General features: G+C 45.9%; 2 protein-coding genes and 1 long non-coding RNA gene across 8 annotated transcripts; 2 read left to right on the top strand and 1 right to left on the bottom strand.

Annotated features, from left to right (window-relative positions):
- Positions 1-202: 202 nt before the first annotated feature.
- CAPZB (capping actin protein of muscle Z-line subunit beta) lies at positions 203-116,949 on the bottom strand. 5 transcript variants are annotated; one of them, XM_036448625.2, is made up of 10 exons: positions 116,804-116,949; positions 63,948-64,037; positions 36,227-36,348; positions 32,036-32,149; positions 16,320-16,461; positions 15,846-15,962; positions 5,704-5,769; positions 4,993-5,069; positions 3,620-3,732; positions 203-1,018 (listed from the first exon to the last, which is right to left on the bottom strand). In XM_036448625.2, exons 1-9 carry the CDS (start codon positions 116,804-116,806, stop codon positions 3,630-3,632), a joined length of 834 nt encoding a protein of 277 aa, XP_036304518.1. In that variant the 5' UTR covers positions 116,807-116,949; the 3' UTR covers positions 203-1,018; positions 3,620-3,629. The 5 variants fall into 5 exon arrangements, with proteins under 5 accessions (XP_036304518.1, XP_045441058.1, XP_036304515.1 ...); XM_045585102.1 differs by having other exon boundaries at positions 15,846-15,959; XM_036448622.2 differs by lacking the exon at positions 116,804-116,949 and adding an exon at positions 115,602-115,706.
- On the top strand, positions 115,846-126,538 carry LOC123652756. Of its 2 annotated transcripts, none has more exons than XR_006742247.1 (3): positions 115,846-115,977; positions 124,718-125,081; positions 126,411-126,538. It is a non-coding gene; the product is annotated as an uncharacterized LOC123652756 (long non-coding RNA). The 2 variants fall into 2 exon arrangements; XR_006742246.1 differs by lacking the exon at positions 115,846-115,977 and adding an exon at positions 117,268-117,570.
- Positions 126,539-175,996: 49,458 nt separating this feature from the next.
- Positions 175,997-208,947, top strand: MICOS10 (mitochondrial contact site and cristae organizing system subunit 10). The gene is made up of 4 exons (XM_036444315.2): positions 175,997-176,153; positions 204,865-204,912; positions 205,922-206,031; positions 208,698-208,947. Exons 1-4 carry the CDS (start codon positions 176,090-176,092, stop codon positions 208,710-208,712), a joined length of 237 nt encoding a protein of 78 aa, XP_036300208.1. The 5' UTR covers positions 175,997-176,089; the 3' UTR covers positions 208,713-208,947.
- The last annotated feature ends 13,920 nt before the right edge of the window (positions 208,948-222,867 follow it).

The following is a 222,867-nucleotide window of genomic DNA, read 5'->3' as shown; positions in this document are numbered from 1 at the left end:
CTCCGGGAGGGAGGGGTCGAGAAGTGCTTGGGGGGGGGGGGGGGCCTTTTCTCCTGGCTCCAGAAAAGTCCACACCCCACGTCCTGCTGAGCCTGCCACGCCCCCCACCTGGGGGCGCCCTCGGGACAAAGGCCACACACGCTGGCGAAGTGAGGCAGGTGAGAAACAACGCGAGGCCAGTGCTGCGTCCCAGTTTCTTTTATTTATTTTTTTGTTCTTTTTTTACTTTTTTTTTTTTTTTAAGTATGGAAGCTCAAGTATAAGATGTAGATTTTTTTTTTAAGCTTTACAAAAAAAAACAAAAACAAAATAAAACAAAAAACTCCTTTTGCATTCCATAAAAATTGACAGAAAAGCACCTGGCCAGAAGAGCAGACGTTCGCAGGCCCCCGAGCCCCGTAACGTGGTCTCTGGGGCCAGGGGCCAGGCGTGCGGGACAGTGCTGAGGGCCGCCTCTCCTTCCCCCCAGAGCTGTCCCCTCTCCCCATCCCAACCCCAAGCAACTCCCAAACACACGTGGAATCAGATTTCCAGTTTTTCTTCTTTCACACACCACAGTTATTTCATAAAATTTTTTTGTTTTACATTTTTTACACCAATGTAACAAAAAGGTGGGAAGGAAGGGGAGGCAGACAGACAGTATATTTTATGCCTATAAATGGGGGGGTGGAGCCTGGGCAAACAAAACACGCATGGTCTCTATGGAAACACCGAGTTCTGATAGCAAAACGTGGTGGGAAGCAGGCTGTGGAGACGGAGAGGGTAGTTGCGGCTTTATTCTCAGGGCGTGATGGCGTTGTGCAGGTCGGTGACGCAGGTGTTGTGTGACCTGCCGGGGAGGAAAGGGACAGGGAAGGGAGCAGAAAACGAGTTTTCTAAGAAAGGAATCTAACGAGTGCATGGCATGTCCGGTTAGCGTGAAGCAGAGGTTTAACATTGCTGCTTTCTCTTCAAAGCCTCCACCAGGTCGTTCTTAAGAGCTTCTTGTTTTGATTTGTCTGCAAAAGTCTGCACAGACCTGCCAGGGAGGAAAAGAATTGTGATTAGCAGGCTTCGCAGGAAGAGGGGTGGTGAGGGGCTGGTCACTGGGCAGCACTGGGCCCCTCTAGTGAGAGCAGCGCCAGCGAATGTGGAGGGAGCAGAGGCCGAGGCCACACCCTCAGCACCGCGCCGGCCCCTCGGAGGCCCAGGGCCCGTCCTGGACAGATGCTCCGCTCTGCACCGGGCTGGGGGACTCGGCCACAGCTCCAGGACCCTGGTCCACTCCTCTGGACCCGAGGACCTCGTTACAAAGCTTCCCCCTCATGGCACCCGGCCCCGCAGGAGGCTCAATGCTGCCCCATGAGTAGAGGGCACCCCCCCTTAGCTAGGGTTTAAGAACCAGCCCTGGACGTCTGAGCACACTGGGTTCACGGCCAGGGCAGAACTCAAAGGACGAGTGCTCTCAGGCTTTTGCTACGAGGCTCCATCAGCTTTAACTTGGCCAAGAAAAGCCCTCTCCCGGCATTTTGAGAGGCAGCAGGAAACTGAGGTAAGGCCCGGGGTCCCTGCTGTCAGGGCCTGGTTTGTGGGAAATGAGTGCATCCATGCACAGCAGGCACACTGCTCGACAGAGCTAGCAAGTAGGCTCACGGAGGCTGTACGACTCACAAAGCGCTTTCACACACTTCTCCTAACGCTCACAGCGTCCAGGAGGCACTGTTATTTCCGATTTACAGGTAAGGAAACGGAGGCTCCGAAAATGCCCCTGGCAACGCTCCGAATGATCACTGTCAGCTTTACCCACCGTTCTGGTTAACTGAGAACTTGTTAGTAGTTTTACTGACGCCCTTCGAACAGTTCTCAAGCAGCAGGGAAAGGTGAGGCTGCCTCTCAGGACCGCTGCGGACCGTGCTCCACGGGAGGAGCGGGAGAAAGGATCGAAATACCCCAAATGCCGGAAACGGGTGCAGTGCGATGAGTGGGGCCAGGAGAACAGCACCCGAGGTGAATGCTGGCTACCCAATCCTGGAAGGTCCCGGCAGGACCCTCAGAATGTGAGGGTGCAACGCAATAGGCAAGGTTTTAAAGCATCGGCATACAACTGAAAAGCGCCCGTGAGAAATGCCGACTTTGGGTTGATGCTGCTGAAATAACTGATTTCTGATCGTCTGGACGCCCTGGCTCTGCGCTGACAGAGGAGGGTCAGCACCAGCCACGTGGCCCTCGGGCTCCAATGTAGCCAGTCCGCCAGGGGCTCCCAGAGAGGCTCCCACGGAGGTTAACGTGACCAGCGGGAGGATGGGTGGGCGAAGCAGGCGCTCACATGGTCCTTGGCCTGGAAGGACGGCCTCGGCTCTGCAGACGGTCCCAGCATGCGGCTGCCGGCTCTTCGGGGAAGAGCCGCCGAGCACACCAGCACCCACCCCACAAAGGAGGGAGTTGCCGTTAGAACCAGAGTTAGAGTCAGTGAGCGACGGGTTAGGCTTGGGGCAGCTGGAGGATAAAGAACAGGCCGTTCATTCAGGGGACAGAGCCGGGAAGGTTATCGCCAAGCAACTCAAACCAATGCCCAGGGGGAGCACTAACTCAGTGTGGGAAGGAGGACCTGTCCGGACAGACGGTGGGTACCAGGCTGCCCAGCTGCAGAGGGCTTCCATGCTGGAGAGGCTTCAGTGGGCAGCCACTGGATGCCAAGGCAGGGGCCCAGATAACCCTAAAAGCGGAGGGGGTGGGGTGGGGGGAGTACACTATCATGAGACACCTTAAAAAGGGGCTTCTCACATGTGGTGGGAACAGGATGGTCCCAGCATGAGGCAGGAGGCTGACAGATGCCTTGGGCCTGGAGCTGGGGCACACAGCCCAGACCAATGCGCTCCAGGCCCACAGATGAGAGCGGCTCCGCCTGGTTATGTAAGTGTCCCCCTCCACCCACCCTGGAGACCCCACAGAGCCACTTCTGGGTTGGGCTTTAGTGTCCGGTCCCCAGCCTGGGGCTGAGCCCCTAGGCCAGGCACTTCGCCCTGCCTGGCTGGGTTTTCAAACATGTGATGTGAAAACCAGTGTCCCTCATCCTCTCGGGGGATGCTGCTTTCCTATTTCTCACAAGCTCAAGTCACGGTTCTCGGCCATTATCAACAAGCAAGACTGTTTTCCTCCCCGTCAGCGCAGGGCGTGTCAGAGGGCAGCTGCAGCTCGTTAGGGGTGGGAGGTGACGCTGGTCCTCACACTCACAGCAATAACCCCCTTTCCCATCAGCCAGCCCCAAGGATCCTTGGTGGGAAATTGGGGTGACTGGGCTGCACGTGGGCGAACAGAAGGCAGGACAGGACACGGACCCTGGCCCTGCGGCCACCGAAGCCGCACAGTCCTGAGACTTCTGCTGGACTGGACTTTACAGGAGCCAAAGCCAAACCGTCTGCCCACACCAACCCCTGCCCCGAGTGCCACACACACACCGCACACACGATACGGGTCCATGTTATGTGGCTGAATCTACATGTTAATTGGATTAAGGTGGCGGGCCGTGAGCGGACACGGGGTTAGTGGTGGTTTGAGTGATGCGCGGCAGCCGGACCGTGGGCCGGCAGGTTGGTGAGTCCTGTTTAGTGGAGGGAGCTCGCCCTCTCAGGCAGGGTACCTGGATCAGCCTAGTTATCAGGCTGGATGTGGATCTGCCGCTGGGTCAGCACCTGGGAAAGCTCCCTCTGCAACTGCTGAAACTTGGGGTTGTCAGGGATAACGTCAACAGATCTACAGAGAGTATTCAGAGGTGAACGCAGGAGCGAGGACAGCACGGGCCCAGGAGCACGTGAGCGGGGGCAGTGGAGAGAGGAGGGAGGTACAGGGGACACAGAGGCGGAAGAAAGGGGCCCGTCACCAAGGCCACGCTGCTCTGGGCTGGGGTGTGGAGGTCAGAGGCTCAGCAGCTACAGGAAAGCAATGTTGCCTGAAGGGGAGAGGGGGAATGAAACCCAACAGGGGCCAGACCACGTTCCCCACAGGCAGGATGGAAATGGGGGCAATGAGGGTCCAAAGGGGAATCCTCACTATTGAGAAACTGTACGAGTAGAAAACTAGAAATCCTTTCCGCTCGGTGAATTCACAAGCCAGGGCAGCCCCCTGAGCTGCTTCCGCCTCTCCTGGCCCCGAAGGTGAGAGCGGCACCCGGAACGGGGATTAGCAGGCTGCGAGCCAAGGAGCAGCGAGAGCCCTCGGACTCAGTGCCGTGCTGGCTGCAGAGCAGACGCCTCTCCTCCCCCCAGCCCCGTCGCCCTGACTGGGAGGGTCTCCGAGAGGAGTGGCTCGTCCACGGTCGCACAGCTCTGCAGAGCATGCTCCGATACTGGCCTCCTGACACCATGGCCTCCACTGCCCCACCGGCTCTGGCCTCCTGCTCTGCCACGATGGACCTTGGGGACCCAGAGAGCCTGCCAGCCTTCACTTGGCCGACACTGGACACTGCAGAACAGAGGGCCTGGGATGGGTGGAGGGCCGCTCTGGACGCCGGCCACAGCCAAGGAGCCCTGCAGAGGACGTCAGAGTGGCCGGGGTCCTCTCCAGAAAGCAGCAGGTGAAGGGGCCCTTTCTGCCCACCGGAAACCCGGCCAAACAGAGGCCTGGCAGCCCGGCGGGCACCCTGCCATGTCTCTTAGAGTCTGGTATGGAGGTCCCCTCAGACCCAGAGCCAAAGGGCTGGGCATTCTTTAGATGAGCTGACCCCAGGGGGCCAAGAGGAGGCAGACTTCAGGGATGCGGGCATCGGTGGCTGCTAAGGGGAACGTCCCCCAAGTGACAAGTGTGGCGGTAGGAACCAGCATGTATTGAGAATGCAAACAGGTACACGGTGCTTTCCTGTTCAAAGTCTGCACATCAGTCCTAGAAGGTGGATACTTTACTCCAGTTTACAAACGAGGAAACTGAGGCTCAAGGGCATATAACTGTTAAGCAACAGACCTAGGATTCAAATCTATCTTTTTGGTTTCCAAAGCTTGTACTTTTTGGGTACATTACCTCAGCCCGTTGACGATGTCCTTTGTTTTTCCAAAGTAAATCTCATTCAGCGTACTTCTGATTTTATTTTCCATGTCCTGGGGAGGGAGGTCAGTCAGCAAACAGCTGGGAGTCCTGAGGTCCCCACCCTCCCACCAGCTCACCACTGCAGTCCCCGCTGTGACCACAGGGGGGAGGCGCACGACTGCGCAGATGCCTGGTGAGCGAGCCCTAGCAGCCAAGACCCCCACTTACCACTTGTGCTCTGTGCCCTTTCCTGTCCACAGGCACACAGGAAGCCAATATCCAGGTACTGGTGGCCAACACTGGCCATTACTGGGAGTAAACCACACCACCACCCCCTCCTTCCAACAGCGTGGTGAAGGGAAGCCAGTGGCAACTGAAGTCCCTCTGGTCCCCACTGGGACCCAGAGACCTGCTTCCTTGTCAGGTCTCCGCTCACTGGGGGGCAGGCTTAAGGCTTCCTGAACAGACCCTCCTGGGAATGTTTTGAGGGAGGGTGGAGGGATGCCCTAGGAGCTGTGCCCTGCTTGCACCTAGATCACAGGCTCAGAAAACTCAAGGCCTGGGCAAATCATGAGAAGCGCAATATTGGCTGCAATGGAACGGGAAGAAAGAAGCAAGGCCGAAGGCCAGCAAGCCGGCAAACAGGCTCCAGGGACAAACGTCAGATGCTGTGGAAGTGAGCCAGAGCCCAGAAGGACCACTCACCTCTACCAGGCGCCCAATGTTGGCTATGTGTGGCGAGGAGTCGCTCACAGTTTCATCTTTCTCCATCTGCAAAAGACAAGACATTCCTCCACGTTAGAGAGAGCCAGGTGCTCTCTGGGAATGGCCACCTCAGCCCCTCCACAGCACGGCCCTCCGCAGTTTGCAAAGAACTTGTTATTCCTGCTGGCAGCTCTGGAGCCGCTGAAGGTGGTGCGAGGCCGCCTCCCCAGTGGGGACCCAAGCACGAGGTGAGCTAAGTTTCATGTCACAAACGGCCCAGCCAGCAAAAGCCCAGCGTCCACATTCCTAGGGAGAGTTGTGATCCGCCCTTGAAGGAACAGTCACCCCATCAAACCCCCAGCAGGGAGGGCAAGGGTGACACCCCACCAGCCACTGGCTTATCGGGGCCCAGAGAAGGTGCGCTCAGGCACAGACAGGCACAGCACAGGCTACCCGTCCGCAGGCTGGGGGCCCAACCACCGTGCTCCTGTGATGGCAGTCACAGAGGGAGAGCTGACAGTCCTGGGCAACAGGAGGCACTTAGGCTCTGAGCAATAAGTGACCTGCCCAATGTCACAGAAGTCGCAAGGGCAGAGCCCGGTCCAACCCTTTCTTTCTGCTCTGGGAAGCTGAGTGATATGGGGAATATGAGCAAGAGACTCTGGACCCAAGTTCCTAGGGTCTATCTAAGAACAACGCGGATGGAGTTTTGGAGGAGGTGGGACCCAGCGACTCAAGTCTCAGCCACAGAAGGAAAGGAGGCAGGGAGGGGAAAAGGAATGGAGGGTTCTTGAGGAACTGTGCATTTCTTCCTTGTTTAAAGGCTTATTTCCTCCGAAAGATTATAAATTCCTTACGCAGTGCTTAGGGTGCCTAGCAGACTGCAAACACACCAATGCTCACCGTTACTACAATGAAAATAAGAACACACAGCTACCACTACCACAGCTGATATGAAACATGGAAGCTGAGACAGGTAACCAAGACACAGGAAAAACATGAGAACAGTATCAGGAAGGCTAGAGCTCAAAATGAACTCAGATCAGCAAAAAAGCAAAGAAAAGGCAAAGAAGCTCACTATTTCAGAACCAGAAGAGCAGGGCAGACCTCGGAGTGGTGGACGTGCTCAGAGGTTGGCGGCCTCTGAGGCTTCTCACCTCGTCTCCTTTTCTCCCAGGCCAGCCCAGTCTGATCTTGGAGCGTCATAGTGCACTTAAAGGTGCCAGGACACTGGAGGGGGCAGAGGCCAAACCCTCTCATGAAGGAAGGAAGATTAGAGCTGGGAAGGAAACACTGGTTTGACATTGACCCAGACCATTTCTGATGAGACTGTTAAAGATCAGATGATGGCACACCTAAAATCAGCTATCTCTAGGACCCAGCAGGGAAGCGCTACGATCCCTGGGGGCCTCAGATTGCCTGCACAGCTGGGAGGCTGGGCTGGAAGAACAGAGAAGTCCTCTAATAAGACTGAGGCAGGTTCCCATCGAGTATCTGCGGCCGAGGTCGAGGTGGGACTAGACGATGGCCGCTCAGATGGAGCTTCTGCCAACGGGGCAGACACCATGTTCCCAGGGATGATTCCACCTGGCCCTGGGCCAACCTGTTTGTCCAAGACTTAAAGAAGGCACAGCCTATCAATGGCACCAGGGGTCAGATGATCAAAGGGCCACTATAGGACCCAAAAACATGGGTCAGTTCCTGAACACAGCAGCTCCCAAGCACAGCGAGCTTCCCGGTGGCAGCCACCTTTTCCATTTCGTCTTCACAAAAACCCATTTTAAACCCAAGGATATTGAGGCTTACAGATGTCGAGATCTGCCCAGACTCTGACGACTTTGTTCTTCCTGCCTCAGTAGGCTGATCACATGTACCTGGATGAAGGCCAACCAGATACTTCGGCTCGAACATTAATCTCACTGATTACAAAGTGGGGTTGTCCTGTGAAGGGACTCGTGGATTTTGGGGTTATTTCAAGCTTGACAAGACTGTGATGTGGCCGCTGCGACAGTGGCCGTGCAGCTTTAGGCTTCTAAGTGAAACTATCACTGGTGCACAGGTCAGAGCGGCTGCTGTGACTCGCTCAGGAAGGCAAAGGTCCCTTAGCTGTGGCCTGGCCCAGCCACATCTGCTGGGCTTTAACCCTTTGTACACCATAAGCGTCTAGAGATGCAAGCGGCAGACCTTTGAATTAAATTCAAAATATTGTGGTGTGTGGGAATGGTTTCCGTTTTGGACACGTGGCAGTTAACTGGTTAAGAGAGCCATGTAGCCCTGGCCAGTTTTGCTCAGTGAACAGAGCACAGGCCTGCAGACTGAGGGATCCTGGGTTCAATTCCAGTCAGGGGCACATGACCGTGTTATGGGCTTGATCCCCAGTAGAGGGTGTGCAGGAGGCAGCAAATCACTGATTCTCTCTCTTCACTGATGTTTCTCTTTCTCCCTCTTCCTTCTTCTCTGAAATCAATGAAAAGGATATGAGAGAGAGAGAGAGAGAGAGAGAGCGCACGCACGAGCGCCATGTACAAGTTGGAGTTTACCTGCTTAAAAGGTTTAAATACCTTGAAGCCAAGAAATGAGAAAGAATTGGGGATATTTCAAGCCAGGAAGAACTTGGAGGATCCTAGCAATGGACGGGGGGGGGGGGGGGGGGGGGTTGGAGATCCAATCCAAGTCACTGCCAAGTGCAGCGAGGGAACATCATGGGATGACAGGGCTGTCTGTCACAGATGGCAGCACCTGCTCACAGGTCACTGGAGTGCGGGGGAGAAACGGGGTGTCTTGTCATAGATGCTATAAGGGTAGTCCCAGTCTAGAACCCATGGCCTTGCAAGGCTCTTCAGAAGATATGAGACAATCTTTGCAGAGCAAAGATGCCTTTCTGGCAAGACTGTTTTGGTGAGAACTGGTCAACTGGAAAAGAGGAAGGGAGTGCTAGAACAGCCGGCCTCTGTCCCCTAGCACGGGGCTCGGAACTGTCCCAGGCTCTCTGGCCAATGATCTTGGGGCATCTCGATCCTCACAAAACAGAAGTGAGAGAGAGAGAGCCCATGACCTTAAAAGTGTTAGCTAATCCCACCATCGCTGGTTTAATAAATTCCCCATCTGGCAGAGCCTCGGTGTCTGCAGGAACATCATCTGCCCTCAGCCAAACCCTGACGCCCTGAATGGGAGTCGGGAGCACACGCCGGAGCAGGGACAGAGTTCTGTCTACCTTTCATTCAGTCTACCCACTTTTTTTTCTTTTACTTTTTTTTATTAAATTATTATCTGTGTGCATATTTTAACATTGCCCCCCCCCCCGTCTACCCACTTTTAAAATGGGTTTTTGGATGCCAACACCCTGGGACTGTGTGTCCTCTCCCCGACATGGAAATGGTTCCAAGGGCTGCTCAGAGAGGGTGTGGCCCAAATGGATTCCCTCCTTTCACAAATTAGCATCTCTCTCCCTCCCCAGCTCCACGCAGAGGGCAGGCTCCTCATGGAGAGTCCCATGTAAGGAGCACCAAGAGTACAAAGTGAGGCAAGGACTGCTGGCCAAGGGCTATGGGCCATCAGGGTCAGTAAAGCCACATGACCAATCAAACCTCCTGGAGAGGAAAGTAGCCATTGGACTCCCAAAGGTACAGCAGGTGGGAGGCTTGGGAGGGAAAGGAAGATGAGCAGGTCCGGACCCAACAGGAGCAGACTGACTCCCAAACTGTGGCCAGAAATTGAGCCCAAGGAAAAGGCCCGACTCCCTCAACACCTGGTCAGGATCGGCTTTCTGGCAATGCTGACCCACCGAAAATAGAACTATTTGTGTGATGCATATATTATTACATCCTTAGGAAAGTGGCTGCCAGAAGAAAACATTTTTATGTGCTGTGGTCGCACAGATGTTCCGAGAGGCGATTCCAACCGAGTCTGAAGTCAGAGGCCAGACTTGCCCTAGGAAGGCCCTCTCCTCTCCGTGGCTTGGACACGGAAGGACACAGGCCAGGCCTGGAAAGCAGGCTGTGCGTCTCTGCTGCCCCGTGGCAATTTTCAGTGAGTACAACCTGAAGGGGGAGGCCCTGAAGGAAGTCAGTCTCACCAGGTCCACAGCTCATCCAGAGGTCCAAGGGGTGAGGGCCGTGGCCTGTCTAGGGCGCACACTAAAAGAGCTAATACATGTACCATGCCCAGAACGGGGCCTGGCAGAATGGCAGCTTCATTCCCAGGCCTGCCTGGTCCTGGCTCCGAGGCCGTAGCCAGCGGTGTCGCTCTGGTTCCTGAGCTGTGCCGGGTAAGAGTGGGCTGCAGGCCAGCACTGAACATGTTGTCAACCAGAAGACAGCGGCCAGCCTCTCAAGGAAGGATCAGTCTGCCTGGTTCCGGACAATTTTAATTGAGCCTAACACTGTCCGTTCTGGAAGATGGCGATGTCTCTGTTTGCAAGCTGTGTGGTAGTAGCAATAGTAGCTATTATTCCCTGACCATAAGCCATGTGTCAAAATGGTTTTGTATTTCTAATCTAAAACAACCTCCCAAACAGGCATTATTAGCTCTGTGGTGAAAATGCTGACTTTCAGAGAAGGGAAGTGGTCTGGCCCGGCCACATGGCTGGATCTGAACCAAGATCTGGATGGTTCTGAAACCTGTTCCTTCCATGAGAACGCACTGCTTACTTAACTCATCCACGTTCTGTATAAGAAAAATCAAAGCAAGTCACAATCCAGAGCTCGGTATTCCAGTGTCCATCCTGGCCTCCTCTGCCTCTTCCCCCCAAGCCCCTGGGTTCTCTGGTCCCTTCCTCTCCTGTCAGCCTTCACAGCCTCATGCCAGCTTCCTTCTCAACCAGGCGCTAGGTCACCCACCCAAGGTCATCCAACCAGCACCAAACCAGTCCTGGAGGTCACACTGCTGATGCAGCTCCACCTGAGCCCTGTGCCTCTCCTAGACCGAGTGCATGGGCTGAAGCTAGCTGTGCCTCCTGCAGGCAGCAAACGCCCCTGAAGTACCCTCGCCTAGCCTGGCCCCACTTTGTCCCCTACACCTGGAAGGAAGGCCACAAACTTCTTCCCCTGCTGAGGCAGTGCCTTGCCTAACTGCCAAGCATGAGCCAAGGGATGTCCCCGCGTGACACTCGGGCAGGTGCCTCTGCTGGAGATTTACCGCCTGAAGATACATCACGGGGTGCCTACTGCTGAGTAGGAAGAGCTCAGCTTGCAAACGACTGGCCTAACCTCCCCACTCAGCAAAACATTCCACCTTCCTTCCTAAATATTTAGAATCTGAAAAAAATATCAAACGAACATCTGCAGGGACTGTCTGAGATCGGAAACGTTGCATCTTTCCAGAGATTTATGGTCTTGCCTCTTTCCCACATCTCCAGCTGTCACGCCAAGTGACCTCTTAGTACAACTTCCTTTTCAGCAGGTCGGTACCTGGTGTGCAAGCCTTCCCAGTGGAGCCTAGGTGGCAGTCTGCCAGAGGGCACCTCCTGCCCTCCTCGCCTGGCAGGATGGCACCATCTGGCTGTGATGAGCTTCCCCAAGGACTGCTGCTCACTTTCCTGCCACAGCTGCAGGGATTTGCCAAACACTTTATCTGCCTCGCTTTCCAGCTGACATCCCTAAAAGACATCTTTTGTTGGGGGGGGGGGGGGGGGGGGGCGGGGCAGGGGCCCCAGAGTTGGGGAGACGAGTATGGAGGGAGCTCGGCCTGGGGTGCACTTGGTCTGAGCCTGCTGGGGTATGGCATGACCAGGTGTGAAATGCAGCTCAAGTACATGTTATTTTTTTTTTTTTAATGTTTTATTGGTTTTTTACAGAGAGGAAGAGAGAGAGAGATTGAGAGAAACATTGATGAGAGAGAAATATCAATCAGCTGCCTCCTGCACACTACCTATTTGGGATGTGCCCGCAACTAAGGTACATGCCCTTGCCTGGAATCGAACCTGGGACCCCTTCAGCCCGCAGGCCGACGCTCTATCCACTGAGCCAAACTGGTTAGGCCTCAAGTACATGTTATTGTTAAATTGACCAACAATTTAAAGAAAGCAAGTTGGTGAGAGCACTTTCCATCTCATTCACTGCACTCCCATAAGGCATCTGAACTGAGAAAGCAAGGACTGGGCAAGGCCTGCAATGCCCGGGGGAGCGGGGGATGCTGAAGAGAGCCGCACTGAGTCTATGCCACAGCCCTTCTCAAGACGGGGCATGGGAAGCAGGAGAGCGAGGGGGTGCTGGGCGCCATGCCCAGAGGAGGGAGACTCAGGCTGTGTTGCTACCAAAGCTCAGGTGCCGTGCGCTGCTGCTCAGTGGCCCCTCCGTCTCAGGGGTGGGTGTCTTTCCTGATTCACACGGGGTGAGAGTGAGTGTGTGGCTGCAATGAGGCCTCGTTTCCGGAGGAAAAGCCGAGGCCTGGGAAACTGCACAGAGGGCTTAATGGAGGGATTGGCGTGAGGAAAACTCCCCATCTGACCCCCATGGCCACATCCTGGGAGCACCGCGCCTCAAACACTCTACTCCAAGCTCTCCCGACCTTCCCTCCTTCTTTCTCTACTCCCCCTGCCTTTGCCCTCTATTTCTCACCTTGAGGCTGACATACTTCCTTCATTGACTCCTGGCCACAGGTTTGTCCCCTCCAGGCCCCCTGAAGCCGACCCCATCCAGGCCCTGGTCATCTCTCCTGGACAACCTGAAGAGCCTCCTCCTGCTGCTAACCACCCGTGTCAGCCAGCAGAACCATCTTTGGAAAACATAGATCACTCCTCACCTAAAAATTTAAAAACCCTCTCACTACCCCTGGTGATGACTGTGTCTCATCTGCTCAACTTACTTCCTACGGAGACTCCAATGGAGGAGGCACCCACAGGGCTGAGCACACTCCCAGGGAGCTCGGAGCCCTGCACGGCACCCCACAGCTCTGGCCCCACTCTCGGTGTCCGTTTCTGGGGCTGCCAACAGAATGCCACGGACACCCACAAAGTAGTGTCCTGTCTACACTGAGCAGACTGCTCAACCCATTTCTGCGAAAACCTTCACTTAGCAATCAACCGAAGGCCAAGCACAAAAGGAGCAAAAAAGGTAGTGTGGTAGAAAGTAGCCTATTTTTTTTTTTCTAGGCGGACAAAACTGGGTTCAATCCTGACTGCCTCCTACTAGATAAACCACCACATGGGAAAATCACTTAACAGCTTGAACCTCAGTCTCCTCACCTGTGAAATGAAAATGGTAATTACCTTGCTTACAGTCTTAACCAAGGAGGCAGCCCTTGCATAACTGTGCGTGTTCCCTCCTCATCACTGGAACCCCTTCATCTCCCATCCAAGGCAACCACGCCATTTCTCCAAGGCCCATCTGGGACACATGGCTAACCCGCAGCCCGCATTTCCCGTTTGCTCAGAAGCTGCGCATCATTAACTTATTCTCGTCTCTCTCGCTGCTTCCCTGCCCCTCCTTTTCGAGTTACTTACATTGGAAACCAGCCCCAGCTTTAATGCACCTCAGATGAGTTATGTGACCAGCCGTTAGGATGATGACAGAAGCATGAATTTCCTCATTAAAGCCCAAGAGCACAGGTAATCCAAACAAGGCCGTGGCCCGGACCGGTGTGCTGAGGACAGCCACTCATCAGGCTTGTGTTTGGCTTGGCAGGAGGCACTGCTCACGGCAAGCCGGAACCAGGCCCTGGCCATGGGCTGACAGCTCTGATTTAAGCTATTAGGAAGACTGAGGATTAAATATTTGTCCAGGTCACTGTAAACCGGGTGGAATTATAAACAGTTCAGAGCGGTAAGTGATGCAGGAAACAGTCTTCGGATACAAATTTAGCATTTTCCACCATTGCCCAGGTGGCAGGGTGTGGGACAGGCAGGCTGTGGTAGAGCTGGCTGCCTGGGGGTTCGGCCACCCCTCCCCAGCCAACGGTTCCTGGAAGACAGGGGCCCATTTCCCTGCAAAAGGATGGGCTCTGCTCCAGGGAGCACCAGCCTTGGTTCTGAGATGGCACACCGACAACCCTGCCCAGAGGCAGAGCAGGGGACCCCCAAGACCCCTTGTGGCTTCAGGCCCTGTGACACAACAGAGGCAGCGGAGGTTTTGCATGGAGGCTCCAATAAGCATCCCAGGCAGGCTGGCTGACAACACATTTGCCTTGCACTTGATTTTTCAAACACATGAAGATGCTTTTGAGACTAAAATACAAATTCACTTAAAGAGTTACTAAAAGTATCCTTTCTGGTATGTATGTTTTCTATCGATGGCTATTAAAGTATAATTATCTTATTGAAAGAAATTTATATATATACTAGAGGCCCGGTGCACAAAATTCATGCAGAGGTGTGTGTCTCTCAGCCCAATCTGCACCCTCTCCAATCTGGGACCCCTCAAGGGATATCTGATTGCCTGTTTAGGCCCAATCCTGATAGGACCAGGCCTAAACAGGCAGTCAATTATCCCTCTCACAATCCAGAACTGCTGGCTTCCAACTGCTCACCTGCCTGCCTGACTGCCCCTAACAACTTCTGCTGCCAGCCTGATCACCCCCTAACCACTCCCCTGCAGGCCTGGTTCCCCCCCACCCCTACCCCAAAACTGCTCTCCTTGCAGGCCTAGGTCCCCTGCAAGTGTCCTTCCCTGCAGGCCCAGTCACTCCCAACTTCCCTCCTCTGCTGTCGTGGTCACCCCTAACTGTGCTCCCTTGCAGGCCTGATCACTCCAACTGCCTTCTCCTGCTGGCCTGATCCCTTCCAACTGCCCTCCCTTGCTGGCCATCTTGTGGTGACCATTTGTGTCCATATGGGGACAGCCATCTTTGACCACATGGGAACAGCCATCTTGTGTGTTGGAGTGATGGTCAATTTGCATATCACTCTTTTATTAGATAGGATAGAGGCCTTGTACAAGGTGGGGATCAGCTGGTTTGCCCTGAAGGGTGTCCAGAATCAGGGTGGGGGTTCCCTTAAAGCGTGGGGTGGCCTGGGCGAGGGGGTCTATGGTGGTTTTCAGGCAGGCCAAAGTCCCCCCCCCCACCCCCCCTCGGTGACCCAAATAGAGTCCCTGGTATCTGGGATTTATTTATCTTCTATAATTGAAACTTTGTAGCCTTGAGTGGAGGCCAGGGCTGGCCAGGATGTGCAGGAAGCTTGGCTTCCTCCATTGCAGGGGACAGCCAAGCCTTCTGCTTGCTCTGTGGCTGCAGCAATCTTGGTTGGGTTAATTTGCATACTTGCTCCTGATTGGCTGGTGGGTGTAGCTTGAGGGTGTAGCAGAGGTACAGTCAATTTGTATATTACTCTTTTATAAGATTGTGTGTGTGTGATCACTACCAATGGGGAGTCCAGTAAACCCACTCAGAGCTTACAGCAGGCACTCGCTCTTTGGATCCTTTTAGGCTTTTATTTCAGCCATTTCTCTCCTTTTGGGGGACCCTGATTACTGTCCCCAGCAGCCTATTGCCAACTATCTGGGTCGACTCTATGCTGTAATTCCCAGACTGCCTATGCCATCTACACAATAGTGTCCCTTGGTTCTCTCTGCAGAAAGCACATTCCTACCAGTGTCCGATGTCTGCTGCCTGCCCACATCCATGCCCTCCTCCATGTATTCTAGGAAATCAACACTCCTTTCCCATCTATAATACCAAGGATACTCACGCAACCCAAGATTGGCCATGATTCTGGAAATGATTCTGGATGGACCAGCAATCATGACCGGGCCAGAGAGACACATCTGGGGTATGCAGACCTATTCTGCCGAGCCACCACATGCAGGGATATAGTCTTGGCAACATCATTTGTGTCCTAGACCCAGCAGTGCTGAAATGAAACCTGAATGCTCAGTTATGTGAGTTGACTCGTTTCCATTTTTTGCTTAAGTCAGAGTTTTCCTTCTGTCACTTGCCACCAAGAGTCTAATACATGACCTAAATCACAACTAAGAAATGAACCCATTCTAAAATGTTACCGGCAGGTAGGTGTGTCCTAAACATCACAGGAACACTTGAATGGAAACACCCGGACCCGAAGAGAACACCTCCTGTGACGGAATCACTGAAGGCGTACAGGGAGATCGTATCAGGCAGGGGCTGGCCTAGGACCTCTGTGGGGACAACTTCTCACCCATCCTCATGTACAGTCAGCTCTGTGTTGGCACCTGTGGCCAGGGCAACTGTACCTGTCTGGTAAGGCTGCCTCCAAGGTTCATGGTGCCAGAGCCAGATTTGTTGGTTTGCAGCCACAGCATCACCGTAGAGGTCAGCTTGTAATGGGCGGTGCGGCCGCTGGACTTCTCCTGGGGGACAAGACAGAGATCAGAACCTTGCACACAACCCTGGCTGAGGAGTCTGTGGTCATCCTAACATGCCCCTTCCTAAGACATTGCCACCACGCTATCTTTCCCAATCCCAAGTGGCTTTTAAAAGACTGAATCTGCACTGGGTATATTCAGTTCTTCTGGGATCTTTACCATCAATGACTACTGCAATCTTGACTTATCTTTATCCAAATGGCTTCAGGCACTTTTAGGAATTAGCAGGTTTAGGTATTACAGTTCCCCTATTCAAGAAGCATCTGCTAGAGTACGGGCTGCGCTGCTGGGCGTGGCATCTGTCTGCAAGGCCCTGGGCCGCCAGCTGCCGGGGAGCTGTACCTGCACTTCCACCACGTGGATGGAATCCCAGCAGCCTTTGATCTTCTTTGATCCGTCTCCAGCCTTCTTTATGAGGATCACTCCAGCAAAGCCATGATCCAGATCCCAGAGGTAGACAGATGAGACGCCGCCTTCAAAATACCTGCAGGAAACAGGCCCATGTGCCCATTAGATGCCAGCTTGTCAAATGACAAATTACAGCCACCAGCCCAAGTCCCAGGGGTGCCATCCAGAAAGGTTCACTGTGTCTATCTGGAATTAAGGACCCTCGCTGCAATGGTTCTAGGGTTGATTTGTGTACATGTCTTGAACAACCGCTGGTCGGGGATGGGATTGAAGTATCCTTTAGGGGTCACAGAAAGAACAACTTGCTGCAGCTCGCTAACCAGGACTGAAGGGGTAAGCATGGGATGGAGCTCCCTCCTCAGGCCTGAGCCAATATGGAAAACTTCCTAATTAAGATCAAATGCACGAGGGAAAGAAAAGGCCAGTGGAGAAAAGGAAACCAGGCTAGATGCAGTCAGCGCCGGGACAGAGCCAGGCTGCTGCGAGTACAGACTGAGGAGTTCAGAAAGCACAGGTGGATGGATCACTGCTGATGTGCAGCACCCCAGATTCTGCTGAGTCTCAGCTGGTGGCTAGCACGTTCTTTACAAGAAAGTCTGTGGCCTCTCTGACGCGTTAACCCCCTTTCAATAGTGTGGCAGGCACATCCTGGGACTGCAACCTCAGACGTGAGCAGATCTCAGATGTGCACAGCGAGCAGGCAGTGTGGCTGCAGTGAGCGCGGGCCCGGATTAGACAGGCGTGGGTCCCAGCCCTAACCCCTCCAGTTACCAGCTCCGTTCATGCCCACATCCCAAAAACTACTTATTAGGGTTACCAGGCACCAACGGTATGGACTGGGCCTTAGGACTGCTGAGACATAAAAACAATTACTATTAATTTTAATAACAAAAACAAGTACTAAGAGTAAACACGTCTGTGAATGTTAATACTTAGAGGATGAGGGTGAAGAAATAGGCAAATTCTTTGTACTTTTGTGCAGAGGTCAGTACATGACATACAGCAGAGTGTGATCGGGAACACTGAGACCAAGGAAGTAGCCCCACCTCACAGAAGACAGCCTCCAGCCTGAGCTGTAGGGGCGGTGGCTCAGTGTAACCTCTTCCTCTGACTGCGCCCAAGGGTCCTCCCCGCCAGGATTCCTCAGGCAGACTGGGCCCCGCCCGCTGCTGCCGCCACCACCACATCCTGTCCTCACTGCTCCATCCCACCATCCACTGTGATTAAGCTGTCAAATGACATTCACAACTCTGCCACTCCCAGCACCGCACGGAGGCAGGTGAGGGCAGGCCTGCCAGGGCTCCGGAGACGCCAGCCCCAGGCTACATGTCAGTCAAACAATGGAGGGCAGGAAGGGGCGTGGCTCCAGAAAAGGAAAAATGTAGTACTATGGGGGGAACAGACAGACAGACACACCTATGGGGGCCCAGAGCTCAGTACCATCCCAAGTAACCTCAGGGACCTCACTCAGGAAGGTTGATTCTCTTGTTCCAATTCTCTTTTCAAACCAAACACTCACACACAACCCTCCCTCCCTAGGACGGAGGGAGGGGAAGCAGAAAAGGTCTAGGACCCGCCCTGCAGAGAGCTGCACGCACAGGGACTTGTGGAGATGTCTCTGTCACGTCTTAGTGAGCCCACGTGCTCAGGTGAGCTTGCAGCAGGGCCTCCGGGAGCCTTTCTGGCTGGTTCTCCTGGATTTTGGTGGCTCCCTTGGCTCCGGGTTCACTAGGAGGCACTCCAACTCCACTGAAGGAGAGGAGCAGCCCAGCACAGACCTGTGAGCGCCGTCCTATTGGTGACGGATGGATGGGTTCTCCCACCCCGTTTTCCCTTTTAGTCTGCTGGTAGGGAGAGCAGCCCCACATCAAAAGGAAAAACCAACAACTTGAAAAACTGTGGCTCTTCCTGTGCTGGCAAAAATGACAGGCCGATAATTCCTTCTTTCCGTTGGCCATCCTGGCATGAAGGCTCGAAGCCCAGTGGGCATTTCCATCCTTCCGCCCCCTCACAGCTCACAGCCCCATCCTCTGCACCAGAGACTGGTGTTGTTCTTGTCCAAGGCTCCCGCCCTGAGTGCTGGGAGGCCGGGGAGAGCGGGGCAGGCAGGCCTGAGGGAACCAGGGGCGATCGTGGCGGCGATAGCCCTGGCGACACCACCTGGTGACCAGTCCAAATGCGCCAGGTGGCCTACAGTTGACCCCACTCGCTCTCATCCCTCAGATTTGTTTTCTTCTAGAAAAATAAAACAGCGGTGTGAATGTTTTATAAGGTGGAACTGGCTGTTTCCAGTCCAGCGTCCCTCCCATGGCCCAGCTCCCACGCTGGGCAGCTTCTTCTTGGCTTGCTCAGCTCCACGCTGACCAGGCCCAACATTTCAAAGTGCTGGACACAAAGGAGGCAAAAATGCAACCTCAACTCTGACCTCCATGTGGCTTACTGTTTCCCCAAAGTAAAAAAATTTATTGCGACATTATAAAAAAAGGAAATTTAAAAATTAGCCCACAGTACCATATATCAACTTATCCCATAAATCTGATTTTCCCCAATTCCCTTCCAGTCTTTGTCCAGATGCGTAATTTTTATGTAACCATAAAAGCCCGGCAGTGGGACTGCACTGAGCTGGGTTCTCCTCACTTGGCGTGGAACCCTCGGTGCTTCTCCATGGAGCCACATGATCTCCTTAATTGTTTTTAAGAGCTGGGATCGTATTCCATTGGGTAGAATCCTGATTTACAGTCCATTTGACTTTTAATACAGAAATGACGCTTGGAGCTCAGTGTGCCTGCCCCTCTCCCATCGGGCGTTCCCCGTCGGGGAGGACGTGCCGAAACCCGCAGTTATGGCCCCGACACCACAACAATTCAGGAACGGACTTGCATTCCACCCACCAAAAGGGATCTCCGGGCTGTGAGTGGCTGCGAGCGGCAAGTCTCAACCTGAGGTTCCAGGACAGCGAGAGCAGGGGCTGGGGGAAGGAAGGGCCGGTTCAGAGTCGCCCAGATAAACCTGCCTCTCCGACAAGTGCTGTCAGGACCGCTGTGCAGCCAGTGGTGAGGCGACTGCGGGGCACACAGTCAGCCCCCCGTTACATGTTATGGCTCTGCTCTGCACGTGAAGCATTAATTAAAGAGGGACCTCAACAAGTTTTTGAGAATTTATTTTTACCTGCCGTACTTTGATCATCATGACATGAAACAGGAAAAAAAATAATTTTTATGTGGCTCACATTTACGAGTTTTTACATAAAGGCTTTTGTGGGTATTTTAAGAATGTGCTAAAATGTTGTCTGAAACCACATAAAGCCATCTGAGGAGTCGCCCGCCAGAACTAACAGCACACACATGGAAGCACTTTAACTGGCCTTTGTATATTTAATGAGTCAAATAGTATTAATATTGTTTAAATGCTAACATGCTATTTCAATAAGGTGGCTCTACCATCGCCAGCACTCGCTCTTGGGCCTTGCACGTCAACGTGAATGAATGATCACATGTGCCCCAGCGAGGAGAGCAGCTACAGAGGAATTAACCAGGCCCTGCCCTGGCTCCTCCCGGCTCCCCAGGACTGCAGGAGGCAACAGGCCGGCTGATTCGGGCTCAGGAGGGAAGGCCCTCCTCCTGCAGTGAGGTCTCTGGTCAAAGGGGCAGCTCAGAGAACATCTTTAAAAAGTAGAGGCCCAAATAGGAAAGCACAGGCTTTTCTCAGGCCTGAATCCCCACGTGCGGTGAAGAGGGTGAGTGGCCAAGAGCTGGACAACACAGAGACGGTCTTCGGGGACACTGTGGAGAAGCCGCCTTGTAAAGTCTTACACCACGAAAGCTCCAGGAACGTCAGGAGTGGGGAGATGACAGGTCACTCCAGGAGCACACAGAGTAAAACTGGGCTGGGGTCTGGCAGAAAGAGACTTTCAACCGAGTGACACTGTTCTACACATAATCTGGATGGCTTTCTCGGCTTTCCCAGTAAACACTGACATTTTCCAAGGCGAATGGAACTGCAGGGAATTCCATAGTCAGGACTAAGGAGATGGGGCCACTCTGGGTTGGTTCTATGTCACTGACAACAGGCAGATCAGTGACAAGGGGACACCTGTGTGCCGGATGAGCCAGGAGCAAAAGGCAAGACCCTCAGGTGGAGCTGACGACTTATCAGCACAATTAAGCATCTGGTTGAGTTTATTTTCTGTCGTCAGCCAGATCCCTGAACTTGGACCAACTAAAAGCCCAACATGTCAGTAATGGTCAGCGTTCTATGTCCTTTCTCCCTGAAGTCACTCTTCCACTTGAATAATGGCACAGTCACATGAACAGATTCTACGCCCGTAACTCTTCAACCACAGGACTTCTGCGGCAAAGGAAAAAGGGGAAAACATAGTACTTCACACTCAAAATGACCCACTTCACAAAAGAGAAAATAAAATATTTCGGTTCCCAAAGCTTTATGGAGTGTTTGAAGCTGAGGAATTCGAGGAGACCTCGGTGGAAACTTGTTTCGGGAATCGGAGCTGTGGCTCTGAATTAGCCAGTTCAGTCCTGGCCAACATCGGGCTGTAAATGGAACAGGAAAGATGGGCTGGAACGGACTTTGAAGTTGGCTGTGAGTGCCGCTTTTCAAATCGTCTCCTGGGAGAAGAGCCGGATTTGTGCTTCTAATACAGAGGTTCCCCTACAGCTAATGAGTCACCGGCTGTGACCTTCCACAAAAGTTCCACAAAGAGCCGAAGCCAGGACAGACCTGCTGGGAGGGAGCAGGCCTTCCTGGGCTCCCTCAGCCGTGGTCTCAGCCTCCATGGGCTGGGCCACCGTCACAGGACAGGGCCAGGAGGCTTGGACTTCCAGCAGCACAGTGACACCTGCAGTGCACAGGTAGTCACCCCAAACTCAGCCAGGGCACAGACATTGTAGGGGAGCCCCTAGATGCTGGGGTCGGAGGGGCTTTCCCCTGCAGTTGCTTCAGTAAAGAAAGCCAAGTGAAAGGCAGGCATATTTATTCAGCGCTGATGTGGTCTCCCCAACTCTGACTGTCTGGGATCTGGGGGCTGCATCGGGGCTGTATGAGGCAGACATAACACAGCCCAGACTCCTAACAGCCTAATCAAGTTGGATCAAAACTCTGCTTACCTGACTCTAGTGACAAGGAACTCACTATATTCCCTAGCAACCATTTCCCTTTTGAACATTTTAAACAGTTCTTGTTGGACCTGCGTAGAAACTTCTACCTACTGCCTTCAGGAAACGCACAAAACCAGACTTCATGCCCTTTCCTCATGAAGTCCTTCTAAATATCTAAAGATGGCTTACATAAACCCCGAGGTTTCTTTTTCCTGACCTTCTTGTTCAGATATTATTCCTCGTAAGACATGATTTTAAGCCCCATACCTTGGTTATCCTCCTCCTCACGGGTGTGAGAACAGAAATAAATGCCCAACTAAGTGCGAACCAGCACAGCTCTCAAAGTGAGCGGCCTGGCCATGCAGGAACGCAAGACTGGTCAGCTTTCTCGGCAATCACGCTCAGTCATACTGACACATACGGAGCTTGCACTCATCTCTAATGAAATAGTTTTTCTTTGTGTTGTCATGAAATTGTCTCCCACACCCTACACTTTTAAGAACTGGGTATACTGGGCCAGGCATATCACTTTGCATTCAAATGTTTATGCAGTCCTCACAGACATGGTCTTCACCATTTCAACCACTCGTCTATGTGGACCAGCTCTCTGAACTTCAGAATTCCAAAAATTTCTAGAAAGATACTGTGGCTGGAGAGAGGCTTCGGGGGCACCTGGTGGTCAACCTGGAAACTCTGGTCTGAACACTTCTTTCATGACGGGGAAAAGATGAGAAGTGCCCACAGTCTCAGTTCTGGCTGAAGATAAAGGGACCTGCTAAAATGGCTGAGGGAGGAGGGTACGGGGGGGTGGAATATATATATGAGGTGGGCTTGGCCAAAATGCCAAAGTTCAGACTAAAAATTCAAATGTCGGTGCAATGAAAATAATGCATCCCTCTATTCTCCAGTGCCACACTAGGAACACGGCCCTTCCAAGGTGCAAAGCCATAAGATCCCACAAGATTCTCACTTCCTATCTCTGTCCTCTGTCACATACGTGGTCGGTTTGCTTCTAAGATCTCATAAACAGTAATAGCGAGACCTGTGATAAATTGTCATGACAATAACCAGGAGGTCATACGGGCACTGGTTCAAACATCCCATGCCTGATGTCTGATGTTATGGCAAAGACAGGGAGGCAGAGTCATTCCTCCAGCAGCTGGGATTCTGCCCCAAGACAATACCTTTTTGTTTCCTTCCAGCTAAAAAAGAAACGAAATCGCCAGCAGCTACTAGCAGTAGTTTGTTTTTCTGATCATCCTTAACATCCTATAACACACTAAGGCACCTGGTATCCACAGGTGGGAACAATTCAATTCTACTCCAGGAAAAAAGGAAAATCTCCAATTTGCTTGGAGAGGCATTTAAAAGCTGGCTTGCTTCCTTGCAGTGCAGACTGACATTCCTTTCCATTGGCTCCAAACTGGCCACTGCCGAGAAGCTAAGCGTATCCCCTGCCCAACATGAGGATGAGGGTGCTGCCGATGGGTACCCACTGAAAAGCCCACAGACAGCGCCAGGAGGCAGGCTGACGGCCACAACTGTGAGGGGCTGGGACGAGGGGGGTCTCCCCCACCTCACAGATGTTCTAGAAAGAGCACAGGAAAGCCTGGCACAGAGCAGGCACACACCGCTGGTGGCCGTCCATTTTCATGAGGGTCGTCCTCTCTAGGCTGAGAAAGGCAGATTTTCTTCCTTCTCCTAAACTCGGTACATTCTGAACAGTCTGGGAAGCAAGGTTCTGCTTGCTCTGTGAACACAGTCTCATACCCCTAACCCTGCCTGGGGGCTGAAGCTGGCTCCGCACAAAATGGAAAAAGATCAACACTTGGCTTCGGCTGGCCACGTCCAGATCTGCCGCTGAAATTGAGACCAGCTGTTTTCACCACGATCTGTGGAACGTGTCCTGGAGTCTGCCCATGGACACAGGACAGGTATTCTGCAGAAATGCCTTCCAAGACACACAGGTGCAGCAATCCCCGAGCTTACATACCAACGGGCGCAGGCATGTGCGACTTTAAAGCCAGTTGCACTCAGAAGTGCACATCTGGACCGTGGCTGCAGCTCTTTACGGCCTCTCTTTACAAGGGCTTTAGTTTTTTTACTTGAAGAGAAATAACGAAGGCCTCTCTGGAAAACAAAGGTGCCGCTGCAGGGGCCACCAATCTGAATCTGGCTGTGGGCTCTGAGCAAACAGTTTGCGGCTCAGCACCACCGCGACCAGCTCTGCCTCTCTGGACTACTGTGAAAACACGGCCAGTCCTGCTGAGCCCAGCTCCTGAGAATGTGCACGGCCAAGGCCTTCTGGAATGTCAGAGCCATCACTGTTGTCCAAGAGCTGCCATTCCAGAGAACCCATTCTGGGTCAGGGGCTTTGCACTCACTCCTGTACAGTCAAGGAGGCTGAAGCCCAGAGAGAGAGAAGGAATGCACCAAGTCACACAGCTGAGAAGTGGGAAGTTGGGGTTGGACTTGGGGTGTGGCTGGCCCCACGAGGCCCTGGTTCAGCCTGTGAGGTTGAACTTAGGTATGTTAAACACACACATGCAACCAAGCCACTGTACACACTGCCCAGGCTGGAGGAGAAGCAAAGGAGGAGAGGCCAGCAATCTGGGGCAGGACACTGGCTATCTTGCATTGGGAGCTCCGAAAAGGAGGGCCAGTGAGGCACCGGGGGCCTGCTGGCTGGGCCTCTGGAAGACCACCCATCTGCATGCTGCCACGAAGCTGCTTTCCCCAAAGAGGGAAACAGCCTGGGAAACAGCCAGGGAGCAGAGGGTCTCTGGCGGGAGCCTGACCACCGGAGGGAGAGGTTCCTGGCTTCCAAGTGGTGTCTTCACCCCAACACGTGGAACTGCATAACCTAAAGCGTGACCGTTCAAGTGGTTATAGGAACCCAAGAATTCTGGAGGATCAGAATCCCGGATGCTGACTCAGGGACCGTGTTTGTAAACAAACTTGTTTTCTGCACACTCCTGTTCTCCGTTTAACTTTCTTTAGCCGATAAAATCAGACAGGGCATGCCAAGGCAACCTGCAGTGCACACCCCCTCCCCAGCCTCCAGGCAGGGGCCACAGGCAGGCTTGTCTACATCTCTCTCTATGGGCTCCTGACGGTGTCAGGAGAGCTGAAACTCACACTGGGAGAGCAGGAAGCCGGCTCCCTCATCCCCCCTAGCTAACAGGGTCCTCTCTACCATCTCTCTGTTCAATTAAAACCACCAAGAGACCAAGTGAGGAGGACTCGGGTTTCCCCATGAAGTGCTCCCAGCACTTTCACATGAACCTAAGGCTATGGCAAGCCAGGGCAGGGTTAGCAGAGGACCTGTGTGTGTGTGTAGCTGAAGACAGAATGAGTATATGTGAAAACTCAAACACTGATTGCACTGACGACAATCTGAAAGCCAGACAACTCTCGGTCTTTACCCCACTGCCCCTGGAGCCAAGCTGGGCATCAAGCAGTGCCTGTCACAGGATCCTCTGGAGACCCTGACATCTGGGAGGAGGCCTACCCCTCTGGGCGAGGGGAGAGGGTTTGTGCCTTGTGAGCCACTGAGATGTAGCTGAAAGGCCAGGGAGTGAGGGGGAGTGTGCCAAACCAAACGGTCCAGGTTTCATGCAGCTCCAGCGCGTTCCCGATCACTCCTCCCATTACCTCACGCTCACTCCACTCAGTGCTCTCGCCCACTTCCCAGCGGGGCTCTGAGGCTGGAGGCCGAAGGGACTGGCCTGGTTGTTTCTGGCAGTGCCTCAGGAAGCACTAGGTAATCTTAAACTACGCTCTCACTCAGCCAGAGTAGGAGCGTGGTTGAGACTAAGGAGCCAGAGTAAGGGAAGTCTGAGTCAGGGTCCTTCCACTCCCAGCCTCTCCAGTCTGGCCTCCAGACTGCCTATGGAGGAACTTCTTAGGGTGCAATTCAGAGCTGTCCTAGGTGCCCCTGGGGCCCTGCAGACCCCTGATGCATTAAGAATGTAACAGGAAAATAAACTAAAAAGAGTACACCAAAAAACAAAGATAACTGCTGCCAAAGAGATTCAACTATTATACTGACAGCTTGAAGGTCACTGAGTGGACAGGAAGCCTCGGGGACAGCACTGCACCGAATGCCCCCTCAACCCTTCGGGTGCACAGTGGTACCTTTGAAACAGATAAGGAAACCAAAGCTCAGAAAGTTTACGTACTTGCCCCAAGTCGGTCAGTGTGTAAAAGCAGAACAGAGAATCAAGTCCACGTTTCTTTCAAAGCCCAAATCCTCCCCATCTGCACTCCAGCCTGGACAGTGTGGCATCGGAGACTTCTGAGGGAGGCGTCTGCGCCTCCTGCCTGGGCACCCTCCCACCGTCAGTTACTTGCTTCCCAGACCTCTGCAACTTCCATTTCTTCAGAAGACCTTGTGCTGCCTTCTACAATTCCCATCTGGACGGAAACACTAAGCTTCCCCAGGCCCAGAGTTCCCAGCCAAGGAAGGCACAGCCCTCGGAGGCCAGAGCCCAAGGTCTGGGAACCAGGATTTTCAAGGACCCAGGTAACCCAGGCGATGAGCTGTTTTCACACATGAATATGGAAGCCCTGCCCTTCCTGGGCCGGTGCTGCTCAAATGACAATGACACAGGGACGGAGAATGGAAAGAAGCAGCAGAAGGAACCACAGTTCTAACATGGCCCCAGGAAGGGGGAGGAGGCAGGGGGCAGGGAAGGTCCATCTACTAAGCACCCAGGCCGCTTCCAGGAAGGCTTGTGGGCTTCTGGCACTGCCACAGGGGACCAACCTTGTCTCATTCTGTAAACTTCTTCCAGACAAGAAGGGTTGATTAGAAAAGCTAATTAAAGCTTTTGAAGATTATCTCAGACCTAAAGCAAGAACATAATATGCCTTCCCTCCCTACTCCTCTTCCCCCCCACTGGGACTCTGGCCTTCATTAAGTTTTGATTTCAATCAATTGCACACCCACTAAAATTAACTTATAAGGCCAATAAATTGTAACCGCATGTTTGAAGGTATTATCTGCTGCAAGCCAAGAGCCAAGGATCGCAGAGCACGGGGCAAGATGTCTGGCACAGATGGGAGCAATCATCTTTGGAAGAAAGCAGTGCCAGCCCCTTCGGTTAGAACATCTGGCCTCAGCAGAACCCGGCTGACAGAGGCAACGGTGAGACACAACATGAAAGCCGGAGCAGAGAAGGTTCCTGTCTTCTCAGGAACCTGAAAAATCAAAGCACTGACCTCGGGGTTTGTGGCAGCCGGCTGGTGCCTCACATCACAAGTGAGATGCTCCTTCGGCAGCTTCAAGTGCCTACCACATGCCGAGGGCCCCAGGCCTAAATGTCTCTCAGGAAAGATGGATCACTTTGGCCGAGTGATGAGGTTTTATAACTGATGAGCTATCCTAGGCTTGGGCCTGAAAAGGCAGTCACCTCTGCCAAGAAAGAAGTGATCTCATGACCCAGCCACCCAAGTGTGCCCTTACTCCACTGACCCAGGCCTGCGTTCTAATGACATTTCCTAGACCGAGCCAGGCCCAAGAATGAGAGGTGGAACGCCATCTGGGGGCTTGATAGGGAAGAACGAGAGTAGACCAGGTGTTGGGGAACAGGATGGGAGAGATTAGGGGGAGGGAAGTGATGAAATTCAAGATGACTTCAGAGTAGACAATGATCTCACCCAGCCCCAGCAAAACATGCCTGTCCTCAGCAAACTGACTATTTCAATCCAAAAACAGACTGTCTGGGTAGTGCTAACAGTTGCTTGACAGTTATCTTCCTGGAGGGAGTGGGAGGTTACTAACATGGACCCGTTCTGCCACTAATGATGGCAAACAAAAACCCCGATGAATGTGGGAGGGGGTGTAAGTTGGGGTTGAGGGTGCAGTAGAGAGCTCTGAGCAGTAGGACGACAAGGAATGGATGGCTTCAAGGGATCATGCAGGACACACAGCTCGTGTCTCTGGGCCCCCACTCACCTCTGCCCACCTTGGGGAAAGAGTCCTGCCCCCGACTGCTGGCACATTTATTCCATATGGAGAAATGCTGTGCGCAGGCAAAAGGGGATGCCACATCCCCAGAGGAGTTAAGAGCCGGAGAGCCTGCTAGTTCATCCATCCCTGGCCCCCCTCCCTCACCCAGACCATACCAACTCCATGTGCTGACAATTAATTCTAATTCCCTGCGAAGTCAGAGCCTTAACAGGCCCCGGAGCAAGGCCCAGAGCCCAGGACAGATCCAAGGCCTTCCCCAGGATGCTCATGGCGGAGAGAAGCCTGTGGGATCAGGGAGCACCTGCCCCTGGGAAGAGCTGGCATAGCTCCAGCAGGACACTGCCCTGCATTTCAGCTCCAAATCTCTGTATGCTCACTGGGTCCACTTCCCTCATCCTCTTAAGGAGAACATCAGGAGGAAGCAGGGCTAATGGCCCACACGCAGCAAGGAGGAAAGGGAACAAGGGTGCTGTGTCAACACTGCGCATGCGCACATACACTGCCGGTGCTGGCTGAAGCTGTGTCTGCCTATTTACTGATGACAGCAAAAATCCCCCCAAGTTCAGTTCTAAGGCACAGGAGAGGCAGACAGGGCAGGAGAGAGCTGAGCCCAGTTGGGCCTCCCAGGACAGGGAGAATGGACCCAGGACAAGAAGTCTCCCGAAGGCACAGTACAGCACAGCACTCACCACAAGGACTCTGAGCCTCAACGTGGCTGGAGTCTGGCAGCGTTCAGCTATTTGAGGGGGTGAGAGGTCCAGGGGCCAGAGAATAAGCCCAGTCCTAACTGCCATTCATCGGGATTCAAGAATTCAGAAACACCTGAGTTATCAAGACCCAGAGAGCATGGGGACAGGTCTGCTCTTCACATCCCTCAATCCCTGTGGGCGGAGGCCAAGCTCCAGTTTGGAGTGGGGCAGCCCCACTCATCCGCCCTCCTGGGCACTATGCTGTGCCAGCCCTGCTCTCGGGAAACAGCTTTTTCAATTGCTCCCTTTTCTTTCTGGCAGAGGTGGGGCTGCCAGAGGCCCTGGGCTCCTGTCACCAGGCCCAGGACACAGGCCATCTCCAGACCCCTCCTGCAGCAGCTCAGAGTGACCAGGACCTACAGATTGGAGGCATCATCATGGCGTGGGGTTGGGGAGAGGGCATGCCTCCCCTCAGAGTGACTCTGCCTTGCCCACTGCCAATGTGAAAGGGAGACAGATGGACAAACCACGTCAGAGCTCTGCGGCTTCATTCACCGGGCAAACCAATGAGTCTCTCCTGGGGCGGGCTGAGGATGAAGAGAAGGCACAACCTACTGGCCCTTCAGCCATGGAACAATGTGGCCCCTAGAAAGCCCAGAGTAAAAAACCCTCGAGCTTGTGTTGCTCAAGGCAGAGACAGGCATCCTAGGCCCTGGTTATCTTCGTCTGCTCCAAAACCACGAGGAAAAGACTCAGGCTCCGGGCCCCACCATGGCCACCAACGTGACCATCACCAACTCCAACCCAGAATGGTGTGGCTCATGTGTGGCCCAGCTGGGAAATGCTCCTGACATTCGGTCTCAGGACAGCGCTCACCAGTGCACGCTGCTAACACTGGAGGGAGGGGAGGGAGAAGGGGTGTTCAAACTGATGATTTTGGGTCCCCAGTGACAGCTCTAACCACCGTCCCTCCATTGGCCAGTGGCTGCTGTCACATGGGAGAACCAGGCCTCCCTGCCCCCTCTGTGGGTGCTGTTCAGCGGCCTTGTACCGCCCCTCCCACCCCCCAGAAGCAGCGCACCAACACTGCTGGGGACAGAGCAACACCCTATAGGCTGGATTCCACCATCACACACTGCCACAGAACCTCAGGGTTTGGCTTGTCCAATTTAACCCCATGGGGTACAGGAAGATGTCCCCCCCAGCAGGTCAGCTCACTCTCAGAGGAGAGTGTAGGCACACAGAAATGCAGCCATTAAGACTTTAAAGTCGCCGAAACCGGTTTGGCTCAGTGGATAGAGCGTCGGCCTGCGGACTCGAAGGTCCCAGGTTCGATTCTGGTCAAGGGCATGTACATTGGTTGCGGGCACATCCCCAGTAGGGGGTGTGCAAGAGGCAGCTGATCGATGATTCTCTCTCATCGATGTTTCTAACTCTCTATCCCTCTCTCTTCCTTTCTGTAAAAATTCAATAAATAAATAAATGTATATGTGTGTGTGTGTGTGTGTGTGTGTGTGTGTGTATATATATATATATATATATATATATATATATATATATATATATAAAAGAAATTGAGATAATAAATTAATTTAAAAAAAAACTTTAAAGTCACTGGTAAAGTGGACATCTGCCAGGAAGGTGCTGTACAGTCAGACCCAGCTCTGGCCCCCTACTTAGCAAGTACCCAGCTCATAGCAAGCATTCAAATGCCAGGTGAGTAAATGGACTCTGGAGTTGGATAAGGATGGCTTCCTAGTCCAGTCCCCCAACTTATTGGCTGTGTGAACTTGGGCAAGTTATTCAACTCTTGAATCTGTCAACTCATTTGTAAAACAGGGAGAATCCTCTCTCACAGGCTGTTGGGAGGTTAAATGAGATGAAGAAGATCATGAGGCAGTTAACACAGTGCTTGCACAGTCACCGGCTGGCAACTGCTGTTATCATCACTATTATTATCAAATCATCACTATAATATAAAATTGATTCTGCTTGGCAATTCTTAGTAACTGGATTGGCTTCTTGCCAACTAGTCAGATAAAGGTGTTTGTCCCAGGTAGTAACTCTTCTACTATGGGGGAAAGTTCTAGTATAAAAGCTCTTCAAATACTGGAGAGCAACTGTGAAGAGCAATAATCTGTGGAAACTTCAGTCAAATATGAATTTAAACCCTAGCTTTTCACCTCTACTTCCTGCAGCCTACTGCGAGTCCTTTAGCCTCTTGGAGCCTCAGTCTCTTCATCTGTAAAAAAGGGGCAAGAGTGTGTTGCCCAGATGTTCTCAAAAGGATCAAGGTAATGTAGGTAAAATGCACAGTAGTGCATTCTGAAAACAGAGCGGCATTTGGCCGTGCTGTGCCCCTCAATGCCATTCATCTGCTGAAAGGTGGTAGGGTTATTTGTGTATCGGGCTGAGATGCCACTTTTCCTCCTGAACCAGCATCTGAAAGAGTCTTCACTAAATGTGTGACATCACATCTGCTATGAGCTGGAAGAGCATTCCAACGTCTGGGAGCAGAGACCTGGAATTCCCACGCCAAGTGAGACACCAGCAGCTCCGCTCCAGGGCAGCTCAGGCTCAGCACTCAGCGGCTCGGTTTCACTCTTTTCCTGTCCATATCCTCGATCAGGGTGCAATGCCACCCACCTTAGGCTCAGGAGATCATGTTTACACCTTTAAAAGGTAATGTAAAATAAAAAGAGAAAGCAGCAGGGACTTATGTAGCCTGCAGAGCTTAACATTTTTACTACCTGGCCTTTTACAGAAAAGCCCGCCAATCCCTCTCTAGGTGACTGAGTTTGTACAGTTTCGCTATGTAATATAGAACTTAAGTGAAAATGTGAAAAAAAGAAAAGAAAAAAATAAGAAAATGTGATCCTGTTGATTAAAAAAGAATACTGTGCCGGGGCCGGTTTGGCTCAATGGATAGAGCGTCGGCTTGGGGACTGAAGGGTCCCGGGTTCGATTCCGGTCAAGGGCATGTGCCTTGGATGCGGGCATATCCCCAGTGGGGGGTGTGCAGGAGGCAGCTGATTGATGACTCTCTCTCGTCGATGTTTCTAACTCTCTATCTCTCCCTTCCTCTCTGTACAAAATCAATAAAATATATTAAAAAAAAAAAAAAAAAAAAGAATACTGTGGAGAATAACCTTTCTGGAGCTTTTTCTTGCAAGGCTGGTTGATTAAGTGGCCACTCCTGTTGGCGGTGGGTGGGAGGCAGGACTTGATGGGAGAAGGAAGAAGAGGTAGGGATCTAACCAGAACCGGTGAAACCACTTCCTGAGGAGCAACTCAGGAGCAGCAAAATGTCAGCTCCACTGTGTTAAGGACCTCGACTTGTCCTGCACTGTGACTGGTCTGGAAGCTGGGACCCCCGGGCATCAGGTAAGAACTGGGTCAGACATGCAGTATGAACAAGAACAGAGGGGTCTTTGAAGATACGCTTGGGTTTGATTCCTGGCTCAGCCTCTTGCCTGGGACAAACACCTTTATCTGAGCCTTAATTTCTTCATCTGAAAAGTGAGAACTAAAACAGCCATCATGTTTGTGGGGATTTGTGACATGTTGGAAATGCCTGGCATGGTGTCTTACTCACACTAGGTGCTGTCCAACAGCACCTGCTGCTGTCAGGAACCATGGCATGAAGCAATGCACAGATAAGGCTACTAATGACAGCATTTTACCACTAAGCCATCTCCTCACTGACCCAGCTAGAAAACTAGTGCCCAGCATCTGCTCTGGGTGCAGAGAATTTTAAAGAGCTAGGCAGGCCAAGTAGTAGGTTCCAGGGAATCTATGGGCCTGGCCCCTCTCTTATTTGTGATGGGCTCATTAAACCGTGAGAGCTCAAGGCACCAGGAGCAAGGAACTCACAGGTCTCGATACTGGTCAAAGGCATTGTTGGCTTCCACCTCCAGCTTCCTCAGCCGAGCAGAAGGCATGGCCCCATCTTCCAAGGGAGGGTCATACTTGTTACTCCATGGTGACCTGGAGGAAGGAAGGAGAAGGAGGTGACATGTATCATTTTGGGAAGACACCACCTGTGACCCGTGAGTCCAAGCCCCAGCTGTCCAAAATTTCAGAGAAAAAGCCACTGCTCACAGCGAAGATTTTCCAGGCCCTGACAACAAACGCAGCATTTTTGAGGGCTCAGCAGCAGCCCGCTTGGGTATGAGCCCATGGTCCACCTCTCACCAGGTGTGCTTCTGGCAAGTGACATGATACCTCTGTAAAATGAAGCTACCACATTCTCCCCATGGGCTGCTGTGAGGAGCAAAAGAGAAAATACAATCTGAAATGCCTGGGCCAGAGCCTGCTATAGAGTGAGTGTTCAACAACTGTGCTTTCTTTCTTACCCCCTTTCTAATGTCCCCGTTTTCACCACTGTACCGACCAAGAGAGATGCCCTCTCTCCTCCCTGACCTGCTGCAGCTCAGGGGAAAGTTTCACTCCAAAGACCTTCTTACACAGTTACGGATGAAGAGAAGCTGCTTTAGGGAAGTGAGCAAGAGACTAGGCCCATGGAGACGCGGATTACACATAAGAAAGCCATCAGGTTCTCCGCGGGACAGAGAGCAGCTTTCCCAACGCCGAGGGCCATATACACATAAGGACTGCTAAATGAGAACCAGTCTCTGCTTTGCCAGCCCAAAGGCTTGCCGCATTTTAAAAAACATTATTTGCCACATCAGGAAAGCATTTCATCACACAGAGTACTGGGAGGGGGTTATAAGGGAGCTGTCTACTCATTAAACCCTGCAGGTGGAGTTCAGAGAGCTGGGGGTTTGCAGAAGGAGAGACAGTAAGAAGGTGAGCGGAATGGGAAGGAGAAAATGGGAAATGTGGACAAAGCCCTTTACACCCTGACACGTCATCCGCTGTGAGAAGCCCACACTACCCTTCCCGTCTCGCCTGCTGACAGCACACCTCAAATCACTGAGGGCGCAAAGGAACTTTTCAATTTGGGATGGACGTTAAGGAAAAATGTATCACAGTCTCCTGAACCCGTTTTACTGAATCCTGGGCACAAATCAATCTCTTCTTGATAACTGGCACCCCACCAGGCATCCTACGTCAGCAAGCAAGGAAGACCTCTTCCTTCTTGATCAAGGGTGCCAGACGTTTCTGGTCATCCCTCAAAACAGTGCTGCTCAACAGGATTTCCCATCGCAACAGAAATATTCTCCGTCTATGCTGTCCAAGATGGCAGCCATGAGTGTGTGTGGCTACTGGTACATGTGGCCAATGCAACTTGAGGAACTGAAATTTTCATTAATTTAATTTGAATTAATTTGAATTTGGCTAGCCAACTCCAGAACCTGAACTCCAACAGGGCGAATCTTTTGTCTTGTTCTCCATCATGTGATCAGCACCTAGAACAGTGCCTGGCACTCAACCACATGCTAATTTTTAAAAAGTGCTGTTCAAAGAATAAATCAATTCTTATATATCACTCTCCAAAGCAGAGGTAACATCCCCCCCGCCCTGTCCCCTCACTGCCACACAGATGTCGATTCTAACCATAGTCTACCCCTCCCTCGCCCCAGACTGCAAGAGAATGTTGAGTAGTGAGCCTGTGCGGCTTGCCCTCACACCGCACCTAGCACCGAGTCCTGTGCAGTAAGGGCTAGTGACGTACAGCGCGGGGTGGGGAAGAAATGACCCCCAGGTTCACAGTCTGCTGTGCTCCTGCTAACCAACAGAGATGGAGCAACTTTCTGCATTTCCAGAGACAAGGCAGACCTCTCCGCAGAACCAGAGACAAGGTGCAGTTGAAGGGTGCAATCACCTCCCGATTTGAAAACTAGGCTTGGTAGTTCCAGTCGCCAGTGGGTGTGGAAAACCACCTGAGAGCGAGAATCTGAGCCCCCTCCCCCTACAGGTGCTCTCTGAGTCTCCTCAGCGCACTCAGGCTCTGGCCTCCAGCCCTTCGCTTCCCCAGTGAAGCGGCCGCCGTCTTGTGGGCCTGAAAGACGCGCCCAACTGGCTTTCATTTAAAGGCGACCTGATTAGACACAAGAGCCCATCTTTCCTGCAGACTGGGAGCCTGGAATTTTCAAGAAGCCTGTAACTCACATTTCTCCTGGCTCACAGACGACAGCATTTCAAGCTGTTAGTCCTGGAGCCGGGGTAATTGTAGCTGGGGGGGAAATCATAACATTACCCAGAATATTCTGTGTGGAAGGGGCACTCAGAACACATTTAAGAGCTTAAACGGAGGCCATTTGAAAAAAGACAGATGGACAGGAACACTTAGATTTCAAAAGTCAGGCCTTTCATTTCCCTCAGAGAATGCTTTTTGTTTCAGCTAACAGGTTTCAAACAGTGCTGCTGGCAACGGCCACGCCATAAGGATCTTATTTAAGCAAACGATCAAACAGGATGGAAATGTGTGGGGAAAATCAGAAGGCCTTGAAGTTTTATATCAAAAAGAGGGAAAAGGGAAGAGAAGTCCTGGGCTCTGACACCAGGCTCCTCTGGAGTGCCTGAGGAACCAAGTTTAGAGCTGGCAGGATCACCCGGAGGAGAGGCAGATACCAAGTCCCCCAAGGATCCCGGCCTTGGCATGGATGTGGCCGTGATCCCAGCCTTCCACAGGCTGCTGGGGAATAGCTGCCTCACACAGCAAGCTGGAGTTTTCAGGTGGAAAAAGGAAACATAATGACCTTGACTAAGAATGACTCAGTTCAAGGTTCACCTCTTCCAGGAAGCCTTTGAACCCTGCCTGGTGAGGCTGCTTGTCCTTAGACCCTCAAGGGTCTTTCTCTCAAAGGGCTGGTCCCCCCTCTCCTAGGAGGTTCCCAGCGATGACTGGACCTGGGCCTATGCTCACAATTGATGCTTCACCACTCTGTGCTGGCCACTCCCACCTGCACCTCCCTCTCCACGCAGGCACCGAGGCTATGGACAGTCTACTGGACATCTCCACATTCATTAAAGGGCATCTGGAGCTTAAAATGCCCCCAACCCAGAAACTCCCAGAGTCTTCTCCACCTCGATAAACAGTGACCCCACCTTCCAACTGCTCAGGCCAAAGCCTTGCAACTGCCCTTCATATCCCATCCATGTGCACACTCTGCTGGCTCAGCTTTTACAAGTAGACTGCTATTCACCCTCTCAACTCTAGTCTCTGGTCTGGCTTGGATTAGGCCAAAATACATTCTCTACCTAACTTCCATTTGAAGCTAAAAAGGGATCTGAGACATCCTTAAAAATCTCAGCTCAAGGTGGTTTGGCTCAGTGGATAGAGCATTGGATTGTGGATTGAAGGGTCCCAGGTTCAATTCCAGCTAAGGGCACTTGACTGCGTTGTGGGCTCGATCCCCAGTGTGGGGTGTGCAGAGGCAGCCAATCAATGACTCTCTCTCATCACTGATGTTTCTATCTATCTCACCCTCTCCCTTCCTCTCTGAAATCAACAGAAATAAGATAAACTGCGAAAAACCTAGCTCAAACATCACCTCCTTCAGAAAGCCCTCTTGGACTCAACCATGGTCTCTTCTATGCTATCCTCAAACCCTGAATAAGCTTGGCAGTGACTGCATGAATCATATCATACAATAATCGGCTGCTGGATACATCTTTGGTGCTAGACCAGTGATCACCCAGAGTAGGGGCTTCTGTCACGTTATTTATTGCCCTCAGCATGGTGATGGAAAAGAGAAAGGAGAGTTGCGTATTTGTTTGACAAAGCGACTTTCAAATGTCCCTTAAGCACATAGGCCCTCCCTGTGCTCAGGAGCCCCATCACATCCACATCTTGTACCCTGCCTTTTGCAGGACTGAACTATGACACTGCTCACATCCCTTCCCCTTAGACTGTGAGCTCCACCAGGGCAGAGGCCTTTTGTTCATGCTACATCTCCGATCCTGACTGAAGGCACTCCACAACAGCTGGCTGACTGCAAGGAAGAAAGGAGGAAGAGAGGGAGGAAGGACTAACAGAAGGACAAATGTAAACAAGGTCGGTGGGCTGCTGCCTGTCCATGTTCAGTAGTCCAGGTGCTGCCATGTGGCACTGACTGCCCAGGGTGCGGCCTGGAACGACTAAGGGCAGGAGCTCACCTATAGGAGTCCCCGTCTCTGTTGTAGTCACACAAAAGGTAATCCTTTCCCACCACTTTGTCTCGGGCGATTTTCAGTGGCTGGTCAACAGAAGACAGGAGATCTTCACATAGACTGGGAACCTGGCAGAGAGAAAGGAAAAGGCAGAAACAGGGGTTAAAATAACACATCAGATCCAGGCTGGCTAACGGCAACTACAGCCAGATCACGGTCAGCATATTTAACATCTGGCCCTTGGTATCCTGCCAGAATCATGGGCCTGCTCTTTTCTTTTCCACATGTGTCTGACACCAACTGTGTCCCTCTATAAAGAAACCTGTTCTTGAATTACAGTGGAGCGTGATTTCCAATACAGCCTTCCTTCCAAATCTGCGTGCTTTAATTACCTGGTCGCCAGGGTGGTCTGGTACAGTTAAGTATGTATTTGCTCATATTGGTCTCCGGTGGGCAAAGCACAAGCTGAAGTCCGAGAAGAAGGTAAACATTTTAAACACACAGGAATCCAGAGCTCTGAGAAGAGTAGCCCGTCCATGGCGGCGCACTCCCACAGGCTCCCATGCTGGGTGCAGTTTCCAGTACTTTCCAGGCCCCTGGCCAAGCATTACCAGGTTGATTTGTAGAGTCAACCTTACCTGCTGCAAAGACAGGGCCACACCAGCTCCCGCAGCCCGGAGCTCTAGAGGGCTTACTGTACCAGGGTGACCTGCCTGGGACCACCTCAGTGAGAAGGGGGGCCCAAGGTCTTGGGGGCAGGGTGACGAATCTTGGGGCAAATGCTGCTTTTTGTGACGCATGCTCCTACTAGTCACCAGGCCACTGGCCTCTTCTTCCCAACCCAAACATCAATTTCCACCAAAATATTCCAGGAAGGGATGGCAGCACTTTCAGAAGTGGATTCCTTCAGGCTTGAGTCACTTCCATGCTGTATTTTCAATGTGCTGACTTATTCGTTTCATGGGTCTGGGTTTATGGAGGCCCCACCATATCGTTTACCAGGCAAGTGGCTGCCAACTGCACCAATAACCCTTCCAAATGGAAAAGTTAACTCATGTGGCCAGGACACCCAGAACAGCGGCTCGGGAGAGGGGCCAGCAGCTACAGCAGTTCCTGTGTTCTCCTGGGGACCCTCTCCACCGCCAGAACGATGGGGACAGAGACTGCCACCACCTCCGACGCCCGGCCTCACGGGCCTCTCAGCTCCTCTGCTGAGCCCGGGTGCTGCGGAACTCAGCCTGGAAGGCCTGTCTGGCACAACTAGAGGCTCACATCAAGTCTGGCCTCAGTGAAATGGCGGGTTTCTTCTCCACAGAGCAGCATGTCACCTAGCAACCAAGAGGCATGCACACCATGAACCCCTGGACACAACCTGCTTACTTTCAGAATCCCCTCTCCATGAACATCCGCCTGTGTACCCCCCTCCACCAAACAAAGTGACAGACAAAAACGGATCCCCTCCCTCAAATGGGGCTATTTTCAAAGTTAGTTTTGGTGTTGATCATATCAACCCCACTACCATTTCCAAGTGTCACACACAGGCTAGGCTCTCTACAGATGGCATATTGTCTGCTTTAAGCTCACCCCTCATCCTGTGAAGTTGTTAAGTGTTACCCCTATTTTACAGGTTTGAGAACTGGGGGCTCAGAGTCATTAAGGTGCCCAACGACCACACAAGAAGCAAGGGGTAGAGACAGAAATCCCCTCTTCAGACCGTAACTCTGGTTTACTGGCAGCTAAGAGGAAAGACCATGCACAACAAGGCACACACTGGTGGCAAACACCCTCTCCCACCTCCCCCACCTCCCCCCCAGCTCTGGGTGGCCTCAAGCCTGGAAGAAAGTCCTGGCCAAGGCAAGGGAGATTTTAACAGCTTCCACCCAAAGCAGCTGGGATCTGGAACTGGTCTGGTTTCCTGTTGTTGGCCCCGTAAAACCACCCTGGGCACCCAGGGGCCTGCCTCTCCGAGTGTCACTGTTTATTCTGTTGGCTGCTGTCTTGGCTTATCTAGTGGGCCCTGCTTTTGTCTAGAACCCACTTGAACTGGTTGGGGCCCTGACACTATTGGCCCAATGTATCCTGGATTACGCTGAAGACTAAGCAAACGGCTCTGTAGTCAAGACTTCCTCACTCCACTGCTTACTGGCCTTCTGGCCTTGGGTAAGTTGTTTGATTCTCTACTAAGACTGGATTTCCTCACCTGTAAAGTGGGGACAACAGAAACCAACCTACTGTGATTGGGGGGGGACCTGAGCTAATGCATCGGCAATCAGTGCAGTGTAAGGGGAAGCATGCACACTAGTAGCTGACATATTTATCCCCTACTCCCCCTGTTGTACTCAATCCTATGTGTTGTCCATTAGCCACACCAGCCTAGATCACACCTGAATTCTCCACACTGTTTTGGGTGCTGGATAAAAATGGGCCCCTGAGAACCCCGTTTTTCTTAACCCCATTCTGCCTGGAGCCACCAGCTTCACCTTTCCAACCAGTCATGCTGCTTGCAGCTAAGTTTCCCAACACAGGAAAGCTTAAAAGATAATAGGGTTTGGTATGAAATGGGTGAGACTTCATTCCTATCCAAGAAGTTAATCCACAGATCAAAATTATTTGAAAAATTCCTTCCTGGCACTTACATGAATTGAATTACATTTTTTTCTCCATTTGCTGTCTGTCTCCCTCACTAGAATGCAGACTTTACTGAGCAGGGACTTCAGTCTTGTTTGTGGTTCCATCCCCAGAGCCTATGGCAGTGCTTGGCACACAGCAAGTGCTCAGCATATTTGGGAGGGAGGGGGAAGATTTACAACATGGAGCCTCCCAAACACCAACCGGCTTTAAGAAAAATTTACTGTAAGGAACTCAACTTTGATGACATCAATGATCAATGTCACTTGTGGTTCACAAATAGGAACCAAGATGTCATACAAATGCTCTCGATAAAAAAAGTTTTCATTGAAATCCTGGCATTTTATTAACAGACGACCTGGAGGCCAACCTGTGAACAGGAGACCTGGGCTCCAGCCTGTGCTCTGCTGCTGACGGGCCATACAATAAATAAGCACAGAAGGCGAGCTCCACCAGACCTGCCTCCGTGAAAACACTCAGGAAAAGACTAATCTAGATGACAGTAATTTCTTCATGACATTTAATTTCTTAAATGCAGTCCTTTTTCAGAAGAACCCCCTCACCCTTTGTTTTAAGATGTCCTTAATTTTATAAAACCATAGATTTGTTTTGTTTTTGTTTTAAAGATTGACAACCCAATGAATTACCTACTCCCCCTCCCCTTTTTTATGTTTCTTGCCCGTGTGTGTGTGTGTGTGTGTGTGTGTGTGTGTGTGGTGGTGTGGGAGAGGAGAGAGTGGAGAGTGGAGAGGAGAGAGGGAGGAGTAGCAGACTTTGATCTAGAAAATGGGGTCCAGGGTGCCCAGTGTAAAGGATGGAAAGAATCCTCCCATTTTGTAATCAATGCCCTTCACAGCATAGGCAAAACAGATTACGGTAACAGTGCAAAGAGTTGATTTGCGATACCAGCTGTCATCAATAGCCACTCTTGTCACTGCTCAGCCTGCCTTTCCTTTTCTTATCACAGAGCTCCTCATTCCACGTAGTTTGGGCAAGGCTGGTCTCCCCACCACAGCCACGGGCCAGAGGATGGCCGCAGCCTAAACAGCCTGGGCTTATTCGGGGAAGGAACTCTCCTAGGAATCTTCTCCAGGGGCTACAGGAAGGTGCGTGCCTTCCTTCTCTCTGCCAGGGAAGCTGGGATGGGGTCAGGGTCCTAGGCTGTAGCGGGCGTCAGAGAATGCCTGCCAGAGCTTCTGAGCACTGGGGAGCCCTGAGATATTATCTGAGGTCCCAGGTCCAGGCACCCTTGAAGATCTGTCAAAGTTCATGGCCAGGTACTAATCAGCTTCAGAAAAACATACATCTGAACGATCGCTAAAAATAAATAAATAAATAAACAAATAAATAACAAACAAATAAATAAATAAAATAAATGGCAGTGCACAGAAAAACACATAGAACTCAAGAAAGGCATATGATCTGCCCTACCATGCAAAGTACCTGGGGTATAAGGCTGACTGATTCTTTACACAATTCTCACCTTTTGGATAAACTCTGAAGGTGGACCATATTTTTGTATTCTCTTTCCCTCCATCAGTCCTGTTTCTTTGTTCCAAGATAAAATGCTCTGGGAGAATAATCTTACTGTCATCATGTGGAATACAAAGCATGGACTACACAGTGTGCTTACAGATTTGTGCAAAGAGCAGCTGCCCAAGGGTGCATTAGCCATGACCTGGCACCTAGTGCCCTTAATCCCACTCCACCTCACCCCTTCTCCTCCTCCTCCTCCCATCTCTCCCATCCTTCCACCTCACTCCTCCACTTCTGTCTGAATCCTCTCAAACCACCACACTGCCTACTCACTGCTCCCTGAATACTCACCTTCCACTAAAAAAAAACTTTCTATTTAGGGTTGTTGGATAAAATAATGGATTGGCCAATTAAATTTTAGTTTCAGATAAATGATGAATAACATTTAGTGTATGTCTCAAATGTTACATAAAACATATTTTCACTTGCTAAATCTGACACACACACACACACACACACACACACACACACACACCCTCCCCTCCTCTCAAATCCTACCATCCATTAGGGCCCAACCCAAACTCTAATTTCTTTACCAAGATGTTACATTCTTTGGAATTCCTGCAGTAACACTGATGTCAACTGAATCCCAAATGCTTTGGGGACGGAAGTTCTAACATTGTCATCAGCTATCATTCTACTCCGCCCTCACTATTTATCATTCATACAGAGCAAAAACCAGTCCCACAGGACCAGCTCAGGGACACGCACACGAGTGCTCCAGTGCGTCTGCAGACTTCTGAGGAAGTATTAGTCTGGTGATCCAAGGTCTCATTATAAACCCAGGCCAAAGGCAGTTCACCTCTGTAATCTAGTCAGTCACTGAATAACCCCCTCCTACACTCATCCCCAACCCTACCCCGCCTCCTGGTCATGTCAAACGCTCAGGAGAAATCACATTAAGTCTCACGGATCACGAGTTTGCACAGCAATTTAAGAGAAAGGACGATCCAAACAAAGCCGAGAGTTCATGCTGGGGTGCGTGTATCATGGGCTCGGCTGCCTCTGAAGCCAAGGAGTGCCTCTAGCGAGGACCTGAGATTGGTGCCAACGCCTCAGGGCTAATGATTTCTGTCCAAACTGCTTAACAACCTGTGTAAGGGACATTCAGATAACACCAAAGGTGTCAGACCAATCCAGATTGCTGGGGGGGGGTTAAACTTAATTCCAAATGACATGGAATAATAGACAACAGTGCACTGGCCAGGACCCCGTTTCTGCCGTCAGGTCTGGTGGTGGGGTTCAGGGCCCCATCCATTTCTCCACAGCCACAACATCCCAGGGAGCAGGAGCCACCACGCCCTTCCTACTGAGACCCTCACTGGCTCACTGGTGCCCACAAGAAAGACAGAGGGAAAGGGAAATAAAGTGAGATTGGGCAGAAAGAGAAAAATCTCAGAAGCAAGGAAGAGGTTAGGATGCTATTAGCAATGGCCTCCGTGACACCTTAGTAACAATGAGGAAAAGATGAGGAGAATGTCATAGCCAACAACTGGCAGTGCATGCCAGGCACTGTGACACTATAAACTCTACCTCTATTCCTCCTGCAATCCTCACAACAGTCCTATATGTAGGCCCATTTCCATTCCTATTTTAAAGGAGGGGAAACAGGACCTTAGAGAAATAACTGGCCCCCAGTCACAGAGCTACTAGCTATGTCTAAGAAAGGACACATGAGACACAGTAAAGCTGAGGTTTTTTTTTTAAAAAAATCACATCTTGCTATTGCTCCAAAACAGAATACTTTTCTACTATCTAACCCAACAGCTGATCACATGAAAAGAGATACAAATCAGACGTTTCCGGCCACAAGCAAGGTTTGTGTTTGTGCCGCCATATGGTTCTACTTTGCTTCTTCCCTTCTCCATTAGTTATTAATGTTGAAAAAAATTGTTCAACCAGAAAAAGAAACTTGAGACAAACCCTTAAAAAAGCACACAAGCCAGACCAGTTCAGCTCCACGGATAATCTAATCCACGGCGCCCTGTCTTTAAGAAGGGCACCCTTGTACCTTGGCTTTTTAAAAAATGGCCAAAGGAACACATTCCATCTTTTGATCTGCCGGCTGGCTGCGAGCCCGCCACCAGAGAGATAAGAATCAAAACCAGACCCAGTTCGCTGGGTCGCACACTCAGATGAGTAATGTTAGTGAAATCATGGCTGGGCAGTCCTGGCAGGTCCCACTGCCCCCACATCACAACAGCCCATTCCCAAAGGCAGCAAAGCATCGAGGTACTGAGCTCCCTCCCTGTGGCCAGCAGAGGTCTCTGCTTACAGTCTGTTCCTTTTCTTTTTTCCAAGGCCCCAAACTTCTGCCTTATTTCATTTTCAAATAAAAAAAATAGTGTTTTCAGCAGCACACACACTAGTGTCAGAAACAATCTACAGTGTGGCATTCTGGACAACGCCAGCCTTGAAATCAAACGTGTTCAAATCCCCGGCCTGCCACTTCCTGAGTGTAAACTTCCCAAAGCTCAGAACCGGGGGCTACGACACCGCCTAGAAGAGAAATGAATTCAACTCGATGAATGCCAAGTGCCCACGTCAGGATGAATTCAGCGGAATCGGCAGCAGATAAGACAGACACATGCGACCCTGCTCTCACAAAGTGCGTTCGGCCATCAGAGACAGGAAAACAAGGAGTGCGCCCAAGAGGCATCAAGACTTGTCACCACAGGCTAAAAGCCACACCAGCCGATGTCACTGAGCACCTCATTCTGAGGCCGGTGCACAGCCCCAGCACCGGGTTGGCCAAGAGCTACCGAGGGTGGAGTGGGACTAGAATCTAAAATCAAAACCCTGGCCCAGCCCTCCCAAAGCCAGGAGTCACCAGGTCAACAAAGTTCCCACCATTCAGTCAGGCTCAGAGAAAAGGGGTGAGACGCCAATGGGGGAGAACTCCGTGACTGAGTGGACCAAAGCCGCTCCTCCAGGTGCCAGGCCAGAGCAGACACCAGGAGCTGGCACCAGAAAGGGGCTGCAGGCAGGGACCCTGCGCCCACCACCCAGCACAGAGCCTGGTGAGAAACAGGCACTTGGACCTGCTGGACCGAAGGCCTCTCATGCTTCCACCCTCAACAATTCACACCAGGCGGCCCTATTTCAGATCCAGTTCTGGCCCATTTATTTATTTTTTTATATATTTTTGTATTTTATTGATTTTTAAAAATATATATTTTTATTGATTTTTAACAGAAATGGAGAGAGATAGAGAGCTAGAAACGTCAATGAGAGAGAAACGTCGACCAGCTGCCTCTTGCACACCCCCTACAGGGGATGTGCCTGCAACCAAAGTACATGCCTTGACTGGAATCAAACCTGGGACCTTTCAGTCCGCAGACTGACGCTCTACCACTGAGCCAAACCGGCTTCGACCTAGCCCATTTTTTAACAGGATAAAATGTACAATCTTCATTACCAATGTACATGTCAGGGGTGTCATAATATATGAGACCCAGCCTGTATTCTAATTAAGCCATCAGCCGACTCAGAATGACACTCTTTAAGCACAGACTGTAGTCTTCCTTTGAAGACTGTAAACTGCAAGATGTAGCACTAATGAGAACAACACTAATGTGCACGTGAAGTGTAAGAAGCAGTTTCCCAATTTCAGAAACATTAAAACTCATGAGCCGCGCACCTCCGATTCGAGACCCTGGCAGCTGACGCAGCTGACGTGCACCAGCGTGCTGAGCGCTGGGCTTCCAGTCACTGCAGTCTAACACCAAGGAAGCTGGCCAACAGGGCCAACATCAGCACAACAAATGTTTTCTTCTACTCAGAAAACAATTTTCGCATGCCATTAACAAAGAGCTTCCTCAAGAAACAATAAGCGCCCCCCTCTTTCTTAGGCAGGTGCCCCAAACCACCCCCGAGATACCGTATTTTTCGGACCATAAGACGCACTTACTTTTCCCCCCCAGAAGTGGGGGGGAAAAAGTCCCTGCGTCTTATGGTCCAAATATAGCCTACACATATACTTTAAAAAAAAAAGTTTTTTTACTTGCCCGGCTCTGTGTGGTCTCTGTGTGCTTGCCCGGCTCTAAAATGGTTCTAAATGCTGCTGTTTACTTTACAGGGTTGATTACATGTGTTTATGACTGTGATGTTGGGTTTTAATGCACATAAAATATTTTAGGACACTATTTGTTTCAGAATCTTTTTTTCTTCATTTCCCTTCTCTAAAAACTGGTGCGTCTTATGGTCCGGAGCGTCTTATGGTCTGAAAAATACGGTAAATAATAAGCAAAGGCAAATTTCCTAGGTTTCAGGCATTCAGAGTCAAGACTCAAAAGCTCTGCCCTTTGGAAGCTCGCAGCCTGGAGTAAGAGGCCAGAGGTTTTCTAAAGGAAGGGCAGAACAAAAAGGACAAATTGAAAGGAGAAATTAAAATCACTGTATGTGAGTCCGCCACGGGCACACACAAGGCTCCCGTTGTCCATGTGCAACCTTATGCTTCCTTGGAGGGATGGACCGGGGCTGGGAGCCTAATTAAATTAACCGTTCTCCGGCCAGGAGCACAGCTCCTCACCTGTGTCTGCAGAGAGACGTCGGGGTCTTTCTAAGCCACCTGCTGCTCTTAATTAAGGACTGTCCCTGATGGATAGAGCACAATACACAGGCGACTTCAGAAGCCAGAGGCAGCACACTCACCTCCACTATCTTGGACTCAGTGCTGAGAACTGCAGAGCCACCATGCTGATATTAAAAGCCGTCATATCCGGGGCAGGCAATCCCCTTCACCCCCATCCTGAGGGCAGCATGCAGGGAAGCTCACCGACTGGGCTCCAGGTCCTCACTGCAGTCTAAAGGTCTCATCCCTGCCCTTCACCCAACAGCCTGGACTCTCCACTCCATGGCCACTTTCTCCATCAGGGCCATGGTCCTTCCCCCCAATGCCACCTACTGACCCTCAGTGTCCTTCAAGGTCTGCCTCTCATGTGTGTTCCTAAAGCCGCCTGAAGGAGGCAATTCCCTGTCTAAGCTCCTTCAGCTCTGTGCAGATCTGAGATGGGTGTCTTTCCTCAGGGCGGAGGAAGGCATGCCTGCGTGGGCTGGGGCCTCCTAAGTGTTAGTGGAATCACATTGAATTGTGGAAAAGCAGGGTCACTCAGGTTGAGTTCTAATCTGTTGAAGCCCATGGCTGTCCAGTGGAAAGCCAGCTCCCCAAATGTTCTCCAGTGTCTCCCCAAGTTGAAGGGGGACTCAAGCTCTCACACCCTGAGGTTGTGGATGACCGCGCTGCTGGGGCCTGTCGGGCTGGGCCTGTCCTCACGCTCCTTGTGGTGCCATCTGAAGCCCAGTGACAGCCTTTCCTTGAGAGCGGGGGCAGAGCCGCGGTCCTCGATGGGACAGCCCTGGCCTGATTTCTCAGGCGAGGCTGCTGAAGTATTGTTGCATTGGCTGCATTCTGATGTCACCTCACATCTTTTAGGGACGAAGGTAAGACTACATGAGAACAGCTCACTTATAACAGTCTTTTGGCTAAGACACTGCAATTTCATGGGTAGGAGGGGATCTCCACCCTGTATCTTGGTGCCAGATTCAATGACACCCACACAGCCGCCAGAGCTGGAGCCTTCAACCACTCAGCAGGGGCCCACCTGGAGCATGTTGCCTGTCAAGTAACCCAGAGACAAAATATTTAAGCTGAAGGAACCATCAACTCAAGGGTGGCAGACAGAAGGACTTGGCAAGGGGGGAGGGGGGGGGGTCTTCATGATTAGGTCAGTGTGAACCTCTCTCCTAAAAACCACTTGTCCATCTGTAATGGAAAAGGCGGCCCATTTCATCCCTGGGAGCTCAGGTGTAGGCCCAGCTTCAGGCTCTATAAAACGTGTGTAAGCCATGGGTCAGCCTCCTGTCCAGCTGGAAACACAGAGGGAAGATTCTGATAGAAAAACGTTGACTAGAAGGGTGTAGGGACTGCTCTTTGCCACCAACTCAGAGAGCCCCTCATAGCTGAGGAGGACAGACCGCTGGCTATTCTGCATGTGTCACAGCGTAGGTGACACCCAGGGAGATCACGTGTGTTCAGTGGGCAGTAAAGGGACAGCATGGCGAATGTAACAAGGAATCACAAAGCTGGGCCAAACATGGGTGATGGCAACTCAGGAAGCAGTTTAGATTTTGAAAGCCCACAAAATACCCTGAAGTACAAGAGGGTTTTCTCAGATCCCAAGACGGAGGAGGAGGTTTCTAGAGTCAGCGAGAGTCTGAGGTCACAAGCAACCTCACCACCACTTCTGAGGCTTCCTGGTGATCAGGCTGACTCCAGGCCAGTACACCGCACTCTGGGGGTCCTGACAGCCACCCCGGAGGCCAGTGACCTTGTGAGGCAGCAGCAGAGGCTCAGAGCCAGGCAGCCACCGGGTCACAAACCAGAGACGTGGCTCTTTCCACCACATGCTCTCCCCAAACTCTCAAGACCACAAACCTCGGAACAGCCCAACAGTCCTCCAAAATTCCAGTGATGCTGCTATTACTCTCAAGTGGTGCTGTGGGTGCCGTGTGTGTGTGTGTGTGTGTGTGTGTGTGTGTGAGAGAGAGAGAGAGAGAGTGGGGATGGGGCCAGCGCTATTCACCACATTATGTAAGGTATACCCCAAACAAGCAGTGGCTTTTTCCTCCTCAGCATAGAAATCATCCTGGTTGGCAGGCCACAACGTTTACATGGAATTCCTTCCACCGAATGGATGCCTCATTAGGTTGTTTTAATTTCACTGAGTCATCCAGCGAAAATGACCAGGCATAGACGAAGAAAAACCCGAGGTTCTTCCTATTGGGGAAGCAGTCAGCTCCACTCAGGAGCAGCTGATGTGCCTTTGGTTGTCTGGGTCATTCAGTACCGAAAGCACTTCTATTTCTCTGCTTTGGCTCATTAGGAAGCAAAGCTCCAAGTTGTGGCTCCAGATGAAATCCACCTAAATGTCTGAGGGATTAAACGGAGCGCCTCATCCTCAAGGAGCTCAAAGTCTAAAAGGAAGGAGAGGGGCGCAAATGAAATGACCCTCCAGTCCCTCATCCACCTAGAAACTGCAACAGCACCGACACCAGGAGCACCCACTGCTCTCTCCCAATATCGCGGAGATACACGCACACCAAGGGCAACAAAAAAATGACCAGAGAGCATTTCCAAAGAGACTTAAGTTTGCTGGTCACAGGCAGAAAAAAAGAAAGAAAAAAAGAAAAAGAAAAGGAAAACTGAAAAGGAAAAACAAAAAAAACCTTCCCCAAACAAAAGTGGGGGCTTTCAAGGAGACTTGCTGAGGGGTAAACATTTTGGAAAGAAGGAATTTTAAACACAAACATAAAAGGGCAGAGAGTCGAGGCAGAAGAGCTATGCAACCACTGGGAGGCCCTTTAATTGGAGAAAGATTTGCAGAGCCCGGGAGCATCAGCACATCTCCCCACGGTCTCAAGAATGGAAAGAATGTGGAAACCCAGTGGGTAATCATCAGGTCCAAAAGCTGCTCTCACCAAGGATGAAGCACCTGGTCATGTCCATTGCCACCTTTTCAGCGTCCCGGTGATCCCTTAAATCAACAGAGGAGGACCACCTGGGAGAAGACTGGGTGGATTCTCTCCTCGCTGAGGTCTTCCTTCTCACAGACAGCATGCCGGAAAGCTCTTCTGTCAGGGTGTTTGGAGGCAGAAATGCAGGGGGAAATGCAGCCCGTCCTCAGACCTAGAGACTACCTGTCATTTGCGTCCATTATACTGCATTTCCACAAGTGTCTCCGAGAGAATTTCCTGCACCTGGGCAGGTTCCTGCACTGAAAGAGAAAACTGCCATCCCCAGCGCCATCCAGAGGGAATGCTTGCCTATTTGACTCCCAAGTGGCAGAAGCGGAAGCAAGCAGTTATGAAAAGAGCTGCCAATTTTAGGTTATTTCTAAGGGTAACAAAGATCAGGCACAGACCCTGCCGCCCTCTCCTCCACCAAAAGCTAAGAGTTCAGGGCCAATGGAAAGTCAGGAGTTTGCTCTGGATTCCCTTGAGAGCAGCGCTATTTGCGACCAAAGCTGTGACAGAGGCCCCAGGACTTGCCAGAGCGCCTGGAGGATCTGATTCGGAAGCCCTTGGCCAGATAAAGGCAGGCGGCACTGGCAGCTCATAAAGCACTGTCTTCACAGAGCCAACAAGGTCATGGCTTCCAGGAGAGGACTGAGGTGGGCTTTTCCTAAGGCAGGCGGGCACATGGGGTAATCTAGGAAAAAGGCACGTTTCCCAGCTCTAATCTTAAAATTGCAGATAATCAATTGATCTCTGTCCTTTCCCTTTTCCATCTAGAAAGTCTGACTGGCAACGAGCAGCTGATCCTCAGCGAACAGGAGTGTGTGCCCAGCACCTGTTTCTTGGCAAGGGACCCACGGGGCCTGAACCAATGCCCAGAGCTTACAAGGCATCAATTCACAGGTTGTAATCTGGACAGAAACATCGCTGCTACTCCATCTTTGCCCAGCGAACTCCCTTCCTCTCAGCCTATTAGGAGGCGTCTCAGGCTTCACCTACTCCAAACAGCTTTCCCTGACACCTGCCCACCAGGGTGGGCTTGGTGCCCCTGTGTGGTGCTTCCACAGTGATGTAATACCAGGATTACATCTACTGGGCATCTCTCTCCCATGACTACGTGCTGCAGCTCAGGCTCCAGCATTCAGGAGGGTCTGGAGCATGCCTTCGGGAGTGCCCGTTATATGCCACACACGGGGGATACAAAGGTGAACAAAGTACACAAGATCCCTGCCCTCAGGGAGCTTAACAGGCAGAAAAGAGTCATATACTTAAGCGATTCTAACTGAGAGTAAAGGCGAGTGCCATGGCTGGTGACAACGTGGTGCAGGGTGGGGAGCGAGGCAGAGATGTGTTCCCAGCACAGGGGACAGTGTGCACAAAGAGCCAACAAGACAGGGCACAGGGCCTTTGGCAGACCCTACAGCAGGCCAGTATGGCTGGAGTAGAGGGGCCTTGAGGAGGCAGGAGGATGGACAGGGCCAGATCAAGAGTTCCCAGGGCTCAATCAGATGACAGAGTGAGTCATGAAGGGCCACGGAGGGTCATGATTAGGATTAGTTTTGAAAAGGTTACTTCAGAACAGGATGGTGACTGGGTGACTATGACAGGGAGGTCCAGAGGCTGTTAGAATAATCCAGTAACCTAGGGTGGGGTACTAGCAACAAATGCTCACTGATCTGCTGTAAAATGAGGATGCATATGCCTTCTCCTGGAGGATGGATGCAGGTAGGCGGCACTTTTTAAAGTGACCACACTGGGCATGTGCAACCTTGTCTCCCGTGGCCTCCGGCAGCCTGAGCTGCATCCATTGCCTCCGGGGCCAGCCTCTCCCCTGGGTCCCAGATGCGGTTCTTCTCCATGTCACATGCCCAGCTAAACACCTTCACTGCCAAGACAGAAGAGGTAAGGCCCACTTGGTATAGTGAGATCTCACTGCCCCACTCCTGGCGAGAGAACATTCACCCATCGACCTGGCCAAAGAGGAAAATGCAGGGCACACGCCTCCGAAAAGGACGGCTGAACTGCAATGGAAAAGGAGAGGCATTCAAGCTGTTCCAATTCCCGCACTGCTCCCCCATTCACTACATCTATGGGGTACATGTTGTCACAAAGCCCACAAGGCAAGTTCACCACCATCATCCTTTCCTTCCACACAGCCGTTAGCACTGATCCGAGCTCAACCCTGCACTCAGCACTCCACCCACACTACTTCCTTTCATCCTCACAGAGAACCTAAGATGCTTACTCACGGCCACCTAGATACTCAGGGCCCATCTACCCCAGCTCAGATGATCTTAAAGATTACCAATAATTTCTAGCCTTTCCGGGTACTGACACCTACTGGGCTACCAGGTCTGAGGACATGGGGTTGAGGTCTCCTGAGTTAACGCTCAGCCCTTTCCTCTCTAAAATCACACAGCTTAGAAAGTGGTAACACAACAGTCCTCTCCTCTCAGAGTGTGGGGATGAGCGCGCTTATGGGATCATGAACTAATAACTATGTAGCATCAACGATGGAACTATCTGGGGTCTGGGGATATGGATGAGCATTACTTCATTCCACAGGCGCTTCGAAGCCAGAGGCTCTTTCGGTGCCAAGAAGACAAAATGATGGCACACAATAACAGGAAGTGCTTTAAGCCAACCCCTGTTGAGTGACACAACCTGGAGACATGTCTTCGTTCAGTGTTTAGAAGTTGGAGAGTCAATGACACAGGTGTGGACACACTGGAGTAGTGGTTAGCCCCTGTCCAGTGCCTGACACACCTCTCTCTCCCACCTTACAGTCAGCACAAAAAGGGGAAAATCCACTATGAAGGATGATCATTTCCAGCCTGGGGCAAATCTCCTCTAGGGCCTGTTCTGAACAGGAGTGGTTTCAGCTTCCAGTCAATAGTAATTAATGCGCCTGTACACTCCAGAAAGAGCAGAGGGGAGATTAGCGGTAATTAAATCTCCTCTGTGTTTGGCTCAAGTCTCTCCTCTGAGTGGACTGCTGTCAAATACTTATTCCAAAGCTGTCATCTGACAAAACTCCTACCACCACCATCTGTAACATCAATTCTGGACTTAGCTAGAAGGTTTCAATTATGTGAAAGGTAACGGGCCCACCAGGACCTAAATTCTGGAGTTTCACAGGCACTGTTCACCTCTCTCCTGCACACTAAGCACCTAGAATTTGATTTGTGATCATTTGCAGGGTGTGTGGGTGTGGGGCTGGACTGCCCCTGTATGAGGCCCAGCATGGGCAGGACCGGTGCATGCTGTGATTGGCAGGCCTCTAATGAGTCTTAATTGTGAGTGTGACAGGCCCAGGAAGGCAGCAACACATGTGGCAAAGGGGCAACCACAAACTGTCTGACTAATGACTAAATAGCGCCCGCCTGATGAGGATCAATGACCCAAAAACAGAGGAGGGCAAATCCCTCCTCAGCCCTGCGCCTTTGGAAGCTCTGACTCCTTCATGTAACAGATGGTAGCCTCTGCGTGTACCTCCAACCTCCCAACAAAAAAAGAACAGAAACAGTGAGGCTGCTTGGTGGTGGCAGCTACAGACATGGGAGGTCACATGATCATTACCATGGCCATTTATTTCCATCTCCATCAGTATTTCTTCTTTAACAATGGAACGCCAGAACAGGACACCCTTTCAGCGTGGAAAGGGAAAAGCTACATTCTAGGAAACTGAGCAACTTCTTGCTGGTGCTAATTATCGCAACAATATCTCCATTCGGATCAATGCAGACGATATCAGCTGTCTGCTGGTGGCCTGCAGTGGCAAGGAGAAAGCTGCTTCTGGGGAAGCTGTGAGCACAGACACAGACAGCAAGGCGGGAGATTAGGCATCTGAGTCAGATGGGTCTGGGGATGATCCTGACTCAGCTACTTACTACTTAGCTGTGAGGCTGTGACCAACTGAGTAAACCACTCTCAGTTGTCTCATCTGTAAAATGGGGACAGAAGACTTGATTTGTGGTGTCTGGTTTGAAGAAACGAAATGTGTAAAGGGTCTAGAACAGTATCTGGCATCTGACAGTTATAAATAAAAAACCAGGAGGCCAGCAGGGTTTTACTCATTTGCACAATGGCTACATCAAGCTCGTGCAAATTTGATGTGACCTTAGAACCCTGTGCAGACGGTTATTACAAGCCAGGTACTATGCTAGACATTTACAGCTCTAGAACTCAAGGCTAATTTATGTCCTCACACTTCTCCTCGATGAGGAAATCGGGGCTCAGGTCACACAGCTAAGATATGGCGATGGTGAGAGGTGAGTTCGGTTGGGCCTGTCAATTTCGAGGTGCTCAACAAGATCACATCTAACACTCCTACGTAGACATTGCAGGCTAGCAATCTCAGACTAAGAGCCTTAAGAACACCTAACCAGGAATTTTCTAGAACCTTGATCTCCAAGCATACTAAAATAGGCTTCTTCGCCGAAACCGGTTTGGCTCAGTGGTAGAGCGTCAGTCTGCGGACTGAAGAGTCCCAGGTTCGATTCTGGTCAAAGGCATGTACATTGGTTGCGGGCACATCCCCGGTGGGGGGTGTGCAGGAGGCGGCTGGTCGATGTTTCTCTCTCATCGACGTTTCTGGCTCTCTATCTCTCTCCCTTCCTCTCTGTAAAAAATCAATAAAATATATTTTAAATAAATAAATAAATAAATAAATTAATTAATTAAATAAAATAGGCTTCTTCAACCTGGCAAATAAAGTGAGTGTAGGACGGGAGGGGGACCATTCAATAACCAATCTGTTTTCAAGGAATGTGCAAAGTAATGGGCACTTTGCTTCTACCCATCACTAGCTGGTGGCACCTCAGATGCATTTCCTGCATCATGTCTATAAACAGGCAGCAGTAGGTGAAGTGCCAAGTAGCCTTCCCACCCATGAGGAGGACTCAGAAGAGGCCCAGGAGGGGAAAATGCCCCGGGACAGAGGACCATCCCTGGGTGACTATGAAACACTGTCACAGGTGGACTTGGGTGTTCCCAAGCTGGAGAAAGGGATGCCTGGGGGCTGCGCTGGCCCTGTGGGGAGGGGAAGGGAGATCTGAAATGTGGGTTTAAGGCATGAACAGGAGATTAGCAGTCTTGATAAAGTGTATTGAACATTGAGTAAAAGTGAAGCACAAGAAAGCAGGAGCCTGGACGACAGAAAGGGATCCTGAGGGTTCAGAGTTCACAAGTGTCCTGTCTAGATGACATACAGATACCGTGTGGCAACTCTTGGTGGCTAAAACAAAGCGATGAGGTCAAATGACCAGTGAGGCTACCACATCAGCTGGCTTGTCAGACAACTCAGATGGCGAGATCAACCTTAGGACCCCTCCCACCTTGTCTGACCATCCAGCCACGTTAGCTTTTCCCTCAGGGCTTCCAAAGAACTGAGGGATAATGGGGAGCAGTTATGCATCCGGGGAACTGAAGCACAGAAGAGAGTACCAGGAAGGGGCAGGGGGAGACCCGTGCCATCCAGGGAGCCCATCCCCTGCCAGCTCAGAACACGGAGCGAGATATTAGATATCTGCGGAATGACCAAAGTCCTTACTAGTCAGGAAACCACCGTCTGCCTGTGACCTCCTCTACTCACTCTGGAGCAATAGGCACTGGCATTCCCCACAGCTTCCTGCTCAGGAGCCCAACCTTGATAGTCAGAGAAGGCAGAGTTTTCATGACCATTGAAAGTGCCTCAATGGAGAGCCTTCTAATCTCCCCTTCCAGGTTAAATAAACCAAGTCCCTACAATCCTGCGCTGGGTTATAAACCCCATTCTGTGCAAGGCCAGGCTGGGGCTGTGTGCACCTGTGAAAACACAGTCAGGAAGACAGCCTGGGGGCTCAGGGCACAGCCCCTAGGCAGGCAGAGCCCAGGGGTTAATAAACAGGCCTGCAAAAGCCTGCGAAGGTAATTAATGAAAGCATCAGCTAGCGTTTATTAAGATCTGTCTTACACGTACACACTGGCACTTTATATACACTCCTAAACCCTAGAACTGCCCCAGGAATAGTTTTCTTATCCCAATCTTATGTATCGGAGGGAACCCTAGGAGGTGCAGCGACCTGCCTGAGGTCTGAAAGCTGGAAGGTGACAGAGAAGGGATTCAAGACCCTGTCAGCCTTGCTCTGCCCAGGTCCTGGAGACTGACTGGGGTAACCTGCCAGAGGCCCCAGCCTGCTCAACCCTGCCGCATATACACCCTATGGGGCAGTTATAGGGTCAAAGACCAGAGAAAAACAGATGTCACTTCTGCCAGCAAAAGGGGATCCTGAAGGGAGTGAAATCAACATAAGGGTATCCATGGTGACGTTATTTCAGTCCAGGCAGCAGAACTCAGATACTGAGACCATCTGGCCCTCACTTTACAGAGACCCAGAGAGACCTGCTGATCACGTGGCAAGTGAGTGGCAGGCCCAGAGCTCTAGCCCAGGTTTCCTGACTTCCTGTAAGGTTTGCTTAATGCACGCAGTGCTTCTCCCCACCCACCCATTCCCTCCTACTGAAGGAGCTACACGTTTCCTGCAGTTCTCCTTTTGGGGGGAAAACACAATAAGGAAAGCTATATTTCTTTTTATGCCATTTTACCAGTTATGAACATTTAAAACCTGGCTAACATCACACTTAAGGCCACTGCCAAAAAGGGTCTACAATCCAGGTCATTTGACGTGTAGGTTAAGAGCCTTTCCAGGAACCAATGTTTTCCAAAGTGGATTCTATGAAAGGAACTCAGAAAAAGGCTGGGTTAAAGGAAAACAGGTTCTTTTCTTTCAACTGCAGGACTTCTCAGGACCTTTACTGTGACAATATGGATGGCGAAACTCCTAGAGAGCAGTTAGAGTGTCCCGCAATTGCTCAGTCTTTGTTCCTCAAGAGACTCCATATCAAGGTGAGCTGACAAATTCTAAGGAGTCAGGAAAAGGGTGTGTTGGTTCCCAGAGAGGATGCAGTCCATCCACTGAGCAGGAAGAAGGGGCGTCAGTGAAGGATGCTCCCACCATCCTATCTTGTTTTACTCTGCACTTTCCTGACAAGTAAAGAAAAAAGGTTTGTGTGCATTGCCTCCTCTGTGAGTCACCAGCCTGCACACCCCGCTCTTCGTTAGCAGCGTGTTCCTACCTTTCTTTATTGATGGAGGTAACAGCACACAGAGGCTGGAAACCTGGCGCCAGAATGCTTAAGTTCAAAGCTTGGCTCCACCACTACTTGGTGACCTTGGACAAGTTGCCAAAGCCTCTGCTTCTCTTTTAGTTCAGAACTAAAGTGGGGACAATGACACTAACAACCTCAGAGGTGTTTTCTAAAGATTTTAGAAGATACGTTCTTTGCCATAAATGCAAATGGTTTTCCAGTTTGCCCTTGCTTTGAAGTTTACTTTGTTTAAACTTGGAAGTTAACTTTGCATCTGCCAAAGCCGTCCTTCTGACATTAGATTCTATGGCATACCAAAGCCTTCCCCATCTCGATATCAAATATTATTGATGTTTTCCCTCTGGTTCCTTCATGGTCATTTACTATTAGTTCCTTAGTCCACTAGGAGTATGGGTACTTGTTAAGCGATAGATATTTAGCTTATTGTCCTTCAAAGTTATTAGTTGTTTTGGCAGTTTTACCCAATAATCAATTATTTTCTCGTAGTGAAATGTGATCATCACTTGTACTGTATCCTGAGTTATGACATTACTGGGCCTGTTTCTGAGCCACCCGCCTCATTCACTCTGGCCTCTGTTCTGCCCTCGGTCCAGAGCTCTGTGGTACGGTCCTCTTGCCCCAGGGGAAGCTTACTGTTCTGGAAAAGTTCAGGGCCAGGGGACGTCTCATCAGTCTCCTGGAAACAGACTTTGCTCCCCAAGGAACACAACACACACAAAGCAAATCGCCCCTGTCCTTTTCTCCATTCATTTGGGTCCGTGCTTTAATTTTCTGAACTGCTTGTGCAGGAGGCGAGTCACCTCATTCTTAATGGACTAAACGAGGGTGTGTAATTCTACGGTACCAGAATCACGAGAACTTCGAATAGCTTCTGGCTCTATCCCTCGGGAGCAGGTCAGGGGAGGGCCATTTCCCAGGAAGCCCCATTTCCGCTTTCTAAGTAAATCACAGCATTTAGACGTCTGCCCACCTGCCACCTTGACACAAATCAGAGACTGCACAATGAGGTGGCAGAGTCCTCGCCTCAGCGACAGGGTGGGCCATGAAAGGCCTGTCCCTCTGGGGGCAGACCTGAGGGGGCAGCAGAGAGCCAGGTCAGCTCTTCGGTCCAGGGGTCTGCTTTCTGGTTCTCCGGCTGCAGTCACCACAGCTGCAGTCCATTCCGAGAGCGAAGGCTCGCATGACAAGGCTCACCACAACTTTCCAAGGAATGGAGTTCATTAAAATCCTGCTGGAGGCCCTGGGCCGGAAAGCTTTTTCCCTTGTAGAGGGGACTGCAGCAAGTGTCGCCAGTAGGAAAGCTCAGGAACACCAGTCCAACAGAGACTGCAGGGGTCGTTGCATAATTACCAATTATTCAATCCGTTCCCCTGCTCCTGCTCCAAAGACAGTGCCCGACCTAGGAGAGAACGCTTCCCAGCAAACTCTCTGACAAATGGGAGAAGGGAAGCCAAGTTCCCCTACTTCCAACAGGACCCCACAGGCACCTCCCTAGGTACAGCAAATGGGGTGCAGCACAGACCCCTCCTGGCCTGGCAGGGCTACAGAGCAGGCCTTGGCTCCACAGGCACCAGCCATGTGCATCAGTGCTGTGCGTCATGAGCCTCGGCAAAGCCATGTCCCAGGGGGTCAGGGCCCAGCTTCCTGGAGCATCAACTTGACTTGGTGGAAAAAGCATTCTTTTTATTATTAAAATGTCTTGCATATGGGCATGTAATGACTTGGAACACAATTTTTTAAAAAGACTAAACAAAATTATCCACTTGAGGCAGCCACTTTGGATTTGCCCCCAAAACTCCAAACATATATTTGCTCCCCTGTGTGGTCAGGAATGCTTTGGGGAAAGAATCTGAGAAGCAGTAAGAGGCCAAGTGAAAGGTGGCCAGAAACAAGTCAGAAGAGACAGCGAAGCTTGTGCTGACTGGGCACAACCACTACCGAGCCTAGAACACCTTCACTCAGAGACAGACGTGCCTGCGAGGTATCTGTTCAACAGATAACAGAGGGCATGACCGTGGCCAAGTCTTCCTTCTTCTAGAAAAATCTTCCCTGAATTCCCCACTAAATGCACACACTATGGAGCAAGGCCTTTCACCTTGCACCCTCAGCACCTATGGTATGTCTGACACATAGATGTCAAACAAAGAATAACTCAGTTCTGTAGCTCAAAAGTCATCGAGAAGACCCAGGGGCTGAAAATCCAGCCAAAGTCATCCTATCAGGGATCAAGTTTTAGGATCCCGGATTTTGTTTTTTTCCCCTGTGGAAGGGGAGCCAAGAAATAAAGGCTGCATTTCCTCTTGGAGTGAGCACATACCTCACTCAGAGGTGCTGAGTAAATGCCATGAATCCATGAACTTTTCACCTATTTCGGCTAAGAACCCTTTGGGAAGGAGAAGCCATTTTGGATGTTGCCTCTGAAACTGAGGAGGACAAAATGCTGGTTGAGACTGTTTTAAATGGTGATGACAATGGGGAAACTAGGCAAGAAAACACAAGCCTGCTCACACTTAGACACAGCTAAACCATGTCACATCTGGCCTTCAAGACCCCCAAAGGGCCAGCGTGTCTTCATCACCTGGGAACAGAACCGAGTTTGATGCCATATTCCCCACAGCAGTCATAGGAAAAGTCACTTCCAGGGATCATTGGTTCATTTACTAGAGTCTGAAATCTGAGTACCAATGTTTGGCAGAAATCAGACAATCAGTAATACTAATGGACTATTCAATACACGAGTAGCCTTAATTTCACCAGTCATAATGAGTGGGAGTTCACAAAGAGCAGGTGCTTTAGAGCGAAAGCTGCGTCTCCACCCATTTGCTCACTGAGCCCCAATGCCTAAGTGTACCCCGTGCACTCCAGCCTTCCGATCTGACAGGGCCTCCTGCTCCTTTGCTACCTGGACAATTTCTGCGAACCGTTCAAAATAAAGGCACTGCTGAGGCTGCAGGGCAAGCCCTGGACCCAGCTGCCCCTTTCTATTTCCGGAGGCAACTCTGGCTGCTAAAGAGAGGAACGTACAGAAATGGAAACTGATCAAGCTGTCAGCTCCCTCCCTGGCCAAAGCGTCAGGATGTCTCTTTTCACCTTCAGCCTGCAAGTCTGGCCGGACGGCTTGGGTGCTTTCCCGATGCTGATGTCTTTCCCCTTGCTTGGTTCAAGTCTGGGGACACCCAAGAGCTGGACTTCTGGGTGACTATAGCAAAGAAAGGAATTAAAAAACGAAGTGACCAGTACAAGTAGAGACTTTTCTGCCTAGTTAAACAGATTTAGGGCTATTTTTGGTTTGCTCTTAAATAGGCAAAGGATGGAGGGCCTGCTGGGTGCCAATTTGCAGAAACAAACTCCTTCCTCAGCTCAGGGCTCAAAATATACCACGGCTATTGCTGCCAGTGTGTAGAGCAAAGCCTTAGAAGGTCAAAGTTTAGGAAGCCAGGGAGCATCTTTTTGTTTTCTTTTCTTTTTTAATTTTTTCTTTTTCTTTTATTGATTTCTTACAGAGAGGAAGGGAGAGGGATAGAGAGTTAGAAACATCGATGAGAATCATCGATCCGCTGCCTTTTGCACACCGCCCACTGGGGATGTGCCCACAACCAAGGTACATGCCCTTGACTAGAATCAAACCTGGGACCTTTCATTCCCAGGCCAATGCTCTATCCACTGAGCCAAACCAGTTTCGGCCAGGGGAGCATCTGAACATCACAGGATTCTTAGCCCACATGGACCTGTGGTATTTTTGAAACAGCTTAACAATGGGTTTCGGTGGGCTTTCCTCTAGTACAACGGGATTAATGTGTAATGAAATGATGTTTGGGCATCTGCAAAAGGAGGTCATTTCCCACCAATCAGAGTAAGCATTATAATCCAAAGGCAGCTAAAGTTCTGATGCTGGAAAGAGAAAAGAAGAAAAGCAAGCTGATCTGGCATGATAAATGGCTGCCTCGGCCTCGCTGCCAAGCACACGCCACATTTCTCTTTAATACTGCTCTGTAATCGGACCACTGGCGGACTGGGTACATTTGCCTCCAGTTCTCTGGCTCCGACATCTGAGAGAGGCCATTCCCTTCATGGGGAACGCTGGCAAATCCTAACATTCTTGTCAGTCTTAAAACTGGAGATTTTCTTGAAAACAACTACCTCCCCTTCATTAGTTTAGGCAGGTGAGCATGGGAGGAATGATTGCAATTTGCACCAAGTGGTGCATCAGTGGCTTTAAAAACATCTGACTGATCCCAGATTACATGAAACAAAGGCCCGATACATTGCTTCTAGACAGACCCATAACAGTGTGCGTTTTCTGAAATTACAGCTTTGGGAAGAAACTAAAACTGCAAGTGAACCTCAGAGCCACAGCAATACACTCAGCACAGACCAACTCTTAGAAGAATAAAAATTCTGCAAATCCAGTTAAACACACACACACACCTGTCATTCCCAGGAAAATAGAAGAAAAACAACGATTAAAGAAAAACATTCAAAAAAGTAAGTTCTAGGACTGGTCACAGGATCCAGTACAAAACCAGCACAGATGCTCCTATAGACCTCAGTGCAAAGCATGGACCTTGAAGCAGACCATTAATCAAAAGCGGCTTCTGAAGCATGTCAATACAGTTTTAATGAGGCGTGCTCTACCAGATCCTACTTCACTGAAAAGTCATGCTTCATTTCCATTTAAACATTCACCATACTTCATATTTAAAAAAAATTAATGAGAATACCGATTCCCCAGGCCATTCTGGATGGTGGGAATCTTTTTTTTTTTTTTTAGAGTCTAAGTTTTTTTTTGTGTTTTTTTTTAAATATATTTTATTGATTTTGTACAGAGAGGAAGGGAGAGAGATAGAGAGTTAGATACATCGATGAGAGAGAGTCATCAATCAGCTGCCTCTTGCACACCCCCACCAGGGATATGCCCGCAACCAAGGTACATGCCCTTGACCGGAATCGAACCCGGGACCCTTCAGTCCCCAAGCCGACGATCTATCCATTGAGCCAAACCGGTCTTGGCTGGATGGTGGGAATCTATTATGGCCTCTTGTTCAGCCTTAGTAGGTAGATGGGGCCCAAGCCTGGCCTCCAGACAACAGGTGCCTCTCCAGCAAAAGTGAACTGCTACTCCTCAGTGGTCTGGCTCTGAGAAAGGAATGTCTTTCAAGTTTCTAGGTGTTTTTATTTTAATTATGTGAAAATTTAAAAATATATAGTTTTATTGATTTCAGAGAGGAAGGGAGAGGAAAAGATAAAAACATCAATGATGGCCGAAACCGGTTTGGCTCAGCGGATAGAGCATCAGCCTGCGGACTGAAGATCCCAGGTTCGATTTCGGTCAAGGGCATGTACCTTGGTTGTGGGCACATCCCGAGTAGGGGATGTGCAGGAGGCAGCTGATTGATGTTTCTCTCTCATTGATGTTTCTAACTCTTTCTCTCTCTCCCTTCCTCTGTAAAAATCAATAAAATAAAATAAAAAATAAAAACATCAATGATGAGAAAGAATCACTGATCAGCTGCCTTATGCATGCCCCACACTCGGGAGCCAGCAACCTGGGCATATGCCCTGACCGGGAATCAAACCATGACCTCCTGGTTCATAGGTCGAGGCTTAAGCACTGAGCCACACAACAGTTGAGCATTTTAATTATGTGAATTTTAAATTATTCTCCACAATACATCTTTTTTAATACTTTAGATTACTAATGAATTAAATTATTTAACAGTTTTCCCCAAATAGATAAGACTGACACATTAGGAAAACGCACCATATTTAACCTGTTGTTAAGTGATCAGACCCAAAGGTACCCAGCATGGTTACCCCAGCAGGAGAAATCGGGACTCCTGGTACTGTTTAGCTACACCACACCCTGGCTTCTTTCTCGGAGTCTAAACCACCCCAAAAAGATGAAGTGGTCATATACACATTATGGAGAGTCAAGGAAATGATAACATAAATAAAAGTATCCAGCTCGTTCCCACAACCGACACCTGCCTCCAGCCCCTTTCCAGCCCCATTCTACTGAACACGAAGTTAAATGTGGAAAGGCAGTGCACTCTGACAGTATCTACAAGATGCTGCATGCAACATCATGTATCAGGGACAGACACAGTGTGGCACTTCAACATGGGTTCAAGCCGCCTCCTGCACACTCAACCTCAGGGCTGATCTCTCCCACCCAGTATGTAGCAAAGGTGAAAGCTGGCTCCTTCATTCACCACCAATGCTGCCATTTCCTTGGGGAGCCCAAGTACACGTGGCACATGCAGCAAGGGAACCAGCCGACCAGATTTCCATAAAGGCAGCAACGTGCACCTCTCTGAAATGAAGGGTGGCGAGGGAATCACAGAGAAAACACACAGCTGCAGTAAAACCCTTCGGTAGCCATAAGAATAAAAGAGTCTGTTAAACACCAAGACGAGTCTACTGAGAAAACGTTGCTAATCATTCATTCTATGTTTGGTTTATTCTAAAACACAATCATAACTATATTGGCAAACTGAACTAAAACTCTGCTAAGCGCACTTTCAGGCTGAGTTTAAAAGAAAAAGAAACCTCTGCAGCTGACCAAATTAGGGATCTGATCTTACCTTTAACCTCTGCCCATCTCTTCCACATATGATTCATCAAAACCCTCCAACTGAGAAAAAGGCAGACACACAGCACTTCTAAACCACATCTTGTAATACCGCCTTTTAGGATTGTTGAGAATTAAACACAGACACGCAGGCAAACTGCTCAGCACAAGGGTTGCTACAAAGCTCGGGAAGGGGGTTGGTGGTGACAATTAGCACCACATCAAATTAAAAACCTCCTCCTGACTTTCAAGGACACCTTCTACCTTTCCAACCGTAAATTTCATTATTTCCCAACAAAGAGTGTTTTCTCTGACCCCACCCTCCAAACTCACATTTCCTAGGCACATGCCCAAATTCTATACAAAATCAGATCTAACCAATCCAATGTTCAGACCAATGTTTAAAAACCAGGCTATCTATAATAATAAAAGCATAATATGCTAATTAGACCCGATAGCCAAACAACCTTCCCGATGTCATTCTGGACATTCTTCTGGATAAAGCCACAGAGGTGGGGGCCGAGGCAGAGGCAGTTAAGGGCAATCAGGCAGGCAGAGTGATTAGGAGCCATCAGGCAGGCAAACAGTTAAGGGCAGTCAGGCAGGCAGGAGAGTAGTTAGGAGCAATCAGGAAGGCAGAAGAGTGGTAAGGGGCATCAGACAGGTAGGCTAGTGGTTAGGGGTGATCAGGCAGGCAGGAGAGTGGTTAGGGGTGATCAGGCAGGCAGGCAGAGGGGTTAGGGGCAGTCAGGTAGGCAGGGGAGTAGTTAAGAGCTAGTGGTCCTGGATTGTGAAAGGGTGCAGGCCGAACTAAAGGGCACACCCCACCCCCGTGCACAAATTTCGTGCACTGGGCCTCTAGTATTACATATAACTCCAAATGCATGGCTCCTCCAGAAAAATCTGAAAATAAGCAACAGACATCATATTCCTACAGGGCACCAAGTGCCTGAAGTAGAGGGGTCACTGCTCTCAGACGGAGCCTGCCAGCCAGACCCCTTGTCTACACGATGTCCACTTCAGTGTTTTATGTCACGTCCCTGGCTCTTGGTTTGGGACCCCCGATTCTGAGCCTATAGAAGATATATCTGCAACACATTCAACCTTCTTTCTTTAATACTCATCTAAGGAATGTACTTGCCAGCCAGGACCCATCATATTTTCCATTCTCCTCTTCACCGCCATCACAAGCACCTGAATAGCTGGCTTTCTTGTCTGGATCATTTACCTCAAGAAACCTCCTTCTTCCCACTTCCTGAATTATTACACACAAAAGATAGCAAGTTCATGTGCTATCTTCAATAGGCTCCACTCTGTCTCAGACAGCTGCCTCTAAACTGGGAGTCTGTGACCCTATAAACATAAAATAGCTTCACTCTGGACCTTCCAGAACACTGTGAAGAGTTTGGTGAGTGACATGCATCTCCTGAACTCACGTTTTTTTCCTAGTAAAACTATTCTGGAATTCATGCAATGAAATTAAATATATCATTACAATATATGAACAATTTTTCAAACCTCACCAACGAACCAGGACTGGGAACTCATAATTATATTCAAGAAGACATGGGACACAGGAAAAGAACAGAGGACTGGGATTCAGGGCTCAGCTTCCAAGGCTAGAACTCACTCACAGGCGAAATGTTGCAATAACTCAGTTGGCCTCTAGGGGCCTGATTTTATTTTATTTTACCTGTTTCAATATTTCCCATGGCTTTTCAGATATTTTTTTAATACTTTTGAGCATTTCAAAAAATATTATGGTGCCAGTTAATCTGAGGCATCATGTTAAGACCGATGATTTTGAATCTCAAAAAACAAAAATAAATTAAATATTAAAAAATAGATGTGAACTCGCTTCAAAAACTGCTTTTGTGTTTTATGCCATTTCAAACTATATAGAAGTGAAGCCACCGAAGCATTCCCTGGGGTAGATTTTCGTGCTGCTTGGGCGCAAGAACTTCCACTATAGAAGACTACTTTCTACAGCCTGACAGCACCCACTGCAAACTGCCCGCTGCGTGTGTGGCGACCTCTGCTCCCTGCCTAACAGTGAGCTTCTAGAAACTGGAAACAAGCCAGTGGGGGAGGAGACAGGTTGAAATCAACTTCAGAATGCTTGTCGTGGGCTTTATGAACACAGGGGAGGGTGCTGAAATGAAGACAAACATATGAAACCCATCTTCTCTGTCTGGAGGCATCTCATGGTGGTGTCTGGCTGGAGAGAGAGGTTTCCTGTGGGTTTTGAATTCTGCGTGAGAAAAGGTACTCAAAAGCCACCAATTATGAGTCCGGCCCCCAGTGAGGCCACACGAACAAGGAACGTACCAGGTCGATCAGGTCACTGAGGTTTTTCTCAATTTGCTGTGGAGGCAGGCGCCTCATTAAGTCCAAGGCACAGTCCAGCTGCTGATCACTCTGTGAAAAAAGAAATGAAAGTGTCTAAGTCGTTTTGCCAACAGAAACACCAAAAACCCTCTTTTAACAACATTTTTGCAGTTTCAGCTTGCTCAGGGTTTGCTAAGACCAAGCAGCCTGCAGTGGGCCCTCGGCCCCGTGTCCTAGAGTGACACTGCCAGTCCCTCTTTGATAGCAGTGTTTGTCTCAAGTGGAGGCGTCCAAAAGACAAAGAAGTGGGAGGCAGGCCAGAGAGTTCAGAAAGTGACCCTGCTCTACCCACATCACAGTGTCATTGGCTTCTCAGCAGACCACAGGAGATGCAGATGGGTTCTGCAGTCGGCATGCTCGAATGGCAGATTAAGCTTTATCCTTTGCTGTAACCTGGATTTAAACAGGTAACATTAGGTAGCACCACCAGCCCAGGTTCCTTGATGAGCTCTAAGCCAGGAAGACAGCCAGGCAAAGAACAAGCAGCAAAATGCACACAAAGGCTAGGTGCTTCCGTCATTCGCTAACGCTTGGTACATTTTCCATGGTGCCAGCCTCTTGCAAAATAGACAAAGACCTGAACCAAACCACTGACAGCCAAGAGCTCACGCTAGCTGGCCAAGTGGACCACAAGGCAATACCCTGGCGTCACTGCTGCTGCAGGGGCCTGGGAGAATCAAGATTACTCTTGTTTACCGAGCACGTTCTTTCAGCCCCGTGTGCTTCACAAAACGCTCTTCATTTAATTTCACGATGCAAATATTTACTGAGAGCCACCGCCCTGTGCCAGTCACCACAAATATGCAGTGAATGGTGAGGAAGAAGGGACAATTACGTGGGGGCAAGACTGGTAAAGTGCAAAGTAAATTTAGTGCAGAGTGGGCTGTGACACAGAAGGCCAGACCTTAGGAGGACCAGGAAGAAATCGGGCGAGAAAGGAGGGCCCAGTAAAATGGTAAAGACTCTGAGGAGGACACAAAAGGCAGGTGGAGCCCCCAACACTACCGGTCAGAAGCACTCTCTGATCTGTATCCTGCTTCTGTTCTGGTCAGGCAGATCTCGGGATTTTTTTAAAAATATATATTTTATTGATTTTTTTACAGAGAGGAAGAGAGAGGAATAGAGAGTTAGAAACATCAATGAGAGAGAATCATGGATCAGCTGCCTCTTGCACACCCCCTACTGGGGATGTGCCTGCAACCCACGTACATGCCCTTGACCGGAATCGAACCCAGGACCTTTCAGTCCACAGACCGACGCTCTACCACTGAGTCAAATCGGTTTCGGCAGATCTCAGGATTTTTTAAAGCCTTAAATCAAGCTAAGGAATCTTCATAAAATATCCAAAGTAATCCTGGAAATGCCACATTTGGTTGTAATGAAATAGAACCTTTTACTATGACCATCTACACTTCGGATATATTAACTTTAAACAGGCTCAGGGACAGGGATCTGTTTTATATTCACCAAAGACATAACACATTAAATTAACTGGAGACAATTTCATTTCCAGGTAACTAATATGGCATATACAGCAGGCTATTTAAAAAGGGGGGTCAGTAAGATTTAGCCCCTACTCAAGATGGTTATCAGTGACAATTTATTTTCGGACCCACAACAAACTGGCTACCTGCAAAGAAACACACACACACCAAAAATTTTGTAGCACTTGTTTTGCTTAATGTAACATTGTAGCAGCCATGAATTTCCTACTTGTGTCATGCCTTCTATGCTAGCCAAGGCCACAGTGACATGCGTCTGGCTCGCTGGCATGGGAAGACATTTTAACACCATTTCTAAGGTCGAGAACACAGACCAGCTGATTTGACACTAGTGAGACATATTCCATTCTCAATTCTGCCATTCATTAACTTATAGCCTTAGGCAGAGTTGTTAGTCTCTACAAGCCTCTATTCATAAAATAGAAAGCATACTAGTACACTTCATAGGGTTCATGTAATTATTTAGTTAATACCTGTGAACTGTTTAATTCATAGCAGTATGTTTCTGTATGTATGCAAATACATGTCTTAAATGTTTTAAAATAAAAATATTTTATAACATTCACTTCACTCAACCCAACCCCGAAGCCTTTCTTGTTGCTCTAAATTGGAGGTAGATGTTCAAACCCATAGTTGTGTGCCCCATTGGCCGTGCAAGAATAGAAAACCGTAAATCATTCAAGTAGGCTAGATAACAAGTATAAACTAATGAGCCAAAGCCCTCCCAAAGAAGATATACAGGCAAATAAACATGAAATAATGCTCAACATATGTCATCGTAGAAATGTAAATTAACAATGAGATACCACTAAAATTTGTAAGCATAGCCAAAATCCAGAATGCTGACAAGAAATGCTGACATCAAATACTGACAAGACTGTGGAGTGACAGGGACTCTCATTCCCTGCTGGTGGGAATGCAAATGATACAGCCACTTTCAAAGACAGTTTGGTGGTTTCTTACAAAACTAACAGATTCTTACAATTCAACAGCACACCTTGGTCTGTACCCAAAAAAGAAATGAGCTACCATACTGTCAATAATATTGCAGTATATATATATAGTGCCAGGTGGGTCCTAGGAATATCAGGGGGAACACTCTATAAAGTATTTGATTGTGTAACTATTATGCTGTACACCTGAAATTAACACAAAATACTATTGAATGCAAACTGTAATTGAAAGTAAAATTCAAAAATAAGAAAAAAGCAATGTGCTATCAAGCCATGAAAAAAACTTAAATATAAATTACTAAGTGAAATATTAATATATCAATCTTAAAAGGCTACAGTAAGTGGTATTCCAACCATATAACATTCTGGAACAGACAGTAAAAAAGATCAGTGGTTGCCAAGGGTTGGCGGAGAAGTGGGGGTAAACAGGCAGAACGCAGTCAGTTTTCAGGGCAGTGAAACCACTCTGTGCGACACTATAAATGGTGGACATGTGTCATTATAGATTTGTCCAAACCCACAGGGGAGGCTACACATGTGTAAGGACAGGGTTTATATGGGCAGCTTCTGTACCTTCTGCTCAATTTTGCTGTGAACCTAAAACTTTTTAAAAAGGTGTACACTAGTGTTTCTTTACTGGTGCTGATTTTGCCCTTGCCACAAGCCCTCACTGACAGGTGGCAATGTTTAAAGACCATTTTGGTTGTCATCACTGGGAGAGGGGAAGCTACTGGCATCTCATGGGTAGGGACCAGGGATGTTTCTAAATACCCTACAATGCACAAGAAAGAACCCAACAACCTGGCCCAATATGTCAGTAGAGTCAAGTTTGAGAAACCATGGTTTAAAACAATCAGTTTTGGAGACTAAAGTCTCCCTGACTCAAATCAAAGTTAAGGCCCCAGAAAACTGGACATACAATTCTAATTCACAGACCATTTACAACCCCTAAAACCTCTGGTCTTTGGAAATATTCTGAACTTGGATATTAACAATCTTCCTGAGAACTAAAATAGAAACATAGACACAAGTAGGCCTAGCTTCACTGAAGCTTAAGTCCAGAACACACTGGGATTCAGAAGGGATAAACTAGGAGGTGGGCGGTGCATTACCTAGGAAAAGAAAAGCTGTAACTTGGCCAGAGAAGGTCAGCAGGAAAAGACACTGCTTTAACCTAATGTCCACAGCGCCCGTTTACACTGCCCGTTCACACCACCATCTCAGTATGCTGACTGCAGCCTCGCCCCACATGCCAGGGCTCAGAACGGCTTCCTTCCACACAGTCCTCTGTACCTAGCTGAAAGCACGAAAATACGACTGCAAAAACGGTTTAACTCCTATTTTGCATTAATCCCAATTAATCTTAATTGGCAATATTTCACTACACATTTCTAAGGTTAAGGATATCTAATTTTCATTAAATTAGTAAATGACTAAAAGCTTCCCATAAGGCAAGCAACATGGGAAAACTTAATGACAGCCTGTAAAAAGTTCAAATTAGCGTTAACTGGAACTCTTTATGTGGGAGTCATCCCAAATCATGAGGGGTCCAAACAGGAAATGGCACAAGAGAATGAGGAAAACATGGATGATCTAAGTTCCATGCTTCAACACAAGTGACCCCAGAAATAGACTGATGGTGGGAGGAGGAAGCAGGTCCCAGGGGACCACCTAGGATTCTGCCACTTTTATAAAGTTCAACAAAACATACTGAACTAGAATTTAGATATAAACACACACGTGTGTACGTGTGTATTTTAAAAGACTATAGCAAGGCTTTTTTTTTTTTTTCCTTATTAGCTAAGGCAAGGGAATGGTAAATATAAAGTTCAGAAGAGTGAAAAGATTATTGTTAAGAGGAAAAGGCACTGGGGGAAAACAAAATTTCATGTTCATGTAGATCTTGCATAAAATGCTGGGTTCGAGGGTATTCATATCATGATGCTAAAATCTTATATGTTGATATTTTCCTTTATGGTAATCAGCTGGAAAAAGTTTAAGTTGATTTTTGTGTATGGCATAAGACTGGGGACCAGTTTCATTCTTCTGCATGTGGCTGTCCAATTTTCCAAACGCCACTTGTTGATGAGACCATCCTTTCCCCACTGTGCATTCTTGGCTCCTGTGTCATAAATTATTTCTAGGCTCTCTACTCTGTTTCATTTTCACTATTTTACTTCACTAAATATTTTCCCAATATAACTAAAAAATAAAAACAGAACAGGCAAAGACAGAAATGGGATTCATAAGCTGAGTCCAAGGTCTACCCTGTCGCTTGATGTCTGTGAGACTTAACCCTGTGGCCTAGGATTTGGGCTGGACGGCTGCTAAGAGTCCTTCTGGATGGGTCCCATATCCTAGAGCCGTGGTCGGCAAACCGCAGCTCACGAGCCACATGAGGCTCTTTGGCCCCTTGAGTGTGGCTCTTCCACAAAATACCCCGGCCTGGGTGAATCTATTTTGAAGAAGTGGCGTTAGAAGAAGTTTAAGTTTAAAAAATTTGGCTCTAAAAAGCAATTTCAATCATTGTACTATTGATATTTGGCTACTGATGAATGAGTTTGCCGACCACTGTAAGTGCAGATGCACCCACAGCGTCCCACCTGCCCTTCCATAGCCCCCCGAAGGCCTACAACTAGGTTTCAATTGAACAACCATGCCTTGAGTGCCAGGCCCTGTGAGGCAGGCCCTGAAGGAGGCCCAATGAAGGAAACCTAGTTCCAGCCCTCAAGGAACCACCCACAAAACAGCAAAGAAACAGAAGGCTGTGCGGCGTGTACAAGAATGGGACACAGAAGGTGCGGTGACGAGGCACAGCTCATACTACACTGATTTGGACTTCTTCATGAGTCCATTTTCCCCGGGATTCCCCGCCCTGGTTACTTGTAATCAGTGGCTTCATTCGTTTTATACCCTGTTATCCTGTGACTGAGGGCTCTCCATGCGATGGCTCCTTCAAAATCCTCACTGACCCTGGACACTTGCTCCAGAAAATGACCTTTACCAGTTCCACCTTCACTGGCGGTGTTTTCCAGGTTGAAAGGCAACTAGTAAAAGAAGGACCATTTCACTTCACTCCAGAACCCTCTGCCCATTCAATTAGTCATTATTTGAGTGTATCCTAGGTGACAAACACTGTTTTGGATGTTGAATGGTGAACATAACAAAGTAGCTGTCTTCAGGAACTGATGGTGTAGTCAAAACTCATATGGCAAAGAAAAATAAAAAATAAATTACAAAATCGAGTCCTTGTTAGGATGTCAAAGAATAAGGAGGGGCAGTCCCCCCGCTGTAAGTTGTGCTGCTACGAACATAGGGGTGCATACATTCTTTTCGATTGGTGTTTTGGGTTTCTTAGGATATGTTCCTAGAAGTGGGATCACTGAGTCAAACGGCAGTTCCAATTTTAATTTTCTGAGGAAACTCCACGAGTGTGTTTTTTAAAAAACAGTGCTTGTGATTTTCAGGACAAGCAGTAACTCTGACTGCTCGGATTTCAGAGCAGAAGTCCTGCTTTGAATGATTGTGGCAGATCTGTACTTAATAGCATCTGTCTACACGTAAACAACCGACCAAAGCTTCAGGGCCTTTACAGTTTGTTCTCAAGTTCATTGGGATTTTACTGGTTTACATTCCCCAGAGGCTCAGCAAATACTTCACAGAGAACACGAAGGTAAACTTCACTGGAGCCCAGGCTGATTTATCACGAATTTATGAAGTCTAACTCAGCATGGTTTGCCTTGTATAATCTGTGACCCAACAAGCAACTTTGTTTAGAAGTTGAATCTGCTTTCTGCCATGTGGCTGAGGAACAATTTGTGCTGGGGGCTATTTGGAGCAAGCTTCACTGGCCAGTCCAGATGACCATTCATGTGTTGGTCACTCTGGAAAACTGCAGTTTGTACTAATAAAAAGGAAGTGTTCCTGCCACCGAATGCCCTCTGACTGCATCTTCTGGGAGGGGCACAGTGATGACAGCCGCACAGGGGGCGATGGCTCACCAAGCACAAACGCAGCATTCCCTTCGGGTGACTTTTCGTTCCCCTGGGAAAACCCAGTACCCTTTACCCAGTGAATCAATGCCACAGCGAAAGACCATTTGTCAGGTCAAGTCTCCTTTAACCCTCTGGAGTCTACTGTATATCACCAGAGCTGGGCAAATGTCATCTTTCAAAAATTGAGGTGAAACCCACTCAACATTAAGTTAACCATTTTACAGTACACAATGCGGTGGCCGAGTTATTGCCATTTTGGTCACCATGAAAATGTCTTCACTTTTCAAGTCACTGCTTTACAAAATATTCTGCCAGGATCAAGATATTTTGATCTGGATGGACTTTTCAAGTTCACCCAAACCTTGAACCCTCATTCCTCATTTTACAGATGAATAACGAGGTTCAGAGAAAGCTGTGCCAGGTCATGTAGCCAGTGGCAAAATCAACACCTGAACCCATATCTGAGGGGTTTCTACTATACCTCGTGCTATCTTTCCACGTGATTCAGGCACTGAGCAGCTGTGTGAGTGACGGGGTAGGCACTGGGGACACAGGTGAACTGTCCCAGCCTTCCAGGGCTCATGACCTCCGGAAGAAGACAGCAGAAGATAACAGCAGAAAAGAAGAACGACGCCAACGTACTCTACACTCAGAACAAGCGACATGCCAGCTATTCCATTGTTGCTGTGGAGCTGGGACCTCCTCCCAGTGACTTTCCAGATCATGCATCCTGGGACATGGCCCTGTATTTGCTTCTTAAAGCTTTCTGCCTGTCAGGCTGTCAGCTACACTCCTCATCTAATAGGCTGCTTCTAATCTGCTATGATTGTGAATTAGAAAAAAACAATTTTTTTTAAAAAAGGACTTTGTGAGAAGGAATAAATTGCAGACTCCTAACATAACTTGGGGACCAGCATCACAGCCCCACATCTGTCAGCACCCTGATAGTGTGTGAAGGGGGATGGGGGGTAGGGGGTGGGGGACGGGGGAGTGTGCACATGCACATGCAAGCGCTTTTATTCAAGGTTAAGGGTGCACAGCTTTCATCCCTTTCTCAAAGTCTAAGACTCTCAAGGCACAGATGTGATCTAATCATAAAAATTCTTCTTCTCCCACTCACCCTGCAGGGTGGGACTAAGCAAGTCACCACTTAATCCCTCGGAGCTCTGTTTTTAAAACTTTAAAACACAGGCCTAACAACACTCCACCTTGCTGGGCCACTGAGAATAAGGTAATGTGTCTGGCAGCGTCTGACCCGAGAGGGGTCCCTACAGTCCAACTGCCATAAAGGGCAGGACTCTCCCAAAGTGAAAAGCATATGCTTATCTGCTGGGCTGTTCGCATAAATGATGCTGGGTGCTCAAGGGCCCTTTCCTCCCTGATATTTTGCTCATTTGACGCAGGTTTTCCATTCAGGCTGCCAGGAGTCTCTAGAAAGGTAGGCGGGGTGTTATTTCAGTTTCCAAGTCATTAAGCACCAACAAAGAAGGGCAGACTTCCACAACTCTCACCCCACACAGTGCCCTGCCCTGCTCACGGGGGAGTGCGTGGGACTAATGGAGCCCGACAGCCAAGAGGAGAGGAAGGGAGAGAACCTTCTGGGCAGAAAGGAGTGAGAGCTGACCAAGTTCCACATTCACACACACACCATCTTGCCTTCGTGTTTCTGTTCTGGACTGTTCTCTCCTTGTTCAGCTTTCTCCCAGAAGCCCTCTGACCCATCTCTCTAGACCAGTGTTTCCCAAAGTGTGGTACGCGTACCCCCAGGGGTATGGGAAGAGTTTGGTGGGGGTACGCGTTGCACCGGAGTTTGGTGGGGATACGCACTGCACCGTGCTTAGCTGCGCCTAATTCTACGTTCTCATGAGTACGAGGGGTACTCAGCGTTATGAAAATTATAGAAGGGGTACACCTATGTCAAAAGTTTGGGAAACACTGCTCTAGACCAAGAAATATTTCCACCCTTTCACCTTCTCCCTATTACTGATGTTCCCATCCCAGCTGAGGCCATCGAAACCAGACAAATGGGACTGCCCTAGCAGAGTCCCAAACTACCTCAACACAACACCCAGCAATGAGAATTCCCAACCGCCTCTTTTCCTGGTGTATTTATCTGGGAGCAAAACTTAGCAACCTGCACGCAGGCTCTGTGTGGAGTACTACAACAGCCATCAGCTGATTTTTCCCTTACACATCCCTCCAGGGAGTGAAAGACCCAAAATGAATCACGCTCTGGAGGTGGAGCTCATTGCTATAGCATGGGTTAGAAAAAGGATAGCAAATTCAATGTTTATGGCCCACAGATCTCTGCGGAACACAGAGCAGTTTCTCCGTGTTCCGGGATCAAAGTTTACCTGGTAAACTGGGTGGAACAGCAAACATTCTTGCAAGGGGTTAGCAATCAGGGTATGAGGAAGACACAACTGTGTGAGCACACGCTAATCGGGCCAAGCAGCGTCACTGCTCAGCAAGGGAGGCGCATGAAGCACATGTCTTATCTGGTGCTCTTCTGCTCCCCCTATAGGCAGGTACCCTTCCCTCCTACATCCTCCACCCTTGTCCACCTCACTGATACCTCAGAAAGCGTGCTGACCCCTGTCCCAAGCCTTGAAGTCTGGCTCCCTATCAGCATTCAACCTACAAGCAACTTCTGCTGCTTTTTATGATTCTGCCACGCAGAGCAGAGGGGATGACTGTGCAAGGAAACACCCGGGTCAGATGACAACTGACAAATCCATTTCCCCGGATGCTGCCTGCCAGATTTCTCACGCACTGCTCTTGGCTCTGCTGAGGAGCCAGCTGGGCGAGGGAGCTTTATCTTGGGTGTGCCTCCCTCTACCTCCCCAGAATCAGACTTCAGAAACCATCTAAACAGCCATTTCTCTTTTTGTTGTTGTTATTAATCCTCACCAGAGGAAAATTTTCCGTTGATTTTTAGAGAGTGAAAGGGGAATGGGGGGGTAAGGGAGGGAGAGGAAGAGAAAGAAAGAGAGACATCTGAGAGAGAGACACACTGATTGGTTCCTTCCTGCCAAAGCCCCAACCAGGGCCAGGGATCAAGCCTAAAACATGCCCTTGACTGAAATCAAACCCGGGACCCTTCAGTCTGTAGGCTAACACTCTATCCACTGAGCCAAACTGACTAGGGCAGGAGCAACTTCTTTATAAAATAAAGAAAACCAAGACCCGGACTTATCCATAACTAAGACTAATCATATCACTAAATAGCAAATGAAACAGGACCAGAAAACAAATTTCTTGATTATGTAATCATAAGTCAAAAATTTAAGAATATAGCTAGACTATGTTAAAGAATACTTATATCTCATCTATATAATTTTATTTTCCAAATTAAGTGTTTTTATCAAGAATACTAAGTGTCGTCGAGACCGGTTTGGCTCAGCGGTAGAGCGTCAGTCTGCGGACTGAAAGGTCCCAGATTCGATTCCGGTCAAGGGCATGTACATTGGTTGCGGGCACATCCCCGGTAGAGGTGTGCAAGAGGCAGCTGATTGATGATTCTCTCTCATCGATGTTTCTAGCTCTCTATCCCTCTCCCTTCCTCTCTGTAAGAAAAATCAATAAAATATATTTTTAAAAAAATACTAAGTGTGCAAAATGCAAACAGATTTTGAAAGGGGAAGTAAAGAAACTAACCATTGCTAAGGGCATACCATAAACCTGTGGGTTTTGGGAGAGCCTCTCAAATAGCTCCATGGGATGGGCACTAATACCCCAGCTTACAAACAAGAAAACCACAGCTCAGAAAAGTTACGTGACTTGTCCCAGATCCTGGCCGCTGAAGGACAAATTCGCAGGTCTGCTTCCTTCGACCAAACAGTCCCTACAGAGTGTTAAACAACCGACCTAAAATAAAGTTAATTGCAAATGACTTCTGGAGAACAACTTGCTATCATAGTTCACAACATCAGAAAGGGGCAGTGAGCATCTTCCCCCAGACTGGGCAAATTATCAACAGCTCTATCCACTCCCCAATGCTGGCATCTCCTGGCACCTTGAATTACAGACTCACTCTCGCAAACACTGTGACGGGTGGATTTCTCAGAAACACTGAAGCCTTCTTTAGACGTTTTCCAGACCACTTCGGATGACCCGCAAGGCGCCATTACCTATGGTCTGATCATTAATGTTTCACAGATGTCTCCAGCTGCTGCCTCTGCATGATCCCAGCTGGTTTCATGTAACAAGTGGCTAACCCCTCCACTTTGTTAACTGGTAGTCAGACACATTATTAAGGGCAATTCTGAGACGTGTTCAATGCATGCCATATATGCTGTCTATGTCTACCTGGATGGCACAACAAGAAATTCAAGGAGTCCTTCTCGAAAGTCAAAGAACATGAAAGCAGAGTGTCCCTGTATTCTGAGTAAGAGGTTAAAATAAATAAATAAATGAACAGTTTGGAAAGAACATCATCTACATGTTCACTGACAACAGCTAAGAAAAGTAAATTCCCTTTGTCCTAACAGAAGCCAATTCACATAAACCTTCCCCCAAACTGACTTATAAGATGATCTGGATGAAATCTGTAACATCTGGCCACAGGTTAACACCAATCACACCCTGCACATGGCTTCCAAAAATGCGGGGGTCCCACCTGCAAACAGTGCAAATGGGCAAGTCTTAGTGGGAAAGCAGAAACATTTAAAGGATTTGAGGGGGAAACAAAGGCTCCATCCATCTAAGTATTTCATTTAGAAGGTGGGCAGTGCTGCCTTGTGACTTATGTCCAAAGGGAGGCTCGAGAAAAAGAACACAATGTTTATGTGTCAAGCAGAGGATTCGGGCCATTCCTTTTCTTGGGTCCTGAGCTCCTATTTCAGATGCCCGCGAAGGGGGAAGATTCCCCCAGTCTCTGCTTGCCCCATCCAGCTCAATGGCCACTGCATGTTATGGTAGCACACTCCACAGTTACCATGGGCACACATTAGATACAACAGACTCCTGCAACAAGCACTGGCCATCGGGCACACCCAAATACAACACCAAAGCTCTAACATATGATGGCAGCAGAAAAGCACAATGCCACGTGTTACAATCTGTGATAAATTCGTAAATCAAACCAAAGACCTGTCACAAAGATGCCCCACTTCCAGGTGCCAGGACCTACTAGGTAAGGAGATGCCTAGAAATGAGGTCCTTATATATCTACAACCTAACACAGGCTACCTTGCCAGTCTAGGGGTGGTAAAACAAAACAAAACAAACAAACAAAAACACTGAAAGTAGGGCAGACAAGGATTTATATCCTCATCTGTCACTTTCTAGCAGTGGAGTGCTCCACAAGTCCTTCACCTGAGAAATGGGAATAATAATAATACCACCTGTCTTGCAGTGTTGTTTTGAGGACAATAGTATAAAGTACATATATGTAAAAAACAAAAGACTAGTACAGCTCCTGAAATGTATTGTGTTCCAAAAAAAAAATAGGCATGCTCACCATGCTCTGACACAGTAGTAACAGGGGCACACGATTCAAATGTTCCTATATGGATGAAACACCTCCACTAACGCTGTTACATTACCTGAAGGCATGCAAGTGAGCAGCTATGGAACCAGAGGCTGACAATGAAATCAGTCAAGGCTGCTGCTTGGTGGTTCTTTTGGGCTACATGACAGTGGTTTTTTACAAGCAATAGCACCACTCCTCCATCAACAGGCAAGTTTCCTTAGAGTTAGTGAACATCTCGCCAACAAGACTTTTTCTGAAGCTCAAAGGCTTCTTTCCTTCCATCCTATCATGAATGCTGAATGCTGAATGCTATGTCTCATGAAAGTTTGTGGCGAGTAGGGGGCTTACAGTCCTTCAGTGAGCAAAAAGGATTCAAGAAAGGAAGCAACAAGTTCCAATGCTACAATATATTGTTGATAAGCAGGAACTACAGCCAAACACTGAACAGTACTATTACCACCCTCTCAAACTACCACCTAAACCAGGCGGTGCCCAACAAGGCAACTTCCACTGAGCTGTTATTCCACAGCAGACTCAGACTTAAGGGCTTAAATTCCATTAATATAAATAATAGCTAAAACTTATTAAGGCATTGATCTAAGAGCTTTATATGCCAATATCTCATTTAATCTTAAAAACAATGCTAAGAGGTAAGCACTAGTATTCTGTCAGGCATGAAGACGGTGACACGCTCTGCTTGGAGAGGTTACGGGTGTTCTCTGACCCCGCAGCCTACATGCCTAATCACTACCCTGTGCTGTCTGGCAGCCAGCCCGCTGCTCCCTTTCTCGTCCTAAGAACCACGGCCACCTCTTTGTCTATAAAAGATGGGGAGCTGGTTACTTAGCATCCACTTTGCCCAGCTACTGGCAGATGAGGGAGTGGTGTGGCACTCCAGTTAAGGACACAGGTTTGAGAGAGGTTCTCTGCATGCAAATTCTGACTCTACCAGTTTCTAGCAGTATGGGCCTGGACAAGTTACTAAACTCTTCTGACCTCAGATTTCCCAATCTATAAGATGAGGATAACAAGAGCACATACTTCATACTGTTATTTTAAGAACCAAGTGGAGGTAATCCTTACACAGCCCTTAGCACATACCTGGGACAGAGTCATTGCTCCATAAATTTCACATGTTAAGTCAACAGAGGAAAGAGAGGGGGAAAAAGGTAGATATAATCTAAAATTTAAAAATAAAGGCCTCTGGCTTTCTGCCAACCTCTAGAAAACAGTGCTGGACTTTGTGCGTCCACAGATGGCGGCAACTGTGAGCACCAGGAAGTCCTCGGGGCCTGCGGAGCCGGATGGCACGACTGCCTGATCAAAGGAGGGCTAGCTGCGGCTGCGTGGTCTGGCCTGGGCCTGTTTCAGCACATACCTCTACAAGGCAGAACGCCACGGATGGTTGATAAGACAATTCTTTACAAATACAAGTGCTTGATTTCTCAGAATAGTGTTTTCCTGTTCCAGGGTAGATAAAACTGTTTCTCATCCAGGCATATAAATGCTCATTAAAAGCAGAGTCCTATAGCTGAAACAGGTTTGGCTCTGTGGATAGAGCATCGGCCTGTGGACTGAAAGGTCCCAGGTTCGATTCCAGTCAAGGGCATATACCTTGATTGAGGGCACATCCCCAGTAGGGGGTGTGCAGGAGGCAGCTGATTAATGTTTCTCTCTCACGATGTTTCTAGCTCTCTATCCCTCTCCCTTCTTCTCTTTAAAAAAAATCAATAAAATATATTATTAAAACAGGGAGAAATCTAAGAACACGGTGCTAACCAACTCAAAGGGGGGTGTCATTATCCTAATCACTCAGGTTAGTAAGTTCCTCAACTACATTGCAGTCAAAGCCATGCAGTATGCAACTGATTCCAAGGAGACGCACTTCCCTAAAGATGTTTTTGAGTGGAATGCTGCAAATTTCCAATAAAGGAAATAAAGAGTAACAGCAATTCTTCCCTGTCTCTTGGTCACATGATTAAATACAGAATGCAAAAATCGGCAGCCTGAGAAGCTGTCCGCCCTCTGCACAGTCTGAAAGACTTGAAATGAAACCGAGAATCTCTACCACTGGAAAAGTGATCAGGAACAAAACACAATGGGCAGTGAACTTATTCCCGATACTGTCATCACAGCAAGACACCCTTCTAGTATTCCAAAACCAGCAATGCATTCTCCCTGTATTCCCACCAGCCCGGGGAGAGGGAGTAAGCTGTTTACCAGGGACCTCAGCAGAGCCAGCCTCAAAACTCACCAGCGGGAGAGCTTCAGGACACAAAGAGAAAACATCTTTGCTTTAGTTTGCCAATTTTCTTATACTGAGCTCATAAGTTCCATGACCAAAACGAATGAGAGGCACCACAGGAGAGCTTAGAAAAGCAGAGGGGGCTGTTTTGCTACGCAAGTTCCTCTAACATGAAGGTAGAAATCAATTCACTTTCCCCTCCTGACCCTTGAATCCCAGGAGAGCGCCAATGTTTGGATGGCCTACGAATGCTCGGCTTTCCGGCAGTGCCCCCGACGGGGAATCCATCCATCCAAGTATTGTTCTTACTCCCACCTCCGCCTACGTCAGGGAGGGGACGGGGCACATGGTTCCGAGGTCACGCTCCTCCCTTGAAGGATCGTGGGAATGCTTACGGAAACACTGTGACAGCCCTGCCAGCTGGAACTGCTGCTGAGGCTGGAGAGCCGGGGCGTGCAGATGAGATGCAGGAGGAACGGAGCGCAGGGAGGCAGATGTTACACGTTATCATAAAACAAGCAAAAACGATCAAGTTGTCCGCCTTAAATGTATGCTGCTTAGTGTTCTTCGATTATACCTCAATAAAGTTAGAGAGGAGAGAGAGAGCGAGCTGGCCAGTCGCCTGCAGCCTCAGCAGCGTACTGCTGGCCTGCAGCTCTGGAAAGCAGGTTTTAATGAGAAAATTCAATTAGGAAGTAACTTAAGGAAACCCGGAGCAAGCGGAGTGGAAAGAGGAGGCTTTCCCAAGTGTCTCCGTGCTGAGCAGCACAACAAGGCACTCTGAAAAATGACCGCTGAGGCTTCCCACGGCCCTCTGAGGCCACGGGACTCAGCAGAGCTGACACGTGGGACTGGAATCGGAACCCAGATCTGTTCTCCCTTTCCCAGCTTCCTTTGCTGTTTCACCAGTGACAGATACTCTGCGTAAGAGAAGCCTGCTGCCTAAGGACTAGGATTCCAGCACTGAAACGCATCTCGTTGTTCAAAGGAGATAACAGCACAGACATGTGCCTGACCACAGAGTGTAATGCATGTGTGCTAGAAACAGATGCCGGGAGAGGTGATGTGGGGACCAGAGGCAGAAGAGCGCCCAAAAGCCTCCAAGGTCATCAGCAAGGGTTGGCCACTCTCTTTTGATTTTTCTTACAACCCACAGTGTAAGGGCAGCTGGACAAAGCTGGGACATCTTCTGCCTGGGGAAAATGGCTGAGCTGATTCTTGAAGGAAAATTAAATCCAGAGCAAGGACGCGGGGGTAGGAATCCATTTCCAATTGATGATGGAAAACAGATTTATTCACCAGCCAGGATTCCTTCTGCAGGATGTGAAACTCAGCGAGTTCCTCACAAGACCACAAAAGTTCAAGGAGGTGCGGAGGGCGGTGGCACACCCTGAAGGCATGCCTGTGGGAGAGAAGGCTCCGGCCTTTGGCTAGCCCAGCGGCGAGACAGGGAAGGGCGCGTCGGTTGGCAGGTGTTCCCAACACTCCACGCGGAAAGGTGGGGTCAAGTCCAGAACTGCCCTGTTCACCTAACTGTTCAACACTGGCGGGAACAGAAGTCATGAGGCCATCCTAGACAACTGCAACCTCTTTCCCGTACAGCACAACTACACACATGTCCACCCACATGGGAAACCATGGCATCAGCTGGTGAAGTGTGAGTGACTAAAGAACCACAGAAATGTAGCGACCTCAGAGTCCACTTCCCCTTACAAACTCCCTAAGGCCTTGTGCCTTTTAGCCTCTGCTTGGTCAGTACCAGAGGAGGAAAACCCACCAGGTCCCAGGGCACACAGCACTGGCTGTGAGATGCTCATCCCCATACCTTCCACCTTTACCCACCGACAAGCCTTCTGTCCCCTAGAGCCATCCCAAAGATGCGCAAGCTCTTGGCCACAAACATCCCTGTAACATCCCTTCAAGCATCGGAAACAAGCCATCTTGTCCTCCCTCACAAGGCAGCTCACCTGCTGGCTAAACACTCCAAGTTCTGCCCGTGCCCTACCTATGACTCAGTTCTAAGACCACTCACCAGTAAGTGTTCCTGTGGTCAATGCCACTGACTCCCTGGGTGCTTACTATGCACCACTCATCTTCGATCTTATTCCTGTTAGAGTCAGTGCTTGGAGCCTGTTGTTCTGTTTGTTTTTGGGAGAATCAAGGTCCTAACATCTAGTACTTCGGCAGCTTCTCCGCTGCCATCACATCCTTTGCCCAGGAAAAGGAAAGCAGGACAGGGCAGAGCACAACCAGGCAGGGGGTTGCTACCAGTTTTGCCAACCGCTGAAGTAAAACATACATGTATTAGTGACAAGTCCAGTAAACTGCTTAGAAAGTACTTCCAGGCATAATCGTTCAGGAAACACTTTAATAGAGTGTAATGAATATGTGTTAGAAATAGATGCTGGAGAGATGATGCAAAAACTATTTGCTCTCTTATGTAGATTAAGCATGTCTCCTGAAATCTAATCCTGGCAGCTCAGCCAACTTTCCTCACAGTCCAGCCTGATGCCAACTCTTCTGGATGGCAACCACGGGATCCAAAGCAAGAAGCCGCCGCTCTGCTGGAGTGTGTGGTATGCACGCCGATAGGCAACGTGAGGAGAAGCTGGTTGACAGCCAAGCTGAGGTCCTCTAAGTGCAGGGATTTAGTCTGCATTGGTATTACCGCATCCATCTCGACTAATTTACTCTAGTTCATCCTAAAACAGACTATTACATGACAAACCACACTTTCCAAGAACAGATAATGCAATTAGAATACATACATAATATACTAATAAGCAGGAAAGAAAACTCTAAAGGGGTGAATCCCAGCTACTTCGCTCTGCTTGTCCTGGCTGAGCAGCTTATGTCCCTACCACGGCCTGGGTTCTCTCCCCTCCTGCATTCACAGGGGTGGGGACACATGGCCCAATGGTGACCCGAGCACAAAGGAGTCCATGGGGTTCAGAATTTGCCATGGAAGTAATGTGAGTGTGGGAGTGTACTTAGGAACACTGCATTTTCTCTGGGACTCACTCAGTTGCCCAGCCAGCCGGGGAGAGAAGCGTTTCATGGCAGAAGGAGAAGCCCAGTGGCCCTGAGGGAGTAGGCAGAGCACATTCATTTCCCTCCCTGAGCGCCCAGCATGTTTACAAGAACAAGCCACTGATTAGAGGGTGGTGATGGGCTTGTTCGCCCCTTTTCACAATGCACACCCCATGTGTCACCAACACACCCAGAACCCTAGAACTAAAGAAAGAACCACTCAGACCCTCCCCAAGCTCCAAAGTGGCGGAGGCCTTGGTGATGCGGGGTGAGGGGCGGCCTGATGAGGGAGGCCCAAGGACACAAGGAGGAGAAAACGGCAGCCTCCAGCTGCACGAGAATGAGAGCAATCCACGGGGCCCCTCAAACTCATCACAGCAGCCGTCTCCACACGCTGGAATTACGGGGGCTCCAGTCTGAGCTTTGTTTGTGATTTCCAATGATAATGAACAGTCATCATCTTTTTATCATTAAAAAAAGGATAAAGCATTTTTAAACCAACAATTTTCAAAAACAAACGGCAGCAATCAAACTTGTTTAGAGCTCAGTACAGAGTGTAGGAGAATCCTATCTCAGAGAGACCCAGACTGCTCATTAAAATTAAACCAGAGGATCTGACTCAAACTCATTTAAGCTAGGGAAGCGGGTTGATAGGTAGATGGGGACTCATTATGTTATCTGTTTGAAATTTCCCATAAAGTTTTATAAAAATTTAAATCAACACTCCTTTGCATTAAGCCCCATCTAACCCAGGCTTCTGCAGGCCTCAAGCCCTATATGAATCTAATTTTTACTGGACATTAGGCAACCTTCTCTCACTTGCACTCGATCCAGCGAAACCCCTTAAGGCAGTGTGGTTCTCAATCTTCCTAATGCCTCGACCCTTTAATACAGTTCTACAGTGGCGGTTCTCAACCTAAGACCATTGGAAAAAACAGATATTTACATTACGATTCATTAACAGTAGCAAAATTACAGTTATGAAGTAGCAACGAAAATAATTTTATGGCTGGGGGTCACCACAGCATGAGGAGCTGTATGAAAGGGTCGCGGCATTAGGAAGGTGGAGAACCACTGCTCCAGGGGCAGTTCCCAGTTCCTACCTTGTGAGGCCAGAGATAAAGCCATAAAAGCCAGAGACCCTCTCCCCAGCAGACTCTCTCCCCAGAGAAATGCACAAACACACTAAAGTTGGAATAAGGTATTTTAGTGGGTTCACAGGCCCCTCTGCTGAAAACCTCTGTGTGTGTGTGTGTATATATACACACACACACACACACATATATATATATATATGTTTTGTATTTATCTTTTAAAATTGATTTCAGAGAGGAATGGCTGCCTCCTGCACACCCCCTATTGGGGATCGAGCCCACAACTCGGGCCTGTGCCCTTGACTAGAATCTAACCTGGAACTCCCTTCAGTCCGCAAGCTGATGCTCTATCCACTGAGCCAACCAGCTAGGGCTCTTCAGATTTTTTATCACTGATACATTTTGGCAAGAGTGTCCACTTGGAAACGGACATTATGTGTAAACATCCTTGTGCCCTCTCTCTCCTGAAGTCTGCATGTCCCTCCTCTGGAGCTGTCCTCACGGTGTTTCCAACAGCCCAGACCGAGATCCCACAGGTGCCTATGCTACCCCACCATCAATCACGTACACAAACTAAACTTCACTGAAAACCATTGCAGGCGTCCTCAAAAGTGGGGGCCAGATCACGGTCCCTCAGAGAGCTGGAGGGCCGGACTATATGAACTACTAATTCCTACTGTAACACCTCGGCTGCGCTCACTGCCCAAAAAACCTGGCAGGCCGGATCAGATTTCTCTGCGGGCCGCATGTGGCCCGCGGGCCGTAGTTTGAAGACCCCTGCATTTGAGTGTCAATCTATGAACCAGGAAGTCACGATTTAATTGCTGGTCAAGGGCACATGACGAGATTGAGGGCTCAATCCCCACTAGGGGGCGTAAAGGAGGCAGCTAATCAATGATTCTCTCTCCTTTCTATCTATCCTTCTCCTTTCCTCTCTGAAATCAAAATACTTAAGAAAAAAAAAAGGGGGGGGGGATTATTTCCAGAAAACAGTACAAGGCTACACTTGTCTAGATTATAAACCTGAAATTTTGCTAAAATAAACTATATCCTAGCTCCTTAGGTCTTCGCAGGTGCTGGGTGGGCTTTTCACGCACTCCCCAGTCACTTCCCACCTCACACCTCAGCCTGACACAAAGGAGCATCTCCTGGAAATCTGGCTCTGATCCCAGGGCCAAAGTATGCACTTTCAAGAAGGAGGTGAAATCCGGAGAAGAAATCTAGAAAGCAATTTTGCAAAAACAGTTCCAAATTGGAAGAAAACATGTTTTTCAGGTGCAAACCCCTGGCCCAGAATTCTGCAACAGCCTTACACAAAGCTTTTACACAAGCATTCCTCTCAGCATTATGGAAAGAAAGGAGCAACAAGTAGAAACAACCTTGATGCCCAGCGGAAGGAAACCAGGTACAACCATAAGAGGAACGCTGCAGGGTCATTCACAGGAAGCTGGCAAAGGTGTTTTAAGTAAGTGAGAAGCAAATCTTATGTGATTTCAGTTAAGAAAAAGCAGGATGCAAAATTTAAAGTTTGAAAGCTACATTTTAAAAATGGGCTAAAGACTAAAAGGAGAAAAACACAAAAGGTCAAAGTGATTTTATCCATGAGAGGAGGACTGTAAGTTAGTTTTTCATCCTCCTAAAACCTTTTTTTGCATTTTCTACAAGTGAAACATGCTTTCCCCTTTTCCCTTTTCTTCTGATTATAAATTTAACACAGGCTTTCTACAACACATGCGAGCGTTACAGACACAGAAAGTCCCCCTATGATCCCGCCACCCAGAGGCAATTACTCCCCAAAGGTAACTTCTAATAATGACCTGGCTCCCATTCTCCCAGATGTTTTCCAACAAGCATTCTTTTAGAATCAAATAATTTCTTTAAAAAACAATCCGTATGATTCCATATATAGAAAATGTCCAGAAAGAAAAAAGTAGTGGTTGCAAGGGGTGGAAAAATGCTGTTAGATGGGACAATGGAGATAGCTCTGCAACTCTGTAAATTTACTCCAAAATGTACACAATGGAATCATCCATTTAAAACCAGGGAATGTTAGGACATGTAAATTATACCTCCATACAGCAACTGAACACAACAGTGCCAGGACTGGAGGCACTAACAGTGCCGGGCGGCTAAGAGGATGGGGGAGGCAGCCCTGGGCTCTCCTACTTCTCATGAGCACATGACAAGACCATGTGATAGGACCAGAGGAAGCTAGTGGCCCCACAGGAATCACCAACAAGCCGCCGGCATGGACAGACTCATCAGGTAAGGGGCTGGGGGGGGGGGGGGGCAATTCCAATGGGCACAGGACACAGGAAAGCACTGGCCAGGCTTGCCTCAAAGATAAATGGTAGAGAAAAAGCACTGACCAGGTGCCCAAACACCTTACAAGGTTCAGGATGCCCTGTGGGCAGGAAAACCCAGAATGAGGTTCCCATTCAACAGAAACTTTAAAGCCACCAGTGGCAAGATGCTGCGCCCTGGTGGGACTCAAAGGTGGAAAGAAATAGGCCAGAGCTAAAAGGAACCATATGACAATAAGCCATCGGAAGAGAAGGGGAATGGATTAGGTATTACAGAAAAAGCACAATGACTATAGAACAGAAAACCAGCCTGCATGCCTGTAACAGTGCAGATGGATACAGTTCTCTTAGAAATTAGTTGGCAACTGTATCAGAAGCTTTTAAAGTGTTCATACCCTTCTAGGACTCTAAAGAAATCACTCAAGCGCTGGATGCAGCAGTCCAGCTAAATGCTCTGTAGCTAGCAGAACAATTTAACAAACATGCCCCTGCGTTGGCACCCCAATTTCAGCGTCAGAGCAGTCCAGCCAGAGTTCAGCCGAGAACTGGTGGAGGAGGGTGCACAGCTAACTCGTTCACAAGCTCTCTGCTCCTGTTTAGTGGCCTCAACCAGAACGCTGCGCCACTAATAACTGATGCCACCTAAGCTATTCGCAACTAATCATAGCTGAAGCAGAAAGTTTAGTTTATGTTTAAGAATTAGAACAGAATCTATGCTAGCTCTCTCATTACGACGCTCATAGCTGCATTCCAATAAGCTTTCTTCGATGTGGGAAGGGTGAAGACATAACAGAGGAAGCTGTGCCAACTCCTTTGCCATGGAGTGGATGGGGCGCATGAGTGCCTCCCAGGCACTGACTTGGGGGGAAGGGGGACGGTGCTGGGCACACCGAGCGACCTTTTTGGAGGGCTAGCAGACAGTCAACCTGTCAGCCAATCAAATAAGTGTTAAGGGGCAGGGCCATGGTCCACAGAGATAGGAAGCCAAATAATCTCCAAGGAATCAAATCAAATGTAAGATGGGGAGGCAGAGCTGCTTACAGGGGGGCAGGGCAGTGTGCAACTAGTGTGGAATGGACGGCTGGGGTGGCGCCAAAGGCCACAGTAAAGACCCAGAATGTCGGTGTTCTCTCCTGGTACTTTCCACCTACGAGAGGGCTTTTTCTTTCCAAAGTAGAGCTTTATTCTTGGTTGTAAATCAATCTGAATGGGCTACCGACTCCCTTCTCCCTCCCACTCTAGTGGGTATTTGATTCATATTTTTCTACCTTTATTGCCAAGTTGAAGAGTGTTCAGAGACGGAAAAGAATACATTACTTCACTTCAGCAAACTCCTTAATCTACAAAGCCCAGAGGTAAACACTCCCAAACTCTGCCCTCCCTGAAGCCTAATCAAAACCTGGTGGCAGCTGGGATCATTTGGACCAAAGAAAGACAGTGTTTTGCCACTTACCTACAGTAATTTTACTCCCTAATTTGCAGTAAGTTGTCACTCAGCTAAGGTATGGGGATGGGGGGGGGCTGTTTTCAGTGTCTGTCAGTTGAACCACTGACCTTGCTCACATCCAAAATCCTCTCCTAACATGTGCCATGTGGATCCCGCTAACTTTGCTCCATACTTTCCCTACCATCTCCCTTCACCATCACAGTTAAAATTTCCACTCTGCTGGTCACTTAGCCACCTGTTGCTCCTTTTCTTCCGTTAGATCTGACTTGCATGTCACCTCTCCAGGTTCTGGGGTCACCTCTTTTCGGATGGCCGTGGCTGAGTGGGAAACCCTGTATCCTGGAACTCTCTGGACACCGGAGGAGATGACAGGTAAGGGCTGGAGATGACATGACGCTCGGACGCTGCTCCAGGCTGCCCAGGGCCCCCTCCTGACTTCTGACTTCTCCCATCTGGCTTCCATCTGGCCTGAGCGCTGCCAGGTGGTTTTCATTTGCAGATCAAGCCCCAGCAGCTCCATGGTCAGCACCTCCTGACCCCACAGTCGATGTCAGGCCGACAGGCACAAAGTGCACTTGTATCGTGGAGCAGGACTGAAAGGGCACACTTTCCAAAGCCGGAACCGGGGGTAAAAGAACAAAGTGGGGTCTTGCTGCTTGAAAAGCTAACGACAGCCAAGAAAAAGAAATGCAATGGTCTGACAAGATGTGACTTGCACTGGAATGGAGGAAACAGGGAGAGGATTCCTGCATCTTCTGCAAAGACACACTGAAGATGCCAGCATTTTGGACCTTATTTCCAAGCTGCTCGCTAGCACATTCAAGACGATGAATGAAATGGCAGGTTGTCAATGTGAATTATGATATGTCTGTGCAAAGTAATGTCACAAAACAGCTAAAATCAGTTTTATAAAGAAAATAGTAATAATATACAAAAATGGTAATTATGATTAAAATAAATAGTTATGCCAACAAAGGGTTTTCTGTGTGCCAGACACTGCTCTAAGTGCTCTACATATATGACCTCATTCAATCTTCATAACTTGCCTGCAGGCTAGCTGAGAGGACTGAGATACACAGAGGGTTAAGGAACTTAGCAAAGATCACAAAGTTAGTGAGTGATAGAGCTGGAGTATGAACCCAGAGCCATGTTTTAAGGTACCATGCAATATTGTACCACAAATAATAATCAATGTAATATAACATAACAATGTAACATATACATAACAGTATCTGTGTATTCATCTGCCATAAATTAAATTATAATCATAAAAGGCCAGAGAGAAATACTCCAACATAACAAAGGTTTTGTCTTATGTAGTGGGATTAATGTATTATAATTATTTCTTTTTATACTTTGCTAATTTTCTACAATTTACAAAATCAGAAAGAGACTATGATTATTATCACTTTCAAGTCCTTAGAGAAAGATAGTGTTGGAACTAGTGACTCCCAAAAATTAGTCCCTGACAGAATGAAAGTTACTTAAATCCCACCACCACTACCACCACCACACGTTTCTTACCCCGTGAAATGGGAATAACACTGTCTAACCTCAAAGAAGTATTAGGATGAAATGAGAGCAGGGGTAGAGCTCCTGGTACAAAATCTGGCATCAAAACAATGACATCCTTTCCTGTGGCCCCAGACATTATTTATAACAACAGCTGCTACTTTCTGATGCCCACCTACCTGGCATGTAGCACACACTGAGCCACCTCTTTCTAACTCGCTGGTGGGCAAAAGGAAGAAAATGCGGTTCAGGAGCTTGTTCAGAGCCACGGTTGACTGAAGAGGCTGACTGGAGATTCAAACCAAGTTTCCCAGTTCCAGGGCCCACACTGCCTCCTCATCAAGGCCTCACTCACAGACCAAGTTCAGGTGAAGATCGTACCACCACCACCTGGGGCTTCCTGGCACCATCTTCCTCTTTCTGACCACTGCCTTCCTTTTCAACTATTTCAGATTCCCCAGGGTTCGGGGAGAAGGGAGCACAGCATGACTCACAGTGAAATGATTAAGAGTGTAGGTCTGTCTTTGTTCACACTACAAGCCTGATCCACCTGGTTCAATTATCCCCCAACCGCCCTTAACTCAGCCTAAGTAACTTCATAACAAATGGATGCTGACAGTCTTGGGAGCAAGCTTCAGTTCCCCCCTTCCCCCTTATGCTATACATTGGAACAGTCTATTTTCCAACACTAAATTCAAGAGAAAAGATGGTGGTCGCCATCTTGGTATATTTGATTCTAGGTGAGAGAGTGGTAAGGCAGTCTCTTTCAAGATGTCCCAACAGAACAAAAAGCCCAACCTCAGGAGGCTCAGCTGGGAAAGCGATGGCACTGCTGTTGATCACGGGCTGGACCAGTGGAGAGTAAGTGTCCATTTGCAACATTGGACATTGGAGCGCTCCAAAAGGGGCTCTGCTCAGAGGCCGACAGTGAGCCACCTCGAAGCAGAACCAAGCGTTGACAATGCATCCTGTCTCACGGGCAGAGGTGGGCCCCGCTTTAAGAGACCAAACATGAGCATTCCAGTCCCTCCCCAACCTCCCAAAAGACTTCCTGCAAGGGTTAATCAGAAGAATTTTTACTTTTTAAGATTTTTAATCAAGTTCATCGTATGGTCCCTCAGGGTGTAGACCTGATGTACAATACAAAATGTCTACTTTACTTCTACACACTTCAGCAGTGTTTCTAGAGTCTAGAAGCAAAGGCTACCTCAACTGGGTCCATCTTGAAACAGGAGGAGGGGTACTTGATTTGTGGTTCACCGCATCATTTCACAAACAAGAAAACTGAATCCAGAAAAAAAGCAGTTTGCACAAGAATCCTTGGAAACTAAGGACCATAAAAATGATCCTTTTACACATTTGCAACGTCAGCTGACATTTAGCCTTGTTTTGGAAAATCTTTTACTTCTGAAGGATAAAGGGGCAGGGGAGGAAAGGTATCTAAGATGCAGACACCACATTTGTTTTGGAAAAGACCAGGCCAGAGTGCACAAAGGGTCATGAAAAGCCCCAATGACACCACCACCAATGTTTGTCTTTGGAATAATAGAAAGGGATGTTTATTATTTGTAAGAATTATCTCTGCTAGTACATGACTCATACCTGCATGCTAGGACTGCTCTCATCTGGTGCCAAGAAACGAATGCTAAGTTAGAAAGTTTGCAAAAGTTATCATTGCCCGATAAGTGCCACATTCAGGGCAAACTGATATGCACCTGCGGAGGGACTGTTACTGTCCATCTCGTTATTTCCAGCTGTTGCTATTTTATGTAAGGCCTTGACAACATGATAATGCCAGAATTCATCAACCTCAGCAGCAGAATTGCTCAGAAACTCCCCCAGAGTCAGCATGAGTTCCCAGGGGTCCTGGCACAAGGAAGGGGAGTGGCAGGGGGCAGAGGACGGAAATAGGAGAGGAACAAGGAGAGAAAGACAGTGGTTGAGAGAAAAAGAACTCGCTGCCACAGGTGGCACACAAGAAGCATGTAAGGGTGGAAGTGCACAGCCCTGTAACTGGCAAAACAGGAAAGCTTTTCTTGATTTCAACTACGTGGTGGGAAGGAGGAGGAGAACACAGAATGACAGATAAAATAAAACTAACACCCCTACATGTGTGTAGCCCCTCCTCAGAGAGTGGGTAGGTGGGTAATACCATCCCCACTTTACAGAAGAGGGAGCAGAGGCTCCAGAGTCAGTGCCCCAGTGTTAGACCAGGCTGGGACTATTCGGTGAGCACACTTCTGCCCGAGGCAGGTCGAATACAAATCCTCTAGTTATTATTGCTTCCACTTCTCTGGATGACTCAGAAGCACCTAGGCCTCAACATATCCAAAGCCAACCTCAGGGTTTTCTCCCACCAAAGCCTATCAAATACATGTAGATAATAGCTAATATTTACTAAGCATTTACTATGTGCCAGTAATGATGCTATGAAGCATCTTTTAAAAATATTTTTATTGATTTCATAAAGGAAGGGAGTGGAGAGAGAAACGTCAATGATGAGAATCATGCATCGGTTGCCTCCTGCACACCCCCCACTGGAGACTGAGCCCACAATCTGGGCTCTGACCAGGAATCGGACTGTGAGCTCCTGGTTCATAGGTCGACACTCAACCACCGAACCACGCTGGCGAGGCAACTATGAAGCATTTAAATTCATGATTTTATTATTTTGCTCCAACCCCAATATCAGCCTTCCCCCTTGCCAAGCCTGCCCCCCCCTGGTCTACCAGAGTTGTCTTCTGATTGGCCCACACCTGCCCCAGCCCTCCCTTCTCCACACCTGGGTCAGAGCAAGCTTTTCAAGACTCAAACCTGATCACCCCTCAACTGCTTACACCTTCAAAGACTCCTAGGATGAAGACAAAACCCGCACTGGAGCCTAGCAGGAAGGTCCTGCCCATTTCTCCATTCTCACTCCTCACCCTGATCTTTGGTCCCAGTCTTGTTTGGGCCTTTCTTCTCACTAACCTCCCTGCCACAGGGTTTTCTGCACCTGCTGTTCCTCTGCCAGGGCTGCTATTCTCTTAGCTCAAGCCTAGCCCTTCCTGGCCATCCCTATGTCGAACCCCTATTCTGGCTTCTGTGGCAGCAAACCTCCCCCTGGGAACCATGGCCATCTATGCAGAGCTTATCTCCGGAGGCTCCAGGAGAGCAACAGTGATGTTTTCTTGGCCACCTCTGTATCATCAGGGTCTGGCACAGTGGTTAAGTCATGGTCAGGGAATAACTATCCATGGAACAAATCGATAAGAAGAGGGGCAACAAGCTGGCTCCTGGTCCTAGGCGGACGTTCATTAACAGCAAGGATGGTGAGGCCTGCGGAGGTGTGGGAAGAGCACTGGAAGTGGAGTCAGCACGTCTAAATCGGAGGCCTGATGGTGGCTATTCCTGAGGGTGAGCATCACTCAACCACAGACAAACCCCGGCACCTTCCGGCTGGACCTACAAGTCCTAGGAGTGAACACACCGCACTTCTGTCCACTCCACTACGCCACCCTCTCTCCCTGGGTGTCCTAACCACTCCCTGCTGCCTCTGCCCTAGCCTCTCACAATCCTTGCTTGACCTGCATAGCAGTTGGAATAATCTTTTTTTAAAGTAAGATCACAGTATTCCCCCGCTGAAAACCCTTATGGCTTCTTGTTGCCACAAGAACAAACCTGGTGCACAGGCATCAGTAATCTGGCCCTGCCAGTGCGGTGCCTCATCACCTTTCTTCCTACCCCTCCACGTGAGGCCGGCACCAGCGGTCCCCTCCTCATCCCCCGTGCTGGCTCCCTCTCAGCAGTCTCTCTCACCGGGAGGGGGGGGCGGGGGGAGGGCATCCCTGGGACCTTCCCCTCCTCTCAGGTCCTGGCACATCACCCTGCTTTGTTTCTTCACGGCACTCACTATTGGAAATGCTCCGTTGTGTTTATGATCTGTCTCATCCCAAGAAAACAGGGACTCGTGTCATTCACCATATGGGTGAATATTTGCTGAATCAATGCCTCTTACAGTGTTAATAGCAAACAATTACCGAGCCCCTCCTGGGAACCAGACAGCTAAAGCAGCACGTGAGCTGCATTAACTCATTCCCTAAACCCATGGTCGGCAAACTGCGGCTCGCGAGCCACATGCGGCTCTTTGGCCCTTTAAGTGGCTCTTCCACAAAATACTACGGCCTGGGCGAGTCTATTTTGAAGAAGTGGCATTAGAAGTTTAAGTTTAAAAATATTGGCTCTCAGAAGATCATTGTACTGTTGATATTTGGCTCTGTTGACAAACGAGTTTGCCGACCACTGTCCTAAACAACAAGGAAAGTGAGAAACGAAGGATAAGACATGAGGACTCGAAAGCAGGCAGCCAACTCCAACATCCCCACTGCTGACCAAGAGGTGTGCTACCTCTCGCTGCTTCGCTGGATTACAGATTTGTCTCCCACCGTAGACCAGGACTCCTGGAGAGCAGGCCCCGTATTTAGTGGCACTGGTTTCCCCAGGGTCAGTCAGGCTCTCAAAGGAGGAGCTGGATAAAAGCTTAGAAATGAAGGAAGAAATCAGGGAAGCCCTGCCGAGAGAAACTGTAAAAAATACAGGCAAATCTGGCGACCCCTCTCTGTGTGTTTACAATTCCCATCCGCACTCCCAGGGGGGGATGAGCACAAAAGCACTGGCCACATAGGTACATACTCCCCCACAGCACGTCTGTCCAATAAAGGTCACTCACCTGTTTCACCCTACAATAGCTATACCTTCATTTTTTAAAATATATTTTATTGAGGAAGAGAGAGGGATAGAGTTAGAAACATCGACCAGCTGCCTCCTGCACACCCCCTATTGGGGATGTGTCCACAACCAAGGTACATGCCCTCGACTGGAATCGAACCTGGGACCCTTCAGTCCCTAGGCAGATAGATGCTCTATCTACTGAGCCAAAGCAGTTAGTGCTACATCCTCATTTTTAAAAAACTCTTTTCCACAGGAGGTTAAGCAAATGACATATGGAGGGGGTTCCCTGCTGCTTTTATTTTAGAAAGTTATATCCGATCACTAGGCACTTAAATGTTTTGTGTGTGTTACCATTTACACACAATCTTCCTCCGACCTTGTGAGTTCACCTGATGGTCCAGCTGATAAGCAGCCCCGTGATTTGCGGGAATTTGTCCAAGGCCTCGCGGCAGCTACGCGGGAACGCCAGGCCGTCTGACTGCAAACTTGCACTTTTTACCACAATGGCAAACGCTTCAATGATGCACTTCAGAAAGTCATCCCAATACATATCCTCTATTAAAAGTACGCCCTCAAGGAGTGGAGCTTAGAGGCTGGAGGCAAAGGCAGAACCATTCTGGGGGAAAGTACCATTCTTCCCAGTGACTTTTTTTAAAGTGGCCACCACCGCTTACAGCTCCTCCGACAAGAAACTGCAGACATCAGCAGAAGCCAGAGAGAGAGATAAACTCTGAGTAAAGGGAAGGAGGAGGGGCTGAGTGGGTGGGTTCACATATGAATTCACGGAACCTTACTGAAAAGAGGAAGCCAAACTGCAGACCAAGCAGCCCGGAAGCAGAGGGAAGCAGAGGGCCCGGGGGCTGACAGCTCCCCGCCTGAGAGCCATTGGGCTCCCACGACTGAGGAATGATGGAGACAATTAATGCCTCCTGTCCGGGGCCCGTGAAGAGGAAACAAAGATGAGCATCTAAGAAATATGAAAAACCATATCTGTGCTGAGTGGAGTGTGGTTACAAAAGCATTCAACACCAGCAACTGCTCATCAGGGGGCCCGGGATCCCCAAGGGCTCCGACCACCGAAGACTTGGGGATAGTCTATTTCCATTTCTATTTTTTAACTCAATAAGTAAACTTTATTCACTAAAAGAGGCCAATCTGAGGGGGTTCTTTGTGCCACCCAATGGGTCTGCCCAACAGGTGAAGGGGTCCAGACAAGCAGGAAGCCCTCGCGGACCCGCCCACATCATGGTTTGGGACCGTCTTCGATATCCCTGGTTTAACTGATGCTATAACACACGATGGTTCAGGACAAGGAGAACACCCACAGCCCTGCCATGCCCTGGGTCTCTCTGGCCTGGCCAGTTCATCAGGTCACGTATTTGCCTCGGTGGGCCTGGGGATTTGCCATCTTGTTCTACAAAAGTCACTGAGGAGCTAAGGATTGGAGAAAAGAGCCCCAAATCCAAATGTGCTGCTCATCTTAAATCCTTCCAAAAGGGCTGGCAGATCACAGGTTCTCGTGCTGGTAACCACAAAGGCTACCACATTCTTTATTTTCAAGCCATGAAGACGGCACAATCTCTGAGCAAGTTATATATATATGAGAAGACTAATTTCCTGTATGTTATAGGTTCTTATAGGCAAGGCTCATCATTTTTTTAAGGTTTCTAATCTTAAGGCAACCAATAATCTGCTGCTATGGTAAATGAAATGAGTTGAAGAGAGAAGAAAAAACTCTAAGACGTTAAAAAAAATAAATACAAAAATAATCTCTGAATACTCCTAAAACCTCTCAAAAGAAGGTCAGCTGCAAATCCAAGGCAGGATCAGGTATTCTATATGGAAAACACACACACACACACACACACACACACACACACGAGATACATCTCCAGTTTCACTCTGAGGCTAGCATACAGTAAGATTTTTCCAAGATCCCAGGCCTGAGTTCCCTAAACGTTCATAAATAAATGGTCTTAGGTGGAATGCAGAACCACCCAGAAAGAGGGACTCTAGCTCACGGTCCAGCCTGTCTTTAATCATCAGCCCACCCAATCCCAACATCCTCGAACCTTGGGTATTTCCCTAGGCTGACCCCTGGCCTCCTTGGGAAGGAGGAACAGGGCAGCCCAGGACAAGAACTGCTCAGACCACAGGAACAAAAACTGCAACCCAAGACCACTGATATTTTAAAGGGAGAGGAATGGGAGTGCTTAATCTGAAACTCAACTTCAGCGAGAGGTGCAATTGCACAGGTCATCTTTGTTCCTCTGGGTCACAAGATGGTTTAAGAGGCACTAACAAGGGCCATTATACTCACCTTAAAGCACTCTTGAGAATTTTCATCCAGGAAATGGAATAATGACCAGCATTCCATGCTATTACTTAGAGATTAGCTCAATCAGTAGGGGGGGAGGGTGGGGGGAGAGAAAGAGCAGCTTAAAGGGTACATTTAACCCCAGAAAGGCAGGAAGTTCCAGCAAAAAGGCTGTCACTCTAGCCAAGTCTTGTTGGAACTAAAGCACAGCAAGAAAATCAAGCAAAGCAAGGGGAATTAGAGCCATTCACAAAGGGAGGGGCCTTGGGATTAATGGACTCTTTAATTTTCGAATTTCCTGAGGTTTATGGCTAATTAGGCCCCTTAACCATACTGTAATGTGATCGAATTTCAGCTGAGTTCACGGAACAGCTGAAGGAAGAAGATGGCACAGAAATCACCACGAGCCCGAGGGACTGCAGACAAGGCCCATAGCACTTGCTTCCTGCCTTGATCCGCACTAATTAGGCACCCCTAATTCCCTAAACAATGGCTCAGAGGGCACTGTGTAATCCTCCGTGTACACTTGGAGAGCTCTGTTCTTACAACACTACTTACTGATAATTCCCTAATTTGGTACAAGAACACATACACACATATGGCTCAAAGGTGGGGAGAAATGACAGTAAGTGAAATTAACAAACACATGTGGACAAAAACATTCAACTTTGATAAGCCATCAAGAAGTGGCAGAAGACTTCTCAGTAATGGGAAGAAGTCTTAGGTCATACAAATTATTTTTAATAGACTTTACTTTTTTAGAGCAGTTTTAGATTCACAGCAAAATTGAGTGATAGAGATTTCCCACTAACTCCCAACAGCCTCCTCCATGATCAACATCCCCATCAGAGCAGTACTTTGCTTACAAGTGATGACCCGAACTGACATATCATCACCTAAAGTACAGTTTACATTAGGGTTCACTCCTGGTTACATTCCGTGGGTCTGGACAAATGTATACTAGTATATAGTGACATGTGTCCACAGAGGACCTTACAGAATAATTTTACTGCCCTAAAAATTCCCTGTGCCCTGCCTATTCACCCCTCCCTCTCCGCTTACCTCTGACAACCACTGGTCTTTTTGCTGTCTCCATCCTTTTGTCTTTTCCAGATGTCACACAGTGGGACTCACACAGTATGCAGCCTTTGCAGACTGGCTTATTTCACCTAGTAATATGCATTAAGTTTCCTCCATGTCTTTTTGTGGTTTGACAGCTTATTTATTTTCTTTTTTATTTCAGAGAGGGAGGGAAGGAGGGAGGGAGAGAGAAACATCAATGATGAGAGAATTACTGATCGGCTGCCTCCTGAATGACCCATATTGGGGATTGAGCCTGCAACCCAGGCATATGCCCTGACCAGAAATCAAACTGTGACCTCCTGATTCATGGGTCAACGCTCAACCAGAGTCATGCTGGCTGGGCGACAGCTTATTTCTTTTTAGTGCTGAACAATATTCCACTGTCTGGATGTACCACTGTTTATCCATTCACTTAACTAAGGAACACCTTGGTTGATTTCAAGTTTTGGCAATTATGAATAAAGCTGCTATAAAACCTTGTAGGCAGATTTTTGGGTGGAAGTTTTCAGCTCCTTTGGGTAGATACCAAGGAGTGCAATTGCCAGATCACGTGGTAAAATATGTTCAGTTTTCAAAGAAACTGCCAACTGCCTTCCAAAATGGCTATACCATTTTGCATTCCCACCAGCAAAGAATGCAAGTTCTTTTCCTCCACCTCCTGTTCAGCACTTGGTGTTGTCAGTGTTTGATCAACTATTTTGGCCTACAAAAATGGCAATTTCATATGGTTCAACTTTACGGTTTTATAATTAAGTTTTAAGTATTTTAGGCATTCAGAGCATTTGTCCTTAATCTATACTTGCACTCTATACAAAGAAACATAACATACATGTGGGCAAGCAAGCCAATCAGTCTAAATGTCAATCTTTATAATTCTGTAATCTAAAAGTAGAGATCCTTCTAAGACACATGTGTCAACACAAGGCCCGAGGGCCAAATCCGTCCCTCCAGGCCTTGCAATGTGGCCCCCACCGCGCTGTCATCACTGCAGTCCGCTGCGTTTCCATCACAATGACAGTTTATGACTGTTCAGTAAACCATTCGGCCCGCGATTTAGGCTGGATTTTAGATTTTGGCCCCTTCTCTGATTGAGTTCGACACCCCTATATCTAAGAGGATGTGAAACAGCTGATAGAACAAAACAGCCAAAGAAGGTCAGCTCCACCTTACTCAGAAGCCCAATTCTGAGAACAACAGGCAGGCTCTCCTTCCCAATGTGGAGATGGCACTTCTGTTAAATACTCTGTAGTATTTCTGGGGGCGGAGTTAAGGAGTGGTTTCATTTTCCAAGTGACATATTTGTATGTTGTTTAAATAAAATAAGTAGTACTTCTGAAGTCAGAAAAACATGAAATTTTAGTATTTTTAAAAAGAGAATAAGATATTTGCTTTGATTTACTTCTTTTAAAAATTTCCTACCACTCTTCACTCAGCTTTCCAGCCCCTACTTCATAGCTTCCACGTGGCAGTATTTCTTTACACAAAAAAAGGAGGGAGAAAGAAATACCCTGAACTGGGAGACCAGCACTGGCTGGGCGCTGCTAGGTGCTTCACCATATCATGTGTCCTACTGCGCAGCTAATAAGGGTACTCCCTCTCAGAACAGCTATGAGGGCAGCTGCAGACTGAAGCCAAAGTTTCTAGGAAAAGGCCCACAAAATGACAGAGGACTGGCCTTGGGGAGGGGACCATCTCTGGGGAGGGGCGCCAGGAGCTGCGTGCTAGTCAGGTATCTCATTTATTCTTCAAAATAAGCCCACGAGGTAGGTTAGAGACTGGCACCTCTATTTCAAGGAGGAAAGAAAAGTAAGCTCATCAGCAATCAGAATGCAGGCTTTATGAAGCGGAGCTTTCTCTTATTCATTGCTGGACCCCCAGGACCAGAACAGAGTGAGCTATGGGAGAGTCTCCAGAAGTACTATTGGTGGATATGGGAATGGATTCTCACAGGCTCTGAGAGGGGAAATGACTTGCACATGATTGCCAGCCAGTGAGCAAGTGGAGTCAACTTTTGGGCTCCAAACCGGTGGCCTCGCCATAGGTCTCTGACCTTGTGGCACATGGGAACAAGAGAATGTCTTAGAACCACACTCTGCCTCTGCCTCTGCCTCTCTCCCCCGGCACACCCCTTCCCTGGAGGCCCCGGCAGAAGCTGGTTTGCCTAGCCTGAGCTGAGCATGGGCATCCAGACAGCATCCCAGTAGGAGCATGTTCAAACAAGTCTTTCGTGGATATGGTGGAGGAAGAGGACATGGGCTTGCCAGATTAGCTGGCCTCCACCCATGCCACCTGCTCTCCTCACTCCTAACCACTCACAGCTACTGACTCCTGAGGTGAGCACTACAGTGAAGTCTATTTTTTTTTAAATATAATTGAACTTTTACATAAAACAAGAGTTGTAAATGCTTATGAATCTATTTTTAAAATAGCCTCTGCATAAACAAAGATTTAACTGAAGATGAGCTGGAATGAGGCATCCCTGCGTGGGCACCTGAACTCTACAGTTAACTGGCAACTTAACTACAAGCAACTTACTCAACCTCACTGAGCCTCAATGTCCCCATCTACAAAATGAAGACACAGTCTCACTGGAACAAATGAAGACTAAATTATTACATTTAAACGAGATTTAACATATTTACTTAATGTCTTGAATATTCTCCCCGGCACACAGGAGTATTCAATAAATAAGTGCTATTGCTATTAAAGACAAAAATCAAAATCACTAAAATGGCTGTACAAGAAAGGACTTTAAAAATCCCACTTAACCCAATACCCTCATTAAAGATGGAGAAACTGATGCCCAAGGAAGTATCCATAATAATAAAAGTGTGATATGCAAATCGACCGAACAGCCAAACAGTGTAAAGACCATCTGGACGACCTTCTGGACCACCTTCCAGACCACCTTCCGGATGAAGCCAGGCTTGTGAGGGCCAACTGAGGCAGCCAGGGCTGCAAAAGCATACTCTTGCACGAATTTTGTGCATCAGGCCTCTAGTATTAAATAACTTCTGATTATCCACTTACCATAATGCCTTGTAAATTAGTGGGCACCTACAGAATATAGTGTATAAATAATACTCTATCTATAATAATAAAGGCATAATATGCTAATCAGACCAGACAGCTGAACCACTTCCTGGACATCATTCTGAACATCCTTCTGAACCACCTTCTGGGCAAAGCTGAGGCAATCGGGGCCAAGGCACTGAGGCAGAGATGACAGCCATGGAGAGCAGGGGCCAAGACAGAGGCAGTTAGGGGTGATCAAGCAGGCAGGCTAGCAGTTAGGAATGATCATGCAGGCAGGCAAGTGGTTAGGGGCAATCAGGCAGGCATGCAGAGGTAGTTAGGGGTGAACAGGCAGGCAGATGAACTGTTAGGGGCAATCAGGCAGGCAAGTGGTTAGGAGCTACCGTGTTTCCCCGAAAATAAGACATCCTCCAAAAATAAGACCTAGCGCATAGAAAGATAAGACATCCCCTGAAAATAAGACCTAGCGCATCTTTGGGAGCAAAAATTATATAATATAAGACACTGTCATATTTTCAGGGAAACAGGGTAGCAGTCCCAGATTGCGAGAGGGATGTCTGACTGCCAGAATCCCGATCTTGCTGGGATTCCTGTGGAAACAGGCCTAAACTGGCAGTACAACATCCCCTGAGGGGTCCCAGATTGTGAGAGGGTGCAGACTGAGCTGAGGGACCCCCCGCACCCCAGTGCATACATTTTGTGCACCAGGTCTCTAGTATGACATATTTGCTTAATTTGCATAGAAATTGTTTAAAATAGCCCAGCTTAATGATATTACTCCCTATGGCTCCAGAATAAGTTAAAGACAATTTCTCAATGGGAGTCAACACCCATCGGGACCTGCACTGTCCAGTACGGTAGCCATTAGCTACCCGTGGTTATTTAAATTTAAGTTAACTAAAATTTACTAAAATTAAATGCTTAGTTCCTTGATCCCACTAGCCACACTAGTGCTGAAGAGCCACACATGGCTAATGGCTACCTATGGAGCATTTCCATCATCACAGAAAGTTCTAGTGGACAAAAGTGAAGACATCCTTAACCGAAGTCTAATTTCTGTTCTTAAATAATTGTTTTAGTTTTCTAAGTCCTTATTGTCTGCTAATAGCACTACCAGAACATAAGAAGGAAGAATTCATTAGCTTTCCTTTTTATACTAATCTGCATATTCTTATAAAAAAGTTCAAAGCAATATATTATTGGGGGTGTTGGAATTTAGGAGACTAGGGGACCAGAGAAAGTAAAAGCAAAAAGGGCTTTAATAAAATATGTTCTAACCAAACACTATAACTTGTGCCACTGTCCCTCCCTTCCCCCCATCAGTAAACTGAACATTCTTCAAAACAGGTCAGATGCCCATTCACCAAGCCTCACTTACACAGAAGGACGATAAAGACTCAGTAAGCAGCCTAGCTGGTTTTGGCTCAGTGGATAAGAGCATCGACCTGCAGACTCAAGGGTCCCAGGTTCAATTCTGGTCAAAGGCACATGTCCAGGTTGCAGACTCAATCCCCAGTTGGGAGCATGCCGGAGGCAGCCAATCAATGGTTCTCTTTCATCATTGATATTTCTATCTCTCTCTCCCTCTGTCTTCCTCCCTGAAATAAAAATGTATTAAAAAAAAAAAAGATTCAGTAAGCACCTGTGGTTTTCCAAAGACATGACAATTACACAATTTATTACACAATTACTAATTTCCTTTACAATTTATTTCTCATGCCAAAATACTCATGTGAACTCACCTAAGCCCAGAATAGTCACACACTCACTTCCTTTAATGGTACAAAGAACAAGCAGTTCTGATAAAACCAGACCTAGAAAGCGAACCTCTTTGCCACCACACCCACCACCATCACCTTCTCTGAGGTTCCAGCAGGCTGGCACCCCCTCCAGGAGCCAGGAGAGCCACTTGGCACTCTTAGCTCTCGGGATAACTAGGACACATGACCAAGTTAAAGATTTCATATGAGCTTTCTCATTTGGCAGTGAGTTTAAATTACTATCGGTTCCCCTAAATTACTGTTGGTTACCCGACTTCTGGCACGTGCTCTTCTCTCTTCCTGCCATATCTATACTCACCCCTCAGCCTCCTGACAAATGAGCCCTCTCATCTTGGCTTCAACAAAACACCGCCCTCTGGGATCCCAGCCTTGAACCCCCTCAGCCAGACACCTTTTTTAATGCACTAGCACACAAACCCTTCCATCAATTACCTCCCATTCCACAGGTTCTTCTGTCTGACGGTCCCCACCTGAACAGTCTCCTTGTAGATATGGAAAGTATCTTTATGCCTAGCCCAATGGGAGCACATATCATTATTAAATGTTTTTTTGGAAGAATGGGTGGATGGAAGGGCAGACAGACGTGGAGAGCTGTGGCAGTCAGAGGTGGTTTGGTGGAGTCAGGTGCTGGAAGGTAAGTGGAATAGACACCAGCAGAAAGGAGGAAGGCAAGAAGGGAGATGCTGCAAGCTGAGGCCCAGAGACAGAAACAAGCCAGACACTCATGGCCACAGAGGAAAGCCTTTTATAAATCGATAGTTACATACATTTATTTCAATTCTGCTTGCTACTTATGACAACTGAAACTGATTTTCCATTTATGGTAATGACCAAGTTCCCCTCCTAATTTACTTTAGCCCTGGCCAGGTGGCTCAGTTGGTGGGAGCTTTGTTCTGTTCACCAAAGGGTCAAGGGTTCAATTCCCTGTCAGGGCACACCTAGGCTGTGGGTTTGACCTTGGTTGGGGCAAATACAGGCGAAAATTAATGTTCCTCTCACATTGATGTCTGTCTATCTGTCTATCTGTCTCTCTCTCTCTCTCTCTCTCTCTCTCTCTCTCTCTCATTCCCTCCCTTTCTCTCTAAAATCAATCAAAACATACCCTCAGATGAGGATTTAAATTAATTAAATAATTAATTTACTTTTAAAAATAGACAATGTAAAGAAAAGTTAATTAACAAGGAGCTCTCTAATGGAGACAAAAGTTCCTGTCAGCCAGATAATCCCACTCCTGGGGATTTATCTTAAGAAAGTATCCGGTGGGTGTGACTCGGTGACTGAGAGACCTAAGAGCCTGGAGGTCACAGTTAGAGACCCAGTCAGGGCTTGATCTTCAGTGAGGGGTGTGCAGGAGGCTGCCAATCAATGATTCTCTCTCATCATTGATGGTTCAATCTCTCTCTCCCTCCCTCTCCTTACTCTCTGAAATCAATAAAAAATATTTTTTTAAAAAATGGCATCTTGAAAGAAGGGAAATATACACATATCTATGTGTGTGTGCACAGACAGACAGACAGAAATAGCCAGATACAGATATCCACTGCAACTATCAGAGAGTAAAGGGCTTACAAACTGTTTGCTGGTTTAATCCTCACCATGAGGTAGGTATTCTAATAGGAACATTTTACCCAGCTATGAGGACTCTATTTTATTCAACAAACCTTTTCCACATCGCTATCTAGTCTTCATGTTTCACATTTTAAGGGCTGCAATACAACCCGGTGTACAGATATAAGATCATTTTTTAACCTACAGGAGGACATCCACCTTTTCTGTGGATATTTGCTACTGTGATTCATGTCTCCTATGTACATTATAATAAAAGAGGAGCTATAGATTAAAGGGGCCTGGGTTTGAATCCAGACCTGTCCCTCCACAGAGCACTAGCTTTCTGGATTGGTCAGCCCAATTGCCAGAAAGCTCTTTCACAGCATCATATTGGAAAGTGCGGTCTTTTCATGCATCTGGAGAAGCACGTTCAAATACCGGTATGCTTCCAAACGGGCCTAAGTTTATGTGGCAGATCAAACAGTGGCCTCCCTCGGAGTGTGGAGTCCAGATTCAAGTGTTAGGCACAGGACCCTCGCCCCCGCTGCCTAGTGATTGATTCACGGTGGGATCTAAACAAGCCACAGGCCCTGCTTAAACAGTAAAAATTCCACAACAAAACAGAGGTCAAAGACATAAGGTTTAAAGTCAGAGCAGCTGGCTCTGCAACTTATTAGCAATTTACATAAGTTTCTAAATTTATATAATTTATAATTTACGTAATGTCACAGGATCCTAAATTCATAAGATCCCATGCTAGAAGAATTATGGGAACTAAACTGCTAAAAATACAGTTGTCTCCCCTTACCCACAGTTTTACTTCCCATGGTTTCAGTTACCTGCAGTCAACTGTGATCCAAAAATACTGAGTGAAAAATTCCAGAAATAAACAATTCATAAGTTTTAAATGGCTGCTGTTCTGAGTAGTGAGATGAAATCTCCAATATCTGCTCCACCTGCCTGCATGTGAATCATCCCTTTATCCACTATTTCCTGTATATGCTACCCGCCCATTAGTCACTTAGAAGTCATCTTGGTTATCAGATCAACTATCGAGGTATCACAATGCTTGTGTTCAGGTCACCCTTATTTTACTTAATAATGACCCCCAAAGCAGAAGAGTAGTAATGCTAGCAATTCAGATAGACAAAGAGAAGCTATAAGAGTTTCCTTTAAGTGAAAAGGTATGTATAGGGTGGGGCTAAAGTAGGTTTACAGTAGTTCATATGGAAAATATTTAATAAATAATACAAGAATAAACCGTTTAGCATACTCAGCTGTAAACCTACTTTTGCCCCACCCTGTATGTACAGAAAAATACATAGCACATATAGGGTTCAGTACCACCCTGGTTTCATACATCCACTGGAAGTCTTTTATATATGTATATATTTATTTTTTTAGCTAATTTCAGAGAGAAAGGGAGAGAGAGAGGAATAGAAACATCAATGATGAGAGAGACTCGTTGATTGGCTACCTCCTGCACGCCTCCCACTGGGGATGGAGTCCACAACCTGGGCATATGCCCTTGACCGGAATCAAACCTGGGACCCTTTAGTCCACAAACTAATGTTCTATCCACAGAGCCAAATCAGCTAAGGCCTACTGGAAGTGGAACAAATCCCCTGCAGATAGTGGGGACTGCTATAGGATAATGCATGTGAAGTGCCAACTGAAGTATATAGAAAGGGATGCTACTGCCTTCCTTTCCTTATTACCTCTGGGAGCCTATTGAATGCTTCAGGTGGTTTGGAATCTGGTTGTGCTTGTTCCAACCACACCATCACCTGAGGCTTGGAAATAATGTTTTCTCCCCTTAGAATAAGGCATGTAATGGAATTCAACTCACAGAATTTTATTTGTTAATACAATGCCTCCAGGGGTGCTGGAGTAACAGTGAAGCCTCACAAAGCACTCGGAGTGCATCCCAGAAAGGTCCAACACTATTTATGTGTCCATGTTCTGCCAGTTAGTCATATGATGGGAGGGCCCTTCCTTAGGGACCATAGCAACCAGTTCTAGTCCGTTATCTCAGGAAATGCTTCCTCAACAATCAATATGTACCAAACAAATACCATGGTTATAAAAATAAAAGCATGATCCTGGGGGAAACTCCCACAATGCTCCATCTGGAATTCAGCAAGCCCAGAAACCATAGTCTATCAACATGGGGAGAAAAATAAATACACCCATCCAGCCAGTTTCATCGTAGGCAAAGGACAAGGGAATTCTAGCTACCAGATAAATGCCTCTGGAGGAAGTTATTTAAAAGAAGGAATGAAGACATTAAAGTGATTAAGGAAATGTGAAGACTGGACCCATTTCCCAGGAATCTCAACTATTGCCAAATATGATGAAAGGTAGCACAGGCTGCCATGAACTTGGGACGTGGAGATCCTGCCCATTTTGTGAGCAGGTGGTGACATCCACAGCCTAGCGCTCTGAGATAAAAAACCTGTGTGTGTGTGGCTGCACCTCTTGGGACTGGACTAATTAGTGTCCTGTTGGCTATCTATGTAAGCAGCTAACTCTGGCCTCTCTGCTTAGTTCTGGCCCTCACTGCAAGTAAGACACAGCCAGGGCATGGAGTAAGTTGGTCCCAAGTTCAAATGCTAGCATGGTCACTGACAACTATTAACCCCATACTCTGTTCATCATTTCAGAGGCCACCTGGATGTATACTGCTATAGGATAATGCATGTGAAGTGCCAACTGAAGTATATACAAGAGGGCAGGAAAAAAACAAAACAAAAACCTACAGTACTCAAGGCCTCTAAAGTGATTCCAAACCCTGAGCACAGTTAGAAGTTACTGTGTGGGAAATGAGGCTCCCTTTTAAATGAGAAGCTGCAAGCTCATTCTTACATTTTTTATTTATTTTATTTTATTTTACTGATTTTTTACAGAGAGGAAGGGAGAGGGAGAGAGAGTTAGAAACGTCGATGAGAGAGAAACATCGACCAGCTGCCTCTTGCACACCCCCTACCGAGGATGTACCCGCAACCAATATACATGCCCTTGACCGGAATCGAACCTGGGACCTTTCAGTCCACAGACCGACACTCTACCACTGAACCAAACCGGTTTCGGCTCATTCTTACATTTTAACATGTGCTCCAAATTACCAAAGCAGAACTGGGGACAGCCACTTAACAAATAGCCTGCTTTGAGCTGCAAAAGTTTAAAAAATGCTATAGAACATTTGTTGAACCACCAACATAAAGCACTTTCCTATATACATAAAAATGACATCCATGGGCCAACTTCCAGAGTGTATTAAGGGATACATTTTGGAATCAGAAGGACCAATTTAAAAGCCTCCTCTTGCCCCTTACTTGTTGTGTGACTTTAAGCAAGATTCCTCTGAACCTCTTGGGCCTCCACTTCTACATCTGCAAATGGGGGCATGATCAGGGCTATGGTAAAGATTCATGAGATGGTGTCTATAGTGTTCATTACACAGGGGCTGAAGCAGTGCAAGTATGATAAATCCTCTAAGCATTGTGCCCAAGGACAGCCACCCTAGAAGCCAGCACGTCAGAGCTTCTCCAGTTGCCAACCGGTGGTCCGTGAGGTCCGAAAGGTTGGCCGACTGCTGCCTTAGAGTGATCATTATACCTACATCTTATATTTATGGTAGTCCTTACTACAGGTTTGTTGTTGTTTTTTTTTTTAGATTCAATCCAATTTTCTTCCCAGTGAGATGGTACTCATTTGCATGACAAATGATGAAATCCCTACAGATAATAATGAGCATGTATGAAGGGCACACATATGAGGCTAGAGCTACAGCACTTCGTTCACATTATTCTTATTTAATACTGTCAACTACCTTGTGAAGGGAATAATATTATGTCCACTTTACTGATTAGGATGTAGAGGCTCAGAGAGATGACGTACCTACAGTAGTTCAAGTTCACACAGTACAGAAGCAGCCACACAGCGGGATTCAGATCCAGTGGATTCAGATCCAGGGTCTCCTTCCACTATCCTATACCAGGCCACCTTCCAACAATTGGTTTTTGTTTTGTTTTTTTACCATTTTCTTTATCTTGCTTCCTTCATATACCCAAACATTCTACATGCCTTAAAATCAAACACATGCCCCTGAGGCAGCAGAATCTTGCAGGTCTCTGGTGGGTCACAAAGAGTACAGTACCTCTGACAACTTATCTGCCACCTCCAAAAAAAGGAGAAAACTGATAAAAAATAATAATAATAATAATAAGCACAGGACATGGGGCCCGGGGGTTGAGATGAGGGTCACTGATTAGCACCAGGTCCTGCTCCTCTCAAAGGCCCTGGGTACCAAATATAGCTGGCACTCCAGGGTTGGCCACTCATACCAAGAGAAAGAAAAAAATTAAGCCATTTTCCAAAAGAGTGACTTTTATTATAACCTGGCAGTGCCATTTGAAACAACTTGTTCACAGAGGCAGGTGTATGCTCTGCAAGGCCCATAAGGCTTTCCACTGAGCTGTGGGAAAAGCAATGCCTCCATGGAGATTCAGAACAGAGCATCAACACGAGGTCCACACTCTCTCCAACCGTTTCCACACCTGCAGTCTCTCTTGGCTCTCACATGCTAAGAGGCCATGTCAGTATGTATGGGAGGGGAGGGCAATGTTAAAATATGTACATAGATAATAATTTAATTTAAAAAAAAAGAGTCTATGTCAGTAATAATCACAGTATATAATAGTTACTAAAAATAATAATAAATTTAAAAATATTTTAAAGCCCAGTTGGCATGGCTCAGTGATTGAGCATCGACAAACCAGGAGGTCACAGTAGATTCTCAGTCAGGGCTCAATGCCCAAGTTGCAGGCTCGATCTCGATCTCCAGTGTGGAGTGTGCAGGAGGCAGCCAAGCAATGATTCTCTCTCATCATTGATGTTTCTAGCGCTCTCTCTATCCCTCTTCATCTCTGAAATCAATAAAAATATATTTTTAATAATAATAATAGTTACTGTTACCATGTGTCTGGATTTGCATGTATTAACTCATTTAATCCTCATAAAATCCAGACACCTTTATTCTCACCACTTCAATGTGAGACAAGGAAACTGAGGCAGAGGGTGAAGGAAGCTGCCCAAGTCTACGGGCTTGGACCTGAACCCAGGCAGTCTGGCTCCAGAACCTGCCCTTCATGCCCCTGAACTCTAGAATCAAAACTGCCTAGGATCTCTCAAAAGCTCCCAGGATGGCTAGTTGTGTGACTTCGGGCCAAGTGCCCAGTGTCTGTCATGTACAGAGTCATCAATGAATGCCAGTGCAATTAAGATCACTGTTCCCTCCAAGCCCTGATCCCGCCATCCTCACCCCTCCAGACAGTCTCGATGCCAGCAGTGGATGAACGCATGAAGAATGTGCTGACCTCATCTTGGAGACAGACCCGCTCTGCTCCCTCCGTGCTTGTCCTTCCCACCTGAAGGGACACTGACTGACAAGGAGCTCACACTGACTTCATGAGAAGCCAAGGGCTTAAGTGCAAAGGAGATCTGGACACCACTAGGAAGTCTCACACCAGACTCAACCCGCCCTAGTGTTTAGTCTGCTTTAGGCTTAACTACATGAACTGCTGATATTCAACAATTTCTGACATAGAAAACAGCCATTTCATGTGGCTCAACCTAAATGGAGGAGGAGCCCTTACATTTATTAAAGGCTTATTAGACATACATCCATTCAGTCATCCATTCATTCAACAATCAACAGCGGTAGAGAAGGGGCTGTCACAATGACGAGGATGTGACAAAGAATAACTGTGCTGCCCAGAAGCAAAGGTGCGCCCTACAGATGGCAGCCTAAGGCGTGTGTAATACTTGAAGATTTAGCAGGTTTCTTTCCAAAAAGAGACCACAGCTCAGAAAGTTCCAGCTGCTTTCATTTAACAATTCAAACTAAAAAAAAAAAAAAATCCCACAAACTTTAACTTCTAACCTAAACCCAGACTTCGGCCACTGCGGTCAGAAGACCTACAGTGAACCTCTCTCAGTTTCCTCATCCATAAAATAAGTGTCCTGGTGAGTTCATGTGTATCAGAGGCAAGACAGCGGAGCTGAATAAGCATGAGCTTTTGAGTGGGTAGACCTGGATCCACTAACTAGCTGCCACTAACTAGCTGGGGGCCCTTAGGCAAGTCACTAAGCCTTTCTGAGCCACGGTTTCCTGAACTCCACAATGCAGAAACAGCTTCCGAGGGGTGGAGTTGAGAGAGTTTGAGACAGTGACTGAGTATCCAGCAGAGACACTGGCAGAAGGAAGGTGCTATTGCTGTGACTAAGAGAGTATCCAGGAGGGACTTCGTAACGTAAGGGATGAAGACTGCTACCTCAGGCCACCTCCAATTTCTGGTCCATGAGTGTTCTACTTGATACAAGTCAGAGACCACCAGGGGTCCACACCCACTATGGCTGAGAGAGGTTTCAAGATGGGAGCTGTCTGGAGGAGAATACACAAGGAAGGACAGTGCACTTAGAAATTCTCAAAGCACCTAAGTGGCCAACCCTGGCCTCTGCTGTGTCAGGGTCTATGTTCCTCGATGGCGGGTCGGCATCCAGCCCCAGGGACCCACACTGGCTGGGAGTCTCCAGTAAGCTATACTCAGCAGAGAAGCAAAGAAAAGTCAGATATGAGGCAGGGAACATTCAAGAGTAGCTCCTTCAGTGGCCGCAATGGCCTGAAATCAGACTTCACTGGGAGTGTGTGGCGGATAAAAGCTCCTCCTTTAGTTTCTCAGCACAAAATTGTATCCTGGAAGCCTGTCCAAGCGAAGCCAGACACAACTCATCAGGGCCAAAGCATCAGAATGGAGAAGCCTGAGCAGCAGCATCAGAGGTGAGTAATCCACACTTGCTCCCGTCTACCAATCATGGTCTATCAATCATGGCTACGAATGGGAAGGGAAAGGGCATTGGGAATCTCAATTCCAACAGGAGACTGCTCGCTATTCACATATCCCAGAACATAAACGCAAAAGCATCATTTCGTGACCTTAATAGTTTTAATTAAAGATATTTCACTTGGTAAATGTAATGAGTCCTCTGCCTAAATCTTTTCATGAAACCTCTGAGACAGTTAAGTCCAAATAATGTTCAATAATATAATGGTTTCAGATCAGATCCGAACTCAGAAGGGTCGTGCTGAGTTGAGTGCTAAAAGAGGAAGCTTCACTGAGCAGTAAAAGCAGGGGTTGGAGAAGTTCAGGGTCTGAGCCAGTGGTAACAACTGCTTGTCATCTGCAATGAGAACTTTCCAGCCAGAAAGCCCTGGGCTGGGAGCCCTTAGACTGCCATCCTTGGGCAAGGGTTCTACCTCTTTGGGGGGGTCTCAGCAGAACAAGGGGCTATCACTTGCCTTCCAGGCTGGCTGGGAGGTTCAATGAAACACCACCTATCAGTCGTCTGTATTGATAAAATAATCATATAACAACCAACACTCTGCTGTAATTACAAAGGTCCAGGCAGAGTCTACACTTTCTGCACATAAACTCACCTAATCCTCGCAATAATCCCTCTAGGACAAGTGGATGGAACCACCATGGTGGCTGCCTTGGAAGAAATATGACTACTGGTCAGGGCGTCATCACTGGAAAGTTGTAGGTGAAGGCTCCTCCCCACAGATTTCCAGAGATATCGGGACGGGAGGGGCAAGGAAAGGGAAAGGTGAGGGGGGGGCCCGCCTACTTGTGTTGGAATTTGACCACCCTGGTTCTGCACTCATGTCCAAGTCCGTCGCAATCTCAGATTTACCTGCTCCATCTGCCTCGTCCATTTAACATTAAGACTCACATTCTAACAGGCCTATCTGACTGCCCGAGAGCGTCCACGAATGGTGATTTAACGGAAAAAATACCAGAGACAGAGGTGCCTGGTGTCCAGAGCACAAGCGAGTCACTACCCAGGAAGGACTGGTATCCTCGCCTGTGGACTGAGGGTGACGTGAGAACTGCTTCACAGGACTGCTTTGGGCATTAAAAAGTGGTCTGTTACAGCCGCCAGGTAGCACCTCCACTCTGCAGCTCTGGTCGCTGTCCCCCTCAGCAGACTGGGCGGCTTCCACATCTGTTTGCCCAGAGGCTAATGCCGTGCAAATTTTTTAAAATATATTTTTACTGATTTCAGAGAGGATGGTAGAGGGAGAGAGAGAAACATCAATGATGAGAATCAGTGATCAGCTGCCTCTAGCATACCCCGCACCAGGGATCATGCCCGCAACCTGGGCATATACCCTGACCAGGAATCAAAGCATGACCTCCTGATTCATAGCTCAACGCTCATGCTGTGCAAAATGAGCAGAAATCTGATGCCACAGCAGATAGAGAATGACTGGGCAGATGGATCACTGGGCTATCCAGACTGAAATCCCCAGTCAGTTGTTAGTAGGATATCAGGCTTTGCAGACACCACTATCTTAGGATTTAAACTGACCAGAAATAGTTGCTGGTCAATGATAAACCATCTTATCAGAATGCCTTCATGGGCCCTCTGGGGACAGAAGCGTCACACTCAGCCCCAGAGGTGGTAAATCACAACGTGTCATTCTGCCCCTATCTTTCTCAGCCATTCCTTCCTTTCCATATCCAGTCGCACAGTGGCCGGGACCTTTGTAGCCACACAGCTGATGCTTGCAAAAGCCTCTTTGACTTCCCGGATCATTCCTGCAAACCCCAGCCAGATGACTCTTCCTAAAATACCGCCTCTCTGCCAGCCTCCTCAAATTTCTACCTGCCCTGTCAAATATGTAACTGGCTCCACACTGTCTCAGATCAAATGCAAACTCCTTAGCCTAGCAACTCCGGTGCTCCACAACTCACTCCCAGACTGAGGTCCCTAAACTCGCTCTGTCACCTCCATGGCTGGTCCCCAATCTCACAAGGCAGACCAGACCCCTGACCTTGCTTTTGGTTCCAGACCTCTACCTAGAATGGCCTCTTCTTGACTGCACCCAGCGCCATCCTCCCTGCCTGGGCAAGGTTTCCCCGGGCTTCACAAGTGGGCTGGAGTGGTCTACAGCAGCGGTCGCCAACTGGTGGTCCATGAGGTCTGAAAGGTTGGTGACCGTTGGTCTACAGGGCTTCCTGGAGGAGGTGGAATGCAAGTCAAGCCTGCAGAAATGGCAGGCGTGGCCCCTTGTCTTTCCTATTACCACTTCCTTCCTGATGCTGCACTTAACTTTCTCGATGCATCTTGCCTCCCCTTTTGGATTAGAGGACAGGGATTATGGCTTCTATTTGTGTCTCTTACTCTGTGGAAAGCAGAATAAGGCAAATAGTGATCACAGCTACCACTTACTGTGGTACCAGATTAAGTACATTACACATTTCATTTCTTTCGCCTGGCATCCCTATAAAATGTTACCCTCAAGAAATGCAGGCCCTGGCCGGGTAGCTCAGTTGGTTAGAGCGACTTCACTTCCTGATACACCAAGATTTTGGGTTCATCCCCTGGCAGGGCACATACTTGACCAATGAATGCATAAATAAGTAGAACAACAATCAATGTTTATCTCTTTCTCAAATAAAATTTAAAAATAATAAAAATTTTTGAAAAAGAAGAAACTGAGGCAAAGAGAGATTAGGTCACATACTGAGTGGCAGAGACAGGACTCCAACCCAAATCTGCCATGCCCACGTTCTGAGGAGCAGGCAGCAAACAAAACGCAGCCACCTCTTTGCTCACACCACTCAGAGCTCAGGAAGCGCTTACCAAGCACAGGCGACCAGTGCAAGGTGGGGGCAGTGAATGAAAACCAAGCAGACAAGGTCCCTACTCTCACAGAGCTCCCAGATGCTGTCCCCAGTCTTGTCCCTCTTCTTCCAAGCCTGGGGGCTCCACCAGGCACAGGATAGACCTGACACCTAGCACCAGGCTGGGCAACAGGTGGTGTCCAGGGCACAAGGAGCCTTGACTTCTGTGGTGAAGTAGAGCCTCAGGCTCCATTAGGGAAAGTCTTCCTTCAAGGCATGGCCCAAAGCCAAGCAAACTTGAAATAAGCCTTCAGTAGGCAGTAAGGACTGACTCCGGGGACTAGCTCCAGAGTCAGAAAACCCAGTTCCTCTGCTGTTCAAAGGGGTATGTGGTTAGTCCCCTATTAGAGGGACTAACCACATACCCCTTTGAACCGCATCTGTAAAATGGTGATGAGAATAATAGTTAATACTCACATAATTATGTGCCAGATGTTGTTTGAAGTACTTGACATGCATTATTATCTCATTTAATCCTCACAAAAGCCTTATTAGGAGGTACTATTATCCCAAGGCAGTCAGTCTGGCTCCTAAGTCCTAACTTCTTAAATTATGCTGCCTCCCTCCTAAATTATGCTGAACCCTGATGGCCAGGCTGTTGCAGGAGGACACACTAGGCCAGTGGTCGGCAAACTGCGGCTCACGAGCCTCGGTTTACCGCTCTGTTGACTAATGAGTTTGCCAACCACTGCACTAAGCTAAAGCTCCTAGTGCAGTGCATGGCACATACCTGGTGTTATACAAACATCGTGTCCACCTCCTTACACCGAAGCATTAACCTGTAAAGGCCAGGTTTGGAAATAGCATTGCTCTAGCTGGTCCTAATACAGGTGATCTTGCCATTGCATCCTTTGGGCTTCTGCACCCTACTTTCCTTGGGATCTGCTGCAAGGAGAAATGGGACAAAAGCCTGTACCCCTACAGCCCGGGCTCATTGTTTCTGAGGAACGCAGTGAGCGTCCACACAGGTATCAGGTGGAACCAGATCTGCATCCCAGCCTGCCATTCACACTGGTCACTCAACTTCTCACTCAAGCTTCAGGTTCCTTCTAAGTAAAACGGAGGATAAGGTATAACCTAGTCACGTTTCTGGGTCACATTAGACCCTCTGTCAATGGTAGCTACCTAGGTTAGAAGGGTAGGACTTTGTGGATGGGAGAGCTTCTGTTCTGCAGAGGAATGGATGATGTGCACTGCAATCCACTTCCCCAGTGATGGCAGAGACGAGGGCAGGTACCGCTCCAAAAGATCTGGGAGTGAAGCCTGGTGCAAGTCCCAACTTTCTCTTAAGCCTCCTGCCATATCTCACACAGATGTGCTTATAATTACATTAAACAAGGCTCTTCCTCCTTAGACTGCAGGCATATGAAATGTGCCCCTCCTCCACCCCCAATAATGGAAGCTGTGAGGGCACAGACCCTTGCCTGTCTTGCTCATCACTGTGTCCTCAGCACATAAAGCAGCATTCTTAACTGATGCCAATACAGTGAGTTAATGCTATCCTATAGCTTCAGGTAGCCCCAACACACTTCTGCAATTGCTAAGTTGCATTTGCCTAACAGCAAACATTTCCCCAACTGGGAAACGGGCGTCTCAATGGTCGATGCACCTCCCCAGCCATTTCTCTGTGCTGTCAGTCATCTGTCCCCTCCCTTCCCCACAGAATGTAAGAGAAATACAGGACTTCCAAGTTATAAACAAGAATATCTGCTTTTGGATGTATGATTTATCACCTCCTTAATCTCAAACAATCAATCGTTGGCTACTTTTTCAAACATTCCACCAAATAGAGGCCAATGATTGAAATGAACAGGGCAGTATATATCCATGAGGGATGTATAATATCTACCCATACCAGGAGACCAGCCAAGACACATTAGTGTTAACTATACTGTTTCACTTTGTAATAATATGACAGGCATCACCTATCAGCTTCTGTCAGACAAAACCATCTGTTAGTCAGAGAGCCAACTCATAAGGGGCCTCACCTGCCCCTTCCCAGGGACAGCCCAACACCAGTACCAGAATCAGAACTCCAAGTTAGGATAATTCCTAAGCTAGAAGCTAGAGCTGTGTAAGGAAAAATGCTTTAAACTATAAAGCACTTATAGTGGTAAGATTACCACCTGCTAAGAGAATGCACATAAATTCCATTTGCCTATGCATTCTTAACTGATGCCAATAAAAATCATGGAATTTATTCCAAAGTCCAATGCATTTCAGATTCTCAAACCGCTATTTTCCTCCATGGATAACGGAAATCTAGCTATGTGCTCTTCGTTTAAAAACCATAGTGTTCATAATTCATTTACCTATGCTGCAACCCCATACCCCCACTTCTGTCCACCCCATTATTATGTCTACACAGTTTATGTCAGAGTATTCGGGTAGAGGATAAATTTGACAATAAGCAGTCAGAAATTACTTATCAACTGAGGGCTGTACTAAGAACAAGTCATTGACAGACTGAGTATGAACCCCAAGAGACTAAGTTCATGGACATAGACAACCCCCCAAAAAAGAGCACTCCAAGCCAGGGATAGAGCCATGGAAAACAGCCAAAAATTCCTACTCTCAAAGAACTCCCGTTCTGGCCCCAGCTAACTATGCCCGCATCACCGTACTACTATTTCACTATTAAACGCGGTCCCATGCAAAGGACCCAGCACACAATCCACAGTCAATAAATGTTCCTGTGCTTCCCTCAATAGCTCAGTTGGTAGAGCAGAGGACGATGTAAATGCTGCATCTCTGAGCACCCCATTATTATGTTTTCAAACAGCATTCTTTATATCTTCCCACACGGAAGCCACCTGGGACAACGGGAAGGATAAAGTTAGAGCCTGCAGGTTTAGGGTACTTCCACTGACTGAGCAGCACCCTGATTACGTTATCCAACCCTCTGAGTCTCAGCACAATTCTTTTCCTGTGAAATGGAAACAGCAATTCCTCAGAGGGCTCTATGTGGATTAGATGAACTGATATAGATGAAGCTCATAGCCCCCCAAGATATGGGAGCCCTTTCCCTCCATCCCTCCCCCAGTCCTTGCAGACTGTCCAAACAAGGCCCAACACGGACCTCTGGAGAAGCCTCTGGGGTCATGTAAGGGCATTTTCCCATCACATTTGGAGGATCTGGCGCCCAGGGCTAAGGCAAGATGCCCCTCCCAGCTCTGAGTAGCCCCACCTGGCAACCCCACCCACTCTCCCCGGCTTTTGTCCTAAGAAAAATTTACAAAACCTCACTCCACTTTTAAAGTCCTCACCCAACTCTGTGAAGAAGGGCCTTTCTCCACACAGGCCTAGGGCTGGGCCACCACCCCCTGCAGCCAGTTCTCTGCCAATGAAGAGAAGACCAACGGCATGGAAATCGGCATCGGCCACGTTTTTAATGAATATACAGGAAGGCATCAAGAAAAAAACTTGGACAGTCTGAATTAGTCATCCTCGTTTAACAGCAACATCCCTTAATTAAACAAGGAACCAATATCCTCAAAGCCCTTTGGAGCCCAAAGTCCACATGCAAATATCTGCCCAGCCTGGGAGGGAGGAGCAGGTGGACACGCAGCTCTGTCGGCGCCCTCTCCCAAAGCTCCTTGGCCATGTGAGGCAGAAGCCCTCCGGCCCTTCCAGCCGAGGCGCTGGCCCCGCTCTGCCCGAGGCTGCCAAGTGCAGAGGAGAGCAGGTGCACATGGGCGAGCCCGTGTGAAACCACCGGGCCAGCCAGAGGGCCCAAGAGAGCGCCCGCCTTCATTACCAAAACAAACACCACGAGTGGAGCTAGCTTCTCCCTCCGAGACGAGACCAGCTCACCTGATCCAAGACACCTCCATAATCAGCAGTTCCGACCCTGACGAGCTGACAGTTCAGGGGGAAAGGGAGGCTGCGCCTGCTGGCGTGCATCGTGTCCAGGCCGTATGTTGCCCCGACCCTCGGGGCCCGCCGGCTCCCCCCAGGGCTGCGGCCTCATCACAAGGGGGATTGTGCGTTCACCCCAGTCCGGTGGGCTCCCCCACCCTCACCCTCCGCTCACTCAGGCCCGGCCGCCGGCAGGACCCTCTGCAAGCGCCGCACCCGTGCGCCCGCGGAAGGGCCCGCAAAGCGCCGCGCTGCCTTCCGGGCACAGATGCCCGCCCTTCCTCCGCTCCCTCCCAGACGGCTTCCCAGAAGGGGCAACCCTCGAACCTGAGTAAGCACAACCCCGGGACCACCCCCCTCCCCACTCCGGGTTGGAGAGCTCCCCTCGCCTCCCAGAGATGGCTTAGAGGGGGAAGGGGGGGACCACCTGGGCCGGGGGCAAGGCAGGGAGCAGGGCCCTGGAGGGAGGGGTAACCCCAGGACAGAAGGGGGCTGGTGAGGGCAACTCTCAAGACTGGTGAGAAGTCCTGGGAAGGGGATCATGGGGGGGGGGGGGGGGTGACGTCCAAGCGGAGGCATGGGCGGAGGAGGAGGAGGTCCAGACGAATGAGCAGAGAGAGAAAAGAAGATTCAGGCTGAAGCTTGGAGGAGAGGAAACAAGTACAGGCTGAGGCCCCTGGAGGAGTTGACGGGGTCCGGACTGGAGCCACAGAGGATGGCGACAGAGGCCTGGCCTGGGCCACGGGAGGGAGAAACGACGGCCTAGCCCAGGCTACAGGCAGGAGGCATGGGGACCTAGCCCAGGCCATGGAGAGAAGGGACGTGCACTCCTGGGTCACCGGAGGGGGTGCCTGGCCCGGGGTCCATGAGGGTCCGGTGTGAGCTATGGAGGGAGCCCAGCCTGGACCCCGAGGTGGAGCGTGGGACGCCCAGGACGGGGACTGGGAGGGGCGGCAGGGTCGCGCTGCCCACCGAGCCGCCCGGGCCGGCGGCCCCTCCGGAGCCGGCGGGGATGGTGTGTCCACCTGAGGTCCGGGACCCCGCCCCTCCCCCACCCGGGAGAACCCACCCTCCACGGACCGGGTTCGGCGCGGGGAAGGGGCCGGGAGCTCCGGCGGGGGCCCGGGGGCGGGGGGAGGCCGGCGTCGGGCTTTTACCATGGCGGCGGCGGCGGCGGCGGTCCCGGTCCCGGCGTCTGTGGCTCTCCCCCCAGCAGCAGGGCCCGGCGCTTCCACTTCCCCGGGTGCCCAGGAGTGAACATCCGGGTCAGCGCCCCCCTCCCCCCTGCGCCGGGCTGCCGCCACCTTCCTTCCCCGCCCCGGCCGGGCCCGGGCCCGCCCCCACGCAGCCGGCTCTCGGCCAATGAGCGCGCAGGGCCGCGGCGATCGCCAAGTATGGAGCGCGGCGCGGGGGGGCGGGGCGCCGAGCGGGGAAGTGAGGGGCGGGCCCTGAGGAGGGCGGGGCCTGCGGGCGGGGCCGGGCACGGCGGCCGGCGGAGTGGGCGGGCCGCGCTCGGTGGGTGCCCCGCGCGGCGGCCCGGTCCGCGCTGGAGCTGGCACCGGGAGAGGACTGACGCCCGCACCCAGACCTGACCGTCCGCCCCCGGGCTGCGGGAGCGGGCGGCCTCGGAGGAGCCGTGCCCGCGGACCTCCCGAGCGCGGATGCGGAAGGCGCTGGGGCTGGGAGGGGTCAGCCCCGCCCCGCCCCGCCCGGGACACGCGCTCACTCCCGCGGCGGACCCGGAACTGGTGCCATCCGCGGGCCCTGCCCTGCCCTGCCCAGCCCAGCCCAGCCCAGAGAGAGTGCAGTGAGTGAACCTGAAATGGAAAGCCGGTGCTGCTGCGTGTGGGACCTGGAGCAAGTCGCTGCACCTGAGCCCCGATCTCTTTAAAAAGCCTTGGGCCATGGCCAGTATGCTTCAATGGTTAGAACGTCAGACCGAAGGGTCAGGGGTTCGATGCTCGGTCAAGGGCATGTATCTCGGTTGCAGGTTCCCCAGCCCCAGTAGGGGCACGTGGGGGAGGCAACCAATCTGCGTGTCTCTCCCAGGTCGATGTTTCTCACTCTCTCTCTGCCCCCACCCTCTAGAAATCAATGGGGGAAAAATACCCTCAGGTGAGAATTTAAGGTAATAACAAGAAAGAGCCTTGAGCACTTACTATATACCAGGCCTTGTTTGAGGCACCTAGAGATAAAAGGTGAACAAGACATAAAAATGTCCTTTTAGCTACCAGCTACAGGATAGCTGTGAGGATGACACAGAAAATGATTAGAAAACTGGGCTCAATAAATGTTCCGTGCTGTATTTTTACACGTGCTACAGAGAACCAGCCCATTTGTCCAGTAGGGCTGCCTCCACAGAATGATTCGGATATTTTAATTTCCCCCTCTTCATTCAATAAATATTTGTTGAGCTTATTCTAGAAGGCAGGAGACCTGGGATGCTATCCCTACTCTCCCTAGCTTGCTCTCTTCTGAGAATCAAATCCGGTCACCTATGCGGGGATTGTAAATTGTAGTGTTGCATAAATGGCAGGAATTATTACCATGTCCTATACTCTCTGCTAACCCAGAGAACTCAGTAGAATGCAACCTGCCACTAACTTAGTGATATAAGTCCCACAAGAATGATTCAGACCTGTTTTGGGGAATTCAGAGAAGGGATTCTTTTCACTTAGTATTGAGTGCCTACTGTATACAAGTAGAAGGCTCTAGGGATAAAATAATGAACAAGACAGTCATTGTTGCAGATCTCGAATATTGCAGGGGAGACAATCAACTACTATAAATAGATAAGAGTGTCAGGTGATTGGAGACGTGGCGAAAAACTCAGAGTAAAATGAGGCCAGAGGAGGCCAAACATAGTAATATTTAATCAGAAGGAGCCACAAGCAAGGGCAAACACCCAATGGGGACAGTCCGATGGGACAAAGTGGCTGTCCCAGATTGAGCAAGGGGAGAGGGTGGGAACCACTCCGAGAGGTGCAGAGGGCAGTAGCGGGACTCTGCCCTGGGCTTTAAAAAGATCAGGAGGCTGCTGTGTTCTGAATGGACTGTAGGGGGACTAGGGTTGTGAGAGAGCTAGTTCTGTGTGCAAGGCATGTTTTATTTATTTGAAAAGCACTTAATGGGGCTTCCTATGTGATAGACACTGTTGACCGCTTTACAGGTAATGACTCATTTAATTCTCACAAAGGAAAGCCGAAGAGGTAACCCAAGGCAGAGACAAAGGTGCTTTTATCAGGGCAGTAACATGGAGGGGGCACGAAGAGACCACATTCTGGATTTTTACTGATGGATTGGCGGTGGGCATGAAAATGAGTCAAGAATGATACTAAGATCCTTAGCTTGTTCAACATTGGGAGGATTTACCATTTATTGATTGTGGAAAATTATAGGAGAAACGGATTTTTTTTTGGGGGGAGGGGTAGCATAAGAGTCTGTTTGGAGGAAACTATGTTTGAAATTGCCTCTGGAAGTTAAAATGGAGATGCCAAATAAGAAATCATGGAAGCTTGGAGTTGGGGGAAGAAGTTGGAGTTGGTGATAAACTTATGAGAACTATTAGCTAACAAATGATAGTTTAAAGTACTGAAGAGCATAAGACAACCAGGTGAGCTCATTTAGGAGGTGAGTGTAGAGAGAAGAGATCAAGAAGATAAAGAGGAACCAGCAAGGCAACGGAGGAGGACCAAGAAAAGAGGGTGTCCCTCCTGGAAGCCAAGGGATAAATAAGGGCATGAGGGAAAGTTTGAGAAAGAAGCGACACTTAAACTGTTTAACTGAAGAAAATAAGATTGAAAGGAAGCCTTGTTCAAAATGCATTACGTGTATTTTCTCATGTGATCCTCGCTACAACCCTATGAGGGCAGTGCTATACTTCCCACTGTACCGATGAGGGAACTGAGGTACGGAAAGGTTAAGTAACTTGCCCAAGATCACAAAGTTAATGCTTTCAAAGTCTGGGATCAGAGGCTACATTCTTAACCCCAGATTTGATTATGTTGCTTCTCTGCTCAAAAACCTTTGAAAGTTGTTACCTCATAATAAGAGGGCTGGGAACTAACCCAGCATGGCTACTCCCATTTCTGCTTCTTTTGATGCATCTGCTACATTCTTCCTTTCTTTCTGCTGCTTTTGATGCATCTGCTACATTCTTCCTTTCTTTCTGCTGCTTTTGATGCATCTGATACATTCTTCCTGTCTGGCATCTTCAGCTTTCAACCCTATTCCCTCGACATTCCAGCCTGTGTAAGGTCCATCCAGGTGACCTTTGTCCTCTTTTATTCTCTGCATCAACTGGCTATATCAACTGGCAAATTCTTTTTGTTTCATAATTCAGATCTCAAGACAGAATTCTATGAACTCTTAGCGTTGACAGCTCACGTCCACAGATTGGCTGCCCATAGGTCAGAGCTCACCCCTTGACCAGTCCACTATTGCTATGAGCCTAGGGCCATGTGACATTAAACATGACTGCCTACAAGCAGGCAAGCACCATAAATAGTTTTAGTATTGTTTCTCCTCCCTGCCACTTTCAAAGACCCAATCCCCTTCAAGTTCTCACTATCGTATTTTCCCACCTGCCACTTCTCCTCTTTGTCAATTCTCATGAACTGAGAACAAAGAGGAGGAGTGGCAGGTGGGAAAATCTCACCTCCTCTACCTTACTTTATGATTTCAACCTCCATAAGCATAATCCGTCAGAAATCTTACTGATTTCTCCCTCATTCATTTCTTCCCCACCAATGAGTTTTCCCTTCTCTTGTCTTCAGATGCCCTCTCCTATAATTGCACAATCTCAGGAAGCACAATTGTAAAGATCTCAAATCCAACGTTAGCCTCCTTGTTGCAATATCACACGCAGGCATTTTTTCAACCTCATCAAGACCTGCAAACCCTGACCTGCCAGATTTTCACTTTTCTCTCCCCCCTCGTGCTCACTTCCCTCCTAACCAGCTTAGTAATGATCATTATACTCACTTCCTTGCAAAAACCCATTACCCTTTTGTTCCATCCCTTCTAACTTGACTAACATGCTTAAGTCAGAATATATTATACAAACATGACTGGGAATTAAGTGACTAGAATCACTTTAAATTAATGACCACAAATTTCCCTGCTGTAATCAATTCCTCACACTCCAAGAGGATGATTTTTCACTCTTCCTCCTTTGTCTCTTCTCATCTTCACTCTGAGCAGATGAGCTTGCCTCTTTTCTTTCTTTTTTTTTTTTTAATATATTTTATTGATTTTTTGTACAGAGAGGAAGGGAGAGAGATAGAGCCAGAAACATCGATGAGAGTCATCGATCAGCTGCCTCTTGCACACCCCCTACTGGGGATGTGCCCACAACCAAGGTACATGCCCTTGACCAGAATGGAACCTGGGACCTTTCAGTCCCCAAGCCGACACTCTATCCATTGAGCCAAACCGGTTTCAGTGAGCTTGCCTCTTACGTCAGAGATAACAGAACCCATCAGACAGGAGCTATCTCACCTACCAACAACTCTGCATCTCACCCAAGTTCTCTGCCTTCCCTACTCTTGCAGTGAATGAAGGCTCTGTGCACCTATCAGAACCAACCCCTCCATGACACTCTGCATCCTCTTTCCTTAGTCACCAATGTCCCCCTCTAGACTGGATTATCCCCACCTTCTGGAAATAACATGCCACAATATCTCATGTTTTAAAAAAAGTTTTAACAAAAATCTCCTTGATCCTACATTTCCGCCAGCCACCTCCCCGTTTTCTCGCTCCCCTTCACATCAAAACTTTGTTTCCACACCAACTCCAACAGCTTCTCAAATCAGTCTGGGTCGAGCTTCTGCCTCCACCCATGGACCTGGAAACTTCAGGTTGCAGAAATCAGGGGCTATTTGGGGGCCTCGTTTTACTGCTGACTTCTCGTTGGTGCACCTCGCTTGGTGCTCAGGTCTCTGTTCCCTGTGATAGAGTTCCTCTTCTTTTTCTTTTTTCTTTTCCTCTTCCTTTTCTGAGCGCTCAGTTCTGGGACCTCTTCTTTTCTGTATAACTGCTCTTTGGTCACTAGGGATCTTCAGCACCTAGAACATAGTAGGTGCTCAATGAAGACCAGTGAAGTGAAGTAATATTAGCATCGTTGTGTGGGCAAAAATGAATAATAAAGTAATGGCTACTTTTAATTGATTGGTTACTACCCGTGTTTCCCCAAAAATAAGACATCCTCCGAAAATAAGACCTAGCACATGGAAAGATAAGACATCCCCTGAAAATAAGACCTAGTGCAACTTTGGGAGAAAAAATTAATATAAGACACTGTCTTATTTTTGGGGAAACAGGGTATGTGCTATAAGCTGTTCTATTGTCTCATTGATTCTTCCCAATAATCCTTTGAGGTAGGAACTTCTATTACTGTCATTTTATAGAAGAAGAAGTTGAGGCTTAGATGAAATGACTTGCCTACCATTACACAGATAAGTGGATAAATCCATCCTCACTTTTGTATTTCTGACTCAACTTTTTTTCTCAGAATCACTAAATTGAGATCATGTGTAGGAAAATGCTTTGTAAATATCCAAAGATGATACTCTATTCCAGCATATAACATGACAACTTGCACACAGTAGGTGACCACATATGTGTTTGCTGAATTGAGGCAGGGTGGCAGGGAAGCCCAGAGCCAAATAGGACCACCACCCAAGGAATGAAGCGATCTCCGGGTGAAACTAAGTATTAAATCTTTCTGAGATGCTCCTCAGCTACTACAGGACACGTAAAAGCAGGCATCGCTCAGAAGTTCACCCAACATGGTTTCTATCTTCCCTTCTTCAATTAAGAAGTTCACCCAACCTGGTTTCTATCTTTCTTCTTCAATCCACAGCTGCAACTGTTGGATTAATAAATGCACAAGTGTCCAAGGGCTGGGGATTGCTTAGCTCCTAAATAACCTCTGATTTAAAGGCCTGGGACTGCATCCTGAGTTGTGGATCTTGGATTACAAACAGTGGTTTCAGATGTTTTATTTTGTCTTTGGAGATACAAGAGAACTCTGGAATTAGCCAGCCTTTAACCCCTCGCTAGACCAGAGGGAAAGAACACTACCTGGTAATTTCATTTCCCCCAGCATTCAGCTGGTTTAGAGGCCACATCTCAGGTATCTCCCACATATGCACACCCTCCCTTTTCTATAACTTCACCTTTCCTCATCCTCATTTAGTTTGGGTGGAGTTGAGCCCACCTCCAGCTCCAGAAGAGAGGATTCTGATTGGCTGAAGCAAAAGTATGGTCTTGGCCATTCTTATTGGTTCGGGATGGGTTTTTGACATAATTTGGGTCATAGCGTTTTCTACAGAATACAGATCAAAATAAACGCTGCATAACAAAGTGACAGCAAATACATATCTATCAACAAGTGAATCTAAAAATCAAATGAATAAAAAATCTGATGAACAGAATAAACTAGTGAATGAAATAGAATCAGGGGCATGGAAATGGAACAGACTGATGATTCTCAGAGGGAAGGGGATGTGGGGGTGCAGGAAGAGATTAGACAAAGATCTTGCATGTATGCAGTACCTATGGACACAGACAATAGGGTGGCAAGGGCCTAGGGTGGGGTGGAAACTGGTTGGAGGGGAGCTATGGGAGGGGGAAAGGGAGGGACATCTGTAATAATCTCAACAATAAAGATAAAAATAAAAAACTCTGCATAGCCTAACCAGTTTGGCTCAGTGGATAGAGCATCGGCCTGCGGACTGAAAGGTCTCAGATTCCATCCCAATCAAGGGCATGTACCCTGGTTGCGGGCACATCCCCAGTAGGAGGTGTGCAGGAGGCAGCTGATTGATGTTTCTCTCTCATCAATGTTTCTAACTCTCTATCCCTCTCCCTTACTTGCTGTAAAAAAATCAATAAAATAAAAAAATAAAACTGCATGAACAGGGTGGCCCTCCACGTAAGTTAGGGGAATGCTGTAAACAATATTCCCTCTTGGGGATCTATTTCTTGGGATTCTTACACTTCAATTATCCCTTCTCCCCCCAGATTGTTCAACTACTTCCTCTCAATCAGATGATTGCTGTGGTTTCAAACATGCCTAAGTGTCTCAGGCCTTATGTTTAAAAAATATTTTTCTTAAATCCCACATCCCCTTAGCCTACCACCCCATCTCTTGCCTTTTGCAGCTACAGAATTGGCAGTATTTCCTCTCCCCACTTTCTAATTTCCCATTCCACTCCTCCACTTCTCCAATAAAATGGCCCTACGGTCACCTCTCCCTCATGTCAAAACCATCTCCTTTAACTCTCCATAACATCATGACATTGTTGGTCCCTTCTACCTCCTGAATCATCCTCTCATATTGGTTTCCATGGTATCACATGAGTATCTTGGTCCTAATCCTACCTTCATAATGGCTCCTCTGTATTCTCTGTGGACGCATTCCCTTCTACACAACCACCAAATGATGGGGTTCCTCGAGGCTCAATTATGGGGTCCCTCCTTCTTTTACTTTGTGCTTTCTCCTTAGACAACCTCATCCATGCTTATGACTTCATTTACCAGCAGGTCTCAGTCATGAGCTCACCCTTGGGGCTGGCAGGAATGGGGACCTGATAATGGGGAAGGGGAGCTGTTTTCTTGATAACGGGAAATCAGGGGCCTATAACTAATAGGTGGAGAAAGACATTTTGAAGAGTAGAAAAACAAAAACAAAACAACCCAAAACACATGGTCATCACAGGCATGCATTCTGGGTAAATTCATGCAAATTAATGAAACAGGCTCCTTTTGGGTCTCAGAAATTTCTAGCTATTGGAACCCTATGGAATGAATACAGGCACAAAAAATGCTGATTTCCTTTGAAGACAGAACACTGTGGTTTGTAGAGGAGGCAGCCTTGGCTAGACAGCTTAGATCAACTTTTTCCACCCCGCATCTTGAAAGAACATGTAGCAGGAGGAGGGCAGTAGACAGACCACTAGCAATCCACTTTGTTTTAATGCATCCCCAAAGTCTCCGGTGCCAAGACGATACTTTAGTCTGAGGTTAGACATCGTCATCTTACGGCTTTGTTTTTGCTTTCCTAATAGGTACCTGGGAGAACTTGCAGCTGCCTCCTGCTGGACCAGAAGTATTTGTATCCTGACCATCTGTGGGGTCTTGCTCAGAGTTATATGAAAGCCTCTCACATGTGGGCCAGCTGTTGGAGTTTTTATATGCCTATTTGGGAGAATTCATGTTTAGTTTATTAAGCTGGCCAGCCAACCGCCCACCAGGCCTGGGATGGTCTCTGCAATGTGTGTAAGGCTGACCTTTCAGACTCAAAGAATCATCACCTCTTCCTCCTCCTTGGAGTATTCTCTGACAATCCCCTCAAAAGCTGTGTGGGGCCTGCTGAATGTTCCCATGGGAACCCCTGTACTGAATACATCTTATCAAGTCACCTTTTCACTTGTAAGTTGCCCTTATGGGGCTCCTTGAGGCAGGGGCTGTGAATCAGATCACAAGCAATTAGCCTAGCACCTGGAATATGGTACTCGATGAGTGAAGCCAGATAAACTCCAAGCACACTCATCTAGGATGCAAATCTCTAGGCTATCCTCAACTCCTCCCAAGCGCTCATCCCTCATTCCAATCAGACATTGCAATGTTCTAAATGAAACTAAACCAGATGCAGAACTGATGGCAAGACTTGAAGACCAGTCTAATGAAAGGCTGGAATAAAAGATCAGAGCAATAAACAATTAGAAAAAGTTGTAAAATATCATTGGCCATGACATCAAAAAGTACAAAATACTTAGGGATACATTTAATGAAAGACGTGCAAGTTCTATGTACTTCAAAAACTAGAAAACATTGCTGAGAGAAATTAAAGATCTAAACAAATAGATGTGCCCTACTCATGGGTCGGAAAACTCAGTATTGTTAAGATGTTCATTCTCTCCAAAATGATCTACAGATTCAACACAATCCAATTTAAAATCCCAGCAAGTTTGTTTTGTAGAAATTGACAAGCTGATTTAAATATACACTGAGCAGCCAGATTATTATGATCTCTGAATGCATAATAATCTGGCCGCTCAGTGTATATCCTATATAATAAAAGGCTAATATAAAAATTGTGCCCTCCACCAGGAGTTCAACCAGCAGGCAGGCCTGCCAACTGCCCATGTCCCCTCCCCCTGGCCAGGCTGGCTGGACCCCACCCAAGCACAAATTTGTGCACCAGGCCTCTAATATACGTATACTGAGTGGCCAGATTATTATGCTCTCAGAAATCATAATAATCTGGCCACTCAGTGTATATGGAAATGCAAAGATCTTAGGATCTTGAAAAAGAAAAAAGAAGACCTACACTTCCTGATCTCAAGACTAAATACAATAGTAAATCTTGCTTGATTGACAGCCAGAAAGGATCAGATATACTTGATCCAAGATCCTGCAAGGTCTGGTCCAGTTTAAAAATTATATGTGTCAGTAAAGATCTAACTGCCAAAAATCTCTCTGTTGGGCACCATTGCTGGAAGCTGCCATCGTGGTTCTGTTGGGCTTTCTCTGGATGGCTTTTCATCCTCTGCCCTACGCTATCTGTGATGGCTGCAAGTATGTAGCACTAACAGGCCACATGTTCTCCCCTTTCATTTCCTTTTCCTGGGCACAGCATAGTCTATAACTGCCATTCTCCCTTGAGTTATGTGACCGGGTTTGACCAATGAAATGTGGGAGGAAATGACATGTGCCACCTCCAGACATGTCCATAAGATGCCTTCTCTTTCTCTCCAGCCAGCAGAGGATCCAAGGGAAGACTCCAAGGTGGAAAAAGTCTGAAGCCCCATCTAGGACAGTCCACTGAAAACATCCAATCAGATATGTCTCGGAGAAAATAAACCAGTTTTGTAGTAAGCCACTAAGAGTTGGGGACTTTTTGTTTCAGCAGCTGGCAGTGTCCTGACTAATACAGGTCTAAAGAGTTCCCCATGATAGCTTCCAACATAATAAATGTTTGGGATGATCAATTTAAGCAGGATTTCCATAAAAGCCTGATGTCTTCAGGAGGAGCCTGTGAAGCTGGATAAAGATCATGGATAGTGAGCCAGGATTTGAACGGAGATCTGTCTGATCCCAAAACCTTTCCTTTCTTTACTCCTCCACATTGCCTCAAACAAAGAGGTGTTTAGATGTGTTGAGTGATGATCATAATGATGATAGACCCTCGGGTTCTGTGTAATTTACTCTCTAGCACATTTTTGCTATAACTTCCACCACTTCCCGCAGGCCAGTGAGGCTGAATATAATGACACCCTGTAATCCCCATTTTTATATCAACATCATCCTCAAGGGCTCAAAGGAGAGTAGTTAAAATTATTATCATTTTCTCCAGCCAGCAAACTAAAGGTTTGTCAGTCTGGTAAAATACTTTTGGAACCATGCCACCAATGTACAGGTCTTTCTTCTCCATCCATTCTTTTCCTTTCATTTCAGTCATTCCAGTCACAAACTGGGATCTATACCTCTCCTAGATGAATAAATGCATATATTTTTTTTCTCCCTGCAATGTTGAAAGGGCAGGTGACTGAACCTCCATATCCTAGTTTCCACATTTTTAGAACAGGGTATGATACCTACCATGTAGAATTGTCATGAGATTTAAATAAGGTAAGCAGCCGAAACCGGTTTGGCTCAGCGGTAGAGCATCTGTCTGCAGACTGAAAAGTCCCAGGTTCAATTCCGGTCAAGGGCATATACGTTGGTTGCGGGCACATCCCCGGTAGGGGGTGTGCAAGAGACAGCTGGTCGATGTTTCTCTCTCATCGACGTCTCTGGCTCTCTATCTCTCTCCCTTCCTCTCTGTAAAAAATCAATAAAATATATATATTTAAAAATAAATAAGGTAAGCAATAAGTAGGTGGCATATAGTATGCAATTTTTTTCATGTGTGGTCCCCCTCTCTGAGCCCCCCTCCCCCAACAATCTTCACTGTTCTCACCAAACATTGAATGACTGCTGGTATTTTGTAAATACATTTACCAGTTTTGTGATGTGGTCTCATGTATGTTATACCTGGTTATGTCAGCCTTGTATGTTCTTTGACCTTGAACTCTAAATAAGCAGAAAACCCATGGTTGCTAAATATTTATTAGTCCCATGTGCTACACTACTTATTATCTTCCAACCACAATAAGAGATCATTGAGCACTTTCTAGCTTATGAGCTTTATGAGCTCCTGGAGTAAGATTCTATTTCTCCCCACAAGAACCATCAGATGATTTTAGAAGGTCTGATAGCTTATTATTATTTTCATCATCATTAAAAATGGCACTTTAAACATCTGACTACAGAAATGCATGCTTATTGTAAAAGTGTTATAGATAAAATACTCACAAAGAAAAATACCTAAGAAATAATGACCTATACTTTTAGAACCTATCCTTCTGATCTTTTCCTATTGTGTATAGTATATATACATTTTACAAGAATAGGATCATGCTATGCACACATTTTTGTAACCTGCTTTCCCCTGCCTAATAACACATTATAAATATTTTATGTTATTAAAGATTCTCCTGTGGCATAATATATATGTTTTTTGTTGTTGTTAATTCTCAACTGAGGATATTTTTTCCATTGATTTTTTTAGAGAAAGTGGAGGGGTGGGAGAGGAAGAGAAACATCAAAATGTGAGAGAGACACATCGACTGATTACCTCCCACACGTGCCCCAACTGGGGCCAGGGATCGAACCTGCAACCCAGGCATGTGCCCTTCACTGAAAATTGAACCTTCAACCCTTCCATGTTTCAGGCTGTTGCTCTAACCACTTAGCTACACCAGCCCAGGCTCTTCTGTGGCATCATTTTTAATGGTGGCTTTGTATCCATTGTATGGCTGGATCATGATTTTTTAAAGCAATCCCTTAATGTGGTACAGTTAGATTATTTCCAGTTTTTCACCTTCATTAACAATGAACATCTTCGTACGTACTCCTTTCTCACGTCCATAATTTTCTTAGAAGCCCCGAGTACTTCACATCAAAGGAAGAGCACATTGTCGAGACTTTTCCTGCCCATTGCCAAGTTTTATATTAAAAAGTCATACAAACTCACAGTTTAGGAGAATGTTATAATAAAGGCTTTTGTCCAAGATGACGATTATGAGGAAAAAAGAAATAATCAAGAAGATAATTGTTTGCTAAAGGCTCACCCCCCGCCAGCTGTGTTTATTTGTTGAACTCTATAGCCATGTTTCTTGGTCCAAACACTAAAGGTTCTTTAGACTCTTCGTTTATTTAGTGCCTCTTTCAACACCCTGAAACTTGAGCCCAAGTTTTATCTGAGGGAAAGGAGGTTTCTGGTACATAGTTTCCAGTTTGGAAACTCAGCCCGAGCCCTTCCCATTCCTCATCCGAGTGCGGACCACCTCTGCGGTTTTAACTGCTGGGAATCAGAGGCTGCTGCTGACTTGGGAGCTGAGAACTTAAGGGTTATAAGAAATGAAAGAGCTGGGTCGAGGTGAAAAAGTCATGTTCCGAGGTACAAAGGAAAAAAAACCAATAACAACCCAAACGTTAGGAATTTCATTTGACCCGCTCTGATAATATCACTATGGTGATGGTCTCCGTAAACAGTTGCAAAATAACCAGATAAAAAGGAACTAGCAAGTTCCACCCAGGCGATCTGCAGCTATTTTAGGGATGAAGGCAGTGTCATCTGGGGTAAATATGGAATGCGAAATCTGTTCTTTTAATAATCATCTTCTCCTCTTGTGGGGCTGAACAAAGGCCTGACCCAGCATCTTTGGGGCCGAGGAGCCAGCGCGGCCAAACGGATGGAAATAATGGTTAGTAACAGATGCTGGGACAATTCTTCTCACACCCTTGGCCTCTGAAACTCTGCTGAACCTGGTGTGGCGTCCAAGGGGTGACGTTCTTGGGAATAGCTGACCCTGCTGAAAGGCTGGGTTTGGGACCCCAGGGATCTGAGCTTGGTTGTCTGCCCCTGACCTTGATTCCTGGCCCGGAGGGAGCGGAGGGAAGCATCTTCAAGGCCACAGTCTGTCTCTGGGGCATCGCCATCTGCTGCAGATGACATCTGCCACTTCGATCCTCATACTATTCTCTTTGAACCCCTGACTCAGCGAGCCCCAGTCCAAAAAGCAGAACTAGTTCTTTTTTGCACCAAGAAAGAAAAGAAAAAAAATGTCAGGCAATCCCCTAGCTGAACTCCTTCCGGGCCCTGAAAACTGTTCCATTTTGTACTTAACCCCTCGCTCTTTCCTTCTTCTTCTTTGCTCCCTTCTCTTCTAGACAGTTAAATTGCTAGTTTCATCATCATCTCCAGTGAAGAACCTCAAGGGAAAGGGGTTATTCGACAGCCACAGAGGCTGGACTAGTGCCCGCACACAGAAGGTTCTCCGTGAAGTGTCAGTTGATAGGAGCAGAATCAAAACCCATGCCTGTCATAAGTGGACATCTCTCCGGTAGGTCTGAGATGATGGCTGTTTGTTTACTCATTCAACAAAGATTTATTGAGCCACGGGGATGAACAAGAACCCAAGGCCTGTCCTTACGGAGAGTACATCCCAGTTGACCCTAATGTCTTTTTAAAATATATATATATTTTTTATTTTTTTACAGAGAGGAAAGGAGAGGGATAGAGAGGAACATCAATGAGAGAGAATCATCAATCAGCTGCCTCTTGCACACCTCCTACTGGGGATGTGCCTGCAACCCAGGTACATGCCCTTGACTGGAATTGAACCCGGGATCTTTCAGTCCACAGGCTGATGCTCCATCCACTGAGCCAAACCAGTTTCGGCGACCCTAATGTCTTAAGCCATGAACACAGCTGTCGTCATAGCTCCTTCTCTGAACATTGGACATAAAATCGCACTCAACCCCTTTCCCTGTGTTATTTTCTCCCCAGCACTCTCATCATTTCCGGGTTGCAGGCTCAATCCCCAGTAGGGAGTGCACAGGAGGCAACCATTCAATGTTTCTTTCTCATCATTATACACTTGTTTGCTTTCATCTATCAGTCTCCCCACACACACACACACACACACAAATATATCCTCTTTGAGGGTAATTTGTCCGTGGTGGTCTCTGCTGAGTCCCAGCACCGTCCCTACCACACAGTAGATGCTCAACAAATAGATGTTAAGTCTACTGGTTTGATCAACTCTGTAATCCTCTGGAAGAACTTTTTAGCAAAAGTCTTCAGGAAATGAGCTGAAGAACTCCAGAAGGTCTAATAACAAATTACAAACAAGAAATTACAACCAAGAGGGTATCATGGGATAAATGGTGATGGAAGCAGAGAGACTTGACTTGGGTTGGTGAATACACAATACAATATACAGATGATGTATTATAGAATTGTATGCCTGAAACCTAAATAAATTGTTAACCAATGCCGCCCCAATAAATTCAATTAAAAATAAATAAATTACAGTCATTCAGGGCTGGACAGTTTGTAAAGCAGGGAGGTGCAGTGGGGTGAGCTTGACCCTTCACCTCTCAGAGCTCTGCTTTCCTCCACTACCTTTGGGAACGGTTGTGATAACTGGACAAGATAATGCGTGTGAATCGCCCAGTCCGGGACCTAGTACATAGCTGGTGCTCGTGTCTGAAGATGAGCGCTGTTGTTTATTATTTGAGCTTCTGAATTCCTTGTGGACATTATTATTGTTGTCACTTAACAGACAAACAAAACAAGCTCATAGGGGCTTAGTAATTTTGCTCCCAATAACTCAGGAGTGACTAGGACCCCCCAGAGGGCAGAATTCCAAATAGAGTGCTTCCTTATCTACCACCCCACAGCTGTCAACTCAGGCAAGAAAGCACATCTTACAAGTGCCTCCTCTTTCCTCCTCCGCCCTCACTTGGATGTTGCCCATTCCTGGGAGAATCAAGCCTAAGAGGCAGATGTGCATTTGGTTAGTAAGTGAAGGGGCATCCTCCCCTAGCCCACCTCCCAGTCCATTCTGCAGCTTCCTCCAGGACACCACCTCCCAACCCCCTTCTCTAATGCTTAGGGACCCTCAGCCTCCCAGTGTCTAAGCTAAGGGGATTCTGGTCCAATCAAGAGGGAGGGGCCATGAGAGGGGCCATTAGCATAAACAAATAAAAATTTCTCAAAATTCAGAGGTCCTGCCTTAGCCGGTTTGGCTCTGTGGATAGACCGTCGGTCTGCGGACTGAAGGGTCCCAGGTTCTATTTGGGTTAAGGGCACATGTCCAGGGGTATGGGCTCAATCCCCAGAAGAGAGTGTGCAGAAAGCAACCATTCAATGATTCTCTCTCATGGATGTTTCTTTTTTCTTTAAAAAAAATATATATATTTTATTGATTTTTTTACAGAGAGAGGAAGGGAGAGGGATAGAGTTAGAAACATCGATGAGAGAGAAACATCAATCAGCTGCCCCCTGCACACTCCCTACTGGGAATGTGTCTGCAACCAAGGTACATGCCCTTGACCGGAATTGAATCTGGGACCTTTTAGTCCGCAGGCCGACACTCTATCTACTGAGCCAAAACAGTCCGAATTCATCATTGATGTTTCTATTTCTCCCTTTCTCTTCCTCTCTGAAGTCAACTTATATATATATATTTTTTAAAAGGTCCCTCCTTTTTAAAAAAAATTCAGAGGTCCTTGGAATTCTGACTAGACTGTAAAGACTACCAGTAACCGAACTGTCTAAAAGTAATTATAAATTTAAAAATAATTATAATAGTGTTAATTATAATTCATTGAGCATCCTTAGCCCCAGCAGTATGGGAGCAATTTACAAACGTCCAATCCTGATAACTGGAAAGGCAGGTGCTATTATTCCCATTGTATAGATGGAAATGTTGAGACCCAGAGAGATGAATGATCTTGTCAGAAGTCATGTAGCTGCTAGGTGAAGGCCCAGGAGGGAAACCCAGGTCTGTCTGCCTTCAGAGATCATATTCCATCTGCTACACAAAAGCATGGGGCCAGGTGGGGAGGAGTTATGTGCACCAGGTCGCCTATTCCAGCAACATGCTGAAGGAAATTGGAAACACCAAAAAAAATACAAAACTAGGGGGATGGTTAAATGAATTATGGCGAGTGTATCCAATTCTCCAACAGAACAGTCTACACAATCCAGCCTGGGGAATGGACAGCTGACCAGAGGCTGGACCCAGTGCCCTGTAGAGGGCCCTGGAGAATGGTGAGGTCTGTGTCTCGATGGTCAGGGAAGAAGGAGGAATATTCCTGGGCCATGGCTTCCCCTTGGATTGAATCCAGCCTACACAAGAGCTGCTTGGGGCCCAAGTTGTCTAAGTAAACACTGATTCTTTGACGAGTTTCCAAAATCAGGACCAGAGCAACTGTTTGGTTTGAACAGGCTGTGCTCTGTAAACCACCGCCTGCATATCGCCAGGGCCCCGTGTAAATATTTTAGCTAGAGATTGGAAGAACACAACTTTTTTTGAAATCCCATCACTTCATTGCTAGACTTATAATGAATTATGTGTTGTTTCTGTTGTTAGACTTGAAGTGAATTATGTGTTATTTCTGTTTATTGGGAGGTCCAATTCTCTAATTCACTTCTAAGTGTCTTAGATATGTTCCTACTGCAACTGTTAAGATTTGGGGATAGCACAATACCATGCCTTTTTCCTGCTTGAATTTGGAACAAAGTGAAGGGAAGATGAATGCATCAGATAGGCAAAGATGAAAATATCGTTTTATTACCGATTAAGCTGATTATGGGGAAGTCCAATTTTTCACTTCTATTCCAGCCAAAAGATGAGAACTTGCTGTATGCCTCAAGAATGACCTTTTCTAGCTGAAACCGGTTTGGTTCAGTGGACAAAGCGTCCGCATGCGGACTGAAGGGTCCCAGGTTTGATTCCGGTCAAGGGCATGTACCTTGGTTGTGGGCACATCCCCAGTGGGAGTTATTCAGAAGGCAGCTGATGGATATTTCTCTGTTTCTCTCTTCCTCTCTGTAAAAAAAATAAATAAATAAAATAAATTTAAAAATGACTTTTTCTAGAGGATTTTCAAAGTCACACATCCAGGTAGGTGAGCACATCAGTGAGAGTTTTCTGGCTCACAAAACTGCAAGTCTAGAAGAGCACTCTCCAACAGAAATAGAACACAGCCCAGCTGGTGTGGCTCAGTGGATGAGCATTTGACCTGTGAACCAGGAGGTCACAGTTCTATTCTCAGTCAGGGCACTTGCCCACGTTGTGGGTTCAATCCCAATGTGGGGTGTACAGGAGGCAGCCAGTCGATAATAATTCTCATCACTGATGTGTCTATCTCTCCCCTTGCTCCCTTCCTCTCTGACGTCAATAATATTTATATATATATATATATATATATATATATATATATATATGAACTAGAGCACAAATTGCACATGTAGGTTATAGTTTTCTAGGCCACATTAATGAAAGTCAAAACAAACAGGAGAAATCAATGGTAATAACAATTTTACTTAAGTCAATATATCCAAAATATGATCATTTCAATGTGTAATATAGAAATTATCAATGAGATATTTTACTTTCTTTTTTACCCTAAATCTTTAAAATCTGACATTTTACACTGACAGCATAGCTCAGTTTGGCCTAGCCACATTGCAAGTGCTCAATGGCCATATGTGGCTAGTGGCCACCATATTGGTCGGCACAGGCCTGCTGGCTGGGCAATCAGGACTCTGGGATTTTTCTATATTCGATTTCACATTGTCTAGTTCTTAAGTAAGCTTATTCGTGGCTACAAGAGGATTTCCCATAGAAACCAGAGCATTGTGTTCCTAGTTCACATTCAACAGGACTCAGAAACTGACAAACATCTTCTAATGTCTCATTGACCCACAGAGGCCTAGACCTGCCCTCCTGAGCCAGTCATTCCAAGGGCATGGGATTGCCAGGATCGGACAGACCAATAAGGGGTCTGGAGCTGGCATCAATTTCCTGACTCTCACAGCTGTTACTCAATGGAAGAGGGATATGATGAATGTTGAAGAGCCATGCCCAAAATCTATATTGGGGAAGGTTCTAGTACTCAGGACTGCCCTCCAAACTGATCAACATCTTCTCCATCACTCATGAGACAGAAAACACAATTCTTCAGTAGGACATCTTTAATGACCTCGCCACAGAGGAACAAAGAACTCATTAATAGTCTGTTTTTAGGCCAGCCAACATGAAGCTGAGCTGTTGATAAAGATCCATGACTTTTCTAAGGAAACACCCTCCCCCAAATTCCTTTTTTCTTCTAGCACAATTTTGATGTGCAGTGTACATGAAACTGCCCTGCGCCAGCTTCTATGCCTGCTCTGTTGAGGAACCTTTGGGTGGAACAGTTGGCTGTCCTGATTGTGTTTCCCATTTGTAAAATATGGGATTCTTTTACAATAGGGTGGTCAGCCACTGTTCTGAACTGAGCCCCTTAATCTGTGCGGTCTGTGCTAACTTGGGGTAATTGGTCTAAGAATTGAAGGTGGGACACCCCATTACTGTCTGGAGAGAATTGGATAATTGCTTGGTGTGGAAAAACCTACACACTTGGTGTCAGAAGTGATGTGAGCAATGGTAGAGAAAACCTCTTTTTTTCCTTCTGTGTATACTCACGAGAAAAATGAGACAGATTTGGTATCGAGATTATCCTGTGAAATGTATATGATGTAAGTTCATAGGGACAGGAAGTAGAACAATGGTTACCAGGAGTTGGGGAGGGGCAATGAGGAATTATTGTCTAATGAGTACAGAGTTTCAGTTTGGGGTGATGAAAAATTTCTGGAGATGAATAGTAGTGATGGTTGCATAATACGAATATACTTAATGCCACAGAATTGTACAGTGAAAATGGTTAAAGTGGTAAAATTTCATGTTGCACATATTTAACCATAATATGTATTTTTTTAAGATTATGGAAAATGCATAATCTATTGACTGCTTTTCTTTTCTCTTTTTTCTTTTTCTTTTTTTTAATATATTTTATTGATTTTTTACAGAGAGGAGGAGAGAGGGATAGAGAGAAAGAAACGTCGATGAGAGAGAAACATTGACCAGCTGCCTCTTGCACACCCCCTACCAGGGATATCCCCACAACAATGTACATGCCCTTGACTGGAATCGAACCTGGGACCTTTCAGTCCGCAGACCGACGCTCTACCACTGAGCCAAACCAGTTTTGGCTATTGACTGCTTTTCATTTATGGAACTGACTCGCTATAGTACAATTCTCATCTCTGGCTGATCCAGCTTTTATTCCCCCATCACTCTGAGAAGGTTAAGGTGAGAGATTTTACAGTCAGACAAACCTGAGGACACACTCAGGCCTACCACTTGCTGCTGGGGGACCAGGATATGTTACTTAAATATAAAAATGTCACCTAACACTTATTAGTTTATTTAGCATTTTACTTATGGCAGGCACTGCATTGAGCATTTGACATGTACTGTATTACTTCATCTCATCCTCATTATCACCATATATAATATAATCTCACATTTATTCCTATATCTCAGGGGAGGAAAGTGAGGCACAGAGAGGTCAAGTAACTTAGCTAAGGCCACACAGTCAGCAAGCAGGGGAATGAAGACTTAGGCCCAGAGTGGGCCAACTTTTCCAAATCGGCCCAGGAGCCACATGTGTAGGACTCACAGTACCTTGAGCTGCCCATAACATTGTTTTAATTTTCATTTATCTTAAAACCAAAAGAAAAAAATGATAATGACTATATAATAATTAATTCAGTCTGGATTAGACCCAGCTTTATTCCAACATAGTCATAAAAAATATTTTATATGAAAGGGTGGGGCCCACAAAGGCAAGAGTGCCAAGGGCCCATGAAATCTAACTCCAGACCCCCTAAATCCAGGCCCCCAAGTTTAAACCATTCAATTATGGCTTACCAACTCTCGGAACTTCAGTCAACCAACTAGATGTCTATGTCGACTCAGAGAAGTCATCCTTTCAATCCTCCTCTGTGAAATGGGGTAAGCCATGGTGTTGACTTGCCTACAGCCATGGAGATGCCCAGAGTAAATGTGCAGAACACCTGGGCGATGGGCCTGAGGCTCACTGAGGGCTCTGTAACCATTAGCTACGTCTGACTTCATTCCTCATTTAGCAGAAGGGGGTGTCTCTGGGAGTCCAGCTGGCTGACAGCCTCAGTGGAGCAACACCTCATCAGGCACACCAGGAACTCCACGGCATCTTCACAGCAGCCTCTGGAGGGGTTGTGGTGTGCTCCTCAACCAACCAGAGGAGAGCCATGTTTATAAAAGCTTCCAGGCCTCGGCAATAATGTTCCCCCTCCCCATACCCCTCTTCGTTCCCCTGGGCCCTTTTCCATCTTTGCTCTGTTTCTGCAGGAAGCAGGACAGAAGGGACTCGGTTGTAAGCAAGTGTAGAAGAAAGAACACAGACTTGGAACTCTCACGAGCTGGCTCTGCAGCCCAGCTCTGCCAGAACAAGTTTGAAAAAAGTCCTGCGACCTCTCTGAGCCTCAGAGCCCTCAGCTGAAGAACAGGAACACTTAATTAAATTAGGAATAATAATTGTGACCATTATTACTACAGGGTAGTGAAAGAAGTCTAAGGGCTGCAGGATCAGAGTCTTTTGGTTCAAATTATGGTTTCTTGTTGGGAAACGCGAGACTTGGTTGGAAAGTTTGTGAGGAGGACAAAAGGAAAGTGTGTGGAAGGCCGCCTGCCTTATTTATCTGAATTCCGAGGTAGAGGAGACCTAGGGAGTGTCAAAGGCGGCGCCCCTAATTATTCCTTGGCCTTCCCAACAAGTCTGCGCATGTGCAGACACCTGGGTGTTTACTGGAATCCTTACACTTAATCCCTGGATGCCCTTGCCTAGAGTACAATGTAAACACGTTTCCTCCCAAGATTACTCACCTTGCTGATTGTATCTGAAGATAAAAATTTCAATTAAAGACTAATGAGGCAGGCAATCGAGGTTGCGTGGCTGCTATCAGTCAGGTCGTCCCTTAGCCTTCTCTTTCGCTGTGTGTGGGAGTAATCAGTTCATCCATCGTTCAGGGGTTGGCAGTTTCTACCTCTTGACAGTATGTGACCTCCCATCTCCAAGTCTAAGTTTCTCATTTATGAAATGAGGAATAATAGTAGAAATAATAGTCCTCCCCATAACCCACCTCAAAGGGTTATGGGGAGGACTGAGTGAAATAATTAGATCTAAAGCTCTTTGTAGTACTGGGGACACAATAAGTGCAAAGGTCAGCAATTGTCACTTTAATTATAGTCGTGCCTCTTTATTAGCCGGATGGCATATGGTCCAGTCTCCCAACTGCACACAGTAGATGCTCAGTGAGTAGATGTAGAATGAATAGAGGAATGAACTGATGGGTGGTCAGCCACTGTTCTAAAGTCATGTGGAAGTGAACCCCATAACCTGTGGGGTCTGTGCTAATAAACTTGCCATCACTCTCAGTCTGGACTCTTTTTAAATATATATCTATCTTTATTGATGTTTTTACAGAGTGGAAGGGGAAGGAATAGAGATTTAGAAACATCGATGGGAGAGAAACATCAATTCAGCTGCCTCTTGCACTCTCTCTGCTGGAATGTGCCCACAACCAAGGTACATGCCCTTGACTGGACTCGAACCTGGGACCCTTCAGTCTGCAGGCTGACGCTCTATCCACTGAGCCAAACTGGTTAGGGCCAGACTCTTTTCTTTATGCCAAATCCCCCTTGACCTAATGGCAATAGAAATTTTTGCAGCTTCAAGATTTTCCATTTTCTTGCTTCTTCATGACTGTGTTAAGTGCTTAAAAATATAACTGTGACTTTGACACTCCTTTCAAAAGGTGGACCCTTATTTCCTTCCTCCTGTCAGCTGAACTTAGCGATTCACTTCTCACCAACAGAATAAAATGGAGCCAAAGCCGGTTTGGCTCAGTGGTGGAGCGTCAGTCTGTGGACTGAAGGGTCCCGGGTTCGATTCCGGTCAAGGGCATGTGCATTGGTTGCAGGCACATCCCTAGTGGGGGGTGTGCAGGAGGCAGCTGGTCGATGTTTCGCTCTCATCGATGTTTCTGGCTCTCTGTCCCTCTCTGTAAAAAATCAATAAAACATATATTTTTTAAAAAGAATAAAATGGAAATGACAGTGTGCAATCTCCAAAACTAGGTCATAAAAATCTTTGCAGCTTCCATGTTGGCCTCTCTCTTGGATCACTTGCTCTGGAGAAAGACAGCTGCCATGCCATGAGAATGCTGGAGGGGTGCATGTATAGAAAAACTGAGACTTCTTGCCAACATCCTTGTGAGGGAGCCATCATAGAAGCAGATCCTCCAGCCACAGTCGAGCTTTCAGATGACTGGAGCCCCAGCCAACAATTTGACTGCAACCTTGTCAGAGATTCTGAACAAGAACCACCACGCTGAGCCACTCCACATTTCCTGACCCATAAAAACTATGAGATGATGTATTGTTTTCAGCTGCTATTTTGGGGATAACTTGTTACCCAGCAATAGATAACTAATACACTTTATATAATGATACATTTTTCTAATGATACCTGGCTCATAGAGACTTCTGATGGTTCATTGTCCATATTGTTTTAACACTATTCAAAATGTCAGAATCCACACTTTACTTCTGACGTTACTATTACTAGACCATGTTGAAGCATCCATCTTATATAAAAACTGCTGTTTGAGATCTTAGCCCTGCTATTTGGCTTCTGTAAATTCCTGCTTGCTAAGACTACTCCCACTTCAGAGAGGCCATTAAACCTTCCCCAGACAAGGTTATCAGTGCTGGCGCCAGGCCAGGTCTCTGGTTGAGGTCTCAAGGACCCAGCACATACAGGCTCTTTAAGAAGTTGCAAAAGGGGCTGGAAACCCCCCATATTTGGGAGACAAAGAAGGTAAAAACCACACAAATAGGGAAAATTCCTGCATGTTGGGGCCCAGAATTTGAGAGACATTTCCCTCTGGACCTGCCCGTAATAAGTGTAACTCCATCTCTCTAAGTATTGCTTTGTTCTTCGGTTTTCTGTAACAATGTGTGCTAACTAATTAAGGACCCACTCCCCCTGAGGACCTCAGGTGGACTGCATCCTGTTGGCACCAGCAGATCCCTATTGGGGAGGAGGAGTTGGGCTCGGTGACAGTCAGGCTTCCATTCAGTCAATAGCTCCTATTTGGAAGCATCACATGGTCCATTTCAGGAGGGTCCATCTCCGAGACAGTTTCCTTACTGACAGCTCCCATGCTGTTTTAACAGCAGCTAATCCTCTCACCTTATTTGGAGACAAGTTCAGAATCCTTTCCCCGGGCTCGCCAAGTCTCTGTGCTTACCGGAGAGACCTCTCAGAAGCCTAATGTGGAAAAGAGCCTGGAAAGAGTGTCTGTGTCTGTGCCTGATCAGATCGAGGGCTGGGCCTGATAAAGGCAAGCCAGCTCTTCTCTCACAGTGAGGACCTGAGCAACCAGCTGTCCTAGGGCATGGCCATGTGGCTATTGGCATCAAGTTCAACAGCCTTTTACTGTAGCGAAGGCCAGGGCATGATAATGAACAGACAAGGACCTTGCCCTGAAGGAATGCGCAGTCTGTTTGGGAAGACTGGCAAACCAACTGTAAGTGTTCGATAAACAACTTATTGAATGAAAGAAACAGGGAGAGTGTCATTATTATTTCTAATGTGAACTCTATGGAGTAGGAAGAAATATGTTTTTATGTAGGAGGAAGATCCCCAGGAAACCTGTAGGCATTGGCCTAGAGGGTGAAAAGGTGAGAGAGAGAGAGAGAGAGAGAGAGAGAGAGAGAGAGAGAGAGAGATCACATTTAAAAACTTGGGAATTAGAATGGCCTTGATAATAACAGCAGAAGCTAGAAAGCAAAGGAACAAAGCCTTCAAAATACTAAGTGAAAAATATTGTCAGCAGAGGAATCTACACCGAGCCAAACTATCAATCAGGTGTGAGATAGGAACACCATTCCAGATATGCAAACTCTCAAAAATGTTACTTCTCATGCACTTTTTCTCAGAGAGTGATGGATGAGGCACTCCACCCATATGAGAGAAAAACACACAAAAAGGACAAGTACCCAGGAAACAGTGGCTCCAACCCCAAATAAAGGTGAGGGAAGCTCCTAAGCTGATGGCAAAGAGAAGATTCAGGGTGACAGCTGTGCAGAGTTCAATCCAAATGTGCACAAAAAGGGCTCCAGGATGGGGGCCTCCCAGGAAATTGGGGAATTCGCACATTATCAGCTCCATGCAATCAAGACTGCTTGCATAATTTGCAGGACCCAGTGCAAAATTAAAATGAAGATCTTGTTTAACAATTATTAAGAATTTCAAGATGGTGCAAGCAGAGCATGAGAGCTCTGAGCTCTTCTGAAAACGGGGCCTGTGCTACTGCACAGGTCATACACTCAAGCCATCACCCCCCATGTTGACCAAGCAGAAAACTGTCTTACCCTGCCAGCGTGACTCATGGTATTATTGATGTGATTCCATGCACCAAGAGGTTGCTGGTTTGACGGACATCCAGGGCATGCGCCTGGGTTGCGGGCTTGATTCTCAGTAGGGGGTGTGCTGGAGGCAGCTGTTTGATGTTTCTATCTTCTCTCCCTCTGCCTTCCTCTCTCTCTAAAAAAAAAAATCAATAAAAGCATAATTCCAAAAAAAGGAACTGTCTTGATAGCTGCTCTTTTCAGAAGGCTAAGAGAAACCCACTCTTGTTGGCGTAAGGAGAAAGGGAATTTATTAGAAGGATATTAGGTGGCCCATCAAATCCCAAAAGGGATAGAGAATTTTAGAGCTATTTAACTAGAAATAGTTCCTCAAACCAGGCTATATACACTGAATGGCCAGATTATTATGATCTCTGAACGTATAATAATCAGGCCACTCAGTGAATATCCTATATAATAAAAGGCTAATATGACCAGAACTGGTTTGGCTCAGTGGATAGAGCGTTGGCCTGCAGACTGAAGGGTCCCAGGTTCAATTCCGGTTGAGGGTATGTGCCTTGGTTCCGGGCATGTCCCCGATGGAGGGTGTACGGGAGACAGCTGATCAATGTTTCTCTCTCATCGATATTTCTGACTTTCTGTCCCTCTCCCTTCCTCTCTGTAAAAAAACAATAATATATCAATATATATATATATATATATATATATATTTTTAAAGGCTAATATGCAAATTATCCCCTCAACCAGGAGTTTGACCAGCAGGCCAGAATGGCCAACTGCCCATGTCCCCTCCCCCTGGCCAGGCTGGCTGGGCCCCACCCATGCACAAATTCACGCAGTGGGCCTCTAATATATATGATATATATACTGAGTGGCCAGATTATCATGCGTTCAGAGATCATGATAATCTGGCCACTCAGTGTATAGTGAGGAGCTAAACCAGTTGGTATAGGTAGGGCGATGCTATGCTTTCCCCAAGTACCAGGCACTGCAACTTGCAGAGCCAACACTGCTGGGTCCCTGGGTACGGTTCACTGCCAGCGTCCTGCACTGTGACCCACTGTAACTTTTTCTACCAAAAACAAAGGAAAAACATCCTTGCATTTCCTGCTTCTCCAGTTCTTAGTTATCTATTCAGAGTCTTTTTTTTTTAAATATATTTTATTGATTTTTTACAGAGAGGAAGGGAGAGAGATAGAGAGCTAGAAACGTCGATGAGAGAGAAACATCGACCAGCTGCCTCCTGCACACCCCCTACCGGGGATGTGCCCGCAACCAATGTACATGCCCTTGACCGGAATCAAACCTGGGACCTTTCAGTCTAGACCAACGCTCTACCACTGAGCCAAACCAGCTTCGGCTATTCAGAGTCTTACATGTGTGCATTGCATCTGATGGGTGGAGCCCAAGCCAGGTGCCCATCCCCTAGCCCCAGAGGTTGGGAAAGTAAGCATCTAGAATCTTCTGTTTCTGTGGTGGAGTTCTGCTTCCCACAGTCTCATAAGGGGGAATTCCCCAAATACAGGATGGGCTCAAGATTTGACATTTTGGAAAGAATGATAAACATCCACTGTAGTGTTATAGCAAGAATTGTTGATATGCAGGTTTAAAATAAAAACACACAAAAAACAAAACTAAGCAAATGAGGGGGGGTGGATGAGACAAACAGTAGTGCAGGGGTAGGGGGGGCAGTTGTTCAAGAAGGGAAGCATGATTAGAGTGTACTATCTGGCTCCTCCGTGTTCTACATTTGCATATTCTAAATAATGTAAAACACTGTGGATTTAACCAAAATTTTTCATATTTACCACATTGTGAAGATGGAAGGGGGAGAATCAGGGTTGTTGGTGATTTAAGAAAGCTAAAACATCATCAGCTGTAATAGGAAATTAATAGAGAAAGCCTAAAACAGATTCATAAAAAATGAGAAGTAAAATCATATTTAAAAATATGGACATAAATGCCAAAAGAGGAGGCTGCTAAAACATTGAAAGTGGTCCTCTGGGGACTAAGTTCGTGGTTTACAGCAAGGTCCACTCTTTGTGTTGTAATGTTCCATGTGTTTTAACAAGTGCATAATGTCAAGTACAGAATAGATTTATTGTCTTAAATATTCCTTGTGCTCTGCCTATTCATCCCTCTCCATTCTCCTGCTTCCTGAACCCCTGACAACCATTGATCTTTGTACTGTCTCTATAGGTTTGTCTTTTCCAGAATGATCCATAGCTGGAATCATTTAACAAGCAGCCTTTTCAGAAAGACTTCTTACACTTTGCAACATGCATTTAAGGCTCCTCGATGTCTTTTCATGGCTTGATAGCGCATCTCCTTTGAGCCTGAATAATATTCCATTGTCTGGATGTCCCACTGCTTGTTTATGCAGTCACCTATTGAAGGACATCTTGGTTGCTTCCAATTTGGGGCAATTAGGAATAAAGCTGCTATAAACATTCATGTACAGGTTTTTATGTGGGCATAAGTTTTCAACTCACTTGGGTAAATATAAATGCAATTGAAGGAATGCAACTGCTGAATCTTATGGCAACACCATGTTTAGCTTTGTAAGAAACCACTAAACTGTCTTCCAAAGTAGCTGTTATATTTTGAATTCCCATTAGCAATGAATGGGGACTTCCTGTTGATCCACGTCCAGCATGTGGTGGTATCGGTGTTTGGATTTTAGCCATTTTAATAGGTGTGTAGTGGTATCTCATTGTGGTTTTATTTTGCAATTCCCTAACAGCATATGATATTGAGCTTCTCACATACTTATTTGCTATGTGTATTTCTTCTTTAGTGAGGTATCTGTTGAGATCTTTTGCCCACTTTTTAATTAGGTTGCTTGTTTTCTTTTTTTAAAATATATTTTTATTGATATCAGAGAGGAAGGGAGAGGGAGAGAGAGAATCATAGATCAGCTGCCTCCTGCACAACCCCCACTGGGAATCAAGCCTGCAACCCCTGCAGGTGCCCTTGATCAGACCTGGGACCCTTCCATCCACAGGCTGATGCTCTATCCACAGAGCCAAACCAGCCAGGGCAGGTTGCTTATTTTCTGATTGTTGGGTTTTAAGAGCTATTTGTATGTTTTGGATACAATTCTTTACCAGATATGTGTTTTGAAAACATTTTCTCCCAGCATGCAACTTGTCTTTTTATTCTCTTATCTGTGTTAAAGCTTTAGTTTAAGTGAAAATTATCTTATCAATATTTTCTTTCATGTTTACATTTTGGGTGTAGTATCTAAAAATTCATTGGCAAAGCCAAAGTCACCAAGATGTTCTCCTATGTTGTCTTCTAGAAGTTTTATGGTTTTATGTTTTACATTTAGCTTTATGATCCATTTTAAGTACATCTTTGTGAAAGGTATATAAGGTCACAACACCTAGATTCATTTTTATTGCATGTGGGTGTTCAGTTGTTCCAGAATCATTTATTGAGGAGACTATTTTTTCTTTATTAAATTGCCTTTGTTTCTTCAGTTGACTATATTTGTGAAGATCTAATTCTGGGCTCTCTATTATATTCCATCAATCTGTCATTTCATCAAAACCACACCGTCTTGATTACTGTACCTTTAAAGTAAGTATTGGAGTTGGGTAATGTTAGTCCTCTGACTGTTCTTTAATGTTGTGTTGGCTATTCCAGGTCTTTTGCCTTTCCATAAAAACTCAGTTAGTTGAAATTCACAAAATAAGTTGTGGGGATATTGACTGGGCTTTAATTAAATCTATAGATCAGCCTGGGAAGAACTGACAACTTAGAACTGAGTTTTTCTATCCATGAACATGAATGATCTATGCATTTATTTTGTTGTTCTTTGATATTTTTTCTACAGAGTTTTATAGTTTTTCTATACAGATCTTGTACCTAAGTTTTTCATTTCAGGGGTGCTAACGTAAATGAGATTGTGTTTTAAATTTCAGATTCTAATTTTGTATTGCTGGTATACAGGAAAGTGATCGGCTCCTATAACCTTGCTATAATCACTTATTAGTTCTGGAGTTTTTGTTGATTCCCTGGGATTTTCCACATAGACAATCATGCCATTTGGAAACAAAGACAATTTTATATCTTCCTTCCTAGTCTGTGGATTTACGTTTCATTTCATGAATGCATTATTCTGCTAAAAATAAAAGTTGGGGATACCTTGGAAAGGTACCTGAGAGAGGCTGAGATACTGAGATGCTGAGGCATTCTGCTACCAGACAAATGTTTTTAAGTGCATCCATCTCTGTTCCCTTGTTCCTCAAAAGTTAATGACCTTACAGAAAACAAATGTTGGCAAGGATGTGGAAAATGGGAACTCTTGTGCCCTGTTGATGGGGATGTAAAATGTATTGCTGCTATAGAAAACAGTATGGAGTTTCCTCAAAAAAAAGTTAAAAGTAAAAAATTACAATAAAATTAAAAGATTCAGCAATTCCACTTCTGGATCTACACCCAAAAGAATTGAAGCAGAATCTCAAAGAGATACTTGCACACCTATATTCTTGCAATATTATTCACAAAAGATGTGGGAGCAACCCAAATGCCCAGACAAATAGAGAAAGAAAATGTGTTCTATACCTACAGTGGAATATTATTCACATGCTACAATATGGCTGAACCTTGAGGAAAGCACGCTAAGTGAAATAAGGCCAGTCACAGAAAAGCCAATAGTGTAGGATTCTATTTATATGAGTCTGAGTCACAGAAACAGAAAATAGAATGGGTTTCGCTAGAAGCTGGGGGAAGAGGGAAATGCTATAGAGTTTCGGTTTTGCAAGATGAACAAATTCTAGAGATCTGTTTGCACCACAATGTAAATGTACTTAACACTGCTGAACCGTACATACACTTAAAAATGACTAAGACAGACATTTTATGTTACGTGTTTTTATTATAATTTTTTAAAAGTTGACCATCTTTCCATATTGGACAGGAAGGATGAATTAGAAGGCTTTTCGGGTCCCACCAGATCTTTCTAGAAAGCTATCTGTAAGCAAATACTTAACATGCCATGTTATTACTATTTGAATTTAAAACCCTGTGTCTTAAAAGGATTCTTTAAAAAAGAAATAATGATTTTTTTTTTTTTTACTGAGAATGGCCAACTTGATCAGATTTGGAAAGATAAAATTTTGTTTCTAGAGTTTTAAAAAATATATATTTCATTGATTTTTTACAGAGAGGAAGGGAGAGGGATAGAGAGTTAGAAATATCGATGAGAGAGAATCATCAATCAGCTGCCTCCTGCACCCCCCCCCCCCCCCCACACACACACACTGGTACATGCCCTTGACCTGAATCGAACCTGGGACCCTTCAGACTGCAGGCCGACCCTCTGTCCACTGAGCCAAACCGGTTTCGGCTCTTGAGTTTTTTTAAGGACATCAAAAGTTTAAGCATTTCCTTGGATTTAAAAAGTTTGTTTTCTGAGTCCCAACAAAAAGCACCTATTCAACTGCCCTTTATTAAGTAAGTAAAGAAGTGGAAGCTGCCATGTTATCTGAGCAATTAGTTTGTTTTCAATCTTAAAGGCACTATCAATTACATATCAAAAGTGTTTCCCTATTTGCTTTGCCAGCCAGGAACCCCAGAATGAGATTTGCAGTACATCTCTAACATTTACACGAACTTTAAGCAATATGTGCTTAGGCAATTTTGTGTTCTAATTTGCCTCTTAATTCATCAAGCTTATTTCCTCCCCTAATTTTAACTTAGCCCCAGTTTCATCCCTTTGGGGGAAAAATAAAATCTTTTGCACAGCACACGTGTAGTAAATCCTCTTTGGAACATGGGAAGGTGTATAAATAAATAAAACACAAGTGAGTAATGTGAACTGAGCACCTTACAGATCTGGTCTTACATTGTCACGAATTTCTAAATATCATCTAATCCATTACTTACAAAGACAAATAAAACTCTAGGGCCAAGTGACATTCATCTTGCGTAGCAGGAGGAAACAGCAAAGCATTAGGGGTGAACTCTTCAACTAATATATTTCATATCTCTTTGTAAACAGGAAACAAAGCTCTAGCAGCCAAGCAGCTGAAGTGGGGAGGAGGCGGGGAGAACGGCTGGGTCTGTGAATGAATTAGTCCTGGGGGCAGGCATTGTTCACTGTGGACCTGACTGAAGAAACCAACCTTCTAAGAAAGAGATAGGAAGTTCAAACTATGCAGTGAGGAAACCCAAGTGTTTAAACACGGATGTGTCATAAATCAAGATGACACTAATGACTTCTGTTAGTTGTGATCTGCTTTGAGCGTTTCTCCAGCAGTGGGGATGAGGGACTCTGAGCTACCCCCACGCTCCCTTCTAGTTTTCCTTCCTAAGAGCTGCAATAGAACTAAATGAAATTGAACAAGTGCTCATCAATTAGGGTTCTTGGTTGCAAGCCATGGAAGCTAATTTTACCTCAAGCAAAACCGAAATTCTTAAGAAGCGTGTAATGGACTAAATATGTCCACCCCACAAATTCATATACTGAAGCCCTACTCTCCAGGATGATGGTATTTGGAGATGGGACCTTTGGGAGGTAATTAGGGTTAGATAAGGTCATGAGTATGGGACCCTCACAATGGGATTAGTGCCTTATAAGAGGCAACACCCAGAACTAGCTTCTCTCCCCAATAGCACACACACAAAAAGATGGCATGCCCAAACTGGTTTGGCTCAGTGGATAGAGCATCAGCCTGTGGACTGAAAGGTCCCAGGTTCGATTCTGGTCAAGGGCATGTACGTTGGTTGTGGGCACATCCCTGGTAGGGGGTGTGCAGGAGACAGCTGGTCGATGTTTCTCTCTCATCGATGTTTCTAACTATCTCTCTCCCTTCCTCTCTGTAAAAAATCAATAAAAAATATATTTAAGAAAACAAAAAAACAAAAAGATGGCAGCTGCCTACAAGCCAAGAGAAGAGGCCTCAGGATGAAACCTTCCTTGCCTGCAATCCACTGTGTCTCTTTTATTTTACCTCCCAACATTCCTCCTTTCACTCAATGTGTTCCAGCCACACCAGCCTCCTGATTGTTCCTCCAATAACACAAACATCCTTTTGCCTCAAGGTCTTTGATCTTGCCCTTCCCTCTGCTTAGAATACTGCTTCTCCAGAGAGTTGCCTGGATCTATCCCTCGGGTTCTTCAAACTTTGCTCAAATGTCTTCTCAACTGGGAGTCCTTCCGTGACCACCTTTGGACCCTCTATTTCCCCACCGTGCTTCATCTTTCATCATAGCATGTCTCACCACCAGGTATGTTATACAGGCCTGTTTAATTGTTGTCAGTGCCTCAAATGAGAGAGGAAACTCTGTGAGGGCAGCAGTATATATCACTGTGAACTTGGCCTGAAATGGAGTAGGCGCTCCGTGAATAATTGCTAAAGGGAAGAACTCTGACGCAGGAAGGCGCTGCTTCACTCAAACCCTGGGAAGTGCAGGATTCTGAAGCCCCTACAACGTGAAACTCTTTCCCCACTGTCAGAACGTTGATCTTCAATCCCCTCGCTGTAGGAGGAATCTGCAGAGGGGTAAGACTAAGCCCCCAAATGCCTCGAGAGCAGGGAAGGAGGTAGTCCCAGAGCAAGGTCAAAAATATTTTCTTTTTCTTATCCCCATCTCCCTGTTCTATTTTCCTTCACAGCGTTTATCCTTATTTGAACTGGAGCTGAAGCCCCATCTAGCCACTTGACTGTTTCTGTATTTTATGTTTGTTCTTTCTCAAACCTTCTGCTTCTGATTTCCCTTTGGGACACCACCACTCCCAACCCAACTCTTAGTCTATATGACTCAGTGGGCATAACTCTCACGCCAGCTCCAGGAATGGGCAATGGGCCAGGCCTACACCAGTCAAGTCTTCCATATCCCCCTGGCCACAGGGGCTGCTTTGAACATGGCCACGTGACCCCATTCAGATCAAAAGAATCAGGACAAGTTCAAGTCAATGGGTCTGCTGGGGAAATACAGCATCTTCTTCCTGCTGGTTCAAACATGGAGCTGCCAGTGACACCGCTTGGGAAGAGCCTTCCTACGTAAAGTTTTATTTAAAAAAAAAAAGAGAGAGAGAGAGAGAGCCAAAACCGGTTTGGCTCAATGGATAGAGCATTGGCTTGGGGACTGAAAGGTCCTGGGTTCGATTCCGGTCAAGGGCATGTACCTTGGTTGCGGGCATATCCCCAGTAGGGGGTGTGCAAGAGGCAGCTGATCGATGACTCTGTCTCATAGATGTTTCTAACTCTCTATCTTTCTCCTTTTCTCTCTGTATAAAATCAATAAAATATTAAATAAATAAATAAATAAATAAGAGAGAGAGAGAGAGAGAGAGAGAGAGAGAGAGAGAGAGAGAGAGGGGAAAAAAAAAAAAAAAAAAAACTGGTCGTGATACTATTGAGCTCCTGGATCCAGGCATACCTGAAGTCAGTGGACTTTTCAGATCCTTGTTGCCTACACATGTTATTGAGTTGTACGTTACTTGTCACAAAGAGATCTTTACTTTTTCATTCCCTCTTCCCTCTATTCATTCATTCCTTCTAACTCTGCAGCTGGTAGGAGCTATATTTCTAAGTCAGACATCAAACTCTGAAATTGGACTAAAAAGCACTTCTTGCTCAAAACAACTGGATGAAGGGGAAAGGTCAGTCCATTTCCTCCATGTTTTCAAACATTTGGATGCCTGTCAACAAGAAGACAGAACTTCTAGATTTTCATCTGATAATTTTGGAGTTCTGTTAGTGCCAAAGGATCTGGTTCTCATGCTCTCCTTAGAACTGTAAGACTCATTAAGTCTTCGACGGAAGTTTTACAAATGTGCAGAATTAGAAGAGAAGTATCCTGAATACGTGTGCTGAAGTATTTGTACAACTTTACCTTAATCTCCTTAAATGGTGTCATTGTTTTTGGAGCATTTAGAGGTTTTTCCTCTTCTATGTTAAAAGAACTGAGGTAGATACCCATTAGTCTGTATCTTCATTATTTTTTAGAAATATTTAAACTTCATCACTTTTTTCTTACTGAAATGATAAATGTCTTATAAAAATAAAACATTACAGAAATATATAAAGAGGGATTTGTAAATTTCCCCATGAACTGATTCTCTAAAGCACATGTGTCAAACACAAGGCCCGCGGGCCAAATCCGTCCCGCCAGGCCTTGCAATGTGGCCAGCACCGCGCTGTCATCACTGCACTCCACTGCGTTTCCATCACAATGACAGTTTATGACTGTTCAGTAAACCATTCGGCCCGCAATTTAGGCTGGATTTTAGATTTTGGCACCTTCTCTGATTGAGTTCGATACCCCTACTCTAAAGTGACACATTTGACTGTTTGGTGGATATTCTAATATATACGGATTCATGAAGTTCTTAGACTCAAATCATATGTATCATTTGTGACTTAGTTTTTTCTTTTATATATCAAGGACAACTCACAGTGTCTTTATATAAAGATATCACAATCTCTTAAAATGTATCATATTCCGTGGTGTGCAAGACTGTAGATTGAGTTGCTGGCATGTAATGGCTCTGGTTATATAGGAAGATCATGATTTCTTTTTCCATTCTCTTTTTGGATGGACAGTGGGTTATTTGTAATGTTTGCTCTAATAAATCATGCTACATTTGCATCTTTCTATGTTTACAAGCTTCTACAAGTTTGTGGAAATTGTTTCTAGATGTGGACTTCCTGGGTCAGAGAGCATAAACATTTACATTTTAGCCGAGACCGGTTTGGCTCAATGGATAGAGCATTGGCTTGGGGACTGAAGGGTCCTGGGTTTGATTCCGGTCAAGGGCATGTACCTTGTTTGGGGGCATATCCCCATTGGGGGTGTGCAAGAGGCAGCTGATCGATGACTCTCTCTCATCGATGTTTCTAGCTCGCTATCTCTCTCCCTTCTTCTCTGTACAAAATCAATAAAATATATTTTAAAAAAAACATTTACATTTTAATAACTGGTGCCTAACTTTCCTCTACAAAGATTGTACTAGCTTTTACCAATCGTGTGTTAGTGCTTTGGATGGTAAATTTTTTTTTTACTAGTATAAACCTTTGTTAAGTGTCTTAGTCTGTTTGGACTGCTATGATAAATTGCCATATATTGGGTGGCTTATAAACAGCAGAAATTTATTTCTCACAGTCCTAGTGGCTTAGAAGTTCAAGATTAAGGCACCAGTAGATTCAGTGTCTAGTGAGAACCTGCTTCCTAGTTCATAAATGATCACCGTCTCACTGTGTCCTAGTATGGCAAAAGGAGTAAGGAAACTCTCTGGAATCTTTTTTATAAGGGCACTAATCCTTTTCATGAGGGCTCCATCCTTGTGACCTAATAACCTCCTAAACCATCACAGTGACAATTCGATGTCAACATATGGATTTAGGGGAATATAAACATTTAGTGTATGGCAGCAGAATTGTGCCCCTTCCTCCTTACCCCTCCATTTAGTCAGTGTTAGAGAATGAATTGCAATGAGCTGTTTATTTTCATTAGGCAGAAATCAAACTCAAGTTAGCTTGGCAAAAACAATGAACTGAAAAGTGAGGTCAATGGCTTCAGGCACAGCTAGATTCATGGCACAAGTGATGACATTGAAACTCATTATCTGGTCCCATCTGTAACTGCGAAATGCGACAACAAAATAGATCACAAACGAAAGAAATGGAGGACAAAAAGCGTCTGGATATAGAGTTCAAATCTACGCTTATAAGGTTTTTCAAGAATTTCCTAGAAAAGATGGATAAGGCCTATGAGGATATGAAAAGAGATCAACTAGAATTAATAAGGAGTCATCAAGAAATGATAAGGGATCAACAAGAAATAAAGAATACATTGTCTGAAATAAAAAATATTTTACAGAGTCCTAAAAACAGAAGGGAAGATCACAAGAATCAAGTCAAAGATTTGGAACATAAAGAGCCAGAAGACACTCCTCCACAGAAGCTAGAAGGCAAGAGAATCCAGAAAATTGAAGATAATGTAAGAAACCTCTGGGACAACTTCAAGCGAACCAACATCAGAATTATTGGGGTCCCAGAAGATGAGAGAGAGCAAGATATCGAAAACATACTGAAAGAAATAGTGACAGAAAACTTCCCCCACCTGATGAAAGAATTAGACTTACAAGTCCAGGAAGCGCACAGAACTCCAAACAAAAGGAATCCAAAGAGGACCACACCGAGACACATCATTATTAAAATTCCAAGAGCAAAAGACAAAGAGAGAATATTAAAAGAAGCAAGAGCAAAGAAGGTAGTAATCTATAAAGGAGCACCTATACGATTGTCAGCTGACTTCTCAACAGAAACCATGCAGGCCAGAAGGGAATGGCAAGAAATATTCAAGGTGATGAATAGCAAGAACCTACAGCCAAAAATACTCTACCCAGCAAAGCTATCACTCAGAATCGAAGGCCAGATAAAGAGCTTCACTAATAAAAAAAAGCTAAAGGAGTTCATCACCACCAAACCAGAATTATATGAATTGCTGAAGGGGGTTCTTTTAGAAGAGAAAGTAAACAACGATAAAAATTATGAACAACAAATACGTAACTATCAACAAGTGAATCTAAAAACCAAGGAAATTAAAAAAATCTGATGAACAATATTAACTATTGAATATAATAGAATCAGAGGTATGGAAGGGGAGTGAACTGACTATTCTTGGGGAAAAGGGGAGAGTGGGGCATGGGAAGAGACTGAACATAAACTGTGCACCTATGGATGAGGACAATGGGGAGAGGGAAAAGGGCAGAGGGTGGGGTGGGAACCTGGTGGAGGAGAGCAATGGTGGAGGGCGAAAAAAGGAACATTTGTAATAATATGAACAATAAAAACTTATAAAAAAAAAAAAAAAAAGAAAAAAAAGAAACTCATTATCTGCTTCTCACTGGGTTGACTTTATTCTTCTGTTCTAAGTCATGCCCCTGGCAGCTCCAGGCTCTGCTCTTTTAGTGGCAAGGAGGCTGCAGCAGCTCCACCCCTCATTTCCTCTCACATCTGAGTTCTGCACACAAAAGAAAATTTGTCTTCCAGTAGTCTAAGCCAAAGTCATGATAGTGACTTTTTTAAAAAATTTATTTTAAAAAAATTTTTTTTATTGATTTCAGAGAGGAAGAGAGGAGAGAGAGATAGAAACATCAATGATGTGCAGCTGCCTCCTGCACATCCCCCACTGGGGATCAATCCACAACCCAGGCATGTGCCCATGGCCAAATCGAACCTGGGACCCTTCAGTCAGCAGGCTGACGCTCTAAGCACTGAGCCAAGAAAGCTACAGCTGACTCTTTTTTTTTTTTTTTAATCCTCTCTCAAGGATATGTTTTATTGATTTTTTTAGAGAGAGAAGAAGGGAAAAGGAGAGAGAGAGAAACATCAATTGCCTGTGGACCAAACCCACAACCTAGGCATGAGCACAACCTGGAATTGAACCCACAACCTTTCGCTTTACTGATAGATCTGATAAGAGTAATTATCAAGATAAGAGTAACTATCTGATAAGAATAACTATCATGGATCTGATTGGATTGGGTGGCTCCCGGCATGGGCTTGTTAGTTACTCTTTTTTTTTTTTTTTAATATATTTTTATTGATTTTCTTACAGAGAGGAAGGGAGAGAGATAGAGAGCTAGAAACATCAACCAGCTGCCTCTTGCACACCCCCTACCGGGGATGTGCCCGCAACCAATGTACATACCCTTGACTGGAATCAAACCTGGGACCCTTGAGTCTGCAGACTGAAGCTCTACGGCTGAGCCAAACCGGTTTCGGCGATAGTTACTCTTATCGGATCTATCATTGATCCAATCATAATGGCTCAAGAAATGGTCTGAGCTGAAAAAAATAAAGGAGTGAGGCAGGCAGAGAGTCTCAGGGAAACCCGGGAGTGCCAAGTGGCTGCTGGGGAAACAGCTCATCCAACTCTGTGGGTCACGGCTGCCTCCAGTGTTATCTTGCTGTAAATCCATTCTCCATCCTGCAGACAGGAAGGGGCCCTCCAAAACAGAACACACTTCCTTGTCCTTGGGGTAAATTCCCTTAACCAGGCCTCCAGGACCTGGCCTTCCCTTTCTACACGGGCCTCATTTCTCCCCGTCCCTCTCCCTCCCCAGCATTCCTCAGTAAAGCCCTCTGTGCGTGTCTTGGTTGCCTGAGTGGCCCTGTTCTCGCTCCCACTTCTAGGCCTTTGCATAATAGTCCTAGTGATTTATAAAGCACTTACTAAGCGCTAGCCATGTGCTAAGCTTTATATGTTTATTATATGCCCGGGCTGAGTACTCACAATCACCCTATGAAAAACAGTAGGGTGTACAGATAAAAACACACACTCCAGCATTAGACGGCTGGAGTTCAAAGTCAGGCTCATGTATTAATCATGCTTTTATGTTCTGTGTTTTATGATGTTTTGACATTTTAGGGCCTTGCTAATCCTGGAGAGACTGCCTCTCCCAGGGCTAGCTAATTCCTAGAGATAGTAAACAATTTGCCTGGAGCAGGCCCTTCACATGTAAACCCTTCAACTCAGAGCCCAAACAGCCAACAAGCTCCTCTATCTAACTCTCACATACCATGCCCCCAGCAGCTCCAGCTCTAAATCTCTCGGGACCAGGTACCAGACAGCTAGTGACCACCCCATAGCCTGGAGCCTGCTGAAATCACTCAAACTCAACAATCAAAACTGCTTACCTTGCCTCCCCCATTCCTCCCCCAGGAAAAGCACAGTAAGTCTTTTGCTCAAGCTTTTCTTCTGTCTCCTAACAGACTCTGGTTTTCCTCACATGGCCATGCATGGCATGGTGTACCCCCTTGTCTTGGAAGCTGTAAGTAATAAACTATTTTTTCAAAGGCAGTTGTCTCCACGTCTGTCATCTTTTTGTATATGATTAAAATAAAATCTTGGGCCCTAGCCGGTTTAGCTCAGTGGATACAGCATCGGTTCTGGGTTTGATTCTGGTTAAGGGCACGGACCTCAGTTGCAGGCTCCTTCCCACCCCGGCTAGTCAGGGCACGTGCAAGAGGCAACAAATAGATGTTTCTCTTACATCGATATTTCTCTCTGTCTTTCCCTCTCTCTTCCACTCTCTCTAAAATCAATGAAAAAATATCCTCGAGTATTCAAATTAATTAAATTAAATTAAATTAAATCTTTGGAACATTCTACAATCGCGTAGCCCTTTGTTAGCTGTGTACCTTGGGCTCCATCTCTGCCTTGAGTTCTCGCTATCCAAAATGAAGATAATAATAATACTTACTTAAAAGGTATAGGGAAAATTTGAGAAAGACTTTAAAATGGAAAAAAAAAAAAAAAAAAAAAAAGCCGAAGCTGGTTTGGCTCAGTGGTAGAGCGTTGGTCTGCAGACTGAAAGGTCCCAGGTTCAATTCGGTCAAAGGCATGTACATTGGTTGCGGGCACATTCCCGGTAGGGGGTGTGCAAGAGGCAGCTGGTTGATGTTTCTTTCTCATTGACGTTTCTAGCTCTCTCTTCCTCTCTGCAAAAAATCAATAAAACATTTTTTTTAATGGAAAAAAAAAAAAGGATACACCCATCAGGGTTATCTCTCTCCCTTCATACCTATCATATTTTACAACTGTGTAAGTTGTGGAAAACTGGCAGTAATGCAATAATTCTTGCCAAAAGTCATGTAATTGGTTTGTCATGAAGATATTTACCAGTTTTGCATTTATTTGTAAATTCACTTTAACATTCCTTGTCTGACTATAAATGATAGTACTTTCAATGTTCCTTTTTAAAAAACATGTCTTTATTGATTTCAGAGAGGAAGGAAGAAGGAGAAAGAGAGAAAAACATCAATGATGAGAGAGATCATTGATCAGCTGTCTCCTGAAAGCCCTCCTACTGAGGATTGAGCTTGCAATCCGGGCACATTCTCCCTAACTGGAATTGAACCGTGACCTCCCGGTTCATAGGTCAACCACTGAGCCTCGCCGGCTGGGCAAGAAAATTCTATCTTGATGGGCTTTGCTTCCTTGGCTTATGGACTTATGCCTTCACCTTTCAGGTGAAAGGTTTACTTTCCGTATAATTTCCTAGACAGCAGAGATTCCATGTTTTAATGATCTTCCATGATTTTATTTTGTCCTTAATTATTTAAGGGGGTAAAAAGAACCAAGACTCTTTACTTGTTAAACAGCTAATGTTCTTCACTATCTCATTACTTACTTTCTATGTTTATGTTTAAATGTTGTTTTTAATCACAATTACTGGCTCTAGGATCTTATCTTGAGGACCCTATCTTAATTGAATGTTCAAATCTTCTCTAACTTTTATGAATACTCACCTTCCCAGATTGAACCCTAACTATAGAAAAAAAGTAAACTAAACATTTCAAGATAGCTGCTACACCTAAAACTATCTTTGAGAGATTTTTCATACAATTCCTGGAAAAATCACAAAGATTTCTTCTTTCACTTTTTTTGTTTTGTTTTTGTTTTTAATGCTAGAAATAATTAGATTTGCTTGAAACATTGCCTGGGAAGAATTGTCAAACTGAAGAGACGCTCAGCTTTCTCTGGGTGAAAGCTGTGCAGGTAAAATGAAATTGTATGCTTTATGGAAAGTTCTTGGGACACTGCTCTTGCTCTCCCTAGAATGTTTTTACCCTCAAGGAAAACGTTCTTATGAATTAGTTATTTTAAGAACTAGAACAATTATGAAATAGCTCTGTCCAATTTTTCTATTTTCACCAGAGTTCTGTCAGTGCTCTGTCTAATGATTCTGGCAATAACACTAGTGTATCAGGCATGAGCTCATATGTTATATAAATGTTTGTTCGCTCTGGTCTTCCTTCTTTAATTTGAAGCTAGCATGGCCTAGGCCAGTAGGATGCATATCAGACTTATTTATCATGGAATGGAGATCTGTTGACATCTGTAAGATGTCTAGGCTCTACTCCAGGCTTACTGAAAAGAATTATGTCTCAGGGTTAGTATGTTATACCTAAAGAATTTTTTCCTCTGTACAAATATACTCATCCATATTTATGAATCAGATGTAACATGTACTACTTACTTCTTTAAACATGCACATCATCATTAGCTTTAGAGATATTTTGCCTAAATTTTATTCTTTTTGAAATAGTTTAACTTTGTTTTGCATGCCCTTTTCAGTTTGATGATTTTAATTATGAATCCTCATCAGATCTTTCATATTGGAAAAGTATCTATATATATAAAAGCCTAAGCGACCATTACGCCCAAACGACCAGAACGACCAGTCGATCAGTCACTATGATGCGCACTGACCACCAGGAGGCAGATGCTTAACGCAGGAGCTGCCCCCTGGTGGTCAATGTGCTCCCACAGTGGGAGCGCTGCTCAGCTGACCAACAGGCACTAGACACCACCAAGCTCACGGTTGGCAAGTGCAGCTGTGGTGGTGTGAGCTTCTCCTGCCTCTGTGGCAGCACTCCCTTGCAGCATCCACAGCAGATACAGCGGGACCAGAATGAGTAGGAGCGGTGTGGCACCCAGCCCCAGCCCAGGCTCAGGCTCCTTCCTAGACAACTGCCACTTCGAGCACTACTACATCCCTCAGGGGATGTCGGACTGCTGGCTTTGGCCAGAGCCTGCGGGGATTGGGGATCGGGCCAAAACTGGCAATCTGACATCCCACGAGGGGTCTCGGATTGCGAGAGAGTGCAGGTCAGGCTGAGGGACCCCACTAATGCATGAATCCATGCACTGGGCCTCTTAGACAATAATAAATGAACCACAGTCATTTTAAGTCATTGCATCTCCAATATATCTGAATCTTGCCTGGAGACTTTGCTATAAGCTACAGGTCGGAGTTTGTATTCGAAACACAAAGACAGTCTCAGAGCTTTATGGGAAAGGGGTTTACTGGATACTTCAACTATTGACACTTGAAGCCGAGCTGACAAGGCTTGCACGACTGTACCAGTGGAGTGAGTCAGGATTTCCATGCCTCTTTAGTAAGCAGATGGCTTCATGAGACTACTCAGGAGCCAGCAGAACGAGACTTAACTACATAGGACTGAACAAGCGGACAAGGGAAATTTTATGGTTGTTATTTGTTTGGAATACTGTGGGTCTAGTTTTAATGTTCTATTTGCTAGATTCATAAGGAAGCCTTTTGTCTTTCTTCTTGAGCCATCTGCAACCTATAATACTTGAGTGGATTCTGTTTTTGTAAACTGAACCAAAACATTTGAAATATCTGATTTTCACTGACCTTCAGAATTCAGAAACTCTTAATGCCTCCTCACTTATCTTTCTTTTTTAAAACAATTCTTTAGTGCTTAAAGTATTACATATAGTGTTACATATGTCTCCTTTATCCCCCACTGATGTCTCCGGCCACCTCCACCCCCCGGCACATGCCCTCAGCCCGCTAGTCTGTGTCCATTGGCTGTGCTTATATGCATGCATACAAGTCTTATGGTTGATCTCTTAACTACCCGTCCCCTGCCTTCTCTCTGAAGTTTGACGGTCTGTTCGATGCTTCTCTGTCTCTGTATCTATTTTTGATCATCAGCTTATGTTGTTCATTTTATTCCACAAATGAGTGAGATCATGTGATATTTATCTTTCTCTGACTGGCTTACTTCGCTCAGCATAATGCTCTCCAGGTGCATCCATGCTGTTGCGAATAGTAAGAGTTCTTTCTTTTTTACACAGCGTAGTATTTCATTGTGTAGATGTGCCACAGTTTTTTTGTGTGTGTGTTTTAAAATATATTTTATTGATTTTTTACAGAGAGGAAGGGAGAGGGATAGAGAGTCAGAAACATCGATGAGAGAGAAACATCGACCAGCTGCCTCCTGCACAACCCCTACTGGGGATGTGCCCACAACCAAGGTACATGCCCTTGACCGGAATCGAACCCGAGACCTTTCAATCCGAAGACCGATGCTCTATCTACTGAGCCAAACCGGTTTTGGTGTACCACAGTTTTTTAATCCACTCACCTGCTGATGGGCACTTCAGCTGTTTCCAAATCTTAGCTATTGTAAATTGTGCTGCTATGAACTTAGGGGTGCATATGTCCTTTCTGATTGGTGTTTCTAGTTTCTTGAGATATATTCCTAGGAGTGGGATTACTGGGTCAAATGGGAGTTCCATTTTTAATTTTTTTGAGGAAGCTCCATACTGTTTTCCACAGTGGCTGCATCCTATTAGCAGTGCATGAGGGTTCCTTTTTCTCCACATTATCGTTTGTTGATTTGTTGCTGATAGCCATTCTGACAGGTGTGAGATGGCATCTCATTGTCTTTTTTATTTGCATCTTTCAGATGATTAGTGACTTTGAACATGTTTTCATACGTCTCTTGGCCTTCTGTATGTCCACTTTCAAAAAGTTTCTATTTAAGTCCTTTGCCTATTTTTTGATTGGGTTGTTTATTTTCTTCTCGTTAAGATGTATGAGTTCCCTATAAATTTTGAAGATTAGGCCATTATCAGATATAACATTGACAACTGTGTTATCCCATGCAGTGGGCTTTCTTGTTGATGGTTTCTTTTGCTGTGCAGCCTCCTTGCTTTTCATGATAATAGTATTTGCATGGGTTATATGCTCTCCATCTTTTTAAAATATATATTTTTATTGATTTCAGAGAGGAAAGGAGAGGAAGGGAGAGACAGAAACATCAATGATGAATATCATTGATCCACTTACACTCCCCACACTGGGGATGGAGTCAGCATCCTGGGCATGTGCACTGACTGGGAGTCAAACTGTGACCTCCTGATTCAGAGGTCGATGCTCAACCACTGAGCCACACTGGCCGGGCTCCATCTTATCTCATTATAACTGTGGGGTATTTTGATTTCTCCTCTGAACTAGTCATACCATCTTGCATGTTCCCTCATTACTTAATAGATTCCATAAACTCTTTGATACAGAGTCACCTTATTCACACATGAAGTCAAAATTTTATCTTTTTAAAAAATATCCTTTGAGTTAATATATGTACAAGTAAGATGTTTCGAACAGTGCTTGGACCTAGTATTGGCTCAATAACTGTTAACTTTTGTTAAGTAACGTATTTTGATTATTTGCAATTTACAGGTGAGGAGAATGAGGTGCAGAGGAGGTAAGCAAACTTGGTTAAATGGCACAGCTTGTCAGAGGTGGAACAGATGAAAAGTCAGAAGTCAGGTCTGTCTGCCTTCAGAGACCTTTTCTTGTCCACATCCCTACCACACTCCTCTCCTACCCACAATCCTCTCTGGCTGTGCTTTTCTAACTCACTCCCTTTCCCTGCCCCTGAGTAAGTTATTCTAAGACTTCATAGTTGGAGTCTTTCTAGATTCTTCTGGGCTAGGTCAGCCTCACCTCCAACCTTGTGTCTCCCCCTACCAAGTTCATTCTTTAAACATGTTGCAATCGCCAATTTCTTCATCTAAACTTGCAGGGGTCCTCAAACTTTTTAAAGTGGGGGCCAGATCACGGTCCCTCAGAGAGCTGGAGGGCCGGACTGTATGAACTACTAATTCCTACTGTAACACCTCGGCTGCGCTCACTGCCCAAAAAACCTGGCGGGCCGGATCAGACTCCTCTGCGGGCCGCATGTGGCCCGGGCCGTAGTTTGAAGACGCCTGAAACCCCATACTACCAGGGGCCAAGGCTTGTCTATCAGCACCCAGCACAGAGCCTGGCATGCAGCCAGGGCCCACGTGCGAGCGCCAGAAGTGAGGCATCAGGTGTGCGTGGTGTTTGGCCCCTCTGGGGTGGAGAGTACGATGCTTTCTGGAACTGCCTGGAATCCCTCTGCTCCTCTGTTCTCTGGCAGCTCCACACGCCCTGGGCTCCTGGGCTCTCTAAGTACCGACCCTCCTCAAGAGGATGCCCGGAGCCACTAGCCTCTCATGACCCGAGTTTCTGGTTTTTGTGTGTGTGTGTGTGTTTTTCTTTTTTTTTTCTTTTCCAAATCAAATTCCAGAAATGCAGGTTTAAAAATAGCCAAGAAATGCAATCTTCTCCACCAAGTCGCTTGGCAAAAACAAATCCTCAACGAAGACCAGTGTGCAGTCTCGCTTCACACTTACTCATTTTCAGACGCCAACTCAGCTCTGTTTTGGGTGGGTAGGGAAAGGGGAGGCAGGATTCCGGGGGGGGGGGGGGGGGGGGGGGTAAGAGTAAGGGCAGAGCAGCGGGGCACAAGCTGGGTTGGATGGCAGGGCCGACCGAATGGCAGGCACACGCCCTTTGCAGGAGGACAGTTGCTTTGAGACTGCTGTGAAGTCCCATTTTCCTTGGAGTCCCAGCTAGCTGGTCCCCAGCCCTGGCCTGGGCAGCAGATCAAAGCAGCCCTGGAAAGCGGTCTCCGCTAGCTATCCGGAATTCACTCTCCTCCCCTGGAGAAACATCAGCTTCTGCTAGAGCGAGCCTTTCCCCGTCAGGACTTAAAGAACCTGTGGGAGGAACAGGGAGCAACGTGTACGCTCCTGCTCAACAACAGCCTCAACGCCCTCCTCTTTCCTCCATGGGCTATTTTTTTACCTGTCATCTTTCTTAATGCCCGTTTTGTGGGTGAGAAAAATGTGTGATGGAAGAGAGGAAACTCAGGACCAGAGAAGGCCTGGAAAACTCAAATTTCATATTTCCTCCTCTTTTTGAATCAGCATTTATGTCCCTCAATGGGGTTTTCCTGCATATGCTTGTATAACTCCCTTTTAAAACAATTTTTGCTGTTTTTTCCTTTCCCTGCCCCTGGGTGAGTTATTCCAATGACTACTTTCCCCCTCAAAAGAGAGTAGTGGACAGGAAAAAGTGGTCGTGTGGTCTGTTGGCTACAACGCCGAGTGGAGCCAGGAGACTTTGGTTCTATTCTGAGCCTTTTTGGAAACAGGACGAAGGAGAAGGACATGAGCCCTGCCCTTTTACGGGAGTCCCCGGGACCCCATGCCAGCAGGAGGAAGTTGCTTACTACCAATCAGAAGGGGACCAGGAGTAGCATTGATGAAACAGCTGCAAAATGCCAGGTCCTCTCCTGACCAGCTCACTTCATTCCCACAACCTGGTAAGAGAGGTGTCTGTGGCCCTAACCAGTTTGGCTCAGTGGATAAAGCATTGGCCTATGGACCGGAAGATCCCAGGTTCGATTCCGGTCAAGGAGATGGACCTTGGTTGTGGGCACATCCCCAGTAGGAGGTGTGCAGGAGGCAGCTGATCGATGTTTCTCTCTCATCGATGTTTCTAACTCTCTATCCTTCTCCCTTCCTCAATAAAATATATTTAAAAAAAAAGAAAAAGAAAAAAAAAAAAGACAGGCTTCTGTGATTCCCATGTTACAGATGAGGAAATGAAGGCGCAGAGAGATGTGATGAGTTGCCCCAGGTAGCACAGCTTGTCAGTGGCAGCTGGGCTATTTAACTTGACTATGAAGTCTGCCAACCCTGCTTTATTCATCAAGTTACTCAATTTATTGAGCATCTATCATGAGCTTCCCTCCCCCCACCTCCCACCCCACACCCCCCGCTGGTTATAATAGTGAGCAAAACATAGATCCCCTTTTTATTTATTTATTTATTTATTTATTTATTTATTTTTAAAATATTATTTATTGATTTTGTACAGCGAGGAAGGGAGAGAGATAGAGAGTTAGAAACATCGATGAGAGAGAGTCATCAATCAGCTGCCTCTTGCATACCCCCTACTGGGGGTATGCCCGCAACCAAGGTACATGCCCTTGACCAGAATCGAACCCAGGACCTTTCAGTCCGACGCTCTATAATATAGAGTCTATATATTGAGCCAAACCGGTTTCGGCTAGATCCCCTTTTTTTAATGGAGCTTATTTTCTACTTGGGAGTGGATGGAAGAAGAATAAAGACAGAAAATAAACATAATAAATAAGTAAATTATGTAACACAACAGGTTTCACATGCTAAGGACAAAAGAAAAATTAGAGCAGGCTCAGGGTATTGGGAGGGCTGGAGACACAGTTGTGCGTTTAAATAAGGTACTCAAGACAGGCCTCCTGGCAGAGGTGACATTTTCATGAGGACTTGGAAAGAGATGTGAGAGTTGGGAATGCTGATGTTAGAGGGAAGACTATTACTGTCAGAGAGAATAGTCAAGTCAGTGCAAAGGCCTTGAGGTGGGAGGTTGCCTAGCACCACTGAGAAATAGCTAGGAGGCCAGGGTACTTGCAGCAGAATAAGCAAGCAAACCTTACACAGAAAAGGGCTACTCTGCCTCTTGTGCTGAGATTAGACTGCGGAGGAGCAAAGAAGAAGCAGGAAGAGTGGGGAGGGGCTGTTACAATTACTAGGTGAGAGACCCTGGTGGCCAAGGCCAGGCTGGGGGCAGTAGAGGGGGTGGGCAGTGGTCAGATTCTGGATTTATTTTGAAAACAGAGTCAATAGGATTTCCTGATGGATTGCAAGAGAAGTGTGAAAGGGAGAGGTGTCAGGGCACTTCCAAGGTTTCTGCTAGAAGGAGGGGCTTCCATCTGCTGAGTGGAGAGGCTTTGCGTCGTGGGGCAGATCTGGGCAGGGAAGGAAGATCAGGGATTGGGTTTGGGACATGGTGAGTTTGAGATGTGTAACTTCTGTTCACACGGGGCCAAATAAATATATAACATTCGGAAACATGACTGTAGGGACCCATTTATGGGGTACCTCCAGACAAACCAGCCAGTTTCCGGATTTCCCCAACCCGCCTTTCTCTAAACTAGCTCTTTTTAACCCACGGTTTTGTAAACTTGGATGGAAAAAAACATTACATCTTCTTTTTTCACTAACCTCTGACTAGAATATAGCATTTCCTTCTATTATGAATGTAGGTAGCAAACCCCAGTAGCCTTAGCAGGACTAGCGACTATCACCAACAAGAATCACAGATATATATATTTTAAATATATTTTATTGATTTTGTACAGAGAGGAAGGGAGAGAGATAGAGAGTTAGAAACTCGATGAGAGAGAGTCATCGATCAGCCGCCTCTTGCACACCCCGTACCGGGGATGTGCCCGCAACCAAGGTACATGCCCTTGACTGGAATCGAACCCAGGACTCTTCAGTCCCCAAGCGGACGCTCTATCCATTGAGCCAAACCAGCTCCGGCAGAATCACAGATATTTTAATTTCACGTAACAGGTACCGCAGGTGAGCCTAAAAGGTCTTTGATCTTCATCACTTCTTTGAACTTATGGAAGTTATTGGACTTGCTACTAGGTTTTATGGTTCGATGCATTAGCAAGCACATCTATTACATAAATTTGAAATTAGCCTCTTGTCAGTTTTAGATATTGCAAATATCTTGTCATCTGTCTGTTAACTGTCTCTCAAAGTCCTTTGTTGAGCAGAATTCCTCAATTATTATATGATGTAACCAAAATAATAGATTTTTATCCTTAAGAATTTGTCCCTGGCCCCCAGATCCCAAAGTTACCCTTTCACATTATGTTCTTTCTCTGAATATACCTGTAGTTTAATCTTCCATCTTTGGGTCTTTAATCCTTCCAGAGTCCACTATGAATGTGGGTATTATGATTTTGTTCCCTTTTTCTCTGTATTATGAGCCAGCTTTCCCTACTTGTTTTGAACTCTCGATTTCTGCTCTCACCACTGTCTTAAGATGCCATGTCTGCAGAGCATTATCGACCTCTTAATAGTCTCACTCTATGGGTTTTTTAAAAATCACTGTTCACCTTGTCCTCTATGCAGTTCTAGGAACTTTGGACCACTTCTGGAAGCTCTGTGTGCATGCCCTTTCTAAACTTTTTATTCTTGTCTGCTTTTTCTTACCTTTTTTTTTTTTTTTTGTCTCTTTCTCCTCTTTCATCCCGAGGGCTTTGCTGGCTTAACTTTCTCTTGCAGCTCTTAACAATGGGTGTAATTTAAGTCTCTATCCTTGTCTTTATTTTTATCCCTTGTAATTCCATCTTTGAGAAATTCATCCATTTGCAAGATTTTAATACCTCCAGGTGGGTATTTCAATATCGCCAGCAAACTCAGCCCTGACCTTCTTGTGAATGCCAGTGACCAAGATCAAACTCAGAATTGGACATGAGTTAGAACGTCTAAATTCAAATTAATCTTAACTGTGAAAGTAATTTTATATGATTCGCCTGTATTTTATACACTTCCAAATCCTCCAATGTTCTAGCACAGTACCTTCTATGTATACACTGAGTGGCCAGATTATTATGATCTCTGAACGCATAATAATCTGTCCACTCAGTGTATATCGTATATAATAAAAGGCTAATATGCACATTGTCCCCTTGACCAGGAGTTCAACCAGCAGATAGGCTGGCCAACTGCCCATGTCTCCTCCCCGTGGCCAGGCTGGCCAGACCCCACCCATGCATGAATTCATGCACCAGGCCTCTAATATATATGTTACATATTCAGAGATCATAATAATCTGGCAACTCTGTATTTATTCAACAAATGAGAAGATCTTATATGTTTAGCTATATTAAAAGTCGAAGTTGAATTTTTTGGTTCAAATATTCATGGTTCAGAAGATCACTTCACATTTTAGAGCAAGGTTCAGCTATTAGCTTTCTCCTTCCTTTGGAAGGGAGTGGCTGTCGCCTGGTTGGTCACAACCGACTATCTTCAGTGTTCCTCTCACTGAGGTAGACTAGGGAGGGAGGAACAGGGTTGGCACTGGCCAGAGCCATAGTCATTGAGCTATACTGGCAAGATCATAGTTTGGGAGTCAGAAAGACCTGCATTGAAATTACATACCCTCCGCTTATGAAGGCCTAGTTTTCTTATCTATAAAATGGATTAAGAAGGGTCAACCCAGATGGCTATGAGAGAATAAAAGAAACAACACATGGAAAGTGCCCAACAGGTGCTAAAAGGAATTGGGGGTCCCCTTCTCTTCTCCCTTTTTGCATCCCTTTCTTAAAGCTGAAGACTGGAGAGCTCTCAGGATAAACAGTCCCTATTATGAGCGCCCTGCACAGGGCGAAGTCAGACAGGAAGTCTCCTTCATCTGCACAGCTTCCCTTGCAGCTATAAAGTAGGTTGAGGGGACTACAGTCGTCTCCCCTTTACACTTTAAGAATTGGAAGTATCAAAATCCCAACAGCATCAAATAAGCACTTTCCAGTTTACAACAGCTCAGAGCTCAGACTGTTGTGCAGGGAGCTTAGTCTTAACTTTTCAGCTGGCCAATGAAGTTTGACGATGTCAAACTCTCCATCCACCATGACCCTGCTAACTGACCTGGGCGGCACATTCAAGTCGCTGCAGGGATGAGATTTAAAGTCACCACAAGCATCCCCAGTTTGTCTTGGGAGTCCTTCCAGGCCACCTCCTTGTTTTTCCACCCTGCTTACTCCTTACTCGTAAATTTCTTGGTCTTCAACTCTCTTTGTTTTGGCTTCATACTATGGTTCGTATCCTCCACCCATGTCTTTGCTGGATGGCCCTCTAGGCTTGACTCACTCTTCTGGCTCTCAACAACCACATGGATCCAGGCCATTACTTTTGGTCTTTGTCCTTCGGTCTCCCACACAGCTCCCATGGGTAAGAAGCAGTCCATCTGTTGGATCTGCTGGATGAGCCCCACCCCTCACCAGACCACAAGGGTCATGGTGGCCTGCCAGTTTGAAGGTGGCAAAATAAAAACTTTGCTACCCCCCCCTCCCCACTTTTTAAAACCATGCCAAAACAGTCCAAAAAGTGCAAACAAATGTATTATTTATTTATTTTAAAATGTATTTTTATTTATTTCAGAGAGGAAGGGAAAGGAAGAGCGAGAGAGAAACATCAATGTTGAGAGGGAATAATTGATTGGCTGCCTTCTGCACGCCCCCTACTGGGGACCGAGCCCACAACCCGGACATGTGCCCTTGACTGGAATCGAACCTGGGACCCTTGACTCCGCAGGCCAACACTCTATCCACTGGGCCAAACTGGCCAAGGCTGTATTATGTATTAAATCAGAAGAAAACAGCAACCCGTGACCACACTCAATGAAATGGAGAGAGGAAGTGCAAAGCACTCCAGGTGAGTCTGAGGAACACCAGGCTAGACCTTAAAGACAATAGAGGATTCATCTTATGCATTTCTTTACCCCCAGAGCTTAGCACAGGACTGGCAAATTAAATCCTCATCCAATACTTCCTGAATGGATTACATCATTTTATATGTACCACATAACATACATTATATGTAATACTACCAGCATATGAAGACATCTTTTACCAAAAGGAGAACTGTTAGAAATGTTTACTACATTGCTAATGGAGCTGCCATTGTTTCTATGAGAGAGAGAGAGGGCCCTTCGAAACCCATATATGGAGGAAGGGAACTCTAAGCAGTACCCTTGCCCTAATGTTTGGCATTTCATTGCTCCAGATATTTTTAAAAATTCACAAAATCTGCTCTCTCATTAGCTCAGTTTTCCTTTTTCATTATTTTAATGTGAACTTGATTCCTACGGAGGTCAGGACTTGATAATTACATTCAGCCCTTTGCAATTATTCGTGAAGAACCAGGTAACCGCACTGACATTTAATATTTAATTGTTTTTGATCAGCATTAATTAGTTACAGATGTACACCAGATTCCCATTTAATTAAATACTCTTGGGAACATATTGTAGACTCAGGGATTCTAACCACATCAAAAAGTAAATGTTCAACTTTAAAAGTTAGGCCCTAGAGACCCAGGCATCCATGGAAAGGAAATTCCAGATGTCTAGCAATCTCCCTCTTTGCTCAGAAATAACCCTCCTACTTGCAGCCTCCTGGAATCTAAACTCTTCGTGTTTCTGCTGGGAACTTCCAGGCTGTGGCCATCTCTTCTCATCCCTTCTTCTCACATCATCAGTGTTGCCCTTTCCACTGAATCATTTCCATCCACATACAAACATGGGTAATGTCTCCCATCCTACAAAACCCGCTATTGACTCCACTCCTTCTCAAGCTATTGCTCTTTTCTTTGTCCCTCTTCGGAGAAACACTCCTTGAAAAGGTTGTGTACACGTGCTATTTCCAATCTTTCTCTTCCTAGTCTCTCTCAAACCCACTGTCTTCAGACTTTGGCTCTGATCCCTCTTAAGAGGCTGTCCTTGTCAGTGTAACCAAAATAACCTCGATGCTAAATTCAATGGCCAGGTCTTCATGTTCATTTGGCCCAGTTCATCATGTTCTCTTCCATGAAACATTTTCTTCATTTGGCTTCCAGGAAGCCATTTTTATTTTTGGTTTTCCTCCCACACATGATCATTCCTTCTCATTCTCCTTTGCTGATTCATCCTCCTCTCCCCAGCCTCTAAATGTTGAGTGTCACCAGGCTCAGTCCTAGGTCTAACTTTCTCCTTTGGCCATACTCACCCCATAGGCGATCTTAGAGAAGCATATATATACATTGAACTCCTCGTTTTTATCTCCAGTACTGACCTCTCCCCTGCTTACTCTGCATTTCCACTTGAAGGTTGGCTTAACCTGGGTTCCTTAGAAATCAGAGCCTGAGGCAAATCTCATACATGGGCATACTCTATTTAAGAAGTGCAATTGCAAGGCAGGAAAGGAGGGAGAGGGAAATTAGGGACGAGGGAAAGCAAAAAACACGGGGTACGTTCTTTTTTTAATTAATTAATTAATTTATTTATTTATTGGGGGGGGGGGGGTACGTTATTAACCTAGTCACAGATTCACAAGAAAACACAGCGAGTGGCCAGGTCACGTCGGAACATCTCCAGAGGGCGAGGGTAGGATAGGTGAGACAGCAGAGCTTTGGTGCTGCCTCTTGGGAAGGAGAAGACATATTTCTTGTCTGTGAAAGGAAAATAGAATTCATCTGTTGCTCCTTTTCATCTCTTGTGTCACAATGATAAAAGTTTACTCCTGCATCTCTGGGTTGTAGTCTGTGACCTTTTTAGGCTCCTTGGAGATGCCAGTTCTCCCAGCTCTGGTTCAGAATGTAAACTGGGCTCAGAAATGTTGGAAGGAACCATAGCCTGTGTGTCTGATCACTTGGGTCTGTGCCTGGAGCTTTTACATAATGCAGGTGAGCTCGAATCTGGCCCTTGCCTGGTAGTCTTACCAGGAGACCGTTATTTGTGGTGGCCAGGGCTCCTCTTTGAGTAAGCAGTCAAGGGGGTTAGGAGGAGAGGGGGTTGAGGAAATATGGGGAAGCACATAAATTGGGTCTACTAGGCAGCTCCAAATTTAACCTAGCCAACATTGAAATCCTAATTCTGTTCTCCCTTACAAACTTCTTTCCCCATTTTTACCATCTCACTGTTACTCCCATCTTTCTGTTTGCCCAAAACCCACATCTTAGAACCATTCTTAACTCCTTTATTTTTCCCTGCCTCAAACCCCACATCTCATCTTTCAGCAAATCCAATGTTTTACCTTCAAAACTTTCCCAGAAACCATCCTCTTCTCACTGCCTCCTTTTCCATCATTCTTAGGTGATTGAAATAGTCTTCCTACCTAGCTCTCTGCTTTTGCCTCTGTCCTAACATTCTCAATACAATGGGCAGAGATGTCCTTATCAAACACAAGTGAGACGGTGTCACTCCTCTCAAAACTCTCTAATGTCTTCCCAACTCACTCAAAGTAAAACCAAAGTCTTTGCCATGGTATACAGGGTTCTATACCACCTGCTTCCACCACCCCTCTGACTTCATCTCCTGTTTGCACACTCTGTTCCAGTCATACTGTGTCAAGCAGACCCCACTACACTCCCATGGCCTTTGTACTTGCTCCTTGTGCCTATAAGATTCTCCCTTCAATTATCTGTATGGCTTGCTTTCTCAGTCCTTCAGAGCCTTTAACTATTTCCACTTTTTTTCAGCTAGAGAAGGCTCCATGGCGGAAAGAAGGGGATGAAGGATGGAAAAGATAAAGGAAACAGAAGGAAGAAGTGACCTCTTCAGGAGCTTGTTGGGAAACCCAACACAATTGCAGGAATAGTTTGGCCAACAAGGAGACCTTATATATGGGAGAGGAACAAAAGACTTGAAGATGGAGTGAAACTGTTCTCAAAGACTTTGAATGTTCAGTAAGGAGCTAAGTGATTTTGCCATAGGCATAGGCATCCAACTGAGAATCAAAGTCAGTTCATTCACATTTCCACTGAAAAATGTCTTCCAACCAGGGCCTCTGTATCAGTGTTTGTTCTAGTGGTCTAACCAGGTCCACAAAGGAAGCAAGAAAAACCAGCATTGACAAAGGAGCAGCAGAGCTCAGAAAAATGTATGTCCCTGAGAAGAATTTTCCAGTGAAAGTTGATGGGAGAAGATGGTCTTCCCTAAAGCCACTGCTTGAGAGTTTACATATCCCACTGCGGGTTGGAAATGGGATTCCAAACCAACCCAACAGGAAGAACAGGGGAAGGTGGGCATTCTCTTTTGACACTTAGGCCTACCTGGCTCAACCTCTCAGATCTCTTGATAACCAATGTTGTGAGGTCAAGGAGGTCAGTGAATGTGGGTGCCACTGCCCTCTGCTGGAGGGACTGGCATCCTCCCCAAGACTTGTATTTGGCTCCAAGTCAATAGTTCTTTCTTTTTCTTTTCTTTTTTTTTCTTAATATTTTTTAAAAATATTTTATTGATTTTTTACAGAGAGGAAGAGAGAGGAATAGAGAGTTAGAAACATCGATGAGAGAGAATCATCAATCAGCTGCCTCTTGCACACCCCCTACTGGTATGTACCAGCAACCAAGGTACATGCCCTTGATCGTAATCGAACCTGGGACCTTTCAGTCCGAGGGCCAATGCTCTATCCACTGAGCCAAACCGGTTTCGGCAAAGTCAATAGTTCTTAACCTTCTTTGAATTCTGGTGTCTGAGGAAAAGCTATAGACTCAAGGCAAAATAAGTCAAATACCATATTGACTGTATGATTCTATTTATGGAAAGTTTAAAAACAGGTAAAATTAAACCATATTGTTAATGAGTAACAAAGAATCAGGATAGCAGGGAGGAAGGGCTATGATCTGACCAAGGACACACTGGAGAGTGGGCTTCTGGTGTGCTAGGGATGTTCATTTTAAAACAATTTATTTGTTGCATTGTATTTGTTTTTAGCACTTTTCTGTATGCTTGTTATAATACCTACACGTGTAAAAAAGGGGGGAGGGGCATCTGGACTTTGGAACCAAACAAAGAAGCTATTTGACTCTGGACACATTATTGAAGGTGCAAAATAATATAATCTTTCTCTTGGAGAAAGATGATATGAAACAAGCAAAAAAATGTGAATCTCTCTTTAAGAATTAGTTTTAAAAAATAAAAGAATTAGTTTTTCATTGAAGAGAAACTGAAAAAAAAATCTCACTGGAATCTAAAAGTCCTTTAAACAGGTGTTATGCTATAAAATATTCTAATCTGTGCTAATGAAGCAGGATTTACAACCTAGTAAACTAAACAAAGAGCTTATGTTGAGTTGATTAATCAGCTGGGACTAAAATCCATGTACTTAAGAGACAGTTTTTGCTTTTTCATTTTTCTTTGCTCCAATGTAAAAAGATGCTGGCTCTCTTATTGTGAAATTGCTTTATTACAAGACTGTCTCAACACACTTGAAATGCAGCTTCTATTTTTGTGAAACTTGTTCCATACACGTTAGAGAATTCCTAATCCTACCTAATAAAATAGTAACATGCAAATTAACCATCACTCCACTATACCCACAAGCCATGCCCACCAGCCAATCAGAAACAAGTATGCAAATTAATCCCAACCAAGATGGCTGAGGCCACAGAGTGAGCAGGAGGCTTGGGTTTCTCTAGAAATGGAGGAAGCCAAGCTTTCCACACACCCTGGTTGGCTCAGGCCTCCATTCAAGGCTACAAAGTTTCAATTATAGGAGATAAATAAATCCCAACAAAAATGGCTGTAGCCACCGAGCAAGCAGAAGGCTTGGCATCACTCAAGGCTACAAAGTTTCAATTATAGAAGATAAATAAATCCCAGATACCAGGGCCTCTACTTGGATTGCCAGGGGGTGTGGCCGGCCTGCAAACCATCACAGGCCCCTCACCTAGGCCATGACATGCCCCAAGGAAACCCCCACCCTGACCTGGGACACCCTTCAGGGCAAACCAACTGGCCCCCACCCATGCACCAGGCCTTTATCTTATCTAATAAACGAGTAATATGCAAATTGACCATCACTCCAACACACAAGATGGCTGCCTCCATGTGGTCAAATATGGCTGCCCCCATGTGGACACAATATGGCTGTCATAAGATGGCTATCATGGCAGGGCAGTTGAAAGGGACCAGGCCTGCAAGGGAGGGCAATTGTGGGAGTTCAGACCAGCAGGGGAGGGCATTTGGAGGGACCATGCCTGCAAGGGAGGGCAGTTGGGGGCAATCAAGCTTGCAGGGGAGGGCAGTTAGGGGAGACCAGGTCGGCAGAGGAGGGAAGTTGGGGGTGACCAGGTCTGCAGGGAAGAGCAGTTGGGGGGCGGGGGGAAGATCCAGGCCTGCAGGGGAGGGCAGTTAGGGGCAAACAGGCTGGCAGGGGAGCAGTTGGGAGCCAGCAGTCCTGGATTGGAGTGGGTGCAGGCTGGGCTGAGGGATACCCATGCCCCTGTGCATGAATTTCATGCACTGGGCCTCTAGTGATAATAATGACTTATGCAGAGTCCCAACTGGGAACCAAGCACTACTTCAGGCAGATTGCAGTTATTGAAACATTTTGACACGATACTATCATCCTTTAAATATTTCTTTACGCCCTAGCTGGTTTGGCTCAGTGGCTAGATCGTGGGCCTGCCGACTGAAGGGTCCTGGGTTTGATTCCGGTTAAGGGCACATGCCGGGGTTGCGAGCTTGATCCCTAATAGGGGGCATGCAGGAGGTAGCCAATCAATGACTCTCTCTCCTTGTCCTTTCCTCTCTGAAGTCAATAAAAATATATATTAAAAAAATAAAATAAATACTTCTTTACTTTGTGACACAAAAAGTTGTTCTAGGGTCATCCTATATTTTCTTTTCCAGCCCTGGATTCTCAGTTGTTTTTCCAAAGAGCCCTACCATTCCTTTAGTAGAGAATGGTATTTAGAGCCAAGACCTAAGCTTGGTTATTGCTACAGGCATTGCCTTTAGAACCTCTCAGCAAACAAGATCAGAAAACACACACACACACATACACACTTTTATATCTATTTCTATTATATTAAGTGCCATGCGTTCATACTCATACATTGAATTCCAATCCAGCAGCAAAGAGTTCTTTCAAGCTTTTCCCCTTTTCATATTTGTATCTCCTTTCTTTAGCACCAAGATATCTGTTGTTGTTTTTTTTTAAACATTTTGAATGTAACAAATTTATAATGTGTGTTTTGCTATTTTTAAAAAATATTGTTCTCACTTGTATTGGTCTTTGTTTTCCAAGAACTATCAAAATTCCAGAGTTTTATTTTATTCACTCAACCAACACACATTTATCAAGCAAATACCATGTGTCAGATAATGTTCTCCGACTAGGGATTCAGCAGTGAATAAAACATCGTATTGGGAAAGGAACCACGGAAAGAGAATGATAGATACAGAGCTAGGAAATGGCAAAGCTGGGATCTGAACCCAGACAGCCTGGCTCCAGAATTCATACTATACCATCTGCCTCTGATTGCTTTTGTAATTTGCTCTCTGCCTTCCACAAAACTTTACAGCTCTCATGAATCCAATAAAAATGCCTCTGTCCGTTTCTAAATCTATGCAATGCATCTTCCACATTACTTAATTTCTCTGATACTGTTTCCAAATCTGTAAAAATACATTAATCTCAACCTGCTGTGAGGATAAACGAATTATATGAGATGCCTGGTGCTACTTGTGACACATCAGAGGTATTTAGTGAAGTTTCCTTTTCCATTTCAGCATCAATGCTGCACTATAAAGTTCTTCCAGGACAAAGACTTTTTTCTCTTCCTCATTCAATCAAACACTTGTTTATACATCCATTTATTCTTACATTTATTCAAAAAGCATTTATTGAAAATCCAATATATACCAGGTTCTTTGCTAGTTGTGGGGGGTCCAGTAAAGCACAGCCTCCATTCTCTAGGAGCTCACAGTCACATCCAAGAGACACACAGTTGCTATACAATCTGACTTGTAGGTCAGATGAGCGTTAGAAGAAGGGCAGCCATCGAAGAGGCCTTCTTGAAAGAAGGGGCTCCATCATAGCAAAGACTGATGCAGCAGTTCTGCTATTAAAAGTTGCCAAAGATAGCCCTAGCTGCTTTGGCTCAGTGGATAGAGCGTTGGCCTGTGGACTAAAGGGTCCCAGGTTCGATTCCAGCCAAGGACACATGACTGGGTTGCAGGCTTGATCTGCACCCCTGCCCCCAGTAGGGGCTGGACAGGAGGCAGCTAATCAATGATTCTCTCTTATCATTGTTTCTATCTCTCTGTCCCCTTCCCTTCCTCTCTGAAATCAATAAAAATATATTATTTATTTATTTATTTATTTATTAATATATTTTATTGATTTTTTACAGAGAGGAAGGAAAAGGGATAGAGAGCTAGAAACATCGATGAGAGAGAGAGTCATCGACCAGCTGCCTCTTGCACACCCCCTACTGGGGATGTGCCCACAACCAATGTACATGCCCTTGACCGGAATTGAACCTGGGACCTTTCAGTCCACAGACCGACGCTCTATCCACTGAGCCAAACTGGTTTTGGCTAAAAATGCATTTTTTAAAAAGTTGCCAAAGATAGACTAAACAAATGAATGTGTGAATGAATTTTATTCAGTTCAACAAATATTTCATAGAAGATCTGCATTGCACTCTGAACTGGGAGTATACAGGTGAGAAAGGGGCAGCCCAGGCGCTTAATGAGCTTCTAGTTTTCCTGGCAGATATAGACTTCTATAAGGAAATATTTCAATGCAACGTAGCAAATTATAGGAGTAGGCAAGCTCCTGTGACAACAAAATGATGAAGGGGGCTCTAAGGTCTTTTAAGGTAGGCTTCTTAGAGTGAACTTGTTGAAGCTTCGATATATCCAGTAGATGAAAGGGAATCATCTAATCAAAGCAATAATATGGTCAAATTGGTATTTGTTTGTAGGATGGAGGATGAAAACGAGGAAGACTAAAATCAATGATACCAGCAAGAAGGCTGAATTATGGATGGGAAGCTTGGGGTAGACATTTGAATGTGTAGAATTTGACAGTTGTGCAGTTACTCAGAGCATTCATGGGAGGAGCCTTGTGGGGGGAAAAAACACCACTTTTAAAAATATATATTTTTATTGATTTCAGAGAGGAAGATAGAAACATAAATGATGAGAGAGAATCATTGATTGGCTGCCTCCTGCCCACCCCACACTGGAGATGGAGCCCGGCAAGTGCCCTAATCTGGAATTGAATCTTGACCTCCTGGTTCATAGGTCCATACTCAAGCACTGAGCCATGTGGGCTGGGCTGAACCACTCTTTAAGGAGCTGGCAAAGAAAAGGCAGCCCTGGAAGGACACCCAAGAGAAGAGTCAGAGGACCAGGAAAGACTGGTGCACTGCGTGTCCAAAGAAATAAAGAAAAGGCAGAGTCCAGGAGGATCAGGAAGGTGGGAGCAGTTGTGTCCAATGCTGTACCGAGTTCCAAAAAGCCTCCCTTTGGTTGGCAGTGGATGGCCTTTGCCAGAGCAGTTCCTATGTAAGTGGTGCAGGTGAAAGTCTCCTTGCAACAAACGAGTGAATGAGGGAGTAGAAAAAGTGAAGGTGAGGAAGTTAAATGAATGAATCAATCACGCGCAGTGCCCTCACTCGCCTTGGGAATTTCCAGGGCCGATGTCGGGAGTTGGTGCGGAACCAGGACCTTCCAGACAGGAATCTGGGTGCCAGCCAGGAAACCTGTCAGCCTCACGACCCTTAGGTAGGCGCGGCTCCAAGGTCAGGGTCACCTCGGGCCTCTCTGCAACCCGTCACCTTGACGACCAACTGAAAAACAAAACAAACAAAAACTGGTAGAAACGGAAGCAGTCAGATCATCTCGCGATATCTGGCACGCCGTCGCGCGTCTTTCAGGCCTGGGAACCGCGGGCGACTCTCGCGAGACTTGCCTGGAGTCGGAGCGCGGGGCCAGGCCGCGGGGAAAGCCGAGCTCAGGTGGGAAACATGTCGGAGTCCGAGCTCGGCAGGAAGTGGGACCGGTGCTTGGCGGACACGGTCGTCAAGATAGGTAAGGGCTTTTCTCCCCTAGGCTCCGTTGAGCCGGAGGGCGGAAGCGAAGCTCCGCGAGAGTCAGGCCGCCAGGCCTGTCCCAGCCCCTCAGGCCGGGGCGAGTTGCCCGAGCCCAGGCCGAGGTCACCCGGGCGGGCGGGCGGGCGGCGGGGGACCTGGGCCGTAGGCGCCTCGGCCTCGGCCTCGCCCGAGCGGGCGGAGTGCAGTTGCAGGCCTGCAGAGGGGGGTTGAGCTCTTGGAGTAAGAAAACGGTATGTAGGGCACAACCTTGTGCCAGCGGCTCCAAACCCTCCCTGGGGCCGCCTCTCCCGCGCCGCCTCCCACCCCAGCGGAAACCACGGTTCCTTCCAAAGAAGGTCATCGGGAGCACGTTGCAGACACTGCCAGCCCCTAACGTGAGCGGCTGTCATTCCCGAGTTGTAACCTGATTTATCGGCGTCGGAGTAGTCCAGGGCCTGAAACTGGAGACACGGCGATGGGGATCTGGAATGAGATTTGCCCTGGAAAGTGAGACATTGGCCCCTTTGTAGTCCTTGATGTAACTCCGTGGAGCCTTTTCACATGTGCTCAGGGACGACACAAATTATGAAGTCACTGCAGGGAGGGAAGGGGGAAGAGGGAAATTCCTTAACTGAGTGAGAATATTAAGGTGCCAGACACTGCTGGGTGCCCAGCTTTATACATTACCTCATACAGGTCATGAAATGGAGAAGGGATTTGTCCAGGGTCTAATAAATGGCAAAGTTGGGAGTTTATCCCAGGGTTTCTGGCTTCAGGTCCCATGGTCTTTTTTGATAATAATTTTTATTTTTGAATTTGATATTTTTGTGTGGAAATCTCGAGTATTTAGGAGGATTATTCTTGAATGAATATATAGGAAAATAAATGATTGTAAGCTTCATGAGAGCAGGGAATTTTTGGTTTCTTCATTGCTGTATCCTCACCCCCCGAGGAGAATGCTTAATAAACATTGAGAAGAGTGCATAAATGGAGTAATGTATCACAGATACCACTTCACCCTTGGATTTACTACTTACCAAATGTGTGATTTGGGACAAAGTTATTTAATTTCTTCATGCCTGTTTTTTCATTTGTAAAATAGCAATAAAAATTATTACTGTCTCAGAGTTGTTGTGAGGATTAAGTAAGTTAAAGGCTTGCATTTGACTCACTTATTAAGAATGAGTTAAGTTGTAAGTAGCCAAAGAAATATACAGTTTTTGTTAGTGTTAACAGTGTATATTTAGGAGAGAAGATGTAACACGTAGATATGAAATGACCAAACAGTACAGTGTAGTAGTTAAGTATGGGAGGTAGATGCCCAGCTGGTTCGATGGTTGAACCAGGAGTTGATTCCCAGTCCAGTTACATGCCTGTGTTTTGGGCTACATCCCCTGTGGGGGATCCTGCAGGAGGCAGTTGATCAATGATTCTCTTTTATCATTGATGTTTATATCTCTCTCTTCCTCCCTGAAATAAATAAAAAAAATATATATTTTTTTTTAAAAGAATGGGAGGTAGACAGAGCTGGGTTGAAATAACCCACTCCCATCCACAGCAGTTTTGTAGCTTTGGGTAAGGTATTCCTTAAATGGGGATAGAGACACATTTACCTAAAAGGATTATGGAGAGTGAAGGTCAGAAAAACATATAAGAGACTTAGCATGGTGCCTGGTGCTGTGTATTTAGTAAATGGTGGTAGTAATTACTGATATTAATATTGTTTTGCCAGTGATGATCAAGTGAGGCAGTGTGTAGTGTCATTGTCCTTCATGAGTGGGACATTGGTGGTGGGTATGGCATACACAGATGGAATAATGAAATGAAGCATGGTAATGTATGATTACAGATACAAATTAAAATGAGTAATTCAGACTCTTCGCTGTAGTACTATTATAAATCCAGTAAATGGAGTGATGGGTCAAGGTCATCCAGTAAGAGTCTGCAAGGGAAATGGCCTTTTAGCTGACCTTTGGAGAATGACTTGGACTTGGAAAGTCAGGGAAGATGGAAGAATTTGAGCAGAGGCCCAGTTGAACTTACATAGAGGAGGAAATTGAAGCATGGAAAGATTAAGTCTTAGAAGTGGAGGAGCTGGGTTAAAACCCAGACATGGTAATTTTAGCACCCCTGTTCCCCAGAGAAGCCTGGTTTAGGTGGAGTCAGAACTGTGAAATGTCTTGGAGAGGTTCTACTTTGTCTTCAAGGCTTTTGCGCTGCCCTTGACTTTTTCACATGCATTCTGTAGATTCAGCGCCTCTGTCTTACTAGTATATTAAGTCTATTACTTTCTGCTTCCAGGGCTCATTACACCTAGTCTGGTGGGGAATCATGGGATGGTTTTATTTTGTATTTTTTAATATCTTTTTATTGGTTCAGAGGGGAAAGGAGGAGGGGAGAGGAACTGAAACATCAATGATGAGAATCATTGACCGTCTGCCTCCTGCACGCTCCTTACTGGGGATCTAGCCCGAAACCCAGGTACATGCCCTTAATTGGAATTGATCCTGGGACTCTTCAGTCCGCAGTCTGATGCTCTGTCCACTGAGCAAACTGGACAGGGGATGGTTTTACTAGTAAACAAGAAATACTTGTCGAGCTCTGGGCCAGTCAGTGGGCAATAGAGAAGCAGAAGAATTTCACTGCCTTTCACAGGGAATTGATGTGCTATAATGAAATTTTTGTTATGATTGTTCTAGCAATGTTTTATACCAAACAGATTTAGAGTAGAAGAGACAAGCAGTATTGTAAATGTGAAGTGATAATGATCTGAACTGTTAGATTGGAAAGGAATATTTGAGAAACTCCTAACTTTTCTTCCCATTTATAAAATGAAATAGTATAACCAACTCACTTCCTAGACCAGCAAAGTGACAAGCACATAGCAGGAACTCAGTAAATGCTATTTTCTTTATTTTCACTCCAATTGGTTAACTTTGCTGATTTTTTACAGAGAGGAAGGGAAGAGATAGAGAGTTAGAAACATCTATCAGCTGCCTTCTGCACACCCCCCACTGGGGATGTGCATGCAACCAAGGTACATGCCCTTGACCGGAATCGAACCTGGGACCCTTCAGCCCTCAGGCTGACGCTCTATCCACTGAGCCACACCGGTTTTGGCTGATCTTCATTTCTTATAAAGATGACACCAAGGTTAGAACTTGGATAAGTGGTAATATTATTGATCAGAATTTGGAAGTGAAACAGGAGGGATGCCTGTGCACCTCTTTTATACCAAATAACAGATAAGTTTTAGTAACTGATTACATTTAGCAGGAGGAGACTACAGGGAGAAAAAAAAGGTCATGATTTTGGTTGCTTTTCTCTTACATAGTTAAATTTGAGGATGATAATGGAGAAGTTGAACGGGGATTTTTAATTTTGAGGGGGCAGCTGAGTTCCGATTTTGAGGGGTTTGTCTCATTAGTGCCGGACTTAGAGATAGGGCATAAGAGATGAAACATGGAAGTCTAATTTTGGGAGGCTTTATTTTACTACTCTGAGTAGTCTTTGGCACTGCAGGATGTACTTTTTTGTAGTGAGTATTTATTAGTTCCTGTTCTTTTAGGCAGAGCGGTAACAGAATTTTTAATATCTTTGCTACGTGCTTTCCTGGTACTTCAGAATGGAAATGGAGACTCAGGGAATAAGAAACCTGTCAAAAGAAAGAGATATTTTAGAATAGCAGTCGCCAACCGGTGGTCTTCCTCTTTCCCTCCCTTCCCCTTTCCTCTCTCTCCTTCCCTCCCGCTATTGTCTTCTTGATAGTAGCTATCTTAATGGGTATCTTGCAGTTTGATTTGCATTTGCCTAATGATTAAGAGTGTTGAGTATCTTTACATGTGCTTATTGGCCATTTATATATCTTCCTTGGAGAAATGTCTATTCAAGTCCTTTGTTAATTTAAAAATATATATATATATTTTATTGATTTTTTACTGAGAGGAAAAGAGAGGGATAGAGAGTTGGAAACATCGATGAGAGAATCATCGACCAGCTGCCTCTTGCACACCCCCTACTGGGGATGTGCCCGCAACCAATGTACATGCCCTTGACCAGAATCGAACCCGGGACCCTTCAGTCCGCAGGCTGACGCTCTATCCACTGAGCCAAACCGGTCTCGGCCCTTTGTTCATTTTTTAATCATTTTTTATTGTTGCGCTTTAGGATTCTCTATATATTTTGGATATTTTTTATTTTTTATTAGATTCATGGTTTGTAAATATTTTCTTCCATTATGTGAGGTGTCTGTAGATAGTAAAATTTATTGATAGTCTTTTGGTGGACAACGTTTTTAAATTTTCATGACCTTCAGTTTGTCTATTTTTCTTTTGTTGCTTGCGCCTTTGATGTCTGAGCAGGAAAAACTCGGTTTCTCTTTTATTCATGTACTCATAGTACTTCTGACATCAGATGTGTGGGTTTTCCACACCAGGCAATCCTCTGACACCAGCTGGGTTGGTGGCCTATAATTCAATTCTGATACAAACTTGGGTTAGCACAGACCCCACAAGTTAAGGGCTTTGTCCCATAAGACTGCCCCCACTTCAGATGCCAGTTACAAGTCCAGATTGTTACCTGTGCTTCTGACTGACTGGCTGTGGATCAGAGGTTCAGTCATTTGCTAGAATGGTTCACAAAACTTAGGAAAGCATCTTACTTACCTGTTTTCCCGAAAATAAGACAATGTCTTATATTAATTTTTGCTCCCAAAGATGCGCTAGGTCTTATTTTCAGGGGATGTCTTATTTTTCCATGAAGAAGAATATGGTACACATTTATTGTTAAATGAAAATAAAGGAAATTTATTACCTGTATATGGTACGGTAGTACGGTAGTTGTCAACACAAACCAGACAAACTGTGAATCCTACAGTATCAAGAATTTATTCATTTATTCAATGACAATCATGTCATCATCTTCTGGAACATCATCATAGCAATCCAGTTCCTGGATTTCCTGGTGAATTTCTTGTGACTCCGTTTCTTTCAGAATCAATGGACCAAATCTCTCATGTTTAGCAATAGCACTGTCTTTAAATGAGTACTTCTTGTCAAGGTAGCCTGCTCGCAGTGCATTTGCAATGCAACTATCAGTGATTTTCTCCCATGAATTCTTCACCCAACTCACAACTTCTTGCAGTTTAGGTTTCACAAAATTTCCACGCTGATTTCTCTCCATTCTATTTTCAATGTAGTCATTAATTTTCATGTGCAAATTGTCTTTGAATGGCTTGTTTATTGCAATATCAAGAGTCCGGAGATAGGCTGTCATTCCTGCGGGAATCATTATCTGATCTATTTTTCTTTCATGAAGAAATGTCTTCATGTCTTTAGCACTATGAGTGCTGGTTGCATCCCAGACTAGCAGGCCTCTTTGGCTCCTTTGTATAAAAGCGGCAGCATTAAATCAACCCACTTTTTTATAACTGCTTGTGTGGCCCAGGCTTTTTTAGTTTCAAGAATAAAAATGCCTTGCCGAAACCGGTTTGGCTCAGTGGTAGAGTATCGGTCTGCGGACTGAAAGATCCCAGGTTTGATTCTGGTCAAGGGCATGTACATTGGTTGCTGGCACATCCCCGGTAGGGGGTGTGCAAGAGGCAACTGGTCGATGTTTCTCTCTCATCGACGTTTCTAGCTCTCTATCCCTCTCTCCTGCTCTGTAAAAAATCAATAAAATATATTTTTAAAAAATAAAATAAAAACATCCAAAATACGTTCAATATTTTCCTTCTTGCCCTTAGAAATAATTAAAAGTGGGATTTTAGTGCTATCAGGACAAATTGCCAAAATACAGGAAACGTGCACTTTCATAAGCAGTGGAGGGAATGTACACCCCGCTGTTCAATTGTTGTTTGAGATGATTGGCCCATAATCACTGCAGTTTCATCCATAGCAATCATGTTGGAAAGATTGTATTTGGAGAAGTCAGCATCATCAATAAAGGACTTGAATGCAAGTGCTCGCTTAATAACTTGAGTATCTTCCAACCTAAACAATGTTGTAGTAGATCTTCTTAAAGACAGTTCACTTCACTGAAGGAAATTATCCAGCCAATGTTGTGATGCTTTGAAGTCTTCGGGGGCTATGTCAAACTGGTGCCATTGCAAGGGCAAATTCTTGAATCTGAGCCCTATTCACAACCAAAGCCTTTGCTCTCCTGTCAACAAACCATTCACAGATCAGGTCTTCCAGCTCAGAAAATAATGGTTGCTGACCTGATCCACACTTGCGCTTTTTAGCATTTCCCTTGTCCACTTGTTTAATGAGGTTACCGTACTCTGCTCGCCATTTTCGGACCAATCGGATACTCAACATCTTCTCTTTGCAGAAAGCAGAAAGATTTTGGCCCAAGAGTCTTCCACGATTCCTTTCTTGTACTCCACGGAGTAGCTTTTTCTTTTTGCGTTCATTTATAGGGGTAAAAAAAAGGAATTGGGGTATCAAGGTGGGGGGAGGGGAAATCACTTAAAATGATACAGGGGGGATTAGAGGAGGAATCAAAATGGCACAGGAGAATCAGAGGGGGGATTACCATTTTAGTAACCCCTTTTGATCCTCCTGTGTCATTTTGATTGCCCCCTCTGATCCTCCTGTCATTTTAAGTGATCCCCCTCCCCCCACCCCTGTGCCACTGAACACCTTCACCAGACATCCCCCCTACCCCTTTATCAGACATTTATCCCCTGGGGCCTGCCTGGGGACTGTTATTGGGCTTGCTGGGGCCTGGATCTGGGCTGGAGCAGGGTCTGCCACTGACTGAGAACCTTCAGTCATCATGAGGGCGGCTGAGAGCATCAGGTAGTGTCACCAGAGACAGACCAGCACTCACCACCTTCGTCGCGTCCCATCCCCTCTAATCCTCCTGTTCTACACGCATCTGCGAAAGTCTCCTCTCTCCTGCCCCGCACTCACCGCTCATTCCGACCTCCACACAGCAGTGACGTCAGGACTCCGCGTAACGTCACTGGTTGCTAGACGCCAGTCGGGGTGGCCCTAGCAACCAGTTTATGGTAAATTAATTTTCATTCTGAGACGGAGCCTGGGGGGGCCTTATTTTCAAGGGGATGCCTTATATTTCACTCAGAAGGAAACCTGTAAGTAGGTCTTATTTTCGGAGGATGTTTCATTTTCGGGGAAACACGGTAGATTATCAGTTTATTACCAAGGATATTAAAGAATATGAATGAACAGCAAGATGAAGAGAGACAATAGTGTGAGGTCCTAAGAGCAGGAGCTTCTGATACCGGGCATTGGGTATGCCACCATCTTGACACATAGATGTGTTCACCAACCTGGAAGCTCTCAGAACCCCATATTTTTGGGATTTTTTGGGACACTTCGTCCCAAAGGTATGATCAATCATTAACTTAATTTCTAGCTCCTCTCCCCTTGCTGAGAGTCAGAGAGTGGAGCTGAAAATTCTAAGCTTGGTCTTTCAGGTGACCAGCCCCCATCATGAAGCTACTCAGAAGCTCACCAAGAGTAGCCTCATTACAACAAAAGACACTGTCACCCAGGAAATGCCCAGGGATTTAGGAGCTCTATTCCAGAACTGGGGACAGAGATCTATACAAATATATATCCTGTATAATCCTATATAATAAAAGCCTAATATGCAAATTGACCCAATGGTGGAATGACCAGTCGCTATGATGTGTACTGACCACCAAAAGGCAGATGCTCAACACAGTAGCTGCCCCCAGCCATCAGCCCTGGGCTAGCCAAGGTGGGTGCCAGTGGGGGACCCCCCCCATTAGCCCTGTTGGTCACCCCACAGAGGGAGGTGACTGATGGCTGTGGCAGGGCAATAGGGGGGTGGGGCCGGCCTGTGAGCAAGTGGTGCCAGGCTGGCCAAGGTTGATGCCAGCAGGAGCCTCCCAACCCCTATCGTTCCTCTCTGAAATCATACAAATTGACCGTCGCTCCAACACAAGATGGCTGCCCCCATGTGGACACACGATGACCGCCACAAGATGGTTGGCAGGGGAGGGCAGTTGGGAGGGACCAGGCCTACAAGGGAGGGTAGTTGTGGGCGATGAGGCCAGCAGGGGAAGTCAGTTAGGGGTGACCAGGCTGGCAGAGGAGGGAAGTTGGGGCGACTGGGCCTGCAGGGAAGGCCAGTTAGAGGATACCCAGGCCTGCAGGAGAGAGTAGTTGGGGGTGACCAGTCCTGTAAGGGGAGGGCAGTTAGGGGCAAACAAGTTGGCAGGGGAGTGGTTAGGGGGTGATTAGGCTGGCAGGCAGAAATGTTTAGGGGCAACCAGGAAGGCAGACAGGCGAGCAGTTGGGAGCCAGCAGTCCTGGATTTTGAGAGGGATGTTGGTAGGATCGGGCCTTAACAGGCAATTGGACATACCTCGAGGGGTCCCAGATTGGAGAGGGTGCAAGCTGGGCTGAGGGTCACCTCCACCCCATGCACGAATTTCGTGTACCGGGCCTCCAGTACTAATATATGCAAAGGTTTATTTCTGGGTTCTTTTCTACTATTTCATTGGCCTATATATCTTTATGCCAGCTTCACACTGTTTTGATTACTGTAGCTTGGTAGTGAATTTTGAAATCAGGAAGGGTGAGTGCTCCAGGTTTGTTCTCTTTCAAGATTATTTTGGCTATTCAAGGTCCCTTGAGATTCAATATGAATTTTAGGATGGGTTTTTCTCTTTCTGCAAAAATATGTCATGGGATTTTGATAGGGATTATAACATGTTAACATAATATTCTATGATATGGATATGCCACATTTTGTTTATTTATCAGCTAATGTACAATATTTTTGTGAGTGTGTGTTTTTTAAAATATTTTTATTGATTTCAGATTGGAAGGGAGAAGAAGAGAGAGATAGAAGCATCAATTATGAGAATCATTGATTGACTGCCTCCTGCACGCTCTATACTGGTGATTGAGCCCACAACCTGGGCATGTGTCCTTGACTGGAATCGAACCCAGGACTCTTCAGTCCGCAGGCCGACGCTCTATCCACTGAGCCAAACCAGCTAGGGCAACTAATGTACATTTGCGTTGCTCACCCTTTTTTGGTATTATGAATTATGCTGCTATTACTAATTTTATGAGTCTTTATGTAGACATATGTTTTCATTTCTCCTGGATATTTAACTAGGAGTGGAAATGCTGGGTTGCATGCCAACTCTTTATGTAATATTGTTCTCTTGTTAGAGGAGAGTTTTCTGTTAGTATTATAAAATAATGTAATTAGGCACTATATCTTGAGCTAAAGAGTGAGATGGTTGAATTTCTGATTTCTGAAAGATCACTGAAGTAGCATGAGAAGAATAAATTGGAAAGGATCAGAATGAAGAGAGAGATGGATTATAAAATAATGCAAAATCATGCCAAAGGTTATCAAATTAGAGGAAATAAGATGAGAGCAGGAGTGGAATGGAGACAGAATTAATGGTGACAGTACAGTGGTAATATTTATAGCACTTGGAATGCAGCCCATGAGTGGGAGGTAGTCAGGGGTGATGCAAAGCCTATGTAAATGTAGAATAGTGTGGTTGACCAATAAGAAAGGCAGGAGGGGAACCCCAGTAACATTTTATAGTTTTTTTTTTTAATTTCTGGCATGTCTTGAAATAGGTCCTGGTACATACAGCTCAATCAACAGTATGGAAGTTGTTACTTTGCCATGCATTCATCTTCTTGAAAAGAAGGGGTTTGGCCTTCCTTGTTAAGAAGCAGTACAATAAATGACAGCCGTTGACCTGCCTTAAAATTAAACTGTAGATTTTTTGTATTCATCCATTAATCAATTAAATGTAGTTAAATTGATTGTCTCAAGCCCTTTTAATGTTAAAAAAAAAAAAAAAAAAAACACTGAAAGAGGTCTGGAATAAAGTTATGGAAAAAGAAAGCAAATTATTGTTTTTCCTTAAGTATCAGTTCATCTGATAAATGCGGGTTACCACAAAGTATCGGTGGCTCACCAAAAATTGCCTTTTGGTGGCCTGTGTTTGCAAACTGATACATCTCCATTTCAGGGAGTGATATCAATTAGGCTAAACTAAAATACTTCAAAGGGTTTTGGTTGTTTATAGGTTTGGGTTTCATATTAGTACATCTTAATTGGTGAATTAGTGGCCATGTTTTGTTATATGTATTGCTAAACAGTGTTTATATGTATTTCCAAACAATTTCTAAACAAATATAAAACTACTTTTTCTGTTTGCAATAGCAACATATGAATAATGGGACATTGTGCTCTTATTAGAGGAAAGTTTTCTGTTAGTACAATATTATAAAATAATGTAATTAGGAACTATATGGGAGTTGAGAACATTTAAATTTTTGTCTGGCTGTGGTTTTATGCTTTCCTAAAATGTGGGCTGAAACAGTTTATTAGTAAATATGCTGAATTGCTTTCTCTGGCAAGTGCATTTTAGTATCGAATCCAAGTAAAAATACAAATATTTACTTATAAAAGTCATTTGGTGTGGTAATATTTTTACTACGGCCATTGACCCACTAGTGAAATGTTAGGGCATTACTGGATTGGATCCTGTTTATTTAAAGGCCAAGAGAGGGAAAGAGAAAGGAAGCTAACATTAACTTAATGCCTGCCATTTGCCATCATATTTGGTATACTAACATATTACCTCTTTTTTACTCTCCTAACAACTCAGGGAGGAAGTTTATCTTTTTCCAGCAAGAAAAATAATGCTCAAATGTTTGCAGGAATTGAGAAGCTGGTTTTAAAATCTATATGAAAACTTAAATAATCAAAAATAGCCAAAGCAATTTTTAAAAAGAGAAACAGAGTTGGAGGAATAAGATTACCTGATTTCAAGATTGACTATAAAGCTACAATAAATAAGATAGTGTAGTATTGGAGAAGGTACACATATAGATCAGTGGAATCAGCTGTGTCCAGAAATAGACCCATAAATACATAGTTTATTTTAACAAAGGTGTCAAGTCAGTTAATGAAGAAAGGAAAATCTTTTCAACAAATTGTGCTAGAATTACTGGGTATCCATGAGAAAGAATTAACCTTATTATCTCAAACATAAAAGATTAACGCAAAAGGATCACAGACCTAAATGTAAAAGCTACAACTATAATACCTCTAGAAGAAAAGAGGAGAAAAATATTTGTGATCTTGAGTTCAGAAAAAACTTCTTAGGCCACAAAATAGCAAAAATTTCACAAAAGAAAAAAAATGACATACTGGATTTGATCAAAATTTTAAAACTTTTGCTCTTTGAAAGACACCATTAAAAAAACAAAAATACAAGCCACAGAATGGGAAAAAACATTTGAGATATATATATCTACCTGGTAAAGGACTTGTTTCTAGAATAAATCAGGACATCTTAAAATTAGTCATAAGACACCTCATTTTAAAAAAAATGGGTAAAATGTATGAAAAGATTTTTACAAACGAAGTTAGACTAATGACAAACACATAAAAAGATGTTCAGCAAATTAAAATCATGAGATACCTCTATACCCATTAAAATAGTTAAAAGACAACTTTAAGAGTTCATTAGTATCTGGAGCAACTGGAATTCTTGTATACTGGTGTGTGTTTTTTAATTGAACTTATTTGGGTTATACTGATTAACAAAATTATACAGGTTTCAGGTGCACAATTCTACAACACATCATCTGTACACTGTATAGTGTGTTTATCACCCCAAGTTAAGTATCCATCTATCACCATTTATCTCCCCTTTACCTTCCTCCATTCCCTCCCCTATTCCTTTCCAACAATCACCACACTATTGTCTGTGCTCTTGTACACTGTTGATGGGAGTGTAAAATGGTACTACCACTTTGTAAAAGTGGGCTGATAGTATTCTGTTGCTTGATTGTGGTGCTCCTTTCACTTATCAAACTCATTATATTATACAGTTTATTTTTTTATTTTTTTATTATATATTTTATTGATTTTTTACAGAGAGGAAGAGAGAGGGATAGAGAGTTAGAAACATCGATGAGAGAATCATTGATCAGCTGCCTCTTGCACACCCCCCACCAGGAATGTGCCCTCAACCAAGGTACATGCCCTTGACCGGAATCGAACCTGGGACCTTTCAGTCCGCAAGCCGATGCTCTATCCACTGAGCCAAACCGGTCTTGGCATATATTATACAGTTTAAATGGGTGCAGTTTATTGTACATACATTATACTTCAAAAAGTTATGTAAAACCAAAAGGATGAAAAATACTCAGTTTCAGTGCAGATATAAGCAACCAGGATCCTCAGGTTCAGCTCTTGGAAGTATGAATCGGTGTAACTACTTTGGAAAACTGGCTGTATCTACTAATGCTTAACTATATGTTCACCCTATGACATAGATATTCCACATCTAGGTATGTACCTCAGAGATATTCATACATCTGTTCATCAAATGACTTTCTAGACTGTTCATAGAACACTATTCATAATAAGATTAACTAGAAGCTACCCAAGTGCCCATCAACAGAATGGGTAAGTAAGTTGTGGTATATTAATGTAGTGGCTTACTACACAGCAGTTATAATGTATCTATATATAATACATTAGTAAAAGCCTAAGTGACTGCTTGGCGGTCGCTGTGACAGCATACTGACCACCAGGGGACAGATGCTCAATGCAGGAGCTGTCCCCTGGCGATCAGTGCACTCCCCATAGCAAACCTCCGCTGCCTCCCATTCCCTCTCCACCCCCCAGCCCCAGGTGGCCCCAATGGAGACTGGGCTAGATGGCTCCAATAGCCAGCCAGGCCGAGGGACCCCACCCATGCACAAATTCATGCACTGAATTTCTAGTACAACTATATAATACAATGAACTACATACAACTATTTTCAACACTATTGGGTCAACGTACTCACTGTGTGATTCCATTTCTGTAAGTTTAAAAACAAGCAAAACTACACTATGCTATTAGAAGTTAGAATATGGTTATCCTTGGATGACAAATTTTGATAAAGGAAGCACAGGCAGGCTTCTGGGATGTTATCTTCTGTTTCTTGCTCTGCTTGCTGGTAACATGGCTGTATTTAGTGTGAAGATTCATTGATTGGTTACATGTATGCATGTTAAAAAAAAGATAAGAAAACTGTATTACTTATAAAGTGAAAGTGTTGGAGTTGGTAACCATTAACAGGTAGCAATTTAACTTGTCATTTTTAAAAGTAAGAAGTGAAGAAAATGAAATTTGAAATGCTCTTTATAGAGATAGCATGACAGGAACAAGAAATACAAGATAAACTTAAATACAAATTAGAAAAAATGTGAGAATGTGGGATATGAAAATATAGATGAATAAAAATGGTACAAGACATGTCTTGGAGAGAGGGCAGATGGACTGACAGATCACAGTGTGGCCAAGGGGCTTGTTTAAGATTACATAGACTCTTCAGGTTGCTTCAATGATGTATCTTCTGGTAGAATTTTAAGACTAATAGTTAACAGTGTATATGGGAAGAATTGAAATCCTGTGTTTGTTTTTACTTCATTTTTCCTTATCCAACCTAAACCTGCATTAGGATGCATAGGATAATTTATAATTATTGTAACACCCTCACATAATTATTTTTTTTAATTTTTAATTTTTAAAAAAATATATATTTTATTGATATTTTATAGAGAGGAAGGGAGATAGAGAGCTAGAAACATCAATGAGAGAGAAACATCGACCAGCTGCCTCTTGGCACACCCCCTACCAGGAATGTGCCCGCAACCAATGTACATGCCCTTGACTGGAATCGAACCTGGGACCCTTCAGTCTGCAGACCGATGCTCTACCACTGAGCCAAACCAGTTTTGGCCACCCTCACATAATTATTGATGGATTTGTAGACTTACTTAACTTGGACAAATGTTTATAAGTTAGAACAAATGTTTCTGATTGTCAGACCTGTACATATAAATCACTCAGAATTCCTGTTTGATAGATTTTAAATGATTAACTGAAGCAATTGATTTAAAGCACCATAATTCACTTTTTACTCGAAGGTAGTTCTAAGAAAGCTGCTAGTTTTTTGGCATCATTTCAGATGACTAAATTGAAATCCATTAGTTGCAGGATTAAAAAAGGTTTTTGTTTTTGTTTGTTTGTTTGTTTTTTTACCATTTCAGCATATGCCTATATGTGACAAACCTTGAACTCATAAATATCCCACTTTGAAAACCCTTCTTTTTTAATTTTTTTTTTTTTTTTTAATTTCAGAGAAGAAGGAAGAGGAAGAGAGAGAGAAACATCAGTGATGAGAGAGAATCATTGATTGGCTGTCCTCTGCACATCCCCCCACTGGGTATGTGCCCCTGACTGGAATCGAACCTGGGACCCCTCAGTCCTCAGGCTGATGCTTTATCCACTGAGCCAAACCAGCCGGGGCTATCCCACTTTGATTGGAAACAAAAATACAGTATGTAACTGCTCTAATTATATATTAGATTGATATTAGAATAAATGCTATTAATCTTATGTATTCCCAGAAAAGATTGGCTGTGATCATTGAAAAAAATCAGAACTTACTTTTTCTCCTAGTTGACCAACTTGATTCATTTTATTTCAGCTCATAACTTATTTTAGAAGGCTTTTTTCCTTTACTCAGTTTATAAAAACTAAGTTTTTGGCTTCTTCAAGTATGCAGGTCCAGTGAATTGGAGAGATTTATTTATGGGGCTTTGTAGAATAATGTTGCCTTTAAGAAATGCTACTAGAGAATGCTACTATAATATAAAGTCATCTGGGTGTTAAGTCCTACCTCACCTATAGTCCTAGGTACTTTATTAGAACCAGATTTGAATAACAAAGAAAAACCTGCTTGCTCATGAAAGCCCCCAAATTCAGGCAAGTCTTTCCAGTGCCTTTGCAATGCCGATTTGGGATATTCACTATTTGCACTAGCTGTACCTTAAGTGCAAACCTATTGATATCTTTTAAAAATATGTGACCCCCTTTCCTATCTCTATTTGTCCACGACTTCATATATCTTTACCTAAGGACCCATTATCTCAGAGTCATCATTAAGTGTCATCACTCCTACTCAGAAGTTCCTGATTCCTGATCAAAGGTACCTTAAACACTGTCTGTTTCTTTTCTGCCTAACACGGAAATGGAAAGGGAGAGGGAGAGCTGTTGAGGAAGGATTAAAGTATGCTGCGGGGAAATATTTTTCAGTTGGATGGGTAGAAAAGAGAATTTGAGCTCCTTGTAGTCCATTTCTCTGCCACCATCTCTTCCTCATTCTTCCCTAATCCTCCAGGATGGTTTGAGTACTGTGCTCAGTGCTTCTAGTACATCCTATTTCTGTCGTCATATCTTGTACTTTGAGTTTCTAATTATCAGTTGGCTCCAACACTAGATAATGCACTTACTGAGTGCAGGAACTTATTATTTCCCAGGGCCCAGTGTAGTGCCTAGCACAGGGTAAGTTCTCAGTTTGTAATTAAGGAAATACCTACAGATAGTTTGGCCAGGATGAAATTTGGGAGGTAGTTTCTTCTGGTAAATCAAAATGGCTGATTATAACAGCATGATTATTATTTGTATGTCTGTAAGGAGGCTACACTAGCAGCAGTGTAGCATAGCAACCAAGGACCAGGCCTTTGGAGTCAGGCTGCCTGGTTCAAGTCCCAGCTCTGTGGCCTGAGGCAAGTTACTTAACCTTTCTGTATAAAATGGGGCCAATAAAATGAATTTATTGTGAGGGTCAAAATGGGGTGATTTAATCCTGAAGCATCAATGCTTAGTGAATGCTCCTTATTTAATACTAGAGGCCTGGTGCACAAATTCGTGCATGGGTGGGGTCCCCCGGCCTGGCCACAGATTGGGGCTGATGGGGGCCATCAGGGGATGGAGGATGGGAAGAACCTCGGGAGGTTGGCTGCCAGCCTGCTCTCCCCCAATTGCACATCCTGCTGGCCTTCTTGCCCCTAACTGCCCCCCCGCCCCCGCCAGCCTGCTCACCTCCAACTGCCCCCCTATTAACCTAATCACCCCCAACTGTCCCCCGCCACCAGCCTGCTCGCCCCCAACTGTCCCCCGCTGCCAGTCTGCTTGTCCCCAACTGGTCCCCCCCTCCTAGCCTGCTCGCTCTCAACTGTCCTCCCCTCCTCGCCCGATTGTCCTAACTGCCTCTGCCTTGGCCCCACCACCGTGGCTTTGTCCGTAAGGACATCTGGAAGGTCTCCCGATCCAATTAGCATATTACCCTTTTATTAATATAGAATAGAGGCCTGGTACACAAATGGGGGCCAGTTGGTCTGCCCTGAAGGGGGTCCCAGATCAGGGGGTCTCCTTGGGGGGTGGGGCTGATGGCCGTTTGTAGGCTGGCCACGCCCCCATCAGGGTGAGGGTCCCCACTGGGGGGCATAGCCAGCCTGGCCGAGGGGCTGAGGGCCGTTTGGGGGCGATTTGCAGGCTGGCCAAGCCCCCAGCTATGTCCAGAAGGATGTCCAGAAGGTCTCATGGCCTAATTAGCATATTACTCTTTTATTAGTATAGATTGTCTGGTGTTCCTGAAAAGAATGTACACATTGCACTTTTACAAATCAAGTTATGTTTTAGATTTAAATTTGGCATTAAAAGGTTAGTTGATGACTTATAAGTAACACTAACGTTTTTGTAGTTATCCAGGTAGAAGTTCTCAGCGTTTTCTTTATTGTACCCTCCAAAACCCCAGATACACATACATGCACTTAATCAGTTGTTAAGTGCTACAAATTCTGCCAGCAAAATGTCTCTTCCTTTCCAAGTAATCCTACACACCTTAGTCAGATGAATCTCCTAAAGCATAGCCTCAGTCTTGTTAGCCTCTTTAAGAACTCTTCAGGGAAGCCCCCTGCCTGCTGAATTAAGTGCTGTGTAGACTCCTTGGCCCAGCTTCTGGTGCCTTCGGAATGGCTCTCGTCCATCCCTTTCTAGCCCTATCTCCTACTCTCTAGGGCACATGTGTCAAACACAAGGCCCGAGGGCCAAATTCGTCCCGCCAGGCCTTGCAATGTGGCCCGCACCGCGCTGTCATCACTGCACTCCGCTGCGTTTCCATCACAATGACAGTTTATGACTGTTCAGTAAACCATTCGGCCTGCGATTTAGGCTGGATTTTAGATTTTGGCCCCTTCTCTGATTGAGTTCGACACCCCTACTCTAGGGCATGCCTCATGCTAGACTTCTGTCTTCCCCTCTCCCCTCATTTCCCTACACAAGCCCTGCTTTTCTGCCATCGGGTAGAATATATGTCCATTCCCCCAAAACTCTGGCTTTAAAAAATCTTTTTTTTTTCCTTTTGTTTTAAAAAAATATTTTTTATTTATTTCAGATAGAAGAGGGAGAGATAGAAACATCAGTGATTAGAGAGAATCATTAATCAGCTGCCTTCTGCATGCCCCCTACTGGGGATTGAGCTTGCAACCCGGGCATGTGCCCTTGATGAGAATTGAATCGGAATCGAATCGGGGACCCTTCAGTTGAGCCAAACCAGCTAGGGCCATTGATTGTTTTTTTATTTTATTTTTTTAGAGAGAATGGAAGGGAGGTTTTGGAGCAGGGAGGGAGAGAGAGACACACACATGGGTTGCCTTGTGCACTGGCCCAGATTGGGACTGGGGATCAAACCTACAACCTAGGAATGTACCCTTGACTGGAATCAAACCCAAGACCATTTGGTGTGTAAGCCCGATGCTCTAATCACTGAGAAAACTGGCCAGGGCAAAAAGTCTGTCCTTGAAGGCAACTCAAATGTTACCCCTTTTTTGAAGATTAAAAAAAACCTCAGGAGAGCCGAAACCGGTTTGGCTCAGTGGATAGAGCATCGACCTGTGGACCGAAACGTCCCGGGTTCGATTCCGGTCAAGGGCATGTATCTTGGTTGCGGGCACATCCCCAGTAGGGGGTGTGCAAGAGGCAGCTGATTGATGTTTCTCTCACATCGATGTTTCTAACTCTATCCCTCTCTCTTCCTCTCTGTAAAAAAATCAATAAAATATATTTAAAAACAAACAAACAAAAAACCTTAGGAAAACACTGTCCTTTTCTCAGGACACCAAGAATTCCTCAGGGAAGCCCTGAAGAATTTCCACTTTTATAGATACATGACTTGTTATCCTTTCTTGATCACAAGCTCCCCAAGGAAGAAACTGTTTTACTTATATCTGACCCATGTTGAACCCAGTTCTTTTTTTTTTTTTTGAACCCAGTTCTTTTACCCTTCAGTGCTCAGTAAATATTTAACGTTTCATTTGTTCTTTTTAAAAAAATATTTTTATTGATTTTAGAGAGGAAAGAAGAGGAAGAGATAGAAACATCAATGATGAGAGAGAATCATTGATCGGCTGCCTCCTGCACACCCCCTAATGGGGATCAAGCCTGAAACCTTGGCATGTGCCCTGACCGGGAATTGAACTGTAACCTACTGGTTTATGGGTTGACCCTCAACCACTGAGCACACCAGCTGGGATCTATTTGTTCTTTAAAAAATTTTTTGGGGAGAAGACAAGGATATTGACTCTGCAATGCACTGTTCTTCAAGCTTTCTGCACAATTATGCTATTTCATCTCACTGTCCCCAGTCAGGGATAGGCACTGTTAATGCTAGTAGTCTTAGTTTTCATATGAAAAGTTATATAATTTACCCAAGGACTGATATACAACTACTAATAACTAACCAGTATTCTCAATCACGCTTACCCTGTCTTACTCCCAAATCCATATAACTTTATAACTGAAGTATAACCACTGTATAACATTGCTTACTTTTCAAAGAATAAATACTATGTACTAAAGTGGTATGCTCCAAGAGTAAAGAAACATCTATTCTCAGTGCCTTCTACTTAATAAATGCAAGTAAATGTTGATCAAGTAAATGTGTAAGGGAAAGAAAATACTGAATTTTTCTCAGTTGAAGTTTTCATCTGAATCAGGAATAAGCAACAGCATAATAGCTATAGTGTTGGTGTACATAGGACACAGGGTCCCTGATTCTTATATTTACTTCCACAAAGATGAGAATCTAGTTACTGATATTGATGAGGAGGGGCTAGAGGTGTTGGGAGGGAAGGGAATTGCAAAAATAACCTTTTGAGCAGTTTGGAGTCATTTATCAGCCCTCAGCCCATTTGGATTCATTTTATCTCCAGTTAGTGCACAGGGAAGTTATTTCCTGGCTTCATTTGTTGACTTTCTCATTGCTTCTAAGTAATTTCAGGTTTTTGTTACCACTCCTGATAAGTCAAATATCTGTGGTGTCTTTTATTTTTTTAAAATAAATCTTTATTGTTCAGATTATTACAAATGTGTTCCTCTCCCGCCCACCCAATTGCTCCCCTCCACCAGGTTCCCACCCCACCCTCTGTCCTTTCCCCACCCCCCATTGTCCTCATCCATAGGTGCACAGTTTTTGTTCAGTCTCTTCCTGCACCCTCACTCCCCTTTTCCCTGAGAATCGTCAGTCTACTCCCCTTCCAATACCTCTGATCCTATTATATTCACCAGTTAATATTGTTCCTCAGATTTTTTAATTCCCTTGGTTTTTAGATTCACTTGTTGATAGTTACGTATTTGTTGTTCATAATTTTTATCTTTACCTTCTTCCTCTTTCTAAATACCCCCCTTTAGCAATTCATATAATTCTGGTTTGGGGGTGATGAACTCTTTTAGCTTTTTTTAATTTGTGAAGCTCTTTTCTGGCCTTCGATTCTGAGTGATAGCTTTGCTGGGTAGAGTATTTTTGGCTGTAGGTTCTTGCTATTCATCACCTTGAATATTTCTTGTCATTCCCATCTGGCCTGCATGGTTTCTATTGATAAATCAGCTGACAATCGTATGGGTGCTCCTTTATAGGTAACTACCTGCTTTTCTCTTGCTGCTTTTAATATTCTCTTTGTCTTTTGCTCTTGGGATTTTAATTATGATGTGTCTTGGTGTGGTCCTCCTTGGATTCCTTTTGTTTGGGGTTCTACGGGCTTCCTGGACTTGTAAGTCTATTTCTTTCCCCAGGTGGGGGAAGTTTTCTGTCACTATTTCTTCCAATATTCTTTTGGTGTCTTGCTCTCTCTCTTCTTCTGGGATCCCCATAATTCTGATGTTGATTCGCTAGAAATTGTCCCAGAGGTTTCTTACACTATCTTCAACTTTCTGGATTCTCTTTTCTTGCTTCTGTGGAGGAGTGTCCTCTGGCACTTTGTGTTCTAAATCTTTGTCTTGATTCTTGTGCTCTTCCATTCTGTTTTTAGGACTCTAATATTTTTTTATTTCAGACAATGTTTTCTACATTTCTAGTTGATCCCTTATTATTTCTAGTTGCTCCCTTTTCATATCCTCATAGGTCTCATTTATTTTATCGGCCTTTTTTAGGATATTCTTGAATAACCTTATAACTGTAGTTTTGAACTCAATGTCTAATCTTTTCTTTTCCTCCATCTCCTTCCTCTGTGTCCTTCTTCTTGTCTGCATTTTAGTTGTTTCCCCGATTTGATGGAATAGCTTTGTGTGCTAGGTGATCTGGTAGAGCCCAGTAGCACAGCCTTCCCAGTTACCTGCAGTGGACAGTCTTGGTGTAGCCCTTTGTGGGCTGTGTGTGCAGTCTTGCTGTTAAGCCTTGCTTATTGTTGGTATCACTGGGAAGCGTTGATCTCCAAGCTAATTGGCTGTGAGGATCAGCAGTGTCTCAGCTAGGAGGGCTTCTGTACTCCGCTTGGATGGGGCGGGGTCTCGGGGTGGCACAGACAATCTTTGGTTCCCTGTCAGTGTTGCCTTAGAAAAGTCCTGTTCGCAGTGAGTTTCAGAAGATTGGTTGCAGTCACGCACACCTCTTTGGTAAAGGCACAGACAAGCTTTGGATTCCGGCCAGTCCCTCCTTAGAGAAAGCCAGCCTCTGGGAGAGCTTCTGTGCTCAGCTTGGATGGGGTGGAGTCTCGGGTTGGTGTAGACAAGCTTTGTTTTCCCGTCGGCTCCTCCCCAAGTTCCGCAGTCATGGCCTCTGGCTTCATACACCTCCAAGAGATCTCTGTCCACTGCCTGACATTCTGGCTTCTCCCTGTCTGGGGCCGTCTATCAGAGCAATAGGGTGATTCTGTTTTCCTCTCGAACAAGAAAGCCAGCCACGCGTTAGCTGTCCGTCCTCTCTGTGCACCAGGAGTAAGCCAGTAGCGAACTCAGCCCGGCCCTTCCTCTCCGCGCACCAGGAGTAAGCCAGCGTCTTTTCGCAGGCACAGCTCTCCGTACCTTCACAGTTTCTGAGAGTCGGCGCGCCTTCTCTCTCCTTCCCAGATGGCAGAGCCTCCTCTCAGCTAGCCGTCCGGTGCTTCAGGGAAATTCCTCCCCTATTTTCCAGTTCTAACTTCAAATTTGTTGTGGTAGGCTGCATTTGGGTGTCTACCCTATGCCGCCATCTTGGTTTCTCCTTTTATTTTCTTGAGGAACTAAAGAGTAACATAGTGATAAATGACCCATGCATAGTGATGCAATCCAGAAAAATACTTCGTTATCACATGTAACAGTAAGACAGGGCTACTGACTTCTCTATGAGGTTTATCCCTGTGTATGGGAAAGAGCCATGACTTTGGAGGCTGACAGCCTGCGTTTGAATTCGACTTTTATAGATGTGTGTACTTGGGGAAGTCACTTAACCCCTCTACATTGTTTCCTCTTCTTTAAGACTGGATCATGATACACCTGAAAGGTGGTTCTGTGGATCAAATAAAATAATGTATAGAAACATATACAGTGCCTGACACTATAAATGTTATTACTTCCAAAGTAAACCCCCCCCCTAACTAAATGTAATGCATCCTTTATTGTTTATTGAAACAATTCTTTTGTTGTTGTTGTTTATAACATATTTCTTGATTTGTGCATTCTTGGAAAGTTGTGTGGCTGTCAGGATTCTGAAAGTAGGGTCATATGCTCTTGCACTCATTTAAAAAGGACCCTTTTTAGTTCAGTTGTTTGGAGCATCTTCCCAGTGCACCAGGGTTGTGGGCTGGATTCCTGGTCAGTGCATGTACAAGAATCAATCAGTGAATGCAAGGATGAGTGGAAAACAAATTGATGTTTCTCTCTCTCTCTCTCCTTTCCCCACCCCTGCCCTTCCTCTCTGTCTTTCTCTCCCTCAAATGAATGAATTAAAAAAAAAAAAAAAAATGTGGTGCCCAGAGACCCATTTACAAAAGACCCTTTTGTGAGTTTGGCTTTTCTTGAAGCAGAGCTTTCCAGTAATACCTTCCCTGTCTACTCCTTTCTGCTGAGTGGTTTATTTGTTCTGGTCAGAATGTGGGCAGTTGATGTCCACCTAGAAATTCCTGTAGATTTCCCAGCCTCAGTCTAGTCTGGATGGCCATAGGAAGGTTAAGGTCTTGTTCAACAGCTCCTTTCCTAATCTATTTCCTCTCTACTCTGCAGCAATGTTGATGTTTGAGAAGCTGATTAACACAGATCTAGTTTACTATCTCTGGGTCTTTGGCCTGGCGCTCTTTCTTGGTTAGGTCACATGACTTGGCATTTACACATGGACACCTGGGACAATCTGTCTTTGCCTCAAAGGATTAAGTAACACAGCTTGGAACTGACTGAAAACTGTTTCCCCCCTCATAAATTGGGCCCTGAGCATCTTTCATAAATCAGGAATGTTTCTTGGAAATGTAGTTCTGACTAAATTCAGTCCCTAGGGTACTTTTCTATAAAAGCACATTCGTGTTTGTTCTGTCAGAACAAGTGCATTTGATGATTGTAATAGTGTTGATAGAAACGTGATTGAACAGGAAAACATTTCCATTATAAATAGGTCAATTTGATAGTAATCCATGTTCAAAGCATAAATATAGCTTTATTAAATACAGATAAGCTCTAGGAAAATCTTTATAATATTTTAGAGCAAAGTGTTCTAGTTCAACAGTGAGTCTTAAGGAATCCCCTATTTAAAATATATGTCAAAATTTGATGTATTCCTAGAAACAATTGCTAATGCCAATGAAATATAGTCAACTGTGCGAAGAAAGGGGGGAAAGGATCTAACTTCCATCTGTGGCTCACCCTCAGTGTGATCCTGACTGGTATTTAAATAGAGGAATAACTATTACATACACCTTCAAAAATATATATTTTTTTATTGATTTCAGAGGATGGGAGAGGGAGAGAGAGACACATCCGTGATGAGAGAGAATCATTGATTGGCTGCCTACTGCACACCTCCTATTGAGGAATGAGCTGGTAACCTGGGCATGTGCCTTGACCAGGAATCAAACTGCAAACTCCTGATTCATAGATCCATACTCAACCACTGAGCTACACCGGACAGGCTATATTATATTATACTTTTGACATCTTTTGAGTTTTATTAAAGCGGTGGTAGAATTTACTATCACTTATTAAATTCTGTTAGACACTGCTTATCTACCTTACATTTTCCTTATTCAGCAGCCCTGTAAGATAGTCTTCCCTCTGCAGATGGACACATTGAGGCTGTGCGGGGTTAAGTCACTGACCAGAGGTCAGAGAGCCAGCAGGTCAGGAGTTGGCAGTGGTTAGAACTTAGCCTGTCTCACTACAACATCAGTGTTCCTGCCATTCCACTCAGCAGGAGAGCGAGCCCTTCGTTTTCTGGAAGCTGTATCTTTTCTTTCAGACATTTAAGAATACAGTTGTTTGGCACATAGCTACTAGGATCTTAAAAACTTGCTTGTAATTCCTGTAGCTTCTATTTATAAACTGCCGGTTGCCTATGGCAAAGTTTCTGCTCATACATCTAGATATATGTTATTGTACAAATTAAAATGGTGTTGCTTTGCTATTTTAATTTAAAGCTACAGATCAAATTTAGCATTGATAACTACATATAAGAATTTAGGAGTTTGGTTTGAAGTGTTAAATGTGAGCTGGAGTGAGATCATAATTATCACATAAACAACATATACTAAAGAGACAAATGAGGTAGACTTGCGGATTTTTTTCTGCCCTCTGAAATTGTAGAGAAATGTTTTCTGAGAGAATTTGTTTTTTTTCTGCGCCTCTTCAAACAGTGAATTATCCCTCTAATTGAAAGTCCATTGGCAATTGCAACTTTTACCAAGTGGATAGGGCAGTAGCATGTGTTGCTCTGGCTTGTTTTGTTGAGGGACTAACATCCAAACTACATTTCTACTCAAGACTGCAATTGGGATATGTAGACTGCTTGTTAATTCTTGTTGATTATGTCTGGTTCCTAATTATTTGCAGTGAAGTAAAGCTTTATGACATGTGGCATGGTGAGGGCAAAGATTTTTCTAAATAAAGTTTCATTGACTAACTGGAAACTATCCATATGTCACAGTAATAGCCATCAACGTGTATTTCCCCTTCTTTCTTACACAAAATGTGGCTTAACGTGTACACTTGGCATACCTCTGTTAGTTCTTTTTAATTTATTACAGAATTCACATGGGCATAAGATAAGGCAGTGTTTTATATGTAGTTAGTGGGAGTGAGTTCTCTGTTGTTTTGTTATTAAAATAGTATCAGATGAACTGTTAGGGAGTTGCTTCTTCCTAAAAATGTGTGTTTATCTACTAGCCAGTTTTATGATGTCCTTTTGGGCACTAAGCATGGATTAAAGTGCAGGGTTAGATTGATTTGGAGTAATTTCTTTTTGAAAGAATTTGTGCCAATTCTTTTTCCTCTCCAAAAGAAATGGTTTCAGAGTATGGGCTCTTTGCCTAATGTCAATTCCATAAGGCTCCTCTGTTGTGGGGTGTGTGTGGGGGTTTTTTGTTTTGGTTTTTTTTTTTTGCCCCCATCCCCCTTCATCTTCCCCTCATAATTGGGCTGTGCCATGAGAAAGATGTGTACCTATAACCAGGCATTTCTTTGCTTTAGGGTTATTTGTCATTCCAGACAGCATGGACCAAAAGAACAGGCTTGTGTGGGGGGAGGCAGAGTTATATAAACTGTTTTCATAGTTAAATATTTGCTTCCAGGGAAGGTGAAAAATGCTTTGTACTTTTTCCTTTGGCTTTTTTCCTGTAAGGGAGCTTGTCATGCAACAACAGAAAAAAAGTGGCCAAAGGCAGAAAAAGCTCTTCTCTTTTCCATGTTGGTTTGTTTTTATTGTAAGCAAACCTTTCATGTTTTATTGTTAATGAAGTTTAAACCTGGTGTAGAGGTGCCAATCTTTAGTGGAAACAGCTGCAGAGTTGGTGTCCCCTGATCAGGTGGGACTTTCTTTGAAGCAACATGTTGCCTTTTAAAGAAAATTGAGCATGTGAGAACTTGAACCTGTAAAACTCATCAGCAGCTCCACCATTGTTTGTCTCTTTAAATAACTGAGATAGTTAACTTCAAGTAAAACACTGGCATTTAAAAATCATTTTTTGTATTTTTTTTTCTGAAGAGGATAGTCTTGCTATTTTGTGTCTTAAAAATATAGAAATGGAGGGGAGAATCACTAAGAACTGAAGTCATAGCAGCTCAATTTAACAGATCATAGAGGACAACCTGTCTTTGCCTAGTGTTCTGGCCTGTTGCATAGGAAGCAAAATTTGTTTCAGACTGCTATGATTTTGACCTTATACTTGCAAAACTAGGTGGTTGGGCATATACCTTAACTTAAATGAAGTCTAGAGATTAAAGATTTTCTACTCTATGCTGATTGATGTTGAAGCATTTCTTATCTTTGTGGTTGAGTGATACGTTAGCAGTGGGCTTAGCATCTTTCTTGGTTTACTGCTAGGAAAATTGAGCATCAGAGAGCTTTTTTTCCTTGGGGGGAAAATAGGAGAGACAGGCATGGAGTCAGAAGGACAAGAAAAATGCTGAAATATTTTCCTTTTGGGCTTTTGATTTCTCTGCCAAAAAATTGCCTTCCAGATGGAGAAGACCAAAAGCTCTGATTGTAAGCCATTATGTTTTTACTGGCCTACCTCCCCATCCCATTGCCTGGTTTGAAATCTGTAAGCCAGTCCAAATCCTTTACCTCATTTTCTAGTACCAATTTACTGTCTTACTCATCTTCCAGCTGCAAGGGGGTGAGGCAAGCCATTTTGAAATTGAGCCCTGTGCCATTTTATAAATCAAGCAACAGCAGATTCTTGCCAAGGAGTATCAATCGCGATAGCTCCCATTTCTCTGAAGTTCTTGACTCATGCCTACCAGGTAGATTTGTGTCTGTGACATGTGCGGTCGGATTAGTCTGGGAATGAATCTGAACAAGCCCATTTGGCCTTGTGGAGACTTGTTACTCCCCTGGTTGCCTAGTGTTCTGGCCTGCTGCATAGGAAGCACAATTTGTTTTTGGCTGCATCTTACCGCACTGGCGGTAGAAATCTTGATACTCCAGTTTCCCGTGGGAGGTAGTGATTGTTTAGGGGTTAATGTTGGAGGGGAATTCAGTGTCAGGACATATAGAGGATATAGTGGCTTTGGAGTCTGGCAGACTCGGGCCCAATTCTGCTCTACCACTAGCTAAACAGTGTCCTTGAGCAAGTTACTTCAGTGTCTGGAAAATGGGGCGTCATACCTTATCAGGTTGTTTGGTTTAATAATATTTTGAAAGGAAGAACATGTTGGGTATTTATTGGAAATACTAAAATGTTAGTTCCTTTCCTTTCTCATTATGTCGGTCTTGAGTATGTTAATCATTGTGGTCTGTAAACTGACTTTTTTTTTTTTTTTTTTTACCATTTTTTAAAATTACATGGAAATTGTGATGAAATGAGTGATTTTTAAATATTGCATATTAAAGTTGGGCACCAAATCATTACCTAATGCAAGGTCTTTTGGACAGGACAAAGTAATAATTTTTTATTAAAATTCATGTTTGTGTAGGATATAGTCATAGGAAAGGAACATACATCATGGCCACATGTATATGATAGGGGAGAATTATCAGAAATCATTCCGGGTAATAGCATAAATACTTTCTTCAAGCCAACATCAACTGGATTGTTGCATAGGTGGATTGAAAACACACACACACACACACACACACACACACACACACACACACACAGTGTGGGCTGGCCATTGTGGCTTAGTGGTTGAGCATCAACGCATGAACCAGGAGGTCACTGTTTAGTTCCCAGTTGAGGTACATACTCTGGTTGCAGGCTCAATCCTCAGAGGCAGCCGATCAATGATTCTCTCTGATCACTGATGTTTCTCTCTCCCTTTCCTTTCCTCTCCTCTCTCTGAAATCAATAAAAACATATTTGAAGGGGGGGGAAAAGATGTGGGTTAGCCTGTTTGCTCTGATTAAGTTCTCTGTGTTTGGAGCAGAAAGGGTCAGATTGGTAGACTGAGGAGTACTTGAATGTTCACATTGTGGTAGCCTAAAATCATGGTTAGCCAGAGAGGAAGCTCTTGGAATTTGAAAACCATTCAAATTTGAAAACCATTTAGGCAAATGAGAATTGGAACTTTTATGTGGTGTTTAATCAGTTAACTGCCATGATATTTTGAATTTAACTTAAAAAGGCCCACCGTTTGCGCCTGTAGATGCTTACTTATGGCCTACAAATGGTTAATTGTAAAGATGGTAGTCAGGTGCTCTATTGTATCATGGAACAAAAGTAAAGAGCATCAGCATGCTCTGAAAGGTGCGAAGACAACTGTCAAATCTGAAGGGGGAAAAAAACAGATTTTGGTTCTCTTCCTTGGCACATATAAGTTTATCTCAAAATTTGGGACATGTATTACTACAGTAGAATGTGAGGTGATTTTTTTCCTAAAGCGGTACCACAGACAAATATTTTTATTTTAATGGTTCTATATTCATTTTAACACACTTAATGGAAAAAATGTCGTTAGCTCTCAAATCTATAATTATACGAATATTGTTACTTAAGTTGAGGCTAAAGTTATTTAATCAAATACATGCATTGATAATTTTTCAAAAGAGAACAATTAAGCAAATAATTATACAGGTGGTGTGTGATGTAGCAGAAATTGCAACCGTAGCATTAGAATGACCAACGTTTGAGAAATACTGGTAAAAAATGAGGATTTGATCCTTTTTTTCAAGCTTAGATGCCTGAGAAGTTTAATTTAAAATTAGATATTGCCAGAACTGGTTTGGCTCAGTGCATAGAGCGTCAGCCTGCGGACTCAAGGGTCCCAGGTTCTATTCCTGTCAGGGGCATGTACATTGGTTGCAGGCACATCCCCGGTGGGGAGTTGTGCAGGAGGCAACTATTTGATGTATCTCTCTCATCGATGTTTCTAGCGCTCTATCCCTCTCCCTTCCTCTCTGTGAAAAATCAATAAAATATATTTTAAAAATAAAAAATATAGATATTTATGATTTTTTCCTACCAAATCATTAAGATCAATTTTTGTGTGTGTTCTTTTATTTTGAAAGATAGTGATTGAAAATGCCGTATGAGTAAAATGAGGGGATCATTCTGGATCACTTCTTTCCATCTTCACTCAAACTGTTGAAGTGATAGGAGCTTCCAGTTGACATCATCATTTCTGATGTTCTGGCTGTGGCGCCCTGCAGAAGAGAGTAGGAAGGCGTTCCCAAGCAGTGCAGAGCCTCTCCTCAGGAACAGTTTCCTGGCTTGTTCTCTCACCACCCAAGACGTTTGTAAACAGAACAGAGAATAACGTTTTTAGCCCCTGTTGTGGGCTAAAAGCCTCTGATAACAAGAAGGTTAGAAATGAAAAATCAACTCTATACCAAATTATGAAAAAAATCATTATAGATGTTCACATTTATGAAATGTTCATTTTATTTTTGTTGAATTATTATTAACAAGATATAATGTTTCTCCCCCTCTTTGCAGGTACTGGTTTTGGATTAGGACTTGTTTTCTCACTTACCTTCTTTAAAAGTAAGTATGACTTTTGCTGTCTTTCTAGCATAATGTCCTAGTGTACATACACATAGCAGGAACACTTCTGGAAGGCACATCTGCATGACTGCCGGCCCAGCCATTTATGGGTTTAGGTAGCTAGACAAAGAATGTGGACTCAGAAGAGGTCAAAATGGTTCAGCATCTCCAGCATTCCCCTGGGGCATTGAGTCAGGGTGCTTGATATCTAAAATATGATATCATTTTAAAATGTGCTTTATGCCAGTGAGTCATTTGACCAAATCTTCATGCTCAAATATTTCTAATTAATTATAAATTTTTTTGAAAGGAACTTGAAAATGAGGGTTGTGCTAGTGATAAAAACAAGTAGGCCAAAAATTATTCTAAGTGAAGAATAGGCTATATCCCTTTCATTCTGTAGAGGAGCTGAAGTTTGGCTGTTGACATCTTTCCATGAAGAACAGTGGGAATACATAACTATAGAATCATAAGTAACACATGTTGCTGATATGAAATAATCATTTTCAGTAATTGGCTTAAGTAAGCCTTAAGACTTACTATAATAAAAATATATAGGGGAGGCGGGGAAGCTGTGTAAAAAAAAAATTAAAAAAAAATATATATATATATGTTAAAAATCTTAGATATTTTAAAAATTCAAGCACCTTACTGAAATATTTCTGTTAAGGTTAAAAAAAATGGTTTAAATGATTAGAACTGATAAAGAGAAGTTAAAAGGTTCAAGTATGTCTACTCTTTTTATATTGTACAGTTATATACCATGCACATGTACCATTATTAATACCTCAAACCTGGCAGCATAACTGCTTAATAAATACTTGGTAAATTAATAAGTTTACCAATAGTTTCCCTCCTCCTTTTATTGACTGCTGATGAAACATTGACAAATCTGTGTGATGCATGCTGAATATTTACTGAGTCCTAGGTAAATGTATTTGAGCCAGAAAACAAGCTGAATCTGCTCCTAATGGTTCCCTGTTGGGATTTTCCTTTTTCTGCTCACTAGGAAGAATGTGGCCAATAGCCTTTGGTTCTGGCATGGGATTGGGAATGGCCCTCTCCAACTGTCAGCATGATTTCCAGGCTCCATACCTTCTACATGGAAAATATGTTAAAGTATGTACTGATATGATATTTCTCTTTCTTTCCAACAAAAATGTTTTCTCCTCAGTCCCCGAAGAATTTTTTATAGTATATATAATGAATAAAGTGTGCATGTCATGTGGTACCACTAAGATCCCAATTGCTCTTTAGCTTTTAGTGATGTTGACACCACTTTGGTTCCTCAAGTCTCTCCCCTCCCCTCAACCTTAAGATGCATATGTGCATTCAGATCTATACTTATATGTTAGCTGACTGGAACTGACAAACCTGCCTGAAAGTGTATCATTATAGTAAAGTAGATTTGTGTTAAATATCTGTACGTAGCACTTTTGTTTAAGATTTCAGTGTGCCCTGAAAACATCTCACACATACTCAAACTAAACTTGCAGACTTCTGGGATTCAGTCATTATTCTGCTTTTTATTGAAGAAAGCAGGTTCTTGACTGCATGTCCCACATATTCTGCCAAAGTCCTTGCCTACAGATGGATCTTTAATGATGCAAACAAGATGAAAAATATAGCACATTCCTCAAGAGTAAGGTGACCAGACGTCCCACTTTTGGCGGGACAGTCCCGATTTTTAACAATTTATCCCGCGTCTCGCGGCGTTTTAAAAAAGTCCAAAAGATTTAAAAGATTCTTTCCAAAAATAATCATTTTCAGTATTGGCTTAAGTAAGCTGGCACATTCCCTGAAGACTGTCTGAGGCAGCATTTCTCATCATTTAGAGGGCTGGTTACCTGGGGGGGTAAGTGAAAGGATCATGGGAAGCTGTATGCTCAAGGACAGAGGGCTGTATTTATTGTTGTATCTCCAGGACCTGGAACAAAGTAGGCACTCAAATAATTGTAAAATGAATGAAGTAAATGGTGGATTCTGTTATATGTGTTAATCGCCCCAGGCTTATTACTAAGGCATAACCTTTATAGCAGTACAAACTTCAATGAAGAACTTCACACTCCCTTGATATGTAGAACCATCTGCTTTCTTGGTTACCCTTGAACTAGAATCACTGTGATCTGGGCAGCCTCAGGAGGCTAGTGGAAAGAGCACAGAACCAGGAGATCTGCGTGTGAGTCCTGGTCTGTCACTTGCTTCCTATGTGGTCTTGAGTTACTCATTTCTGAGAGTCTCTTTTCTATCTATAAAATGAGGGCAATGCTTTCTACCTATAGGATTGCTGTGAGAATTAAATGTGAATATGGTTTTAAGCTGTGAGGTATTATATAAGTAGATATGTTTGTTATTGTAGTTGAGGGCAACCAAGGAAGGTTGGTTGACTTGTCCATTGTTTCATCATCATAACAAGTAGAGCAGAGAAATGTGGATCAAATGAATGTCCCAATTCTGGTCAAAAGCTGTCACCAAATCTCAAATGACAGTACCCAACCACAGCTTGATCGCCTTTCTCTATAGCACCTACCCACAGTGTTGCTGCCTACCAACCATCCTATGTGCGTTTGGAGAGAGAACTGGGAGCAGGGAGAGTTGGCCAGTTAGGAAGTAGCAGGCCTTTCGCCACTCTCCATATTAATGAACCATCTCCGCACCAGAGCCAGGGTGAGGTAATCAGAGGGACAGCATAAGAAGAGGCGCAGCTGTGTGGCACAGAGCTGACGACAGGCAGTCTCCACTTCTCCCAGCTCTCCACTCTGTTGGCACCACGGCTGAATTTGGGGGAGAACAAAAAGAACAGGAGAGGAGCTTCAGGTCTTTTAATTGTTTGAAATGTTCCAAACTGAGTTGCCATGGATAATGGCTCAGGGGTGATTATATGCATATTATATATTTAATGGATGGAAGTTACTGTGGAAAATATTGTTACATTTTTTACAGCCTTGTGTGTACTGCTCCAAAATGGCCTTGAAACATTATCTGAACTTGAATCTGTGCCTCGATGTTGTCATCCTCCATTCTCTAAAAAGGAGTAAAGTCCCAAGTTAGGGCTTTTCAAATGTAGTCATATTGTGGTAATTGCTTCTTGAGTGCCAGTTATGCCCTGTGGGTCATCCTAGGTGCTCTGTCTTCTTTCTCTAGACCTCCCTTCCCCCAATAGATTTGTGAGCAAGATGTTATTATCCTCATTCAGAAGATGAGAAATCTGAATTTTACTGAGGTTAAGAAACTTGCCAAAGATCCCATCATTAGTAGGCTGTTTGATTCTGGACCCATGATTTTTCCACTCATCTGTGATCTATCATCTATTCCTTTGATGGGTTTAGGAATATACTTATTCAAGTGCCAGTTGTTTAGCCCTATTCTGCTCCTTTCTCTTTCTCCTTCCTTAAAAGTTTGGGAAGCCTTTCTTTAGAATGTGGGCAGGATGTAGACAGTCCCCTTGTGAGACAGTTTTTGGTTGGTTGGTTGGTTTGGTTAGTGTTGTTTTGTGATGGTGGTGGTGGTTGATGAGAAAGAGAGAGACAGAGAGATTTGTTGTTCTACTTATTTATGCATTCATTGGTTGATCCTTGTATGTGCCCTGACCAGGGATCGAACCCCCATCTTGGCAAATTGGGACTATGCTCTAACCACCTGAGCTACCCAGCCAGAGCTTGAGACGGTTTTAAAGCAAACCGGGTGGTAAGGTTTTAAGGCCCATTTTTCCTGGAGCAGCACATTAGAGGGAGTTGTCACAGTGCCGTCTGTACAGTTCTAACCTGAGTGTCCTTACTTTCCAGGAGCAGAAGCAGTGACTCACACCGGAGAACATCTCAGTGGGAGGAGAAGAAAAATCATGTTTATTCCTCAGGAATACTGAAGTGCCCTGGAGTAAGCTGACATTCTTCTGTAACAATGTTATCAGCAGCGCTTTAAACTCCAGCACACTGTTTATGTATTTGAAACCAAGTCTGTTTCTTGTTTTGTATTTTCTCTCTGAAAATTGCAAGGAGGTGGTCTTAAAAGAAATAAATTAAACAAAAATAGGCAGCTTAGTGCATTGCCTGCATTTCTTTGCCTTTGTATCTGAGCATGAGGAAGATTATACTTGAGCTGCCAACAGCTGTGCCCGCCTGGTCCCCAGCTCTCTGAGAACCTTCCTGAAACCACAGCCGTGGTGCATTCCTAATGTGTAGTTTTTAGAACTGCTTCCACCTCATAAATCGAGGTTGGAGGTTGCCGCTGAGTTGTCTGGTGAAGATGACGAATGTCTTGAGAAGCCTCGCCTCATGATAGCAGCTCTTTACTATCTGTCTGTTCTTCTCACCAATGGGCCCAGCAGAGCACTTTTCAGCTGAGCCTGCTCGCTGAGGGCAGATGGCTGGCTGCATCAGCAGGGTGTGCAGCCTGCTGTGCTGAAGGCTCACAGTGATGGCACAGTTTTCCGCAGCTTTGTGGAGCTTGACAGAGCGGTTTTTAGCTCTGGGTGCTTTGGCCTGAGGTTTGGGAGAGGGCATGGCATACCCACTGGCTGGAAGGACACCTTGAGGTTTGACTTTTGCTTTCAGGCGGCAGCTGAACTTTGAGGACAAAGGGGCCACTTCTAATGCCTTCTGTGAGTTTATTCCTTTGGTTTCACTTGAAACAGGAAGGCTGGACACAAGTCGTAGCAATTTCTTCTGAAAATATGCAGAACCCCAGAACTCAGTCTTTCATGTCTATTTCTTTTTATAATAAAACTAGAGGCCCAGTGCACGAAATTCGGAAGGTCGTCCTGAAGGTCATTGGGCTGTTCAGGTCTAATTAGCATATTAGCTCTTTATTATATAGTATTAAGATGGGCAGAGGTGATCCCACCTGTTTCTTCGTCCTGTAAATGTTGACTGAGCAACTACTGTGAATTTGGCACTGTGTAGACAGCAGATGTAGGTGGATAGAAAGACAAGACACACTCCCCTGCCTTCAGGGAGCTTAGAGTTCAATGGAAGGACAGACAGACAAACTCTTGTGACATTGGAAGAGGAGGTTGTAGATAAAGTGCAGTGAAGACAAAGAAGGAACAACTTAGTCTCCTCAGGGTGGCCTGGCAGAGGTGGGAATAACGTGCACTCAGATGTGAAGTTGACCTGGGTGTTCCTGACAGACAAGGAAAGGAAAGGAGCTAGGTGAAGGCTTGAGTCCTGCGCAGTGCTGGCAGAGCTTGGGAACCAAGTGGGGCCGTGCAGCCAGAGCAAGTGGGGCAGGGAAAGGTGCAGAGGTGAGGCTGGGCACCGGTGCACCTGGTGTCTGAGCCCTGTTCTGGAACATCAATCAGACAGTTCTTGTAAGTGTTGTAATGAGTAGATTCAGGGTAGAAATACCCCCTCTTTTTCCCCTCCCTCATTCTTTATTCTTCTTTCCGGAAAGGTATGCTCAGCAGTGGTCCTCTGCCCTGCAAACTGTCCAAGCTCCTCTGCCTTCTGGGCTGTTTTGTTTCTTTGAATCTGTTATAGCCTAGAGACAGGGCTGAGCCTAGGACTGTAAGTCATGGCCATGGCTTGCTATAGCCATTCCACTGTTTTTCATGTTGCCCTCTTCACTCCATGATCAAGACAACCCATGTAATTAAAAGAAAAAAACCCAGCAACCTGTTTCATCCTTTACACTTGTCTTCTTCATATTTGCTTTACAAGTTAATATTTTGTCCCAATTTTTCCATTTTTATTTAGGCAGGAGAATAAGAGGTCCCTCTCCCCTAACCCCACCCCATAAGTCAACACCAGAAAACAGTATTCCCACTAGTTCTCTAGACATGTCAGAAGACTGGAGTGGAAACGGATACTGGAATCAGACTTCTCTGTCATTAGTTATTAGGTTTTAGGCATTTATTTGGATGAATTCCTCTGCCCAGCATCTTTGAAATGCCACTTAAGTGTTTTGAGAAACTGGTGAGCTCAGTGAGGGAATGTTTCTGGGCAGAGGCCAGACAAAGGAAGCATTGGCTGTTTGCTTTAATTCTGACTACTTTGTATTCCTGTCTTGTAGCTCTTAGCAGAGACTGACCCGAAGCACAATGCTCGATCTTGTCCCCACTCCCTGCCCCCGTCGCAAGTCAGCCTCAGAGAGTTCCAGCTTGTTGGCAAAAACATACGTTCTGTTCGAAGTTTCGCTAGGAATTCAAGTCCTCCGGGGCCCTGTTCCCTTGTGGGGTTGTGAAACTTTGACTTTGCTGCTTATCTGCCCTTCTGAAACCAAATACAAGGAAATTCATGGGTTTAAAGGGGGGAAAGAGAGAGAGATGGCAACCCAACTGGGCACAGGATATGAGGATAAAACTGGCGCCCCAAAAGAGGCCTGCTCTGCCAACATACATAAATACATATAGTCTGAGGTTGACACTATAATTTGGCCCAGAACAATATGTATTTTGAACTCATTTAGGTGAATGGTTTTGGCATTCCCAGTACCCACGGGGGAGCCTTTAACGGGCTGCATTTTCCCTATGCAGAATGATGCCTTTGTTCTGAGAAACGGCCTCCGAACACACTCAATCGAGTTGTCTCCTTTAGTGAGTGTCATCCTCTCATCCATTTCGAAAGATCTAAGGATGCAGCCTTGAAGTCCTACTTGCAGGAAATGCAGAGATTGGGCATGGAGGATAAAATCTATGTAGTTTTGCTTTAAGTTTTCCAAACCTCACTGCTTACATTTTTTTTTATGTAACCAAGCCATAATTACATTTTGCTTGTTGTGGTGCAATCTGATTGTATTGTTGCAGGACTATTTTTGAACCTGTCCAAATAAACTCTCCAAGCAGTTCCACAAGGATGGAGTCCACGGGGCTGGAACAGCCTTCCTCCTGAGTGGTTCTGAGACACGAACGGTTTCCTGCTGCATGCTTTCTAATTACATAAATGCAAATGGGTGGAAGGGAGAAAGTGGAAATTCTAAGTACCAAAAGGAATGTTAAATTGAGGATAACAAGCTCATCTGGAAGCTATCACCACTTTTTTCTTAAATGTGTTGCAAGTACCGCTTCCCCTCGGACACCAAAGGATGATTTTGGGCAAACCAGGGCAGGGGCAGGGCAGAAATTCTGTTCACTGAACAGCCTCCATGTGGAACAAGTGTGAGAGTCCGTGATAAGTCCTAGCGGGCGGGAATAAGGGGTTGAGGCAGGGTTATGCAGCAGGAAGAACACAGGATTTGGAATCAGAGGACCTGGGTCTGAGTTCCCACTCCACCATTTATTGCCATGCAACCATGGGAGTAGCGGGGGAGGGGAGGGGAGCGTTCCTTAAGCTTTCATCTGTAAAGGGAGAAAAAGTAATTCTTACCTTACAGGCTTTGAAGATCAAATACATGTGCTAACACAGCATTTAAAAAGTTGTTGCTATTTGAGTCTGAACAGAGTGCATGGTTTTAATGGTAAGTAGGCGATTGTTCCAGAACCGAAGGGCACACATAATCTTTGGGCTCCATTTGGCTCTTAGAGTCTAAATTAGCAAAAGCTGAGGGAGAAAATGGATGTCTCAGATGAGCTACTAAAAATTGTTAGAAAACTCCGTGTGTCTTCAAAAATGAGTATTAAAGTCAATTGTTTTCACTCTGCTATGTTAAGATACACATGAGTGAAGTCACATGATTTCTCCCCTCAGACACTCCACCTTAGCTTTCTAAAAATCAAGAGGTGCACACTGAGCACCCCGTCTCGCTGCGAGGCCAGGAATGGGGAGAAGGAGAGGACACTGAAGAAGCAGAATGGGAATCCCAGACTTGTCAAGGAGCTCTGGCTGGTAGGAAGCAGGAAACTGACTGGACGTTTGCATGCGGGATAATTGTATTCAACTGCTCCATCCTCACTACCAGTTCAGTCAGAAGGCAGTGGGGGAAGGTAGTGTCAAGAATTCTATGAGGAATTCAAGAGTGGGCAGGGAGTGAGACTTTTAATAGGAAGACTTTAATAGGGACTAGAAAAAGGAGCTCCTTCTCAACTGTCAGTCAAGTCATCTTTATTCCTCGTCTAGCCAGTTTGAGGCAGGCAGAACTTAATTTGATGACTTCAAATAAATATATAATAATAATTAGAATTTATTGGGTACATACTGTGTTACTGTTCTATGGCTTTACTTACCTCACAGTGCATATTTTTTACAACAATCCTATGAGAGAAGTACTATTCATCTTATAGATCAAGAGAGAGATTGTGAAAGGATAAATAAACTTGGCTCAGGAACAAACCAGCTAAGAAGTGATCCAGGAGGGATTTTTACTGATTCCAGAACCCAGACTGCTATATTGGGGAAAGCTGGGTTTTTTTTTTTTTGTTTGTTTTTTTAAATTATATTTTATTGATTTTTTACAGAGAGGAAGGGAGAGAGATAGCTAGAAACGTCAATGAGAAACACTGACCAGCTGCCTCTTGCACACCCCCTACTGGAGATGTGCCCGCAATCCAGGTACATGGCCTTGACCGGAATCGAACCTGGGACCTTTCAGTCCGCAGACCGACGCTCTACCGCTGAGCCAAGCCGGTTTCTGCCGGGAAAGCTGTTTAAACTGGGAAGGTTCATTCAAAATGGTTTGATCCAGTTTAAACCTGATTTGACACAAATCTGATTAAACTAGTTGAAATTGATCAGAGTCTATTTGTGTTTAAATTGATAAGAATAAAAACTTTGATATGAATAAGTTGATCTGATTTGAAATCAGCCATATTTGTTAAAAAGTAAAAATAATAATTCCTGTGTTCATTAATTAGAAATGTAATTGTCAACCAGAGCCTCAGGTCAGTGATACTGATGAGTTTTGCTAAATCCTTTCAAGTGTAGTAAAGCAACATGGTATTTTTATTGACCTATGCAACTTAAAAACTATATACAGCCCTGTTGGTATGGCTCAGTAGTTGAGTGTTGACCTATGAACTAGGAAGTCAGGGTTTGATTCCAAGTCAGGACACATGCCCAGGTTATGGGCTTATTCCTCATATGGGGGTACAGGAGGCAACCAATTGATGATTCTCTCTAATCATTGATGTTTCTATCTCTCCCTTCTCTGAAATCAATAAAAATATATTTAAACAAAGAAAACTTACACTCGCAGTTAGTTTTTTTTTTTAAGACGTAATTTACAACAGTAAAATGCATCCACCACTAGGTAGAAAATGGAAAGAAAGCTTTTATATAATGTATACTAATAATTACTACCTTTATGTTTTACTTTTAAAGGGTTAAATAGTTTGGTAACTTTTGATTTTGATATAATCCTACACTTATAGAAAAGTTGTGAAAATAATACAAGGAGCTCCTTTGTACTCTACCCATATTTACCATTGTTCACATTTTTTCTTATTTATTTTCTTGTTCTGTGCGTATGTATGTGTGTGTGTGTGGTAGTTTTTGAACCATTTGAGAATAAGTTGGAGACATTATCTCCATTTACTTCTACACTAGAGGCCCAATGCATGAAATGTGTGCAAAAATAGGCCTTCCTTCCCCTGCTGCCGGCACCAGCTTCCCTCTGGCACCTGGGACCCAGGCTTCCCTCGCAACCCTAGGTTCATCTGGAAGGTCGTCCAAAGGGATGTCTGGTCTAATTAGCATATTACACTTTTATTATTATAGATACTTCATTGTATATTTTCTAAGAATAAGGATATTATACTAGAGGCCTGGTGCACAAAATTCATGCACTAGAGGGTGAGGGGGGTCCCTCAGCCTGGCCTGTGCCCTCCCACAGTTCAGGAGCCCTCAGGAAACAGGCCTAAGCAGTCAGTCAGACATCCCCTTAGGGCAGGCCTAAGCTGTTAGTTGGACTTCCTTAGCCCTGCTGCAGAGGCGGAAGAGACTCCCGCCACTGCTGCTGTGCTCGCCAGCCATGGGCTTCTGGCTGAGCAGAGCTCCCCCTGTGGAAGCGCACTGACCACCAGAGGGGAGCCCCTGCATTGAGCATCTGCCCCCTGGTGGTCAGTGCCCATCATAGCGACCGGTTCTGCCATTTGGTTAATTTGCATATTAGCCTTTTATTACATAGGAAAACCACAGTACAGTTATCAAAACAGGGAATTAACATTGATACAATAGTATTTAATCCACAGTACATATTCAAATTTTGTAAATTGTTAAAGTACAATAATATATTGTCACCCTGACCAGTTTGGCTCACTGGATTGATCATCGGCCTTTGGACTGACGGGTCCCAGGTTTGATTCCAGTCAAGGGCATGTACCTTGGTTGGAGGCAGCTGATTAATGTTTCTCTCTCATCAATGTTTCTAATGCTATCCCTCTCACTTCCTCTCTGTAAAAAAATCAATAAAACATATTAAAAAAAGTAATATATTGTCTAGTTGATTTCTGCAGTCCAGGGTCATATATTGTATGTATTTGTTGAATCTGTTTCTTTAATCCAGAACAATTCATCAGCCTTTTTTCTTGAACTAGATAGTTGTTTTTTTTAATCCTCATCCAAGGATATGTTCACTGGTTTCAGAGAGAGGAAGGAAGGGAGAGAAAAAGGAACATGGGTTGCCTCCTGTGCACTCCAACCAGGGATCAGAGGATCCTAGAGGATGCTCCAACTCACCGAGCCACCTGGCCAGGGCTTGACCTTGACATTTTTGTAGAATACAAGGCAGTTATTTTGTAGACTGTTTCTCATTTTGGGTTTGTTGATGTTTCCTCGTGATTAGAGTTCAGGTTTATAGTGTTGGCAGAGCTGTTGGGGTGTCCATCTGTCTCAACATTGAGGTGGTTTCGGTCACTTCTTAAAGTGGTGTTTGTTGGGTTGCTCCACTGTACATTTATTTCTTTTCTCTGTAATTAATTAGTAAATTATGGGGAGATTCCTTTGAGACTGTAAACATTCTGTTCCTTATCAAACCATCGTTAGATTTAATGTTGCATTGATTCCTAAATTTATTATTCCTGATCATTTTATGAGGAAGACCTTTCCCTTCTCCCCCAAATATTTGCTCATTTATTCATATCCATGTGGACTTGTGAATTTTCATTTTATTAAACTGATTATAAGCCATTACTGTCAATGTTTATTATTCAAATTGTCCAGATTTTTTATTTTATTTTTATTTTTTTAAAGACTATATTTTATTGATTTTTTACAGAGAGGAAGGGAGAGGGACAGAGTTAGAAACATTGATCAGCTGCCTCCTGCACACCCCCCACTGGGGATGTGCTCACAACCAAGGTACATGCCCTTTACCGGAATCGAACCTGGGACCTTTTAGTCCACAGGCCGACGTACTGAGCCACACCGGCTAGGGCAGATTGTCAAGATTTTAATAGGAGTTTTTTCTTTTTTTCTTTTAATGCTTGCTGGATGAGCAATAACACACTCGGATCTTTTTTTAAATATATTTTATTGATTTTTCACAGGAAGGGAGAGGGATAGAGAGCTAGAAACATCGATGAGAGAGAAACATTGACCAGCTGCCTCCTGCACACCTCCCACTGGGGATGTGCCCGCAACCAATGTACATGCCCTTGACCGGAATCGAACCTGGGACCCTTCAGTCCGCAGACCGACGCTCTATCCACCGAGCTAAACCGGTTTCGGCAATAGGAGTTTTTTCAAGCTGGTGCTTATATCCTTCTGACATGTCCACTCCATTCTTTAAGCACCAGACATCTCAGACTCTTCTTGTGTTTGCTTTCCTTCAACCCCAGGATCAGCCATTTCTCTGAGGAGCCCTCATTCCTTGTAGTGGAGAGTGGTAATTAGAAACCAAGATCTGTAGGTATGCGCATTGCTATTCGTGTGCCAAACGACAGAGCTACCAAATAGGTATATGTGTGTGTGACCTTGAGTTATACTGACATCTTAAGTCCAAAATCTAGGGTTTAGTTTGCCCCTCCCCCCATAACTCCCAGAAACCTGCCTCTGGGATGTAACGTCTGAAGAGAATACTCATTTTCTATGTAGATAATATTTCTATGGAAATATACTGTGGTTCTTTGGGAAATGGCCATGGTGTGTGTGTGTCTGCTCGTGTCTTCCCATTTCTGTCATTCTTCACCTTCCACCCTTTCTGCTGCCTGTACCTCTGGATTTGTGGCATAGTTTGATCCTCACTGTTTTTCAGTTAGGGAGTTGAGTTTAAGGTTTCCTATATTTCCAAAACTTCTAAATTAACTTCCTTTTAAAGGTGGGTGGCCCTGACTGATCGTATCCATGGGTCAGTGACTTTCGATCAGAAGAAAGGCTTCCCAAAATTCTTCCTATAGAGCATCCTCTGTTCTCATCCGAGCTGCCTCCCTGGGCCACTGTGTAATCATGAGACAGTCACTCAATCTCTCTGGCCCTCATTGTGAGGCTGTTGTAATGATCCCTTCCTGCTACTCAGCACAGATGTGAGGTCAAGCCCTCTGTTATTGAGGGAAGTGAAACAGCCAGCTAAACAAGGTAATTTTATAATATAACCAATTATGTAACAAAGTATGATCAAAAGAGTGATCCCCTGTTTGAACTGGAGGTGTAACTGTCAACAATAAAAAAACAAATAAAATGAACTGGAGGTATTGCAATTGTGATATCACATGGCAGACTGTTTTACACCTCAGGAATAAAGAAAAGGCCCACCACTGTTAGAGACTTTACCCTTTTCTCTCTTTGGTGGACTTCAGAAATAAAAACCAAGTTCTAGCCCGGCTAGTGTGGCTCAGTGGTTGAGTGTGGACCTATGAACCAGGAAGTCACCGTTTGATTCCCAGTCAGGACATATGCCTGGTTTGCGGGCTTGATCCCCAGTGGGGGGCGTGTGGGAGGCAGCCAATAAATGATTCTCTCTCATTGATGTTTCTATCTTCCTCTCCCATTCTTCTCTGAAATCAATAAAAATGTATTAAAAAAGAGAATGCTGCCTTTGGTTGTGTGGCTCGGTTGGGCCTCTCCTCTTGCACCAAAAGGTTACCAGTTTAATTCCTGGTCAGGGGTCAGGGCACAAGCCAGGGTTGCAGGCTCCATCCCTGATCCCTGTAAGGGGCATGTGGGTGGCAGCTGATCAAAATGGATATTTTTGATCACGTGGATATTTTTCTCTCTCCCTCTTCCTCTCCAATAGTCAATTAAAAAAAAAAAAATGCTGTGCTGTGGGATATTAAATATGCACAGAAGGACCATCTTTTGAGGGGGAACATTTTTATCCCACCCTGTGGATATGTGTGGGCCTCTGGGAACTGGGAAATGAAAGAAACGATGTTGATTTGCCTGGTGCCGCCCACCACCATGCAACTGTGTTTACCGTGTTTGCCGTGGGGGCAGGTCCCAGGGATTCCAGGCGGTGGCCCCTTCCTGCCAGCCCAGCTCAGGTGCTCACCCGCTGGGCGGCTCTTACTGTGGGGTCAGGCACCCCAGCTGAAGAAGGCAGGGAGGCCGAAACCGGTTTGGCTCAGTGGTAGAGCGTCAGTCTGCCGACTGAAAGGTCCCGGGTTCGATTCCGGTCAGGGGCATGTACAATACGTTGGTTGCAGGCACATCCCCTGTAGGGGGTGTGCAAGAGGCATCTGGTCGATGTTTCTCTCTCATCGACGTTTCTAGCTCTCTAGCTCTCTCCTTTCCTCTCTGTAAAAAAATCAATAAAATATATTTAAAAAAAAAAGGCAAGGAGAATTCAGTCGTGTTTGTGTGTGTGTGTGTGTGTGTGTGTGTGAGAGAGAGAGAGAGAGAGAGAGAGAGAGAGAGAGAGAGAGAGAGAGAGAGAGAGAGAGAGAGAGAAGGGGGGAGAGAAACACAGACATGGGTGGGGATGGAAGCAAACAAACACAGAGCGAAGTGAGTGGTTGGGGAGAGCCCCTGGCATCCCATCCCTGGCATTTAGGCCACATTCCTGGTAACCAGTATGTTTGTTCTTACACATGAGGAAACAACCATAACCACCACGCATACTGCCTCTTTGGAAAAAAGGACAGTTGGAGTCAGACAGACTTGGGTTTAAATTTCCACTCCAAACTTTCCAGAGTCTAGTTCTCATCTCTTGACTTTCTCCTCTCGTCTCCTTTATTCGTAGTACTGGATTTAAAAAAAAAAAAAAAAAAAATTTTATTGATTTCAAAGAGGAAGGGAGAGGGAGAGACAGAAACATCAATGGTGAGAGAATCATTGATCGGCTGCCTCCTGCACACCCCCTACTTGGGGATTGAGGCCGAAACCCGGGCATGTGCCCTTGACTGGAATGGAACCTGGGACCCTTCAGTCCTCAGGCCAGTGCTCTATCCACTGAGCCACACCAGCTGGGGCTGGATCCCTTTTCCTGATTCCTGGTTTCCCATCCTATCTACAAAGAGCAGTATAAATTTTCCCATGGGGCTAAGCACCCTTCCTTTGGGCCCTCATTCCTGATGTCCAGTCTAGGCCAAGGCCACATCTCCCTCAGCCTCAGTAGCCCTCGGGGACAGAGCCTTTGGTGCAGAGGCTTCCTGAGCCCCCAGGGACAGAGGAGGACACGTCTGATTCTGCGTCTGACTCACGGAGTGAATTTAGCATATCCTTTCCCTCCGTGGGAAGGGATGATACAAGTAGCTACCACCTCCTCCACCTCCTGAGAGCCGAGCCGGTGCCAGGCTCTGCTTCAGGGACCTGCCTCAGTGAATTCTCGAAAGAAGCCTGCAGGTATGGATTCTTTTTTTTTTTTTTTTTTTACAGAGAGGAAGGGAGAGAGATAGAGAGCTAGAAACGTTGATGAGAGAGAAATATTGATCAGCTGCCTCTTGCACATCCCCGGTAGGGGGTGTGCCCGCAACCAAGGTACATGCCCTTGACCGGAATCGAACCTGGGACCTTTCAGTCCGCAGACTGACGCTCTACCGCTGAGCCAAACCGGTTTCGGCAGGTGTGGACTCTTAAGCTTCCTATTTCACAGATGAAGAAACTGAGACTGGGGAGGTGTGGGACTTGATTGAGTAGGTGAGGAAGCTTTGTGCTCAAGCCTGGGTTTGATCCAGGGATTCTGACTCCCCGCCTCCCTTCGGCTATACACAAACCTCCCTAAAATAGCTTTCATTTTCCAGGAACTGTGCCGAGCACTTTGCATCCATTTATCTCCTTGAATCCTGGCTCCCTCTCATCCTGACCTTACCTTAAACGCCGCCTCTTTGAGATTCTTCGGAGGCTACTTGCCGCACATCTCCCGCTCGGGCTCACTTAGCTCCTTCATTGCACTCTGCTTCGGAGAATCCCATTTGTCTGCTTATTTGTACACACTCTGCTTTTCTGCTTCTTGAGGGCTGAGACCTTATCGGTCTAGTCCATTACTGTGTCCCCGACTCCTCTGTGCCTGTCGGGCACATAGTAGGCATAATAAATATTTAAGGAAATGAGTCCCCACAACAACTCTGTAGAGTACACACCTTACCAGCTGCGTTGTACAGAGAGGGAAACTGAGGTCCGGGCAAGAAACAACCTGCAGAGTCCCAGAGTCCCAGAGTCAGTGGGTAACGGTGCAAGGTTCAAACCCAAGCAGAGAGACTCCAGAACCTTCCGCGATGAGTCTTTTTTTTTTTTTTTTAAATATATTTTATTGATTTTACACAGAGAGGAATTGAGAGAGAGAGAGTTAGAAACGTCGATGAGAGAGAAACACTGGGGATGTGCCCACAACCAAGGTATGTGCCCTTGACCGGAATCGAACCCGGGACCCTTCAGTCCGAAGTCCGACGCTCTATCCACTGAGCCAAACCGGTTTCGGCGGCCGTGATGAGTCTTAATGGCCTCTCCCAGCTCCACACATGCAAGCGTGGATACACGTGGTCTTTATCTCATGGGGGAGGGAGGATCTGGGCCCCACTGCCAACCCTCTGATTCTTCGGGGCGAACTCGGGAGGAAGGCCTTTTGCTTGTTTTCACTCTTTCTCCAGGAGAGTGCAGGGGTTTGGACCCCTGTGGAGGCCAGGCTGACGGGATTAGAGGAAACAGCTGGCCTGAGCTGGTGCCCTGCGGGAGGGAGCTCGCATTCCGGGACGCGGGGAGGGAGCAGCTCCCCACAGCCCAGTCGCATTCCAGGTCGGTCTTTTTCTGAGCCCAGATGTTTGCTAATGAGCTGGGGAGAGAGGCTTTCAGCCCTCTCCCCCCTCCCTGGGCCCCACATTACCACGGCCCCAAGGGGCTGGCCCGGAGCCAGCAGGCTCTGGCTTCAGGCCTGTGCCCTGTGCCAGCCAGGCCTGTTGGGGCAACTGGCATACCTCTGCCAACCAGGTGCATGGCAGCGAGCTCGGAGACTCCAACATGACAGGTCTGCCCTTCCTGCTGGGGCTGCCCCACCCCCGGTCCGGGTCCGTGTGGTGCAGGGTCCCACACCGCCTGGGGGAGGCTCTGAGGCAGCCACCAGGGCGTGGTGGGCAGTGGAGCTCCAGCTTCGGTCTGGGTTCAAGCCTAGACTTTGTCGGTCACTTTGCCAGCGATCTGGGGCAGGAAACTAAACATGTTTATGCTTTTCTCACCTGTAAAATGGGAATAACGATGGGATTGTGGTGAGGATTTGATAGGGCTTAGCATAATGCTGCCGCATAATGGGTAGCTGTTAATAAAATTAACAAGTCACCTTCCAGACCACCTGCCCACACTGTGGTCCTGTCATGGCCAGTCTTCACCGGACGGATAGGTGTGACTCAACCCCAATCCCATATTCTTCTTGGTTTAGGCAGTTGGGATTGTTCTAGAACCTTCCTGCCTTGAGCAATGAACTGCCAAGGGCTTCTACTTCGGGGGCTCTCCCGGTGAGATCTGACAAGCTCATTAGGCCACACTCAGCTTTCTGCAGCTGGAGAGGGTTCTTACCACATGGAGGCATCTGCTGCCCACCCGCCCCAGGGGCCACGTGGGTAAGCAAAATGTAAACATGGCCGGAGCGCCTGCCTCGTCCAGTGCCGGGAGGCTGGGCTCTGTGGGACCAGATCATCCGACAGACAGAAGCCGTCACTGGCACCTCCTCTTCCCTGTGACTTCAGGCCAGTGACTTCGCCTCTCTCCAGGCCGTGGCTTTTTTACTTATAAACTGGGGATAACAATACTTTATCTCATAAGTCTATTATACGGGTGGAAAGTACTTAGCATGGGACCAGGCACATAGGTGCTCAGGGAATGTGACGTTATGATGGTTAGTTAGCCTTGGGGAGCACTTCCTATGGAGGATAATACTTCATTTAGCCATATATGTTGTCCACCTTGTCTGGCCCAACCTGAAACGCTGGGGACGCTGGAATCCTTGTGATCCTCAAGGAGCCCCTGGTCTAGAGGAGGAAAGGGACCCCCCCACGGGTCTGCGGGGAAAGCAGCACTGGCAGGGTCCTGCGTCCCTGCTCCAGGATCACACCGGAAGAGGAAGTGTATGCCACCTGAGGTCTTGGGAAGGAAGGCTTTCCAATCTGATGCTTGAAGAATGCCTTCGCTCTGGCCGGTTTGGCTCAGTGGATAGAGCATCGGCCTGCGAACTGAAAGATCCTGGGTTCAATTCCAGTCAAAGGCACATGCCCAGATTGTGGGCTCGATCCCCAGTGGGGCGAAGGGGGGAGGGGAAGCTTGCAGGAAGCGGCCAATCAATGATTCTCTCTTATCATTGATGTTTCTATCTCCCTCTTCCTTCCTCTCTGAAATCATATATATATATATATATATATATATATATATATATATATTTATTTATTTATTTATTATTTTTTTTTAGAATTTTTTTTTAGAATTTTTAAAGAATGCCTTTAGCAGGAGATGAGGGGTAGGAACTCCCTGGCAGAGGGAACAGCATTAGCAGGTGCTGGGAGGCACGGGGAGAGTAGATAGGTCAGAGTACACCTCGGAGTTGTCAGCAGGCCACCAGGAGCCCCCGGGACGCTCAGCAACCTCCAGACTTCTGGGAGCTTCCACCAGGCTGCACAGGACAACTAGGATGGAAAACAAGTCTCCTAGTCCCAGGGTTGGGTCCTGGGTGGCTACTTTTTTTAGGAGCAAAGCTAATTTCTCAGATCAGAGAGGGCATGACTGCAAT

This window comes from Pipistrellus kuhlii, unplaced genomic scaffold, assembly GCF_014108245.1.
Source record: "Pipistrellus kuhlii isolate mPipKuh1 unplaced genomic scaffold, mPipKuh1.p scaffold_m20_p_2, whole genome shotgun sequence".
NCBI lineage: Eukaryota > Metazoa > Chordata > Mammalia > Chiroptera > Vespertilionidae > Pipistrellus > Pipistrellus kuhlii.
The sequence above is the reverse complement of the archived record's forward strand: the minus strand, read 5'-3'. Positions and strand labels throughout refer to the sequence as shown.

Bases quoted from the DNA above. Each gene is read 5' to 3' on its own strand.
- MICOS10 (XM_036444315.2), top strand. From the start codon at position 176,090: ATGTCGGAGTCCGAGCTCGGCAGGAAGTGGGACCGGTGCTTGGCGGAC. The intron at 176,154-204,864 runs GTAAGGGCTTTT...CCCTCTTTGCAG, and splicing joins GGACACGGTCGTCAAGATAG to GTACTGGTTTTGGATTAGGA. The intron at 204,913-205,921 runs GTAAGTATGACT...TCTGCTCACTAG, and splicing joins CTCACTTACCTTCTTTAAAA to GAAGAATGTGGCCAATAGCC.
- CAPZB (XM_036448622.2), bottom strand. From the start codon at position 115,691: ATGCACGCCAGCAGGCGCAGCCTCCCTTTCCCCCTGAACTGTCAGCTC. The intron at 16,462-32,035 runs GTGAGTTCCTTG...TGTTTCCTGCAG, and splicing joins TTTGACCAGTATCGAGACCT to GTATTTTGAAGGCGGCGTCT. The intron at 3,733-4,992 runs GTAATGTACCCA...TACTCTCTGTAG, and splicing joins GACATCGTCAACGGGCTGAG to ATCTGTTGACGTTATCCCTG.